The sequence below is a fragment of the Terrapene carolina genome, unplaced genomic scaffold, assembly GCF_002925995.2.
Source record: "Terrapene carolina triunguis isolate 2854851 unplaced genomic scaffold, T_m_triunguis-2.0 Scaffold194, whole genome shotgun sequence".
Lineage (NCBI taxonomy): Eukaryota > Metazoa > Chordata > Testudines > Emydidae > Terrapene > Terrapene triunguis.
Window position 1 is genome coordinate 7,366,914 of NW_020664545.1, and position 288,358 is coordinate 7,655,271.

Genomic DNA, 288,358 nt, shown 5'->3' on the forward strand with positions numbered 1-288,358 from the left:
GCTGCCCATTTCCGCACGCTGCCCTCCCACTTCATCCTGGGGGACCTGAAACACTACGACAACTTCGAAAACAAAGCCCTGGAGCCAGGACACAAATACGTCCTCTTCATCCTGGCAGTGCTGCAGGACTTGGAAGCGGTAAGTGTCACTCATTCCTCTGCTGTCTGTCTCTCGCAGAGACTAGGGATCCCGCTGTCCCCTTACAGACCGGAACCGGCTGCTGCTGGTGCAATTACTTTGCAAGCCAGCCTGGGACCCGACACGTACCATTTGTATGGCGCTTGGGAGCCATATTCCTCCAAGAATATTTTAAAATGGCTTTTTGCGGCAGGGGGCCCATATTGAAAAGGTTTCCAAAAATCCACCTGGAAAATTTGTGAGCAGGGCTGTTTGCAGGTGCACATACCCTTGGTGGAAATAGGCACTCACACGCAGGGCCAGGTAGCGATGCCCTTCAGTTTTACAGGCCTGCTTTGGGAGGTGGTTTTACACACTTGGTTAGAGCCCTACAAATCTGCAGGTATCTGCGGACCATGTTTGCGGATCGGATGCAGATACAAACTTGGTATCCGCGCAGGGCTCTACACTTTGCTCCGGATGTGAGTCTAGAACCGGAAGATACTGAAATATCAGCTCAGATATACCCTGGGGTTCAAAGATCCCAAGGACCGACCCTAACTTGTTGCAAAAAGTGTCCCGCCCCCAGCAGAGCAATAAACCCAGGCAGGCGTCCCGCTTTCAGAGCAATGTGGGGAGCGTGAGCGGGGAGTGCCTTACCAAGAGAATCAGTTTGGCATGCTCTGGGTCCTCGTCTACATCCCTGGCAATCCCGTGAATTTCAGTGGCGCTGCACAGGCCTGAATTTGACCCTCTGAGAGCAATTGCTTTAATATTCACCTGCCTTTTTTCCTGCTGCGAAATAGGAAACAGTCTAATACTTCATCACATTAAATCCCCCAGCGGAATTGTAGCGAGAAGTTATTGCAATCACGTTTTTAAAGCGGGGGTGGCTGGAAATAAATATTTAGTTGTCTATTTAATATTAAAGGATTAGGCTGACACGCCTGGGAACGGATTTCCCAATCGGATTACTCCTGCTTGTGGTAATTTCTGCTTTAAGGACGAGGTCCCGCAGAGTCACTAGCAATGGGCTGAAATAACAGCAGCCATCCTCCGTGTCTGTGGACAGGAACAGCCCCTTCCTCCAAATGCCCTGGGTGGGGGGTGGAATTTCAGGGAAGGCCGCTTGCTCTGGGGGAGTGAGCCCAAAGCTGTGTGCCCCCCCACCCGTGAGTTGTCATCCTGCCCCAGCTACCGTCACCGTCCGTGCCTCAGTTACCGCATCTGTACAATGGGGGTGATAATACCTCCCTCGTGGTCAGTGGGTGTCGTAACATTTGTAAAGCTTTGACAAAGGAAAGCGCTAAGTAAGCGTTTGATATTATACTGATCTCTTGAGTTGCATGCAAGGAGGGCATTTCCATGGAATTGGGGCCTGTCTGGAGACATGAGACGCTTTTGACTAAGAGGGCTCTGCTGTAACAGACTATGTGTGGTAGCGTTTTCCATCCAGCCAGATCCCTAATAGAATGAACGTACAGTGCTCCTCTAGAAGGCAGGCAGCCTCCTCTGGGGTGGAGCGTGTCAGTGGTTCTGCACTGGGAGCACAGCCTAGGCTGAGGAGAGTGAAGGGGAGAAAAATTGTGTTTGTTAATTTGTACTTAGCGGGGGGATGGTGGTGGTGGTGGGGGGGAAGTCACCAGGTCATTCTGTGTCTGAGTATTAATCCCCTCTTCACTCCTTTCCCCCTCCCCCGTGTCAATGTAATCCTGGCTGAGCGCCAAATCCAGAGGGTGAGGTGAGGAATTGGAGGCAGCGTCGGGGAGAGGCCGCTGGGATAGTGTGAAATGGAGGCCTGCACAACAGGTTTTGAAGCATCTGGTGCTGATTGCGTTGGAGACTGGCTATGGGACGAGATTACTGGTTCTCAGCCTATTTACCATTATGGGGCACATCCTGTATGGCCCTGAGGATGTCACATGGGCCGCAGCTGTGTGCTGATTGGGCAGCAAGCAGCCCACAGGCCGCAGGTTGGGAGCCACTGGACTAGATGGACCTTGGGCTAAGCCAGTCTTGGCCGTTCATGAGAACGTGGGGTCTCCTTGGTCCATCTAATCTAGCATCCTGTCGGACAGCATCAGTTCCTTCAGAGGCAGGTGCAAGAACCCCTCTACTGGACAGCTATGGGAAAAGTTGCTCATAGAGGAAGTTTCTTCTTAACCCCATGAGTTAGTGGTTGGTGTCTGCCCCAAAGCTTGTGGGTCTATCTCCCTTATAGGGGCTTCTCTTCTGGAATGAAGCTGTGGCTCTTCCCAGGCCCAGACCCCTTTCTGAATCCTGTTTTATGATGTTTTGTGTTTTCCAGACATTCGCAGCTAGTCCTTTCTCCGACCCAATCCAGCTGGACAACCCCGACCCGCAGCCAATCATCGACGGAGAGGAGGGCTTGATATGGGTCATCGGGCCAGTCCTCGCCGTGGTCTTCATCATCTGCATCGTCATCGCCATCCTGCTCTACAAAAAGTAAGGGTGGCCTCTCGCCCAGATCTGTGCCCGCTCCCAGGTGCTCAAGAGCATTGCACACTCTGTCTCGGAGTCGCTGGGCTGAGGGCACGGCCCCGCTCAGAGCTACAGAGCGAAGCGCTGGGGAAAGGAGATGCTGGGGGAATGGGCAGCTCAGGGGACTGGTAATGGGATCCACCTGGTTCAAATCCAGCCCGGGTCCATAGTCAATAAAGCCGGGTCCCTGTAGTGGTAGTTCAGTGGCCTCCAATGAAATGAGTTTGGCAGATCTCAGCCCAGTTCGAAGAGGACAGATGTTCACACTGGGCTATGTTGAGGAATGCTCTGCTGATGCCCACAGCCTCTCCAGCGTCTGGGTCAATAGAGGCCTCCAGGGCTGTCGGTCTGGTGCTCTTCACACAAGCCCCCGGATCAGAGCATTAGGCTGCTTCTCCAGCTGGGGGCGGGAGGGGGGGATGCAGAAGAGATGAGAAGAGGAGCAGTGGGGGTGCATCGTGCGTTTGTGGGAGGCTCCTTGAAAGCCACCCGCCTTCCCTCTTGCAGCCAGCCGCATGAGCACAGAGCAGCAAGTTCCAGCAGCAGGCTCCTAGCCCGACCTTAGCGTGTCAGCTCCCAGGCCCTTGGCTCAGCTCCAGGAGCACCCAGGCCCAGCCCGACCATGTGCAGAGTGCCGGGGTGGGGGAAAGGAGAGGGAGTGGCCAGAGAAAAAGGACTGGGAGAGAGGGGGGGAAGCCAAGGAAGCGGGGATGACAGCGACTGTGCCAGCACAAGTCACGTAGTGACGCCGGTAGCAGGGGCACCCAGCATGCGGGCTCTACCAACCAGGCTGTGCCATGCTCTCTTTCATCTGCCTGGAGATTTCTGCCCATGCCCTTGGGGATGTTCTTGGGCACCTGCTGGCTGTGCCTTTGCTATATCCCCACTGGATTTGAAATGTCTGAATACTCTGGGGGCGGAGGGCTCAGGAGTCCCCCTCCTGCCGTATGTTGGTGCCGCTCTGAGCTGGAGCTCTCGCCTTTCCGTGTGTGTCGTGGGGGTTCGCGCTCCATTCTAACCCCAACGTTTGTCTTTTCTTCCTTCCACTTACTGCTCCCCGGACAGCAAGCCAGACAGGTAAGAGCCCCAGGTTTGGCATCTCTGTAGATCCCCACCGCACCGGACTGGCTGTGTCTTGGGGCAGAGATCTCTGCCCCATGATGACTCATCTCCTGCCCTTGGCACTCCCACTGTCCTAAAGGACATCGGGTACCAAGATCTCACAGGCACGTGTTTGTGCCAGCGGAAAGGCAGAAGGGGCGAAGGGAAGCCCAGCTGCCTGTCCATGATAGGATGGCTCTTCTTCAAGCCAAAGCCAAATCCTGTTTGGAGGAGAGTGAGGGTGACAGTAAATGTTGGGTTAATGGAGCAGAGAAGCGCCCGCTCGTGTTACAGTCTCAGCCGAGCGCAGGGCCAGGGGATGTGTCCTCTCCCTGTCCAATGGCTCTGTGCTGACTTTCCTTGAAACTCTGGGAGTCTTTCCAGCCATTTCCAAGGCTGGGAGTATTTTCGCTAGTAATAACTCACAGGCCTGGCCATGAACCATTCACCGCTGCTTCCGACTGGAGCCAGAATAAAGTGACACCTCCCTATCCCCCCCTCAAGTGCCATGATTCCCAAGCAGTGCTCCAGGTAGAGCAGTCTGGGCTTATCGCATTGCCTCCAGCTACTACAGGCTTTAAAAGACAACTAAAAATGCATTAACACTCCACACCCCTGTGTATGTAATTATTGTAGCTGCAGCAGGCATGGGGACCGGGGTGGGTTTCTGTGCAGTGCAGACTGGGAAGGGGGGTGTCCATGAAGTGACCTGGGCTATAATACATGAGATTCTCAGTTTGCAACGAGGCAGAGAAAGTTTCTAAATAGACTGAGAAGCAAATCTCATTTCTTTCCGCCTCGGAGCCATGGGTAGAACAGTCTGCGCTTTGCCGGCGCTCCTGTAGACTCCAGCTCCTGGGGCTTAAAATCCCTCGGTCGACACCAGAACTTGTCTACACGCAGAGTTGCACCGGTGTGACTTGAAACCAGTGTCGTTAAAGGTGTGCAAAAGGCTGGGTGGACACGTGTATTTGGGTTTAAACCAGGTTTATTTCGCCTTAGCGTAATTCAGTTAGGCTTGGTCTACGCCCACAGCTGCACTGGTTTAACTAAAGATGGGATTTTTAAACTGATTTAGTTACATTGGTGCAACTTTGGCCTGGAGTACACTAGATTAGGTCGGTTTAACTATGTCAGTCAGGTGTGAAAAATCCACACGGTTAAATTAAAGCCACCTAAGTCCCTGAGTAGACAGTGCTAGTCAGTGGAAGAATTCTTCTGTCGACCTAGTTACCGCCTCTTGGGGAGGTGGATCCCCCTACACCAAGGGGAGACTCTCTCCCGTCAGCGTAGGTAGTGTCTACACTTAAGTGCTGCAGCAGCCCAGCTGTGCCTGCTGTAGCATTTTAAGCGAAGACAAGCCCAACAGAAACCAGGGTTCAATTGATTTGTTTGCCCCTGTAAATTTGCTAAACCAATGTAAATAGTTTTAAACCTATAGGAGTGTCCATTTCAGGCATTTGCACTGGTTTAACTAAATCAGGGCAAGTTTATGTGTAGACAAGTCCAAACAGGATTAGGAACAAGTTAAGCTAAACTAAAATAAGGCACTTAAGCTGAAGTAGGCTTTGTTTAGACTAGAATGTTGCGCCTGTTTATCATCTATCAGTATTTAAAATAACATATCTAAACTGGTGCCAAAGACTGTGTGGACGTTCATATTCCGATTTAAGAGTGTCTTATTTCAGTTTGACTTAAACTGATTTCTATTCAATCTAAACTAAACCAAATTAAGCATGTCCACACGGCCTTTGGCACCAGCAAAACTAAATCAGTTTAAAATCACACCTTTAGCAGGACAACTCTTTCATGTAGACAAGACCTTGGAGCGTCCACCCAGGGATTAGCTCCGGTTTAATTAAAGTAGTGTACATTTTGTGTGTAGAACAGGCTCGGTAAATGACCAGTGCTGTAAATGAAGTGGCCAGTGTACGTTAGGCTGCAGCTGCGCCATCGTAAGGTGCGCTGCGTAGCCGCTCTTTATCGCCGGGAGAGCTCTCTCTCCTGGTGACGAAATAAAACCACCTCCAATGAGGGGCGGTAGCTTCATCGCCGGAAGCACGGCTCCCGCCGACCAAGCGCTGTCCACACCAGCGCTTTTCATTGTTCAAACTTTGATCCTTCGGGGGTAGGGGGGTTTTTCACACCCCTGAGCGACAAAAGTTTGAACGACGAACGTGCCAGTGTAGACATAGCCTGAGTCGGTTCGTGAGTGGGTGCAACTTGCAAACTGAGACGATGAAAAGAGGCTATAGCAGAAAAGCCGCCCATGTGGGGTTTAAGGTAAAGCCCCCTGGTCATACAAAAGCCTGTCAGGTGCCTTTGTGGCCGTAGCCCTCGACGTATGATGGAGTAGCTTCCAGGACATTGGTATTGGCTTGCAGGGTCATTGGGAGAACGTCACATCCGCTGAGTGCCACATGAGTGCAAGTCGCATTCTTTGTGCCGTGCACCCATTTTCTGAGCCAGTAGGTCATTCAGGTCATGGCTGCATTTGTCTCAGCCTCACATGAGTGACACCCACTTACATCAGGTCTATGCTCGGCTGCTGGCCTGCCCGAGTCAGTCAGAAAGGCAGAAAGGGCCCCAAACCAACAGGCTTTCTACTTTGGTTTTTAAAAGCAAACGGAAAGACTCCGAGCCGCGGACGAAATGTCTCCTGAACAACGCTGAGATCGCTCCTCACCACCCCAAGGACCCGGTGGAGATGAGACGCATCAACTTCCAGACTCCAGGTAACTGGCTGCAAACCAGCCTCTCTCCCTAGGAAAGAGAAGTGGTGTGACTGCCCTTCCCCCAGTCCTTTCCTGCCTGCATTAAGGCTGTTGCAATGCTGCCTCTGCTGCAATCCAACTCTAGCCAAAAACACAATGGAGATACCTCTTGTGCCCTGTCTATGCTAAGCGAGAGTGCTGCAAGAAATCCAGGCTTGGAGCCCTCTGGGGTGGCAGCATCTTGTGTCCCCACACAACAGCCACTCCAGCCATTGTGAATGGGTTGTACCAGATGGCTGCAATGGCTGGTCCAACTGGACTGGTGCAGCCTGGGTTAGATCGGCAGCCGTGACTTAGCCAGTCCCCCTGACTCCATCTCATAATGCGGGGCCTCAGATCTGGAAATTACCCAAGGGCCTCAGGGATGGGAGCTACAGGATTCCCAGAATGCACCGGTGCAAGCACATCTGTAACGGGCACTGCGTGCCGATGCACCAAAATAGTTCTTCGGAAACAGCTCTGTCGTGCGGAGACATTAATCCATCACAAGGAGAAGCAAGACAACCAGTCGTTCGTGCAAGCACCCTCTTAGGGGGTCCTGCTGGTCTTCTTCTCCAGGTAGTAAAACACCTACCCACCTTGCAGAGAGGCACCAGGCACCCTCCCGTCTACACCTACGGGCCTCCGCACATGTGCATAGGTCAGCTGTCTGCATGGCACCTCTGCAAGCCTCCACCGACATGCACCCAGCACGGGCACTTCCCCACATAGAGGGGCACCCGCACCGCTGCACAGAGCGATGCCTGCACGCTGGTCCGCTGCTCGGCTGGTTGGTCCCCAGAGCAGGAGGAGTTGGAAAGGAATTTGTTGTGCTTTTTGGGGCTGGTTGTCGTTTTTGCCGTTTTGTGCTCGTTAGTAATGCTTCTGCAGCTCCCCCCGCCCATCTCGGTCCTTGGGATTGCCTCCGTTTTTTGGGGGGGGAGAGGGGGAGCTGGGAAGTTGGTAGCTAATCAAAGGGCAAGGATTGCTGCTGAGCACAAGGGCAGTGCTCAGTTCACATTCCCACAGCGAGGAGATGGGAGCCGCCTTCCCCATGATCAGTCTCAGCAGCCCAAGCTTTGTGGTTGGGTAAGGGCTGAATCTCGTTAGGTAGCCAAGGAGACAGGTTCAAAGCAGCCCCTGGGGACTGTTCAGCAGCAGCCAGAGTTGTCGTGGACTCTGGTCCAAACTCTGCTGTGTTGCACTGGTGTCAATCCAAAGTAACTGCAACGGAGTCAGTGGAGTTACTCTGGATTTTCAGCGGTACAGCTGAGAGCACAATGGGTCCCAGGCTGATACCGCTCCTCAGTGCTGCCTCTCTGATGGTGCAGGGAGTCCAGCGTGCCCTTGAAATCCTGCAGCCTGAATCTCAGAGGCGGGGATGGCGCCCAGTGTCGCTTGGAGAGCTTGGCTTATTGCAGCACTGTCTGACCTTCCACCCTTTGTAGAAGCAGTTTCCCAGAGGAGCTCCAGCTACAACTCACAGCAATTCACGTTGCGTTAAAGGAACCGTTTCCAAGTGCCCATTGGGGAAACTTGCTTTATGACGAGTGCCAATGGGACACTCAGCAGAGCAGCTCCTGTTGGGCAGGGAGGGCGAATTCATCCCTAGGGTAACTCCATTCATACCAGTGCCTCTATCCCAGGGAAGAAGGAAGCTGGAGCGAGAGGAGGCTGGAGTTTGCATCGAGCTTAGGGTGCCCACTTCCCCAGGCATTCTAGCACCTAGGTATCGACTGGCGCATCCAGAGCTAGGCCCCATCTGCAAACAGAGGCCAGCATGTGAGAGAAGTGCTCCGGACTGGAGTCATTTCCACCTCGGCCCTAGCCAGCAAGCTCAGAAGAAGCTAGTCGGTCTCCGTGTAATAGCTGATGTATTCTTTATTGGCAGTCTTTCCTGCCCTTGCAGAGGGCTGGCTTGATCAGAAAACCGCTTTCCAACTCGGACCATTGTAGACCAGCAAGTCTGTTCCCCGTTGGCCAATGCAGGATTGGTCTCTAGTGTGTCCTTCAGGGATGTGCGCAGTGTAGTTTTAAATGGCCCCAGCTATAGAATCGTAAGACTGGATGGACCTCAGTAGGTCATCTAGTCTAGTTCCCTGGTGATGCTTCCAACCTTCCCTTAGGGAATCATTGCACAAAGAGAGCTCGGTGGTGGTGACTTTATCTTAATACTTATTCAATAATCCAGGTGAGGATTTTCAAAGAACGAGTCAGGCCCCCAGCTCCCACTGAATTTCCGTGGGAGTTGGGTGCCCCTTTGAATACGCCAGCCTGCAGTGTGTCAATGGTGAGGAGAGCTCCATGGCACAGGCTGCAGGTGTGAAGCCACTAAAATAAAATCTAGTCTGGCCCAAAGACTGGCCCATGCCCTGTTCTCTATAAAGGCTCCCTGTGATCCAGAGAATCTTCATTCTGTCCCCAGTAGCAAATGAGGGACTGAGGGGGTGGGGTGCACACACAGGGGGTTGGGGGAAAGAAAACACTTTTCAGTGGCCCTGCCCCTACCGAATCAGCACAAAAAATTAACTTTTCATTTCCTCTTAAATTTATGTTGCTTTTTCCGTTTGATTAGCATGAAATTTAAAAAAAAAAAAAAAGAGAAAAAAAAGTGTATTTTTATTTATTCATTTTTTACTGTTTTCTGCAGATTCTGGTCTGAGCAGCCCTCTCAGTGACCCTGAGTTTGACTTTGAAAGTTAGTTCCTGTGTGTTTTTGTTCCTGTTGGTTTACATTTTTTTTTTCCTTTTGTTGGTTTGTTTCTTTTGTCTTTTTTTCTTTCGTTTTTTGTTTTGTTTTTTTCTCCCTGTTTTTCGCTGAACTCTCTGTGTGTCCCTGTGGCGTTCGCCATCTCATCCCTCTCCTGTGCCATCTGTTTGTCTGAACCGCGCTTCCAGTTTTACAGTACCAAACGCAGGCCTTGTCAAAGTGACAGTAGTGGCGACAGTAACATAGGGACGGAGCGCCTAGTGGCTGACTTAAGAGACGCCGTCCGTCCCTCTGCCTGTCTTGTTCTCTCGCAGGAGAAAAATCTGGGTTTCAAGGCTCCCGTGTTAAAGGTGTTTCAAGTCTGAACTTAGAACAGTCCTCAAAAGCTCAGCTAAATGTGCATCATTCTGATCCGTGGAAGAAAGCAGCTCTGTGTACACTGGTCTGCGTGTGTGTTTGTTGCTCCATTGTCTGGGTAAAGGGGAGACTGTAGCAATAGACCATACTCCTCCGCTCTCCTCATAAGAGACCTGCACCGACCCCCTTTTATGACAAACTAGGGAAAAGGCCATTTCCAGTGGCAGCTCCTTGGCACTGACCTGGAAGCACAGTCCTCTCTCTATGGTCTGCACCTCCGCTGGGTTTCACAAAAAGCACCGTCCAACTGCAGGGAGTTTGCTAAGATAAACAGGCTGTGGCCCGCACCAGATGTTCGGGTGCCGTTTCTGCGGAGTTGGCTGGTACGTAGAGAGTGGAGTGATAAGATTAGAGAAGCTCAAGTGATTGAAATGCTAGATGAGACCTGCTCTAAGACTTTGACCCGGTAGAAGCTGGGATCCGGGCTCCTAAGTCCTTTTAGCATGTTAGGCAGTTACTTACCCCTTGGCTAGGTGCTTCCAACACACACTGACTTCAGTAGGAGCTGCAGATGCAGCTCTAAAGCCTTTGCTTAGAGTCCTAGATGATGGGGTTGGAACAGGCCTCTAGACAGTTACGTCCATTGTTGGCACTGAGCTGAAAGGACCCTCTCCTCTCGGTACAGGGGTGGTCCCAGATGAACCCATCTGTGCTCCTCTGCGAAATGACATTACCAGCTGGTTGCTTAATCCAAACCCAGATCTTTCCTCTCCCTCTCGACACAGTGCATTTCAGGATCTTACGGGAAACCCTGATGTGCCTGGCAGCCTGGCCGGGAAAGTGTTTACTCATTTCAGAGAATTCCAGCCTGTTTTCCTTATCCCCATGTCGGATCAATTCCAAGGGTTCTTTATGTCTGCCCTAAGAGACCAGGAGAGAGGCCAGTTCCCAGGCCCACTCAGCTGTTGGTTTACGAATGGGGGTGAAGGGTGGGGTGCAGGGACACACTGCTGCGGGGAGCCTGAGATGGCCGAGGCTTTTTCGCTGGAACTCTGGCAAAGGAAACATCTCCTGAAATCCATTAAAGGAGAATGTGACTTCCATGGTGCCGATCTTGGATGGGGCCTTTCCTATCATCGTCTGCATGATGGGATGGACAGAGACCTCGTACTGGGACCAACTAGCCTGGGAGCCTCTGGTTTTCTTGCTTCGTTTGCTCCTGTTTGTTTGTTTTTTAAACCTGTATATTTATTGTTTGGGATTTAATTGACGACTCTGTTTCTAATTGCACTTCAGCTAATAATCTGTCGCTCCTCCCAGGAGAGTCAGATTCAGGTGGTGGCAGCTGGCCCATATGCTGGCTGCCTGCCTCGCTGCCTTCCGCCCCAGGTGGGAGGAAGTCAGTGGGAGGGGTAACATGTACAGATCTGGAAACCATTTATTACCTTGCCAGTGGTTGTTCTGAACAGGGCTCAATTTGCTCTAATGATCAAGAGAAGTTTATGGCCCTCTGCAGCACTTACCTCTTACCCTCAGAGAGGGCAGGAGGAGGAAGCAAGGGTTCTGTGCTGAACGTTTGTTATAATGTTAGCGTAGTGCGTCACTTCTTCTATACATGGAGAGGCCGCCCCTTGGCCAAAAGGGTCCCAAAGCTCTTTATGGGCTAGATGTATACGAAAGAAACACTTCGCTTCCACCACTGAAACACAGCTATCTCTGGGGTGTAATGCGGCCACGCTGCAGGAACTGAAGGAGACTCCCATGTCTGAGGACAGCAAGAGGTGTGTAGAGAATTAGGCAAACTAGAAACCCACTGGCTATGACCCCTTCCTTCCACGAGCCAGGAGAAATGTTCTAACCTGACCCCGTTGGGCCTGAGAGGCCATACTGGTCCAGCTTAACCTGCATAAACCTTTTGCCTCCTGGTTTTGTTTTGTTTTTTATTCTCCGTGTCCCCATTTTCTGCCTGGCTGTCCAATTCCGGAAGGGATGATTAGATAGTTTGGGAACAAAGGCGTCTGACTCGGGGCACCGATCTTGGGCCAAGCCCTCTTCTGTCTGTGGTGAACCCAGTCTGTGGGCTTGGGGGTGAAAAACACACTGTAAAACTGAGGATTGTCATGCTTGCTTTGCCATCTCTGTGCTGAGTTTTCAGAGTAACTGACCATGCTGCTGCCGCCGCTACTTACTTTGCCACACACGCCACCAACGGGGCTCGAAATTCTCCATGGCTCCCACCTCCCCATCTCCCCTTTCCGTTCGGGGGGGGGGGGATGACAATGCGGTGGCTTCTCAAAAGGTTGCCTGTGTCTTGGCTGGCAGGCAGCGGAGTGGAGATGCTGCTGGACTGAGTGCCCAGATCTTCCCAGGTATTGAGTTGCCTCACTCCCATTGCACTCAGTGGAAGTTAGGTGCCTCAGTACCTTTGTAGTGTCTCGGCCAGGGTGATTTGATGCAGATGAGCAGAGCACGAAAAGCTTTTCCACACAGGTTTCTATTTGAGTGCTTGAGAGCAAGGGATGGGTGGTGGGGGTTATTCCTGAGTTCGCTCTCCCCCAACCACCTTTTCCGCTCTCCCTTCTCCAGTCGTCCTAGCTACAAATCTCAAAGCAGGATGCGCAGATTAGTATGAGTGTCAGTCCAATTCCAGACCGAGCCCCGCCACCAATCTCATTAGCCCGCTGGGACAGCCTCCTTCAGACCCAGACGCCCTAGGAAAGGGTGCAGTGTGATCCCTTTTCATGGCTCTTGCCAGACATGCCCATGTTGATGCAGAGGGAGCTCCCTTTGCATTCAGAGACCCAGGCCGTCCAGAACTCAGCGGAGTGGGGCTTAGGGGTGCTCCAGTCCGGCAAACCGCCCATGAGGTGCCAGGTTTGGAGAGGGCAAGGGGCATCCTCCTGGAAGGGTGAAAAGCGCCCCCTTCTGGTGCCGCTTTGATCAGAGAGTGGCACCACCGGAACAGGCCCATGGAGTCTGCCTGTAGTGTAGGTGTTTGTCTCTGCAGGATTGCTCAAGAGCTGGTATAGGGCAGTGGTTAGGGTGCTCCCCTAAGCTGCTAGGAGTCCTGGTTCAATTCTTCTATCTGCCAGTTAGTGCAGCAGACTTTCAACAGGGAGCTGCTCTGGCTTTCCTGTTGAAGCTGTTCCACTTTAAAAATGGGGGGAGGGATAGCTCAGTGGCTTGAGCATTGGCCTGCTAAACCCAGAGTTGTGAGTTCAATCCTTGAGGGGGCCATTTAGGGAACTGGGGTAAAAATCTGTCTGGGGATTGGTCCTGCTTTGAGCAGGGGGGTTGGACTGGATGATCTCCAGAGGTCCCTTCCAACCCTGATATCCTATGACCCAGAGGAAAGAGCAGTGGGAGGAGATGGCCACTGGCCAGCCATGCTGTGGAAGGAGCCTCTTCACAGTGATGCACTGAACACGTGCTTGGCATTTGCGGGGAGGGGGAGAGAGGCGTTCCCAGAATGATGTAACATTTCCTTTATGCTGGACAGGATTAAGGGCAGCTGACCCAGCCCTGGGGTGTTTCAAGTCTGAACTTAGAACAGTCCTCAAAAGCTCGGCTAAATGTGCATCATTCTGATCCGTGGGAGACAGCAGCTCTATGTATGCCCTAGGCCAATGTGCTCCCCAGTGAGCTTTAGAAGGGTTTATTATCCCATGCAGAGCCACAACAACTTTGAAAAGCCTCCCCACCTCTCTCTCATCTGCACTCCCCTCCCCACCCCCTATTATCATCGGTCAGCAAGAATTCTGCCCTGTCCCTGTCTTCGAGTTGGTGTTTGTTTACGACCATGCCGAGTGCTGTGACATTTGCTGCGTAGGTTTCCTTTGGCAGAGTTTGCTCGTTTCAAGTCCACTCCTGGAATCGCTAACAAGCATCTGCTCTTTGGATTTGTTTTTCCCTTTTTATTTTCTTTTGGTAAATGTTGAGAATGGGGCCATCACGGGGGAAAGCTCTCATTTTCCTTTTTACTTCCAAGGATACAATTTCGAGCCCTGAATCTTCTCTCTTCTAACGTCCCTCCTTTCATTGCAGATCTCACATTGTAATTTTTTTCTTGTTTTTATTTTTTCCCTTGTAAAATATGCAACATTGACAATTGGTTTTTTTTTTTATTATTATTATTAAATGAGATTTCTTTTCTCCCGCTGTCTTTTCTGCTAGGTATGCTCAACCACCCACCAATCCCCATCTCCGAGTTGGCAGAACACACGGAGCATCTCAAAGCCAACGACAACTTGAAATTATCCCAAGAGTATGAGGTACGGGCAACAAAGGGCACGTTGGGTGGGCCCTCAGAAGCATGGGCCTAGGAAATCCACCCAGACCCCAATCCAGCAATGCAATTAGGCACATTGAAGTTGAAATCAGTGACACATTTAAAGTTAAGCACCTGCTCAAGTGCTTTGCCGGATTGGGATACAGAGAGCAAACAGTGTCGTGTAGACACATTTGTGTGCAAATATTTAGATTGTAAGATCTTTGGGGCAGGGACCATCATTTTGGTCTGTGTTTGAACAGCGCCTAGCACAATGGGTCTTGGTCCATAATTGGGGCTCCCAAGAGCACCCCCTGAGGCGTTTTCAAAAATCTATTGAGACCTACAGGTTGTAGGAAAATCTATGAGCCTCAGCCAGCTCTCCTGAAGAAGGGGAACTAGGCGTCCATTGCTAATAGCCCAGAGGACTGTCTGTTGCTCTCCTTTGTATCACTGATCGCTCTGGGTCCCAATATGGCCAGTCACTAGCAGGGCCCTCGGCGCGAATAGGAGAAATAAAACCCCAGACCGCAGTCTGCTACTTCCGTTTGCATTTTGATTTGCCCACATCCGCGAAGCTCCCATTTCCATTCTCTGCAAACACTCTGGCGCCACGCACTCAAGTGTTAGCCAAAGCCAGTCGGTAGCTGCAACGTCACTGAAAGCAAGTTTCCGAGGTGGGTGTTTGCCCATAGAACTCACCAAGTGCAGCTGTCACAATTGACTGTCCCAGCTTACTCTGTGACTTAAGTTACATAAATAGCAAACTGACCAGCCGATTTAATTATTTGTTCATCATACGTGCTGGTAGTTGCTAGGCGAATGATTCAATTCTAGACGGTCCAGCTCACAAAGAGAAAGGAAGGGAGTGATTGGTTGTGAGTTTTATCACTTAGCTCTACTTGCTGATATCAGTGATGCTTTATAGCAAGGGTAGGCAACCTGCGGCACGTGTGCCGAAGGCTGCACGCGACCTGATTTTCAGTGGCACTCACACTGCCCGGGTCCTGGCCACCGGTCCTGGGGGCTCTGCATTTTAATTTAATTTTAAATGAAGCTTCTTAAACATTTTAAAAACCTTATTTACTTTACATACAACAATAGTTTAGTTCTATATTATAGACTTATAGAAAGAGACCTTCTAAAAACGTTAACATGTATGACTGGCACACAAAACCTTACATTAGAGTGAATAAATGAAAACTCGGCACACCGCTTCTGAAAGGTTGCTGACTCCTGGTCTATAGACAGCTCCTCGCCGTAGCAGCTGTTGTGGGGGAAAGATTCTTTGGCTCTATTGGGGTCTTTCACCCCCATCTCAGAGTCTGGGGAGTGCGTGGAAGCCGGAAGCCAATTAATATGCTCTATACAGATTTCAAAGTCTCATTTGCATAATGCAATATCCCAAGTGCCCTGGCTTAGTTCCAGCAAAACCTCCTCTAGTTGGGGAACCAGAGCTAAACAAACAGCACTAATGAAATGAAAGCGAGGCGAGATTAGAGGGATAGAGAGCAAACAGACACATTACAACAGTATAAATACCCATTAGTTAGAAATGCTCCGCAGCAAGAGAGCGAGAGGACATTAGTGTCTTGCGGTTTTGTACCAGCTTTTCCACCTCCTCTCAGCCGCACGGCTCATAAAACACACACCAAGAGCACCAGATCTAAGCCATGCCCCAGGAGAATGGAAACACTGCAGGTTAGGGTGCTGAGGGGAGGGCAAGGGACCTAGCAATTGCCTTTGGGTGCACAGCAAGGGTCCAGAGCCCATGTTCATGGGAGCTGGAGGCTACTGGTTCAAACAGCGCGTGCATGCAGTATGCCTGTCCCCCCAAACTCCTGCCCCCTAGGAGGGGCACAGGCAGGAGTGAACAGCGGGGAGTACTGCGGAATGTGCCACTGCCAAGCCCCATTTGGAGGACCCCCCCCCCCGCCCCCGAGACTCTCCAAAGTGATGGCGGAATTAAGCCCAAGTTTTATTTAATTCTCTGGCTGAGGATTTAGAGGTAAACATAATTAACCTAATTTCCATATCTGGGACAGCTGGACTTAAAAACCCACCAACCCTGGCATAAATCATCGGGACAGGCGGGGAGAGGATTTTTCTCTCCAGTGCATTCCACTGTTCCCCTCTTTATCCCTTCTAGGAAAGACCAGATTCCTTAACCCTTGTCTGACCAGGGAGAGGCACCACTTCTCCTCCTGCCAAATGGGCACATGCCAACCGTTGCAGGGTCAAAGCCTCCACGGGCCCCCTTGTCCATTACTTTGCTCATGCAAGAACGTTCCCTGCTCTTCAGTGCGCTGTCCAGTTTTCAAATATCCCAAACAATGCTGCTTCCCCCGCTTCTCTTGGGACAGGACAATTCCCTTCCCACTGTCGAATACCCCTCACTGAGAAGGAAGTGTTTCCCTGATATTTAGCTTAATTTTTCCCTCTCTTACTTTTATTCCATTATGCTTTGTTATCACCCTTTGTCCCATCCCGTCAGGTACTGGTAGAGTTAAGTCTCTCTTTTCAATAATTTCTTAGCTAAAATGTATAGATTTTGCTCTTCCGTTTATTCCTCATAAATCCATCCCTTTGGCCCCCCGATTATATCTGTTGCTCTCGTCCCAGCTCCCTCCTAGTTGTCAATCTATTTTTGGTAACATGGTGCCCATAAGAGAGAGCCAGAATAATAATTCTAGGCACAGTTGTACCACAGCGGTATGGAGAGGAAGTTTTCGCCTACCTGCTCCTTGACTTGATGCCTCTGTGTGTGCAGCCTGAAATTGCACTGGGCTTGTGTTTGTTTGCATTGTAATGGAAAATATCCCAAGTGTGCCTGGGGCACGTTACAGAAAAGGAGAGGGGGGACGTATCACCGTGACGATACTGAAAACAGTGAGGGGAGGGTCGGTTACTGTTCCTGGGGGCAAGGGATGGAGAGCACCCCATTCTTTGGCTAGATCTGCAGAGCCCGGACTTGACCCGCAGCGGCAGAATGCACAGAGCTGACCACCGCTGCTCCTCCTTTCTGACTAATTGTTTTCTTTCCTGATTCTTCCAGTCCATTGACCCTGGCCAGCAATTCACCTGGGAGCACTCGAACCTTGAAGTGAACAAGCCCAAAAACCGCTATGCTAACGTGATCGCCTATGACCATTCCCGCGTCATCCTGCTGCCCATTGAAGGTAACCATGGTGATCTCTACGACTGGACATTACTGCTAGCCTGTGGCTTTTTCAGGGGAACGCAGGGCACTGTGGTCCACAGAGTCCCATGATACTGCTCTCTGCTCTGTCTCCTCTCACCAGGTCCCTGGTAGAGCAGCAGGCAGAGTCCTGTCATGAGAATACGTTCTGATCCCTGGTCACAGTCCCTGCATCCTTAGTTTCAAAGGAGCGTTTATTTAGAAGCTGTGTTCCCTTTACTTGAAGGTTAGCCTGCTTTAGCTCCCAGCTGGATGTACTCCCAAGTAACGAGAAGAATCCAGACTATATACTGGTTGGAGGAAACACGTGGCGCTTTCAGAATCCGTGTCAGGCTTGAAGTGAGCCTCTGAGACCCTGCTGGTGTTTTTGACACGCTGGGTCTGCTCCTCATTGAATATTCAAGGCCAAACCGGAAGCCTCCCTCTAAAAAACCCTTTTCACTAAAATGCTAATTAGCAATAACACTTGGCTTCGTGTCCTACAGTCCCTTTCCTAAGCAGTTTCCTGAACTGACATGTGACTGACACACCTGAGGTAGTCAGAAGACTTGCAATAAACTGCACAGCTCCTGGCGCTCAACACAACCACCAGTTTGCAAACTGGGATGAGAGATGCTTTTGTGGAGAGAAAAGCTGTTCTGCTAACAGAGTCGCTGCAGTGGGGCTTCCTTGGCTGGCTGCCACTGAGGTGACGTTCTGCTCTAAGCCTCTCGCCCTCGTGTATTGCCCGGGAACGTGCCGTTCACGGTTGGCCTTCTTCAGTCAAGAATTGTCCTTCTAGGCATCAAGAGCAGGACCTGGGACAAGTTCTAGTGACCCCCCTAGCTGGTGTTAAAGGTTAGTTGAGAAATTCTAGGGATAAGGCGAATGGCTAGAATCAATCCCTTGCCACAATAATTCCAGAGGAGGGGCATTTCCATTGCTAAGGAAACCGTGATAATAGAGATCTGCCAAGAAACCAGCATCAATTTGGATCAGCCTTGGCTGTTGCTGAAGGAGGATTTCTAACATTTCTCATTACAAAGATGACTGTGTCTCAGCTTGCTTTCCATCTGAAATTAATATTGCATGAGCCATTTAAATTGTAGAGCTAGGCTTTCAAAAGTCACATTGTCGTATGCACTGGAAGAGAGAGAGAGAATTCCTGATGTTTTCAGAACACCTGGAACAGTCTAATTCTGCCCGAAGCCCAGGGAGCGTCTGATGCCAGCACAGGTGCGGGCTCTATGTTTAGTGTTCAAGCTGCTAAAAGATGGTGGCTTAACAGCCCTATGGTCTAGACCAACCTATTTATTACTGTGGGCCAGTATACGGAACCCCTCCCCCCAACACCCTGGAGACCCCAATGCCCCAGCCCGCCCACAGACCCCTCCACAGCGTGGGGCCAGGAGCGGACCCCAGATGCGGGGCAGTCCCTACCCTGACCCCACCACACAGCAGCCAAGAGCCTGGACCCAAGCTAAGGCCAGACCCTGCTGCAGGGGGCTGGGACCCCACCAGGTAGGGCAGCGGGGCCCCGCCACACCAGGCGATGGGGCAGCCCGCACCCCCAACTCCGTGGGCCCAGCGGCCTTTAGCACACAGCTGGGCTGCAGCTGTGTGCTAATTGGGCCACGGATTGAGTACCGCTGGTCTAGCCACTTCAGTCTATCTCCAGGACAGATACAGCACTGGCAGTGATGGGGCAAGCTTCTCTCCTGCTCAGTCAACATATCGCAACCCTGGCAAGATGGGAGTTGTGTCTTCATGGCCCCTTCGGTGCTTAGCATCTCTGCCAACGAAGTGGTGTTGGGTTGTGCAGTGGGGACACCTGCATACTAGGAACGGGCCTAGGTCCCAAACTATCTTACACAGGCAGTGAAGAGCCACCAGATGGTAACGGCTTCCAATCATGTGCTTCCCCTAGTTAATCCAGACACTGCACACACCCAGCCAGGCCGTCCAGTGAGCTGTTGGAGAACGTAAAGCTCTGTGCGTGGGGGTGGCCTGTTCTTCTGTTTCTTCCATTCCACCCTCCACCCAGACAGCTCTGCGTTCGTCTGTGGGTAGAAATAAGCCTGCAGCTGCGTGACGGTGGCTGGTACCCAAAAGCACTGGGAGATTGGGCATGTTTTGCTCCACCAATTCCCAGGCAGCAGCAGTTTTTTCTTCCTGTCTCGTGCCCCCATCGTCCAGCCGTTTTCATGCCCTTAACTAAGGAGAGACGGTAGCACAGAGGAGGAACTGGCAAGGCAGACAGGGGCAGATTTGCAACCCCACGTGGAGAATGATCTGCAGAGAGATTTACTAAAGCCAGAGTCCTTTCCTCTGCACTAGCTGGCAGGTTCCCTCCCAGAAGCCTGGGCTTGGGGTTTTTTTTTTTTTTTTCAGTTCTTTTAATTTTGCTTTTTTTAACTCTGCAGCGGGTCAGCTGTGCCCGGTGAAGGGGGGGGAGGGAGGTAATTTTCGTTCAATGACTTTTCTGTAACAAGGCCTGTTACACGGCAAAACATCGCCCGAGCTCCCAGCCACCATTTCAAACGACACAGCCGGCCCAAGGGGGCTGCAGAGATTAATGCCAGAAGCTCAGCCTTTGTTGACGCTCATGCTGCCGCTACACAGCTGCTCTTCCGCTTGGAATTTTTACATTTTGGAGGAGGGAGGCCAGGGTCCCTCCAGAAATTCAATCAAAGGCTGTTTCCCCAGGCACCTGAAATTACCCACTGCCTTTGAAGACTGGCAGGCAGTTCTGAATGGGTTTAGCATCGCACATAAACCAGGCTAACCCTGTTGGCAGCAGCGGCAAAGAGGACGGGAACCCCCCCTCCCTCCCAAAACTTGAGTTAAATGTTTCTCCGTTGAGTTAATCGTAGGAAAACAAAAACCTGCCGATACTGCCAGCAGCTGCGTGTGAAGAGTTACAGGACAAATCCCCACACAGCGGTCGTCCTCTTCGCCCATCGTAAGTGGCTCTCTAACTCCGACCCATAAGACAGACACCTGGCAGGGTCCGGCTCTCTTCCCGCCGTGCACCCTGCTTTTCACCACCCACCTAAAGACGCTTCGCCAAAGACTCCGGCAGGCAGCTCTCACGCGACACGCTTCAATCGGTGCGAGTCACTGTCTGTCCTTTCCAAGCCGCCTACTTCCCCTGCAGACCCCAGCCCTGTTTTCCGTGCCTCGCCCAGTCACAGTGCAGATGGGCTCATCCACAGACGATCCAGGGAGTCCTGACTCGCTGCTTCAGAAACCCATGGCGAAGAGGCGTGTCTGCGGCATCGGTCCGACCCGGGGTGGGACTCTCCTATGAACTGTGCAGCGCATCTCATGAACCAGATCCATATTTGGCCCCAGAAGATTGTAAGGTCTTAGTGCAGGGACTATCTTTTTGTTCTGTGTTTGTGCAGCGCCTAGCACCATGAGCCTCTGGTCCATGACTTCAGCGCCTAGGTGCGAGTGCAGTATAAATAAGATACGCCAGGCTTGGTATTCGATATCCCCGCCTCCCCCAAAAGTAGCTGTCTAGTGGAGATGTCCTTGGCCAGATCCTCAGCTGAGGTAACTTGGTTGCTGATTTACCCCAGCTGGGGAACTCACCTGCTATCTCCGATGAGGAATTCAAGCTGTTGCAAAGCTCTTCCCCCTCCCCGCCTCCAGTAAGGCAAAATCAACTGACTCTCTGCCACTTTAATGCAGGGATTGTGGGGAGCGACTACATTAACGCCAACTACATCGATGGCTACCGGAAGCAGAACGCCTACATCGCCACACAGGGCCCTCTGCCGGAGACCTTTGGCGACTTCTGGCGGATGGTGTGGGAGCAGCGCTCAGCGACGGTGGTGATGATGACGAAGCTTGAGGAGAAGTCACGGGTGAGACACTTCAGCGAGATGGCTGGCTAGTCGTGATCCGGGCAGGTGCTGTAGAGGGGGAGAGGTGGAGACCCCCAAGGGAGGTGTGTGTGGAGAGGTGGGGAGCAGCAGTCTCTCTGATCTGCAGCCCTCATCTGCTCCTTTGGGAGATTTCTACCTGCCTTGCTGGCCCCCTGATTCATTGCAAAAATACTGTCCACCTGGGAAGTCTTAGATCCCTTCACTGCTCTAAGGGGAGAGGGAACATGCTCTGAGCCTGGCCCCATGTTAGATCAAGTGGCCAGGTTAGAATCCTATTATCTCGTGTAATATTCTCCCGAGCGTTCTGCCAATCAGAATCATTCCAGTCAATCAGACATCAGACCACCAATGTGCCTCAACGCTCCAGCGCTATGAGTAGAAGCAGCGTTTGATGCACATAGGACATGGAGCTGAATCTGTGGGCTCTCGCCCTATTCTGATGCTTCAGCAAGCAATGCTTCTTGCTGTTCCGCTCTCCCTTGCCAGGGGCCCATCTTTACTTTCCGTGCCACGAGGGAGCGTCCCGTGCTGCGTACTGTGCTCTTTGGACTATGTTCCTGAGCTCATCGTCGACTTTTTTGTTTTCTAGATCAAGTGTGACCAGTACTGGCCTGGCCGGGGCACGGAGACCTATGGGATGATCCAAGTGACCTTACTAGACACTATCGAATTGGCCACGTTCTGCGTTCGGACGTTCTCCCTTCACAAGGTGACGTTTCTCTCTGATGCCACGTCTCTCTATTGTCCCATTCCTACGTTCTGTAACTTGCCGTGTGCGTCTCGTGGCCCTTGCTTAGCTCACCGTGACTCTTGGTTCCTCTGCCACTCCGCAGAATGGCTCCAGTGAGAAGAGAGAGGTGCGCCAATTCCAGTTCACAGCATGGCCCGACCATGGCGTCCCTGAGTACCCTACCCCGTTCCTGGCTTTCCTGAGAAGGGTCAAAACCTGCAACCCTCCTGACGCTGGCCCGATCGTAGTGCACTGCAGGTACTGACCCGCTTATTACCAGAACCACAGCCTCCCCCTACACGGAGCCCCTGCTGGAGGGGGGGGACACATTGCCAAGCAAATCCCCTTTTCAGTGGGGCATGCAAACACATTCCCATCGCAGCTCCCAGCGCGCAGGAGCTATCTCGTCTCAGGCTCCCGTTTGGTTTCTATTCAGAGCGGCAGTTCCTGAACTGAGTGGGGCTGGAGTTGGAATGGTTTAGTTGGCATCTTTGATAAGGCCTCATTGGCAGAGTGCTATCCAGTAAAGTTTGGCCTTTGAGGAGCACGCAGGCTTGTTTCTGTCACAGTGGGCATGGACGAAAGATGAAATGGGGTTAGGAAGCATCACCACCATGTGGAGTGCAAGAGGCAGAGTGGGTTGTGCTGGCCAAGGGAGAGAGCGAACAGCGTCTTGAAAGAGCTTTGAGAGCCGCAGTCATTCTGAGAGCAGAGCGGCGAAGGTCCCCCTGGGCAGGTAGCATTCCCTAATTCAATTTACCATCCAAGGAGGAACATTTGCCGACTCAGCTCAGACAAATCTCCCTCCTGCCTCAGGAGAAATCTGGAGGGGCCTGCAGGTCACTCAGTGCTGGGGAAAGTAACATCTGAATTTTACAGGCAATCGGGGACTCTAATCCTGCCTCTCCTGGAGGATACAGTTTAAACAGTCTTTGTAAGTGGGCAACTTATCACTAACCCTGCAGATGGCAATTATCATGCGCCTCTCGGAAAATGAATAAAAAGGGCCATCAGCGGGCGACTTACCGTGACCAGATCCCTGATCGGCTGCTCCGTTCTTGCCAAAGCTCCAGCAACCTGCTTGGTTTAGGTGTTATGCAGTCTAATTAATGGAGATCCAGGAGTTTTTTTTATGAAAAGAGGGACCGCCTTTGAATAGGAGGAGGAAACCCTTTATTTCTAGCTGCGAGTGTTTAGACCTGCAGGGCCCTGCTGATTCATAAATGCCTTAACATGCAAGTCTGATGTTTCCCAAATGTTTTTGTGCATTGAGGTAAAAGGGTGACGCATGTTATTCATTACAGCATCAGTAGTTTCCAAGCTGCCTAAAGATCTGAGTGATTAAACATGCTTTTGAAGCCCTTAGATCATACCAGCCCTTTGTTCAGGCCTGGAACCCCCCTACCTAGAATTATCATAATGGTGTCTGACGGGAGAGCTCCCTTCATGGTGATGTTGCAAATGAAGAGGTGTAAGGAAGGGGGCTGATCAGTATCTAGGAATGACACACACATCAGCAGACACGACTTTTCATCTGGTGCCCTCAAGTGACGTAGAATCTAACTTCCTGAAGTTCTTGGTAAATTGGGCTCAGACTCAGAGCAAATTTCGTCAGAGTGGGAGCTATTGGGGGCAGGGCCTGTGTTATTTTTTGTGGACTGGATTGCGCTGAACTTGCTGCTGGGGCTAATAGAGAGGCGAAGTGACCGTTCTGTTTTTCAGTTCTTAGCTGTGGCCACCTCTTTCTCTAATAGATTGACAGACTGTTAGCACACGCCTGTAGCTCAAAGAAACACTTTTCTGGGTTTCAAGACTCTCTATTTTAATGGAATTTCCCTGCCTATTCGATAGGGTTTAATTCTTGTGTTCTCTTTCTTCCTAACCTTTCTCCTTCATGTTTCAGATCCGGTGCCTACAAAAACCAGTGTGTATGTTGCACGGACACACCCTGCACTGTTATAGGGCCTTTCACTGGATAATCCCACATCTCTTTATAAAGATTACGGGCTGCATCTTCAGCAGCTGTAAATTGGTGTCACTTCATTGACTTCAGCAGAGCTACATCGATTTATAGCAGCTGAGGATCTGGCCCTAAATCACCCTGGTGATGCAGGGAGGGGGTGTTTTCCCTTGTTTGCAAAAAAGAGGGAAAGTGACTGGCTCAAGGGTCTCTCCCCTGCCAGTGCCCGACATTTTTCTAGTGCTTTTTCCTATCTAGTTTTAAGTGACTGAAGCACTAGGCCTTCCACCACTTCCTGTGGAAGGCTATTTCACTGCCTGAGAGACTCAGCATCAGGAAGCTTTTCCTGAGATTTTACCTAGATCCTTTTTTTAATTCATCCTGTTACTTCTAGCTGTAGCCCTTTGTTCCACTTCAAATAATTCTCTCCTCTACGTATCCTCACCATTCAGATAGTTATGACTAGCATCATGCTCCCTTCAGAGCCCACAGCTTCCACCCAACCCAACTGTAAACCCCAATCCTTCCTGTCAGCCCCTTTCTCATTTTGCTTGCTTGACTCTGAATTCTTTGCGAGTGTGAGGCCTAGAATTAAACGTAACGTTACAGGTGTGTTCTTGCGGGGGTGACTGTTCCCCAGCTGCTCACTGATGGGACGTCTATGTGTACGTAGCCCAATATCTTACGGGGGTTTCTGGCTGCCATGTCACAACTGGAAAGTGGTGTCGAGTTTGCCATCCACTGTCACCCCTTGCTCTTTCCTGGCGGCCATAGTGGAGCCAGCAGCGGGCCAAAATGAAGTTCGATCCTTTTGTGACCTCGGACCGCAGCAAGAACCACAAGAGGCACTTCAATGCACCCTCTCACATTCGCAGGAAGATCATGTCTTCTCCCCTTTCCAAGGAGCTAAGGCAGAAATACAATGTCCGCTCTATGCCTATCCGAAAAGATGATGATGTCACCCCTAGGTCACTCTTGGCATTACTGCTTTCCAGCATCTCCCAGTGTTGAAGCTGGGGCTGGGATTATTTTCTCCTAGGTCTATTAACTTGTGTTTTTGCCAAGTTGAGCCTCATTTGGTTGCTTTTCTGCCCATAGTTCTAACCTGTCCACAGGTAGATCCTCGGGGGGGAGGGATAGCTCAGTGGTTTGAGCAGTGGCCTGCTAAACCCAAGGTTGTGAGTTCAATCCTTGAGGGGCCATTTAGGGAACTGGGGTAAAAATCTGTCTGGGGATTGGTCCTGCTTTGAGCAGGGAGGGTTCGACTAGATGACCTCCTGAGGTCCCTTCCAACCCTGATAATCTATGATTCTGTGATTTGCGTATTTCTGTCCTCACTGGTGTTTGCAACGCCTTCTGAATCAGTCTCATCTGTGAATTTATTGGCAATGCTGTTTGCCCTGCCCCTCTGATCATTAATGAAAATGATACTAAGGGCTTGTCTACACTGGCACTTTACTGCGCTGCAACTTCCTGGCTCAGGGGGTGTGAAAAAACACCCCCCTGAGCGCAGCAAGTTTCAGCGCCAGTGAAAACAGTGCACCAGTGCTGGGAGCCGCGCCTCTCATGGAGGTGGGGGTTTTTTTTTAGAGCGCTGGGAGAGCTCTCTCGCAGTGCTCTGCCACGACTACACAAGCCACGTTAGAGCACTGCCAGTGTAGACTAGCCCGAAAGAAGATCTATCTTGACACCAGTTTCTGGAGCACCCCACTAGGCACCTCCCTGCAACTCGATACATTGCGATTTACCATTCCCTGGGGTTCGCAGTCCTTTCAGCCCCGGGAATGTTTGCCTCCAAGCCAATTGGAATCAATTCTGAGTACGGTTTTGTGAGCCTTTGTCTCTGGCTTTACTAAAATCAGGATATTACATCTCCAGAGCTTCTATTCATCCATTAATTTTGTAACTGTCAACAAATCATGCAGGCAAACTTGATTACTTTTTATTCATAGAGCCATATTGCTTATGGCTCGGAATGCCATTATCCTAGATGGCTACAAATCATTTCCTCTCAATACCTGATCAGTTAATGTACCAGAGTTGCAATTAAACTTAGCAGATAAGAGCCAGGATGACTCGTATCCTTGTTTTGGAAACCAATGACACCTTTTACTCCCCCCCCCCCCATCACCGTTACACCCCCAAATTGTCGGATGCTGCATGCTCAGTTGCTATGGCGATGGGTGATAAAACAAAACCCTGAGATTAAAAACACTAAATTCTCCATGTGTGGCTAAATCCTCTAACCAGCTTTTAAAATTGACCACACAACTCCCATTCATGTCAATGGGAGTTGGGTTATGTCATTCAGCAAGTTCCCTTAACACAACAGAATGCACGAAATATCTAGCCCTGCTGATTTATGTTCTAGTCTTCCAGTAATTCATCCACCCTATATTCTTTGTCTGTATCTATATTTACAAGGTCTCTATTGCTTCCTACTTCTCTTTCATGCTCGTCACATACTGCATCCGTTGTCATTCGTTGTCTACCTCTCACGTACACATCTGCTCACCCTCCCATGCTCCCGATCGCGCGCTCCCGCTAAGGAGCTGTCCCTTCCCGTCTGGTCGGCCATCAAGGTAAATTTCTCAAGAGAAAGGCGGCACTGGGGTTTGGATTATGTTGCTTATCTTCCCACCTCTCCTTCCAGCGCGGGAGTTGGACGGACAGGCTGTTTCATCGTGATTGATGCCATGCTGGAGAGGATAAAGCATGAGAAGACAGTGGACATTTATGGGCATGTCACCCTCATGAGGTCGCAGCGGAACTACATGGTCCAGACAGAAGACCAGTACAGCTTTATACACGACGCCTTGCTGGAGGCCGTCGCTTGCGGTAACACAGAAGTCCCAGCCAGGAATCTCTACACTTACATCCAGAAACTGGCGCAGATAGAGGTGGGGGAGCACGTGACAGGCATGGAGCTGGAGTTCAAGGTAATGGCAGAACACTGAGCTCTAGGCATGTACCGGGGGGGAGAACAGGGACAGAAAATGTGCTGGTGGGCTTCCATTTGAACTGGACCATCCAGGGGACAGCCAGGCAATGCCATGGGCCCAGTCAGCGCTGGGATCAGTGTTCGCATCGTGCTGATCCGCATGGTTCTGCCGCGGTCAGTGTGATGGGGATGTTTTTGAGAACCACGCTGTAGTCACTTCCCTGAGGCGATCTGCAGTGTAGACTATCGCTGAGCATTATAACACAACTCTAACATGGGGGTTCCAGGGAGGGCAGAGCCCAGACAGCAGACTGAAGTGTACCTGAAGTTGCTCTTTTAAGTAGGACGATAATGGGGACTTAAACCAAAAACCCTGGCACCTAAGGAACTTAATAACCTTCTCCTATTGGAGAGCAAAGGCAGGGCGGGGAGGAAAAGTCTGTGCTTCTGACAGGAGCGTTCTGCTGCTTAGACTCCAAGGGATGACAGACGACTGGCCCTTTCGAGGGGGAAAGGAATGTTTTTGTGTTTCTACATTAAAGAAGTAATTACATTTCTGACTCCAGGGCTGCTGCAGTGGGTCCCAGGGGAAAGACCAGCTGCTGCTGCAAGACTTTAGTCCAGCTCTCTGAAATCCAGGTTGAATTTCCTCCCCTCCTCACGTTTTATTTTAATGCTGTATTTCCACTGTCAACAAATCACAACAAGGCTTTGCAATGGGGAAGGCCCTGACGTCTCCAGCACTTTGCTTCTGGAGTTGCCCCCCAGGAAATAAATGAAAGCCAGAACCACACAGGGGAACTTGGAGGGGGAAGAAATTCACCTGCCTTGGGGCTGGCGTGAAGATGCTGCTGAACCATTTGTCTAAGATCAGACCCAGACCAATGGAAACTTTTCTCCTGCCCACCTAAATAAGCCAGTTTTTCCCAGGCATCTGAGCAATTCTCACCCTTTTCCGGGAGCTGAAAGAACACCTGTTAGAACAAGTGTGTGTGTTTTTTTTCCTTCAGCGACTTGCCAACTCCAAAGCCCACACTTCCAGGTTCATAAGCGCCAACCTCCCGTGCAACAAATTCAAGAATCGCCTTGTCAATATCATGCCATACGAGACCACCCGGGTCTGTCTTCAGCCCATCAGGGGAGTGGAGGGCTCAGACTATATCAATGCCAGTTTTATCGATGGATACAGGTAAAAACGACCACACGTTGCAGCCTGCTGTTTTAACAGGGAGTAATTCAAGCTGATGTCCCTTTTCCCAAGGTGCTCAGAGAAGTACAGTTTAAAGAGGTAATGACAGAAAAAGGGAAGGAAGGTTGAATGGATTGATTTGCCAGCCCGGGTCAGAACATGGTTGGTCTGTTCTAATCCACAGTTGGTGCTTCAAAGGAACTTGAATCCCACCCACACTCTGCCGCTTGTGCAATGCTGAACGTTTTACGGGGCAGATTCCTTCCTGACCCGGCTTGTGATCAGTTCGCAGCTTGAAATATGGGGTTTTCCCGAGAGTATAACCTCAGTTGTTAATGGTCATAACATTCTCTCTCCCTTTTTTAAGAGAACCATCCAGCTGCTGTGTTAGACTCTGAGTATCTTGGCTGGATCGATTTCACTATGGGGAATGTTTATGGAACAGATCGTTCCTGTCTCAGCCTTTCTTTAGCTGTTGGGAAACAATCCGTATTTTGCTGGTTGGAGCCAGCGAGCAAAGCTGCAGTATCACCCAAGCAGCAATGCTCTAAGACCGTCTGCCTGTGCAGGCCTGCCAGAGGCTGAAGGCGGAGGAGGGAGGGCACTGAGCAGCACCAGATGCAGCAAGGGCTCTCCCTCCTTCATGCCTCTGGGTGCACAGAGCAGGCAATAGGCTGCCTGTGGTCCCCGGCCCTCCCCTGTTTTGCTCGGATAGGCCAAGCAGCAGACTGCCCTCTAGGTCCTGCGCAGACGTGCGTGGGAGGGTGGCAAGTGTCCTGCTGCAACCTCCTCCTGCATGACTAGTCAGGATTTAGCCCATAGTCACAGTAATTAGGGAAACCCCAGCACAAGGCCTTTGAGTCCCGGGCCCCTAACCCAAGCCTGGGAGATCTCCAAGGAGCTGTATTCCCATCTAGCTTATAAGGCCTTCCAAATGTTCGGAGCCATGCATCAGCTTTCATGCTATCCCCCCAGTTGCTAAGCCCATCACCCCAGACCCTGGGCTAATAACTTGTCACCTTGTGTGTGGGGTTTGTGCTTTCTTTCAGACAACAGAAAGCCTACATTGCCACTCAAGGGCCGCTGGCAGAGACCACGGAGGATTTCTGGCGGATGCTCTGGGAGAACAACTCCACCATCGTGGTGATGTTGACCAAGCTGCGAGAGATGGGTCGGGTAAGCATGGACCCATGGAAAGGGTGGTTGAGGAGTGGGAGGACAACACCACGAAAAGCCCTACAGCAGCATAAGGGGTTAACTATGTTGTCCTAACCTGGTGTCTTTTCTCCCCTCGGCAGGAAAAGTGCCATCAGTATTGGCCCGCTGAGCGGTCAGCACGGTACCAGTACTTTGTGGTGGATCCCATGGCTGAATACAACATGCCTCAGTATATCCTTCGAGAATTCAAGGTTACTGATGCCAGGGTGAGTGCTGTGTCTTCTCTCTGTTCTGGGCTTGGCAGTGTGAATTCTACGTTCATGCCTTGACCGTACAGTTCTCATTTGGAGTCTGCACACAAGAGACTATCCAGAGAATAGTCCCAGCTCAGGATTTATGTGTGGCAGAAATGGAGATTGGAAAACAGGCCATGGGGGTTCCATTCCCCTGCTGCGGGGTGGGGAGCAGAATTGTTAAATGAACAGAGATTTTCAGAAGCTGTTGAAATCGGCTGTCTGTCTCTAGCTCCTGTCATCTGAGGCTCAACATTGGTCCTATTATGCAGCTGTTTGCAAAGCTTCTCATAAACCCCTGACTCCACCAACATGTTCCAACTGGTGGTATTTCCTTCAGGCTGTTAGCTCACACTGGGTAATTTCTCTGAATTCTTTTCCGAAGATTATTAAATTCTAGGGAGATTTTGGAGCAACAACTTCAGCAGTGCCCGTTTGGATGCTTCAGCAGATTTGTATAGACGTTGCTGAGGTCAGGGAGGTGTTTTGACAAAATGCACAGAGCACATGTTGCTGGCTTTGGTCTGTCTGAGGCACTGTGGGGAATGATCAGGAACGAGACTCTTCTGGACCGGCGAATGGAAGGTCCTGCAGTCCCCGCCCATTTGGTTTCATTAATCACAAGTGAATGAGGAGGTTGGCTGACCTTGCTGATAGCGAAAGCTGTACTCTCTGTCGTGTCTTTCATACACACTGAATGCCAACAGGCTTTTACAGAGGCAACACCCTCAGCATCCAACAGGACAGGCATTAAGATGAGATGCTTTCAGTTAAGATTTGCAGAGAGCTGCTGAGGGCAGAGTGTGGTACACGAATGCTGTTGCAGAGAGGACTGGTGAGGCTGCATGAAGGGACAGAGAGGAGGTCTGTGCTAAGAAGCAGCAGCAAGGAAAGGAGGCGCACAAGGGTTGTGATTGGATTTAAAAAGAAGGGAGGGGGATTTTGAGCTGGGTCTTGAAATGAATGGGGGACCCCCGGGAGGTGTCCTACGGTAGAACAGATGGGATTGTGCTGCTTTGCTCAGATACCGGAGGCTCCTGGGTATGTGGAAGTAGCTTCACAACTGCCATTTTATGCTAGCACATGCCCTTTTAGCTCCTGGCACATACAGGAACTGAGCCTCTGTCTTTCCCGTGCAGGAGACTCTACTACAGTCTTAAGGTAGCGTCTTTCCTGCTCTGCCTGCTCGAGCTGGTCGACACTTGGCATTTTTGTTCTATGGAAATTTCTGAAATTTCCTTTCATCCTGAACTGGTACCAAAACGCACATTTTCACATCCCTCACTAAACCCACTTTTTTTTTTTTTTTAATGGTCAGATCAGATTGGTTTGAGCCCTTCATAACATTTTAATATAAAAGTCTAAACAAAGTCCACTTCGATCCTTCGTCAGCACTTGACAAAAAGGGACACCTTCCCACAAAACATTTCAGTTTAGTCAAATCAGCATTTCCTGATGGAAAACCGTTCCAATGGAAAAACTTTGACCGGCTCGGTGGCCTTCCTTTTAGAATGTGATTTTAATTTCCCTGGAATGAGACAGAGTGAAAGCAGAAACCACCTTCTGCTTCAAAGGCTGTCTGCCTGCCCTGGCCCCACACCACTCCCGGAAGTGACCAGCAGTGGCTCCTGGGGTGGGGCAGGCGGCTCTGCCACCCGCTGTCTTCGCCTGTGGGTACCACCCCCAAAGCTCCCCATTCCCAGCCACTGGGAGCTGCGGGGGGCAGTTCCTGGAGGCAAGGGCCACGCATGGAGCCCTCCTCCAGGGGCTGCAGGGACGTGGTGCTAGCCGCTTCAAGGAGCGGCCCCGGCAGTTAGGGGGGGCTGCCTTATCCCCGCTGCGCCACTGGGCTGGCAAGCCCACAGGCTGGATTGAAAGCCCTGACTGGCCGGCTCTGGCCCACACTTTGCCCTCCCCTGCTCTAGACTGTAATTCTGACACCATGGCAACTATTTGCCAAAATTGGAGGCGCTATAGCCTCTTCTAGAAGGGTCCACAGCGGAGGACTGAGTGTGGTCAGCCCCCGGACTGGTCGATGCTTTCTGGGCGCTGGTGCACCCCAGGGGCATGGAGCAGTACCGCCGCTACTCCACGGACGTCATTCACAGGTGAGCACATTTGTTCTATAGCTGTGGCGATCGCTGACCCCCGTGCAGTGTGCTTCAGCGTTCCGTCCCCTCCTTCGCGAACGGGGCAGCCGGGAGATTTGGCATTGGCATGAACATACCACACGTTTTAACGGCAGCTTTTGTTTTTTCTGCTGCTCTTCCCCAGGATGGTCAGTCCCGAACCGTCCGTCAGTTCCAGTTCACTGACTGGCCCGAACAAGGTGTGCCAAAATCAGGAGAGGGTTTTATCGATTTCATTGGACAGGTGCATAAGACAAAGGAACAGTTCGGTCAGGATGGGCCAATTTCTGTCCACTGCAGGTAGGCAAACGAGCAGCCATCTTTGCCTCAGTGCAAATTCCTTAACAGAGCGGGTGACCTAGTATTTTGTAATTTCTGTAAGCCCAGCTCACTGGACACACCAGGGGGGCTGTGCATTCCTCCATTCCCCTCCACGAGGTCCTCGGGGGTCACGCTCTCCTCCTCCCCAGCTCTTGTCTCCCAGCCAAAACAGAATTAATGTTATTGTGTTGCGTACAAACAGAGAAATGCCATCAAGTTGAGTGGAGGGCCTCGTTTTGCTCACCCAACCCATCTGAATAAAAAAAACCAAACTACACCACAATTTGCTAAGCCAGATGCTATGCTGGAGCAAGAACTATTCTTGCATCCTGACTGGCTGAAGCAGAAAATAGAGGGCATTACCTCATCAGATCCCTGAGAACTTCTTTCATTAAACCAGATAATGTTGCTTCCAAATGGTGGAGGATGTTTTTTCAAGTTATTTTCTAATTACAATAAAAATAATTTCCAAATTGAATATTTATCTACTGCTGGAGCTTTTGACATTTGTGGATCAGTGACTCTGGTGGTTTTAGTATGTCTATTGCTGGTAGAGGACATTGGCCAGGAAATCTGACACCGGACAGGCAAGGATTGATAAGCAGGGGCTTTCCGCCTCTAATGTTATGTTCATTGGACATGGATGCCAATTTATTGCTTTAAGAAATATTAGAACATAAACAAAGCCTTCAGCCTTTATAACTGCTACACTTCCTGCTGCTTCCTTACTAAAATACACACAGGAGTATAACACAGTGTTTGTTGTTCTCTCTCGTCTGTAGCGCCGGAGTGGGCAGAACTGGGGTGTTTATCACACTGAGTATCGTCCTGGAGAGAATGCGTTATGAGGGTGTTGTAGATATTTTCCAGACAGTTAAGATGCTGCGAACACAACGACCAGCTATGGTGCAGACAGAGGTAAAGAACATTGTAGCGATGAACTAGCACACGCGGGTGTTTGTGAACGGAATAGCGAACAGGAAAACACTGAATTCTCTCTTTCCTCTGGTGCTATTAACTTTTCTCTCATACCTGGAGGATGAATGAGCTTTTGCCTTTCTAACCACTGTGCTAATAGGAAACTTTAACTCCATAAGAACAAGGGCTGCGATCCTCAAAGCTATTTAGGCTCCTAATATCCATTTATTTCAATTGACGTTAAGAGCCTAAATGCCTTTTGAGGATCTGGGCCAATGGGGCCGAGGCTGCATTGCTGAGCTACTGTGTCATGTAGCAGAAGTATTAGGTATAGTGGCAAATACACATTGGTACAGGCTTTCTTCAAGGGCAGCTGTTGTCTGACTCCTAGCCCCATGCTCTGTCCATTACCACAGTGGCTCTCAACCTTTCCAGACGACTGTCCCCCTTTCAGGAATCGGATCTGTCTCGCATACCCCAAGTTTCACCTCACTTAAAAATACAAAAGTGTCACAGCACACTTACTGAAAAATTGCTCATTTTCACCATATAATTGTAAAATAAATCAAGTGGAATATGAATATTGTACTTACCTTTCAGGGTATAGTACATAGAGCAGTATAAAAAAGTCAGGGTCTGTATGAAATTTTAGTTTGTACTGACTTTGCTAGTGCTTTTTATGTAGCCTGTTGTAGAACAAAGCAAATCTCTAGCTGCGTTGATGTACCCCCTAGAAGAGCTCCCCTAGTTGAGAACCACTGCACTAACAGATTCTGACCTCACCCGACCCAGCCTGGCTGTCAGTTAACCATGGATGTAGGCGCTTTATGAAAGGCAGACATGGTTGTCCCAGTTTTACACATGCATTTATCATCCTGTGGAGCTCCATGAGCCATACGAGCGTTTGCTCGGCTCTGGGGCTGTCTGAGAAGGTTTCTTCATTTCCAGTACACCCAGTGTTCTTCCAGGGGCTGTTCCCGCCCAACAGCAGAAAAGCTGATGCAGTGAGCGATGAAGGCGTGCGCTAGAATGTCTGGGTAGGCGTTCCACAACCATTAACCCGCTGATTGTCTCTCTTAACCTTGCCTAGGATGAATATCAGTTCTGTTACCAGGCAGCTCTGGAGTATCTGGGAAGTTTCGATCACTATGCAACCTAAAAAGCCATCCGCCTTGCAGACTCCGCCCACCACTTCAGCCCTGGAAGGCCTCTCCTGGCCCGGGAGGAGTGCTCGGACTTATAAACCCGACTCAGAAGAAGTCCCTTTTCATTTGGACCATGCAGTGGGGAGCGGGGGAAGGATTTGAAAGGAACGCCCCTTCAGGAACTCCCATGTTGTAACCCGGAACGTGACAAGGCAGCTCAGCAGGGCACTGAGGGATGATTTTAAGTGGTGAACTGCTCTGGTTACCTCGCGTGGTGTTTGCTGTGGAGGGCAGATGGACATCCTCAAACTGATCCAAAAGCTAAACACGCCCCGTGTGAAATGTTACCACTGAAGGGAGAGGAGAGGGCTGGAAAAGAGCAGAAAACCAGCTTTGGTTACATCATCAGAGTTCAGTTTATTTACTAATCTAGTTGGCGATCTTTAAAGGAAGTCACTTGCAGAGTTGAAGGTGCTGTGTAAAAAAATATATATATATAATTTAAAAAATCTCAAATAAACCTCAGTCTCATCATCAGGCTGATTCAGGGCTTATCGGCCCCTTGCCAACACCATTCCCTCAATGCCTCCGCCCCCCAAGAGGTTTTATAGCTCATCTTTTGAATACTTGGAACATTCCTCCTAATCCCCACATTTATTTTTTTTAGGCTATTTAAAGGGAAAAAGTGGCTGTACACTAGGGATCCCCTACCTGGGGCACAGAGCTGAGGTGTGGTCAGGCAGAGACGGGCTCTTCCCGGGCTGGGTATAACGACTGTTGGTTCTCTTCTCCCCTTTTCAGCTCATCCAGACGCACACTCAGGCGCTGCTTTGAATGAGACGTGTTTGAGCTGTACAGAAATAGAACTTCTTTCCATATTAAACCACCCCCTTCTGCACACAGCTGTTCGTTTTTCCCCGGGGTGGGGGAGGGAGCATTTTTGAATGGAGCCCTTACAGGGCTGATACTAAAGAAGCCTCTGTAAGAGATTCATTCCCAATAAGCTATTGCTGCCAACGCCCCACCTCCAATACAACAGATCTCAGAGACGCTCTGGTGCCAGGCCTTGTCACTCCAAGTTCATAGGCACAGCTATGAACATGCCCTCGCTGTATAATAATTTGGAAAGATCAAGCAAGATGCAGTCAGTGGCATATGCTGTGACTTCTTTAAAGTATCGATGTAACTGTAACAAGTGACATTACCTTTTTTTTAAATAGTGTATTTTTTCCTTTTTTTAAAAAAAAAAACAAAGAATATCAGTCAATGAATTTAAAAGAAAAATTTGCTTATTTGTTCATATTATGTTCAAAGACAGTCTATTTTTTCACTGTAGAAATGTTACGTGTAATGGCTGTGATATATAAAAATGCAGTGCAAATTGCTACTTCTCCATATTGCTTTTCTACCATTTAAAAGGTTTAACTTGCTCACGTAAGAACAAAATGTCTCTTTATTTTAAATCTCAGACATATCAGGTGTCTCTGGAAGGGCGTGAGGTTAGCGGGCTGGCTTAGATGTGGTTGTTAGTACCAACTCACGCCCCCCTCCTCCTATGGCCATGTTGCCTGCCCTTCCCAGGGCCAGTGGTGAATTGGGAGATTAAATAATACCAGTGTCTTATGACTGAAGTAGAGAGAGAGGAATCTCAGAGCCATGGCGGGCAGGTGCCCACAGACACACACGTACAGTTTTTAAACATTAGATCAACAACAGAATAATGGGTATTGTAATAACAGCCCAAGACTCTTCATGCAGTGGGCCATGTGTCAAATAGGCCAGCAGTTGTACATGAAAAGGAATTGTGTTGCCAAAGTGCGGTGAAGAGAGTGCGTCATGAAGCAGAGACGCTGCCCCAATAACTACTCTCCCTTGATTATTATTTTTAATGATTTTCTAGAGAGGTAAACATGGCCACAAGCTGGTACTGTTGGGATGAGCTAAATGCAACCGAACTGCTACACCCCCCCCCCCCCCCAAAATCAACCTATGTCCTGTCTTGAAAGGGGGGAAAAAGGCTTCTTTGAGATTTTACTTCCTACTTGTGTGAAAGTTTCCCAAATTTCTAAGTATGTTGCAGCAAAATCTTATTGGGAGAGGGTTTTTTTTTTTTGGGGGGGGGGGGGGGAGGAGAGAAATACGTTTTTTCTTTGTATGAGAGCAAAGTGCTGTTGCTTTCACACTGTTATTTCAAACTGAATCAGTAAGTGGTTTTCAGACCACTGTGTATGTAGATATATTGACTTTGTATTAAAGGAAGATTGTCTGAAAGGCCGGGCTGCAGCCCTGTTTGTCGTTAGAATTGTGGGATGCATGCAGAACAGAACCAACCAGCACAGGTACTTTATCTCATCTATTTTGCTCAACTCCAGCTGCTAATTGGAGGACCTTGCATTTGTGTGCTAGCACCAGGGTTCTGTCACTTTCTAGAGAGCACCGTGAAAGGGTGCGGCCTGCCACAGACAGAGTGGGATGAGGCCTCGGACCGGTCAGTATACCATTAGACAAGGAGATGGTTCTTAAAGGAACATCTCCAGTTCCCACTGTCTGCCAAGGCTTTTCCTGGCTTCGAGAGGCCTTGGACTCCGAAATCTAACCACTAGCATATGCTGCTCATTATTCCAGCTGCCAGCACACCTGTGCTAGTCTGCCTTTTTTAAGGGCCTGCAGTCAAGTTGGGCCCGTAGGAAAGAAGCTTTTCCTTGGGTTTGGGAGGACCAGAGCCTCAACGAGAAAGGAGAAAATACTCTGCTTTCTTCCTTTTCAAAAGGACAATGCAGGTGTCACTACGCAGCAAAACAAAGCGCTGGCAGCAAGTCTCCGGCTTGCAGGGCTAATGCGAGCAGTGTAGCTGTTCAGGCGTGGGTGGGAGCCCAGTTCTCTGATACCCTCCCTACTCTTGGGAGCCAAAACATATCCATTGCTATTTTTAGCCCCGAGTCGGCTGATCTGGGGGCTGAGACTTGCTGCCGCACGTTTTGCTGTGTCGATGTAGCCTTCGAGGGAAAATCTGCTAGAGTGAGAAGGGAAACGAAAAGAGGCATCTGCCACAAACTTGTAGGATAGGGAGAGCACCAAGGCAGAGGGAAGCTTTCCTCTTCAATCATTTCCCCAAAGGAGGCTGCCTGAGATCACCAGTGCCCCACGCTCATGGGCAGCTGGCACCCTGTGCCCATCAAGCCCAGTGCACCATATCTAACCAACAGCGAGAGCAGCTTCACTGTAAACCCGAGTGAAACGCAAGGATTGGGGGAGACAGAGAAGACATGGCATGTGGGAGCCGAGAAAGAGCTCCAAGCAGCTGAGGGCAGTGCTCGTAAAAGAATGCCAGCCCCACTGCAAGGGAGGATACAGCAGGCCTTAAAGGGCTTGAAATGGATCTGGAGATGAATATGGGGTGACAGAATGGATGCAAGTGTTACATTACAGGCCCCCCCTCAAGAATCAGAGCCCCCGTGGTCTGGTACTGTACAGCCAGGATATAGTATGCAGGGATGATTTAGTTATGCTTCCTGGAGTGAAAGTTAATAGTTCATGTCAATACACCGGTATTTCATGTTCGAATAATATCCCCTCAGGTTTTTACAATGTGTCTGGCAAGAAGCAATTCAGAGTAGGAAAGAACCGCCGTTCTCAGGGAGAGGTAACCAAGGGGACGGGAAGAAATTAAAGTGCACTGCACGGCTAGCCCCACTTGCACTGTGTGGGGAGAGGGTTCCTGTTCTCTGCAGAATTGGGAATCAGCCACTACCAGAGAGGAGTGGAACTGGACTGCGGATCTGACCTATACTCTAGTATGTACCAAACATAGACACGAGAAAACCCTGATGTAGAGAAAACAAAGACACAATGAACCAAAGCACTTGTATGACTGGACTAAAAACACCCGTGGGAAACAGCTAGAATTCAAAGGAGCCTGTACCTACCTCAAGCTTTCAATCGTCTGCTCTCGGGCCAGATTGGCAGATGAAGGTTTGTTCTCTCGTTAGCGAGCACGATTTCTAGAGCAAATGCAAAGCAGTGGATTCTCGAGCACTTACTCAGCTAGAGGAGGACGTTCCAGCCTGGCACAGCTAGTCCACTCGGAGAAAAGACAGGCATCCCAGACGCATATAACCTGCAAAACCACGAGGTGATACTGACTTAGGGATAGAGGAGGCTGAGAACAGGAAGAAGGAGATGACAGCTGCTGCCTACTTTTCATAGGCGAGTTCCTGGCCCCAGAGAAGAGCCCTGTAATTTGGACCCCTTGAACATTTTTGTCTGCACCAGGTAGAGTATTGTCAAAGGACAAAGCACTTCTAACGAGGAGCTAGGACTGAGCCTATCTGTGCCACCCCCTCCGGTACATCTCAACAGTCAGTACTTGGCCTCTGGTTTTTTTCTTGTAATAAAACAGAAATGGAGGGAGAAGAGAGGGGGACTATCATTAACTTGCAACAGCACGGAGTGCCAGTAGCATGCACTGGGGCTCTGATGGGGAGCAGAACAGCTGTCATAGCAAACAGACCAGTGGTCCATCTAGTCTAATAATTGGGTTGAGGCAGTAGCAGATGCTTCTTAGACAACTGCCAGCATCCTCATTATGGACAAATTTCCCCTGACCATGGGGGAATTTTCCTCCTAATTCCCCGTATTTGGGGCATAATCCCTGAAGCAAGAGTTTCTCTCTTCGATCCTCTGTGCCATTCCATGTGCTTGGCTATAATTCTTCCCTGCCAACAGACAGGGAAGTGATGGGAGATCCCCTCTGGCTAGAAGGGATGTATTTGCTGGCTCACTGAGTTGTTACTGTCTCCAGCAGGAGGAGGGAGCAGTACCTTTTCCAAACATAGCAATGTGGAAGTCCAGACCTTGGCAAGTGCAGTGCTCGGAAGAGCATCCTGCAGTCCATTGTGGGAGGTGCCCGGAATCCTACTTTGACCCTCCTCCCCATTCAGACTAGCCTCATTCTGCACATTGGTTCAGTTTAAGTTTAAAGGGGAAAAAGGTAGCAAGTTATTACAGACCTGCTTTCCAAGTATCAGGCTGACAAACTCCTCCTCTACAGGGAATGACACTGTATAGTCCCCAGCTGTTGGCTGGGAGATTTACCATAAGCCTCTGAACTAGCACAGAGGATCTGAAAGGGAAAAAAAAAAAAAAAAAAAAGACAGATAAGGAAAATCTCCCCCATTTTGAATCCTGTCTATTGTACCTGGATATCCTCAGACATGTATATGGCTCATAATCCTTTGACTCCTAGTGAGATCTTGGGCTCTACTATAACTGACCTTTGGAACTCAAGGCTACAAGCTAGGCATTGTGTAAAAGGAAAGTGTCTCTTTTTATCAATTTGTTGACTTCAAATGTCCCTTATTGTATTATCAGAAGGCAAAAAGGAATCTCCAATTTTCCTTCTCTGCACCGTTCATTGTGTTCCATCAATTGCCTACCAATTCTTCTGCTCTCTGCACTAAAACAGTCCCATTTTTTCTCCACTGTTACTGAAGTCTCTCCATGCCTCTAATAATTTTCATCACCAGTCTTCAGCCTCCTATTTCTGCTCCATCTTTTCCGAGATGGCATGACCATCTCCTGTGTTGAGATGTAAAAATTCCTACTGAACGCAGAATAAGTAAGTACCAAACGAACTACGGTACAGTGAATGCTACAGAGAATTGGAACAGCAGCTGGGAAATACGTAAACCTTTCCAAAAAAACAATCGCTAGCAGAGGAAGCCATTTAGAAAAGCAAATGTAAAATGAAAGCCCATGAAAGCAGGAAAGTCTTGTACTAAACTGATTCCACACATACAAAATACAGCAGAGGTGATATTCCCAATAGCAGCACTTCAACACCCAGCTTCGTTCCAAACGCTACATTGTAACAACAAGAAACAAAAACATTATGGTGACAGCTGGGCAGCATTTTTCAATCAATTAGTTTAATTACTGAAAAATGCACTTTCAGAGGGACCAAAACTATTCACAAATCCAGCATGACATTTTTTAAAAAAAAAAAAATCAAAACAGTTTAGACATTTTTGAAAAGAAAAAAAACAAATAAAATAACTCAAAAAAAAATTTTTTTTTTTTTTTTAAAGACTTTTTTTTCATTCAGTCACTGAACCAAAAAAATCAATTGTTCGCTCAGTGAAAAATTCTGCCCAGGACTATCCCTTTCCCATCTTGCAATCCTGCTACACTAAACTCGTCCGTGCCAAATCAATGGGGCCGTGGAACTTTTAGAAAAGGCCAATTGAGCAGAAATCGAAGTGAAGGGTGTAAGTCCTCCAATGGTTGAGATGTCAGCCCAAATTCCTGTCTTCAGTGTAACCCACATACCAGGAGAACTAAGCGTAAGTGGGAAGAAGAAAGGTGTAAAGAAGGCCGTTCTGACCGAGGATTATCAATAGCGAGAATGGCCTAGCAGGCACTGGTGTTCTAGAGTGGAATCTATGCAAATCCCTTCTCCGCTTAAACAAAACGAAGAGGAAAAAGGAACTGAGATTTGAAAGCAGATGAGAGAGATTCTGCCTGGTCACAGACATTCTCTCCGATCCTCAGATGTAGCAGGTGGTCCCTGGTTTCCACTATCCATTTTAGCGCCATTGCCTGGCCTCTGCAGTAAGTCTCTCTCTGCCATCTCTTTGCAATTAAACTAGTAGCATGACTGATCACTTGGCTCCACGACTGGAAACCCAAACGATATAGATCAGCATTTCTTCCCTCCCCAGAAGGACTGGGAGAAATCACAAAGCTCCATACCATTTTTGGGACAGGTGGAAGACAGCTGTGATCCTTCAGAGCTGACCTATGCCTTCCCTATTTTAGAAACATATTCGGGATCCCAACCAGGGCTGCAAAAACAAAGGAGAGCAAAATATGAAGAGAAGATGCCAAAGGCGAATTCTTAGGGGGCAAACAGGGATAATGGAGGACCCTCCAAGACATTCTCTCAGCCCTCGAAAAACTTCCTGTCTGGAAAACTTGACTTCACCAGGCATAACTTGTATTGATGCACACTGCAAATCTTTCCATGGATTCATTTTATGATGCAAGATAACCAGCATAGATTTTACACTCTCTCTGAGCCCAGACTGCTCCAGACCTCTGGGAAGCAGAGACTAAATGAATACAGGCAGAAATCTGCCTTTAATAGCCTAGCTGATGTAACATTTTACTTGGGCTCATGAACTGGTGAAATTACATTCTAATGCATTGACTCTGAATACAATAGACTGACGTGCTTCAGGTTTGATTGAGCATAAGTTATTCTAGGATACGAGACATGCATAATGCACTAGCTGTGGTGTTACAGGGGTACTTGTTGCTGGAATGATCGAGGTGGAGTTTGAGTCTTCACCCAAGTTTTCAGGATTTACTGTCAGACTGCAGTAGCCTGAAACTCGATCCCTTGTTAGCTCACATTCTTATTTTTATTAACAAAATCCTAGTTTTAGGGCCATTCAAGTCAGCTTTCAGCAAGGTACTCAGGGAGGTTTTGGCTAGCCACTTACTATCGATCCACAGGAAGAGGGTTTTGCATTGCTTTTTAATGTCAGCTTTGACAGTGAGTTGATTAGCTATGTTAGCACGTATGTGAAAAGAGTAAATAATTGCAGGCAGTATTTGTACCCAAAAGCAGCGTCTCAGCACAGAGGCTAGGGATCTACACTGGCATAATTCCTTATGCCAGGAGAAAGGTTATTAAATATACTGGCTTTACAGGGGAGACCTTGGTGGCAGGACCTTATTAAAGGCAGACTAGCCAGCCAAGAAAAAGCAGGAGAATGGGGATGTGACCAGGTTGGAAACCAAAACCACCTCCAGCCGAGCAGGCTAAGCTGTAAATGTATTTCTTGAAGAAGAGGCCGTAGCACATTTCAGTCCCTAACCCTGAAGGATTCACCTCACGTCACTCCAGTTAATATGGGCAGAGCCTCCAACGCACCCATCCGAAAGACGTTGCTACATTAAACCCCAGGTCCCTCTATATATCAAGGGCATCAGCATGGAAATCACGCTTCTCACCTTTGAGAAGCGAAGATTATTCCAACAGCTACTGAGACTTGTTTTCCAAACCACACCCGGTCTTGTTCTGCTCAGCAGCCGGTGGACTTTAAGACATTTTCCTGCAGCAACTATTATGCAATCATTTATATGCAAATCCTGAAGAGACTCTCTCCCTAGTTTAATAAATGAGTCTCTAAACCATCTCTATTGCCTGTCTCTTCTCCTTTTAAACATAATGGTCTATTTATGTTGCTTCCAAAGGTCAATTCCGAATTCTTCTTCCTTAACTCGAATGTAGCTGGTGAAGCATCACCAGCGCTTGAGAACAGTTCATAGACACTGCCACCCGGAGATCTAAGTGGAACATTACAGCATTCCCTCACCTGCTGACTGAATGCACTCTCATGCACAGACTTCCCGCCAACAGTAATCTTTCAGTTGCACACCCAAAAGATGCTGCCAGCCAGTTAAGGGTCACCCATTGGAGAGAGACTCTTACTCCCAATTAAAATCCCTTGACATCTAAGATCCACCTTCTTTTTTTGTCTTGAGCAAATGTCAGCTAACCCACTGGGAAGAGCACGCCAAGTAGATGGTGTCACAAGCATTGACCTACCCTAGTCTCCAGTCCTCGTCCAGACGCTGATAATGGGAATATCTGCTCAGGCTACGCCACTGGGTCAGTTAATGAGACGCACCTGAAGGCACTCAGCTGACCGGCTGCAGCTGTGTGAATTTCTGCCTCCTCCTAAGATGAAGCAATAGCTGGCAGGCTAGTTTGGAACATGGGAAAGACACCCTGAGAGAGGAGATATTTTCTTAGGATGCACAGGAGGCTTGTAGGGGGACAGAGGCAACCAATATGGACAAAACACACAAGGGACCTCATTCTCATATACACAAAGACCCCTTTACACACCATGGCAGTACAAAGGGACCTTAGTGTATCTCTAGAAGAAAAACCTCTCAGTTTACTGAGCTACAACATGTGGCAAGCCAGTTCCCAGGCCAGGGGAAGCCCTTTGCCATTAGAAACCCTGCGTGTTAGTGTTCTTTAATTATAGTGAGAAAAGCAGGCAGAGTAAGGGGAAAAATAGCTTTTTCCTAAACGAATTTAGTAATGGCTACTACCCCCAAATCACTAATCAAACAGGTGTAGAACTGAAACAGAAAAAGTAAATATATTTGAGTCAGAGAAGTTGGTTTTCTTAACTCATCTAGCCCATGCCCTGGGGAGAGGATCAGGCAAGCCTGTTCTAAATTCACTAATGAGGTCACCAGAACTTCCTGGGGAGTCATAAAATGCAACCCGAACAGTGTTTCTAATTGTAGCCCTAGAATTTCTGCAATTCTACAACTGCAGGTACACTATGGACTCTGTGTGTAACCAAAATAAGTGTCATTTCTCCCTCCCCCGGAGCACAACCAAACATCCCGAGCATTGCTAGCCGCTGCAGGAAAAGTGTGAAAAGGAGGCCACTAGTGACATGTGGCTGTCAGTAGCACAGCTGGGGAATAAGAACCCAGGAGTCCAGACTGGAGCAGGGCAGGAACCAGTTTCCTCATCCCGCAAATTTTTTGAAAGATCATTTTTTCCTGTCCTGAATGAGGACAAAAAAGAAAAGTAAAAAATCTCAAATTTTCACAAACCAAAAATTCAAAACAAATTTCAGTTTGGGTCAATCCAAATGTTTCATTTTGACTTCAACCATTTTTTATTTTTTTTACACTCTAATCTGCTTAAATTTCTAAAAAAAAAAAAGTCATTTCAAACCAGAAAATTTTCATTTCAAGAGATGCCAAAACTAAATGTTTTGACAACTTGAGAAAAAGTTGAAGAAAAGGTTTTGAAGTCGAGAAAATCCTCCAAACCGACCCTTTCCCACAAAGAGATTTAGTTTCAACAAATTGGCATTTTTTTCAACGAAAAATTGTCTAATTAAAAAACCCAACCAGCACTAGTTCAGATTTGCCAGTCCCATGATCCAACCACTCGCTATACACTGTACAGGACAGCAGTTCTCATTGTACCGTAATCCTCTTGTGACAACAAGAATTACTACATGACCCCAGGAGGGGGACCAAAGCCCAAGCCCGCCTGAACCCTGCTGCCCTGGGCAGAGGGAGCCAAAGCTGAAGCCCTCAGGCTTCGACCCTGGGCCCCAACAAGTCTAACGCCAGCTTTGGCGACCCCTTTAAAATGGGATTGGGACCCCAAAGTGGGTCCCGACCCACACTTTGAGAACCCCTAGTATAGGACCTTCAACTGCTCCAAGGCAAACTTAGAAGCCAGAACTCTAGCTGCCTTCAGGATCCTTGCCATTACTTGTCACTAATCCGATAAAGCACAGAGCACCCCAGAAGTCATGCTTGTCTGCCCTAGCAGAAGCATAGATGCCTTTTTTACCTGCTTCACTGCTACCAAAGTTAATAGTCAATACCAACTGTTGACTTCATTGGAAAAGCTATTAGAAACTCAGCTGCTGAGCAGACATGGGCAAACTGACCAGCCTCTTGGAACCATCTGCCAGCACCTGCACTTGGCCCTGGAAACGGTTAGCACATTTCTAATATGGATGGGCCTAAAGCAAAATCCCAAATCCAGGTCTGACCCTAGCTCTACAACGGGTTGAATCCAGTCACTGAATTTGCATACACCAAACCATGCGGGAACTTTAGATACTGATCCACATTTCACGTAACCCCTGGCTTGGCATTGATAGCAGACATCGTAAATCCAAGGCCAAGTTTGAATCCCGAATTCTGGTTTGGGCCCACCTTTAATTTCTAGTAAGAACTAGTGCTGCAGAAGAGATTATTTAAATATGGCGCTAGGAAAGGTGCTACTTATGTATCCAGACGGAGGGCGGGGGGGACTACAGACCTAGGACATGGCATGTCAGGTCTGTCTTTGCTGTTCTTCAGCGCTGCTTTGTGGTGGGAAATAAAACGACGCTACGCCCTATTTGGATGGACAGAGTCCCAAAGATACAGACTAAAGAGACAGACTCAAGAAGCAGCGGCAGGGGCTAATGGAGAGAGGCTTTTGCTGCTTGTGCACACACGGATGTGTTTACATGTCCTAAGCGTGCAGCCCCAAGCATCTTATAAACTAGTTCCTAGAAGTAGATGCAGCTTGTTGTTTGGAACAGGGTGAACGTTTTGAATATCACTCAAATATACACACTGGTCTTGATCTTTAGCTTATGCGAACCGTCCACAGTAATAATAAATCATTAGATCCTTTCAAAGCTAGCAAAGGGCTGGAGGTTTGACCAACAGCTATATATCTCCATTTATTAATAGCGCTCTCTCTAGCCATCTATCTAATCTGTTCATTCCAGTCCATTTTTAATCTGCCTATTTTTCTAATCTATTTATCCAGCCAGCCATACCATAGATCTCTTTACAGTTTGTACAGAGATTAAATCCTTATGTTGCTATCTAATCACTATCTCTGGAAAGACAAACACTCAGAATTTCTTCGTAGTTATTAAAGGCACAGATATTTGAGTAGAAAACTGTAATATCCGTCCATCTGTGTATGCAGACAGTGTATACATACTGCACATGAATATGCACTCCTATATATGCAGATGGCCATCTTAGATTAATAGGCTACACAAGGGTTGTATCTATCCTGGGTTTACTCAGAACAATAAATCCTCTTTCAGAAAAACTACAACATACCCAAATGATCAAAAATCCCTTTTATGTAATTAATTTCTGAACGTTTTGACACACAGACAGCTGCCTGGCTGCATGGGAAGAAGATGTCATTCCTACTAAGGCCAACACAACAAACTTGGTAAAACATTTCACATCCAGGGCAGACTTCATCCCATCCTTCTGGTGGCGAAAGCCAGGCAGTGTACCAATAGGATAACTGATAGCACCACATAGAGACCTAAACTGAGGACACAATCCCCCACTTTCACTTTCACTAGGAGCAGAAACGGGCCTTAAATGTTCACTGTAGCGTGACTGCCTTTTCAAGGGCCACAGTCACATGCAAAGTATGAGCCTTGAAAGAGAGACAGGCTCAGACACTAGGGAGGGGACGGTGGGAACGCCTCTCCTCCCGCTCCAGCGGGGGTAACAGGCTGCAGAAGGTGCGGCTGCTCCTCCGTAATCAGTAGCATTGGGCAGGAAGATGTCGAGGGCAAACGAGGAGAAATACCTCAAGAGATGTTCATTGGTTTGGGACGGTCCTAGGCACAGAGGGGAGGAGAGACCGACTCCAAGCAATTATCCTTATCCATATGGAAACACATTTTCTTATTCAGGGACAAAACAACTGTAAGGTCCCTCAGGCGACCTCTGAACTTCCATTCACAGCTTTTTGGACTAAAGCCCCTCACAAGAGGTCTCAGGCGGTCTTCAGCCCATTGTGAGACCAGATAACCCATGTATCAGTGACAAAACAGCTACCTCCACATTTCTGGCAGAAAATGCTGGGGAGGGAAGGGGAGGGGAGGGGAGGAAACAAAAGCACTGCCTCTCTGCTTTCTGCCCTCGAAGACTGACCCACCTGCAGCTAGCTTAGGGAAACAAAACAAAAAAGTGGACAAGATCGTTATGTACAACCTGAAGGAACAGGTCATCAGCTTAGTGGGCACAAACCAAGACCCCATCCCCTGGGGGGCTGGGAGGGGTGGGTGAGAGAAGGGGTGACTCCTATCCCTGTGGGGGCAGTAACTTCCCACCCCCTCACCAGTGGGGAACATGGTGCTTTTCTCCCTTCTCCCAACCCGTTCCTTGCACTCTCCCCTTCCGCCTCATCTCCTGAGCTGGTGCTACTGCCAGCTGGTTGAGTCAAGCCCCACTCCTCCCATTTATGGTGGGGCCAGGGCTGTCAAGAGAGCCGGCTGGGCCCCGCTTCTGCCAGCCTGGGTGGTACCAGTGCTGCTGCTGCAGCCGCTACTGGCTGTACCCCCTGTCCTGCCAGGGAAGGTGATGCCAGTGCCATCTGCCAGGCGGCAATTACCCTCCTGGGCGGTGGGTGCTGGAGAGAACTGATTCCCGTTGCTTAGAGCAGCAGCAGAGGGGAGCTGGAGAACAGGAGTGTGACACTGCAGTGTCCTGCTTTAAGGCTTCACATTTCCAGGAGAGATGATTTAAAAACGGGACAGTCCTGGAAAAAGCAGGACGTTTGCTCTCATGGGGGTGGGACTAGATGACCTCCTGAGGTCCCTTCCAACCCTCAGATTCTATGATTCTATGTACAGGGGCTGGTAAAGGAAGTTTAACGAATGCTGCAGTAATACGAACTGCATTGATTTCATATTGGTCTGCTTATAATTTCATTACAAAGCTCTCTGGATTCAACCGTTCCGCTTATTCACAGTGGCTTCAAAAACCAGAAACCAAAGCAGAACTATTTTGTTTTCACTGTCCAAGCCCCGAGACGCAAGAGACCGGCACAGCATACATGGTGAAAAGTGTGTTTGCTGTTGGGGGTTTTTTTAATTCAGCCACTTTTAACAGTTGAAAGGGTTTTGAGCAAGAAAATTTGTCTTTAATAGAACCGGCCTCAATTCTCAAAAGCAACAAGTGGTTTTTGGAAGCTTCCATTTTGGGTTCCTTTCCCATTTCATTTTGAGAGAGGACATGTACAGATCCACACACTGTGCTGTGTCATGTTTGGTAAATGGAGCAGTGGAAAATGGTACATTTAAAATGATTTCATGGCCCATTTGGTTTGTTAATCCATAAAATCATTTTAAAAGTACCATTTCCCACTGCTACATTTACCTAACGGAACAGAACACAGTTTGTAGGGATCTATACATGTCTTCTCCCAAAACGAAGTGGGAAAGGAACAGACTGTGAAAAATCAGTCTACTACGCAATCTGCTAATGTCTGTTTCTCGAACTGCACTTAACTAGTAAAAAAAAAGGCACATTAAAATAAGATAAAACTAGCAAAGCATTTGCCTCAGGGGAACAAACCATTCATACAGATTGGTCCGTAGACGACAGTCAAGGTGTAAAGCATCTCGCTGAATCAGGAAAGTTACAAATACAACTGCAAAAAAATGCTCAGCACCTCGGGTCCCTGTAAACATTCAGGGGAAGTGGGGAGGCTAGGGGGAGCAGGCGGCAGGGTCGGAGGTTGAATTGAAGAAAGACCTTAGAGACAGAGGAACTCTGCAAACATCAGCTCCAAAACCAAAACACCAACCAGTGATTTTGCAATAATGTTGAAAAGCCCATTACAATTTCCATGAGCCGTCATGCATTCTGGGGTACAAACCTATAGGAAGGTGAGGGGTGAGTTCAATCCTTGAGGGGGCCATTTAGGGATCTGGGGCAAAAATCTGGCTGGGGATTGGTCCTGCTTTGAGCAGGGGGTTGGGACTAGACCTCCTGAAGTCCCTTCCAACCCTGATATTCTAGGATACCTAGGAAGGAAAGGGGGTTAATTCCCATTGGCATCAGGATGGTAATACAAACAGCAGCAGCGAAAAGCTATGGAAGGAAAAATTTAGGCCAGACAAACAGGAAAGGACCTGGACCCTGGACTATACTGCCAAGGGATGAAGTGGATACAATGTCCGATTAAAAGCAACAGCATTGCCACCGTGCTTCATGACATTGACATATATCAGGCTAATCTACTCCATCCAGGTTTATTGTGCCCATAGGCAGAGCCACTGAGTGAGAATAAGGGAGACAGATGTCCCAGTGCCCCAACCTTTCCCATGGGGTTGCATCAACTGACTCTGTCTCTCGGGGGAGCACTTTCTGGTGAAAGAATTGAAGAGCAGACCAACTAAAACAGCCGTGGGAATGATGCAGGGAAGAGAGTCCTGCAAAATGGAGAGGGGAGGAGAGAGAGCAAGAAATCAAGCAGGGTATTAGAGAGTTAAAATTTAGTCAACGCTGCTGCCCTGTTACTTCCAAGCAACAATAATAACGTGTCACTGACTCATTCCCGCTTAGTGAACCTGGCCTAACTCTGTGGGGTGATGTTAAGGCCTCAGAAGAGAATTTTTGCCCATTTTCTTTACTGTACCTGTCTTCGAACACTCCGCACCTGTGAATAGCAGCAGACGCTGTTCTCGGCTCCCCACGTGCCCAGGACACACAGAGCGAGGACAGAGGGCTAAAGTGAGCTGCTACCAGGGTCTTTCAAAGGCAGCAGCGCACTCTGCAATACGCAGTAAAAGTCTTCCCACCTGGGGGTGAAAAATCTAGACGGCTAACAAGACATGGTCCCCCTTATGCTCTCTCTGCAAATCGAGCACAAAGCACAAGGAGTTGCAAGGTAACCAAACAACAGCACAGAGCTTACACAAACCACAGGAGCACGTGCTGCACACGGCCTAGGTGTTTCCTCCACTTTTTAACTGCTCCAAGCCTCAAGCCCAGTTCCTGATCATCAGTCTGAACCACCCTAAAGCTTCTTCTCCTGCAAAAACAAACCTTCCCAGAGAGAACAAACTGCTGCTGCAGCCATTACCCCAGGAGGCAGAGTTAACATGAACAACCCCTCCCAGAATGATTCTTGCTGCTTTAGGACCACAGCTCCCAGCATGCAACAGTCAAATTTGGCTGTTAAGCCTTTCCTCGCCTTCTGATCTGGAGATAAATAACCCACAAAAGACAACACTGAGATGAGAGTGACCAACAATAGCTATAGAAATAGCTCTCTGTGCAGTGGGGGTTTTCTTGTGCTGCTCCTGGCTGGCAGTGGAGAAGAGCACACTGTCAGGAACGTTGTCCCAGGAGCCGAGCAAATGAAATACAGGAGGGAATGAGAGGATGACTCATGTCTAATAAAAGGCAGGCAGGAAGGAGGGATGGCCTAAATTTCCTGTTCTGCCCCCCTGCTCTCTGTGAAGAAGACGAAGACCACCTAGCTCTGCTAAAGTGCTTTTTATCAGTAGATTTCAATCAGAGTGTTAAAAACGAGTCGCTAGATTTGCCCATTAGTTGAAAGCTACATTTGTAGCCCAGCTAAGAGGAGGTCTGGTGACCAAATCCAGGCCTCAGGGTGATTGTAAATCAGATATTTATTATGAGTATGCAAGGCGGGAATCCTCCCTGACAGCGTGATATGATTAGCCAAGTAAATTATGAGGGAGGTGATACTGGCCACTGCCCACATGGAACCGGGGGGATGCTGGACCATGTGGACTAATGATTTGATCCACTATGGCAAATTCCATGTTTGGATATACAAAATAAAACAAGCCAGCTGGAGTAACAAAAATCTCTTCATTCAAAGCACCCAGACAGAATATATCTGCTCCTCTTATGATTTTTAAAGTCTTGCTCCATTCTGCGCAGAAGCCATGCAGAATATCTACAGAACACCTGCAAAGATTTGGTCTTATTTTTTCACTTCAGTAAGGGCAGTTTAACATTTCTATTGGGAGGCAGCAAGGTCTGGAAACTGTACACATCTGATATTTTCCCATTTATTCTACAGGTCAGACTTCATCCATTTCCAACTGTTTTCCATACAGATTGTTCCTGCAGGAACCAATCTGATCTTAAAATGAGAGACTTTTTTTTCCCCTCTACAAGTGAAGCAGAAAAAATGTCTTTTGTTGGTATACACGGACTATTATCCAGTGAAATGGGATCAGCTGAACTGAGGAGCAAAAGGACTAGAGTTACTGAACAATGATTTTAAAGCTCTGGTCTCTCGTTAGACAAACAGACATGTAAATAGACACAAACAAAGGAGCTATGAACACCACATTGGCATGCTTTTAGGAACAGCAGAATGCAGTTTCATATTCACTGTTATGTATATATTTTTAATAACTACAATTAAGGTAAATAGGCAGTATATCCCTGGATGATTAATTGCACACAGTGATGGACTTTTCTGTTTCTTCACAAATGATTAGGCAAATAGACACAAATTTTAAACAATCTATTAATACTATTGTTATTATTAATTTGTATTATGGTAACTCTGAAAGGCCCCAACCAAGATCGGGGCGTCTTTGGGCTGGGGTAGGGCCGATCAAAATTCTGAATTTCTGTCCAGCAGGACACTCCTTGAAATTTGGTTTCATCCTGAATCAGGATGAAAAGTTGAAATTGCAGAATGTTTTGAATGATTCAGAAAATGTTTTGTTTTAATAAGCTGAAAACTTTTACTAATACAATCATATATTAGCTATAAAAATGATAAAGTCAAACAAAATTCTTCCATCTTATCAAAATGGGCCATTTCAGTCATTTCCCATGAAAATTTAGATGAAGTCTATACATTCTCCCAAAACGTTCGCATTTCCTAGAACCAGCATTTTCCAACAGAACACTGCTGCACAAAACACACAGCAAGAGAAAATCCCTTCCCCAAACAGCTGAGAATCAGAATAAACAAGACAGGCATGGGATGAGAGAAAGGAAGTATCGTTATCCCCATTTTACAGATGGGAAACTGAGGCACATCTGGATTCAGTGACTTGCCCAAGATCACACAGGAAGTCTGTGGCAGAGACAGGAATTGAACTTGAATCTTCTGAGCGCTAGTCCAGTGCCTAGGCAGTTCTTTGGGGGAAGGGACTATCAGTTATTATATGTTTGGACAACGCTATTGCAACGGCGCTCCAGCCTAGCTGATCTCTTGTAGCTACTGCAATACAAATATTAAATAATAAACAAACCAGTCAACCATCTCTCAACAAACAAGTTGCTAGTTATTCATTGGTAATTCTCATTAATTTGTTGGACAAATATAAAAATCTCTTCAAATTTTGTGCTCTTCTCTACGTTAACTTTTTCTTTATTAAGCTTTGACTGAGTTAATATGCAGCGTTCTTGTAGCCATGTCAGTCCCGGGATTTTGGAGAGACAAAGTAGGTGAGGTAATATCTTTTATTGGACCAACTTCTGTTGGTGAGACACAAGCTTTCGAGCTACACAGCTCTTCTTCAGGTACGTATTGCTCGAAAGCTTGTCTCACCACCAGAAGTTGGCCCAATAAAAGATATTGTCACACCCACCTTGTCTCTCTCTGAGTCAATATGTGAAGAATATCCCAGCAATTTTAATTTGGAAGGGGGTGAGCAGGAAAGCACAGGAAGGGAGTAGTAATGGGATATGGATCTTGGGTCACCAGTCTGAATCCAGTAATAATGACTGAAAGTTGTTACCATTTGGTAGATGTTCAAGGGGCTGTGAGAAATCAGCTCCAATTCTTAGCAGAGGAAGGTCTGTTCCACAAGAACCATGTCCCCTATTGGCTTCCTTGTTAGACGTCTCAGCAGAGACATCAAGGACTAAATAGGTCATGGAGACTTAATACCCATCTGGCTTCAGAACTGGATAACTCCAATCAGGATTAAAGCACAATAGCAGGAACTTTGCATCACCTCTGTTGTACTTGCTCTGTGACCTTCGTCTCTGGGGCAGTCAACCCAGCACCTTTAACTAATATTAATTTATCACAAATTTTAAATTAAAAAAAAGTCTCATTTTTTAAAAAGCAGCAGGGAGAAATCCTGCCAGGTACTTCGCTCGCTGTCTGAGTGACCATGACAGTATTGGGACTTTTTGTGGTCACAGCCATCTGATAATGGGCAGGATGGTCATATATATTTCCAGTAAATGGGCTTGATAACGAGGCCAAGAGATTTCGGCGCTGACGTGGTTACAAAGAGGTAATCCCAACACACAAGAACAATAATTAGAGAGCCAAAGGATAGTCCAATGTCTAGGAAACTAGTTTAGTGGCTGGAGCCCTCGGTTCAATCCCTTCCTCTGCCACAGACTCTCTGGTGACTTTGGGCAAGTCACTTACTCTCTCTGTGCCTCGGTTCCCATCTGTACAATAGGGAGAAGGGCCTCACAGGGGTGCCGTGAGGATAAAGTGCTTTGAGAGTTACTGATGAAAAGCACTACGTAAGAGCTAGGTAGTGTTGTTATACTTCCTGATGAACACCACGGGAGCTCTCCCCTCACTGCCTCCCATACCGCACTCCGCTCCCTGTGCTCTTTGCAATCCCGCTTCTCTTCGTCTCCGGGTCTCACTCTCGAAGGCTGCTCTAATTGACACCCGTTTTGGGTGCCGGACGTTTAGATGCCTTTGGCCTGACTTTCACCCATAAATCTGACTGAAGTCCAACAGGCGCTCTGGTTGCCCAGCAGCTTCAAAAATCAGCCCGACGGAACTGAAATTGGGTGTCTCCAAAAACTAGAGGCTTCCAGAAAAAGTGGCTGAATATTTGTAATTTTAGACACAGCCTTACTGAAGATACTGAGACAGCAACAGGCTAGTCCAAAACCTGCTTCTCTTTACAGCGTTAGATAACTATTTACTGAGCCACATACAGTATCATAACAAAGTAGATTAGCTTTTTTCCCTTAAGGGGGCATTGCATCATTCCACAGGTCTCACTTGAGATTGTTAAAACTCCATCTTCTTAACAGATACAATATTCTGTCAATTCCTCGGTGCTAAAGATCTCACCCCTCCTCCCCCTTCTCTCGCACACACACAAACTGTCTCTTTCAGTTCTTATCACCCACAGTTTATGCACCTCTGACTCTCTTTACCCATCCACAGACCTTAGCTATCTCTGTGTCTGCCTGATGCACTCTTTCCAAATGGAGTTCCATTCGCCTTACAATCACGGCTGCCTTGTGTGCACCACAGATCTGTCCTCGGTCAGTTACCCTGTGTGTATCCTGCCTGATACACATTTTGGAATATCAGCTCTCGGCCACATGGTAGCTGTGCTGTCTTTTGTTTGGTTGTGGAGTTTAAAAAAAAAGTAAAACTAAATAAATTACTGTTCCACCAGGAAAAACAGACTTAAATTGCCGCACTATTTTTTATCTAAATAATGTTTCAATTTAAAAAGAGGGGAGAGGGAACTAATTACATCCTTGTGTGGAAGATCATAAATCACATAATTACAATGGGAACCTCTGCATCTCCCCGACAGACTAAAAGCAGACTACACAAGTTCTTATCTCATTACAGTTTAATTAAGAATTATGTTTGAGCATCTTCTTTTTAATTATCGCAGGGCCCCAATGACTTCTAATCTTTTTTACCCGGAGTGACAGAGGGTGCGGTCCAAGATGGGCACTAATGAATTTACAATTTGCTCTTTTGGGAAGTTTAATAAAATTAGTCCACATAGAAGATTAACACTGATAAAGTGAACTTCCAAAGAGAACATTTGGTTCCTATCAATTAGTGTCCTACAAGCGCCAGTAGCATGTGGAGGGGCAGCTGAAGCGTTACTATGTCTTGGGGCGAGGATGGGGGTTTCAAGGTGGGAGAGAAGATGGTAAATACTCTCTTCCCTAGTCTCACCTGCCAGCACACAACCACCAGCTGCTTCACATGCTGCAGTGCTAAGACCCAGAGGAAGGTGTGTGTTAATTGTTTTACTCAGCGCTAGACTAGCAGCATCAGCGTCTTTTTTTTGCAACACTCCCACTGCCCACAGGTGTTCTTTGCACAGAATGGATACAGTATCGGGCTACAGCTGTCACTTTACCCAGGTTCATCCAAATCTGGATTTCCCATTCCAGCATGGGCCAGCCTCCTCAGGCACTCAATTTCCTTTGATACCAAGAACATAGCCAGAGAGACTGGCTTACAAGGTCCCTTTATCTCATAAGGTTCTAAAATGTACGGCCCTGCCAGCTTTGAGCTGGGTTATCTGAGACACGTTCTGTGTGGGCAGAGCATGTGTCTGAGGTTCAGAAAGGCTGTCCTGTAAGTGCTAGGCCAACTTTAGAAATAAGCGACATAGGCTTTTTGTGCACTACCGAGCCTGTGCCAACATCGCTCCCTCCTAGTCTAGCTGCAGCGTACGCCAACAGAAGGAGCTCTGCTGGAAGAGGAACTCCCTGAACGTTAACCAAGCTGCGTCTACACTGGGGGGGTTGTCGGCGTCACTCTGCCACTAGAGGCTGTGGGTTTTTACACATCCCTGAGTGACACAGTCATGCTGGTGTATGTTTTAAGTGTAGATGGGGCCACACGCTGCCTCCTAGGGCTCCACTTGTTATGACCAGGGCTGTTTCAGACTGGTCAGCCGGTGTCGCTATGTTCCCTGTTGGGCACCTTAGCTGTGGGCTCTTTTGAGCACAATGAGGGGAAGGGAGGAGCCGGGAGAGGAGGAGAAGGTGCTCTAGAGATACTTTGCCTGGGGGTCAGATTACATGTAGGATCACTCTTGAAACAGATTTGGACAGTCAGAAGGGGCATTCCATGGCTGTCTGGCCTCGTACCCTCTGATCAATCCAGTACCCCACTATTCCATATCCCGTGTGCAGACAGAGTTACAGCAGGAGGGAAAGGTGCTGAAGCTGCAAGGCCCCCAGCCGCTAACTGTTTGCCATGGTACGGAAACTCGTAGCAAAGACAGACAGTGGAGGGGGGAAAGAGACTGAAATGCAGGAGAGGAAAGCATAATGCTGTAATGAACCCTGGCAGGTGGCAGCATTGATGCACATTGCCCTTTGCTTGACCAACAACTGCGGTGCTGAAGATGTCAGTCGCTTGTTAGCATCCACATATGCTGTGAATATCTTAGCAAGCAACACCCCCCTCCACCTCCCATGCACCTAATTAATTTTAGGGTGAGCATAACCTTTATTCCTCCATTACTGGCTAGTCTTATTCCTTTAGTACCTTCTGGAGAAGATGAACTCTGATGGACACACAGAGTGGCAGCACAAGAGTTAGCTCTTTGGTACCCGGAGATGAGATTTCCCTATGCTGAAACATACATGCCTTTTGCATTAATGCTTAGCAACGAGAAGATCAACAGTAAAAATAATTATTTTGTCACACACACACACAGCTTAGCCACCACATTTCTCTTAAAATAAGTTAATCACAAGCCCACACCTACGACAAAGGGGTATGCGGGCCCACCCAGAAACTAGCACCACAGGGTGGAGGGTTCCATTCAATATTGTTTGACCAGAGATGTGTCTGAGAGAGACAGGCTGAAGGAGACGACACACAGAACAATCAGTGGGCACCTCAACCTGGAAAAAGCTGAGAGCACGCGAGCTTTGGGGGTTCTGGCTGAGAAGTGTGGTGGGTGCTGCGAACAAGGACATGGTCCTTTGGTTCCTTCTGTCGCCAAGGAAACAGGACTTGGCCTATTTCTTATAAATAAACACGCCTGTATCAAAGTAAATACCAAACTCCATAGTCAATTTCTACTCCCAAATGAATCACCCGCAGGGTCCAAACTTTGACTAGCCACTCAGGTCAAAAGGGGCAACACCACCACCACCACCACACACACACACACACACACACACACTCCAACCTCAGCAAGCAGGGGATGACTTCTGGAGTTCCCTTGCAGCCCTACACATCACATGTCGCGTGCGTGTGTGTGTGTATATTTCAACCTCACTGCTGCTCCGAGTTAGCTTCACACAGAAGGTGGGGCAGGTTTCATACTGGAGTCTCTGGGTGCCACTACGCTATAAACAACAATAGGAATCCAGAGGCTTAAATACCAGTACGCGTCTGTTGTTCCTGGCTTCACAATGCCACACAATAGCCAGAATGCCATCGCTGCGATTGCATTATCTCCCTTTCATTCCAGCTTGTGACCCAAGGCCCAGAACCTGAATGGCAGGGGGCTTATAACTGCTTGAGTTCTGCGATACAGCATCCGGATTGCGTGTGGCATGTTTTTACCACATGAAACACTTAGAACATGGATGTCATGGCCAGGACATCTACAGATTCAATAGGCTGCATTGTTAAACCACATTGCTTGTGAAACTCAGCACTCTGACTTTGTTTAAGCTTCTCTCCAGCGATCTGCAGAAGCCTGACGAGGTGGCAGATGTCAATTAGTTTGCAGCTAGCAAATGGACATGATCAGCTTTCTGAGCCTTGGCCTGTCACATCCAGCGTTTGTTAATTTCCATCTCTCGCACCAAGATGGTTTCAGGTTTCTCCGCTGGAAGCGCCACAAACCTATCAAGAAAATCTCTGTAAATGCAAATGGATTTTGCAAGACAGAGGACAGCGGCACAGATCAGTTGCCACTCACCGGGGCACAAACACTCACCGGGGCTGCCACTGCTTAGGAGGCTCCAGAAAATGTTCTATTAACAGCCAATTTAGACGCTCTCAAAAGCCCAGCAAAGCCCAATGCCAACTGGCAGAATGGAGGTCAGAGTTCTCCTGCGTTTGCTTCTAATGCTGCTCCTAAGGGCGTACAGCAGACATCAATTCCCAACCTAATTTCTCCTAGAAAGAAGAATTGTCTTGTCACAGTTGATACCCCTGAAATCCTGATTCAAAGGGACTTGCAAACTGCACACAGCATTTCGTTTGTGCCTTTTCTCCTCCATTCTTATAATGTAATGGTGAGAAATCCTACACCCGGGGGGCAGGGGAGAAGAGAAAGAAAGGTTGTGGGGAAATTAGAAATATCGGGCCTTGCCTTTCCTGTATCCGTAGGAGGACTCTATGGATGACTAGAGAATAAAGGAGACTGTGACATCAGAAATGAAAAGGGATGAAACGGGACCAATTGAGAGGGGAAGGGATTTGAGATCAGACTATTTAAAAAAACCCTTTCTTTTTTGCTTTTGCCAAGAGCTGTTTAACTCAAACATTGGTGCAAAAGCTTTTCTGATGGTTCCAGACCCCAGCCAAAACACAGAAGACCAGGTTCTTTGTGGGACAGATTTTCAGAAGCACTGCGTACCCACAATTGGCATAAGATCTTCAGAAGTGCTCAGCTCCCATCAAAGCATCTAAATGAAGTGGCTGGATTTCTGAAAGCACTCCGTCCTCAGCAGCTTCCACTGAGCACAAGACAACCTGCTGGGTCTTGAGCCATTTATGTAGGTGCCTCACTGGGAACTGCTGGGTGCAGATGCTCTTTGGAAAGATCTTGAAAGACACGTTCCTGGATACTTCTCAGTTAAATGCAACAAACCTTCCCGGATCCTTCTTTAGACCCCACAAACCAGCAAAGAGAGGGAATAAACATTATTTTCTCCCTTTCCAGGTCACTTTTAAGACACTGAAAAGACTGTGACCGTTCAAAACCTTATTTCCTTTCATTAGGGAAATTCGGAATCAGAGGCAGAACCTGGGGTGAAGGATATGGACATAGTGAAAGCCCAGGCTGGCTATGAGAGAACCTACAACTTATCCGCAAGTGGCTTTTTGGAGCATTTTGCAAGCACTCCGTCAGGTAAAAAGCAAGACAGGGAGAGAGCTGTGGCGATAACCCCCCCACGACTGAACCTTTCAGTCAGAGCTGGGAACCAGGGGGCAGCGTCTCTCACTTCCGCCTGCCATCCCCTAGCTGGGGGACTGGGAAAAACGTAACCACCACAGGCTGCTTGTATGCAATCTCAGCTCCGTTCAAGCTGCGGACTTGTGAGCGGCTTGCTGTCAGCGGGATAAAATATTCAGCAACTGTAGATTCTAGACAATGTTTCATGCCTCATTGACTGCAAAATTTTTTAGATTTAGTCAACATCTGAAGAGGAAATCCCAGGGTAGTCGTATCTTTTTTCCCCTCCCGTGGATAAAGTCCAAATTTGTATAGGTTTTTTTGGCAGTTTCTTTTTTGTATTTAAAGTTTGTGCGTATTTTATTTCAAATTAAACTAGGGGCATTATTTACAGCCCTTAACGGAGGGAACAATAAACAACAGTTGCTATTGTTGAGGCCTATTAATATTGTTAGTTGCCAAGGGCAACGTCTCTAAAGAGATACAAGCAATCTAAAAAGACTGTGCAAGGCAGTGGACTCCCCTTCATTCAGCTGTGCTGACTGAACGAAGCTCATCTGCAATCACCTAAATCTATTGTTATTCTTTAACATTTAAATTGCAGTAACACCTAAAGGCCATTGTAGCAGATCTAGTACTCACCGCCGTGGCGCCTCCTGCTGGTCATCTTGGGAATTCGCTCTTCACCAGCTTCAGAGCGCCCTCTGCTGGCCGGTGTCTCGCCTGCCCCAGGCCCCCGTGTCCCTCGCGGACCCCGGTGCCCCTTTACCCTGGGGTTCTGCCCACTGCAGTATCCCCACACGCTGGGTCTCCCCTCCCAGGGGAACCCCCAACCCTCTACACCCACCTTGCCTCAGTGGCTACTGCCAGTCGTCATGTAGCCCCCGCTCACTGGGGCAGACTGCAGTCTGTCATGACCCCTCATCATTGGCAAGGGGGTTGGACCAGCTGCCTCTGCCTAACCTCGGGCTGCACCTCCCAGCTCCAGTACCCGCTTTGGGCCTTATCCAGCCTGGAGCTCCCCAGCTCCTCCTGCCTTTCCCCAGCACTGCTCTGTTTCCGGTACCCTGCTCCCAGGCAGCTAGGTACTTCTCTCTCCACAGCTCGAGAGAGAATGACCCAGCTCCTCCCTGAGCCCTTATAACAGGGCCAGGTGGCCTGATTGGGGCATGGCCCCAGCTGCGGCTGCTTCCCCAATCAGCCCAGCCTTTTTCCACCCGAGCAGGGGAACTGCCCCGCTACAGCCAGACATTGTGCTGGGCACTGTACAAAAATATATAGTCAACCAGTCTCTGCTAAGATCTCATCTGGAATACGGCCCACTGTTCTGGTCACCCATGTTCAAGAAAGATGAATTCAGACTGGAACAAGTGCAGAGAAGGGCTATTAGGATGATCAGGAGAATGGAGAGCCTGTCTTGCGAGAGGAGACTAAAAGGTTTTAAAGAGCTGGCTGAAATGTTAATGTTGATTTTCAATAACTCTTGGAACACAGGGGGGACATTCCAGAAGACTGGAAGACCGCTAATGTTTTGCCCATATTTAAAAAGGATAAACAGGAGGACCTGGGTAATTATAGGCCTGTCTTAGTCTGAAAACAATCCAACGTGCTTTACAAGCCTTTTTAATGGGTTCCTTCCCCTACCCGGTGGAAAAATTGAAATCCAAAATATTTCAATTCTGAAGAACCTCTACAGTGCCTTATGGGTGTTATAGGTTAGCTGCCACATGCTCCCATTTTCCTGTTCAGTACAGGTGGAAGGACCAATGCTCCACCAGTTGGGCTATCAAGTTGTCTAGTGATGATATTTGTAATGACCTCCTGTTGAGAGGGGAGGGAAATGCTTTTCACTGACAAGTTGTTTATTTTCCACCCCTCTGGATCATCACCTGGGGTAAGAAGTTGCACAGAATACGGATTAAAAAAAAAAAAATACAAACCTCACACACCAAACACCTTTTAATTCAACTGGTTGAATCGACACAGGGAGATTATTAGTTTTCTGTACGATTTGATTCCATTAATTAGCTTGAGAATATCAGCACGGCCAGGCAAGCAAAGAAAAACAGAGATAAATCCTTGCCATAGCACAGCTTCATCTTTTAAAGGCAATTAACTCTTAGTTATTAGCTTTTAATTAGGGAATAATAATGACACCATTAATACAGTTTATTATACTTGTCAGCAGACAGCTGTTCCAAGCAGATTTTATTATCAGATCTTGGCGGCTTTTGTCTGCTGTGATCCCATATTTCTAAGCATATTGGCGTGACTCCCCCCTGCCCCTACCCAGGGGGTACAGCAGTTAAGCCTCAGCTCCCAAATGTGCAACTCTTGTCACACAGAAAGCGCAAGGGCCTCCAATCTAAGGTGGATCTGTATCATCTCCCCGCTGCGGCAGGAGCTGGCTCCAAATCGGAACTCTTGGCCAAATTCCAAGGAAGAACAAGAAGAGGGAGGAATGAGAATGAACGACTCTTCAATTCCCTCCAAAACATCAAAGGAATTTAGGCCTTACATAATACATGGGCACTTGTTTGTTTGTTTATTTTAAATAATCTAAACTGGTTTCTCTGTCCCAAAGAATTCCAGCGGCAGCGGGATCCAGTCTTGACTGCACATTTGATGTCTCTCTCATGGGTAATTCACATTCCTTTCTTCGCTCATTTCCTGGGGGGAGGGAGGATGTATGCCAAATGCCAGTCTTACACCTCAGCTCATCACATCTGAGCTTGTGTCACGATAAGATGCCAGCAATCTCACTGGTTTTCTTCAGAGCAAGCAATGCGGCTTTTCTGGCTCCTGAAGAGTTCCGGGTACTTTTACAGCACTGGAGAAATGTTTGGGAGTCTTCTAGTTTTTTTTTTTTTAAATCAAGAATCTCAAATAAATTTATCCAATTGAAATGTTATTTCTGCCAACCCACCTGGTGCCCACTGTATTACTAGAAATATCTGACAATGGTAAAGTCTATGGAAATCCCACACAACGTATTCTCTTGTCCAAAACTGGTCCAGAAATTCTAACTTCAAATCCTGCTCTTAAGACCCTCTGCCACCAGACACGCATGACAAACTGCCGAAGGGTAATGACCAGGCTGGCAGGGATGGTGTTTCTAGCCTCTGTTTGCTTGATTACCTCTTCTGTTCATTCCTTCTGAAGCACCTGGCACTGGCCACGGTCGGAAGACAAGATAATGGGCTTTGGTCCGTTCTTATGTTCTTTCATTAACATTGCATTGTCCACTTGTTATCAAATCAAATACTCTGAGGGCTCTGAGTTGTACACTCAGCTATTACCTATAACCACAAGTTCCTGGTATTGTCACCCTCATCCTTCCCCTTCCTTACCTCCACTATGTTCTACACCCACCTTCTCCCTAGGTAGGTTTGTAAGCTCTTAGGGGCAGGGACCTTCATTTATTGTGTGTGGCACAGGACCCAGTACAGTAAGGTCAGAAGTCTGACTAGGTCCTCTGGGTGCTATTGGGCGAGATAAATATGTAGAAATGTAATAAATTCCCCTTGACCGTGGCCTTTTTCAGGTTCATATTAAAATACAAAACAATGACAAGATCCTCCTGGATGAGCGGTTTACAGTAATGCAGTGAGTTCCCCCCAGTAAGATTTTTCTAGACAACATCTTCTCCGTTTGGGCCACAATTAAAGATGCCAGACTGTCAGGGATGCAGCAGTTCATATTGGCGCAGAGATCACATGTGTGAACTAGTGATGCTAAACACTCTGTTCCACCTTGTATTTAGCTGTGATGCTCGGAGTACATTTTACAGAACTGAAGAAGAGCTCTGTGTCGCTCGAAAGCTCGTCTCTCTCACCAACAGAAGTTGGTCCAATAAAAAAAGCTATTATCTCACCCACCTTGTGTCTCTAATATCCTGGGATCCAGGCAGCTATAACACTGCACACATGGGCACTTGTCCATGGCAGACATTCTCCTTGCACCAAGCACAGTGAAGGCAAAGCCCTTTGAAATAAATCAGCCTGACACGGGGAGTAAACCAGCTGCAAGAATCCACTTGCAGTTATCCAAAGAAAACGTACAATTGTTACACTGAAAGCAAGATTGTTCAAGGCAGATACTAAATGGAGAAACTTTCCTGCATTTGTGAATCAAAATAAAAATAGACAAGACAAAGGAAGGGAGAAAGAAAGGATTGTTATCTCCATTTTACAGATAGGGAAACAGAGGCGTCGGGAGGTGAAACGACACATCCAAATTCCAGGTCAGTGGCAGAAACTGGAATAGAACTCAGGTCTTCTGATTCCTAATCTAGCACCTTATTCAGCCAACCCACTGCCTCTCACTGGAGCTGGACTTACTGCAGCACTCTGTTGGCCCTTAATGGCCTAATTCTGGACTTATTTTCATCCTGTGCACTGCCACAGATTTCGACGCAACAGCAGATAGTGTAGCATCAGCCCAGGATTTGGCCTTAAGAATTTATTTCCCTGTGCAATGCCGCAGGTGTTTTGCACATTGTAGTGGTGCAATACACAATCTCAAAGCCTTCACACGTCATTGTTTGTTTGCACCGGTGACGAAAGCTGGGGATAGTCTCAGGTCGTTAAACGAAGCAGGTTTGGAATTCTCGGTGCAATTAAAACCTCTTCACCAGGGAGGCACTTTTTTGGGTGTTTGGCTGTATCACAGAAAATCTCCCCAAAATGACCAAACTAAGTTTCACCAAACGTTGTCTCCAAATACATTTTGAGGCCGAGATCATACATGAGACACTTCAGCCCTGATGGTAACTTACATTAAAAAAAAGTAGCGATAAACTGCATTGAACAGAGGCTTACAAAGAAAGTGCCTTCTCAGCCATAATGAGCACCACTTACATTACTTACAGCTAATGGCAATTCTCCTTTAGCTCAAGTGCTACCATTTGAGATCATACGCTCATGCAGGAAGTGAGGAGCCTCAGTTTAAGTCCCAGCAGAGGGACTGATTCCTCGTGTTTCTTAATGAGACATGTCAATGCAAAACAATCAAACGCCAACGCAGGGATCCCACGCAGGCGATTACCAGGGTTCTGTGGCAGGCGACAGAATTAACTTACCTGTACACTGGAGTTTTGCAAGTAGATCCAAACTCCCCTGCCCCTCATTCCCCGCATGGTTCCATGGTTAGCCAGCAGCCTGGAAGTGACAACAAAAAGCGGGTGGGTTCACACACAAGGGTGAGCACTGCCTGTGTGCTGGAGTGCACAGCTCCTCTGGGTTTCCCCCAGCTGCGGGTGGCAGTGAACAGCAGTTACTTCCAAGAGAGGATATCTGCAGAGGGGTGTGAATGATAGAGTGGTCAGTGCTTTGCATCTCTTCATTCAAGCAGGGCAGGTGAAGAGTGGCTTGCCCTCCACTTGATAGCCCTTTAGCGTGGTGAGAGGGGGGTTCGGCAGGTGCCCTGACTGAGTTGTTAGTGCCAATCCAGTGATCACCATGTCATTCTCTTGCCAGGGGATTAATTTCTGATTTTACTGCTGCTCTTTATCACAGAGACAGCTTTGAAAGGCACAAATTTTCCAACCCACAATGGACCTGTCACAATGACAATTATATTTAACAGCGGCAGTTCAGTCTCGCCTTTGAAGGGCTCTGATTACTGCAGTAAATAGAAGCATATTAGAGAGGTGTTGGGAGTGACAAGGCACTGACAGGCGGTATTCCTATCACATCACAGCACTGCAAGAGGCCAGCAGCACACCAAGGCCTTGAAAAGTAGACCCAGCAGAGCAATTCTTTTCACTGGGCTTCGGGTGCAGAGGAGAGGCAGAAGAGCGACTAGAGAGAGATTAAAACACGCTCCTGTTACATTACTGCCTGAGACTACATGGTGCAAATGAAGTGATTTGAGAAAAACAGCACCAGGGGAGGTTTTCTCCCCCCTTTCCAAGTCACCCGCCCTGCTGAGAGAAAAATACTGCAGCCCGGCAAGCAGAGAAGTAAGTAGATGTACAAAGTTTGGACTTTGAGATCAGTGGTGGCACTAGGCAATTGCTTTGGGTACCAAGCAGCTCAAGGGGGTCCCCGATTTAATATTATCCTCCAAAGACCGTTCATCTTATTTAACGTGGACTTATTTAATGTTGACTTTTAAACACGTATATTCATAGGGTTGTGCTGGTATATTTTTTGGTTCATGGAAATAATGCAATTAGTATTTTAGGGAGCAGGTGAGGGGGTAACAGGTCCCCCCCAAAATATTCCTGCTTAGGAAGCCCGCTGGGCTACCACCACCTCGGTCTCAGATGCAGAATTTTAAAGATATAGAGGGGTAACTGAATAGCTAAGGAGGAGTCTATTGTTTAGAGCAGAAGACAGGAGTCAGGATTTCTAAGTTCTTTTCCCAGCCGCTCCCACCCAGGTGACATTGGGAAAGTCACTTGTCAACTTCCAAATTTGGGTGGCTAAACGTAGACACCTTAATAAGCAGTGGCCTGATTTTCAGAGGGGCTGAAGTCAATGGGATCTGCAGATGTTCAGCCCCTCTGAAAATGTTTGACGATTTAGGCCTTAACCCACAGTGGTAAAATAGATACCTCCTCTCTCCCTCCCAGGCTGGATTATGAGAGCCTATTAACATATACAGAGTGGTTTGGGGTCCTTAGTTTTACCTATAGAAGGTAAAAGTATTAGGATTCATCATTAAATAGGGAGAATTTAGTGCAGAAAAGTCCAATCAGTGGAGCTGAACAGAGAAGGTACAAGCCTATAAAATGGTTTCATCCCCTGAATAAGGACAAAGCTTTGGATTGCCATCCTTTTCAGATTTGTATTTGATCATCTGAAGTCGAGCCTGTCCCTAGTTTTTACTCCTGGGGGAATTCTGCACCAAAAAATTAAAAATTCTGTGCACAATATTTTAAAATTCCGCATATTTTCTTTGTCAACTAACACAATATAATCATGCCAGTTTCAATTATTTTTGGTCATTTATTTCAAAATACCTGTCAGCAAGTATGTCTGTAACAATTCAGACAACAAAAAAGATTCAGGAAATGTTTTTTGTCAAAAAGATTCCTTACTAGGCACATTAATACAGAATGCGGACTAATAATTCATTTAAACTATAATACAGAACTGTATTTCCCTCACCCCTCAGAAGCAGTGCAAAGGCTTGTGGGAGTGAGGGGTAACGGAGGAGCTGAGGGAGAGGAAGTAAATTACTGGGAAGGAGCCTGGGTGTGAACTTGGAGGACTGTTGGGTATGGGTGGGAAAAGTATGAAAAGTTTTTGGGGGGCAGGGAGGGATTGTTAGGGAGCTTCCCCCAGCAGATCCCAGCTGACCCCTAGCCTCTCCGATTCAGTCAGGCACATCTGCCCCGTCCTCATGTGTCCTTGCACCCCGTCCACGTGTCCTCTCTCCACCTCCACTCAGACACCCCCCCAATCCTCATATGGCCCTGCACCCCCTTCCCGTCTCTGTACCCCCTCCCCCATCTGTCTGTGCCCCCGCCCAGCCACTCCCTTGTCTCTGTGTGTCCCTGTACCCCCTCCTGGTCCCCATGTCTCTGTGCCCCCAATCATCTACCCCATCCCCATGTGTCTGTGCCCCCACCCAGCCATTCCCCTATCCCTGTGTCTCTGTACCCCCTCCCTGTCCCTATGTCTCTGTGCCCCCACTCAGCCACGCCCTGTCCCATGTAGTTCTGCACCGATTCCCACATCACCATGTGGTCCTGCATCTCCCTCCCCCCTGTGACCCTATGCCTCCACTCCCATTCAGCCCCTGCCCCAGTCTGTCCTCCTCCACTAGCCCTTATGAGCCTGTCTGACCACCCCCACCCTATCTCCTGACCTGCAGACGCTGCAAAGGCGGCAGGCTCTTTCTCTTCCCTAGCTGGCCAGGAGCTTCTGTTGTGTTCTATCACCAGTGTCCCCTCTGGTGGAAAAAAGGTGGAACCGTAGTAACATTTTGGCAGTTTTTTTCCTGTGCAAAAAATTAAAAATATGCATGGCTCATTAATTACGCATGCAGTAGCACAGAATTCCCCCAGGAGTAAATAGTTTTGGTTCCAAGTGGGATCCAAACCCAGAAGCAGCCTATTTTCCAGTCCCAGGTCAGAAGCAGCTACACTAAAGGATTCTAATCTAGCAGAAAGAAGGCATAACAAGAACCAATGGCTGGTGGCGGAAGCCAAATTCAAATTAGAAATTAGGCCCAAATTTATACCAGTGAGGGTGAATAACCACTGGAACAAACTACCACAGTGCTGGATTCTCCATCTCTGGATGTCTTCTGATCAGGACTGGACGCCTTCCTGGAAGATATACTTTATCTAAACAAGTTATTGGGCTTAATGGAGGGGTAATGGTGAAATTCAGTGGCCAGTGTTGTACTGTTCAGACTAGATTATCTAGGGTCTTTGTGGCATTAACATAATCTATGAAAAATCTTACAACTGCTGTTCTTATCAAACTTCAGCCAAAATGGTGGGAAATGCATGGGAACAGCTGCGCTCATGAGATTTCCCACCACTTGTGGTCAGAAATCTCATGTGAATGGTTTATGCCAGGTCACAGCACCTCTAAATCCCAGCTTCAAATTGAGTCTTATGCCTGAACCCCAGACTACACTGGACCCAGACGCATCACTTCCTCGGCCTAGTTACGCTCCAAAAGCGCCAAACTGATGAAATGGTAAGAGCGGCCCAAGGAAAAAGAGAGACAGCCCTTATCCCCAGGCAGGAAGTGAGGAGGCCTTAGGCTGTTTGGAGAATTTAAGCACAGCTTTCTTACCACCATCACCTCTTTAAAATATCCGTGAATCCTCCTGTATCTAGCATCAAGTCAGGTTCTTTCTTTGCTGGCAGTTGTCTAGTGGGTGAATCTGTGCCTCTCCGCTGTGCTAACTGAAACAGAAAAAACTATTGTAGCACCCTGGCTTGTATCAAAAGTAACCAACCATTCTCCTCCAACCCATGAAGAGCTGCTGTGTGGTCGAGAGCCAGCTTGGCCACATGAGGAGGGCATATGTCCATTAATTGATTTTCAAACCACGAGGACGAGGTCACTCCTGCTATAGAAACAGCCTGGCCAGGAGCCTGTTTGCTGGAGAGAGGCTGCCGCTCTGATATTCCAATATTAGCAGCAGGCATCTGAAATGACAAGCCTAGGGCTGAAAGGTAAGCCAAAGTCAGCGGCACACTGCCCTGCCCTGCCGCTGCTCAGCCAGATTCCTGTTCAGCCCATGGAAGAATGGGCTAACGATGGGTAGAATGACACAATGACCTGTACATTGGAGGATAAATTGCTGTTTCTGCTTCTCTAATCTTTAATAAAAAAAATACTCCCAGCCACTTTCTATTGGCACATAACTGCCTGCTGAGTTTATTTTGGTTAACTTTTCTTCCATCGGAGATGCGGAGTAACTCTAGCCCAACATTCCCTTTGGGGCTAATGCCCCAATATCAGTTTACAGCTGGGGTGAGGGTACAGACAGGAACTTCTAGATCACAGTAGAAGACCATATGAGAGCTTGGGCAATTTGCTTGCCCTTTCTGCCTCTGTTCTCCCTGTTTGTAAAGCAGGCATGAAATCGCTCACGGGGGTGTTGCGAGGAGTCATTTTTCTGCAGTGCTTTGAGGTGGAGAGTGCGAAGTATCACTCAAATCTCAGTGCTAGGCCCAATTAAGCACAGGTCCTCTGCTTAGGCTCTTCGCACTCTGCCCCATGTGCTATGCAGACAGAACTGTCAATTTATTCCAAGCACCACCCTGAGAACAACGGCACCTACAAAAAGTGTGTGGTAGGTAGGTATCAGCCACCTGGGTCCTCCAGGCATTCTACGGATGAACATGACCGGTGCTTTTGCAGGCCTGGAAGTGTGAAAACAACAGGCTTCCCAGGAGGTGGCAGTCAATAAAGGGTGGTGAGATTGGAGACTGTGCTTGCCCCCGAACCCTGACTGCAGCAGGTGCACCTCGCTGGGCCTTGTTGAGAGTCTGTGAAACCAGTGTTCCCCACCTCCCTTTTGGAACAAACATGGAGAGTCTCCCCGACCCACTGGCATCTTAGCTGTGGGAGGACTACAGTAGCTTCTACTTTGACCCCAATACATTGCCAATACTAACCTAGTCACACATCTGTGCCTCCTCTCATCTCCAGCCCAAACAGTCCTTCAGACACTTTATTACAGAGCGGTCTTGATTCTCCATTTGCCCTGCACCTTGCCCGTCATTTAAACCATTGCAAAGACCAGGCCATTTTCCCTTGGTATAAATGACTGCAAAAGGTGCAGGGCAATAGGATTAGGGGATTTTATTGTAGGAGTGGCGTGGAAAAGACTCAGCTGCCTCAGCTCCAGTAAAAGAACCTGCTGGAGAAAGTCTTCATTTTTGCTTCCTCGCCCCCCAAAATTACCAAGTCATAGAGGAGATGTCTAAAGCAACACCCTGATGTGACACCATCACCTTTAATCCTCAATGGAATTATCCCCAGCATCGAGCAAACAGAAATACTTCATATTCCCTTGCCCCAAAATGAGCAACTTTATCACGGTTTTAAAAAACACAATCATGTTGTAAGCAGAGCTACAGATTCCACCTTCAGGAAAGAGGGAAGGAGAGGAAGTCTCTGAAGACCCGGAAAAGTTGCACCAGTTTAACTTAAATCACTTATTAAACCTGTGCGAATGCTATTTCAGTTTAAGAGTGGCTGCCTGAGGTTTAGCTTAACCTGATCAGTTTAAGCTAAATTGAAACAAGTCACTCAAACCAAACCACACGGGATGTACTGGTTAAAAAGTAAAAAAAAAAAAAATCACACCTTTATACACCAGTACAACTTACTCAGGTAGACAAGCCCCGAGATTCAATCCACAGGAGTATGGTTCTGTATTTCCTTTTATTCGTTCATGTATTTAGTGCTGGTGAAAGGTGCAGGATTGAGGGCCCGGAGACTGAAATCCTATTAACTCAAGAGAAGAGGTAAAAACCCAGGCAACAGCAGGGCAAGCTTTGCCTACAGATAAGCCTCAACCCTGCGATGGAGGGGACCAAATGCAAGAGTGGACTTGAGTGACAGTATCTCATTCAGTCTTTAGCCTCTCTATTGAGATCAGCAGCAGGAGGGAGCGCCTTGTGGCAATGGTTTTGAGTTACGGACTTTTGTCCTTGGGCAGCGGGAGTCCACCTCATTTCACACGGGCCATGGAATATCAGAGAGCTTTCGATCCCTACAGATCTGGGTGGGATTTGAACTAGTGGGTTAGACAGTTTTTCAGATCTATCTTTCATTCCTTAACCATGAAGCCTTCCAGTCCCCTTTCTTAGGCCACCCTCACATAGGAAAGAAAAAAAATGAAGTGTTCTCTTGATTTTCATTTTTAATTGGATTCACCGTATTCATCTCCTCCAAATACCTGGAGCGCTGAATGGGGTAAAACACAGATAAAAAAGCAGCTAGGGAGAGAGCAGATTGGAAATTTTTCAAGCAACACTGAATTTTGTAGTTAATTGTCTATTTGGATGAAAAATTCCACAAATTTGTGTCAAATTTGTGTTTCACAACACAAACGGGGACAGCCTGATCTAGAAAATAAGATAAGAAGTTTCAACCTGTACTAAGTAGCAGCTCCCTTTAACTTTTTACGACATCGATTATATCATGGTTACTCTACAGCATAATATGACATGGCTTGACATACAGCATGTTCAAACACAGGTTTAAAGCGTGCTTTAAGTTAAACTGGTAGTGCAACATTTCAGCAAGCAGCTGGATCTCTAGCACAATCAGTTAGTGTGTTTGGCTGTTAACCGAAAGGCTGGTGGTCCAAGCTCACTCAGGGACATGACTACATCTTTATAAGAGTAGTTAAGCGCTGGACCAGGCTTCCAAGGGAGGTTGTGGAATCCCCATCACCGGAGGTTGAAGAACAGGTTGGACAAACACCTGTCCCGGTTGTTCTAGGTTTACCTGGTCGTGCCTCAGCACAGGGGACCGGACTTGACTTCTCCAGGTCCCTTCCAGCCCTACGTTTCTAGGATTCTATCTCATGTCAGATTATGCACTACTACTACTGGCACGTCATGAAATGTAAAAATAATAAAAATAAAAAAATCAAAACCAATTTTGTTCTGAAACAAAATTTAAAAATTTTCCTCATAAATGAAGTTTTCAAAATGGATTTTTTGTTTTGGAATTTCCATTTTGCAGCAAATTTCAAAAACTTGTTTTGTTGTAATCTGAAATGAAAACATAATTTCAAAAATGTCGACTTCCCGCAAAACAGAAACGCCAAGTTCCGACCTGCTCTAGTTCAATGCGTCCTTTGAAGCAGCAACATTGATGCAGAACACATACCAATGGCTGGAAAAGAGAAATGTAAAAACAAAATAACCCCAACTGATACATGTGCTATGAGAAAGAGCTGAAGCATCTAGGAGCATCTGAGGTGGCCCTTTATAGATTCAGAGATTCCAAGGCCAGAACAGACCATTTTGATCATCTTCTCTGACCCCCTGTATAACAAGCCATAAAACTTCCCCAAAATAATTCCTAAAGCAGATCTTTTAGATAAACATCCAATCTTGATTTTAAAATTGCCAGTAATAGAGAATCCACCATGACTCTTGGTAAATTTTTCCCAGTCTGAATTTGTCTAGCTTCCAACTTCCAGCCATGGGACCATGCTATACCTTTCTCTGCTAGATTCAAGAGCCCATTATTAAATATTTGTTCCCCATGTAGATACTTACAGACCGTAATCAAATCATCCCTCACCCTTCTCTTTGTTTTCATCTACTCCTCTCTTAAAAGGAGTGAGAGCATGGAACTACAGCCAAGTGAAAAGGAAAGCACTGGAGAGAGAGCATGGAAGCTGTACTGAAAATTCCCTCTGTGTTCAAAGAGCCTAGTGCTGGGAGGCTGCAGGAAGATGGAAGAACTGATGGGCAAGCTTCAAAATGGTGCAGATAAGCACTCAGACCTCTATGCTGGAGACCTACGAGAACACACCCATGAGAGTCACTGTTTCAACTGGATCCAAAATACGATGAGAACACTCGTCTCATGGCACTTCCACATCTGTATCAGGTGAATTAAAAAGGTGAAGAGCTGACCAATGTGGTTAGAAGTTTGGACCATTTACCATCTTGATCGGAGAACTAGTCCATATGTTCCTAATAAAGGCCGTAGCGTTTTGACTTTGAGCATCAAGAGGCAATGCATGTAAAGTATGTAGCAACACATACTCCAACAGCATTGCTATTTTAACATGACGTTCCAAATTACTCACCTGCAAGAAAAGAATCCTCCTCTCATCCCTCACTGAGCTGCTGTGTCTTCCATCAGACAGAGAAACTGAAGAGTTAAACATCTCTCTTCCTCCACTATTCCACCCTTCGGGCTTAGGGCTAAACTCCGTCTGGCAGTGTTGCAGCAAAAATAAGCAACCTGTTCATTCCTGTCTTTTCAATGCTGCCAGAAATTATGACAGAACAGCTTTATTGTGCGTGAGACTATTTGTGACACGGACTCACAAAGGGAACTCCACCAGCTTTTACACTACAGGATTTAAGATGTTCGCTCGTGAATACATCCCGCTAATCACAAGCCCCAAAACAGGAGCTGTACTTCTCTGAAACTACAATAGCAAAAGTGGTCTTCTTTAGGGCTTCAGAGCTGGGAGGGAGCATAACAGATGGTTATCTGGCCAAAGACCATGTAATCTGGGCCCATCACTGACTGCATCTATGACCAGCACTCCACAGGGCAGGCCGGGGAAAGGCTTTGCAGTCTGTTCATCACACTGGTCCAGGCTGCCCAGCAACAGGAACCTGCGGAATACGTAGTAACTCCAGCAAACAGATTGTACCTGACTTGAGATGAGAGGGGAAGGAGTGGGAATTCCAGAGATTAGAGGAAATGGGACCGAGACAAATCGAGGAGATGGAAAGGTGTGTGGAGGGGAGGGGAGGGGAGGACAAAAAAGGACAGAGGAACATCTCCAGCTACCACTGCAATTCAGGTGCATGGGTAAGAAACATCCCAAATCCCCAGGGATATATGACAGGGAGAGACTGGAAGAAGAGACTAATGAGGGGCATTCAACGGAAGACTCTCCACCCCACCCCAAATGGTGCTCAGAGACGGGGATGAAGGAATAGTGAATGAGACGCTTAGCAGTATTCACACCTTATCCTCATGGTGCTCACATTGTGAGATGACATGGGATAGCACAATTTTCTATTCAGCCCCGCAGAATCTACCTCAGTGGGAGATTGCATAGGGAAAGGGCCTAGACTAGTGCCTAGACCCACAGAGTGTCAAGACTTGGGAAGGCTAGTGTGAAAAGATCTACTCCATCCCAGCTCTATGATGCACTGATAGGAAATGTTGATCTTTGTCTTTCTGATATTGATCCAAGGCTGCTGCTTGGAAACATTTTATTGGTCCTTAATGTGGCTTTATTGGCCCTTCACAAAGGGTTGTTGGTTATGGCAGGTCACAAGATAGTGGACCTTAAAATCACAGGACAAATTCTCTGCTAGTGACTGCAATGGAATTACACCAGCAGAGACTTTGGCTCTCACATCCTTCTCATGCCTCTGGATCAAATAATATGGTTTTATCAGACTACCTTGAGTAAAGCTAGGAAGCAGGTATTGGTGAGCTGAAATCTAAGGGATATTGCTTTCACATGATCTGAAGCATTAGTCACTAACTGTAGCAGTTTGTGAGATGTCTCTATAAAACAATGTCAGAACTCAAGTGGGGGGGAAAAGGGTGGTGACAATCGAAAGGATGTGATTTTAAAAGGTTCATTATCTGTGTGGGTTCAGCATGCCTATCTAGCCACTACTGGGATGGCTAAAAGACAGATTCCCTGTAATATGTAGCCACTGGTGGTTTACAAAAAAAAAAAAATCACAGAAATGTAGGATTGGAAGGTACCTCGATAGGTCAACTTATCCAGTCCCCTGCTCGAAGGCAGGACTAAATATTATCTAGACCATCCCTGTCAGGTGTTTGTTTAACCTCCTCTTAAAAACCTCTGACAGATTCCACAGCCTCCCTATTTTGGGCCTTAAAAACTCTCACTGATCAGTAACTAACCACCACTTCTATGGCACTGATCTAGCTATACCAAGTCCTGGACCTTGGATCATTGCAATTTCAATTCTGAACTGAGATGGGGGTGCAAGGGCAGAGCTCTTAGGAGAAGGGGCAGACCACATTCCAATTCACCAACCTCAGCGTCTCATGACCGAGTTACTGGTCAGCTTTCACCAACCACTCTGACTTGGGAGATTTCTTCCCCTTCAGCACAGTAGCTTTTATTTAGAAATGAAGAGACTTCAACCTCCTAAAAATTGTAATTCTGAAGTGCTCAACAGCCTTTAATTCATTATGAACCTAGAGGCAGAGAAAAAAAATGCAAAAAAATACATCACATCCTTAATCTAAGAGGAAAAAAAATCAATAATTTTATAGCACATAATCAGACACTTACAAATATATTTCACTGGGGGGCGGGGAAGAAGTGTGCATTTCCTATTTCCTTTTCCATAGTCTGATGCACAGAAACCTTCAACATGGTCATTATAGATAAACTGCACAAGTCATTCCTGAACCAAAAGAGGGCTTTAAGAACAAACAAAACAGGAAAAACCCAGCAACAAAGAAGGGCATTCTACAGTTCCAGATTCACGTTTAAACATAACTCACCATCTGAATATGGAGGTCAGGGAAACACTTTTTTTTTTTTTAACAATATAAATAGTATTTAAAAAGGTACTACATATGAATACAGTAATGGTGCTACTTCAGTCAGGACTTTAACATGCAGAGGAAATCCGCCCACTGCTCACAACCCCCCAACCCATCCCACCCTACACCTCCCTTTCCCTCCCCACTTCCAAAAAAAAATCCTCTGCTGTTTAAATTCTCTTTCAATTGTTTTAAATATTTCTGTGGCCTGGCAACCATCCATTTTTTCTTTTATACAAGCAAATTATCCTTTAAATCATGTTATAGCCAACAGGAGACATCTATGCAGGAGTAATCGCTACACAGGTGCAGCAGCAAATAAAGGAAAGAGACTTCAACTAGGTTCTAATTCTTCTTCTATCCAAAATGACAAACTGAGGCTTTTAAGAACCATGTCCTTTTTTCCTTTAAAAAAAAAAAAAAAAAAAAAAAGTACATTCTTTTATAAATTCAGTCTAATGCTTTTTTGGAGACAGATTCATTTGGAGACGTTGAAAACTTAAAATAAAAAAAAATTAAAAATACAAACAAACAAAAAAGAGCAAAGCACCTCACAGCAGAGGCAGCAAGAAGTGAAGGGAATTCTAATTCCCCCAGGAAAGAACACTTCACTCCATTTCCATTCTCTGACTGGGACAGCTGAATATCCGTCCAGTCTCTTAAGATGCTAATTACCATGTTATCCCCCAAATGCTTCCCACTTACTCCCCTGAAGATATCTAAACACAGTCACTTTAAAAAAAAAATATTGACTGTATTACAAGGGGACTTAAAAAGAGAATATTGTTCCTCCCTGCCCAGGAAGTTCAGGGACTCAAGTGAAAAAGATTGCTGAGGACGCGTTTCCTGGATAGCTTTGTCAACTCACAGGCAAAGACACAAAGGTGGGTTTGAATAGGTGCTGTACATGTACCATGTCCCGTCCCGCCACACACACACTGCAGCAACCTCATCTCCCTGCAGTTCTCCACGAAGTCTACTTATTTCTCTTCACTTCAAACCTGATTCAAAGCCCTCTGAAGTCAGCGGGAGCCTCTTTCCACCAGCTTTGATGGGCTTTGGATCAGGCCTTTTATGCGACACTGTTCCATAACAGCTCTACAGCAGGAGCGGCTTACACAGCGTTCAGGTGGGAGCTGCCCACTCAGTATTTCAAGATTTGTTTCTGACTTTAATACTCATTTTAATACTCAGTGAACTGAGCCCAAACAAATGCAGGCTTTCATCCCGCTTCACCAGGAGCATCTCAAAGGCTGACTCCTTACCTAGGTAAAGGATGTCACAACAATCGAAGGCGTTTGGGGAATTTCTTCTTTAATGGGGGAAAAAAAAAAAAAGAATATACACACACCTCCAAGGCTTCTGTCGTGGAATGATTCGCACAACTGTAAGCTGCACAGCTCAAAGCCATGCCTAATAGAGAGCCAGAACAATCCCCTTGCACGCCACTGTCTGATAGGAAGGGGAGGGCAGCAACAGAACAATGCCTGCCAGATCTGTGAGGGGAGGAATCAAGTGGCATATCTGAATCGAAAGGCATGCACGCTGGAGGCCGCAGAGTCGAAGTGATTGCAAAGATGGGGAAGGAAAAGGAGTAGAAGGAGCAAATACCAATGTCTAGCCATTTCTCCACTGGTTGCTCTTTGCTGATGACAGGGCAGAAATGCACACACCCACCATCTAATTCATCGACTGCAACAACATTCGGGTTATGAGACATTTCTTTCCCCTCTTCCCCAGGTTACAAAGAAAACATTGCTTTAAAAAACAACCCACGATGTCTGCTCTTGTTCTCTCTCCCCACTGCAGTGTTAAATTACATTTCAGTGGTGGGAAGGAGGGGGAAATGATTTTATTTTTTTCTGTTTTAAAGCAATGACCTAGAAAAAATTATTGGTGGAAATTGTTCGCTTTCTTTTTTTTTGTTTGTTTTTTTTTTTTTCTTAATAATGCTCATTTATAGAAAACGTCACAAAGGTGATTTATATGTACAGAAATCATGATTCCAAAGGCTGCTTCAGTAGTCAGTGAAATAGCACCTTTTAAAGACAAAAGAGTTTGATGTGGTTTAAAAATCTGAGTCATTTCATTTTTCATTCATTTTAACCCTTTCCAAACCTTAAAAAAAAAAAAAGAGCCAATCACAAAGCTCCATTAGTACAAACTCTTCCGAAGTCTTCATGTGAAATGCTGTCTGAAGGGGTTTTGAGCTCCCTATTCTATTGGCCAGCAATGCAGCTGACAGAGTAGAGGTAGCCTGTAGCCAGACAGGATTTTCTTGCAGTCCAAACCAAGAGCAGAAGAAAGGAATTCACAGCAGGCTATTGCACGGGGCTGGCCTTTTGTTCCACAGTTTCCTGGTTATTTTTCCTCAGGGTTGAAAAGGGTTAATTTTTTATTATTATTGATCCTGGTTAAAACATGTTGCTCTGTGGTCCTGGCTGGTACTGCGTCTGCAGCAGGGTCTCCATGAAGGCCAAATAATCTGGGTTCTGTCCATAGTCCTCGGGATTCCTGGAATTCCCCACTCGGGGGCGCTTGGCCGCTTTCACTTCGTCTCCCGAAAACACTCCTTCCTGAGGGGCCCCAGTGCTGAGGGACTACAGGAGACAGGAAAGTACAATCATTAGAGGGGAAGATGCGCACGAGAGAAAGCGCACCTATTTAACAAAACTGCTCGGACAGGAGAAAGTGAACATTGTGTTACGTACATGCTAGAGAACCACTGAAGGCCGGAGAGTGCAGGGACTGGCTCAGAGGAACCCACTTGGCTTGTAAGACCAAACTCAAAACCAACTTCAAGTCTGCTTCATTTCTGTAGCAGGTTCTCTTCCACTCTTTAACTCCTACTCACAAATCCTCTGCCACTGCAACCCTTCTCTGTCTGCTCAGGTTATTCATTCATCGTACAAAGCGCCCTGGTAAAGGAAGCTTCCCTTACTTCCTTAGGCATAGGGGGGTCTGTTTGGGGAAGGGATTGTTGTAAGACGACATGACATAGCTTATACACTGCCTCTCACTCTCAAAGCAGACAGAAGGTTCTTGGTAAGCGTGGTTACTTCCTTCCTTCATCCAGCTGCTCTTTATTAGAGTATCTGGTATGTCACTCACACAGAACTCTTCCTAAAAATCTCTGGGAACAGGAGGTTTGCAGAAAGAATTAAGAGTTTCAAGTCAGATGCGAGTTATTCACCTTTCATTGTGTGTGTGCGCGCAGCACGAGGGAGAGTGTGCACGAAGGGGAGTGGATGTGTGTGTCAGTCACTCTGGAAAGGTTACAAAGCTTGAAGGTCAGGATCCATCAAAAGTGACACCCCCACCCACCCTACCTCACCACTCAAATTCATCAGCTTTGCTGAAAGGCAGCGCTGCAGCCAGATACTAACAAAAATATTGTCTAAATAAGGACTGACGATCTCTGTTCACCAGATAAAAGCAAACACAAGCAGCTCCTCTGCCCCCAGAATCCACTTGAAATAAGGACAAAAGTAAATTACACACAGCACAGTTAATCTGTGGAATTCATTGCCACAAGATGTCTGAGACCAGAGGATTCAAAGAAGGATGAGATATCTATATGGATAATGACAAAATCTAGAGTTACATTAGAGATGATAAAAGCATTTTATAAGGCATTAAAAATCCCTTCAATATTTCATGCCATAAACTAATCTATAACCAATTGGAGAAGTTTCTTCTTAATCCCCATAGGTCAGGGGTGGCCAACCTGTGGCTCCGGAGCCACATGCGGCTCTTCAGAAGTTAATATGCGGCTCCTTGTATAGGCACCGACTCCGGGGCTGGAGCTACAGGCGCCAACTTTCCAATGTGCCGGGGGGTACTCACTGCTCAACCCCTGGCTCTGCCACAGGCCCTTTCCCCACTCCACCCCTTCCCGCCCCCTCCCCTGAGCCTGCTGTAGTGCTCCTCTCCCTCCGAGCCTCCTGCACACCATGAAACAGCTGATTGGGAGGTGTGGGGAGGGAAGGGGTGGTGCTGATCGGCAGGGCTGCCAGTTGGGGGGAGAGCTCATGGGGGGCTGCTTACATATTACTGTGGCTCTTTAACAATGTACATTGGTAAATTCTGGCTCCTTCTCAGGCTGGCCACCCCTGCCCATAGGTAGTTTATTCCACATAAATGTCCATTACAGGGTTATTTTATTTTATGTGCAACTTCAAGCATCTGTTAGTGGCCACAGACAGTGTTCGTGGTCAGACAGACCAGGGATGGCAGTTCCTATAATCCTTTTGTCTTTATCATGCAACAGTTGACATCACAGGCATCTAGAACAAAGCGAGCAGCTGTGTGTGCTTCATTGCTCTGGGCATCTGATCTCACGCTCTTGCTGGAGGGGATGGCTTTAAAAGTTAAAAGCAGCATCAGGTTTGGGGGGGAAAAAAAACTCTTGAGCCACAATCTTAGTAAGATCAACTCAGCCCCTCCTATTTTCTAGGTCGACTAATTCAGCCACAGTTCACTGCATGGAACTATGCCTACACTATGGGGTGCGATTCCCCCACTTGTACACACACACACTCACGCTTACTCTCATCCAGATAGCATGAGTGTAAATAGTTGTGTAGCTGCAGTAGCACAGGTAGTATGTTGTGCGAGTATATATACATGAGGAGGGCGAATCACACCACTAGCTCATAGTGTAGACATAGACTATATGTTGGTCTTTAAGAGGAAGCTTAAAAAAAAAAAATAGGGTCCTCTGTGTTCCATGGGATTTTTAATATCTTTTGGAAGTTTTTTATTCCAGTATCGTTGGCCAAAATTTCCAAGACACCACTGGGCTGCAGGTCAGTTCACCTGACCGTTATCCTCTCACCCCGCAGGTGGCTACATTTCAGTGGTGGAGTTTGTAACTGGTATCCTACCGGATGCAAGGCACTTTACTGAACACAAGATCTCTTAACTAGGGAACACAGAAATCGGGTCTTGACAAGCAGGAATTGTTTAAAACCTTTTCAAATGTCTTCATTAGTCATTTTACAATCTTACACATATTCTGTGAGTGAATTAGGGTCTTATAGTTCTAGAAGGGAGAGGGAGCTTTTTAGGTCACTTTCAAACAGCTTTTAAAAGAAAATCTAATGAGCATATGTGAGAAGCAGCTCCCCTTTTTTTCCCTGCGGATTTGATACCCACCAGGCGAGATTTCACTCTCTTAGGAAGCTCCTCCTCCAACGTGTAAATATCACCACGTTTTACCATCAGCTGGGAGCCATCTTCAAACTCCACCTGCAGAGAGCATAGTAGCAATCAGGTTACTGACGTCTTCATTTACCGCTAACAATTCTCTCCTCACTTCCTTTTATCAGCCTAAAAAGTCCCCAGGATTCTCTGATGGACACAGAAAACACAGTGGGAACCATGAAGAAAACACCCCCTCCCCTCCGCCCCCATTGTAACATGGGTATTACACTCACATTAATAAGCCCTTCTTCCTTCTTAAATTAAGATTTTTTTCACACAAGTCAAAATATATTTGTGTTTTAACAAGGAACAATAATCAGTCAGGTGTAAAAAATGGTGGTGTTAACTCCTCATTCCAAACCTCTTTCACTGAGCACTGATTACATCATGAATTATGTAACAGGAGATGTTACAGGGATGTTTATTCATGAAAACGAGCACATGAAATTTTAAACTATAAAATAAATGTTCTCAGAGCCTCTTGCTTGCTTTGCTGAAGACTTACAGTAGCCTCCTGGATAATGCAGAAAACATACACAGTATTTTAAGAGAAAGGTAGGGTTTGATTTAAACTGGGAAAATTCAGAGGGTCGAAAGAATCTATGGGCAGGTCTACATTACTGCTTATGTTGATATAACTTACGTTGCTGAGGGGTGTGAAAAAGCCACACCCCCACCCTGAGCAATGCAAGTTACACGGACCTAAGCGCCGGTGTGGACAGCGCTATGTTGCCAGGAGACGCTCTCCCGCAGACATAGCTACTGCCTCTCACTGAGGTGGAGCGATTAGGCCAAGAGGAGCGCTCTCTCCTGTCGGCACAGAGCGCCTTCACCACGTGTACTACAGCAGCACAGCTGCATTGGTGCGGCTGGACTGATGTAGCACTTCCAGCGTAGACCAGCCCTATGTTTGAACTTGCCCCTCCTGTTGCACACAGGTATCGTGCCACAGGACTCTCTGTTGCTTTTTACAGATCCAGACTAACACGACGACCCCTCTGATACTTGACAGGTATCGTGGTTCATCAGTTATGCAAGGTCAACACCACTTACTGTAGTCTCTTAACTGAGAGGTATAAATCAGCTGTAACAACTAGGCACAAGGGAATAAGTTATGGGTAGTTTAGGTCTCCATTCTGAATACACACACAAATGAGGTTTAAAGACAAACCACTGGAGTTAAATTTTCAAAAAATATGCACCTAACCTGAATGTGCAACACATGGAACAAGTAACTGCATGAGTTGCAAAATGTACAAATGCATATGTGCCTGCATATTTTGTTCTCATTTAGTCCTGGTAAATAGATGCTTCTTTACATTTTGTTTTAGCTTTTCATGCTATTTTAAACGATCAATATGTGAATTTCCTATATTGTGACTAAATCAGAAAGCAAACAAAGAACAGATTTTCAATGGAAGCGTAAAAACGTTAAAATTTATGTTAAAATCAGACTGTGTCTTCTTTGGAACATCACGCCAAAGAGATCTTTAGGGTACAAGTCTGTGGATTATGATGCTCTTCTGTTTGCAGGTCGAGACCTTGGGCAATTTTTCCGAAAAGACTAAACAGTATAATAAATGCCTCTTAGACAAGTGTCTTGGGAAATTTCTCCCACCACACTTTTCAAGATTACTCAGGAACACGAATCTACATGGCACAAAATAGTTTTTTGTAAGTTTCACGGTGTGTGTTGGGTTAAATTGAGGAGCGCAGGGTGCACTTGAAACCTCCCAGAATCCTGGTCATTTTGAACCTTCTTGTGGCCCATTTAACCTAGATGGAGTCAAATGACCGTGTTGAATTTGGTGGAACTTCCTGTTGAAATGCTGGCCCTTTTTCAGATTTCTGATTGCTAGCCTCCTGTAAACAGAAATCCCACCTGTGGTACAAAACTGCTTCAGCACGCGGCCTTGCGAGCTGCAGAATTGGCTGCTTCTGTTCTCTGCTAGAAAAGGGAGTGGGTGACATGAATGACAGAACTGGAGACTGAAGGCTTCTAATTAGTCACAGAATAGGTAAAGGAGATATAGCAGCAGGACATTGTTCCCACATACTGCTCTGCCATGTGCCTTCCCATGAGTCTTCAGGGTGAGTGTAAAGTCTCCAAGCCCATTCTATTCCTGATCTCCACTTTTATTGCCAAGAGGGTTTTAATTACCTAAATACCTGTTTGTTAGGAAGTGGAGGTCATAAAGCTCATTTCACACAGGCCATTGAACAGCCAACAGACAGTGGTGATATCAAGTCACTTTTGACCTGGGTCCCCTGATGTCCTAGTAACCCATTAACAATCCCAAATCATCCAGTCCCCAACAGGTATTCCCCCAGTGGATCTGAAAAGCCCCCTCTTCCGCAAGTTCTCTGTGTTTAGGTAACTCCTCTCTCTCAAACTTCTCATCATAAGCAAAAGCTTTGCCAGGAACACTTGTAAAAGGGGCAAGGGAAGACTTAGACTTCCAATCAAAGCATCTTCCAGAGATCAGGACCTCTTTCGATCAGTGATTTTTCTTTTTTGTCATAAACTGTTTATCTTTGAGAGAGAAAATTTACTCGGTGCCAGAAATTCTATATTAAATTTAACAAATCCTTTACGTGTTCACTAACCACCCCCCTTTTCTCTAGTTGCTTATATCCACTGCACAGCTACATATATCAACTCAAGCATCCTTTTTCGTCACAGAGAAAGGGTGTGAATGAAAAGAACCCATTGTGAATTTCTAAGAGCAGGTATGTGTAGATAGAGAGGCATACGTGTGTGTACATACATCCAAAATCTCCCTCTGAGGACCCTTTTCCTGACTCTCTTAATTAGGAGCATTACAGTTCCTATAAGAATACAGGAAATATTAACTCTGGAGTTCACATTACGTCTTCATAAATATAACAAGCCTTCTGTACCTCTGAGGAATAAAGCTTGTGCAATACACGGGTGCTGTGGTGGAGTTTTTAGACCCCTCCCTATTTACCTGATAAATCTGACTGATCTGGGCTGCAATGAACTTGGCCTTATAGATGATTCCATCAGTCCACTGCAGCTGAACCAACTCGCCTTCTGGAGGGGGTCCCATCTGAATGCAGTCTCTGCTCTAAAGACAGAAGAAAGTCAGGAAAACAACAGACATGAATAAAACTTGGGAACAAGTTGACCATCTTTGTCATAGTGACCACCCATGGAAGATAACAATAACATGATGCTTTAACATAAGAACCCAGGAGGCTACCACACCATAAGCAAATTTGCATCTGTTCAAAAACTCACTAAGGATAGGCAGGTTACAAGCCATTGCTCAAGTACTGAACCAATTGTTTGCACCAGCTGCTGGTGATAGTACTTTGCAATTATCTGGAACTCATCCAAGGTGCTCAAAGCAGCTCAGACCGCCCGGTGATGTATTACCCTCATTTTACAAGCACAGAGGAGGAGGTGTTAATTGACTCGCCCACAGTATTACATGGCAGGTCAGTGGCAGAACTGGGAATAGAACCCAAGAATCTAGACTTAGTACCCTGCTCCAATTCTTCAATACACTCTCCCCGACTCTAATCTATTTACTATATTTAAACAAACATACACACCGTCCAGTCTATTTACCTAAAACAGGACTTGGGAGGGAAAAAATTAGACTTTAAAAATGCAATTAGTGTGCAAGTCAGAACAAACTATATTCTCTTACGTCAGCAACCAACACTGGCAGCAGCTGTTGGTCAAAGAACAAAAGATAGGAAACCAGGTAATAATCAGTAAAGCCATATATAAGGGGATGCATGAAGAACACTTTATCCATTGGCTATGCGGCCAACAATACTTTTTTAATCTATTGTAAAAAGATTTCTCAGGGTAGGCTTTGTTGTTCCTGCCCACAAAGTAAGCAAGTATGCAGCATTGCATCCTATAGATGAGGGGTGGCCAAACTGCAGCTCGGGGCTTCTGCCCTGCAATGGGGTGGTGGGGCTTCAGCCTTGGCAGGCGTCTCCTGAAGATTATCGTATGTGGCTCGGAGGGTCAGTAAGTTTGACCACCCCTGCTACAGATTCTACCTACAGTTACAGAGGAATCTAAAGAGCTTCTTACAGTAATGCTTTCCGGGTATACGTTGTCGCTGTAAGAGCCATCGTCAAAGTTCACTTCATAGAAGGTTTGCGTTGTCATGCCAATTACTTTACACCTGTAGTAGAGTCCATTGCGGTTCTTCGTAATCACAGTCTGCCCCAGCGATACCTCCCTCCGAAACTGGATCTATGGAACAAAGGAAAGGGACCAATCAGGGATCACAAGAGACATGAGAGAAACAGTACATAGGAGGGATTTTAAATAGAAGATACTTACATTGTGGTTGGCTGCTTTATGTTTGAAGCAAGTGATGGAAACAACATATGGCCAATCATCTGGCTCCATGGGTACCCCAGCGGCATGTGCACAGGTCACATGGAAGGAAGTGGAGCAGTGCTCATAGGAACATTGAATGCAGGCACCAGACACCTTCTTCATCCGCTTCCGGCAGTACACACATTTCTGAAGGGAAACACAGGTTCACATTATGCAAAGGAGAAAGTCAGCAGCAGCTTTTAATCAACATATTTGAGGCTGCAGGCCAGAGTTAGACATGGTACAAAACTCCTTGTTATCAACAGTTGCAGGGCATTACAGACACAAGGGTAGTCAAATTCCTTTCGATCTGCCTGCTCAACCACATGCACTCACCTAGAACCCATCCTGAGCCAAAACACAAACATCCTAAATATAACAGACACACAGAACTAATGTTCCCCTCAACAGCAACAAGATGACATCATTTTAATCTCTCAAGCAGCTATCAATGACACAATCCATCAGATACATATTAGTCAATGAAGTCCTCACAAAAACAATTTGGGACAATGTTCTCTGGAGTGTAATGTATCAGCATTACCTACAAGCATTACGGTAAAACTTCTACTTCCATTATACACCCATTCTCCAGAGATTTTTAAATGTACCCATTTTAATTCACATTGTAGCTGAAACTTGGGAAACAAGTTGCTAGAAAAGACCATTTTCATCTCTGGACACAACACAACACAGAATAACAGATTAACATCTTATTTTTAAGTAGGCCCTTTTTATTATTATACATACACATGGAATACATGATGACATGGTATAACGGTTTGATTGGCATCTATGTGGGATTATCTGAAGTATGTAACTCACTCACTGCTTTGCCACTCTTGGGTAAATAAAACCTTCACACTACACCATGTATTTTGAATACGCCACAGATGTTACAAAAAAGGTTTTTAAATGCTTTAAAGTCCCACCCACCTCCCCCCCACTTGGACTGTTTCTTGTATTCCCCTCTGTAAAGCCAGCTGCCTTGGTTACTTTATGCAGGGATTAGAGAGAAAGGAAAGCAAATAATAAATGTAAAGTCTTGTCTACATATGGAGTTAGTCCAAAATAGATATTCAGGAATAACTCTTGTGTGTGGACACTTATTCCAGAATAAATGTGTCATGTTCGCTTAATCCTCTTTGAAAGAAGATTAAACTAAACTGGAACAAAGCACTCTTATTCTGGAATGAGAATATTATGCATTGGCTATGCAGCCAGCAAGACTTTTTTAACCTACTATTCATTATTCTTATGCCAGAATAAGGGTGTCCACAGACGAAATTATTCTAGAATAGCTATTGCATTTTAAATTCACACCTTACCTTAATGTAAACTAACTTTCAAGTGTAAACAAGCTTTAAGACACCTTTGAAATGGAACTGAAATAGCCCTTCTAAACAAACATGTCCTTGTTTTAAAAGTCCAGTATCTCATGGTACTGCAAATTTGGCAGTGAGCACTGGGTGCCACTGGGAAGCTGAGAATCGCCCCTCACTCCAATGGTATCAAACTCCCATTTCCAGCCCTGCAGGAATATTAAACTTTTAGCCTCTGGGAGTTTGGAATTCACTGACTTTCATGGGGAATTGGGCTCCTAATGCCTATATGCTCGTTTGGAAATCCCAGCCTTAGTTCATAAAACGTTTATGCCTAGAAAAGCTGTCACTGATGGCTGGCCTGGGCCGCAGATTGGGATAACTTGAGAAAGAGGAAATTCCACATTTTGTGGAGGAAGGCTGCCCTTTAAAAAGAAGAATGCAACTGTTTCAAACTGCTCATATGAATAGAATCCCGGGGAGATGGATTCATGGACAAGTGATCAGGACACAGGTATGGGATAAATATTTATCATATGGAAATCATCTCCCCATATATTGTGGAGTGGGAATAGGGATTGGTGGTAATTTTTTAGTCACCTGAAGATTGGTATTATGCTCCAGAAGAAAACACTGTATTGGGCCTCCCCCTCTCCTCCCCTCCCCATTCCCTCTGCTCATCTAAACATCAGTATCCCGTCTTCACTGGGAGTGAGAACCTTCCTCCCCTGCAGTTCCTGCCATCAGGTATAGCCTTCCTTCCCCCCTCTCTTCCCTGCCTCAACTGTACTAGTGCTGTAACAAAGACTGTCCCTGCCCCAAAGAGGGACAGATATTTCCCTCTCCCCACCATAAACTGAGAAAGGAAGAGAGGAAATCACTCTGCCTCAGACGTTCCCATCACTCCCAATCATGCCCAGATATATCACAAGCACTCCTGTATGTGGATGCAATAAGCCAAGTTCATTTCTCTTGTAAGTATCAGAATCAGTGGAGAGAGAGATGAATTTGGCCCTGTGCTTTCACTCTGAATTTCCTAGCTTTTGTTAGTCAAAGTCAGGCCCTTCGCATTGCCCGACTGTAGTTTTTAGTATTTAATAAGCTATGCCCTTATCGCTCTGTAAGCCATGTTCAAAAGGTAGATAAGCACCACAGCAAAGTGCGCAGCAGGAACACAGCACTGAGAGCAAGTCAATAGCAATGAGATCTCATTATTAAACTGTCAATACCTAATTCTCTCCCTAGCAGGGACAAGCGCTGATATACGAAGGGCTCAATACAGCCTCTCAAGGGAGTATTAACCCTTGAGTACAGGGAGTCTGATTTTATTGCTGTAAAGCCTGCTTCCAAGCCTGAGGGATTAACATGCATCTAATGGCATCCCAGTGGCAGAGAGACACTGTTGTGCAGAAGAGCCACACCAAAAGGAACGATTAGATCGATCAAATATGATCGGAGGACAAAGGAAAATTTAAGTTACAGGGACCTTGAGATGTGGTGTATGGAGAAAGCAGAGCATGAGTGGAAGACCTGGGACTGAGTATCGTGGGGAAGATGCTCCGACAGATATGAATTAATGAGGAAGGAGAGGTGGGAAGAGAAAATGTCTAAGGTACGGGAGAAAAATACTCTGAATAAATGCACACAGAAAAAAAATCAGATCATAGCTGAGAGTAAAGAATGGGCTGTCTACAGCATGATGAACACTACAATTCATTTACTCCAGTGAGGGATGACAGCTAATTATTCTGAATTTCCACGTCATACATAATTTACACACACAAGCCTGTAATACACCATTAATCAGAAACCATGCAAACTGCATTCTTTATAATGATGCAGCATGCTCAAATGAACTCAGAGGTCTATGCTTTCAAGGGGAGCCCAGGCCTTAGCACCTAATGCACATTTTCAGATCAACTGGACACTATTTTCAAACAAATCAGCCCAAGTCCTCACCCTGCACCTACATCAGAGAATGCTGTTCCACCACCCCCACATTGCTAAGGAAAAGAGATGTGAACAGTAAACAAAATGCACTTGAATCCACTGGAGTGGCATCTCCTGCCACCTCCCTTCTTTACTCCAGTTCATTTGCTTCAGCTACCTATGACCTTCTATCATTCTTCACCCTCCTTTCTCAGTCCCTGTTCGTGGGTCTGTTCATCCCAGCTCCACACACTCACCTACATCTGCCTCAACTCAAACACTACTGAAATCTTCAGCCTTGCCTCTTCTGCTCACCTTGATTTCAACTCCCTTCTCCATGTTCACCACAAGCCTCACCACATACAGGATACCTCTACCCACCTCTAACACACAAAGAAAGGTGACCACAATCTGCCTGTCCCTCTCTCTCTAAACAACTCCACTAGCTCCCCCACTTGTATCAGGATGCACTTGCCAAAAGCCTCAATGGACTTGCTCCATGGTATCTCACAAACCATGTTTCTCTGTACACTCCCTCACGCTCATCTAGCTCAAAATTCCTCTGCACCTCTTCATGCAATTTTACCAGGGCTGCTAGTTCAAGAACTTTCTCCTTAACATCCTACAGTCCAGAACAAAGCCTCCTTGTATCTCTGACTCATTGACTTTACATCTCATTTCAAATTTCAGCTCAAAACGTAATTTATCTTCCCTTAGTTATGACACCTATAAAAGTAACGCAGCATTATATATGGTAACACTGCGACACATTGTTGCTTCCAGCACTGGTATGTGCACATATATTATAATGGCACCCACAAGTAAAAAACCAAAAAGGGATCTTAGCAAGCAGACAGTAAACAAACACAACAGACATTCTGGTGGTGTGGGATAAAGGGGCTGAGAGTCAGTCTACTTCCTACATCCTAACACTAGTCCTGACTGCAGGGGCAGCAGAAACTTTGTACAAGGGCTATGCTGGCATCTTGCCGGAAGCGTCAGAGCTGCATGCGTGTCCAAGCAGGTATCTGAGCTCCTCCATGTTGCCTGCTAGCAGACTAATGTGTGATCTTGGCATAAACATTTAAGACTCCAGCCGACAATGGGAAAGGCTGCTCTGATTAAGATGGAGCAGTGCATAGTGAGTCATACAGACTAACATTTTCACAATCAGGTGCCTAATGCTAGGGGGGAGGGATAGCTCAGTGGTTTGAGCATTGGCCTGCTAAACCCAGGAGTTCAATCCTTGAGGGGGCCACTTAGGGATCTGGGGCAAAATCAGTACTTGGTCCTGCTAGTGAAGGCAGGGGGCTGGACTCAATGACCTTTCAAGGTCCCTTCCAGTTCTAGGAGATGAAAAATTGGAGATATCCTAAGGGGTGCCGAGCACTTGCAGCTCTTACTGACTTCCAACAGGAGCAATGGGTGCTTAGAACAATAGACAGTTAACTAAGTGTCCTGATTTCCAACCTGAGGCATCAAATGTGAAGATTCTATACCTCCCATGAAATACGAAGGAAACCATAGGGGACAATTTTGGCCCCATGCCATAGCAGATGTTCATCCACAAAATAAAAGCCACTGTACAATTCAGCAAGACTGTCTGTCTATTCGGGACTGAAACAGCAGGAGTTGTTTTAACAGATCTGAGCGGGGGCCCAGGTTGAAAATAGTAGGGAGAGCTTCAGGTTGGGTATGACTAGTCTGAGGTATATGAGTCGAGCTGTATAGGAGAAGATCACAGCTGCTGCCCATACTCTGCTTAGCTTTAGACCATGCTATCAGTCACTCGCTCTTACTCACACACTGTCCTTTACTCACCCTGCTGTGCCCAAGTAATTTAGCAAATTTGGCAAGCCTTAGCAATCTCAAACCCTGTAATGCCTTAGGCATGAAACTCACCCCCCCACACACACTTCTTGTGCATACATGTCAAGCATGTGCATGAACCTCTCTATAGGCACTTCTGAAAATCTGGTCCTTCTCATTTCTTAACATTGCAGTGCGTGAGAAAAAGACTCCGTTGATGTGGGTATGCATACAAGGGTATGTTTGGACTGACCTGTCTATAAAGCAGAGCTGGCTGGGATGCCATATGAAGGAAGGATGCTATTTTAGTATTCTGTCATCTCCAATATTACTTCCTGTGCCCTACACAGCAAAACCCACCAGCTTATCCAACAAATCCCCACACGCTCTGCCTGGTAAGAGTTAAGCTCATTTCACACCTAGAAAAGTAGTGTTTCTCTTCCTCCCAAAAGCTGAGGCAGCTGAGTCCAGCTGTTCTCAGTGAGACCCCCAACACAGGTAAGCTACTACAAAGAATGGTTCTCTTAAAATGTCCACTGCAGCTAAAGGAGGAACATGGAATTTACCAGGATACTGTATTGGACTGTTAGTCCATGAAGGGTACCATGTATCATGAATGAGGTACAGCTCAAAGTCCCTAATCAGGATCATGGGCCAATTGGGCCAGGTGTTGTACAAATAAATGCTTCAGATGAAGGTGTATTAAATCCACGATGCCCTTGGACCCCTGTAAAATGATGCACGGTGGACAGAAATCCATGGAAACTTGTTACTGAATCAAGTAACATCACACCAAAGGCTTCCCAATGCTCACCTTCACTTACCTGCCTCCACAATTTGTGGTTTTCTCTCCCACACCCCCAATACACACACCAAACTCCTCTAATTATCTTCTGCCTGTAAAATCTTCTCCTTTAATCAGAGTCCTCCCACACAGACCCATGCCAAGCAGTCTGGAGTTCACTATGACAAAGTGATGCTGCATTCAGTGATGAATGCTGCACAGTTGCAAGGCAGTCATGCAGGAGTTAACAGGTTTTCTTGTGAGGCCCCATTAAGCAATACAAGCGACTTCTGTGTAAAAGGATTTTTAATTCATCGTTACAAGTGGTGGTAATGAAGAGGATGCATGCTGGAAATGTCAGACGATCCATAAAGAGCTGGTGCTTCAAGATTTATCACTCTCGCATCACATTGCTCCATCACGCAACCTGAATAATGAATGCTTTTTACATTCACATTTGTGTACAAAACCCATTTGCACAACAGAAGAATAACTCTAGAAGCATACACAGATTCTTCCTAACCTCTCATCCAGGAAGGGCTGGGCTGCCTACACTGAAAAGCTGCGCAGTTAATGAATACATCAGCACTAACTACCGAACACATCAATGCTAATGACATCTTCCCCCACCATATCCCCCTCTTGATGTCCAAAACTGACTCCCACACAAAAGAAAAGCAGAAAGCACAATTTATCTTACCAAATGCACCCATAGCAGAGGGGTATTCAGAACCAGCTGGGAGAACATAGCACCGTAGGCAAAGCCAAGACTCATTGATTCCATCTAATCATTAAGCCCCTGGGATGAAGCTATTGCAACCTCCACAGAAAGGAATTAGAAGTCCATCCACTGGCATGTAACCTATTGATATATCTTCTCCTGATTCCCTCCTTATTGAGATGACCCCAAGGGGGCCTTTGTTAATTTCTGCACAGAGGATGGAGATGGGAAAGATTTCCTGACGAAGAAAGTGAACCATTTTAAAGGAAAGCAGACCCTCTCAGACATATCCAAATGGTATTGCTTCCTGAGGAGAACATCCTCCAGCCCTTGCAGCCTGAGGCTCCTACACAACATTTAATGTTTTTCTCACTAGCTAAGCCAAGCCCTGCTATTACTCAAGCAACCCCCAGGAAGCACCTACCAGTTTCCACCGCTGCTCCGGAATAGCACTGATGTCCACAGGATGGCGCTCTATTACGTTGAGGAAACGGGCCTCTGGGACAGCGATAGCACAGATTATATGGATCCACCTGGAAATCAGAGAAATTAGAAGCTGCCATATTTTTTTAAAAAATGTTGGCACATTTATGGGATGAATAAACTCTAGAGGGCTGTTAACATTTCTCCCAGTTTCCCTTCTATAGTATCTGGACACATTTATGATAGTTGGCAGCACTGGTAAGATTAGCATCTGGTTATTAATCATGCACTGCACTAGATAAAGGTCTCTGGAACAACTGGGATCAACTTCCTTCAATAGGGAACCATTCCTGCATGGTGCTGAAAGGTGAAATCAATGACACTGAAGGTGTTCAGTGCCACACAGAATCAGACCCTTAAGAGCAGAGGAAGAGTGGGACAGCACAGACATCCCAGTTCATCCATCCACTCTAAAGAGCAGCAATTATGCAGGCGAGGCAAAATTTGGCTCCCACAATGGAGCACCGTGACCAGTGTTCACAACATAAACAACATTACTTGCACTAGTGCTTGGATGAGAGAGCTAGTATACGTGTAATGCAGTGTAGTGGTAGCTGTGCTGGTCCAGGATATTAGAGACACAAGGTGGGTGAGGTAATATATTTTATTGGACCAATAAATCTTTTATTTATTTTGTTGGTGAGAGCTTTCCAAAGAAGTTGGTCCAATAAAAGATATTATCTCACTCACCTTGTCTCTCTAGGATACATGCAAGACATTTTAAATGCTACCTACCTTCCATCAGTGGTCATTTGAAGAGCTCCTCCCCTGAGATTACACAGGCAGCAGTCCTACAGTAAAAAACCATCATAAAGATTAATTGAAAAGGCAACCAAGGCAATCCCAAACCAAACCTCCGCAGAGATTTATTAAGCTGGGGCAACAGCATGCCGGGAAATACTTTGTCTCCCCACCTCCCCTCGGTGTTGACGCATCCAGTTAATTCTCCCCAAAACCTTTCCTTTCCAGTCTCCACTACAGTGGATACTTACCGCTGCCCATGCATTGGCTGAGCACCGTGAACAAGACCAGCCTTCATTCACCAGATCAGGGCGTATTCCATAGCAACCTGAAAGAAACCAAAGTATTCTTCTCACACTCTTGGCAACACATACATGAAGCCCATTGCTGATAGTTCAGGTTAGATGCACCTTGGAAATTAGACATAGTATTTGGAATAACCAGATTCAAAACCCAAGAGACCACAATACGTAAATGACAAGGAAGAGGAGTCACCTAGGGGTAGGGCAGCTAGGATTGATGTCACATACTAATGAAGTAGAATGTGAAACCCCAACTCCTTCCTAGGGCTAGAGGTTAGGAGGAGATGTCTGGCACTACATTCAAGAGATTGGTCTCAGAAGATATGCCCCTATTGCTACACTAAATGGACACATCAAAGGAGGTAAAAATCATGATCTGATTTAAACCCAGCTGGTGCAGCCATCTTTGCAGAAAGATTGAGCAGGACCTTATTTGAAGGGGGGAAAAGGGAGCAGAATAAAGTAATCTAGCAGTGGGGAATTAAACACTCCATGGGCTTACTGTTGCACATCACACAGGAAGTTTGTGGTGGAGCAGGGAATTGACCTGGGGGAATCCCAGGCTAACCAGTGGGTCATCCTTCTTCCCAAACACCTCATGAGAAATTTTCAGCTAAACACACTAAAAGCTGGAAATCAAGGTGCCGCCATCTCAGCTGAACAGGCAAAAAGGGTCTCTAGTATACAAAGCACTGCAATACTTAAGTGTTAATAACTTGGGTAAACTACAGGTAAATATTCAGCTATCAGTGAGGTCAACACAGTACCCACCTCCGTAACAAGCAGCTACCTAACCCAGACGAACAACCTCAGACAAGAGTCAATAATATACACCCACAGTTGCCTCCTGCATATGAAGTTCCTTTCCATCACGTGACAGGTCACGAAAGCAGATCCAATCCAGACCTGGCAAAAGAGGCGGGGTGATGGAGTTTGGAAAACTGATTAGGAAGTTGACAAGAGCTTCTATTTTAAGCCCTTAAGTGAAATATCTGTGGAGCCCAAACCTGTGTGGAACAGACTGAAATTTCAGCATTGATTTCTTGTTTCAAGACCACAGGTTGGGGGACCTCTGGACTTGAGGGGGGAATCTTCTGAAGGAACACAGCTCTCAGATGAGAGAGGGAGAGACACAAACTTAAGAATGAAAGAAAAGAGGAGCCTAAAGGAGAAACTACGATGAGAAACATATTTAATATTCATTTTTTTTCCAGAAAATAAATTAAATCTTGCTTATTAAGAGCAAACCAGCCAGACTAGAGCTGCTCAGACTAAATATTAACCTTTGAGTGCAGCTGTCTGTTCCTCAGGAACCAGGGTGTTTCTGAATGTAGCTAAGAGGCAAAATCTCATTCTTTTAAATAGTAGGCTTTCAGCTCCCAGAAATAGCTATGCAAGAGAGAGGGGAAGAAGTGTGTGCTGAGGGGAACGAGAGTGATTGAAGCCCAGAATCGATAGTTAATGCAACGAGGCTAGCAAACAAGTGAAGTGACTACTCTCTCCCCTCAATAGGTTGTGTCAGCACCTCAAGGGCCTAGCAATCTTGGCTGAGGTTTCCTGACATCCCTCCCATTGTCATAGCCTATCACAGCTGGGTGAGACTCCTCCAAATCGGACTGTAATGGCCTGATGAGCAGTTTTACAGCACCCAGACAGCCCAGCTTCAATAAGTCCCGATGCTGTAGCTCCATTCTACTGGTCTACCAGCAAACTGGTCTCACCACACCAAAGGCAAATGGATACTGGAAACTACAAGTGCAAACAGACAGTGACGAGGAGACAGAGAGGCACCTGCAACCTTAAACTAGAGTGAAGCAGCTAAACCCAAGCCTCATGGGTCCAGCACAGCTAAACCTGATTAGCAGAATGCACCAGGCTCTGTCTACGACTGCAGATTAACTTTGCTTTATTCATATACACATCTCTCTCCCCAAATCAGAATTTGGCTTGCTAACATTGCTCTTGCATGCCTTTCTACTGGAGATGTAGGCATGTAGTGGATAAAGAGACTCAACTCTCCAGTGACGACTATCTCCAAGATGAGAAAGCCATCTCTATCACGTGTGCACTCACCCTATGTCAGCATACTACACACCATGAGCCGGAAGTGACCGCCTCGTGGATGCAAGAGAAGTTCATCCTTTATTCTAATTCGCCACAAGAGACATTTGTGCTCAACTGCTCCTGTCTATAAAGCTGAGCCCATAAAAGCAAATTTTGGGGATAGAAGTCAAATAATTCTTTCCATCTGCCAAGGTCAAACAGCAGAACAGTAATGTACCACACCTCCTAATACTAGTGCAAATCTGAACTAGATGCTGTAGAATCTACAGAACTCCTGACGCAGACCAGTACCTTCAACCAGCTGCCATCAGAAATCCTCTCTTGGGCATAATAATCAAAGAAACATGTAGTGTTGTTGTAGCTATGTTGGTCCCAGGATATTAGAGACAACATGGGTGAGGTAATATCTTTTATTGAACCAACGTCTGTTGGTGAAAGAGACAAGCTTGCAAGCTACACTGAGCTCTTCTTCAGGTCTAGGACCTTTCCGATAAAAGATATTACCTCACCCACCTTACTTCTCTAAAGAAACAGACGTATATGTCTCCTGTGATAAACTAACATTGTCATAAACAGCAACACAGACACTACGAAAATGCATCTCAGAAACTATTCCATAAGCCCAGGTGCTCCCAAGAACAACAGAGGCTCACAGAAATCATGGTATTAACTACCCTCTCTCATAAAACCTAGATAACTGGTTCACCTAGCAGGCCAACATTTGAACAAGTGAGAGGATTGTAAGTGGCTTACTTTGCAATTTCTGGTTTCCAAGGTATCACATACATAAATGGTAATTTACATACCAATAGAGTCAGACTCCTTGCACTAACCAAGTCCAAAACAGGTAAAACAGCAGGCAGAAACAAACTAAGGTACCTCCAGAAACAGGATCTGCTCAAAGATGTCCGCTCTGGAAATTCCTCATTTCTAACAGGGCGTTATCACAGATAACCACATGTAAGTGCAAAACATTACATGGTGCAAGTGAGCAAGGAGGAGGTATGTAATGGAGCTGTTTCAATGAGGTGGTTTTATACTTTCCATTTCAAAAGATCCCTGAGAACGATGCTCTGTTGTCTTAATTGCTGAAAGGAGATTTCAGGATTCTATTTCCCACCACAGCAAAAGGATGCAATATCCCATTTCATTAGTGCAGACTGGGGGGGCAGAAGGACTTTAGACACAGGTTGTCCTTTAAAAGCACCAGTCAGTTCCCCATAGTGGCTTGGAAGAGAGTATGTCAATGGCACAGGTTTTGGGAGAGAAATTTAAGAATTTATTTGTCCTCATGAGACCCTGCGGAACCCAAATTACCATTCTGTTCATGCAGGCTTCGAGAAGGCCAGTCTGTAATAGATGTGTCAGAAGGAGAAAAGCGTCCAGTAAAATAATGGACTTCCTCTAAAAGATGGTATCTCAATGGGAGCCCAATCTATAGCTGCAAACATTTTAGGGGCTGATCTGCTGGAGTTTCAGCCGCTACTGAATACTGCCCTTGGGAATGTCCCCTGTTATAACCCCAATCGACTTTAGAAATGGAGGCTGACGCACGGAGGTGAATGTACCTGTTTTCTCTTCCTCAGGTGTTTCCTCGTGAGCAGCTTTTAATCAGTACTATGGCGGATCACACAAGCTAAGGATTTCTACTTAGTGTCTCCCACCTGATTTACATGTCTAAGGTGGCGCTGCTGTATCCGCCTGGCTTCCATATCCCCCAGACTCACCAGCGTGGCTTAGGGAGAGAGCCTGCACATTAGGAGTTTACATGGAAGATGCCTGTATAAGAAGGGAGCTTCCATCAGGTAGGACCTGATCTTTCCCTTATTCGCCCCGCCCCGACCAGAGAAAATAATTCCAGAAGGAGCAAAAGAGGAATAGAAAACAGATGTGCAGAAATATGCAAGGATGGCCATAGCCATGACAGACCTGAGAATATAATGAAGAGGAAATGTATATGCACATTAGTATAGAAACTGGCGAAAGGGAGTGTGGCAGGAACCGCAAGCATGCCCAGAAAGTGTCCAAATGCAGACAGCAGAGGTGTAAAGAAACGTACAAGTGACTGAATGCCCAGAGCCCTTAGTGGGGAAGGAGGAACACTCACTAGCATGAACCTGCAGGCAGCACTTGGCACAGGATATCAGGAGGCTGGTTCCATCTTCTCCGATGTACGAGTTTGAAGGAAGGGGCTCTGTGTTTTCACCGCCTGAGGTAAAGCACATCTCAGGGATCAGAGGCTTTGTCTTCTGTCCACACTTTGAAAGCTGGAGCAAGGAGGAGCTCTCCCCTGTGGAGACCTGGACAGCCTCTTTATCCATCTGTAAGGACTTAAGGAGGAAAAGGAAACAGTGGTACACAGTCTCTCCATTTTGCCCATCCACCAGCTGTTCTAAAATTCAAAGAATATTGCCCTTGTGAAAAACCAATCCTCACTAGCTCATGCTGTTTGCAACCATGTGGCAAGTGCTCTTATCCCAACTCCTACCTCACATGACAAGAATCTTGTCGCTCCCTCCGTTCCAACAAGGTGTGCCCTGGGATTTGTCGTTTGGTTTGAAAGCTCAGGGAAGCATTAGAACAATGAGCAGCGTTCACTATTTTTGCATTTATACTTTTACAAAATAAGATCAAATCCCCAAATGCTGCAGAAGAAGACGATCTCCCCTCCCCTTCGGCACCCTCTCCTGTTCTTTCTTCAGAAGGACATTTAAAGGTTTCTGGTAGTAAACCAGAGTTAAAAACAATAGATTAAACAGCCCAGCTGCACCCAAGTCTCCTCACAATCCATTATACAGCAGCATCATGCAGTCCTGGAGAGATACTTTATTTCCTGTCTGCAGAATAAATCAGGGATTTTTTTTTTTTTTTTTTTAAACACGCATGCCCCAAGTGAACACAGAGCTGTGTCTGGCTCCATGTGCCCTATTTATGCAGGGACAAACTGGGGCAGAGTTGAGCAAATAACATATCTAACAAATTTTGCCTTCCTGCTCATGAAATATCTGGAAGCAAATTGAAAATTCCTTAAAGCTGATGTTCAAATTCAGTGGATGATTTTTTTATTCTAATCTTACTTTTTTGCTTGTGAATATTCAGAAGCTGGATACAGTGCTTAGATGCAAGTGGTCAGACGAATAGCATTGTATGTTTCTGTTCCCTGACTGGTGTGCTAAGATTTCTGGTGCAAAGATGTGCACGTGTGATTTTAAATACCAGTTTCCAAAACTCTGCTTGAACACTAAGGGAAAGCAACGCACACAGATGTGAATGGGGCTAAAGCACATTTGAACAAAAATACTGCACTAATCATATATATTAAAAAAAAATTTCACCCAGATCTGCTGGGACAGCAAGAGGCCCACTAGGATTTTTATTTCCAGTTTTTTAAAATAAAGGGGGAAGAGATTCAGTACATCTCTGAAAAGCGATACCTTAGAGGAACTGGATGAGAGAAAACAGAAGGCCATCAAACTAGTAACTGGGGGATACGATGTTGGAACAAGCATATTTAAACTGATAAAAAACCCTCTTCTCCTTGTGATTCTGTCTCTACGCCTATAGGGGGTGTGAGGGTAATTACACACGCCTGCATACAAATATATACATACATATTTACACACACACACACACACACACACACACACACCCCTACCTATTACTACAGGGCTACCTGTGCTACAAGGCTACCTCATGCTGAGTACCAATTCAATGCATACGCAAGTGTAGCAGCACTGTATGTATTAACGTCTGCTCCTGTAAATCACTACAGGACCCAAATGTGTCAGTGTGTTAAATCTTATTTTTCCCAATCCCCTTGAAATGTGCAGCTTTGGCGTTTAAACCAGGCACAGCTAAGTTATCAGCACTATGTATGCAATGCACAGAAGAATTGACCAGCTTGAGAGTTGAGAGGCTTTACGAATTTTGGAAGCCTCCCGTCCTGTGTGGTCTGATTTATGATATACGTTTGATAGGTGGGGCAGGGTGAGATTTGGTTCCCAATGTTTTGCTTGGCAACGATTGCCAAGAAAATCTGCATCTTAAACTGAACTTCCCAGAACTTTAAATCCCAGCAGCCTCTTACGGCAAGGGAGGAAAGCTGGACGTGCCCAGAAAACCTTTCTGGGTATTAGCTCTGATTTACTCAAATGATTAGAAAATTAAAACAAATTACACACCACAAAGATTTCCATATGCATCTCTCCTGTCTGCTGCCTTGTACAGTGCCTCCCACATTACACTAAGCCCAGGCTCCAATGCATTAATTTATAAAACCGAGACCAACACCATTGCTCTTGCTTGCGTAACTGAAACGTTACAGCTGCCTGTATTAGCCTGGGAAAAGAGGGATGCTGTAGCGTATGTTCGCAATTCAGTAGCACTGAGGTTGGCCTCTCCTAGGTAGGGACAAAACCACAGAAGGACCTGATATTACTCTCGGTCAGCATTTTGTAAATCCACCCTCAAATTTCAAACAACCTGGAGAGCGTAAAAACAGATCCAGGTAGAATCCTCTTTCAATCAGGCAGAGTGTCTCAGGGTACGCCTACGCTGCAAAACACAAAAAACCTGCAGCAGCAAGTCTCAGAGCCTGGGTCAACTGACTCAGGCTCATGCTATGGGGCTAAAAATAGTAATGTAGACATTCCCGCTTGGGCAGGAGCTTCGGCTCAGAAACCCAGCAAGGAGGGTTGTCTCAGAGGAATGTCTACACTGCTCTGTGAGTCCCTCAAGCCCAAGTCAGTTCACGCAGGCTCTGAGTCTCACTGTTGTGGGTTGGGGTTTTTTTTTTGTTTTGGGTTTTATTGCAGTATAGATGTACCCACAAAGAGCAGAGACTGCTTTCTCTGTACGGACCCCTGAGCTGCGCCTACTCAGCTTGAGAAGTTGTCAAGCGCTGAGTGTCGGTTGACGAAGAGGAGAAAAAGCATGTGGTCCACCAGTTTTTAGGAGAAAGGCAAGTTTTGCACAGTCCTGGTGGCCTTGTGTAGACAACATTAATAATAATAATAATTTGCACTTATCGTGTTCCCCATCAGAGGATCTCAAAGAGCTTTGCACATCAGTTCTCACACCATCCCTCTGAGGTGGGCAGTATTCCCATTTGCAGATAAGGTAACTGAGGCAGAGAGATTAAGTGAGGTACTGAAGGTCACACAAGAATTCTGTGGCAGAGCTCAACACAAGACAATCTGAGGTTAACGGCATACTCCCTTGCCATGGAATTTCTGTTTTACTTAAGTAAAATTAAAAATTAATGCAAGGAAAGATGAAAAGCCAGTAGGCTTTTCCCACTGTCTCTGCTATTTCCAGATACATCTCTATGGCACACAAACCTGGGGCTCTGACTTATCAATTTACAATAAAAGCCTAGATCATCACACCGACGCCATGAAAACAAACCCACGCTAATCTGACTAAAATACCCACTATGCAATACCCTCCACTGACCCACCCACCCGCAGCAGTATCAGAAATTACCTGGTTATAAGGGTAGAAGAGGGTACAGACAGCACAGAAAGGCTCGCTCAGGGCAGCAGCTGCATTAAATTTTCGCTCAGCTGGGAAGTTATGTGCTTTATTCTTCCACTGCAGGGAAAGTAAAGACTTCAAAGCCTCTGGGTCACTCACATCCTCCTCCCCGGAAAATGGAAACGTTTCTAGAGCAAAATGAGCAATGGGAAGTGTCTTCAGTACGGACGAAATGCAGCAAGAGGGTGTAAAATAAACACTCCAGTGACACTTAGGAGAAGTTAAAGAACAAACACCATCAGTTAGTTCTTCTATAGCACTTTTCATCCATAGGTGCCAAAGCACTTTACAAAACCAGCTATCATCATTTCCATGTTACAGATGGGGAAACTGAAGCACAGAGGGAGAGTGACTGGGCCAAGCTCACATGACAGGTCAGTGGGAGAGAAGAGAACCCAAGTTTCCTGACTCCCAGTCCCAGTGTCCAGGCATTAGATCATGCAGCCTCCCCTAATTAAGCCAAGTTCAAGGTGTGCAACACAGATCTATAATAATCTCCTGCCCTCCAGGCGGTAGTTTCATCTTTCAGGAAACTACATGATGATTCATTTGGACAGGCCAGCTTCCAAGAGGGGTCTGAGCATCACCATCTGTGAGTGGCAACTCTGTTCTCAACTACCATCACAGGGTGCACTCCTTAGCACCCTATAGATTTAAATCGGGCCCAAGAGGCAAGCTCAGTCTGGGTTCTACTCTACACTTTTCTGCAACTATTCCCCTAACCCCCTTCCATCAACTGCAATCTAATGAGCAACCTTCATCTACTTCTGGCACAGGTCTGACAGGCAGCTGTTTGTGCTGACTAGTTTCGGTCATTCTTTGCTTTCACAAACTTTTGACTGGGGCCCCAGGCATTCTGTGATGGTTTTAGCAGAAACATCCAGCTAATTTGCTTTTCCCACAACTCTAAACATCTTCCCTATTCTTTTCTGGGTGCCAAAATCCCCATTTCTCCCCTACCTAGCTGCCAAAGCCTTCCCATGACAACTTCTACACATTCAAGTACATGGGGCATGTGAAAAAACGATCAGAGGCAGAGTAAAATATTAATTTAACATTACAATTAATACAAGGCATAGTATACCGACTGTATTATTCATTTTGATTTAATTCAGTGGAGACCACCCTTTTAAAACAAAACTTCTGAATCTGCTGCAAGATTTCCAGCCTGCTGCACTGCAGGGCCACGGAACCAAGGGGCCCTGCAGTAAAGTCTAGGTCCCAGTTTGCTAAAGAGGACCTCAGCCTTTAACTGTCTCCCCACCTAATTCCATTCATTCTATATGAGGATGAAGAAGAACACAGGTTCATGCCAGGAGCACTACACCCATATGCAGTATTTTCCCTGGCTACAGATATGTCTACACTATGAGCTAGGGGTGTGATTTCCCTGCTTGCGTAACATACATGCACTAGCTCTCATCAACCTCGCATGAGGTATAAATACCAGGGTAGCTGCAGTAGCACTGGTAGCGGCAGCGGAGGCACGGCTTAGTTGTGCCAAATACATACCCACAAGCCAGTGCAAGTACGTGTACATGGGCAAGGGAATTACACCCTAGCTTGTAGTGTTGACATAGCCTAAGACTCCAAACTGCATTACTTGTGCTTAGCAGTGCAGCAAGGACAGCTGTGAACAGAAAGCTCTTCCAGGGAGCATAGAAACCTCCTTTGGACAGAAGTGTCAAGTACAGCTTGACCATCTGAAAGTGATTTTGTAGGCAGGTGTTTTGAAGTCCTGATCTGCCAAGTGATGTAGCCATTTGAGTAAGATCAAAGAACCTGCCCTCCCTCCCTCTCCACTGCACCCACAGCCTGTCTCCAAACAGGAATTGAATCACTCATTGCCCAGATCATTCTCCCAGATTTCCCCATGATGTTCCCCCGCCCCCATCTCCTGTAGCTAACAGGGTCTCACCCAGAAAGTCAGAAAAACAAACTAGAGCTGGGTTTAGCGATCAGCAACACTTCCTTCCGAGTGCATAGAGGCCTCCATCAATTAAGCAAAATGCAGAAGAATCTCATGCCATGGTGTCCCATTAATGACTACCCCAACGATTCTTCTGGGTTTGACAAGCCACTGGCTGGCTAAGCAAGTAGCCCCGGCAGATCAGTATTCTGGACAGCCTTTTGCACTCACCCTCATCACTTGAGGCCTCCTGTTTAACCACAGACAATGGGGAGCGGGTTGGTGGTTTGCCCAGTGGGTGACGGCGACTTTTCTTTATCTCCATCTTCATTTTTAAAAAAGCAGACGTGGCCTGAAACAAATCAGCGCATGTTACGTGGGAATCCCAGAACTTAGGGGAGCAACAGAGGCCAACGCAAGTTAATTCCCCAGGATAGGGCCTTTAACCCACCCACAAAAATCATCATTGCCTTTGGGTAGGATCACCAAGGACAACCCCACAGGTAATTTTGGTAGATTAGGCCAACACCCTCCCATAAGATCATGCCAGATAAAGGTAAATGACAAATTTTCCTCTACCCAGAACAGCCTCAAAGTCAGATGGAGTTTGCCAGTTTCACTAGCCTCTGAAAGGTCTGATCAGTCATGTAACATGCTGCCTGCATTTCAGCTGGAAACCTCAGGGTAAAAATACTTCCCTTGAATGAAATTCTTATCTAACTCAGGGAGTTTCATAGTGCCCTTTACCACAATATCTAAGGCAAATGAAGTCTGAAGGTATAGATCCTTGAAATCTACAAAGGAATGTTCTGCTCTTCTCCACTCCCTGGACAACGTAGCTTTGCAAACACACACACACCATCATCATCATGCTGGATGTAATGAAAGTGCTTTGTCAAAGAGTAAGGTCTTGCAGTGAGCCTCTGAAGTGGTTACACTCCAGATGGGCTTGTTGTGACCCACTCCATTGAGGAGCTAGGGAGCTGCATTCTGCACAAACTGGGACATCTGCATTTTATCCATATCCAATCCAAGATGTACTGAGTTTCAGTCACCTATTCTGGAGGTGACCAAGGCCTTGTCTACACTAGAGAAAAATGATAGATTGCAATGCCTTTTAATTGGTGGAAAGTGCCCTTGCATCCACACAAAAATTTACTTTAATGGATTGTTTGCCGGGCATCAATGATAGCGTCGGGGAAAAAGTTACCCACGCATTGATTTTAGTTCACAGACTCAAGCCTGAGGCCAGTTTATTGCAATACATACCAACGCGTTGGGGTAGCAGTCCGAAAACTACTACACTTAGCACAGCACGCAGGCTGCCTTTATTCGGTCAAACCGCAAGCATATTACAAATAATACGTCATTTATGCGAAATAAGAGTAGGGGTCTGTTCCTTTTTCCCGGTCGCTTCCTCATTATTTACGAGAATTGGGTGCCTCTTGGGTGGGGTGGGGGGGGTTCTTGGTGGTTTTGGCATGGGTGGTACTTGGCATCAGTTGGGGTGTTGTTTTTCGTCAGGGTACATATTGTTTTCCGGGGTGGGGGGCATAGGGGTTTATTACAGGACGCCCAAAGATGGTATATGATTGGCTGGTGGCAGGTAGCAGGAACTACAGGAGGAGCTGGCCTTTACTAAAAGCAATTTCTTCATATAAGCCGTTACTATGTTTCATCAATAAGCAGTTATGTTTTTCCATCAACAAGCGGTTATCATGTTGCTAAGGCCTTTCGCATGGCTACCTTCCCCTCCCTCCTCTGGTCATGGCCCCTGACCGTATTTGGCAGGGGATTGCACAGCCTAGTTTTTTTCAGGTTCTGGCCTGTACTGTTTTATGTAAAGGCCGTCTATGTAGTTCGCTTCTGTCAGAGGGCCTGAATTTGGGCCTTCGGTGTTACTTCGGTTGTCATTAAGAAGGCTACCTAGTTCTTTTTCCCCACAATAGTTACCCTAAAAAAAATTGTGTAGCAAGTCTCAATCAATGCTAACTCAACTGATTGAGCACCCAAGTAGACCCATTCCACTACAGCAGGTTTCTCACTGCTGTCCCCCCTAGTGCATCAGCCACTGCAAAACTGGCCTCTCTGGTCATCTTTCTGCATGCCACAGTTCAAGGATCAGCTTCACAAGAAACCACCTACCCATACACGTAGCATTGCCTGGAGTTTGATTACAAGTCATTTTCCGAGCAAGCGACTTCTGGAACAGTATTTCAACTCTAACTGATTGCAATTGTTGTTGTTGTTGTCATCGTCTTGTCCCACGGTAATAACAACAGGCCATGAAGTTCAAGAATGAATTCAACAACTTGCACAGGGTCATTTGGTAAGGGCTTGAGTCAAGGTGTCCAATCCAAAACATATTTCACTTTTCTTGCAATATTACACTCAACATTGTGAGCAGGTGTTAAAGCTGACATCTTGGTCCCATCTCCATTGATTTCCACTCATGCAGCGTAGTAAAGACCCTCCAGTAAAGACCATCCCATCACAATCATGGTACTGGGGTGTTCCCAGAGAAAATCCCTGGCTAACAGGGCTCTGACAACCATATTCCCACTACAAAGTTGCGGAAGAGAGTTCAGAAATATGATTCCTTGGTGTTCTACTGCCTGGTCCCAGGAAAACCTTTGCCTCACTGTGAGGGGATAGTGTAATCAGCATGCCCCTTCCCAGCTGGGAACATATCACAGGAATGCCACTGTCTGTATGAGCTTGTCTGAGCAGCTAGCCACACTGGCATCAAGCACTCAAATGCTCAATGGCAGGAGAAAGGCAAGGATTTGAGACAAAAGGACTGGAAAACTAAGAATAATAGGAGTCACTCTGATGTTGCCCACACACAGTGTTTAAAAAAAAAAAAAAAAAAAAAAAAAAAAAAGAGTAAACAGGATCTGTACCACATCTCCAGCCAAAGACTCACCACCACAACTTTGCTGTGGACAACAGTGGAACTCTGGAGGATGGATCAGCTAGGATGAAAATGACAGGCAGGAAAACCCAAACATAGGGAGGGGATAGATGAGTTGGACTTTGTCAGCCAGGACCCGTTGGCAGTGAAGGTCATACAGAGTAATGCTGGCATTGCCAGATTACAACTCTAGCTTCTAAGCGCTTAAAATCAAAGAACATGTTTGGGGAACATGCTTGGGGTTCACATGGCTGCTACCATTAGCATTTGTGGCAGAGTAGATATAGCTACACAAGAACGTGAACATCCACTGTTCCATCATCCCCACCTCATTATAGGCTCCTTTTTTCCCCTACGCTCCCACCTCTACTGTACCAACTCCCGCTATCATCTCCCAGCTCCTGCCAGATGCACCAGGCCAGGGGGAAATGGCAGGTTAAGTGGCAGAGCGATATCACGCGGCCACACCCAAAACAGAGGACAAGCAGCAAAAAATAAAACCAAATTAAAAAAAAGGTACAAAGAGACCACAACGTAAGCAGCATAAAAACAGAAGCATTTTATTTCTCCAGCACAAACCACACAGGCTGCGGCCAAAGCATTTACATCCTATTGTATCTGCCGGCCCACTTGCCACCCAGCAGCATGCACTGGTGATCACAGTATCGACGGCTCTCTTTGGTGTAAGGCACATACATTAGAGCACAAATTGGCCTGCTTTGAAATTTACAGCACAGGGGGTTAGCGATTCAAAGGCAGCATCATTGTCCTTAGTATGGCATTAAGAATGAAAGTGAAGTGCATTCCATGCTACACAGTAGTCAGAGGTGCAGGCACCATGCGCAGACAATCACAGCTCCAGCAACTTGTCGATTTTAGCCCTGATCTTCCTCCAGTCTGCAGACACTATATCTGAGAAACGCTTATACAAAAGGTGTTTTAATCGGGCCACCGTATTGCATGGCAAAGCATATTTCCCTCTGCCCCCACGATAGCTAACAGTGCCTCGCCATTCCCTCAGCTTATCAGGGGGAACCATACGGGAAAATAAAGCTGCAGCGTATCTCTCCGGCTTGCCGCTAACTCTCTTGAATATTTCCCTTCGCTGCCTTTTGGGAATCCTCCTCAAGGTGATATCATCCAGGGGTAGGGCAGCCTGTAATAGGTTAAGGTTGTTACTGTATTTGTCATTGAAAAGTTACCCCCGCCTCCCCATCCGCCTCCCAAAACCGCATCACAAAAACGCTCCTGGGTTACACAGCAGCCCAATACTGGGGGGCAACAGGCAATCTGCTCACCATCTGGGACAGACTGTACAATTGATCGTACTTAATAACTGGAAGCAAGGCCGAGACAAACATCAACATTCTGTTGCATTGCAAGGCTTCTGTGAAGGGTTATTATGGTTACTGGCTTTCTCACCATTTAACCCTTGACAGTGGTTGACTATTGGCAGCTGTGACCAATAGACAAGCAGTCCACCAACCTGGACGACGACACCAAACTACCACCACCCCAACCTAAGACAGAAAGCCAAAGAACAAGTACAATGGATCTGCTGAACTGATGGGAGTAGCAGAAAGTTTACCAGCTGCAAGGGAAAAAGTTGTGACTCATGGGCCTTGCTGTTTCTCCAGCATATGATGAGCCACACATGGACAGGTATATGAGGCAGAAATTTCTCTCCTGTAATTCCCTATCCTTCTCTCACCATTCACAGATATGGGAATTTATAGAGGTGCATTCCAGGCTTATGGAAGGGATGTGTCCTCCAGGACTTCTTGCTACAGGACTCCCTGTTCCTGCCCAATATCCTGCATTTTAAAAACACTGAAAATATCCCATATCGGGAGGCTCCCTTCTTCCCACCTCATGATCCCAGCTGTATCAGAGACTTTTCACTCAAGACAAGGAGAACATTTGCGAATAGTATTACATACAACTATGAAAAAAACTTGTCAGTTTACCTCACGAAGCATTCTAAGTTTGGATGTTTATATGTGTTTGTCTTGGGGCATCAGATCTGCTCTAGTTAATACACTATTACATTTCAGAACATACATTAAGGTCATTTTAGAATTTATCTGTCTATGCAGCAATGCAATGGGAAGGTAATGTATATCACTAGCATAACAGATTTCACTTCACTTAAAAAGACTTCAGTAACTCAGCCAGAGGTTATAGGCCTATTATAGGAATGGATGGGTGAGGTTCTGTGGTCTGCGATGTGCAGGAGGTTAGACTAGATGATCGTGATGGTCCCTTCTGGCCTTAAAATCTATGAGGCTATAAAAATAACAGACCCCATCCCCCCTGGGCGCACACACATTCCCTTCCTCATTATCTTCATACAGCAAATGAATACAGAGGTCATAACATGCTGACAATGAAATGTAGTCCTTTGCCCTGTTTTCAGAATAGGTGCACAAAGCATCCCTGATCCAAGTAGCCCTCCTGTTGGTGACTCTGCTAACAGTAACTCTTGCCTCCACATCTGCACGGCCTGATGCAAGTGTCTAGGACCGTATATTCCAGTCATCTTTAAATATCTTTCAGGTATATTGTGCAAAACACAACAAGCAGCAGAGATAATAAGGAAGTTTGTCCAGACAGTTCTTGCAAGGTGGCCTTCAATCTATCACTGACTCCACTGATATCCTCCATTTCCTCAGGGTATAGCTGAGTCTTCCACTCCCTTGAGGATTTGTTTTCATAAACCAGGGAAGCACATATGCAGAATAACATTAGACACAGCCATTTAACTAATGTCAATTCAACTGGGGGCGGGAACAGAGGTCTAATTTTTGGTTTTTGTGGAAAATGGATGAGTTTGAGAATCACTTGCACCTTCCCAGGCCAGCCAACACAGATATGCATGAACTGACTACAATGATATACTGTGACCTGCATCAAAAAGGAGTGCTACCTCTTCTTGTTAAAGCACTCTAGGGCTTTGCTGAGATAGCAACTGTGTTTCATCACTGCACTGGTACAACTGAGGAAATAATGGTTCAAAGCTTGCTATAATGTCCTGCACACTGATCACAAGCCTCTTGCAGGAAATGGTCACGTGCACCTCTGTCACAACAGTGCCTACCGTGGACTTATGGACCCCAAACTGATTCCTAACTGACTGGTAGCTGATCGGGATAGCTAGATTGCACACTGCTGTCATGCTCCATCAGCCTGGAGAAATGAGCATTCTAGTGTTGTAATGTCAGGGTGAGCTCAGCACAGAGGTCCAGGAAAGTCTTTCTTCTTCCTGAAATTCTGAAGTCACTGCTGGACATCCCAGATCACAAGCACATTCTGGTCCCACCACTTTGTGCTTGTGCACATGGCCCAAAGCATCTCTCCCCACCATTGGAAACTCATTCAGGAATAAAATCAGAGAAATGTACTCTGAAAGTCCAAGTTGACAGGTGACTCCAGTACCATTCTTTTGGTCTCCCAACACTCAGCATGAGGTCTTGAAAAACAATCCACTGCATCTCAGCAGCTGCCTCTGCTGCCTCGTGGTAGTTTTTCCTAAACTCTAGCATAAACCTTTCTTCATAGGTGCGGGACACACTTGAGAGTGTTTGCGCTAGCCTACATGTTCCAAAAACAGTTTGGCAATAATACTGGCAGCAAGGTAAATACTGGAATACCCCACAGCCAATTACTGGAGTGTCCCAAAGACTATGGGAGTTTAACCCCTCCCTCCCACAACCCTCCTAGGTCCTCAGTGGGATAGCAAACGTTCCCAATATAGCACAATGACAGACAGCAGTGCTGGGAACTCAGATACATTCCTAGTGGGCGTGGCACCACAACCAGCACAGCAGCAAAACTGTAGGGCTCTTTAACTTGGTGCAGCATTGCCAATGTGGAAATACTCAAATGGGCAACTGAACAACTGGCAATAAAACCAAGTATTGAAATACCACTGATTGGTTTCTCTAGTGTAGACAAGGCCTATGGCATTGTTCATTGTGGCAAAACCTTGCTGGGGTAAAGTTCTATAGAACCAATCCATTTTCCAGAGGATCTAGGTACATCAATTCTTGCAGCTATCCCACATGCAAGGGAAGTCCCTGTAAGTCTATGAGGTTCTGCACAAGATGCAAGTCCCTCATTGAAAAGCTTACACTCTAAAGGCACAAGTGGGGCACAGTATATTGCGTAGCTATACAAGAGAACAAGATGCAATGCTGCACAACAGAACACTGTTTTGTTCCACTGTATAACATGGGGAATGGTCCTTAAGAGCTTAAATAGATACAGCAGAGTCAGATTTGGGGAGGAAAAGAGGGAGAACCCACATGGCTGGAAGTAAGTCCTCCCAAGCAAAGTAAGTCCTCTCAACCTTTCCAAACTATTGTACCCTTTCAGGAGTCTGATTTGTCCTATGTACCCCCAAGTTCCACCTCACTTAAGAGCTAGTTGCTTACAAAATCAGACTTAAAAATACAAAAAAGTGTCACAGCTCACTATTACTGAAAAATTGCTGACTCTCTCATTTTTACCATCTAATTATAAAATGAATCAATTGGAATATAAATTAGCCTGCTGTAAAAGTAGGCAAATAGCTAGATGAGGTGATGTACACCTCCTGGAAGACCGCTGTGTAACCCTAGGGGTACATGTTGAGAACCACTGCTCCAAAGCATTACAGAACTCTAGCTCAGATCCCATGATGCACACTACTGTCCCACCAGTACTTTCCCTGGAAGCAATATTTATTGGTCTTCTAATAGTCAATGGTTACTTACATCAGCAGCAGGTGCTACAAAGCCCTCCTTCTGGCACATACCTGTAAGTCACTGACCTCAGTGGCAACATCTGCATTTTCTGCTTCTCCGCTCTCCTCCTCCTTCACAGTGAGCTCCAAAGGGACCACCTGCTCCCGCCAAACCTGGCCTTTTTGTGTGGCAAACTGCTCAAAGGCCTGCTGGCAGGATATGCGCTCCTTTTCAAAGACCACCTTTTTGGTCCGTGGAACCACATAAAGCATGGGAATGATGGGTCGGGGCTTAAAGTCATCCTCCTCGCTTGGCACCTCTGAGGGCAGGACGATGTTGAGGGGAGCAGAGGGTAAGCTCTTCTCTGCCGTGGCTGATGCTGGTGCTGCTACAGGAATCAGTGGCTGTGCTGCTGATGCCTCTTCCTCTGCCGGTTGCTGTTGTGACTGTGGAGGAGGCGGGGGCAACAGCTGCTGCTGCAAAGGGGGCTGAGGTGGCTGCAGGTGATGACTGTGATGGTGGTGGTGCTGATGGTGAGGGTGCTTCTTCTTTCTCTCGCCTTTTACTTTTGGGGGACGGCCCTTTACCTTGCTGTCTCCTGTAAAAGAAATGGGCAAGAATCAACTTTACATGCTGAAATGTCAGGACATTCTTTTATTTCACCTTCCCCCATGTACAAAGGTTCTTTTTGACCAATGTTGGATTAACAGGACAGGCAACAGAAATCCCATCATCTTTGGAACAGATGCAGCACGGGCACTGGCCACGCAGGATACACCATGCTGCCCCTCAGCTCTGACGCCAAAGGACTGGCTCTAGAAATCAGAAGCTCATTTTGTGCCTGTGTCCTATTCAGTCTTTGACCTGCCTGCTGAGACTGCCAATGTGAATGTCAACAGGGACAGACGACATCTGTCCACCAGAAACTGGACTGAGCGCGTCAAGGTTCACATGTATGTTGTATTAACATAAGTGAGTTACACAATACCAGTCATCAGCCTAGGCAGAAATAGTGATGTTAAGCTAACTGGAATTCTGATCCTAGAGCCCAACTTGACTGGGTTACAGCACTGGAATAGAAGATTAAGCGAAGGCAAGTTCTACGTACTTCCCTCACTAGCTATTTCACATGGTTTCTCATTTGCCTTACTATTCATTGGGAGAAGTGATAGTTAGCAGAAGCCAAAAGTACCAATGTCAGAAAATCCTTCCCACTTAAGGAAGTGTATGAATCATGGCACTAAACATCTGAGCATCTCACTCACTTCTTGGCACCCTGACAAAACCTAAGCTGGAAAATATGGCCATTTGGCCCCAAAATCCCACAAGTCAGTCACATGTAACTAGGCCTCTTTATTTTAGGATTCCGGTTTGATAGGGTCATAGTCCAGAGGGTGGAAGGACAGTTCTGCCTTTGACAAACTCTGAGCAGAACCATATGTATTTGGAGGATTTCCATATCCCATTTCATGCCCCACCTCAAAACCATCCCCAATTACTGTTCCCTCCATGTAAAAGCATTGCTGGTATGTGAGTATTACTGTATATCCATTGCAGTCAACAACCCTGGGAAATGAAGCATCGAACCAAGCCACCTAGATCACTTTACTGCAAGGCTTCTAGCACAAGGTCCTTAGAAAGATGGCTTTAAACCATGAATCAAACAGCACTGAACCAGGTCTATTGCCAACACCATCTCAGTAGTGGCTACTGTTCTGGGCATTTTCAACGCTTGCTTTCATCTCTCCCTCCCGAGGCCCCGCCATTCATTTTATCTGCATACTGTCACATCTCTCTTACAAAGCGGTGACAGCACACAAATTCCTTGGGCAGATAGATGCCCCAATATTTTTCTACAGAGACGGGGACCACCCATAAAACAGAGACCTTCTCTCCTCTCTCCCTACCTTCCTTCCCAATATAACCCTGCAAAATGATTGGGCCAATTTGATTTCAGAGCGTTCCAGAACAGCCATGATTAAAATGCCTCCTGGGCCTTGGTAAGCGTCTCTGGGTCAGGATGGAAGATGTCTTGACTGTTTCCCTTATTGCATCTGCAGTGAATTATGTTCCCCATGCTCACCCCTCCCAACATTTCATGAATAAAGTTATCAGTCCACTCAAAGGAAAGTAAATAATAGATGTTCCACAGACGATGCCAACCTGCAATTTGTTTAATAAAATATTGTTTTTCAACTACAGCTGCTAGGGCTGGATGACACTGTTGCAAAAGGTCTCTCCCCCTACTAACAGGATGGGGAGGGGAGGGAGAAAACCACAACCCAGAAGTGGGAGCAGAGAGAGAGAACGTTACCCTAATAATGAAGGTTACCGACCAACTCCCAAGCTCAGAATCTGCTATTAAAAAGAGTAGCAAAACCCACTGGCCAGGCTTAGCTCACTGCAGAAAATCGAATAAGCTGCCACTGAATAATGTGATACTCTGTAAAAATGATTAAACCCAGAGTAAGATGAAGCTGTAAGAATCCCTGCTGAAGTCTTTTAGGTGGACATCTAAATCTGGACATTTCCCTGGAGTGTGTGTTCTGAGGGTCTTATTTATACTAATTTATAAAACTGGCTACAAGGCCAGCCCAAATAGTTATTGTTGTATTTGTGTAAGTAGCACTTCAGATAAACTGGTTTGTAGTATCACACAGAAAGCAATACTGAATTTCCTTAGAGAGAAAAACACATTGAATGAAAGTCAAATTGGATTTCTCCTCAGTCACACAAGAACAGATCATATTTACTCTCTATACACTCAGAGAATTCTCTACCCAAGCAACAAAATGAAAGTCATTCACTGGCTTTGTTGACTTCTAAACAGGCTAATTTGATAGCAGCTGGTATCCAGGCCTATGTTTAAAAGTTTAAATGTTAAGAAGACAAAAGATGTAGTTTACAGGTATATCTGAAAGATACACCAGAATCCAGGAATAACAGAGTGAGATTTGAAGGGGAAGTCTGTTAATCAGGAACACTTACAGATGTAGAAGGGGTCTTTATTTTTAAATCACTACCTTTTCATTACAATGGATTAGTGTAGGGACCCTGGGTAGCTATTCATTCACTGAAGATGGATCTAAATAGCACAGCAAGTAGACATGAAAACTTTAAAAATGCAATAGTAGTTTCATTTTTGGAGGGGGAGCTGACTGGGGCAGAGGCAGGTAGAAAATGTACGTCAATTTCAACGGAAATTGCAGATGCTCAATACTTCTGAAAAATCAGGCTACTTATGTAGGAGTCTAACTTTAGGCATCCACATTTGAAAACTCTGCGGAGTACTGACTTCATTTGCTACTAAGAAACAACTATAAGCCCAAATATCTGCACTGGCACAGAAGACTGGAGACAGACATTAACAGCAGCAATTCAGGCCCAGCTGTAGTTGAATGCTTTTTAAGTTGTCAATGGTACAATTTAAGGAACTAGAAGATGGACGCGTCAATCTAGCAGCACAGCAATCATAGAACCACAATAGGAATTAGATATGTGAGAAACCTAGCAAGTCTTTCTCCATTGCATCCCTCTAATAATGCTGCATTGCTCCATGAAGTGATTTCTAGTGTTTTGTCCAAATCATTTTAAGTGTTCCAAATGATAGGGCTTTCACCTGTCCACTCTGGAGACTATCCCACAGTGTGAGAGAGTCTCTAGGGGTCATGGAGACTATTTCATGGTCTCTTCCCAGGAATAGTTTCATTTTCTTATCTTCATTTCATTACTTCTTGGTGTGGACTCCACACCCTAAAACATTCCTCTCCATCCTTTATGTTTACACCCTTCAAATTATTTGTGGGGGAACCCAGATGGGTCTCAAACTTGCAAGCTAACAGAAGTTGGAAGTGATACAGGAGTGGCACACTCAACCCTAGGGGAAGGAAGCATCTTCCAGTAGCCATGTGTGGTCAAATGAAGCAGCAGTACTGACTCTCTATGGAGCAGGTGGTAGCTAGCATGACATTTGACTTTTAAAGAACAGTTTTCATTCTGACAGGGGTGCCTGTCCCAAAGGACGCTAGAAAGTGATCTGAAATACCTTGCTGGTCAACACTACGTTAACACATTTTGATGTGGTGTCAAGACATGATTTGCATCACATTACGACAGGACTACTGTATCCCAGGAACTTTATTTACCCCTCCCCAAACAATGCTGTTAGAAAATAGGGTGACACTCAGTGATGTCCTACCGGACAATAAAAGAATTCAAGATGACATGTCTACTGTGCTCTTGACTGAACTGTAGTGTTCAGGTATTGCAGGACTGTCTAATCAGTTATTTTATAAACATATAAAAATGTATTACTACAGGCACCAGAGGACATGGCAATAACAAATCGTTGGCATGATCTTGAATTTCTTGCCTTTGGTCTGTGGGCATTCTAACTCTCTCTCTCTCTGTGTGTGTGTGTGTGTAATTGCAACATGCAATAGGATTAATGTGGTTGTGTCATCTTTAAATGCAAAGTGGTGCACAATAAAATACATATATAACCACTTCACAGTTAGCTGTCTCATTGCTTCTTTTCACAACAAAAGACAGGGTCCTCCTGTGAAGCACAGGGGTCTACATCCCAGCCCTGCAGCACTAACAACATGCCCAGCATGGCAGACAGCACCTGTTGGTACATGCATTACGTTCTTTCTAACTCACTCAGAGAGAGGAGCAGAGCTGGAAGGCTCTCTCCTTAACTTCTAGTCACAAGGAAATCTGCTAGGAAATTCTGAAAGCATTGATACTGAAATGATAAATTACTAACATAAAGCTTAGTCATAAAAGGCAAAGAGAAGACACTGTCAAGTTTCTGGGTGAGAAACCCTTAAAAACACAGCTATTAATATTCAAGAAGTCCAAAACAACAACATGAAACAGACTTATTTCTTGAAAGCTGCCAGTGATCTCTGAAGAATCCCACCCTTCCTCCTCCCCCTCCCAACCTGCTTTCCTCCTCTTTTCTGGTATAAGTGGAAAATCCCTTTACAACCCGACTAAAAATCAAAGCAAAATGAGGAAGCGGGGGTGGGAAGGAAAAAAGGGGAGGAAAATATGCAACTACTTGCTCAGGTCAGCCAGGTGCTCTCTTCTGCAGTCTGTACAGACTTCAACAATAAACAAAGGAAAATCAATTTAGCTGAAATCTGTATGAAGCTTGAGGATGAGAATGCATGTAAGAAGATGGGCAAAATCAGGTGTATTTAACTTTTTCAAAAGCCCTAAGAAACTGCACTAAGCCCTGGTCTACACTGGATGGGGGTGGAATCGATCTAAGTTACGTACCACAGTGAGTCGACTGGTGCCACTCGCTCCCGTCGACTCTGCCAGCGCCTCTCATGGCGCTGGAGTACAGGAGTCACGGGAGAGCACTCGGGAGTCGATTTATCACGTCTAGACTAGATGCGATAAATCTATCCCCGCTGGATTGGTCGCTGCCCGCTGATCCAGCGGGTAGTGTAGACATAACCATTGTCAGCAATGTGTCAGTGTCTTAGGGTATCAGCAGAGTGTCCCCCTGAAATTGCACTGAAAACAGACTAGCTGCTTGTCAAATTTTCTGCAATGGTGCTGAAAATTTTCTGCAATTGTCCCTTCTAAGCTAGCAGTTTTCAACACCAGAGCTAAGTGTGTGTTTAAAAATCTGCTCATCTAGAACACAGCCATTCTTCTCTCCTCTCTTCCAGTCTAAGGATCTCAGATCTGTCCCTGCCACTTACATCTAGTCTCCCATGAGACATCAGCTTTTTCAGGCCATTTATTACAAGCAGTAACTGTTAAACTATACACTTGGCTCATGTATGAGTTTAATGCACTGCTGGCATTTTCAGGATGGAGTGACAGGAAGTACCTACTCATGCTGTGCTGCGCTTTCTCCATATGCCAATAATTCCACATCATCTTATCTTCCTTGGAGCTGGAGGGAGCACTGTCTAGTTGATAGATCATGGGACTACATCACAAAGCTGGGTTCTAGTCCCAGGTCTTCCACAGACTTCCTGTGTGACGTTGTCACCAAGACATTTAAACCTCTTCTGCCTCAGTTTCCCCCAACTTTAATTGGGAATAATAAGGGGGTATACACTATATGAAGAAGAATCCATTAATATTTGTTACATGCTTTAGAGTTCCTCAAAAGTCAGGTGAAGGAAAAGCTTACCAGCAGTATGAACCTCCCACAATCAATACAGCACTGAGACAGACTGCTTTAGTAGCAACAGAAAGGGCCCCTAGTGAGAAGAGCTACAGATTTCTAAGAAAAGACTTGGTTCTTCAACAGGGAGCATCAACACATATCATGTGATCTCGAGAGAAACAGATCACTCACCAGCCGCAAGCCAGGACACACACTGTGCCAAACCTTCAATATACTTTCTCCTTGACATGGTGCCTCTAAACCAAGGCTTTTAAAGCACTTTACAAAAATATTTCTCACAGCAATCCTGCAAGGTTAATAAATATCACATCCACTGAATGGATGTGTAAAAAGCTGCCAGAGTGAGGTTAAGTGACCTGCCAAAACACTCAGAGATTCAGTGGCAAAGCTGGGGAAAGCAGCCCTTGTCTTCACTCCCAGTTCCCTGATCACTAGACAACACTTCCTCTCCTGAAGCGAAGTTTGGAACCTGTGCTGGCTCTGTGGGGATCCCAGGGACTTGTGCTAGCTCAGCCACTCAGAGATAAGTCTATTCTCTCCCCTCCACCAGATGGTTTGGAGAAAAAAAGAAGCTCAGTCAAATTTCTGCCCTCACTCCTGTGGCACTTGGGGATCTCACACATCTAAAGATCAGCTTTATTTGCAGCCTCCTGGGGAGCAGTGGGGGGAGGTAGGGGGAATCTAATGCCCACGAGAATGCACAAAACATTCCTTCTCACAGGAGGGGACAAAAAAAGTGTATTGAGTGTCGGAGAATCATTCCTTTATGCAATATTTAAAAAAATATTATTCTTGTAATTATATTTTTACAAAACTAATAGCTTTGGCAAAACTACCGAGCCCTGCCAAGAAAGCTATTTGGATTGCATTCTTAGAGGGAAAAATCAATTGCTACTGTACCTCAGAAAGTACAGACTTAATACAGGGAAAAACTCCACTGATTTTTCAGGAGGAATAAACAACGTTAGAGAACTTATTTAAAAATGCCTTCTGGAGAAACAGTTTGCTCCACTTCTGTTTAAGAACAATGTGCCCATCAGTGAACATGACTCTTACCTTCTCCCCCCTCAGTCACTTTACTTCTCTCTTCTTCATCTAGGTCTGGCCCTCTTTTCAGCTCCTCCTTCATTTTGACTTCTTCCAGGGCAGTCTCCATAGCTATGACTTCCCCAAGAGACTTCTGATCCTCTGTTTTATGCCTTCTGGGTTGACTTCTTTTTCTGTGAGACCTGGAGGGGCAGAAATAATGTTTCACATAAAGAAACAGCCTTCAGTTCATAAATGATTACTGTCTTGCAAAGGGCTCGGTATAGAAACCAAACAATCTTCCTGGGAGAGAGAACACAGGCTGGCTAACAACGGCCTATGCCAGCCGCAGGGACAGAGCAGACGTCTAAAATTGAACAGGTAAGCCTGATACAGCACAACATCTAAGATCCATTCACAGGAGCCATGAAAGACTATTAATTCGAGGAGTCCCTAAGGTTCCCCAAGAAAGTTTTCACCATTAATGTAAACTGATGCTATGTAGTTACAATAATTTTAAAGCCATATTTTTAATCTAAGCTCCTTTTGCCCACTTTCTGCAAACTTTCTATAGACGTAGGGGGGAAAGTGTCATATTTTGTTCTCTGCCTGCACGCCACCTTTTCGTCTCTTTGTAGATGTCTGTCTGTCTCCCTACAGAAATTTGAAGGTACTCTGCAAAGGAACACAATCCAGCTAGCAGACACTACCACGTGCTGCCAATTTTTAAAAAGCAAGGCATGGACTGCTTAGGCCACTACACTAAGTCAATATAGACCGTCTATGGCTTTTTGAGAAACTTGATACAGTAGCAGTACAATTCACAGGGCTCAAGGGTGATGGGGAAGGCTAACTAAAGAAGCACATTAGATATCAAGCATCAATTTGACACTAAACGCCTAGTGGAGACAACACCCTTACTGAGAGCAACATGGCTTGTTGGTGAAGTCCAAGAGAGGGAAGATTGCGGATAGTGACCCTGAGCAGCTAGGGGACAGGAAACCAGGGCGTCTCTCCAGTTTAGGAGACACATTTCATTTAGTTTTTAAAATAGTATCTCAAATAGATCTCTGAACCCTGGATCTGAGCCTAACAAAACCCTTTATCAGCAGAGACTGATTCAGAGAGCTGAGACTTTCATCATTTCGAAAGTACCAGCTTCCATATGGTGTCCCCATTCTATGCCATTGCATCTGCCACCACATTACAAAGGAACGCAATGCCATCTATGACAACTCATCTGCCCAAGACTCTACAGGAGCTGGAATCCAGCTTCACATCCACAGAGTCTGTCCATAAACTCAGCTGCTAATTAGATTGGGAGTAGAATGAAGTTAACAGAGCTCTTAATGAGGCAACAAATCATATAAGAAAAAAAAACAACAACCTGAGAAATAATGAATGATTAATACAGAAGAAAGTTGATCAGCGTGCACAGTAATTTATAATTGCTAGACTCTAACCATATGGTCGCCCTCTAAGTATAGATGTTAACTTCACACCTGCAAGACATACATTAGCCAAGGCATGCAGCTGAACCCAGAAGGATCACAGCTTTTCTCTTCACTAAGATCCTGAAAACATACCACCTCCTCAGAAGGGAGAGAAATGAACAAAATTCTGTTAGAAGTTAAGTCTTCTGTAGCTGGTAAAGTAGAATCAAGTTTTGGAGGCTATTTGTGGTAAAGGATGTCTGTCTTTTACCCTTATTATTCACAAGCATGGCACAAAGGCTGCAACAGGTTGTAAAGCTTTAACCTAATATTGGATGCAATAAAGGTTTCACAGTGCTCTTCTCCCTCCTGAAGCTGCAGGGATATAAGCAGGGAAGAAAAAAGACAGCACTCCCATCTGATGAAATTGTATTTCTGGAGTTATAAGTAGATGGGTTGACATTACTAGAAGAAAGAGACTATGTTACCTACCTGGACACATTTCCAATATCAGAAATGGTCAGACTGTAAATCTAGCTAAAAGGAAGCCATGGGCAGATAATCTACACGACCACATGAAATTAAGGTGATCTTTCCATGAGAACATTACTGCTTTGTAGCGCTCACAGTGTGGAGCACATAGCTGATTATGGGGTCTGAAAACCATTTGGAAAGGATGAAAAAGCCAAAAAGATGGCATTTGCCTCTTTTGAAAAGAGATTTATTTCAATGTGATTTAAGGAGTAGTTTAAACTGAAGAGTTTGGACAAACTCACAGAACAAGATAAACTTCACCCTGGTGAGGGAAGCAGTGGTGTTCAGGCAGAATTATTTCAATCCAGGAGTTGTAAACATATGGAGAATATGGCTAAGTGAGGTCACTGGACCAAGTGTTCAACAGCTTGAAAAATGCATCACAGCGATTTTGGAGTAATCTGGGAACCAATGAGGAGAGTGGACACAGGTAGGTGGACCTTTTACAACAGCCCAGGTTAATTGAGGGGCTTCACTGCTAAGTAGTAGGCTCACACAGAGAAAGAAGGAAAGGAATACCACTTAGCATTCATAAAGTGCTCTATACCGATATTAACATTCACAACACACCTGGGAAGCAAGTCTCATTTCCAATGTACACTCAAAGGTTAAGTGACCCTGCTGAAGGTCAGTAACTCAGTCACAGTCCAGAGAAGAGAACCCAAGAGTTCTGACTACCAGACCATGCTGACTTTCCTGAAGCTTATGTGGGAGAAGGAAGAGACTGAAATTATTTTAGGAAGATCGGCTCTGAGATGGAGCAATATTTAAGAGGCCAACTACCTGTAAAATTATCCTAACTGAAGTATTTTAGGACCATCATATAAAATGGGCATTCATAGAATTTCCCCACACCACTCAGTTTTCTCTAAAGTAACAGGCCAATTATTGTATGCAGGAATGACCCAACGCAACAAAAGGGAATGGAAGAGTCCTGGAGGACAACACAGGGCTACACTAAAGCAGAAATAAGCTCCAATTAATACAAGCCATCTCTTTCTTGCCTAGGTGCTAGTAATGCCTGGATTTAAGATAACGGACACATTTATTAGGTCTGCAAGTTTTTAAAACAGTCACTCACTCATCAGGCTTCCTAGTGAAGACTGTCTCAGATACTGTTTTTTAAAATAAACCTAACTCTTTGTTCTAGGGTTTTAAAAAAAGTTATAGGTCTGTTGTGATTAATATTCTGCTGATGTTATCAATTTAAATAAACTTCAGATGAAGCCATCTCCGGAAATGCTCTAGCATTGCACAATACTAGATGAGGGGACAGAACTAGCCTGCATATTGCAGAGCAAGCATTGTGGGGAATGGAAAGGGTAGGAGAAGGAAAGCAGGAGAGCGTGCGGAAGAGAACACACACACTGGCTCTTTTGGCTTCTATCTGGGCACATGAAACCTCTATCGTAATTCAATTTCCTCTTTATCAAGATTTTTCCTCTTAAAAAAACCATGACCAAGGGAGAAACCATTCTCCTTCCAGTCCCCATTTGCTTCTCCTATTGGCAGCCCATTTATAAAACCTTCTAATCCAATTAAACTTTTTGGAATGCAGCTGCTGTTTATTGGCGACCCACTCTGTTGACCAATTAGCTTTAGCCACAATCAATTAACCATTATGCAAATACCATGTCAGGGCAGCATCTTCACTAGCCTAGGTTTATTGAGTATATCAGCTGCACATTCAAGAATGACGGACCAGAACTAGAATGGGACAAACAGAGCTCCCGGAAAGCCTCTCTCCTGACAGAAGGAGCTGCACACCATTAGGAAATCAAGCGAAGGTAAAACAAAGGAGGCCTCAGAGACAATACCTGAATATCCTCCATGCCACTGGGATCCGACATGACTCAACTGCTGATTTTACAGCTACAGGTGTTCAAGATTAAGACTGGTATTACTGAAACAACAGAGACCTAGCCAACCCAGGAAAACACCTTCAGATTTAATAAAAACAGGAGACTGTTTACCAAAGAGGGAAAATAAAATAGGGTTACTTGTGAGGGCAGATTAATGGCAGTAGATGGCAATTAGTTTGCAGAGAGAAATGATGTAAACATGAATGATGCAGCAGAGGTAGTGTGACAAAAGGACAGAGAAAGTCATTCAAGGGATTCTGGGATGTGGCTCTATGCTACAGCTACAGGGCAGAGTCAGAAAATAGAACAGGAAAAGCTTCTCCAATAAAGCAGCCTTAATTACAGCATTCCAATTACTCATCTATTCAAGTGACAAGCAAAGCAGGCAAAACCAAAAGAAAGGTAATCACGGTCCTAGAGGGTAGTGCAGGATCGCTTTCTTGCACAGGTTGTTGAAAGCTATTTTAAACTGAATCCTGAATATAAATCCAGTGTGGCAAATACAGTTGACACTGACAACCATCTAAAATCCAGTATCACAATGAGCTCAGTTCAGTCAGACATGTCGGCATTAAATGACCTGACAGGGATATTCAAAATTATTAAGGGATTTGATAGAGTGAAATGAGAAGCTGTTCCCACACTAGGAAAAAGGATTTAAAAACCCAGGGATACTCCTAACTTCCTACTGTTGAATGTATGTTTGGAATTCAGGCCATGCTATTTCTCTTCCAGAGAAGCAAACATGGAGATAATACAGTCTCGTTGAGGCTAGAATTTGATTATATGAGCATAGCATAAATGCCTATCACCAGGGTTAGAGAATGGAGAAGTGGAACAAATGGCTAATCAACAGCTAATCTCCCACCAAAGGAAGTATGGGGCAGAACAAGAAGGTGTGGTTCAAACATCCCTAAAGCGGTCAGACCCATTCTCTTGCTCTATGTATGTATGTTGTGGCTCATACCCATAGTATCGGAGCCTTGCGATTGGATTCTGTTTTGTCCAGCAGTCCGTTATTGAAGAGTTCAGTATTCCTTCTATCACTGCTATAAAGTAATGTTCTTCCTTTTTCATAATGGGGACCTCAGGCAAATAGGGAAGGGAAAAGGGAAATTACATACCGGTAATTTTGTTTGTTGTCCTCTTCTTCATCTCCCATCCTACAAAACAAGATCCCAGTAGAGCAAAACATTAGAGCGCCACCTGCTAGGAAGCTAAGTCAAAAAGACTCTAAAGCACAGGAGATTTATACAGCCACGTTCCACTCCTTTTCTCTCAAATCATTTAAAAAGCACCCTAAAAACAAACAGAATTAGGAGACATATACATGTGTGTAAAAGAGCAACGGAGTATAAGTGATGGGAGGAAGTGAAGATGGGAGAAAAGGGGGCCCTACAAACAACAATTACTGGTATGTAATTTTTCCCTTGTAGCATGCCCACTCTTCTCCCATCCTACAAAACAAGATTCCATACAGCAAACAGAAGTGATAAGCAGTGAGAACAAAACTTAGGCTTTATGTGACAACCAAAATCAGCCTTATAAAGTAAGGAAAGATCTAACCACTGAGGAGTGATGGTGGTCACAGCACCATATGGTGACTCTACCTAAAACAATGGCCCTGTATACTCACCAGCAAGTTGGACCTAAATTCTGAGGCAAGGTCTCCTAGATTTTGCAGAAAACTGAAAATTCTGCACTTACTTTATTTACATTAAGGACAGAGGGTTTTTATTAAATTAAATAGGAAAAAATATAGTGCAATCAGTATAGGAACCCAAGTGTTACTTATTTTGGCTTCAGAAGGAGTATGAAAGTGAAGTTTGGGATTGGGATTGTGAAGTAAGCACATTAGCTGATGTTTATGCTAAAATAATCACTATGATTAGCTGAAAATGAAATGTAAGTGGCCATAACTTTAGGTTTCAGAGTTAACACCCAATTGAGATGAACAGATCAGCATAGCCTGAAACAATAGCTCTGCAAGGGGTGTCTGTAGACTCATGCAGACATCACGGCATTGGTTTGCATTCAGCTCACATTTTTAAGGTTATTTTTACAACCATGAGAGATAGAAACTTTTTTTAAATGAAATCTTAGATTCTGGAGTACAGTACTCTGCCAAAGGGTGAATTACACAGCTGCAGAATCACAGCCTTCCATAAATCAAGTCAACCACATCAGATGCCTCCGCCCAAGTGGTAGCAGTGGCTCTAGAAATATGTTCATGAACAGACAAAAGGGAGGCCGTATTAAGTCTTGTAATCAAGTAATGATTCTTTTAGAAGCTATTAAACTCTTGTTTTGCCAGTAGAAGCAGACAAGATTAAGACAGCTTCTAGGCTACATATAATGTCACAATATACTTCATCCCAACTACAATATGAAGCCCCATATGCAGGAGTTGCTGAGGCAAGGAACTAAATCTACATAAAAGTTCTGGAAACTAGGGATAATTTATATTTTAGGTGATTAGATGCAGATACCTAGCAGAATTTTTTTTTTAAAAGGCCTAAGCGGATTAGGCACCTAGCTCCCATTGAAAGTCAAAGCTAGAGAAATTTGAGAGCCTTAACTGGCCACGTGAAGCAAGGTCTTACGCTCAACTTGATGGCACTTTGAATATTGGCTTTTGCCCCTGTGGAACCTTACATTGCAGAGTTCCACTAGAAGCACACCTCATGCTCGATTTTTGACAGCAGACTTGTACCATACTATTTATTGTTATGAACTGAACTTCTCCATTCATAAAAAGTGTAAGCTGGGGAAAAAAACAACTCCTCAAAGCTCATGGGCAGAAAATGTCCTGATGAGGAAGCGATCCACGTAAGGGTAAATTAATCCCTTTCTGGAAAAGGAGCACTACCAGGACCTCAACAAAAAACCTGGGGGATAAAGCCAGCCAACAAGGACTAGAGTCAGCACTGAGTGAAGCATGAGAAGGGACAGGGTTGCTGAACTGGAGGTCAGAAACAGAGACTAGATCTTTGCTAACTAGGCACACTTTCCACAAATGTAACCACCACCATTAAGGGAATTGGCGAATCTTCTGTTGCTGCTGAAAGCCACAGCTAGAGCTGAAAGTTCACTTGCCTCTTTTTTGGAGACTGGGGGTGGGGAGGAAAGAAAAAAAAAGATAAAAAAGACAAACTATAGACTTAGGGCTGGTCTTGACTACCGGGAGATCAATTTAGCAGGTCTGGTCAAGACCCGCTAAATCGACTGCAGAGCGCTCTCCAGTCGACCCCAGTACTCCAGCTCTCCGCGAAGAGTGAGCAAAGTCAACCAGAGAGCATCTCCCATCGATGCAGCTCAGTGAAGACACCGGGGTAAGTCGAACTAAGCTACGTCGACTCCAGCTACATTATTCACGTAGCTGGAATAGCATAACTTAGGTCGACTTATCCCGGTAGTGAAGACAAGCCCTTAAAGGTAGTTAGCAAGAAGTGAAAGGGCAGTAGGAAAGGAATCGAGGACCCCTGGGAAGTCTCCAGGGTGCTGCAATAAAAGGCAACCACACAAACATGGCAGCTAAAAGAGAAGCACAGTAGCAAGCAGGCCCCTTGAGAGCTCACCAGCAAGCCCACAGATATATGTGACCGAGCAGCAGAGAGCAGGAAAATACAGAGGGAAAAGTGAAAGCAAGGACTGAGGGGCAACACAGAGATATGGAACTCAGTTGCCTGAAAGAATAGGGCTGATGCCTCCACTCAATAAAGAGGGCTTGGATTCCCTGAACATTAGTACTTTCCCACTGGATAAATAAAAGGGAAGCCTGAAGGTTACACCCTTGTCTGAGAAAAAAAACTTAGAATTACCCAAAGAAAATAAGAGGAGTCAATGCTCCTCAGGGCCCTTAGTCCCTGGGAGGGACAGCTAAAGACTTGTCTACACATGGAGTTGTTCCTGATTAACTCCATGTGTAGACATGCCCTGAGAAATCAGGACCCAAGATCCAGTAATGGCTTGCTTGGAGGAGAGGTTTGAGTCCAGAACTGCACCCTGAGGCTCTGGAGGCATCTAAGCCTTCCAGAGCTGTCCACTGGCTGCTCAGGCTGTATCAGAGGTTCAGCAACTCATTCATTTTAACCATATCCCACAGAAGAGACCAGACTGTGCCCTGAGGGGGGGCAGGCAGGGAGGGGGGAAGAGTGGGAGTCATCCACCTGTGGAGTGGGAGCCTGCAACATTCATAGGGAATGCAGTCTCAAACCAGTTCTCCATAAATTCTGTAAAGGTCATATTCCTCTCTCCACTTCCTCTACTACTTTCTTTTGATAAATACAGAAACCAAACTAGACATAAAAGCAGCAAAAGGCAGAGGACTCCATGCTTCCAGAAGAGAGGGGGGGAAAAAGACTGAGGAAAATGTGAAGGAGCCTACCTAGATATACTTTGTGTTGCTGACAGTCTTTTTTCCTCCTGCTCCCTGGTAGATGGAGATGATATACTTACTGTATGGAATCTTGTTTTTCAGGATGAGGGCCACACAAGTTTATATTTACAAAGAATATTTGTTGCCATAATATTTAAAAACTGTAAAGGAGTTATGCAACCAAAAGACATAGAATAGTTCTGACTTACTTTTTTCAAGTTACTTTAGATCAGTATTTACAAGGTTTAAATTCTGGGTACTAATTTTAAAACGACAATTTTATATTGGCAGTTTCATCAACTGGGAGAGTGAAATCCAGGACACTATTTCTGTGTCACCAGAACGGTCTCAGATGGCAAAGACCGTCTCTTATTGCTAAAAATTACTCCATATGCTAGGGAAGACACTTTTGCATTGCATTAATTTAGTTTTGGTTAAAAAGTGTCAGATTGACTGAAATCCTCCATCCGCAAAGTAGGTACTGCATGGACAGATACAGCACATACACCTCTACCCCGATATAACGCTGTCCTCAGGAGCCAAAAAATCTTACCGCATTATAGGTGAAACCATATTATAGTGAACTTGCTTTGATCCACCAGAGTGCGCAGTCCCGCCCCCCCCGGAGCACTGCTTTACTGCGTTATATCCGAATTCGTGTTATATCGTGTTATATCGGGGTAGAGGTGTATTTCATCACACGACCCTGCCAATGAGCTTCAACCCTTACAGAGAGGGTTGGACTCTTGGACTAAGAAGAGCAGCTCAGTTCCCACAACCAGCTCAATCTTTGACCCTTCTGATGAAACTATAAGAGGGCCAGTGGAGATGTGGGCATCTGTCCAAAGGGAAAAGACTAAGCAAAACTAAGAATCAGGGTTGTATTGGAGAAAGGATTTTTATATATACACACACACCAGGCAGAATTTTTTTTTAAATAATTTTGACAGATAATATCAATGTTCATTTTTAAGCATTTTTTCTATTTTTATCAATTTAAATGTTCAGTTGTGAGAGATATTGGTGGGTTCAGGAAACTAATGATCATAAGCATTGAGGTTCAAAAAGTTAAAGCTTTATAACCATTAACACAAAAATTGCCAACATAATATGTCAAAATACATAAAGTAAATATCCTTAAATCAAACTTAAGGCAAAGGAAGAAGAACGTGGCTATCTGTAGATTTTGCTAATCATCAGTGGAAATATTTTTTGTTGGTGTGTGTGTGCACGGTGAAATCGAGGGTTACCAACATTCACCAATAAAAGTCGAATCCTTCCAAGCCTATCTATATGTGCCAATACTAATACTAATAGTTCTCTGAATTTCTCTAGTGTCCTTCAGCTAAGGTCCTTCACAAACATTAAGCCTACCCCTGGAAAGCGAAGTAGCATTACACCATTTCACATGTGTAAAACCAAGCCCAGAGTTACGTAACTTGCCCAAAATGTCACAGTGAGCTAGAAACTGTCCTGACTCCTGAGCCCCAGATGTACACACTAGAATACAATTGCTCTCAAGTTTAAAGAAGCTAAACAAATCTCATTATTCAGAGCTTAAGTTGCCTGCAAAAGTCAGGAAGCAATTTCTCCCCATGTCTGTCTATGTTCGTATTCATACTGTACTGATCACTGAGATGGGCTATATGCACCACTGCAGAGTGGACCAGGTGAATTATGGGTTTAATATGGCTTTGTCTAAGAGATGCCAATACTGGCTACCACTGGAGGACAAGATACTGGACTCTGGACTGTTAGAGGAGTGTAAACCCTTCTTCTCACTTGCCTATAAATTCCTCCCTGGAAATATCAATTCAGTGAGCCACATGTCCCAAGCAGGACCTTTTTGACAACACTTGCCCTACACACAAGCCAGCTGCTTTAGGGCTCTTATATCTCAGTGATTAATGCAGTACAAATGCCTAGATAAATGGGAACCCATGAGCCCTAGGAATTTTGAACCCCATATGAACTTTTCTTGTTAGAGATGGGAAATCGAAATTTTAACCCCAGCACCAGAGCCTGTACCGCCAAGACTGCACAGCAGCTCCTCAGGCACTCTTCAGGCAGGGGCTGGTAGCTATCCCTCAGACAGACAGAGAAGCCCCAAATACTCTAGTCACTACAACTAGGAGCGTCTAGTGGATGCCATCCCCTCCTTACCTGCGGAGCAGCTTAGCTTTCAGCTCAGGCTTTGTCTCATTCCAGGCATCCAGCTCTGGGCTGGTCAGAGCTGTGGGTTTCATGTGGTCCAGAACAGCACCATCTTTCCCTTGTTTCCATAAGTCATAACGTTCCGGCTGTAGAACCCTCACAAAAACATCCATGGAAATCTTCACCATGTCTTTGCGGCAAGTGCACTGCAAAAGAATTCCAGACACCATGATCAGTCCAGTGCCTCCGACAGTGTGCCCAGCTCCGAGGAATTTCCCCCTCCCAACCCCTCCAGACTTTCCCCCTCCCAAAGCAGGTTAATACTTTGCATATCTACTTTATAACTCCCACAGCTGATATCAGGGGTGTATAGATGTGAGAATATTTGGTGAAAACCTTGGAGAATGAATTACTCCATCAGCCCTTAGAACAGATAAGGCAAAGGCAGAGACTGTGCCAGCTCCCCATGCAGCCCTGCCAGTATTCCTCATCCTTGATCTGGTGAAACTTGAAGAGGGCATTTGAGACCTCAGCCCCCAATTAATCCCTTTTCCTGTCCTCTGAGGCTGCTGACAAATTTGCCAATTAGTGGCAACTAAGGTAATGGGATGCTGGTCTACTGAAATTGATTGAGGCCATCAGTCAGATGGTAAGAAACTTTGGTTACTACAGACCCGGGCAGGGTTTGACCTGAAAGCTCAGAGATGAAAGATTCTAGATCCCCATTATCCAATCGCCTGTGAGCATGTAACTAATACAAATAACCCCTCAGGACAACATTTCCTAAGTGAAAAAAGGCCTCAAAGGAACAAAAGCCCAATCTGGTGCCACACCGTACCTGTTAAATCTTACATTCCTAAATCAAGAGGTCTGGTTTGGAAAGGACTGTGGACAGCAAGTGGTAGCATCCAGAATCAAGGCCTGTTCACTGCCGGCAGAGGAGCACAGCTTGGATGTGAGGAGCAGCATTGTCCAGCTGTCCCCATCTACCAAAAGTTAACTGACTAGTTGGCAGGAGTTGGAGGGGGGCAGGGACGGGGCATGCGCTGACCCCTCTGGATGCAGCTAGTAACCAAGAGGCCTGCTTGGCAATCAGGTCATTGAAACAGCTGTGCCCACACAAAAACAACTAGAATAAAAATACAGATGTGTATCAAGTAGAGTGGTCAACCAACAGCCTGCAGGGAAAACCTGACTGCTATTAATTTTGTCTGAGTTTGATTACACTTCAACCAAGAGAATACATTTATCCACATGTTAAGGAAATGATTTTCAACAGATGCTTAAAAAGTGATTTATTACTCCTAAACAGTTGTCATGATAATTATTAGATTCCCAGGAGTGGGATGGTAACAGTTAAACTGTTAGAACTGAACATCAGAGACAGAGGCTTGGCTGTGTCCACACACAGCCTCTGGTGACTAAAGACTGGAGATCTACGGCACTGAAAAATGATCTGTGCTGCTGCAGCTTCAGAAGAGAGTGGTACATGTAATTGCAGGGGATGCAGAGGGGAAAAGAGCTGAGCAGATGGGAAGTAAGGAAAAGGCTAAACAGCAATAACTGTTTGACATTTAGAGGAAGCATCTCTAGATCAGGGAACAATTTATACCATTTTGGGGGCTACCAAAACAGCATTAAAATTGACCTGTGGAACTATAAATACACATTTATTACTGTATGCAGCCGTGCAAGAGACTAGACACAAATGTATTTTAGGTGGACAGATTTTCACCATGCCAAACTATATGAGTCATGTATGAGACTATCCATACCCCTTACAGAGAGCGTTTTCTGCCCCCAGCACTGAAGCACCAGAGCATATATGCCTCTCTGTAAATTGCTAGCTGATCAGGGGAATGCAGAGCTTCACAAAAACCAACTGATCATGCTGGATTTCCATTCTGCTTTGTAGTCAGAGGATGATGTAATTAGAGCCATTTTCCAGGACTATATTTTTAAAGCTGTTTCACACCCACACATACCCTTTCCAAGCCATCCGCTTACATTTCTATCACTTTCTCAGCAGAAATGCACTAAATTAGACAGTGTATGGCTGTGCTCCTCCCCTTTCTTCTCTCATTTGTTACTAACAGCATTAAAATATTTATGGCCCTGAATGTGAAGCAGTAGAGAGAAGAAAGGTTCTCTGCAGAGCTCCCTGCTGCCCCAGTTCCTCAGCCAGAGGATTCCCCCCCCCACCCCATTCTTGTTTTTCATTTTATAAGGAGTGCTGGTCACCTTCTGCTCTGCAACGAAGCACTGACTTGGGGAGCAGTAATAACCTGACTGTACTGAGCGGGAGGGAATATTTATGGCCAGACAATTTCCAGCAAACTCAATTCATTTAATGAAAAACAGTGTAGGAAAGAAAGGCTTGGAATGTAATTTGGCCAAGGAGCTGCCAGAACACAGATGGTGTCCCATGCTTCAGATTCCGGGCTGGGCAGAAGCTTTCCCCAGAGTCTCCATCAATAGTGGCTTAAGGGATTTGTATCGAGCGGCTTTTCAACTACTTTCCCTCAAGTAATTAAAAAAGGCACCTGTGTGCTCCTATGAGGGGGAACTTGAAGCCGCACCCTGCAGAGCGGATCACCAGTTGGTCCTAGAGATTGGCCCCTTTCCCCTTTGCAAAGGGCTAATCCAGACAAAAAGCTGTATAGACAACGAACATCCCCTTTCCTGCATCTGCCTTGGTACCAGCATGTGTTCAGCACACTAAAGTCATCTCCCTTCAGGGAATACAGGGCAAATATCCAGCCAGATGAGGCTAAGTATCCTGAATGCAACCATGAAAGCCAAAACAGGTAACACTAACTCCCACAAGGCAGGGGCTGCAAGCCCCAAAGGCTCAATGTACAAAGATTGCCAGGAATTTACACACTCGGCTATTTCAGGTCCAATTGTTATTCTGGGAAGTGACACTCCAGGCTGCGGTCTCCCTGGCTTAACCACCACAATCCCCTACAATGCCACAAGTCTGCAGCAGCCAAGCTCCCTGCCTTCTGCACAAATGTAACATGATGTATGTTTATATTTCAATTTTAATTTTATTTTATTGCTTTCACACTAGCGAGCATGAATAATTTACACACAGTGCCTCTCCTCTGGGGCCTCTTCCAGCCTGTGCAATGATATTTCCTCAGCCACAGCAACTATGTCATATTCATGGTCCCACAATGGCCAAACAATTCTCCCCCTCACCCCCTTCCCTCTGCCACAGCGGCGTAATCCTGCTTCAACCAGCAAGTACTCTCAATGCAACTGCAAACTGGGGGTTGTAGAGGTGCATTTAAAGCCAGTCTTCTGCATGAGCTGTTTTTGCAGTTGAAACAGGACAAAGAAAGCACGTATTCTTCAGTTTTCCTGTTTAGATAACTCACCCAATTCTAAATATTTTGCCCCACCTCCACCTTCTTACCCATCACTCCATTTTTGCAAATATTGCTAAGTATCTAAATGTGGCTACAAATGCTAGAATTTTTGAAGGTGAGTGAGAGACAGACAGACAGACACACACACACACACTCTCTCTCTCTCTTTCCCTCTCCAACCCCATTTATCCTTCTTCGGCCAATTTGCAAATAGGGACAGAAAGCTCTCTGAAAGGGAGTTTAGCTGTGCCGTTAGTTTCTAATGGAAAAATTAGGAACAAATGGGGGAGGGGAGCAATTAAAGGGGGTTTGAAAGGTTCTCTCAAGTACTGAGAACTCTGGGGACCTATTGTGTTTCAACCATTGTATAAAACGGTAAGAGACGAGGACAAAAGAGTAATTGGTGCCCCCTGAATGACTTGTACTGCAGGAGCACTGATTCTACTCTATAGCTATTCCCCTTTATGATGCATTCAAGTATAAAAATGATGACTACATTAAGGAGCCAGGCCTCTTCTGCTTATAATCTAGCTATGAATAAAGGAGACCAACTCTTTTTGCAGGATGTTCAGAGAAGGGGGGTGCAGAAGATGAGGACACATTCAGAATGGAGAGGAAATAACACTTGTTTCAGATCTCAGGTAAGCATGAACTCAGATGAGGGATGCTGATCAGCCTCCTCACAACTCCAAGAACAGAAGAGCCACCATTTGGATACAAGGAACTGACATTACATCTTAAGACATTAAACCTTCCTCACAAGCAGTCCAGGCCACACATCATGCACTGAAGCCTTGTGGCTGCCCTCCCCTCTCCTGCCCCTTATTTACTGTTATACACTCTGGTGACAGTGACATTCCCTTCAGCTGTGCCTCGCATGTGGAGATACCGGACATCTTGATGAGCCGTGCTTCAAGAAACCCCTCTCTGTACAGCTGTTTGTGACAATTTAATCAATTCCCTGAATGTCTGTAATGGATTTCTGTGACTGCTGCAGAAAACACAGATCAACAGGCATGCGCAAATCAACAACCTTGCCCATGTCTACTCTGCCTCTCCCAATTCTCCTTGCTGAAGGGTTAGGATGGGATAAGTAGCACTGCCTAATAAGCTATGTCACTAAAGCTGGAACACTGACAGTTCACCAGAGACTGCAGAGAGTGCATGCAACACCTGTATGCAACATAGATGGTAGCTCTCAATATTTATGATGCACCTTCAAATTATAAATAGGATAGAAAATAAAATAAAAATAGTCTGCACATAAACAAAGTGTGGTAAAATAGTCCAAAGCAGAACTAATCGCATTTAAATTAAAGCTACACAGAATCCTGAGATTTAGTACCTCATTACAAAGTTCAGTTTGCTTTCCAAAAATCTGTACTTTCAAATTAAAACATGTCTAGGCCTTTTAGTTGCAATGCTATAAAATGAGCAAGTCTACACCCAAATGATAGCATTAAGGAGAGGTATGAAATCTTGTTCCCTTTATGTAAGCCCCTAAATGCTAATACCTTTAGACAAGGTGGCATGCCTTGGGCCAGTTCTGGACTGGATTTTAAAAGATCTGCACAAGGAAAAAAAATTTGCTCAGAAAACGCTGCCCCAGTTCCTGTCAGTGGCACAAAAGTTTAACCATTGCTACCCTTTTGCCTGGATTTAATAGGTACAGGATTTCATTTGCTGTGCAGCTTGGCCAGCATGCATTAGATGAATCACTTTTATAAACAATAAATGTCTTTCGTCTTCAAAAAATGGTGCTGGATGGACATATGTGGTGCTGGTTGGACTACAGAAACCCTGATGTGAAGTCCCAATCTTCACAGCACAACAGCCCCAACTCCCCTTTACATTCCCTACCCATCGAGACATGCTACAAGTGAAATGCTGCAAAAAACCCCATTCAAGCAGCCCAAGGAATCTTTATAACAGGCTTCCTTCTCTGCTCTCTCCGTGGAATTCATCCCTGCTTTAGACCCACAGAAGGAGTTAGAGTGACAAGGTCACCAAAAGCATGGACCATGACTAAATGGCAACATGAAGGCCGTACACTTGTCAAGTTGAAATGACAGATGAAAAAATCTACAGCTATGGAGTTAAGGGACTCTGGGATCTAATCAAGCATCTTTGAGTCTCTCCTCCTCTCATTTGGTACCCAGATTGCCATACCAAACTGCTGGGAAACAGCGTGGCTGTCACCATGCATGCCGAGAAAGTGACAGATCAAACAGCAGAATATTCATAACCAGGGTCTCCTAGGACCTGCTGGCAAATTCAGAGGAAAATGAAAGTATGTTGTAGGGTTTGCGGTTTTCCTTCAGTTACAGAGAATCAGAGACCCAAAGCGGCAACAAATTGACTTCTGAAAAACAAAATAATGACAGCTCAGTAAAAAAGCTTCACCCGGTGAACCCCTCACTGGCCTGTTGATAAAATCCTGCACCCCAGGGTGAATGCCTACCATTTTTAACATAAGAAGCTTCCTCTCATCCTGCCTGCACTCTAGACAGAACACAGGACTGGTGCCTACATGAAGCATGAGAGGGCAGAAGCCTGGTGCCCACGTGAATCATGATTCTTATACAGAGTCAAAGGGCCCATTTAGTGAAATAACTGAAATATATATATATTCAGTTTTAGTGTTTCCCTTGACCTAAGTATTTAACAAAAAGTCCACCTTCCTCATAGCCCAGAAGGGCTTTTTAGGAATTCACCAAATCCAGGGGAACTCTCCACATATTTTCTATTGAGGCTTCCTCTGCCCCCATCTTCTCTCTCATTTCAGAAGCTAGCAACTTCACTGACCACCTCCCCAAGGAGCAATAGGGATCTGGTTATCCAAGGATAGTTTATGAAGATAAAATCATGGCAAAACAAATGTAAAAGAATCATAAATAAATCTGTTTAGATAGGCTGAAGATTCCAGTTTGGAGGACAGTCAATATTGAACAGATTTCACAGAACACAGAGTTCAGGCTGCGCTTATTAACACAGACAGAGCTTATTAAAATAAAATAAAAAGACAGAAGTAGTAAATAAAAATCCCCATCTTGAGTCCTGCAACTTATCCCATCCCAGCAGATCTGATCAACTCAGAACTGGTACAGCAGGCCCCGTTGAGAGCCTGAGACTGCATGAACACAATAAAACATTTTTCCTAAAGAGGCAAAACAGTGTCCTAGCCCCGCAAAGGCTAAAAAGTCATTTCATTGCCACGTTCCCACAGTCTAAATGGGAGAAGTGATTATTTAGTCAAGCCACGGACCTCCTTCCCATTCTCTCTTACCATCCTTTTACCATTCCCAGTAGGTGGGAGGAGGGAAGTCTCACCAATGCCTTTCAGATGTGTCAAATTGTCTTTTATGACCACTAATAATAATCCTCTGTAAAAGGACACAAATTAAGTCAAATCGCTCATTTGATAAACAGTAATGAAAATAAAAATAGAAATATACAGAAAGCTGGATTTCATTTTATCCCTTTTACGGAAGGTGGATTCTCTCCACAACAATTGACTTCCCAGCTACTAAAAGAAAACAGAATCCAATCTGCTCAGTAGCATATGGAAAGTTAATGCAAAGGAACATTTCTCCCCATGCAGAAACAGAAGCTTAGGTGAAATAAATCAGTTTTAAAAAATGGCACTTCTGGGCCTCCTGCTGAACTCAGGCCTGTTTTGAATGTTTTGCTGAACTCAGACCTGGCAATATGCAAGATCTGCCAAGACTGAACTAAATTCCATTTTGCTTTAATGCTGGTTTAAACACAAGAAAAATGTACACATTCAAAGACGAAGTTCTTCTCCTTGTTAAGGCAGTTTTAAAAACAGGACAGAAGCTTTGACTTAACGCCTCTAACTCTGGATTGCCCATGATGCTGGGGTCACAGAGGAGGTTGCTTTGCAAGCAAAATGGCTGCTTCCAAGAGGAAGCTAAAATTCTTATCCACTAATTCACTTATATTGGGGGAAAACATATATTGCTAATACTTTTCACACTGCCCCTTTCCACATAAAATTCCAGAACACTAACTGAGCAGGAAGGTTACAGGTTTCTGTTAACTACTCTGAGAGATGCAGGTGTCTCCAAAAGGCTCCCTTCCCAGTACAATACCCTAATCTGCAGGTTTAGGACTTTGAATTAATTCAGGCAGACTAGGATTCAGCTAATTTCTACCCACCCACATATGGCACAGGAAACATGGTCATGTGCCCCCTCTCTAAATTTTCCTTCCACTGAACTCCACATTCTGTGGCTTCAAGCCGACACCCATCTAGATGCCCAAGTTTTGTAAGCTGGCCGAGGCACCATAAGTTTCAGGAAGATGCCTATGCAAGATGGGAAAGGCAAACGAGGACTACCTGTCCTCAGGTTAATGAAAAGTTAAATTTGAGGGGGGGGAATAGGAAGAGCTAAAAAAGTGCATTTGCGTGTTTACTCGCTGGTAGTTGAAAGCTTGCGGGAAGGAATGAGCCTTGACCCCCTGTTTCTGGTGTAATTACTAGCATTGCAGTAAGTCTCAAAAACAAACCAGTTCATTAGGAAATCCACTGGAAACACACTGTAGAGTTTGATAAACAAAACAATTAGGCAAAAACTTCTAAGGACTCCCCCTGGTCCTTGGCTGCAGGGCATGCTTCCTCTCGGCTTGCTTCTGTAATGCTCTGTGCAGGTTTTTGCGGGTAGAATAACAGTGGATAGGGGACACATGGTGTCAGATAAGGGCAAGATTTACTCCACTCTGTCCATAAACAAGATCAAAACAGAGAATTCTGGTTCAGGAAACAGAATGGTAGACAGCGTTGAGAAGTCTCTCTCATGTTGGGCAAAATTTAATAGCTTCATACAAAGCTTCTTCTCATATCTTAAACTAAAAAAACAATTCCCTAAAACTACTGTGTGCGCCTTCCCTCAGGGTCTTCACTACATAGGCTGACGAATGTTTCTAACCATCCGGGGAATTCTGGAACAGCCTTCCAGTAGGAGCAGTGGGGGCAAGCAACCTAGCTAGTTTTAAGATGCAGCTTGATAAGTTTATGAACAGTATTATATGACTGGGTTACCAGCGACAGCAATAAATGGGACTCAATGACCCTAGCGGTCCCTTTCAGTCCTACGTTCCTGTCTCTGTAGATCTACGTCAGGTGGTTACTCTCCAACTTTGAAGCGCTCAAGGCATTAGTCTAGGATCTATCCTAAACACATGCAGGCGGTTCCTCTATACAGCAAACAGAATTACAGTACAAAACAAATTCCAAATCAGTGAGATCCAGAGCTTGAGCCACAGGCCTGTCAGAATCTTCTCAGAAGCATTGCAAATGGGGATTCAATAAAATATCAACTCCTTTCTTTCTTGACAGCCTCATTCCAGTTTGTGGGCTAAATAAAACGATTGCCTATGTAGTAAGCATTTTATAAATTTGTATCGAACAACACCTGCTGAGTGTCTTGAGACATTAGTAGGAAAAAGTTCAATTCTCTCCACTGTTGTACAAGATTTACAGCTTCGTGAAAGAAGGCTACTCACTTGTACTGCTTGTTCTGAAAGTATGTAATTACAATAGTCCACTGACAGTTGCGATGCTATGGAAACACGGAATATTCAAACACTATTGTATCAACTTTAGAAATGTTTATGTAACTTTACGGGCTGGCTAGTGATTGTATACCTGGCTCAATGGGTGAGCTAGAAGATGTTTCCTGTAGGAACTAAAAACCAAATGTTGAAACAAAGCAGGTAACAGGTCTGCAGTGGACCTGAAGTACTTTAAATCCTACTAGACTCTCCCTGTGGAAGAGGGGTGACCATCTGGTAAGCTAGATCTGTATTTAAGCTGTTTGCCATTACAATTTATTTTCTCTAATGCTTTGGTTCTGAATAAATAGTACTTTGCTATATCAAAGCTGGTTGATCACTGATTAACCCTGTCATTGCCCCTGAGAGAACAGGCCTGCAGGTGCTGCGCTAAAGGTAAGTCTGCTGAGAAAAATCACAGTGAATTGCATGAGTCTACAGCCTAAGGCCCAGGTCTAGAGGGAGAAAAGTCATGGGACTCTGCCCCAAGAAAGATGACAGCTAGAGGCTGAGACTTCAGTGGGATGGGCTTGAGGAGGCCACAAGGAGGTCAGAGGTGCAGTTAACTCAGGAACTACGATGGTCACCATTCCTGGGTTATGCTTTAAGTGAGCAGATAGCAGCACCCACACAACTTCAAAATTCCCAAGCTAAGCAGAGCAATCCTAGACTACCCCGCTGAGGAGGTAAAGCAGTCTCTATGCATACTCTGCTTTCCATGTGTTTTTTACCTTTTGTGCTCAAAAAAAGGAACCAAGGATCTGTCATTATACAAGTTATGGAGAGAAGACTTCCATCACTGTCGCAGTTTTGCAGAAACGTAACTCTGCTCAGTAAAACATCCATGTCCAAAACATCCATGTCCAAAGTGCCACATTTAACATTTAGGGACTGTTCGTGAAGGTGTATTATCAACCGGCGAAGCTGGTCTGTAATCACTTTCTCCTTTTGTCCCAGGTGACCAGGAAATCACAGTCCAGTCCCACACCCTGTAGGAAATAGCACACTGGCTTGTGTGTAGCACAGGGCCCTGACACTTTGAAATGAAGCCATCTTTTTGGTGACCAGATCCAAAAGACAGAACACACAAAGGATCACAGGTATTCCCATGATAGTCATATAAAGTTTGGATTCCTGGAGACATTGAAGGGCCCTGCCTACGGAACACCTCTTCGTGGGTTTCCCATCCCAAAATGATACTTCCATCATTACTATAACTTAGGGAAAGAATTTGGAAGTACTTTCCTAATTGCAAATCAGGCTTTTTCATAGGCTAGCACAAATCAGTATATCCCAGAGGAACACAACCACATTGTTATGGTGTTTGACCTGTGACCACGGGGACCTTATGGAACAGATTGCCTCACATGCGGTTGTGTATCATTGGTAGCACAAATACCACTGCAGCCAATCAGGACAACCCTTCATAGAGGTGGTCCAACTTTTCCAGTGACGTAGGCCTCATGAGTAGCACCTCCATGTGTCACATACAGAAACAAAATGGCATCCTCCATGTGGCATGACTTCACATGTACAGTACATGCAAAGTCATGCTGCGCAGAGGACACCGTTTTGTACAGCAGGTCTGCTGCATGGGCAGATGTGTTCAGGGGCCAGAAGGAATCATTCTGTGAGCCATCAGTTGGACCAGCCTCAAATCTGCCAGTGGGTAACGTGTAACCAAAGTATATGACAAATAACCAGCATGTGGAAAACCTGTGTTTTGTTGGGTATCATGCCAAAAACTATTATAATCAGTCAATTATAACTGTAAAACTTTTCATTATATGAATTAAATAAACCAGAAGAACATTGGAAAGAACTAATTCCATCATGAGCAACCATGAGAACCTTCCATCTTTGGCTGTCAACAGGGCTTGAACCTTGGACCTTCACGATCCCCAGGGCAGGCCTCTAACTCCTTAAGTTAAAAGAGCACTTTATCTTCTATAATCACCAAATTGTCCAGATGGGGGAAGATAATTCCTGTTCTGAGCAGGTATGCAGCTGCAGCATATGGTGAAACCAGCTCAAGAATACCTTGCCTCACTGCTCTCCCTCCACACACAGAGGCATACACATACTTTTCTAGACACAGTCTTGGAAGCAAACTCTACCAAGCCTGACATGCTTTTCAGTTTAGGGTGAATACTGGCACCTCTTACCATAAGAGAGTTTTTTATTGGATACACAGAATGCTCATTTACCATACAATGAATTAGCCACAGTATGTTCTGGCATTACTAGCATCTAGTATGTACTTTGGATTAACCTCTTTTCAGAGGTTAAGAAGCTAAAATTCACTTGGTGTATCTTCAAGTGCAAGAATTTGGCACAGAGAGAAAGTTTGTGCATAAATAAGGCAGGCAGGAGACTATGTATAGATCTGAAAAAGGCAAAAGATAGCACAGACAACCAAAGCTCTTTTGAAAACCATGCAATAAATGAAGCGCTCCTAATTCTTTCAGTCAGAATCGACATCCACCTGCGGATATTTTCAAAGCAGCATGAGGAACTGGTGAGTTACTGAGAACACGCAAGATCTGACTCCTTATTCATAATTCTCCTCTCTGAGCCACCCAGTGAAAACCTTGCACCTGTCACCATGGAACCAAGCTGCAAGAAAATTAGGAGCACTTCTGTCAGGAAAGACAAATGATTAAACAAACTGGAGCCAAAAATCAGGACAGGCAGTTTGGAAGGAGTCTGCTCCAACTACACGGTCACAAAAGGCAGCCTTCATTTTAAAGTGTTCTTTGTACACGTGGCTAAGGATTGGGGCGGGGGAAGGAAGTAATGAATACTAATGTTTAGAAGGTATTTTAAAAGGCATTGGAGGGGAAGTCAAAGGGAAGGGCATTGAGAGGGAAAACAGCCATTCCTCTCCCAACACTGCCAAGGGAATTTGCTCCTGGAATAGATGGTATTAATGTATTAACCATGCATCAATACTATCAAACAGGTAGCACTCCTCTCAGAGTTCTCCTGCTATGAGGCCACCTACCATACAGAGAGAGACAAAACAGCAGACTAGCTGAAGATGAATCATCTCCAACTAGACCACTGGAAAAGCAGCAGCAGCAAAAAAAAAAAAAAAAAAAAAAATGTTTTATTTCTAAGGGCCTTGGGGAGGGGAGCAGAGTGGGCAGGAAAATTGGGGCCCTGCTCAGCAAGCAAATGATTTAACCAAGGTAGACAGGAGTGCTGCAAGTGGAGAGAACAAGCATCTCAGCTGTAGTGACATCAGTTTAACGTGAACATTCATCATTTCCAAGGAGCCATGAGCACAAGGTTGTTCAATATGGACTCATTGTCACCCTGAAGGCAAGGAAAAAAACTCCCAGCCTGTGCTCACCCACCCATCCCTCTTACTTGCCTGACCACCACACCACCCTTTCCCCCACACACCCCCCTCAAGCACATCCATTGCATGCACACTCCTAGGAAAGATGAACAGGACAGAGATATGAGATGACTCATTTCCCCCGAAGCATGTTTACTGTGAAAGAATAAAGATGCATTTAAATTACACTTGTAATCGTTTTCTAGGTTTCCCACAGAGTTAGAGTTAGATTCCTGTCACCAGCAGGAAAAAGCCACAGGAATAGAGATGTTTGGAAGTATGTATTTATTTTATAACAGGCAGCCAAGTACTCCCATTCTTTGAATGGTTAAAGCTGCTCTCACTTGCTAGAAGAAGGGGGAACAGGGAACCACAAAGAGAGTGCTAGTTTTAAATCCTCCCACTGAACATTCATTCAGAGTTACATGACAGATGCACTGGCCCAGATTCCAGCACAAAGAGCATCTGTAGCCAGCCCCACCAATCAGGAGTATGAAAATGCTTTTCCATCTCAAAGCACATCTGATCTCGGTAAGTTACCATCTAGAAGATAACTCGTTTCCCAAACCAGCTGCTCTATTTTAACTGGCATACTCATCAAGGATACTCACTTTGTATTTGGGCTTTCAACAGGATCAAACAATGGGGACTTGAGTTCTGGGGAAGTAGGAGGCTATGAAAAGACAACTTACCTTCTCCCCCTCCCCCCCTCCCCAGCCAAGTGAAAGGTAAGAGACGAGCAGTATTAATAATACTCAGAATGTACCTAACATTCAGGGTATGACTACACTGCACATAGTTAGCCCAGGCACTCAGTTAGCCTAGCTCAAGTACAAGCATTCTCATAGCAGAACCACAGTCATGTTGTTATTTCTGTACTTGCCCATGCGTGTCTGTGGGCATATCCCATGGCTTTCTGGGCTGAGGCACTGTAGGATTCTTTCCCAGTCAACCTTGTCAACTGCAGAAAAATCTGCCTGTCTCTCAGGAGGATTTGTGGGAAGGGCACTGGAGAACTATCAGCACCTGAGTGATCTTGCCTGCACCCTCACTGAAAAGTGAATGGGTTCCAGCCCAAGCTAAAGCATGGCTCGGGCTTCAACCCACTCTGATGTACCAGGGTACAACCCAGACTAATGAGTAGCTATGTCACTCCTGCCCTGTAACCTAGGGTGCCCTTTACAATGCCTTGCTTCTGAAGCCTCCAACCTGGACTGCTCACAAACAGCCTCCAGCATGTAAGTCGCTCCTTGCTATGTCTGTGTTTGTGCTGCTGCCAGCCAGCCACACCTCGGATCACACCAGCCTTAACAATTACCGCAAGGTGACCCCAACGCACTCCCAGTCCCAGATTTTCCCCTAGAAACATATGTCCTACACTGCCCAGCCCTCTCCTGGACAGTACAAATATATTAAGTCTATAATTCCTTATGGGAATAATATTCACACCGCTTGCTACCCAGACACTTCAATTTGAACACACTGGATTAGATAAAACAATAAAACAAGTTTATTAACTACAAAGAGATAGATTTCAAGTGAGTACAAGTAATGATGAGGCATAAAACTCAGAAATGATTACAAGAAAAATAAAAATAAAACACTTATAGTTTGTTAGGCACCAGTATTAGATTAAAAATAAACTTCTCTCACCACATGCTTTCAGCAATCTTACTGACCAAACTCTTTAGGTCAGGTCCCTTCCCCCAGAGTCCAATGGCTGCTTCCTTTGTCTCTTCAGGTGCCGTGCATCCGATGGGCAGGGGGGACAAAGAGGGTGTCTTGGGGTATTTGCCCCTGCTTTTTATAGTTTCAGTCCACCTCTTGAAAAACACTTCCAGTTGGGAGCAAGGCGACAAGCAGTCTGTGGGGCAGGAGACTTCATGCTATTTCTTTGCTAAGATGTAGATTTTTGCCCTGGCCCCTTTCCTGTTGAAGAATGGCCACTTAGCAGATAATGGTCCATCAGCCTTGTCTACACCTGGCTGAGGAGTCAGCTTGCCTTTTGTCTCTGAGGAACTGGTTTGGCCACTCCCCAGACTTATCTGGAAAACACTTTTAGTCATGATTTCTGCTTGCGTTTATAACTTCATATATAACCCTGCTATATGTGCATTTTGCCATGACATTACTGATCAGCAAATTATGAGTTTTTAAATTATACCTTACAAGGCATATTTTGTACAAAGATTATTACAATAGCACATAGGGTGTAAACACAGGGGTATATTCTTTCATACCCATACTTCCAGCTATGCAAGCAAACATGGATTCAAAGAGCAAATAAGCATATCCTTGAACATTGTGTGTGAATATTAGAAGATGTTGGGTAAAAAAATACATGTAGGAGTATGGCTTAAGCTTACATTGTAAACACCTCAGATCTGGAAGGAGCTGTACCAACATTAATTTTTAGTTTTAACAACTGAAAGTAAAACCGTATCTGGTTCCACTTCCTTCTAAGCCCCACACATCTATAACTAGGGGCATCATTTCATTTGCAGTGGGTATTCTTACTACGTCTCCCACACCAAATGACTGTCTTCCCCACTCCTTACCCTCTCCACAACTCTTTGCAGTAGCTAACACAATGGTACTAGCACTCAGTGAAGCACACTACACTACGACTAACAACAAGTTCAACTAACACACAACTTAATGTCTAAGGGCCAGATTCCGAAGTTCGTACTCAGTTTCTAACAAGGCAAGTCTTCTGCTGACTTTACTGAGAGTTTTGACTGAGCAAGGACGTACATTTTTATTCTGATCAACTATCATAGTTTCAGGTAACTGCACCTGTATTCCCCCTCTGAGGCCCCTTGAGGGTCACCCATTTAAGGTTTCCAGCTCCCAGCGGTAACCTCTCTTGGGCTGAGACCCTCATCTCTCCCTCCTTACTGGGGTTTTAGGCTGCACAGAAGTTCTATAGTAACAATGGCAATCTCCATTTCTCATGAGTATTTTACCACTGAAACTTCATGAACTTCACATCTACATTGCTACATACTGCTCTAGCCAGAGAGGCAGACTTTACGGGAGGAAAAGTTCTGATCCATCCCAGACTTGCTTAAGACATATGCAGTCCTTCCATGAATGGCTGGGAAACATGAATGATTGAGAACACGGGTTTTTCCTCCTCTACCAACTGGAACACAATATTTATAAATAATGCTCCAAGAAAGATCTACTCCCACTAAAGCCATCAGCAAGAAACCACTTATCCAGTTAAAGTGTCCAGAATTTATGTGCTCCTTGAACTGAGAGGACCAATGTTTTGTTTGGTGACAGGCATCTTAGGAACTGTTCTTTTTGCTTTATGCCCACACTCATTGGCGGACCCTCCAGTATCATCTTCTGAGGCTATTCCAATGGAATGACACCAGCTGACACAACTGTAAGGTAGATCTGCGAAAGGATTTTTGATAGGCTTGTAATGTGAACCTCCTTAAGCCTCCACTCTGCTGCATGAACGACTGGAGCTGGTGGACTCCTGTGTGACAGGGAAGCTGAAAGAATAAGCTGCAGGGAGCCCATTCTTCACGTAGCTATTTACCGCAACCACAAAGCACCTTCAACACTATAAATCAGAGGGTTAGTGAGACACAGAAAGACCAGGAGATCATGTCAACCTCAGGAATCAACTGGGTCAGCTTTCTATTCCAAAAGGCCAGCCCATCTCCTCTGGGCCCTTCAGTAATCACCCAGAGCAGGAAAATTCATTACCAAACAGAAGAACAAAGTCTTCAAAAGCACCAAAACCAATCTGGTTTACACTGTATGGTAATTAAGTTTGAAGTAAACCAGGCTAAGTATTAGAAAAGGCCTCTCCTTTTAAAAACTGAGTGCTGAACTGAGAAATCTCAGATGGGCTGCAATCTTCACTGATCCCCCTCAGAACTGGAGTAAGAAAGAGGCACCATCATTCTGCTTTAAAAAGGTAAATATTCTTCCTCTGATAACAGAAAGCTTGCAAAGCAATCTCAACAGCTCTGTAACAGGGTGGCTTGACCTGAAGGGCCAGAAGGCCTGCAACAAGTCTGCCTTGATTACTAAGGAACCACACCTGGGAGAGATGAGGTATCTTCTCTGTAAAGATCAGCAGGAAGCTGCAATGAAGGGGGGAAATGCTCAGGGATCAGAGATTGCTAGGCATGAGCATGCTCCAGCAGAGTCCTGGGAGTTAGGACTGAGACACCAGCCAGATAGGGCCTGCCAAAGCTGGAAAGGCCCCAGGCAGGAAGGCCTGGGAGGAGGAAGAGAAACTTTTGTTTTGTGTGGACTTTCGGAATGACTGTTCTGGGATTCTGAGTTTTGTTTGGTGTTTATTTCATATTAATAAACCCAATACCCAAGGAGGAAACGAGCCTGGGTGAAGTTTTATTTGAACAGTCCAAGAGCGAAACTGAGGCAGGCTGCCTGCAGGGTGACCCCAGGCCACACTTTCAAATTATTCCTGCCAACTCCTCAGGAATTATATTAACAGGAAACTAAACCCACCTTCTTTGATAAAATCCATTGACACCAGTGTGTCAAATAAGCAATGCTTCAGCAGTTGGCACATCCCTAACTTGTTGCCCTGCTTTATTTCACAGTGCCTTTGTTGTAAACTGCACTTTATAGACAAGATCATTAATATCCAGGCACTTAAAATCTAAATTAGACACATATCAATGACAAATGGCAAGCCATGGTGGAAAAGGTTCAGGTGCAGTAAACTATGGGAAAGAAATACTGCCCCGAAAAGAGCACTTTTTCCAAAGAAAGGCAGGCTACATATATTATTGTATGTAGTCTTGACTATATTTTTTTTTAAAAGGAAACAGGCAAGCAGGAGAGCTGGAGTGGAGATCTGTGATGGAAAGCTAACCAGGAGGAGATGAAGGCTACTTGTACCAGCACATAAAAGTAGGACTCCGGCAGACAGAGCTTCTTGACCCCATTTTGTATTGAGACAGATAATTCTAAGACTGTCTTTGGAGTAAATGGGAGATGAAATGAAGCTATGAAAATGCCAGCCTGCAGTAACATAGATGTTATCAGCCTCTAGTGTCTGCTATTAATATAATAAGGAACATAAGAAATTGCTCCCATCCACCTATATCCAGTCAGGTTTGCAAAAGAAATAGAAAAGCTGACCTGTGATACGCACATGAATTTCTTGAGTAATTGCAGGTTCAGAAGTGCCTTCTTGAATAAGGGAAGACTATAGGTATAGGCTGTTTAGGGGGTTCTAGCTGGACAATGTAAAAATGCAGGCTATAAAAAGGGTTATTAGTAGTGTACTTGATTAAATAGTATCATCTTATAAGCTTTACTGATTGACAGAGGCCTTGTACAGATGACAACAAAGCAAAGCCAACTAAAGCAGAAATGCAGAATGGGACTGCAGCCTTCTGTAGCTAAACTACACATTACCAGGAAGAGAAAACAATCAGTTGCTTTATTTCAGCCATAAGATCTCCTGGACAGTATTAAACAGAGAAACCAAACAAAACAGAATTAACTGGAGACCACTATCGAAAGGTTCATGAGAAGATGCTGAAGGGGGCAAAAACGTGTGAGGGTATGAAGCATTTCCTCTTATAATCTCCGCATCTAACAGTCTGCCTGCAAACACTGACTACTAGCGTACAAAGAACAAACACTCACACTCAAATAAAATGGCAATACCATTTGCATTAAGTTATGGATCTAAAGAAGGGAATTCAGAGCGCAGGCTAACACCTGAAATGTTGTGCCCCCCTCTCAAACACAACCCTTCAATATCATCCCCTTAGCAATCTTTCCACTCAGTAAATACCAACTGATTAATACAGCCCAGCTCCAAAAACATTAGAATCTTGAAAAGTAACACTTCCTGCAGGAGTTCGATCTCTCCATGTGACATACCAAGGAATCTAGAAGTGGTTGGGAAGGCCTGGTGATAGTGCTCCATGCTGATATACATGAGTCTAAAGCTTGATATCAGATTTCTGCCCCACCCCATAGGCCAGTAGAGCCACTGGTTCCACAAAGACAGCCAGAAACAACTTGCAATGCTCAACTTCAGCTCCTCGTGTTGAAATGGCATTGGCAGGCTCTGGTAGGTTCCATTCAAGCCTTCTTGACTGGAAGGATGATGGCTGCAACACAATCTCTTGAGGACAGGTTGAGGCATTTACAGGGATAATGTGATGATTTGGAGATCTATGTACAACCTATGGATTCTGACTGATTTTATAAACTCTGTCTAATTCCAAACCCCAATGTGTAATAAACGATCCATGGGCTGGATAAGGACTACATAACATAACACACCCCTTGCCTGAAATAACAAAAGTAATCATTATCACAGTTTAATAACTGCTCTGGCAGGACAATGGGTATACTAAAGAGGGTGCTTAAGCTCGGAGAATCCGGTTTTCTTGGTGGTCTATGGGGAGGGGGTTTGGAACAGGAATTTTGCCCAGAAGAAGAGGCAACAAAGAAACCTGGTGTTAATACTAGTATTTAAAGACTCAGACAAATTACACTTGAGACAGCAGAGAGGAACAAAGAGGCATGCTTTCATAGCAGAGGGGACCTTTTTGGACTACTAGACCACCCAGGAGCTGAATGACACTGATTGCAGAGGTCAGGCAGAGACTCTGTATTCAAGAAGAGAAGCCATATGCAGGAATGGGATCCTGGACTCCTTAGACTCTGACCAAATCCCAAAGAACACTGCAGACTGGTGAGGAAACCGAGGCAGAGATTTAGATGCAGGTGATCTTTATTTTGTCTTGATCCGTTTCTCACTTGTACTAAGTAAAGAGTAATTCTGTTAGAAATCTTTGCAAAAGACTGTGGTAGCTGAAGCAAACAGGCATGTCCCTGAAGAGGTAAACCCTAAGCTAGAGTGCCCACAAGACTGGAGCTCTGGAAAGCAACTGGGTCGTCTGGGGGGGGTGCTGGCACTAGTTTCATGACTAGGCAGTTGGACCCCAAGTATCATCTCCAAGAAGGGGGTGCTGGAAAGAGAATGAGGGTACATCTACTTTGCAGCTGGAGATGCAATTTCCAGCTTGGTTAGACGTACACACACACGAGCTTTGATTGAGCTACCACACTAAAATAGCCCAGCCACAGCAGCACAATGGGTTAGCCTCCCAAGTACGTACCTCGGTTCTCAGACAAGCCTGGACTCTGCAGCACCGACACTGCTATTTTTAGCACATTAGCTCAGTCAACACTAGCACATGTTCACCTACCTCCAGCAGCAGTATAAACGGTACCTTGAGAGTGTGCCAAGAATCCCAGAGCCAGAGGCAGTGACTGAACTCAGTTCAGATTCAGGAAAGCTTAAAAGCACAAAGTAATCACTCCCTAAACTGGGTTAACGGCTTGGAAACATCCTCTCATTAAGCTCTGCTGCAGGAGGCAATCGAGGTATGCATGATCGGGACAATTTCCCTACTTTGAGAGAAGTAGACTGTTTAAAATAGCATGTGAAGAGGTTTCAGATACTTTTTATACACCTCTCGAGACAGAAAGGTGTTTGCCCGGTATTGGTTTATGAGAAGTGAAAGAGGCAGAAAACAATTACTTGAGAGATTACTTCCTTCAGGTCAGGTCAACTGAACACCTGTTCTGATCAAAGAACTGGAAAGAAAAAGAAAAAAATAGGCCAGGCCTGAGGCAGAAACCACAGAATTCAGCTGACCATCCAAGGTATCCTGTCTGCCCAGAACCAGGACCTGAGTCTGGGACACAGTAAGCAGATACAAGAGAGAGACACAAAGCTGACTTGATAATCGTACCACGCACTGACCCTTAGCTTACTTAAGGCAAGGATTTCTTGGATAAAGATGCTAATATGGTAATGAGCTGTCTATCAGTGACTAGCTGACAGATAACAGTTCAGACCTCTAAGACTAAATATTCCTGTTCAGCTACAATTATACACCCCTCTAGTCATTTTGACTCTTTCCCATGTTCACCTCAGAAACATTTAATTTCCACTGGGTTCTTTAAAAAAATTCATGTTATAGCAGCAAACTAGCCACTTAAATGCCCATCAGACCAACTTCTAACTGAATCTTAAACACACACACACACACAGGTGTTTACTAGCCCTAGCTACAAGTCTACAAAGATGTAAGGTACACGTATCTATAATTAGTTGCCTATGCAACTTTACAGCCACTGCTGAAGTGTTGATTTTCTTCGAACGTTGATACTTGTCCTACAATTACAGCAGAACTAGTTTCTAGTAAACTGATCATTAAACTCTGCTCTGGTTAGAATGCATTTTTGCAGTCTAGACAGGTTCTCCTGTTAGCAGTACTTTCTATCTACCTGGCAGGCAATTAGTGCTACTCTATGTAGGTTTTTCTAAGGTCACCCATCACTGCAGTACATGAGCACCTTCTTATTGTATGTCATTAACATCTTTCCTTCCATCCACAGCTCTAAGCAGAGCAAAATCTATGCTCTGAGTCCCCAATGTCAGAGCATATGGAAAAAAGAGCACTGTCCATCTGGCTAGTTGCGAAAGGCCTGTTATGGACTTCCTGTGTTGTGGTAAGGAGAGGAGTCAGCCTGCTTGTTGCAACCCGGAGAGATGGAACACCAAATAGGTTGGTTTTTTTTTTTTTTTTTTTGTTTTTTTTTTAACTGAAATAATATTCTGTACTTCCACAGTGTCATTTCTAAGCACTTTAAGAACTAGGATAGTGACTTAGGGAAAAATCACTCTGGTATAAGCGAATATAATACAACTCTGTTTGACAGCAAAAAAACGAAATAAACTAACAAAATCAGATTAGCTGCTTTAGTCAACTCATTTAAAAAAACCTGTGGTATTTAACCAGAAAAGAACAGTCCAGGATTTTTCTTTCACCATGAAAAGCACAGGCAATCTGAGTTTACACACAACCATCTGACATTTCATTAAATCCTTGTTTAACTTAAAAAGGAGAGGTCAATGAACTTATTGCTCATATACCATAACAGAGCTCACACCTCATCCAGAATCCCCTACCCTGGCAACAAATGGTTAACATACACACATGCAACTCATGACTTTGGAAATAGTAAATGGAATCCTGTAAACAGAGAAGTGTCACCTGGTGCAATGGAAATAAATTGGGCATCTCCTTCCACTCTCCAACTTTCTTTCCCCAGATGTGCTCAGAGTTCTCTATGCTGTTTGTTCAGTAATTTCACGCTATGCCGCTTAACAATGTGAGCATGGAGGCTCAATCTAAAACTGCACTTCCCAAATGTCACTTGTTTGTGAACACATGGCTGAGCTCAAAATTGCTTTTAATATTAGAGCAGTGCCCGGTGGCGCCGCTGTAGTTAAGGGTTTGTCAAAATTTCCATGATTAAACCCCCATTTTCTGGGGTTTACAATTCCAGGAACATTTGCTACAGACTGAAACTTAGTATGCCAGGTTGCAGCAGACCTGAGCACTATTTTTAAAATTTCAAATCAAATTTACGTAGCCATTTTATTTTATTTTTAAAGTCTGATGCATACAAAACTTATTTAAGACCTCTTGTGGGTTTTAGGCTTTTCTTATTGCTCCTTTAACTCCAAAACACAATCTCAGAGTTATGGCTTCCATTCCACCCTTCCTTATTCTGCAGAGCACAGATATAAATAGAATATGGCTTAGTCTACAATCTCAATAAATAATCTGACATCTAACAGGGTGCAAACACCCTAGGGTAGGGTTCAGCTATTTGAGTGGGGAAAGAGGAGGTAACTACACAAGATCTCCATAATCCCATAGTAGCTGGATGTTTCTGCTGTAAAGGTCTGCATTTGATTAAATGTCAGCATTGACCAAATTGTTATTGTTAAGCTTTGGAGTTTATACCCCATGGAGATTTATCTATAAGAAGCTTTTTCTTTTAAGTTTCATTGCATTACACTAGCACTGGTACTAGCTATGGTAAAAACATTGGCATTGGCAGGCAGCAGGATTTTATTACCACTGTACGTCTCCTAACTCTGTTCAAAGATGGCCTAGATAACACAACCATAAAAATACAGTGGATGTTCTATACTAGCGCTCCCACCATTCCCAACCACAGCTGCAGTGGGGCTAGTCTGATAGTGGGAATTTTAAGAAAGCTCAGCATATGTAATATTTGAAATGAGATCACTCATTTCAGCTTGTTGATTCAGACAGAGCACTGCATTTGATCCTATGAAAAAGTTTTCTCCATAGCCATGAGGGCGGTAAGTTTTTTATTTTTTTTTTTTAAGCTTAATTTTTTTTTTTTTTTAAACTGATGCACCCTCCTCCAGATAAGAGTTTATGACATACTGGCCAATCCCTACTCCATCTGTGCCCGCACACAAAAGGATCTGTTTAAAGCTGGGACAGCCAATACTATTATGAATTTCATGGCTTTTGTAGCTTTAAGATAGCCCGTTATCTTACTTTGCACTGGAAGAGGTTTGCTGGGTATTATTTCAGTATAGGTTTGGTTTAATTGCATCTAAAAGATTAAAAAATGAAAATAAAGTATATTAAGTGGCTAGCTACAGTCCAGTCAATACTGCCAGAACCTCCTAACATTCCTCCCAGAGCAATAGCCAACTGGCAACTGTACTAATTGTTTCATGACCTGGCCCATCTGGTAGCAAAACAGCAAGCTCTGCAACTCCTTGGCATGTATTTTTGTGAATTTAGAGTCATCACTCCTTGGAAAATTAATGGTAGTGTCTCAAAAACAGAGTTCAGGATTCATGCTTCAGGTCATAAAACTAGTTGGAGGTTAGAAAAATTTTGTCCCATGGTATATGATTGCTCAGTTAAACATAGTCTGAAGGTTTAAATCTCTTCCTGAAGAAGCTAGCATTGGCCACGGCTAGAGACATGAGACCAAACTAGATGTAAAATTGATCTGTTCTGATGTGGCACTCATTCTTAAGAATGATAATTACCCCTTTCCCCTTGGCTGACTATTTTCTAGTGTTTATTACACTGGTGTCTAATCCCAGCCTAATCCGAATGAGTGTGCCTACATCTATGGCTCTCATTCACCACCTCCCCACTATAAGACTAAAAGCAGAATCAAACTGATAGAGGGAAACAAGCACTGATCACAATGTGACAAGACAGGACAGCACTGGCTGATGAATTCTCTTCATGCCCTGAGCTATATCAGCACTCAGTGGAATTCCCATCAAGTGGCCTCACATCTCCTCCAAACTGTCAATAAAAAAACCCTGCTAAGATGTATGTTTGTGGAGTTAAGGGGAATTTATTTTAGAACAAGCACAGAGTTCAGATGTCAAATTTGTCAGCTAATAATAGATCCTCTGAGACCATGGGCTGAAAATTACTGGAAAAATAAACGAGACAGGCGTTTCACCTTTCAGTAGCCTAGAGGGATGGACATACTTTCTGTCGGATGAGCTGCTCAGACACTGAAGATTATGGCATTTGATAGTCACAGCCAGTCTGCCTGTGCCTGCTTAGGCAAATTCACAGAACACCGAACAGGGAGGGGAAGGAGATGTAGCAGAGAAAAAAGAACAGGAGTACTTGTGGCACCTTAGAGACTAACAAATTTATTAGTTAAGGTGCCACAAGTACTCCTGTTCTTTTTGCGGATACAGACTAACACGGCTGCTACTCTGAAACCTGTCATTAAGCAGAGAAAAGTGCTTCTTCAGGATGAAGTTAGTCACAAGCAGCTTTGCTTTCTATTTGGGTAGATGGTATAAATCCAATAAAGAATGACAACTTGAAATAAAAAAGAAGAGAAGATAAACAGTAACATTTCTTAAAGATATCATGGTTTCTGTGATTTCACAAGTTCCTCGACAGCCTGGTATTGGAGTTATGGAAAGAGATCATATTCAGCCTCTAGAGAGAAAGCAGTGCCTCCCATCACTCAAGCAGCAGTCATTGATGGTGATAAATGAGCAGCATTGATTAGTTCTGAATAGAATCCTGTCTAGGATGTCCTGACTTGGTTGGGAGGAAGATGGTTGAAGGAACTATGCCTTGAAGATGTGTATGTTAAAGTGAGAGAGCTGTCAAAAACAATGTCGTCCCTGGGGAGATGAAAAGAGGGTAAAAAACTTCTATGACTAACCATGCACCTCCTCTTACTCACAAAACACAAGTCATTTCTTAAAGAAAAGTGGACACTTACCTTTTCTGGACCAAACTGAACCTTCACTATAAATAAGCTATACACATTTCAGGATCCCAATCCATGGAACAAATTATTATTTTGATCATTATGAACATTAGTGTTCAGATTCTCCTCCTGAGTCTGAGCTATGCTTTTCCTGAAGGATATGCTTGTAGTAAGCTACCCTAGGGCAGAGATTGTGTTTTCCTCTGTGTTTGGAAAGGAACATAGCACATTTTGGGCAATACCCCCAAACTAAACCACCATCAGCATCTGTGTAATCATTCATCCTTTTTCATGGCCTGTGGGAAGGGGATCCTTAAAAGGACCAGAAATAACACACCCCTATTCATACTTTGTACATGGCACCACCACATCTGAGCATGTCACATCACATGATCTAAATACATTAAAAACACTACCCATTTAGGGCAAGATGTCGAAACACTTCTGCCATCCACTAGCTCTATTCATTAGCTTGGAAGGTATTTCCCTTCCGCCATTACTAAGCACTCAGATAAATGAGTATCAAAACAAATGCTCCATACACTGTACCCTGAAGGCCACCAGCTCTAATTCTGGTGAGCTGTCAAAGGGAACAAGTTACACAGGAAAAGACCTTCCATTGAAGATACCCTGCCAGCTTTCCCTACAGAGTTTTGTCCCAGGAACCAACAGCTGCAGCACTTCAGTTGATTCTAAATGAGATAAAGAGTGAGTAGAGGGTGTTTTCAAGTATTCAGGAGAGAAAGCAAGCTGCACATATTACAGAAATTGAGTTGTTGTCCATTTTTGTTAGGAGTTAAATGGCTACATAAAACTCTTTTTTTTATTTATTATGCATTTGGGTACATAGCATTAAAATATAGCAGTCACAGGCTATTCTGGGATAATATTTCCCTGTGGAACTTAGTTGGGGTGCCGCAGAAAGCTACCAAACCTATTAAAATGTCTCTTATCAACCTCCCATAAAAACCCATATACCAAAGCACTATTCTCCACAGAATGCAACACACATCTCGCATTCAAGAACTAGGACTTTGGGATTAATTAAAATCCCCTCTCATCCTACCCCCCTATTTTGCAAGTCTCTTCTTCCCCTTCCTAGTTACTGAACTATTCAACTACAGCAGAGGACAATCAAAGGCAACAAGAACAGAACACTTAACTGGTATGTGGAGAGTATATGTTCTCAGCTGGATGATATTTTCATTCTTGTATGCATCTTAATGGACACTTCCACATTCATTTGTATTTAAATCAGCTAAAAGGTAGTAAGAACCCACTCGTCCAAACAAAGGCACTTACTTGCGTAGCCATTTTGCCATAGTCAATCCACCGCAGTGTGGCAAAGTTGGTGGACTCAGCGCAGTTGAAGCCGTGGTTGAATCCCGCGTGGTAGCCGTAAGGAAAAGTGATCATAAACTCTCCAGCCTCTTGGGTGATCTGAGAAAAAATAAAGGAAACAAAGATAAAACTGTGATCCCTTGGGGGATATCTGGTGGCCCCGTGGTTTGAGAACAGGGTTATAAACTTAAGGAAATCTGTGAAAAGTCAACTTTGTCTCTATCCAGCTTCTATGGAGCATTTGTTTGTGTGACAAACAAAGAACAAAACTTTTATTCTAAAGTAGAGAACAGAGAACTGAAAGGGCAGCGGGTGTTCCTGCGGAAGATACATACAGGCATTGGTAGACTAACGGAAAAAGAAAGGAAGTTTGCACAGAGCCTAACCACACTAATTAGCTTCCTACACACAATGTCATCATCCATGCTTATAAATAGTTAATCCTGGTCGATGGAGGAGCAGCCTCTTGGGTAAAAGGTAGAACTAACCCCATTGTATTGTTTTTACAGGGATTAAAATACTTCCATAGAAAAGGACGTTAAAATGGATAGTAGCTGTCAGGGAGCTCTGAATCCTTGTCACTTTAAACCATTCAGTTTAAACACCATCACCTGACTCTCAGGGTAGAGTTTAAAATTATAAAATTGGTCCCAGGGTCTAGCATCCCCAATGCCCTAGAGATCTCTAGACAGTGCGTAGTTTGGCTAATCGTAGCACCAAGTCTACATAAGTGCATGATCTCCAGTTGTCTAGCCATGTTAGAAGGATTAGGCAAAACTGTATTTTCCTCCCAAACATGCCCATAATGTTACTGCTTTCACTTGGAAATGAACCTACCTTTCATGTAGCTTAGCTTGAAACTAATTCACATCATTCACCCACCCCAACACATTAGCCTCATTCCTACCTGTACATGAACAACAAGGCAAACAATAGAAAAAATGACACTATTATTTGCCTACTTATTAATGTGTATTTTGTTTTTAATTTCATCTATGTACACTATTGACTTAAGGAACTGAAGGAAGCTTAAAAAAGTCACAGGAAAAAAAGCTTTAGAGATGACAGCTGCAGTCAGAAAACACTCAAAATTACGTGGTTCCCACAAAAACTAGTGATTTAAAATGACTGGGGAGTAGGGAAGTGTTGAAAATCTGGCTGATCAGATTTATATTATAAAGATACTTAGCACTAGATCAGTGCTTTTACATTAATACAACATCTCAGAAAGGCCGGTGGTAGCATCTCCATCTTAAAGATTGAGAAAGAGGCAAAATTTCATCTGACACTGTCTTTTTAATACAAAAAGTGTTGGCTGATCCTTTACTATTCGAGTAGTTATGTGGCTATCAGTTATACTCAAGATACTTCCTATCAAGAGGAACTCATTAGTTCACAGCCTAAAAAGGATTCTATGAACTTTCATCCATTACTAAAAATATGCCTGGATAATAAAAGATTGCAAGTTAAAAAAAATTCAACCTTTTGAGGCTTCATATGAGATTCAACACAATCATGAAATATCAAAATCAAACAGGAAAAAGAGGGGATGGGGGAAGGAGTGCTAAAGTCAGCCAGGTTCTACAAACACTTATGTTTGAAAAGCTGGACAAAGAAAATATTCCCCCTGTTGCAGATTCCCAGTTCATCCCTTATTTAGCAAAGCCCTACTCAAAATGGTCTTTCTGGTTGTCTCAATGAACAATGCGAACATCCTTTCAAACTAAGAGCTACTGCACCTCAAAACTTAATCCACCACATATTAAACAAATGAAGCACCAGCCAGAAAGGAGGTGGAGGAAAGAGGTTTAAAAAGACAACGTTCAAACTGCTTGCCTTCTTCAGATCACTGGGAGATCAAAGTGTCCAATCTGGACTAAACTGCATTCGAGCAGCATACTGCAGAACACTGGTACTTAAAGGCTGTCATCTGAATAGGACCCTCACCACCAAACAAGAGTTGTATGCTGCACATACAATACTGCTTGCAATATGAATGTCTCTTCCTGTTATGTAAGGATTTTTATTCTTCTCAGCTCACTCGATGTAGGACACAGACAATGCATATGAGGGAACTAAATTAGAGAAGTATCAGAGAGGGACAGACCTGGATCAACGTCTGTGGAAGGATTCAAAAAGGTATTTTTAAAGAAAGTTTCCCACTTCTAATAATGTGGCAATGCTGAGTTTGCACAGAACTGAAATACTAACCCCTTCTTGTCTTTTCAATTCTTTATTTTGATGCAATTAACAGTAAGACTATTACAACAAAAGCTGTTCCAAGAGGATTCTGTGGGTTTTCTGGGTGAGAGAAACTCAAGTCTGGTCTCTACCCAGCTTCACGGAGCATCCTCCCAACCAGCCCCTTCATAAATCAAGGCAAAGCTGCAGATTGTTAAATTAAGAAGGCGGAAAGATTATGTTCCTGTCAGAAAATCTACATCCTGGTGTCTTCATTTCAAGCCCACAGTGTATGTCCTCCATGTCACCGCTGTCAACATTATCCCAACAATAAATTAGAAAGCACTCAAGATGATGGATAGGCCATGTAGAAAAGTAATAACTATTGAGGGAAAGCCAGCACCAACTGCCACTCATGGAGAAAGCCCTGAATTTACTGACTTCTGCAAGAGCTTGCAGAATAAATGGAGAAATCAATAGGGGATTACAGAAATACACATTTTTAATTATTAAAAAGCTCTAGTATTGATCTGCTTTTTTTCCAGAAGTAAATACCATTACAGAGATTTATAAATGTGTGTGTATTCACTTGTTTGAAGTCTGCCAGGAATTTAGATGAAGGGATCCTGCCTGTATTTTTAGAAGAAGAGAAAAAACATTTGTCTTTCCCTGTAAAATACTGTATTTGAAGCTGCTACTTCTGGTTAGGATTCATCCAGAGGTGGGCTGCTCAGACTAAAAAGTCCTCCCCCCAACCCTTCACTGTTAAGGGCCTTTTAGTGAGTGCCTCAGTCATAGGAGGAGAAGGGAAGCTGTTATGAAAGCACATCCCTACCCCTTTCTGCAGGTCAGGCTTCTGAGATTTAGACTGTTAAAAATCCCTCCCCTCCTTTAAAGGGCGCGTTCAGTCTTCAAAACGGTGCTGTTCTTTATGCTGGTCTCTCTTGGCTTTTAATAGAATTCAGTGACAGACTGACTCTGCTAACACTGGCACAAGACAGACTGCCCTCGTATTTCACTGGGTTTTATATATACTCAGTAGAAAGCCTTCTCTGTCGGACACTTGCACATTTTCTTTTCTTCACAAATCAAATTATTTGGGGGAGGGGGACAAGGGATAACAGCTAGGAAGATGGAAAAGCCCTTTCACCAAGCAGTGAATTGGAAATCACTTTCCATATTATCCCTATGATCATGTTGTTCAATACACACTTCTTGGGATCAGTTTAGAGAGAGAGAGAGAGACAGACAGACACCCTTCTTTTACAAACTGTCTTGCAAGAACACCACTAGATATTTGCTTAGTTATTGATCAGAAACCATTCACTTAGGATGTTCTTTAGCCATCAATGTGACTTTTGCACCAACCAGTAAGTAAACGGAAAAGCAGGCATATTGCAACAGTTTTGCGACGCAGAAGACACCATAAGCTGGAAAATGCAACGAACTGAAATTTGGTGGGATTTTTTTTTATATTTAAGTTTTGGACTTTGACAGAGGTAAAAACAATGCCCTAGCAGGCTGCCTGAATGAAATATCAGAAACTATTTCCCCATTTCCTGCTCCTTCTTTGCAGTAGGTCAGCATGACACCGAGGGACACAGTGGCAAATTCCTCTTACTAGAAGATAGTCAAAAAGGTGTACGAGGTTCCTGATTTTTTATTTTCGTCACCATTCTGAGATGCAGCAATGACCAATCTTTAGGCTCAATTCAGCTGATTATGTTCACCGGGACCTGAGCTTCTAAACTCAAAGATATCAGAATAACAATGTGAGAAGCAAGATCTAGAGTTCAACCAATACAAGCGTGCAAAGGAATGCAAAGGAGAAATCCCTAAAACTTAACAGTCAGATTTTCAAAACTCAACTGCCATTTAGGCTCCAAAATAAGCAACCAGGTGCTCTTTTGAAGATCTCTGGACCCACATTTCAAGGTAAGCAGTGGGGACAGTGAATTTCCAAAATTCTTTATCAAAAGGAATAAATAATTCCCCAAACGGCCACTTCTGCATTACCCTCGGACACGCCCCATATTCCCCACATATTGCTCCAGCCCATCCATCTATTTTCTCAAGACAGTGAATTTACACTGTGAGCATCTTAAGAGGATATTCAAATCCCAAGTTTGGGTACTCCCACTGGAGTTTAGCTGTGTAAATCAAGCATTTATGGGCTTCCATTTGAAAGTTGGGCTCCACAAGTGAAAGTATGAAAACGCATTAAGGATTCAAGTTTCCTGACCTCTTATGAACAGCAATTTAATATGGACCAGTGTGCGCAAACTGGGCCCCAGTCAAATGTCTGATGCTGAACCACAGGCGTCACACTGCATCTCACAAGCTTCCACTGCACTGACAGCAAGTCCATCTGAGAAGTCAGATGATTGCACTTCAAATTTCATTCATCACAGCCTTTCGCTAGGAAAAATGAAGCAGCTTCTGGAGCAGCAAATTGAATAAATTCATAGTCTTGACGCTGTACAAGAGCCAGGATCTTTTATTTCCAAACGGATATTAATTCCATCTCAAAGTATCGTGGGGCCTTTCAACTCAGTTCTGTACTCTGTCTCAGACACTAACTCTAGCAAAATCCTTACTTTACTTAGAAGAAAGCATGGTGGCAATATTCTCTTCAGAAACGGGGACGTAAAGAGGATGAAAAAGGACAAAATTAATAAGACACACACACCACCGCCACCTCCACCCTTATGTTTATGCTGGCAGAATGCTTTGGGATGCTCAGATGAAAGATGGTACTCGAGTATAGAAGTACTTTACAAAAATTTGTTTCAGCCAAGCCCTGAATGCTAATTTTTAAACCGCCACCTGGTTTTAACTGATAGTATATATTTTACATAACAATGCATTGAGAAATGAAGTATTCTATTCCCCAGACTGCCTGCCCTGAAACTGTTTCCTTTAAGCAGAGGAGAGCAGCCCCGGGCTGTCAACAAACCTACAGACTTCTCTTAGAACAGCCTCTGTACATACCCGATCAAATGGGATGCCATATTTCTTCAAGATGGAGGGTGAAATGAGGGTCATCTTGTGGCGAAGGAAGGCATCACATCCCTGAGAGCTTCCTGGGAAAAATCCTGTAGAGGGATTCAGAGGAAAACAAAACATCACCACAGGCAGATTTGCCCAGCTAGATACACCCATTAACCAGCAAACAGACAGCAAAAATGTTAATCTGCCCAAACATTTTGTAGACGGTTGAAACAACAGGTATACAATTGCAGGTTGCGGCAGGATAAGTAGCAATGCCCTCATTGCCTAAAAAATAGTGACAGGGACAACAGTGGTCTTAAAATAGCAGTCTAACAAGTATTACCCTTTCGCAAGAGAAGACCAGCCTCCTGAACGCTACTGAAAACTAGAGAGGAAGGGGTACAAGACACCTCATCTTGGGCCATATTGATGCTTTATCAGTGCTCCCCAGAAATACATGATCAGGGGCCTCAAAATTCCAGTGTCAGCCATCTTCCCTGCAACCTATGATTTTCCTGGCCTGAGACCTTAGGATATTCCAACCTGCTACAGGTTATCCACAAAGCACTGCCAATAAGGTTTGCAGCTCAAACATTGTACACTGAGCTCTAGGAAAGTGATTAATAACTAGGATCTCTCACAAATACTGTCTGGTCACTGCCTACATATACTCCCATTTCCAAAAATATAGTGTCTGAAATTTAAGAACAAAACGTTCATCCTCACTCTTAGAAGTTGTCTACCTTATACGGCCCCACAACCACCGTAGTATCGGCGTGCCTCACAATCTTTAATGGATTTAACTTCACAGCACCCCTGTGGGGTAGGAAAGTGCTAGAATCTCTATTTTACAAATGAGGAACTGAGGCACAGAGGCAAAGTGACTTGCTCGAGGTCACATACGGCAATAATTGCTGTACTTCAGAATGATGCCTAGGGCGGGGGTAAAAAGAGAAACAAAACCCCACACATTTAAGAACCGTCCAGTATATTTTATTACTGTTACCCTCATCCTCCCTCCTAGTGCTTGTCACATACATTCGTCTTAAACTGTCTTAAGCCCTTCAGGGCAGGGACCATATCTCCTAATGTTTTTATAGCACCTAGCACCATGGGAACTCCCAAACCTCACCGAGGCCTTCAGGCACTAACAATATAAAAAATAACAAGCCTCAGTAAAGCTTGTCACCCTCCTTGGTTTTCTACTGATGTGCCTGCCCTTTATCCTTCTGGACTTACAACACTACTGCATTGTTCTCAAACTTATTTGATCACACACCCCTTCTTTGCACCTGTAGTACTTTACGCCCTCACCCCTCATGCCACACAAGTACATAGACCAATTAAAAAAAAAATCAACATGCAACTCTCGCTAAATATTAAAGACAGTAAAGCATTGGTTCAAACAGAACCAACAATCCATTGTAATAAGAGCAAAAGCAAAACTGTGATTGTGGTCGGCGCTTACAATGAAATGCACACCATGTTGCAGCAAATGGATTAACACACACACAGAGCAATGACTTTGCATAATGCTAGGCAAGCTTAACAGTCAAATGCACAGCGCCATCTGAGGACCTGGTATGTCTGGAGGAATCAGCTTTGCTAGTTATTCACTGCTGTGGGTAAAATGTGCGCAGCAGTAAGGTCCCCCCCCCAAATGCGTCTCACGTCCCCTTTACAATACATTTTGTGCTTCCAGGGGAGCCCGCCCCCAAGTTTGAGAACCTTTGTTCTAGACAATGTTTCCTATTGCAGATGGCTGATTAAACCAATCCAAATTAGGGGTGGAAGGGGAAACAGCACCATGGGGGGTGGGGGAGGAGATAATATAACCCGAGCCCTGGAAACAAAACTAAATTGATTGAATGTACTGGAGGAGGTTTTAGAAAGTGCAAAGGATTCCTGGATTCCGGCAACATTTTTTTTAAACACACTAAAAGCATTTCAATTAGAATTATGACTGCCTGCCACCCAGTTTGTCGTCCCTCTCTGCAGTTCCTCTTTTTAATGCACAGTTTAAGTGGCTCTCATTAAAGCTACTAATAAAGGAGCACATTTTAAGTGATTAGCACCAATAACGTGGCAACACATTAACGTTCTCTCCATGGGCTCCACAACTCTCCCAGAGAGCCCATTTATAGCTCAGCTATTCATTTTCCATATTAATTGCAAACTCATTTCACTGTACCAAACATCTCCATAATACAGTCCATTGACACACCAGTGGGGGGGAAGGGGGATGTTTAAAAAGTGACATTTTCTTTTCTGAACTAAAGGGATGGTGTAGGTGGGGAATGGGGGGAGTCCAAAATGAAAGACCAGGTCATTAGCAATATAGCATTGGTTTTTGACTCACTGACAGTAAAAAGTATATTACAAAAGAGAATTTGAAAATATCCCTTGGACTTTTTTTAGTCTGGTATAAAATTCCATTTCTATATGACATCTGCATTTATGGGCTTTTTTTTTTTTTTTTGATGGCTGAAATGGTAGTTTCTAGGAAACCTGACATGACCACAGACAAAAATTGTATGATCCATAATTGCTTTGAAGCCCTAATTTCTCAGGTAGTAGTTTTCACCATGTTCTCTCTGTTTATATAGTGTCATTGGTGTACATGGCTCTTAAAAGCCAAGAGAACAAGACTCCCTTCCCCTGGGAAGCCCATACACATTTAGACTAGTCTTGACCCATGATTGGCTTTTTCTGGTATGACATGATCGGTAAAAATGTTAAGACAATCAGTGAGAAATGTTAATATTATAAGTGCATTTTGGTGGTTAGTACCGGATTAAAAACTGAATAGAAAACAGTTTTCCAGACTGTCTATTTTCCCACCCTCTTTTGCATAATGACTGAACAAGGGAGAGACATCTATATGATAATGACTGCTTGAAATCTATAGCTGAAAGCTTGCCTCACTAAATGGAAGATTTGGTTTTTAGTTAGTAATTCCAGAGCAGGGACTTTGGTTGGTACTGACTCCCTCCTCTACAGAGCCATGTGTGCCTATAATATTTGTAAGTACAAAGAGATAGAACTCCATTGGGGGAGGGGGGAGATAAATATCCTTTCTGGAGCCAGTCACTAAAACAAAGGATCTTCCCATGCTAGTCTCCCATTTAAAATCCACACTACTATTACTTCCCAAAATGGCGATGCTATGCTTTATCCACACCAGTGAGGCGCTGGTGCCATAATACACTGGAGGTGGATAACAGCACGTGGGCCGACCTTAGTGGCGTGTCAGGCAGGTGTGTATACACAATAGTGTTTTAGCAGCTGAGGGCGAGAGGCTCTCTGGGAGGCCAGCAAAGTACAAGAGGCCTGGTTGGAAATGGTCCTTGGATATGCATATGCACCCAGTCAGCCTGTTGTCAATTTCACGGGCTCAGTTGGCAGGCAGCTCTTTCGATGTCTGAAGTCTGCAGGGGGTTATGGAATCTAACAAGAGAAGACACCCATTCCTGTAAAACACAGGGATTCCAGGGCGAGCCCTGTAAACGGGGTAATTCCTGGTTTGGAGGGATATAGAGAAGATCTGGGTTAAACCTATAAACCATTGTATCTGAATCAGTGGAGCTCAGGAGAGTAGGGAAGATGCTTTTGTGATCCAATGGCAATGTGAAGGATGTCAGATTTGACCTGCTGATTCTGTTATGGGGCTATTCTTAGTTTCAGTGAGCACAGGCTCTCATGATCACAGAAAAGGCACACAAAATTCTCTCACAGGAACTCTTTAAGGTTATATAGAAGGAGGTGGTAGAAGGAATATAGGATCCCATCAGCAAAGGCCTTTCAAATCTAAGTCATACAGAATAAATGTGATAGGATGCTACCCTTTAAGAATTCTGTGACCATGTTGCAGACATCACTGTTACTTGTCCTCTCCTTTTTCTTTACATATTAATAAACTAACATTTCTCATCTGTTCTACCTTCCTCTTTTAAGCGATTCTAAAAAGAGTGGAAAACTGGATGAACTGTCACTGGGAAGACTAGAGTACACATTTAAGAGCAGAACATGAAGGGAACTCTTTTCATGGTATTAAGCATAAGGTTACTACATGGCACTTGGCTGGGAAAGACCTATTAAATTGAAAGGATACAGTGCTTTGTGGGACCCAGCTCTGTCGATGTTTGAGCTCTGACTCCACAATGCACTTGAGAAAACTTACACTTGAACATCACTTGGCTATATCAAACTCTATTCCTTGCTACCCTTCCCCATTCTGTTTCCTTATTTTTAATCAGATGAAAATAACTGGCTCTAGAATATAGCACACTCAGGAAGAGCGCGCCCCATTGTTGCAGTTAGCGTTGGTTGTGTCCCCGCATCTTTTTATTTTTTAACATGAAGTTTATTATAAGGAGAGAATCTGTCCAGTAAACAGTAACAGGAATGCCACCAAAGAGGCTATGCATGTCATTACACACATCATGAAGAGAGAACTCCAATAATTATAGCCCCTGTATCCACCATTACTCAGTTTGTAAGCACTTCTTTTAAATTAAAAATGCTCAGCAACAATCAATACAAATGCAGTTTGTATTTAACAGACTTATGAGGGTAGCAAAAAAAAAAATACTACAATACTCTCCTTCAGAGTTTCTCCTAGCAGTAGGGGAAGGGAAGCTGCCATAGAAGCTCTAGTGATGGCCCTCCACATAAAGGGATCAGTAGAGCTCTCATCTCACCAAGGCAGGCTTTAACATGGCATCAGTTGCACATGGAGATGCAAGCTGGGTTTCTGATTGAAATTCATGCCCAGGACAACCGAGTGGTTTGGTCTCAAAAGCTCAAAATGAAAGGTTTTTTTCATCAGTTTTAGTCTGGCCTTGGTATGTCAGGAGAGTGTGGCTATGAAAAGCCAGCTGCACCAGTATTTACTGTTTACAGAACTAGTGATGAGACAACAAGGTTTCAGCCCTCAACAGCAACGACTCTGGGTCTAGTACAGCCAATGCAAATTCATTGCACAGCTCTAAACTACATTCAGTCTCAGCAACAGCAACATTAACAAAGCGGCAGCTAAAGCTTACCTTTTGCCAGGCGTTCCAATCGCTTGCCGTGTTCTGGTGGTATGGCATACCTAGGGAAAAAACAAAGTACTCATCAGGAAAATAAATGCCATATCTCAAATCAGAATACAGTCTCAGAATGGAAACAGATGGGGGCGAATGTCATCACTACTATAGTTCAGCCCCAATCTGCAAATGAAAGGAGGAAGTACAAACAAAAAAATGTAGAAGTGTGAAAGGTATTGATAAAAACATGAATACAATTCTAGGAGGAAAGCCAGATTGTAACTGAAGGAGCTGAAGTTCTTGGCAACTTCATAAGAGTTCTTTTTTTCTGCAGTATTATTATTATGTAGCATCACAAGATGTCACAGAGAGTGACTCATAAGCTAGAAGAGAAAGGTTTTAAATTAGATTTAATGAGGTAAAATGGTGATACAATGCAGCAAAGCCCAGGAGTAAACAAGTATGGAGAATGAATTAAATTTTCTTTAGTAGAAAAGTTGCATACAAGATAAAACTGAACTTAACTGATAAGAAACTCTAGGCTAAATATCTACTTTATGAATGTAGATGGCCTTTATCGAAGTAGTATCTAGGCACTCAGCATAGGCAAAAGTTCAGCAGAACATATGGGACAGGAGCCCAGTAATTTATATGCTTATTTTTGATCTAAGAGATTGTCCCAAGGGTTACAAAATCCTCTATTCAAACAGAAGAGAGGATGGTTCAGTTCTAAGTACTTACCTGTTCCTTAGCCAAATATCATCAATGGCTACACAGAGCTAGAAATGGGCCTCTCCTCTCTTGGGAAAGGGGCAGAGAGGGCCACAATAGATACTTAATATCTGTACTACCACCAAAAACATTAAAAGAACATTAAGGTCACAGTCACAAAGTCAATCGTTTAGAAGTTATGAAGTGCCACAATTTCGGTTGCCTATGCTGGTTAAAGTTTGGCAAAATTATAGGCAACTGAAAACTGTGTCTTATAATAGGAAGAGTTGGGCAATCCTAATAAGCAGTGCTACCAGCTCTACCTATTATGGGGACTCTCAATTACATTAGAAAGACTACATTCCTTCTAGAGGCCAGCCCCCTTCATATTGTTCCTCAGTTCTAAGACAAGAGTCATTTATCCAGACTGCAAAGAGTAACAGGAGGGAAGTCATATTTCAAACTTCCTTTGTATAAAACCAAAGTGAATTTCCGCATATAGCAATCTGGAGGTGCATGATCTAATGGAGAGAGGATAACAGGCGGTGCTTCAAGATTTAGCCTCTAAGCTGATTTAAACTGGAAGCTTAAAAAAAAAAAAAAAAACAATTTTCCAAGAAAAACACCATGTAGCATTTAATATTACAGAATAAGATATTAATGTGCTCCCAGTACCTTTTGACAGCACTTTAAATTGTATAATTATCAAACATTTCATTTGTCTTGGATAAAGCTAGTAGCTTTTCTTTTTAAATGGCCATTTATCACTTACATAAAAGTGATAAAAATAATCCTAATCCAAAACTCCTTTGTGGGATTATGTCCCTTAAATATGGGAAATGAAACATTCCATTCCTTCTGGGAAAATACTGAAGGATTGGGAAAGAACTAATTTATGTCTACAAGGCTGCTGCTGATTAATGTAATATCCCCAGTTTACAATGCTACTTTCACTTAATTAGTGCCTGTAATTGGGAGTTGTAAAGATAAGATTAATTGAATCCAGAGGATGTTAAAAGTTTAATACATTGAAACATGGTCATTGTGTTATCTGAAACTGCAGCCTGCAAGAAGCTGAGCTGAGTCCATGGAGAGCCTGAATAAGAGTTGCTTGGATAGGAGCACAGCAGAACTGAATTTCCAGTGCGCTCAAAAAACTAAAGCGTAAACATCTATAGGTCAACATCCCCGCCACCACCACAAAACTCACAGGTGCACACAGTGCAACAATTGGTTCAAAATTTATAAAACTTTTTACTCTGATCAGACTACTGCAAAGAAGAGGTGCTGTGCCATCTTACAGATTTACTCTTGGCAAGCAACAAAATCGGTCACAGGGTGGAATTAAAAGCAGGCCAAATTTTGCCTTCAGTTACACTCAACACAATCCCACTGAATTCAGTAGGGTTGCACTGATGTGTTTGTAGCGGGAATTTGGCCAACTATGTTTTAAGACCAAAAAAGAGGAAAACTTTTCCTTTCAACTGTAAGTACTGTGCAGATTTGAGCTAACAAAGCCTATATGATCAGACATGAAATTATCAATCAAAAGGCAGAAGAAAAAGGAGGTGACAGAAAGATTAGAAATGGCCACAATCAGAAGAATTACTGTAATTATATCAGTGAAAGGTCTGGCCATCATAGATGGCCTAATAATGACATTATCCTCCTGCATTCACTTAGCTAGCACTATGAAAAATGGCAATTGCTTTAGGGATAAAATCTTTGACAGATGTAGCTGAAAAAAACACTACCGTTCAATAGCAGCTGCTGTAACCTCTTTCAGGTACTGTACCCATAGCTTGGACTCTGGTCAACAACAGAACGTTTTTAATTTCCAAGACAGATGCTTTACTATACACCATCTCTGCAGGTAGAACAGGATTACTTTCTGTACATGATCCTCTTCCTCATGGCACATGCATCACTTTAACACTTGGAGATTTCTACCTAGTGCTAAACAGTAATTTAATTTCACATTTAAAGCACTCTAGTTCTCATGCTGAGAGACAGATAGCTTTGATGTTTGTCCTCAGGTTAAAACATCAAAATGTCATGGAAAATCAAAATACTAATTCATTAACCTCAGGATGAGGTGTCAAAACAAAGGGAGATGTCAACTGCCCAGAAACAGAAAGCTGGTCTACACTGAAAAGTTACATCGGCATAGCTGTCTCTCTCAGGGGTGTGAAAATCCACCCCTTGAGAGATGAAGTTAAGCTCAATGGAAGAATTTTTCCGTCAACCTAGCTACAGCCTCTCGGGGAGGTAGATAGCCTTATTACAGCAATGGGAAGGTAGGTAATGGCTACACTACCGCGGTAAGTCGACCTACGCTATGCAACTCCAGCTACGTGAATAACGTAGCTGGAGTCGACGTACCTTAGGTTGAGTTACCGCAAGGTCTACACCGCGGGAGGTCAACGGGAGAAACTCTCCCGTCAACTTACCTTACTCTTCTCGTTGGGGGTAGAGTACAGGGTTCGACTGGAGAGCGATCTGCTGTCAATTTGGCGGATCTTCACTAGACCCGCTAAATCGACCGCCAGTGGATCAGTCTCAGCCCCTCGATCCCAGCTGTAGTGTAGACACAGCCGTAAGTGTCTACACTGAAGTGCTACAGCAGTGCAGCTACAGTGCTGCCGCTGTAGTGTTTTAAGTGTAGACATAGACATAGCTTCTGCTAGTTGCTCCAAAACCCCTTCAGCATTGCAGGATTTATTCATCTGACCAATAAGTGGCCACAGCAAGTTTTGAGAGATAACAGTCGTACACTTCTATCATCTCTCTAGTTTTCTGCTTTGGTGGACCAGTTGCCTCCACCTCTCTAGAGAATCATCCTGTAGGACACACAGGTTAACAGTAAGAGATGGCCATTTATTTTAGAGCAAAATGGGCCTGTTTTTTTATGTTGGCAACTCGTGGGTCCTAAAGCAACTCTCACTGAAGGTATGAAGACAAGTAAGTGTATTTAGCATAATGTCTTTGTGTCTGGCACTCTATAAAGATCTTATTAGACCTTTCCCAGAACAGGGACAATTCCATTCCCTGTGTCTTCCTTTGCAAGCCACACATACCAATCATGAGTTAAAATTACATGTCTCTTCTGGCCACTGAACTAGCTAATTCTATTATGGGCAGATGCAGATAGCAAGAGACAGACAGGAAGGGTTTCATTAAACCCTCTAATCAAAAGTAACTCCAAATAAAGTGTTGGAGTTCTGAATGTGCGCTTCTTTCAGGAATAAGATGTGTCAACAGATAGAGTCCTGCATTGACAATTAAGGGAATTGGTCCCCTCAACAGCAGTGTGCAATCTAATAAAATCATAGAAATGTAGGGCTGAAAGGGATCTTGAAAGATCATCCAGTCCAGCCCCATGCACAGAGGCAGGACCTAGACCATCCCTGACAGGTGTCTGTCTAACCTGTTGTTAAAAACCTCTTGATGACGGGGATTCCACAACCTCTCTTGGGGCTGGTCTACACGGGGGGAGGAGGGGGAAAGAGGAGATCGATCTAAGATACGCAACTTCAGCTACGTGAATAGCGTAGCTGAAGTCGAAGAATCTTAGATCAATTTACCTGGGGTCCACACGGCGCGGGATTGACGGCCGCGGCTCCCCCGTCGACTCCGCTACCGCCGCTCGGGGATCGATATATCGCGTCTTAACAATCCCCGATAAATCGATCGCTACCCGCCGATACGGCGGGTAGTCTGGACGTACCCTTGGAAGCATATTCCATTGCTTCACTATTCATAGAATCATAGAATATCAGGGTTGGAAGGGACCTCAGGAGGTCATCTAGTCCAACCCCCTGCTCAAAGCAGGACCAATTCCCAACTAAATCATCCCAGCAAGGGCTTTGTCAAGCCAGGCCTTAAAAACCTCCAAGGAAGGAGACTCCACCACCTCCCTAGGTAACGCATTCCAGTGCTTCACCACCCTCCTAGTGAAATAGTGTTTCCTAATATCCAACCTAGACCTCCCCCACTGCAACTTGAGACCATTGCTCCTTGTTCTGTCATCTGCCACCATTGAGAACAGCCGAGTTCCATCCTCTTTGGAACCCCCCTTCAGGTAGTTGAAGGCTGCTATCAAATCCCCCCTCATTCTTCTCTTCATATAGTTAGGAAAATTTTCCTAATATCTAACTTAAATCTCCCTTGCTGCAACATAATCCTATTATTTCTTGTCCTGCCTTCAGTGGACATGCTAACCATCATCTTTATAACAGCCCTTAACGTATTTGAAAACTATTTTCAGGTCACACTTCATTCGTCTTTTCTCAAGACTAAACATTCAGTTTCTTAAATCTTTTCTCATAGGGCAGGTTTTCTAAACCTTTTATCATTTGTGTTGCTCTCCTGTGGACAAACCAGACAGATTCCAGATCTTTCTTAAAGAGTGGTACAACACTCCAGATGAGCCCTCAGCATTGCTGAGTACAGCAGGTCAATTACCCCCTGTGGTCTTATATACAACAATCCTATTAATACACCCCAGAATGATGATAAACTTTGCAACTGCATCACATTGTTGGCTCATATTCTATTTGTGATCCACTATAACCTCCAGATCCCCTTCAGCAGTACTACCGCCTAGACAGTTATTCCCAATTTTATAGTTGTTGGTTTGATTTTTCCTTCCTAAATGTAATATTTTGTTTTTATTTGCATTTCATCTTGTTCATATCAAACCAATTTTCCAATTTGTCACAGTCATTTTGGATTCTAATCCTGTCCTGCGAAGTCCTAGCACCCCCTCCTAGTTTGGTATCATCTGCAAATTTTATGAGGACACTCTCCACTCCTTTATCCAAGTCATTAATCAAAATATAGAATAGTACTGGATTTAGGACAGACCCCTGTGGGACCCCACTAGATATATCCCCAGTTTGACAGCAAACCATTGATAACTCCTCTGACTACACTCTTTCAATCAGTTCTGCACCCGCCTTACAGTAATTTAATCTAGGTCACATTTCACAAGTTTGTTATAAGAATGTTGTGAGACAATGTTTAAAGTCTTACTAAAAATAAAGATATATTGTGTCTAGAGTTCTGCCTCCCACCCCATCCGCTAGGCCAGTAAACCTGTCAAAAGAGGAAACTAGGTTGGTTTGGCATGATTTGTTCTTAACAAATCAATGCTGGCTATTACTTATAACCCTATTATTTTCAAGGCGCTTACAAATCGATTGTTTAAAAACGTGTTCCAGTATCTTTCCAGGTATCAGTCAGGCTGACTGGACTATAATTCTCTGGATCCTTTTTGTTCCCTTTTTAAAGGCAGGTACTATGTATGCCCTTCTTCAGACAATTGGGACTACTCCCATCCTCCATGGAATTCTCAAAGATAATTGCTAACAGTTTTGAGATTGCTTCAGCTAAGTTCCTTACGTACCCTAGGATGAACTTCATCAGGACCTTCTGACTTGAATACATCTAACTAAGTGATCTTTAATCTGTTCTTTCCCTACTTTGGCATGTGGTCCTTCTCCTTTGTTGTTAATATTATGTTAAGTATCTGGTCACAATTAATCTTTTTAGTGAAGACTGAAGCAAAATAGACAACAAATATCTTAGCCTTCTTGATATGATCAGTTATTAGCTCTCCTGCCCTGCTAAGTAGTGGACCTACACTTACCTTTGTCTTTCTGTTGCACCTAACATATTTATACAACCTCCTCTTATTGCCTTTTAGGTCCCTTTTTAGGTGTAACTCATTTCATACCTTTGCCTTTCTAATCTTGCCCCTACATGCTTGTGTTATTCTTTTGTACCCAATCCTTAGCGATTTGACCATGTTTCCACTTTCTGTAGCATTCCTTCTTTTCAGGTCATTTAAGAGCTTCTGATGCAGACATATTGGCCCCTATTCCTAACTGTCCTTCACATTGGGATAGTTTGCTGTTGTGCCATTAATACTGTCTCAGAGAAACTGACAGCTCTCCTGAACTACTTTTCCCCTTTGATTTTCCTCCCATGGGACCTTACCTATCAGTTCTTTGAAATTACTGAAGTCTGCATTTTTGAAGTCTATTTTCCTTATTCTGCAGCTCTCACTCCTTCCTTTCCTTAGAATCATGAAGTTTATCATTGGATGTTCACTTTCACCCAAATGGCCTTCAACCTTCAAACCCATTAATCAGAATCAAGTCTAAAACAGCTGCCCCTCTGGTTATTTCCTCCACCTTCTGAAACATGAAGTTTTTCCCGTAGACATTTTGTGTTTTGCTTTATTACTTTTCCAACAGATATCTGGGTAGTTAAAATTCTCCATTACTATCAGTCTTGTTTTTTTGATATTTCTGTTACTTGTTCTAGAAATGCCTCATCCTCCACCTCCTCCTAATTTGGTCGTCTATAGTAGAATCTTACCATGACATTGATCCTGGTTTTTTTCCCCCCCTTTCAAGTGGTCTGCCTCACCTCCTTCTGGACCTCAGAACAAATATTCTTGATGTATAATGCAAACCTCCTCCCTTTTTTCTCTGCCTGTCCTTCCTGAATAAGCTATACCCCTTCTGAACCAATATTCCAGTCATGAGATTTATCCCATTATCAGTGATGCCAATTAAGTCATAATTTAGTTTCTATATTAATACTTCCAGTTCTTCCTGTTTATTCCCCATACTCCTTGCATTTGTGCATAGACATCTGAGATGTTGAACAGATTTCCCCATTTTCTCTTTGGTTGCTCTTATGTCCCTAGTGTAATTTTCCATTCCTCAGCCCAACCCCCAACATCTAGCCCTCTGTTAAGGTTGCTTTTTTGTTACTTATCTGTGCAGCTTCTCTGATTTGTCCCCTTTTGTCCACTCAATCAACCCATCAGTCTAAGGCTTCAGAGCTGTTTCACCTGGATTCTATTCTTTCAGAGGTGAAATTTCTGCACTCTGTATCAGATAGCAGCAGAATATATGTTCCTTCATCTTTTGGAAAGTTGTAAACTGAGACAGATGCACCTTGAAAAAAAGCTGCTATTTAAAATTAAGTAGTAGTAGTGGGATTGTGTTTAGGTAGCTAGAACTTAAAGTTCTTGAAAGGAGAAAATGAAAGAAAAAAAGTTCTCTCTTTCAGAAATTCTTCTTCAAATAAGGGGCATTCTCCAAGATATACACAACTGGAGTGAAAATCTGTGAGAAGGACAAGAACTGGAAGAAAATCCAGGATGAGCATGGAAAGGTGAAGGAGCTGGTTTGCTCAGTTCTTTAAAGTATTAAGAACACATCTCTGTTTCAGTATTTTGACTGTCTAAATGTATTGTGTCCAAAAGGTGCCATATCTTTATGGTTATGTCCTTTGTTTATTGTACAGGTACAACACAGGAAGGAGAAGTGCGAACTTCTCCACACTGTTCCATCAATGTGCTTCAATCCTGACTTGCCAGAGCCTGTTTTTAGGGATGAAAGGGGAGCTCAGTTTCTATGTCAATTCAGTTGTTGGTTCTTCTGTTGAGGCTGCCAGAAAGATTAGTGCCAGTTAGTCCTCACCTGTCCACTCCCAACTCCATTGAAACCCAAACTTTTGTCACACAGGCCACTAAAATCTGCAACTTGGTAACTTACAGCCAAATTCAACATGGGTTAGCAGTGAAATGCTCACCCTGAGATAAAAGATTCTACCCATTACCATTCCTCTGAACCGTCTAGTCTCTGAAGTTTTGATACAAATTTTACTAGTTTTCTTGTACATAAAGGTTCCTTTTTATGCAATTATCTCTGGAGTTGTAGTTATTCCCTATTCTTCCTTAGAGCTTACTATTTGTATTGTTATAATGCTTACAGCCCCATCAGGGACCAGGACCCCATTGTACAAGGTCTTGAACACACAAGAGACATATTCCCTGTCCCAAGGAACTTAAGGGCTTGTCTACACCAAGCAGCTTTTAGCGACAGGGCTGTGTCGACACAGCCTTGTTGCTAAGTCAGTGTGTGTAAACGCCTGTCAGCACTTTTGCAGACAAAATACTTCCACCCCCGCGAGCGGCATTCAGTTTGTTGGCAGGAGAGCGCTCCTGCCAACAAAGCCGCGTTCACGCTGCCACTTGCCATGGCAAAAAACTCGTGTCTTTCCGGGGGTGAGGGTGCTTTTTTAAGCACCCGTGAAAGACAAAAGTTGTGTCGACAACTTGGCAGTGTAGACAAAGCCTAAGTTTCACCTTACCCTTTTGACTTATTATGCTTCTCACAATCCCACATCTTTCCTCTAGCAACTGTAGCGCCAAGTTACAGGAAAAATTAAAAATAGCGCACAGTCTTAAGGAAACAAGATCAAAATAAACCTGCTTTAATGCAATGGTTATAGCTGCTTGGTGAAAACTCCACTATTTTGTATCTGTATTGTTTATTTTCCCTCACTGATAAGTATTTACAGTTGTTAGTACTGACTTTTTCCTTGTTGTCTGCAGCTCTCACTGTTCTGAGCTCTCCAGTTCACTATGCAGTGTAATTCTCTCCTCCTGAGTATTTTTTCTACCCCTTCAATTATGAACATGGTTGAATTTATTTAAAAAAAAAGTCAGACAGACAAAAAGCAGATTTACAAGGGGCAGACAAAAAGAACGAGGAGTACTTGTGGCACTTTAGAGACTAACACATTTATTTGAGTATAAGCTTTCGTGGGCTAAAGCCCACTTCATCAGACAGGTACTGAGATTTTTAGTTTATCTGACCAAAAGAACCCCTGGTATCCTGAAAGGATCCTGAGCTGAGCTATAATCAGCAGGAAGTATCATTCTTGACAATTATCAGATGCTTCACTATTGACAGAAGCAGCTTTGTGAATAGCTCACACGGAGTACAACCAAAAGTTAAGGGAATAATCAGCCTAACTTTGATCTAACCTTGATATGATGCTACACTGAGCCATTACAGATTAGGGAGCAGGGATTTTCCACTCTGCACTGAACAGCTTCAAAACTAAACAGAAGGGATGGTGGCAGCATAAACTATTTTAATAACCCTCAATAAGAACCACCCCTTTTTATAGACTGATTCTGCTCTTGAGAAGACAACTGAGGGGACTCAAAAGGGATCACTGAAATGGTCTCAGTTTTACCCAGTGTAGCAAGATGAAAGAGATCTCCTCCCAACCATTGCTTCAGGATTCCAGAATATCTTATTAAAGCTCGTTCTAATGTGGTGTTCAGAGTCATAGGGTCTCCCCAAAACCTGATTCTGGCCTCATTTATTGACAAAAAATACAGGATCTCAGGTTCAGGAGGTGCTCACTCAAATGCTGAAGTTGTGTTAGACTGTCATTGTGACGTTGCAGTCTATATGGTTTTATAAAAATATGATAAGTGAATATAATGTAACTGGGATATGCTTCATGCAAAAGGTCTCTTGTTAAGGTATCATTACAAAGCTTATAATCTACTGAATGTGATCATCCTAGTTGTATAAATGTACCACTCTTGTATCTAAAACTAGAAATATAAAATATAACTGAGGGCCTATTGTAATTATGCAATGGTGTGGGCCATTAAAGGTGGTTTGGAATCTTGATGATTCCCATTAACCAGAACCATTGTCTGCAGATGGCTCTGTTTTACCAGTAAGTCTTCCTGTATATGTGTGTGCTGGCAAGTGGGTAATGAAGTCTTGCAGTGACATGTGATCATGTCACCTGAACTGGAATCCATCTTTAACCTGGTGCTTTTCCAGTGAGGGGGGGTGGAAACCCAGAGGAACAAAGGGTTCCCGCCTTATGCAAAAGATATATAAAGGGGTGGAACAGAACAAAGAGAGAGAGGAAAGCCATCATGAAAAATCCCCTAGCTACCATCTAAGCTGGAACAAGAGCTGTACCAGGGAAAAGAATTGTGCCCAGGCCTGGAAGGTGTCCAGTCTGAGGAAAAAACTTACTGAAGCATCTCTGAGGGTAAGATTATCTGTATTTAGTTTGATTAGACATAGATTTGCGCATTTTATTTTATTTTGCTTGGTGACTTACTTTGTTCTGTTACTACTTGAAACCACTTTAATCCTACTTTCTTTATTTAATAAAATCACTTTTTCCTTATTAATTAACTCAGAGTATGCATTAATACCTGGGGGAGCAAACAACTGTGCATCTCTCTCTATCAGTGTTATAGAGGGTGAACAATTTATGAGTTTACCCTGTATAAGCTTTATACAGGGTAAAACAGATTTATTTGGGTTTAGACCCCATTGGGAGTTGGGCATCTGAGTGCTAAAGACAAGCACACTTCTGTGAGCTGTTTTCAGGTTAACCTGCAGCTTTGGGGCAAGTAATTCAAACCCTGGGTCTGTGTTGGAGCAAACGGGAGTGTCAGGCTCAGCAAGACAGGGTGCTGAAGTCCTGAGCTGGCAGGAAAAACAGGAATAGAAGTAGTCTTTGCACATCAGTTGGCAGCTCCCAAGGGGGTTGCTGCGATCCAACCCGTCATAGTCATTTCTATACAGAGGTGGGTTTTTCCCCCTTTAGAGAGAGAGAGAGAGAGAGAGTTTAACTGGACAATCCCCTTTCTATCCTTAAGATGAAAGCATGAAAAAGATCCCGCATATTTGCGATGGAGGATGCTATTAATAGTGTAATTTTCTTAGTGTTTTGTTTATTCCCCTGGAATGGCTTGATGGATGTGAATAATTATCATACTATAAAAGCCAGCAAATGTGCTGTTTTCTATCACTCTAAATCATCAAACAAATAAAGTGTGAAACAGCATTTTTGAATACAATTTTCCCCTCTAATGGCTTAGAATTATTATCAGGAACAATGAAAATAAATAAGCAAATGCCTTGCAAATTAAAAATTAAATGCATGTGTCAGGAAAGAGGCACAGACCAACCATCTTGGGGTACAAGGACCAGTTCAAAAGCCATTTAAAGATAACAGCAGAGGATTCACTTTTACTTCTAGCATCAGGTGTTCCTAAAGGGACTTTCCAATCTAGCCTATATTCTACCCTCAAGGCTGCTGCTTAGGGACAGGGGGAAAAGGAAGAAATTTTATTTTTTTCTTATTCTCAGTCACTGCAAGCTATTAAAAACTTCTCCACATCAGAACATTGCTGCCTCAGGCACTCAGCCTGTTCATACCCTCTCCACTGGGCTCTCCCTCTTTAAACGTAACTGCTTCCACTTGTAGCAATTCCCTAGCTTCTACAGAGCACCAGGCCATCTCTTCCCTCCATCCAACCTTCTTTTGAACCTTCCAGACCTTTTCTTGATACAGTTGTACCTCTTATATATGCAAAATATCAGATAGATTAGATACCATACCTCATCTACCCCCACAGCATGTCAGATTTCGAGTCTCCCTTCAACAACATAGAGCAATTAAGCAGCAATTACCTTACTAAATCTTCATGCACCCTTTTTCTTCAACAGAATGGGCACCACAGGCAGGAGGTTCAACTGCAAGGCTTTTGAAAGTGTCACTTCAGTCCAACTCATGTTGGAGGGTAAGAAAGTTAATTTCACAGTGTCTGCACAGGGTCTGGACAAATAGGCCCCACACAGTTTAACAAGATATAATTACTGAAATAAGGAACGGTAACAAAATAGAACAGCACATTTAAAATGCCTAAGACCACACATCAAGCTGAGGGTTAGTTATCGGTCTTCAAAGCAGATTTACTCATGCCAAGAATAATGACCCTTAACAGATTCAAATGCCAACCTATCCCTCCCTGGTGACAGGCAGAATGGAAAAGCCATTATTTCAATCTCCATAAAACATAAGTGTCCACAGATGCATAATCTGAACCCTAACCTTCATGCCTATAGCCCTGATAGCAACAACAATGCCCCTAAGAAGATCCTTTGATCCATCAAAAACATTTATATACAGTAGCAGCCACAATGAACCACCACCACCTATGGGTAGGGCCCTACCAAATTCACGGCCATGAAAAACACATCATGGACCATAAAATCTGGTCTCACCCCATGAAATCTGGTCTTGTGTGTGCTTTTACCCTATACTATACAGATTTCATGGAGGAGACCAGCGTTTCTCACGGTGTTGTAATTGTAGGGGTCCTGATCCAAAAGGGAGTTGCAGGGGAGTCGCAAAGTTATTTTATGGGGGTGAGGTGATGGTATTGCCACCCTTACTTTTGCACTGCCTTCAGAGCTGGACGGCCGGAGAGTGGCAGCTGTTGGCCAGGTGCCCAGTTCTGAAAGCAGCACCCCGCCAGCAATAGTGCAGAAGTAAGGGTGGCAATGCCATACCATACCATGCCAACCTTACTTCTGTGCTGCTGCTGGCAGCTCCAGCTGCCCAGCTCTGAATGCAGTGCTGTCGCCAGCAGCAGCACAGAAGTAAGGGTAGCAGTACCGCAACCCCACCTACAATAACATTATGACCCCTAACCCCACAACTCCTTTTTGGGTCAGGACCCCTACAATTACAACATCGTGAAATTTCAGATTTCAATAGCTAAAATCATGAAATTTACCTTTTTAAAATCCTATGACCATAAAACTGACCAAAATCAACCGTGAATTCAGTAGGGCCCTACCTATGGATTACTGAGCTATTTACAAACCAGTTTCCCAGCTGCCCCCTACCTCCACAAATCTAAGCTCATGCTCTAGCTTGAAGGTTGAGTATCTTTTTAAAGTGAAGCATTTATTATACTGATAGAAGATAACATATGTCAAGGCATAAGAGCAAGAACAGAAACCTCTTCTGTTCATTACTTTAGTATAGTTTGCAACCTTTGCCTAGTCATTTACATAAAATAAATTAATGGCTCCTTCATCTAAAGGTACACAAGTTATCCCTTCTCCCTCCAAAATGGTTCAAGTCTCTAATTTCCTACTAATTTCCAGGCCAGGAAAATAGACCCAAATTAGCTTTCAAAATTAGTCAAGACCACCTCCTAAGAAACCAGTGAAGGTGGTGAGACATTAGGCATACCCACCATCTTCCTCTCCATAAGCCAGACACTCCACCTGTAACACTCTCAGTACTCCCAAACTCAGAAGGATGACCAGGGCGGGGCGGAAACAGGCCTGTGCTCTTTTTGCTTCTTTATAATGAAAAAAAGGTTGCCTGTCAAGGTTTTGGGGGATATTTATTGGGTTGCTTGTTTTTTTTATGGGGGGTTAACACTAGAAGTATGAGGAATGTCAAGCCACTTCTTCCCTTACTTTTGCTGAAGAGTTCCTTGGTGGGAGAGGTCACAGAGGTCACATACTACACATCCTCTACCACCTAAAATGAATGGGCAGGAGCTCTGAATCTTTACCAAAGACGTCCTTTCTCCAAAATGTTTAAGCATTGTGTTAAATTGGTTTTAAACACAAAAACGGGATCTCACGTAGGAGTGGAGAGGTCATTTTATCTCTGTATTTGACACTGGTGCGACTTCACTTAGAATACACTGTCCAGTTGTGGTGCCTACAATTCAAGAAGGATGTTGATAAATTGGAGAAGGTTCAGAGAATTGACACAAGAATGATTCAAGGATTTAAACATATGCCTTAGAATAGTGAGACTCAGAGAGCTCAATCTATTTAGCTTAATAAAGAGAAAGTTAAGGAGTGACTTGATTACAGTCTATAAGTAAAGACATGGGGAACAAATATTTAACAATGGGCTTTTCAATCTAGCAGAGAAACGTATTACACGATCCAAGGGCTGGAAGTTAAGCTTGACAAATTCAGGTTGGAAATAAGGTGTCAATTTTTGACACCGAGGGTAATTAATCATTGGAACAATTACCAAGGGTAATGGAGGAGTCTCCATCACTTACCATTTTTAAATCAAGATTGTATGTTTTTCTAAAAGATCTGCTCTAGGAATTATTTTGGGGAAATTCGATGGCACGTGTTATACAGGAAATCAAAGATGATGATCAGATTCCAAGACTAGAAGGGACCATTGTGAAGTTTTAAACACAACTAAAAATCCATTATTTTCTCAATTGCTCAGCTTTCACTATTGACTCCGGTGTTGTTTTCTTAGTTCTTCAGTCAAAAGTGTCTTTCAGAGCAAAAAAAATCTTGAATCTCTAACAGTGTGGGGTGGGAGGATAATCCTTAAGCAATTGAGAGAGGAAAGAACTTTTAGCCAGATTTTTAATTTGTGTTTTTCTTAACTCCTACAACTACCTAACATACTGGGAAATGGGTGTCTTTGCTGAAGATTCATATCACCACGTTCACAGATACCCCCTCAGTCATCCATGAAAACCAAACGTCACGCTCCTGTTTCTAATGGGGGAAGAAACAGAAGATAACCTCACAAAAACAAATCCACTTTTCTGGCCTTTATCCATAATGAAAAGTGGGGGAGAGGGAGATAGGAGGAGGGAGAACACAAGCCTAATATTTTTTTAATCCTTTGTTGGTCACCTTTATTTTAAAATAAAAAAATAAAAAATAAAAATAAAAAAGCTAACCTGAGTGGGTCTCGCAAAGCACAAACAGTATTTTTGCCCTTACTAGGAAGGATGGGGGAATATTTACAATAGTTGTCCAATCAGTGTCAACATTTGCTCTGGAAGTTAAGGCCAACATAAGGATGGATTAGAAACACTGCAATTGCTACAGGTTTCCCCACTAATTCACAGTCCTTCACCACCCAAGGAATAAATTCAGTCACCAAAGGCAGGACCCAATTCACTTACTTCTCCTCACTGATATCTGAAATTGTCTGACACTGAACAATCATCTGCTTTAAGCAACCATCTTTTAACGTCAGAGGATCACCATCTGGAAAGGAAAACCTGTGCCTCCCTGTCTGCCCCCTTCTGTTGTGAATCTTTTACATTATGAATACACACACTTGCTCTGGAGATAAGATCTCACACGGATCAGAGAGTTCCTTGTTCCTAGGAAAGAACCTTATCAAGTCTCTGCAGTTTTATCTTTAATGGATCATTTTATGGGACAATGGATGATGGAATTTAGTATCTTTAACCAGGAGTGTCAAGGATTTCAAATAATGACATTTTTATTGAAACACACACAAGTGCACGAGATAAACACAGACTAGGGAGTATCTGCTCAGAAAACCATAATAAAGTGTAAATAGGTAATGACAGAACAAGATTACAGATACACAGACACCAAATAAACCCACATTATAAAGGCAAAGGAAAAATAAGCTCTGCAGACAGGTGGTCAAATACAATCTTCTGGGAGCCATCATGGGAGGAAGATCAGGACAAGTGAATGCAGGACAGGCTGCACTGTCACCGTGAGGCTCTCTGAAAATTGCTCTGCAAGCTGCACACACAGACCTCAATAAAATTAACATGTGCACAGCATGAACACAGATCAGAGGTTCCCTGATGATTCACAAGTGAACATAAGAAAGTAGCGCAGAAGAAGGAGGAAGCCTTTTCCTCTAACATGGTATTTGCTCACAGCCATCCCCGGCTGTTCAGCTGGGGTCCAAATGAGTGAGGCCTTAAGCATGGGGAGGAAAGAAAATTGTCTGAGAGTGGGATAAGCATAAGTAACACACTAAAGATTCCATATGAATTCCTTTCTTTACAATAATAATTGGCGGAATCGAGATTAGAGGGTGCCTTGCTACAGGAACAGGTGCAAAACGTGAATCAAGAGAGGTGTCCTGTGTGGAAAAAGTGATGTGACCTAAGAGCACTGAGAAAAATTTAAGATGTTTGCAAGAGTACATTTGATTTCTCTGGCCTGCAACTACATGAAGTCCTCCTTTGTCTTATTATACCCCGCTTAACAAACAGAAGAACCTTATTGTTGCAGTGACAGGCAGCTACACTGCCAAAAGCCAGCCCTCTAGATAAAACAGGAGCTTTCATCTCCACCTCAACAGTACCATAATTTTACAAGGCATTTTATAAATGCAAAGAAGACAATGGGCCACAATCTGCTTTGTTACATCCATAGTCACAGAAGTTACTTCCAATTTACATCAGTCTAACAGTAGAATTTGTTCCACCTTCTTGCCATCCAAATCAGCCACTTCACAGATTTCATGACAATGAAGGTGTCTGGAGGTGGAGCCAACAGTAATTCTGATGCAGGATTCAGGTGGTCATTGAGTAAGCCTTTACAGTGGAAGCAACCTGGCCTCAAAGCACAGGTTACTGGAGACTCAGTCCACCACCCACCAATGGAGTTTGCACCATCTTGTGCTGTAATTTAGAATTCGGAAATCCGACCTCAGGACACGCAAGTTCTGCCTGCCTGTGCTCTCCTCAGCTGTATCTTATCAAATCCAGAGGGAAGTTTTGCCTATTCAGGAAGGAAAGAGGTAGATAGAGTATCCATCGCTGAAAACCATAGGCACAGACTCTGTGGATGCTCTGGGGCTGGAGCACCCATGGGGAAAAAAAATGGTGGGTATTCAGCACCCACCAGTCACAACTGTGTGGGGGGGGCCCCTGCCATTCAGCTGTGTAGCTGCTGGGGGAGGTCAGAGAGCAGCGGGCACGCGGGGGCCTCAGGGAGGGGGTGGAGCAGGGGCTGGAAGAGGGTTGAAAAGGGACCCTGCTGTTGAAAGTCCGGTCGGCGGCACAGCAGGGCTAAGGCAAGCTTCCTGCCTGCCCTGGCTCCACGCAGCTCCTGGAAGCAGCCAGCATGTCCCTGTGGCCCCCCCAGCTCAGTGGTTTGAGCATTGGCCTGCTAAACCCAGGGTTGAGAGTTTAATCCTTGAGGGGGCCATTTAGGGATCTGGGGCAAAAATCTGTCAGGGGGTTGGACTAGATGACCTCCTGAGGTCCCTTCCAACCCTGATATTCTATTCTATGAAATGCTCCACCCCCACCTACAAGTCTGACTTCTCCTCTCACCCTTTTCACAAAAGTGAAACTTGTGAAAGTGTAATATGCTGGTATTTAGTTAGGTTTTTTTGTAATAGACAAATTCTTGATTTGTTGTCCTGCGATTCTGGGCTGAATTGTTAAATTTATTCTGAGAGTATGGCTGGAGCTAATCTTCTACCAGTGGGGCTAAAAGTGCCCCAGCCCAACCTGTACATAGCACACATTGCTGATAAACTCTTAATCCTAATGCCGTTCTCAGCAAAAAGTATTACCTAAGGAAGGTATTAATCCCCAGGAACGACACTGCAAAAAGCAGAATTATTATTTTTTGAAGCGGTGCAGTGCACAGGGTTTTCCAGATGGGTCATGCCAGCTGGTAAGCACCACCTATAACCCGTCCAAAAGACAACCAAGCAATGGGAAAATTCTCTTCTGGATTCTGCATTGCTTACCTGAAAAAATCAGTGACTTACTAAAGAAAGTCTCTAACAAAACTGCAATATAATTTTTAAATATTACTTTAAACAACGGGCTCAAAATGAATGACCATCAGTACACTTAATGACAACACATACAGGACAGAAACCATAGACAATTAAAAATCAGAAAGGAGGTTACCGACAGAAGCAGCTCTGTCCACAGCGAAGGAAATAATCTTACATTGAGGTTCTGCATTCAGTGTGTGAATGAGTGAGTGTGTGTGAAGGCCGTATTTTACTAAGGAAAAAGGTGTTTTTTGGGGAAAACAAATTCTGAAATGGCTTGCCCTTCCATTTTGACCAGGAAGATAATTACTACACACTTCAACAGATAATATTCATCTCCCCTGCCATTCTCCATCATCTCAGTTTAGAGCACTCATTTATGAAGCATATATTTCCATGAACTGTTAATCAATTACTACTCATTGGCTGCTTCCAGCAGACACTGTACAATCATTAAAAAAAGAGGCACACATGATGCTCCAAAAAGCTCACCCCGAAAAATGGTCACAGGTGCAGGAATCACACACACACACACACAAAGAGCAAGCAAGATAGCCAGGTGGTTATTGGTATCATCCAGCTAATGCAAAACTTTACCACCATGTTTAGTTTATATCACACACACAAATAATAAAAACTGTCCTACAACCATTATCAGCCAGCTGGTTACTTGTAGGCATCATAACAGAGTTGGCTCTGCAGGACAGATTTTTAGGAGAATGACATGTTCCTCCGCAAAAGAAGCCTGACTTTCCCAGCCAGGGAAATTAAGATCCTTCCATTACTCACAAGGGAGAGAAGACCACCTTGGTGCTCCTGGTAACTCTTGGCAACATAAAGGGCATTTCATACAGGAACATGCTGATGGTTCCTTACCAGAAGTTAACTCGGGTAAAAAAGAAAATGCCAAAATAACTCTTCTTTCGCTGTCAGGCTGGCTATACAATCCTGTCTATCCTACGTGCACAAGATCCCACCCTGTAGCCCTTGATATCTGAGACGACAGAGTGATTTGGACAAGGTGTACAACTTGAGGGTGAAGTCCCTGTGAGGGGAGAGCCGAAGGGTGCTGCCTGTACTGTACATTTTCTACAGCTTCCTGGCTACGCTGGCCCCTTTAAGTCACAGCATTAAACCACTTCTCTAAGTGAGGAGTTAACACAGAGACCTCCATCCATTGTCCCACAACAGGAAATTTAATAAATTCTTATGGATGAAAATGAAAAACCTCAACCTGTGTTATCAGCAGTTCAGTGTGTCAGATAACAGTGCACTCACATTTCACATATTTCCAATTCTTCTCTCTTCTGGACAAGGTCCCAGTTTTAAGGACTACAAGGTCAGATTCACCCTTACAACTTATCAGCACTAACTGAAGCCTTCTTCTTACCAGTAAGGCACCTTAAAATGCCTATAAAACCTACCAAAAAAAACCTCAACAATACTATCCTATACTTCCAACAGCCATTTCATGGGGGTGAAACAGAGTAGAAGTGCAGCACAGAAAGAAACATAGTGCAATGTTTATTGGCAGAAAGTCTAGAAAGATTAAGAGATCTATTTCCCCTTTAATGAGCACGTGTCACTCTTATTAATGTTAACCAAAATTATGCACATGCACTGTGGGGGGAGACCACTAAGTGCCTGGCAATATGTTATCCTGTACCAACTGGCCTGCAAGAGCTGTCCCCTTCACTGGGCACTAAAGAACGCATGCACCCCCCTCGTTGCTCTTGGAATGGAGATAGAATAAATGCCTGCAGCAGAACAAACCAAATCTGTCCATTTGTGATGGTGGCCTCATCTGGAAGCCTCTTCCTTCACCCCCCCCCTTTTAAAAGAATCTGAAGAGAAGAAGCCCATTCTAGCAGGAACTTTACAGAGCAGAGGGCTTTGCTGTGACAAACTGTATCCTTTCACCTGACAATAGCACCTTCCAGTCTGAAATCAGTATCCCTGCTTCAGTCACCCACTGCATTGAAGAGTAAAACAGAGGTATTCCAGATAACATACAGGTCAATGAGAGGCCTCCCTAGGTTCCTTTATGCCTCCCAACCCCCCAGGTCTAGTGAAGTGCCTTTTTAATAATCTTCCTCACAAAGGGGGAGGATTAAATAGTCGATTATTACACAGAACTTTGTTGGTGTAGAGCACTATAAATATCAGACACTGTAGGAATTCTGCTATTTTAAACTACTCTTTACTGCACTTGTCCCATCCTAGATCAATTTCCTCTTCTGAGTAAAGAGAAAAACTTGACTCATGCCCAAATATTAAGAAGGCATGAATGAAAACAGTCCTCCGGTGCCACTGGTGGGTCCTTTCAGTCTTAGCCAGCCCATTTGCCATTGTCACATGAAGCCAGAGTCTACAAGCCCATTCTCCCACAAGTCAGATCAGGCTGAGAGGGTTATATGGAGAAGGAAAACACTTCTATCTCCTTCACATCTTGTATCAATGACACAGTGCACTGTTCAAAAGCCTAAGTTATTAAAACCAATCTGTGATCCTGTCAGACTCCCACAGATCTTCATTTCAAATCAGGTTTGAGCTTTGAGCAGACACTTGCAAAACAGAAGATTGAGTTTCAGCAAGAGCCTTCTCTCTCATCAAAGATGGGCCTCTCTCAATCCAGACTGGGTCTATATAGCTGTGATGAATTATGAGTGCTGGGGGAGAAGGCAGTTCATGCATTATACACTAAGCCAGCAGAATAGGAACTCATTTAGACACACTGCTGTAGAAAAAGGAATGAAATCAATTATTATTATTAATCATGTTTATTACAGTAGGGCCTTAGGACTAACCAGGAATGGAGGGGCCCCACTGTGCTAGGCACTGTACAAACATAGTAGTAGACAGTCCTCGCCATGAAGAGCTTACAACCTAAATAGACAAGATAGGTACAGGGTGGGGGAAAGGGGGTATAAAAAGACAAATGAACAACGCGATGACAGGAACAGGAAATGTCGTATTAGCTCCATTGTTTTTGGAGGATGGGGGAGGTAGTTATGAGACGATCAGCTACATGAAAAGAAAAGCAAGGGGAAAGGGGACATTGAAGGAGAGTGGGATGAGGGGAACAGAGCAGGGAGCAGAGGGTAAGAGGGGCAGTTGTGGAATGAAGCTGAGGTGAAGCGACTGAAGGAAGAGGATTTAGGGCAAACAGCCAATCAACTTGGGGCACGCGATGCCCAGTCAAAACTGAAAGTAATTCTTTCAATGTCCCAGGCCCCTGGTTTGGCTTCTTCTACAGTTGCTCTGAACAGCTGGAATCTCTGGTTGATTCTTTTCTGCACTGTTTCCTCAAGACTACATTGTGGGGGAAGGGAGGCACCACCTGCGCTCACAGTGTGTGGGAAGATCTCCCCTGCACAGTTCTAGGGATGTGGGGATGCTGGGGGAGGGGCGGCCCGGCAGGGTCCCCTTTTACATCCTCCCCTGCAGGGCAGCACTCTCTGCTTTGGCTGCTCCTACTGGCTGGAGAGTCTCTCTGAAGGTTTTTCCCCCCCAAGAACACATGGGGGGCACCACCTGGGTCCTAGTGCACAGTACGTGTTGGGAAAATTATCAGTTTACAAAACGTCCACAACAATGTAACACAATCATTTAAACATTTATCTGATTAAAGAGAATTTCCCATTGTTTCAACTGTTGACTCCTGCTCTGGGGAAAGAAACAAGGGCGACAGTTTAGGAGCTGAATAACGATTCCTCATAGGCAACGGTTTGGTTCTCTAATGGCATTAAAACCATTCAACTCATCCAAGCTTCAGCCTCCCTATAATATACCAATTCTCTGGATCCTAAGAACAAACTGTAAAAGCAGCGCTGCTCCTGCCTCACATGGATAGCTCAGTGGTTTGAGCATTGGCCTGCTAAACCCAGGATTGTGAGTTCAATCCTTGAGGGGGCCATTTAGGGATCTGGGGCAAAAATCTGGCTGGGGATTGGTCCTGCTTTGAGTAGGGGGTTGGACTAGATGACCTCCTGAGGTCCCTTTCAACCCTGAGATTCTATGATTACTGCGTCCTTCACTATAGCACCACCTGCAGGCCAAACTGTGTCTGCTCAGACATCATGTGGGAGCCTGCAAGAAGGCGTGTTTGAATATTAGCAGTATGGTGTGGTTTGTATTGATTAACTAATGACTGCGGTATATGAAGCCTGAAAGCCCATATTAATAACTCTCTGCTGCATTCCTCCCATCTATCACTGAATTACAGGGGGATGCAACTCTGCATCTCAATACATCATTCCTTTCGTGAATCCCAGAGTGATCAACACGCACGCACAGATTCTTAATGTAGAAGCCCCATTCCAGAGCAGCTTTGACCAAACACAGTTGGGTGACTGCGGGGGGCGGGGGTGCTATATACATTACCCGACCCCCCCCCCCACACACACACACACACCAACTGAAAAGAGCCTTGCTTTGGCAAAACACCCCAAGCGCAAATGGTGCTTCGACTAATCCATAAATCAATCACCACCATAAATTCTACCCTCTCTCCATCCAAAACTGCAGAACCATAAAACAGATTACATGGAGGAACAGAGGCTGGATGGCTCCCTGCAGCTCACAAATTTCCTGTCGCTGCATGAATGGCCTTCCCCCTACTTCCCCATGCCCATAAATCTCTCCTGCCAGAATGGAACATGCAAACAATGCAAGTGCGCAATGCACAAATACTAAAACAAGCCAGCTCTACATGCTTCCTGTGTGAGGCTGCTGAAGGTGTCGGTGGGGGGAAAAAATATTTTCTCTTGTGAAAATCTCCCAAAGCAAAGAGTGAAGAAAATAAACGCAGCAGAAAAATATCTACATGAAGATGAATCAAAGGAAAAAACTCTCAGTGCAATGTATTTAAAGTGTTCTCAGTTTCCTAGAGGTCAACAGACACATTCAAGTTTCCAGCTAATCTACCCTTAAGAGACTCACATGCTCTCCAGAGTGTACGGGGTTAAAGAGATCCCACTAATCAAGTTTGGTCACACAAATGATTGATTGAACATTTGAACATCCTTGTGCTATGGCCCCCTTGAGAGAGTAATAATCAGAAGGCAATAATGGGGTGAGGGACAAATATCCCTCCCAACTCCCCCGTTGCCAGACAATTCAGTACCAAACACTAAACCCAGCAGTCTTAAATGAGATTGCACCAAGCTCAAAGCAAATTGCAACATATGTGAGGGTGTGTTAAAGTGGGTGGGGGGTAAAGAACACCACATAGGGGAAATGGGGATAAGCAAGGATAAAATGTCCTGCCTATGCATTTAGCACAGGGAAGGAAAGAAGCTGGCATAGCTGAGCTTCACAACAGCATTAGGCAGGTCATTTTCTTTATCCAAGATCACTCCCGAGGGATTAACATTTTCTATCCTGGAGGACGGGGAGGGCAAGGGTTCCGGCCAAGACAGCTGCAATGCACCCTGAGACAATAATGAAAAACAAAATCGGCAGTAAAACTATCAGCTCTTTTCCATTTGCAGCTGCTACAGTATATGTCATTGGTCAGGAGAGAAGGAAGGAGGGTTCTCAAATACATTCCATTTCCAGATAAACAATATCTTAGCACAGAAACAAACATTTGTCCAATTTCTCTTCCCATTTCATCTCCACTGAAAAATATGGGGATTTAGGCCCTAACAATGCTGGGATCAGAAACAGGCTAGTTACAAACATGGCTGAGGCAAGCAAGTTTCTCATACGGTTTTTGTGGACAGAGATTTATCCTATGCAGGGAAGCCTCCTCCCACATTGCTTTGACTCAAGCTGTGTTTTTGGAGAGAAAGTTTTAAAGGATGTTATTCCACTGGTGTTTGGAAAAAAAGAAAAAGATCAAATAAAAGTGCGACTATCCATATGTAGGGATGCTCTCAAAACATCTAAGACACACCCTTATTACACACTCAGTGTGCTCCACACCACAGATCTGAGGCTGCCTAAGAGTATGAGACTTACTGTCTCATGTACATATCCAACTAAATCCACAGTATCAAACTCATTCACAATTTAAGGACTTGTTTAGGTACTGAATAATTCTTCATACTAGGGCAAAGACATATTTCAAATGTATCTCATATGTGCACTTCAGGGCAAGGGTAGATTAAAGACTATATTAGCTTTAACCTCAATGGCCAGTTTTTCTAAAGCCCAGAACACAATTAAAAATTGTTTAACTGTAATTAACAGCACCCTCTAAGTTAGGAATTCATTCTCTAACTGTATCTCAGCAGACTAATCAAGCTGCATAAAGGGAACCAATGACAGCAGTTCTGCTACTAACCTGCTCTGTGAAATGGGTACATATTAACACTCATCTACTTCAGAAGGTTGTTTCCAGGCAATGTCTGGAAAGCACTTGGAAATCTTCAGATGGCAACAGACAGCGCAAAGCAGCGTTATCCCCTCGAGGGCTGATTCAGGTACCTTAAATCTGCATGACTGCTACTGCAGCTTTGAGTGGATATAGTGCTATTGTCACGGCTTCAACACAAACTTTTGAGTTCACAAAGGCTGAGACAAAAGACATCCCTCAGCAGCAAGTGTGATGAGCAGCGAGCATTGGTCTTGGCATTCAATTTAGTTGCTTTTGCCATTATAAAGTCAAGTCTTCTGTTAACGTCATTTGACAATTTGCTGCATTTTAAAGCTCCACATATGGGTATATAAGGTAATTATACATAATACGTATAATTGATACAGTAAAAACTCCTACCACAAGAGGTTTAATACAGGCTGCAAACTGGAATAAATTCAAACTTTAGAAAATGAAGACAGACTATGAAAAGGTTGTAATTAAGCTACTACTGTAAGAGGAACAGTATATTATAATTAGGGAGAGACATGCAAGCAAGAGACTCAATCTGGCAGCTCCATGACTGTGAAGCTTAAAATGAAATTACTCAACAGCTCAAAGTTTCCTGAAGTGTGTGTTTGAGGCGAGGTGCCCCCTTCCTACCTCACGCCTCAAAGAATGGCCTCTGCTGAGCTTGAGACAGCCTCATGGTCATCACAACACGCTACAGATGAATCTGAACATTGGAGCATCAAAGGAGACATGATCAAGTTTCTCTGATGAGAGGCAAGCAAAAACACAGTGCCCCCTTTGGGTTGATCTCTACAGCAGGAACAGCACCAGCTGAGGACAGACACTTACACCCATCTCTTCTCCCAGGGTGGGTGTGTGTTATGATGACCTAGAAGAGGGGTAAGTCAATAGGTGGAACACAGGTCAAATCTAGACCGCCAGACACTTTTGAATGGACCCTGAAATTTTTTTTTTTTTAAATCATCATCATTATTGTTGTTGTTTTATTATTAAGTTCTCTGGAGTCTATCCTTGATTATACCTGGACCAAGAAATTTGGATCTTGACAAAAATAATTGACTATCCCTGATCTAGAAGCTGAGGGACCCAGGCAATTGTTTAGTGAGAGTCTGGAAGCAGAGAGAAAGCTGCCCTTCTTGATGCTTTCTATCTCTCTTATCACTGGATGACCCTCCACTGTCTGCGCACTTCACTTTACTCTGAACATTTCGCATCTGCTTCCCTTGGAAATGAGACTGGAGGAGGAACTGATTTTGCCACAGTTCGTTCTGCTCAGTCTATGAAAGTGAAGTAACACAACGAGGTGTTGGCACCAGGGCTTCTGTGCAATGAAATACACACACACACACACACACACACACACACACAAACAAACCAAGCAGCTGTACAACCAAACAGCTTATACTCAGGGTATTCATCCGCTGAAATGCAAACATTCATTGTAACTCCCATACCAACATACACAATCCATGCTTTGTGGGAGGCTGACTTACCCCAGAATCTCTGGGGACAGGAATGGAGAGGCTACTCCACAGTGATAATTAGTAACAATGGTCAATGATGGGATATTAAAAGTTACTACAGAGAACTTTTTCCAGAGGGTCTGGCTGGAGAATCTTGCCCGCATGCTCGGGGTTCAGCTGATCCCCATATTTGGGGTCGGGAAGGAATTTTCCTCCAGGGTAGATTGGCAGAGGCCCGGGAGGTTTTTCGCCTTCCTCCGCAGCATGGGGCAGGGGTCGCTTGCTGGAGGATTCTCTGTGACTTGAAGTCTTTAAATCATGATTTGGGGACTTCAACAGCTGAGTCAAGGGAGAGAATTATTCCAGGAGTGGGTGGGTCAGCTTTTGTGGCCTGCATCATGCGGGAGGTCAGACTAGATGATCATAATGGTCCCTTCTGACCTTAAAGTCTATGAGTCTATGACTTCTTCTGGGCACACTCCCCTCTGAGACTCATCCACACAAAATCTCTCCCCCATAACATATCGCATACTTCCCTCTCCAGTGAGAGCCTTATCATTTCCCCTTTACGTTCACTGGAAAGAGTCCTGAGGTGGCTTTCCACAGTCCAAACTTTCCTCACCGTCCCTGAGGAGAGTTGAAGGGTTTCTTCCCTTTACCAAGTCCACTGAAAAGTAAAACTTGGAGGGGGATAATTCCAGCAGAACCCACCAGGGCCAGAGTCTGGGAGGCAACCTGATTCAGCCTGATTTCTGCCCCCTTCCCGGCAGGAGGAGGATAAGCAGCCTTTTAGGCTGGGCAAGATCCCCTCCACTGCAAAGCAGGACTATTCACTAGAGACCTGACAGCATCATTCTGGATTAAACTAAAGAAACCTAAAAAAAATGATGTGAATAAGAAAAATATTTATATTTATGTGTGTATGGAGGGTACATTTATTTATTTGATGGACTACTTCGAGCAGGTGGAAGACCACCAATATAGAAAGGATCATTCAGTTTCAGTGTAGAAATATCACTAGCTGACAACCTAACAATAGCCCTCCCTCTATTATTGCAGAGCACAGCGCCAAACTGGTCAAGTTTGTAACTCTCTGCACTCCTGCTATTCCCCGAGGTGCCTCTAAGATGATCACTGGCAGGGTCGAAGAGTCTATAAAAAGGATGAAGAACGCTGGGAAATTTCCAAGGAGGTGCGGCCAGAAAAACAGAACCATCATTACAGACCTCTCTGAGGCCAGCCTGCTGTGCAGGAGTCTCTACTCTGAAGCTCAGGAGCTCCCCCGACTGATTTGTAGCAGCACTGCAACCAGAGCAGGGAGATGAGAATTGGCTAGCATGCCTGAAAGTTCTCAGGTCTGCTCAGAGCAGTTTGCAGACTCCAGACTCCTTATCAGACAATGTGCTTTCACAGAAGAGCTTCAGAAATCATTAATTGGAGCTGTCAGGGTGAAGAGCAGGAGGAAAAGACTTGGGCAAGTGACGTGCTCTAGCCTTGCGCTTAAGGGAACAGCGGAAGTCCTGCCAAACCAGCAATGGCATCTTGTCACAACACATCTACCTTTGTGTTAGAGACTGTCATCTATATAACAAGCACAGCCCAACAGAAAAATGTTTTGCCCAACCCATGGCCTGACCTCAACATCCTTATTTTTCATAATATTTGCTTTATGTAATTGGTTACAATACAAAACCTGCCCAGCCACTGAGTGGCTGGGTTACTCTAAAATCTTATCCACCCTCCATCGCTAAACATGGCACAATCAGCTCTCCACCAGTTGCAGAGTACGCTCCTGTGATTTTAATGGGCAAAACCAAAAAATAAATACACACACAAATCTCATAAGTCCCTTTAAAAGCAGGTTTTATCATTTCTCCTCCCCACCCCATGCACAAATGTCTGGTGGTTGATCTCTCCAACAACTGTGATTCCTCTTTACTTCTCCACTAGGAACTGGGATTCAGTTTTTGCAGGTCTCCTCTTGCTTCACCTGCTCCCACCCCCAACTCCTGAGAAAAATGAGAGAAACAAAAGCAGATGAAACCCTCTAAACACTTTGGCAGCTGTTGGCTCTACTACACAGGTTGAGCTTTCAGTTCTCTCGGTTTTGCCTCCTTCCGGTAACTGTGCAGCACACACAGTCATCTTTAGCTACAAGCTCCACTTCTCACACAGAAAGAGGGGCTAGCTTGTGGGAATCCCACTGTTTAATGCAGAACTGGTATTGAGGGAAGCCGCAACAGCATTACAGGAAGAGCTGGTTGTCCTTTTGATAAGCATCACTGCCCGTTACTTGTATTACTCCACAAAGAATTTGTGAAACTGGAAAAATGCAGGGTAGAAGGGCAACATTTCAAGTCAGGCCTCATATCTACACTGCCATTTAAAAATGGCTTCTTTTCTCTAGTCTTTATTCTTAAACCTTCACCCACAAAATCCAAATGCTACTGCGTAGGGTCTTTGTATACAAAGCAGCAGCTACTATTTTGGTGCTGGGCCTATGTTTCCTCTCAGAGATAAACTGGTCTCATTCCTGTTTTCTGAAAGCAACACTCCTCTTCTGGGTACAGAATGAAAAACCTCAAGAAACAAAGGAAAAGGGGCTGACTATGTACAAACGTGTAAAGGCGTGACTGGGTATCATTAAAACAACATGTCCCCAATGCAAACCCTGTTTACATTAAAGATGGGTTCTGCACATAGCATTTTAGAGCACACATTTTACAGCAACTTACATCTATATGCTGATGTGTGGCTTTAGACTACCAGAACCAAGTCCTTACGCTTTACCTTTCCTCATGTTCACTGCTATGTGGTTAAAGGACAGTAAAAATTTCTGATGCACCTCTGGCACCACCTAGTGGAGACCAGGGACCAAATAAAGATGATTTTGGATGTGCTGCTTCCAAAGACAACGACAACTTGATGGTATCTAAAATGAAAGTTTGTCATTTTTTATTCAGAGCCCAGAGATCCACTTCTCCTCAAGTCACACTAGTTTATCATAGAGGGAATAACTGCTCCTGTAGCTCCTTTCACCTCTGCCTGAATAAGAGAAACCGTGAAGCCAGGTAAGCCACAAAAATAGACTGAATCACCCAATGGAAGATATTAAAGATTTGCACAAAGACCATGACTGAACGTGTCACAGACCAGCCCCTCCTCCCCATTCCCTCTGCATTGTAAAGGAACACAATATTTATCCATTACAGGCTCCTTCCTCCTGGTAACTCTCATACACCCGCAGGCTCTATCAGCCTGGAGATAAGTGGCATCACTGGGGACTCATATTGTTGAGAGATGGGAAGATCTTGTCTGCCAGTGCCAGGGCACAGTGACAAGAGCTTTACTGTGACATTTAAGCTTGAATTTGCATGCAAATGTCAATATTTATTAGTCACATCACGATCCCCAGCAAATCACTCTTTTGGGTAGCCAAGTCTCTCTGGTTATACTTTTAAACAGAAGGAAGCATGTGGAAACCAAATATACAGGCTTTTTGTGAGCTATTTAATTCCATCTTCCCTGACTCCCCCATTTCACCCTATTTATTGATCATTTTCATAGAAAGTTAGTTCTAACCAGGAGATGCATAAACTCCTCCAAAAAACACTTCATATGCTGATTCAAGAATCAGTCAGGAAGAAGTAATTCCCTCACCTGCCTTCAGAGATTGGGAATATCTTGCATACTGAACTGTAGAAGCTTAAGATAACAGATGCCGTCTGTCCCACAGCAAAATGTGAGGACTGCAGTGTTTTAATACTGAAGTGCTTCAGCAGTGCTCATGTTTCATTATCACCGTTTGCTTATGTCTCAGCTTCAATCCTGTGCATTCATTACAAAAAGTTTCAATTGCTGAAATACAGTTCTCACTGTTTTTAGCCCCTTCCCTCCCCAATGCCCTGTTCTCTTATGGACACCCTTAAAGAAGGATGTCAGAGCCAGGACTTATACTTCAAAGTGAGACAGCAAGACAGAGAAGTGAAGGAAAGATAATGTATTCAAATGGCAAGTAGGAGAGAAAGAGTGGGGAAAGAGAGAGCTTGTGTAGACTTCTATTGGAATAGCCTGCAAAGGAATGCTAGTGTAGACTGGGTTTTCAGGAGTTTTTTGTGCAATGAAAGAAGCCAGCTGTTTATGTCAGTATAACTAATCTGAAGTCTAAGGGGTACTAACTTACAGTGATGTGAACTTTATGACCAAATATATTCACTTTCATCTTGTTGTCAATTACCAGCAGTTGGCTTCCTATCAAGGTTGTGTACTGGGGTGATACACAAGACCTTACACAGAAGTAGAAAATTAGGTTAGGATAGTGTCCGAGCAGAGACAAAGGTTCATGACTATTTCTCTCATCAGCATTCTACCCACTTACCAGGATTTCGGCTCCCCAAAATGCAGGTAGTTGATGCTGTAGAGATCCATGTCCTCAGTATGCCATGCAAATGTTGTTTTCCACATGCCAAAATAAAGGTAGGGGGTGTTCACACCTTCTATGATAATCCCACACTCATGCTCCACCATGTCCAACAGGGTGTTCAGATTCCCAATATTCCATTCTTCTACATCCTACAAGACAAGAGGGCTCCAATTCAGCATAGTCAAAGTAGAAACATATCAGGAGCTGCTTTAGCAGAACAGACTGATAATCCTTGATCTGCTCCAGTATCCCGTCTCCAAAATTTGCTGAAGTCAGGTACGTCATAGGTAAAATATGACAACAAAGAAAGGAGGGCTAACTTCCTGAGCCCAAAGAGGGATCAATGCATACTCTGAAACATGACAGTGATAGACCTTGCAAAGTTTTTATCTTGGTTAATATGAAGTCAGGTGCTACTCTTTCATATAAATAGATTAATCTTTTTTTTAAAAAATCCATATATTTTATGCAGTGCAATTTATGCCCTACATCTCCTCTCCCCCACACACCCCCCACACACCCCCAAGTGATTACAAAAGCTATAAGATACACAAAAAGGTTAAAAGGAATTATGTTCACATCCAAAATTTTACCTCTCTTTAAAGCCTAAAATTTGGATATAAATTTATTCTAGAGTCTTGTGTTTTCCAGGCAGGCTTCTGTGTCTGCACTAATTCAATCCCTTTAAGTTCCAATCATTTCCAGTACATTTGTTTTTTTTTTAAATAAACGTTCACCATACACTAAGGAAAGATTTTGCTACTTTTTCGGTAAGGCTTCAAGATGGTGTTTAATTAGCAGCTGCATTATCTCCAGAGCAGGCATGTGTGTTCTATGGGGGCTCCACCACTGGGAAACTGACTCAATCAGAAAAATAAAATTGAGTAACAGTAAAGTAAATTTACATGCTCTTTTCAAATAACTTTCAAGTGAAGGATCCACTTTGGGGACACTGATCAAGTGCACTGGACTGTATAGTGCCTATACCAGTAGATGGCTCTAAAGCAGCAGCCGCAATCCTTCACTGAACAGACTGTTAGATGCAGTGCTTTCAAAAGTGCCCTTAATGAATGAGAATACATGCAAAGCCAAAGTAAATTACAGTGGCCCACCTCAAATGCTGGCCTAGAGATGTCATAAAGACAAAACTGGGATGTGGAATTTTGCTATTTTCAAGATTTTAAGAGAATTAACAGTGGAGAGAAAAAAGTTTAACAGTTCCTGTTAGTTGGTTTTCTCCATCTCAGTAGAGACTGGAGAGACCACAGATGAGCACAAGCTGGTAGCAGAAAGGTTGACCGAGTGTAGAATTTCCAAAAGGAAGCTAGCAGTATCCTTTCTTCCCCCCCACAATGCCCCATATGTATTCAAAATTGGTCTGGAAATACCTGCTTGCAGCACCTATGGGATTAGTAGAGATTCAAGTTGCATCCACACTATTGCTTTTAAAAAGCAATTTAACTTAACATGGTTTAAATGGCTAACTGTTAAATTAAACCTTTTTCACAACTACATTAAAAGTATCTCTACTGTTATGCCAAAGACCAATTCAAATACACTTTGCAATACATGGAAACATGGAACACATTAAAGGTAAGTGTCCCTTGATTCCACTTTTACATCAACCTGCACAGCACCACAGAAAGGATCCCAATAAAAAACATGAAAGGAAGTGGCACAACAGGTGTAAAGTAACTACATATTTGAGCATTCCAATACCTCAGTGACGGGAGCAACATAAATACTTAGACAAAGCCAGTTACCAAGAGTATACGCATACATTTAAATGTCTGGTAATCCAATTACATGTTATCTGTTTATTTGAAGTGAATAACCCCTACTTATAAGGTTCAAATACAGGTGCAAAAATCAATTTTGAAAAGTTTTGTTTTTTAAAAGAATCAATATATTTCATCCAGGTTATCATCACTGGAAAATGTCACAGGCATGCAAGAGATACTAATATTAATGTATTTAAGTCAACGGACATTTTGAGAAACCACTGCAGTGGAAGGCCTCAATAATGTGTATTTATTCCAAGCCAGATGAGTGGGGGGGGGGGGGCTGTATTTTTCTTTATACAGTCAAGAAGCTCTAGTGTAGAATGTTTGTTCCCAATGTTTGCTCTGTTGTGTATACAGAAGCTCTACACGTTTGACAGTGTGATCTCATTTTAACTGTCTAAATATTACAACCAGTCAGTCAACACTCCAGAGATGCAGTTTTCTACTCAAAAGGAAATAAGGATGAGGGGACCATTGTATATATCTTCTCTTCAAAGAGAACCTTATTCTAATTTTTAGAAGTTCTTTATAACCACTATCTAGTCACTTTCCCCAGTGAACACACAAAAGTCATCTTAGGACACTCGTGACCAATAAAAAAAAAAAGTGCCCCCTCTTCTGAAAAGAGATTTTGCAGTTACCTAAATAACCCCTGTAGTTCCAACTGGATATGGGCTCTGCTCTGCACATTTGGTTCTAACCAGTGAAACGTGTTCACTCTTTATCCCAGCACAGTGTAGGTAGGTGTGCAGGACAATTATACCCAAAATGAAGAATTAGAAATCCAAATCAATTTCCTATTCATCCATGAAGCTAAAATGGTTTATATAAGAACATTTCACCAGACTTCAACAGGAGCAGAGTTAGACCGAGGCTGAGTTCTTCTGAAAATCCCACCTCCGTGTACAAAAAAAAATACATATATTTAATAACAAATATTTTGTAGATTTGTGTCTGGTTTAGAAGTTATTTTAAAATATTTTATATAAATCTGCATTTACATATTAAAAGAGAAAAAATTAGTAACTCTTTGTTAAGGGAGGTAGATTGAATTACAGTTTTAGATGGTTTAAAAATAGGTGAAGTCTGTAAAAATCAGATATTAGGGATAGAAAAGACCCTTCATTGGTCAAATCCAGCTTTATACTTAATATAATGTAGTACCTGTTTATTTGCCATGGTACTTGGATTCTAAAATACTTGCCTATAAACAAAACTGTCCACATTAACCAAACATTTTAGATGTATTAAAATAAGAGATTTATCAGTTTATATTCCGTTACTTTGTCTCCCCAAAAATGAGTGTTATTTTCAGTTAAAAAGGTTGTATTTACAGATAGTGAAGATAATTTTTTATTATGAGCACAAGGCCTGAAGTGTGTTTCTGGATCGCTACAGCACTTCAGCAGAAATCTCACTCTTTGGCTGATTTTCCAAAGGGGGAAAAAAAAAAACCACCCGAAACGGGAAGGTGGGAGGTGCGCTTGCTTTTCCTAGAATCCATCTGATGGGACATTCCATTCTAACTGGGTGGCCATTTTCTTTAATGGTGTTGCGGATGAATCAGGAGAACAGATCACCATTCTCATCTCTGCCAGAGGCTTCGTGTGACTGACTCCACTGCCCAGCACTCTGAAAATCAGACCATAAAGTTTCCCCATGAAGAAAATGGGGACAATACCTGCCGTCGCATAGGTGTTGCCAAGCTAAATCAACAGTTTGTAAAGTGCAATGCAATTCTAGTGCATTGCAAGGCACTGCAGAAGTATTATTGCTATTTATTCAGTAGGAACGAAACGTTATGGTCCATCTAACAAGCAGCTGAAAAGTATGTACATATCACTTACTGCATCATATAGTGAGCCACTGATATCTGCCCCATAAATTGGTGAGACGAATGTCAGATTCTTCCAGTATTTGCGTTCCAGGTCTTCAAAATCTTGGTGGCGAGGAGTACAGTACCTGACCGGCAAAGGGAAAAGCTAAGAGTTTAGGAAAAGTCACAGACCTTAGAAACTTATGTTCAGCAGAGACTACAAAAACGAATAAGCTGCTCGGCTTTGAGGTTAGCATAGGAATAGCTGGAAGCTACAGTTTGGGCGCAGACTCTCCATAGCAGTCGGTTATGAAGAGGAAAGGTACAGTGCTGATATAAATCGGTCCCAGCGTGAACTGCTATACCAGCTTGTAACCAGAGCACAGAAAAGAGCTTGTGGAGCCATTAAAACACTATATCAGACTAGACATGCCTTACAACCAGAATAGATGCCTGGACTCCGAAGATGACATTTAGATGTTAAACAAGTATAGTTACTGTCTTCTATACTTTGAGCTACGTAGCAGACCCAGAGGGACCTATATCAGAACACCTAGTTAATCACTCTGTTCTGCCTACTGTAACTGATTGGCTGCAACTAGTGTTCCCTCTAGTTTTTCCCACCCATGTGCGGAATGAATTTTGTTATGTGCACCAATACGGAGGTGATATGTGACATGAACCTGTGTGACACATCACCTCCATATTGGTGCACATAACAAAATTAATGTGGCGGGGTGGGGCCAAGGGGTTTGGAGTGTTGGAGGAGGCTCAGGGCTGGGGCAGAGGGTTGGGGTGCAGGGGAGGGGGGGTGAGGGCTCCAGCTGGGGACAGGGATGAGGGGTTTGGGGTGCAGTGGGGCTCCCCGGGGCTACGGTGGGGAGAGAGGTTGCCCCCCCCCCAGCTCTCTCTTCCTGCAGCAGCACCTGGGCTGGGGGGGGGAGGGGGGAAGAGGCACCTCTCCCCTGGCCGCGTCAGGTCCGAGCCGGGCTAGGGCCCGGGAAGGGGGCCTGTCCCCCGGACATGGCAGGTTCGGGGCTGGGCTGGGCTGGGCGCCTATCCCCCGGCTGTGGCAGGTTTGGGCCAGGCTGGGTCAGGGGAGGGGCGCCTGTACCCCAGCCGCAGCCGGTCCGGGGCTAGGCTGGGTCAGGAACAGGGGAGAGGTGCCTGTCCCCCAGCCACATCAGGTCCAGGGCTGGGCTGGGGCCAGGCCATGGAGAGGCATCTCTCCCTGTCGCAGCCCTGAGCACCTGCGTGGCGCTTAATAGGCGGCTGCGCGACCATGCACCTTAGAGAGAACTTAGGCAGCAACTGGTTTATAGGTTTTAGAGTGGGCGTGTACTTTGGCTTAGTTCCCTCTCTGCTTTTTTACAATACTGCTAATGCATTTTTATAGCAGCTTCTATCCGCTGATCTCAAAGCACATTGTAAACATCAGTGAATTAAGCCTTACAATGCTCCTGGAAGATACACAACAGTGGTCCCCAAACTGTGGAGTGTGCCCCGAAGCAACATTTGGAGGGGCACAGTGGGGCCCAGGCCAGCCCCCACTGGAGGCAGGCAGGGAGTGCCACCCAGCCCTGCTCTGCCGAAAACTCCGCTCCAGCCCCACCCCCAGCCGAGGCCCCAACTTCAGCTCCTGGTCCTGACCTAGCCCCCAATGCCAGCCTTGCTCCTGCCCTCCCACCCCCCCGAGGGTCGGGGAGGGAGCAGGTTGCCTAAATGGAAGCGCCGGCCCTGGATACATAAAACTTACTGCCTATGAACTCTGTGTACATAAGCACCTCACATATATTTCACAACACTTATGTGAAGTATGGAAGTATCAGTTTCCTATCTGTAAAATGGGATAAAGCATAGAGGTGAAGTGATTTGCCAAAGGAGTCTGTTAGCAGTCAGGAATTGAACCAAATCAAGGATACAAGTTATACATACATTTTTCTACTAGGTATATTTTTATGTTGATCCTATTGTTATCAAAGTTCCCAGAACCAAAGAACAAGATACTCCACAGCTCTGGATGTGCAAATTTGGAAGGAAGACATAGCTGGTGAGTTGGGTAAGATTAAGTGATTGCCACACACACAGTGTCTTGAAACATCCCCACATATTTAGAGAGGCACGCATGCCACAAACACTAGCATACACACTTCCAAGGCCGTCAGCATTGTATCTAGGCAGTAAAACACCTGTGGCACATTCTCCACGTGGCTACCAGTTTGGCAAGCCACAGTGCCAAGATAAATGGCTCCAGAGCCTCAGAAGCAATAGTCCTTCTATGGATCCCATAACCATTTTCTCAGTGAGATATATATCCATTGAGAAGACAGCCATCAAACAGGGCCTTCCTACACTGATTCAGCAGAACATACAAGGATGCTCCAGCACAACCTCCTCCGATTATGAATCTGAAACATTACAAGTACAAGCCATTCCCACCAAAATGTTTCCAATTTAACAAGTTTGGCAGCAATTCCTCCCCAGCTTGTAAAGAAGAAAGGCTTTCCAATTGCCCCTCCCAATTCATAATACCGCACCAGATTGACACTCATAACAATTACATACTTCTCACTGTTGGCCAGACGTCGGTATTCTCCCACCGTCATGGGTTTCTTCTGTATATTATACTGGGTGAATAACCCCGACTGCCCAGTCACCACCTGCTGGATAGGCGCTGGGATGACCATGTCATCGATGTCATCATAAGTCTTTCGGGGCTTCCATTCCTTGGGAGGAATCACCTGGAAGAGGAGGAAAGAAAAACAAAAGTCACATCTACGCCATGCAGACACTTAACTTCTGCTAAGACAAACGCTAGTGTAGGCATATTTCACACTGCTGCAGTCCTCCAGCTACCATAGACCAGCCACATGCATTTTAACCATCATGTCATCTAACCCTGCTCAGAGCAGGCCTAGGTGACAGTGGTTAAAACACTGGCAGCCTGTCTACTACAAGTCCCTCCCACTGATGGAGCTGCACCAGAGGAAGATCAATGGTGAGAAATATTTTTTTTAAGTTAGTTTAGAATTTCACTGTACATCACAACAGTTTATATCCTTCTTTCCTGGAAGGTGGCTTTTTTCCCCTCTCCTGCCACCCTAAGAAATTATAATAAATCCACTATCAGCCCTATTACAAGACAGTACCCACACCCACTGATTTCAGAGCCTTTTAGAGATTTCTAGTGACACTATCCTCTCCCTGGGGGGAAAACAATTAAAAATGGGGAGATTCACAACCAGACTGACATTGTTTGGTATAACTCAATTAGTAGTTTGCTTCTTTTCCGTTATAAGTTTGTAAGTTCCACATGAGGACTCTGATTTTACCCCAAAATGGAAACTAGGAGATAAAACCTGGTGAAAATCGCAAGGAATTTCCCCAGTTAGCAGTATGTTGTGGAATACCTCCGCATAGGACCCAATCCAACTCAAGACTCCCATTGCCTTCACTAGGAGTTAGATCAGGCCCATACCGCGGAACTTCTTTTCCATTGGATACCTGCAGTACCACTCTATTTTTAATTTGCTTCACAGAATGATTTCAGGACCAATGCTAATGTGAAGAAGGCTGGCAAACCCTGCTGAGATTGTCACACTAAAGTCTACAGATTATTAAACCCTTCTGAGTTTTCAAGGGGCTCTCAAACTCTCCCTACACTAAACAGGAACAGAATTAGCCTGATGGATTTTTATACATTATTCTTGCTAGAGAAATGCTAAATTACTTTCCCTGGAACGGTAGATCAGGACTGGGTTAGAAAGACTGTTTTAAAATAGGTTTTAAGAGCCCTTCCATATAGGGTTGTCAACCGTCCATGATTGTTCTGGAGTTTCCAGGAATTAAAGATTAATCTTGAATTAAAGAGGTCATGTGATGAAACCTCCAGGAATACGTCCAACCAAAATTGGACACCCGAGTTCAGGGGTGGGCAAAGTTTTTGGCCCAAGGGCCACATCTGGGTATGGAAATCGTATGGCGGGCCATGCATGCTCATGAAATTGGGGGTTGGGGTGCAGGAGGGGATGAGGACTCCGGGGTGAGGCTGGGGATGCGGGGTTGGGGGTGCAGGAGGGTGCTCCAGGCTGGCACCGAGGGGTTCAGAGCGTGAGAGCGGGATCAGGGTTGGGGCAGGGGGTTGGGGCGCAGGAGGGAGTCGGGGGTCCAAGCTCCGGGACACGCTTACCTCAAGCAGCTCCCAGAAGCAGCAGCATGTCCCCCCTATGGCTCCTACAAAGAGGCGTGGCCAAGCAGCTCTGCACGCTGCGCCGTCCGCAGGCACCACCCCTGCAGCTCCCATTGGTCGCCGTTCCTGGACAATGAGAGCTGCGGGAGTGGCACTTGGGGCGGGGGCAGCGTGCGGAGCCCCCGGCTGTCCCTACGTGTAGGAGGCGGAGAGAGAGGACATGACGCGGCTTCCAGGAGCCACGCAGAACCCCGGCATGCACCGAGCAGAGTAAGCCCCCAACCCCACTACCTGGCTGGAGCTCGAGGGCCAAATTAAAACATTTGAAGAGCCAGATGCGACCCCCGGGCCATAGTTTGCCCACCCCTGCTCTAAACCATGCTAAAACCTTGGGTAGCACAATTCAAGAACACTATTAAGCCACAGTTAGGTTCCATCATCAGTAAAAACAAAACAATTTCTAGCCATGTCTGGGAAACCCACTTACAACACTGTTACATTTCAATATCTAGGCAGGACTTCAACACATCTGTCCTACTGACTAAAAGACAGTGCTACAAGAAGAGGCTGATAGATTGAAACACAACGGGAGTAAGCAAACTTCAGTCCTCTTCAAACTCAGGCAATGTGGCAGGATTGTCATGGTTTGTAAAACAGATGGGCCCAAAAAAAAAAACCATGAGAAGAACTGTGTTCTAGGCCTTTCTGCCCATCTGGAAAATGAAGATAATATTCGGCTTCTTCACAGGGGCATTGAGAAGCTTAATTAGGTAGCTAGAGTTTATAAATTGATTGGAAGACAAAGCTCTATACAAGTACTCAGTATGATTATTTCAAACCAACTCCCTTTACTCCAGTGCAATATTTCTTGTTATTGTGCTTAATAAATGGCCACAAGTAGATACTACAGCTAGCACCTAGTTGAAGTAAATAAAGGGGCACATATTTAGAGTTCATATGCTTATTAGAGGCAGTTCGCGCCAAAGCTGGATTGAAAAGGAATCCTTTCTATTTTAAGCAATGAAAACCATTAGAAGAGGTTTATCATAAAGAAAAGCAAAATTTGATGAAAAGTCAGAGGTCCTGTCCATATTATGGCTGTAGCCCTACCAGCAACATCCATGTCTAAATAGCTTTTGCCAGCATAGAGTCCCTGGCTGGCACAGATGGGGATTTTTGTCTGAGAACTGTGCTAAAAGTAGTGTTATAAAACTACACTAGATGCCACCTGGGGAGATGTAGGTGGTCTGCCGTGTTGTAGAGCAGAGGTCTTCCCCCCCCTGCCCCTCCCCCCAAAAATAAATAAATAAAAGTGTGTCCGCACTGGTCAGGGAAATCCAGCTGGGTAAACTCCTAGGTAGAGATAATAGACTTAGTATAGACTCCGCCACGAAGGCCTAGGAAGGGAAAAGGCAAGACAAAAGTACAAACATGATGGACAGAGCGCTCGTTTTAAGAAGTGAGCCACTAAAGATATAAACATTGGCTCTCACTAAGGATAGATGTCCCACTGTTTCCTGGCTCTTTCAGGCAAATGCTGAAGGTGTGAAAAGACGCTGCAGAGCAGTGTAGAGTTTGGAAGGTGAAAGTGTCAGTTCAAATAGAATAATTCTAGGCCTAAATGCTGAGGAGGTTCCCTTGTGCATGGAAGGTGCATGTCGAAGGACAATGAGGAAACATATTTCAAATTTGAAGAATAAAACATAAGAATTTAAACAAAAAAGATTAATTATGATTGAGATATGGAAGGACAGATTTGATGGTCAGGGAAATTGGTTCTCCAGAGTAAGGTGGGCTTTTTTGCCAATTAGAAGGCTGTGTCTGGATAAAGTTGTCAAGGCACAAAACCAATATTCTGCAAAGCTGAGGACACAGTACTGTTGGAAAAGCTACCTCTTTCTGAGATTTGAATTCACCAACAGCTTTTAGACTAGTTACAATAATCTACTCCAGAGGACTCAGAGAGAATTAAATCATTAGTACGCTTGAGTGAGCAAGGAAACACTTCATGGAGAGCTTTTTATCAATACCAGGCTCCATTTTGCAATAAAAGCAGTAATTGACCTGTTTTAACAAGGAGCTAGTCTCTCATGCCTAACAGTTTTACTTTTCTATGTGTGCGCTCTATTTTGTTCCATTAAATGCCAAGTGTATATCTGCCTTGTTAGGACAAATTAGTCAATCTGTGATGCAACAAGATATGGTCACAAAAGAATTCTTCCTAGTTAATTTGCCCTGATTTTCTCTAACATTTATGGTTTACAGTATTTAAACTTAGAAATCAGATATGACCAGCTCTCACAATGGCCCAGTACTTAGTTTCATTTTGTTTTCTACTCTTACACTGAGACGTTCGATAAAAATTGGAATACATTTTTTTAAACTAGGAATGACTATTTTTATAATCAACTGAGTTTTTGACAAAATTTACCCCATTTTCTTTTCCCCTAACAGAGGACAAACTGAGGACATCTACTTCTCTGACTAATCACCAGCCATGTTTATTCAATACATTTATTGCAAGGATTAACACTAAATGTTATACAAAGATTACTTGTTAATTAAAAATAAAAATAAATTTTAAAAACACCGCAGAATCAGTAAACCTTTTCTGACTGAATTTCCAGTGTTTTAGCTCATACACGCCTGCCAGGTTGACATTAGCAAACAGACATTTGGGAAGAAAAATAGGGATTTTTCTTTGAACTACACCGAACTAGGGGTGCTTTTTAAAGGGCAGGGATAGTTAGCACATATGCTACATGGGAATGCAGTAATAATTTACACCAAAATAGCACTTTTCAAACTATTTCAAAGCACTTCACAATAAACCCACTCACCTCCCTATCAGGGGGAATATTGACTACTTTTTACCGATGGGCAAACAGGCTCAAAGAACATAAGAACAGCCATACTGGGTCAGACCAAAGGTCCATCTAGCCCAGTATACGGTCTTCCCACAGTGGCCAACGTCAGGTGCCCCAGAGGGAATGAACGGAACAGGTAATCATCAACTGATCCATCCCAGCTTCTTGCAAACAGAGGCTAGGGACACCATCCCTGCCCATCCTGGCTAATAGCCATTGATGGACCTATCCTCCATGAACTTACCTTGTTCTTTTTTTAACCTTGTTGTAGTCTTGGCCTTCACAACCTCCTCTGGCAAGGAGTTCCACAGGTTGACTGTGCATTGTGTGAAAAAATACTTCCGTTTGTTTGTTTTAAAAGAAATTACAGGTATGATTTTCAAAGGTGCCAAAGGGAATGAGGTGCATAACTCCACGGGGATTTGGGCATTAACTCCCTTTAGCATTTTAAAAGCTGCATTCTATGTAAATTGCTTGAGGGCAGAGCATGTCCACAGCAGAACCAGGAGCAAAACTCAGAGTTCTGACTCTCAGCACACATTCTAATTACAGGTCAGGCTGCTTCAATGCTAAGGGGCACATGCTATTAGATAGGAGTCTTTCAGACATCACGTTAACACAAGTCAGTGTCTAGTTCTCCAGCTAGAAATGAAAATCACTTATGTTTGAAGAATAGGGAATAATCCCAATGATTTGGCCATTATGTCTCCTCATTAACAAAAAAGTTCTAGTTTCCAAACAACAAACAAACTACAGCCAGGCACATACTGGCTGCTATTTCTGCCTGGATTATCCATGCACATTACATGTAGACAACTTCAATAACACTCAAAGAAAGAGCAACACTAAATAAAAGCAAACTATTTCTCGCTAGTACTGTTTTGCAGACACCTGTCCCCAGATGCCTTCCTTGCAACATAACTGGTACTTCTCAACTGAGATACTGTATCCAGTACAACTGTTCATAAGCCCAATGCTGAGGTTTCCACCTACGAGGTTTTCAACTTCTCTAAATCCGGTATGTCGAGATCAAGCTCACCTTGGCAAGCCCTGCCCGATGAGCTCCCTGCGATTCGATGTAGGCAACATATTTCCCAAAGTCCCGAAATTCCTCTAGGGTGGGACGGAAGGTCATGATCTTACAGCCAGGGTTCTGTGGACTTGGGTTTTCAGACCCCATGTTTCCAGTGAGTTTTCAGCACCTGAAAAATGAAAAGGCAAAGGGGTGGGGAAGTGAGAGACAGAGAGAAAGCAGACAAGTTAAAAGGGGAAAAAAAAACATTACTTTCCTCACATTCTCTTGCACAAATCTCAAGATAAACATATGCAAGCTTCTCCATTTTCCCCATTCAAACATTTCAGAGCCCCATTGGTAAGGAGATGGGGAGCTTTTTGCCAGAAACAATTTTAAGACTATATTTTTATAATCAGTGCCCATATACACTATGCAGAGCCACAACCGTAAACAAAAATTCTATTGTAAGCAAGGTCGGAACAAGCTTTTCCCTGACATCTAGTGATGAGATTGGGGGAGAGGAGGGGTGTAGATTTCATGGCCAGACTGTATTTACATGAACACACCTACTATGCCTAGGTATCCAGCAGACAGCTGTGTTGCCCAAGTGATCAATTTTGGCTGGTGTTGAGTTACAAATCACTTCAGTATTGAATGCAGAGATAATGAAATTTTGCTATCCTTATTGTAAGAGTAAAGGCCAGCAGGCCTGTATTAAGGCTCTGTCCACACAAGCACTTTTGTCAGTAAAACTTTCTTGGTCGGGGTGTGAAAAAAAACAAACAAAACAAACAAACAAACAAAAAACACACACCCCTGACCAACTTAAGTTTCACCCACAAAAGTGCTGTGTGGATAGCGCTGTGTCATAGCCAACGCCGCTCATTGGGGGTGGTTTAGTTATGCCGACAGGAGAGAGCTCTCTCGCCAGCAAAGAGCAGCTACACGGGAGACCTTACAGCGGCACAGCTGTAGTGGCACAGCTGTGCCGCTGAAAGGTCCGTAGTGTAGACATAGCTGAGGCCTGTCCTGATTGAGGGGGTCACCTTCAACTGAACTGAACTCGCTGACATGGGGTTCAGATGCCAAATCGCAGTGGAAGGAGAGAAGGTGGGGACAGGTGTTTCCGCCTGGCGGCGTGGGCTCCTCCTAAGAGTCAGGCACCATTTGACCTGCTCCTCTCCACTGTTTAAAAACAGAGCTGATTAGGCTCCATCAAGGGTCTTTTGTTTTGTTAAGCAATCACTTTCGGTGATTTGAGGTCTAAGTGATGAGCCACAGGCCATGTCTACACTAGCAAGCTTACAGAGGCACAGCTTTACCGATACAGATATGCCACTGTAAGATCGCTTGTGTAGCCACAATATGCCGACGGGAGAGAGGTCTCCCATAGACATAATTAAACCACCTCCAGCGAGTAGCAGCAGCTATGTCAGTGGGAGAGAGTCTCCCACCGACACAGCAACGTTCACATCGGTGCAACTTGTGAGGCTCAGAGGGGTGTTTTTTCACACCCCGGAGCAACATACGTTATGTCAACCAAAGTGCTAGCATAGACATAGCCTTAGACCTGCTGCAGGACAGCGTTTCTGTGGAAGAGACTGCCCAGCCTGTACTACCAGTGAGGTTCCCTCACTAGCTGCTAAAATCACAAGAGCTGGATGGAACCTCAACAGACCGACTCTCAGAGGTCACAGTAAAGAGGCACGTGGCAGCAGAAGGTGATGGCACAGGGCCATCAGTGGCAGAGCAGATGATGGAGTGGTGAAGCGAATGGTGGCACGACAAACGACAGCATGCAGCGACACAGGTGGATGGTGGTAACTGTGAGCAGTTGTGGCAGCAGCAGCAATGAAGGCATTGTTTGATGTCCCTCTCCCACGCATCCCCGTGGGAGGTGAACTCACATGAACCCACTTCTGAACTCTGGTTCTCTGCTGACCAAGGACAGCAGCTGTAAGTGGGGTAGGGTGGAGGAAGAGGGGAGTGGCATGTTAAAGGGACATTTGTTTGTTGGATTTTCACACTGCAAGGTGAGAAATGGAGGCAAAGGCCACTGGCCAATGTACTCTGGGCAGGAGTTTTGCTCATGGTCAGATATGTGCAAATCATGGTGTTTTCCCAAATTAATGCCAGGTTCCTTGCCCTGTTTATTAAAAATGTTCTTTGCTAACACAGACTCAGTGTTTGAGAGTGGGGAAGTATTGCCTCTTAGAGGTGGTGTTTAATTTTCCCAGATTACTGGGTGGGGCTCAAGCCAGTTCTGTGTGGTATTGTTAAGAGGGACCCCTGGACATTGAACCCAGCCCTTGTTGCTGCCGACTCCACCTGGCAGAAGGGTTACACTATATTTTAGATGTTTTGTTCCAACAAACAGTTTTTTTAATGTGGATTAAAACAGCACAGTCCTATTTTTCATTTTAATACCATTTATTTCCTTTGCTGAGGCTTATGACTTATGTTTACATTCCACTCTTTTCAGTATTATAGTGTACAGACCTGATATACAGTTTTTGTACTGGTATAACTATGGGTTAGGGGTGTGATTTTTTCCCTGCATGTATAGTTATACCGGTACAATCCCTTTTGTGGTCACAGTTACACCAGTGTAGAGGTGCTCTGGATGTAGAAGAGCTGGACCAGGCAAGACTAGAATAATGCTGGTCAGAAAGGGGAAACACTTCAGAGAGCTAGATAAGACATGGCTACACTTGCAGATGTAGAGTGCTTTGAGTTAAACCAGCCTTCGTAAAGTGCAATAGGGAAAGTGCTGTAGTCTGTCCACACTGACAGCGCACTGGCGTGGCCACATTAGCAGCTCTTGCAATGGCCACAGAGAGCAGTGCATTGTGGTAGCTATCCCAGCATGCAAGTGGCTGCAACGTGCTTTTCAAAAGGGGGGGGGTGGAGTGTGACAGGGAGTGTGTTGTGTGTATGTGGGGGGGGGAGTGGGTTTTTGGGGGGCTGAGAGCATGTCAGCATTCGGTCTTGTAAATTCAGACAGCGGCAGATCTCCCCCTCCTCCCCCCGCCGCCTCTCTCTCTCTCTCATACACACAGCATTCCACAGTAATGGTTGCTTTGTCTCGGAGCAGATAAGCAGCGGGCTGTCAAACGGAGCTTTCAAAGGGCATATCCAAAACAATGACAAGAGTGGCCACTTGACTTAAGGGGATTATGGGACGTTTCCGGAGGCTGAACAGAGCACAGTAATGCAACACCTCGTTCACACTGACGCTGGGGCGCTCCAGCGGGGGCGCATCAAACGTTATTCCACTCGGAGGTGGAGTACCAGGAGCGCTCTAGCCGTGGAGTCAGAGCACCCTACGTGCCTTGCCAGTGTGGACGGGTAGTGAGCTAGTGTGCCCGGGGCTCCTTTAATGCGCTGTAACTCACAAGTGTAGCCAAGCCCATAGTCTTCATGCTCCATTAAAGGCACACACTCCCCATTAGTGAAAGTAGTGCAAAACCTCAAGATTCTGTTTGATTCCTCGCTAAATCTGTTGACCAAGTAGCATCAATTGCTTTCCTTTGCCTCCAGCTTGCCAGAAAACTTTGTTCCTTCCTCATGGATCAGGACTGGGCCACAGTAATCCGTGCATATCACCAGCTATAATTCATACTCCTGGGGGAATTCTGCACCACTGCACAATGCAGAATTTGCACAGAATTCATGTTCTGCGCTAGGGTGACCACCCATCCCGAACTGGGCAGGACAGGCCTGAAATGCAGAGTTTAAGTCCCAGTCTGAAGGACTCCAGTACAGCAACTATCCCAGATTCCCTGCGGCACTGCTCAACGCCTGTCCAATGCTCAGAGACAGAGCCAGCCTCTTCCCAATCGGGAGGCTGAGGTGGGCCTTAGTCCCCCTTTGCCATGAGGCCCCGCTCCTGGCCAGGCCAGAAGCCAGAGTTGGGCAGTAGTAAGAGCTGCCCAGGGAGCCTGAGCCGCTGCAGGGAGCCCAGACCTTCCACCTGCCTTGGGCTGCATGCCCCAGGGAGTAGGGACACAGGTCGGGGGTTGCTCTTGGGCCCTCCAGCCCCCCATCCAGGGCAGGTGGAGTGGCCTGGGCTCCCTGGGCAGCTCTTACCACAGCCCAACTCCGGCTTCTGACCTTGCCAGGGGGTGGGGCCTTAAGGGAAAGAGGAGAGGCTGGGAGCGTGGCTCCTGCATGTGTCTGTTTTTGCCTTTTGAGAAGGTGGTCACCCTATTCTGCACAGAATTTCCTTTTCCCCCCAGCAGAATTGGCACTGCAGAACTGCTGGCCACCACTAGGGGCCACTGGACCCAGCAAAACCAGGCTTCCCAGCTCGCAAATAGAGGACACTGCCGGTGGGAGGGGAAGGGGTTCCCAGCAGCTGCAATTCCTAGCACACCCTGAATGAAGGAGGCAGCATGCAGTGAGCAGAGCGTCCAGCCCAGCGGGGATGGAGGCCCTGTGCAGTCTCAGCCCTGCACAGTCCAACACTGAAGTCACCACAGGAAACTCCATACAAACCTAGCCTGACCGGCATCAGGCTGTTTCACCCTCTGGATCCCTGGGCTCTGGGGGGAAAGGGGGTGGTGCAGGTGTCTAGCCCTGTGGCTGGGCTCGGCAGGGGAGCAGGTTTCGGGGGCGGGGGGCAGCACCCCCCTCCAACAGCCCGGCAACTATACCTCCCCCATCCAGCTCTTCTTCCCCCTGGCAGTGTCCTCTTTTTGGGTACCTCTATATGGTAACCCTACAGGGGCAGGATGACAAAACAAGAATTAACTAAAAGACTAGAGGGGCAGTTTCCCCCCCCCAAGATGTGCCCAGCTGGCACGTGACACACCAGACTCAGTCATCCAACAAAGGCATAACAGAAAACAGGAGCTGGGTTGTCAAGGGGTTTCTTTAACTTTCTACTCCTGGGGGAATCTTTTTTGTTGTCTGTATTGTTACAGACATACTTGCTGACAGGTATTTTGAAATAAGTTACCAAAATGATTGAAACTGGCATGATTATATTGTGTTATTTTGACAAATAAAATATGCAGAATTTTAAAATATTATGCACAGAAGTTTTGATTTTTTGGTTCAGAATTCCCCCAGGAGTAAATTCATTGTATCCGACATGAAATGAGAAGACTATGCACAAGTTCCAGCTGGTACAGAATGTGGCTAACCATCTTCTCCCTGGTTCAGGCTGCCATGATCACACCAGGTCTGTGCTCAATTCCCTCCATTGGCTCTCAGCCAGCTTCTGATGCCATTTTAAGGCCTTGGTCCTAGTTTTCAAAGCAATTAATATGTCAAGCTACAGCAAAGACCAAATTTCAATCTATGAACCCCTCCTCTGGGACAATGCACACCACAAAGCCCAGGATGATGCAAGTAAGAGCAGGGGACAAAGCATTTTCTGTCAAGGAGATCCAGCTATGAACAATTATCCAGACGAGATCAAGCAAATCCAGAGCCTGATCATCTTTTGGAAATTTAGCAAAGCCTCTCTCTCTGAGAAAGCCTTTCTACTGTGATACTCACAACCCAAATGCCCCTTTTATTCCAGAACCCCTCCCAACCTCACCCTACCTCATCAAAAGGAAAAAAAACCACACAGAACTCTGACAACATAAAGGGAGGAATGCCAGAAACTCTATGAAGTCTCTCAGATAGTCAGTGATAGGGAGCAAACTCTAAGATAGATAATGCCAGTATAGTTTATTCCCCTTCCCCTATGGGAATGAACTATACCAGAATAAGTATGTTTATACCAGTATAAGGCTTGGTCTACACTTACCCCCCAATTCGAACTAAGGTACGCAACTTCAGCTACGTGAATAACGTAGCTGAAGTCGACGTACCTTAGTTCGAACTTACCTCGGTCCACACGCGGCAGGCAGGCTCCCCCGTCGACGCCGCGGTACTCCTCTCGTCTAGCTGGAGTACCGCAGTCGACGGCGATCACTTCCTGGTTCGACTTATCGCGTCCAGACAAGACGCGATAAGTTGAACCCAGAACTTCGATTCCCAGCCGCCGAACTAGCGGCTGGGTGTAGACATACCCTAACTGTCCACATGGGGGTAGGAGTTGTACAACTTGTACCACCTGTGTGTTTAGGACAAGGCCCAATGATAGCTGATGGCTTATCCACAACCTTCAGCTTCCTCCATTCATTATGTGCAAGTGGTTGGACCTGAATGAATGACGACAGCTAAGCTTTTCCACCAACTTCAGCCCTCTCTAATCAGTATGTATAGGGAAGTAAGTGGTTGTCATTTAAAATTGTGGCAGCATGCTTTTTTCTTTTCCTCCATCTGTTTCAGTGACAGCAACTCATGCACTAGGTTGGGAATAAAGATAGTTTTTTGCTTGAGTACTAGTTTCTCAAGGTTACAATAGAAGCTATTTAGTATGTGAACCCTGCATTATAATTTGATTAAATCTGCAGTGTGTATGGAGACAAAGAAGCATCAGACACTTCATAAAAATGTAGATGAGTCATTTTTTAAATCTCCATCAACTCAAATAGCAATTGGATAATTTCCTTCAAATTTGCAGTAAAAATTCTATTTCACCATGAGCCACATTAACTTCATAATGGTAAATTTTTCAAGTATTAATTTAGAAAGTTACAAGGATGGCAAAAAAAAAAGTCCTAATGGAACTCTGATTGCAAACTTAACTATGGAGAGAGACTTAAATATTTTAAATTGTGTGTCTCTATTCACTATACCCATGGAATATCACTAGAGGGCAGTAAAGGACTTTTAAGGATTAAAGTATGTAAAATGGGTTACTACAACCTGCATGCAGCAATGCCACTTGGCTTTGACTTTGTCAGATCTCACAAAATAAAGCATGGCTGGTCTGGGCCAAGTCAGTACTGGGATGGGAAACAACCAAGAAAAAAATCCAGGCGCTGCAGTAAGTGATGATGGCAACACATTTCTATGTTTGTTAACACTGAACCAATGCTCAGCATTGAGCTGTTTTTGCAAAAGACAACAGAGGCGCTTGTCACCTATAATTAAAATATCTCTCAGCCTGTTCGTCTAAAGTAGGGTGTTAAGCCTGATCACAGTGATAGAAAATTCCCCCTATGGTTTCAGTTGGGTACAATATCATTTATGTATAATATTAATGAGAACTTTGAGGGGGGGGTTTCTAATAAAGCACCCTTTTAAATCATATTTTTTTACAAGTTAAGGCTTTACACATTCCACCGCTGTGCTTATAAGGTGTTCTTTACTGCAGGACCAAAACCAACACCACCAAAAAAGTTTGGGCCCATTTCTTCTTATCCCAGCCTTCTCTGTGTACACATCTGCCTTAAGCCTCTTCAGTTGCAGCTTTGCTAATGCTGCTACCAATAAATACCCTCTTTGCAGAGCCTGAAAGGCTGGCAGGAGAGCTCATCACCCAGAGCAGAGCATGAGAGGTGCAAGTGCTCATCAGCAAGACAGTGAAACCAACTATTCAAAGTGCTGTCAAATGCCACAAAATCAACAAACTGGAAAAACAGAGATTGCATTCCCACCCACCCATCCCCACCCCCAGTCCTCTCTACTCTAGTAGTGGTATGAGTTATAATTCACTTGCAATAGCTATATAATTCTCAGAAATAATCTTCAAATTGATAATCCCTTTAAGCAATTGCCACAGTTCACCATAGAGCAGGCTGCATTTCAGTGGTGAGGGAAGATATTCTTATATATAGTACTTAACATGTTTTGGGATGCTTCTACATTAAGCCCGCAAGTTCCTGGGCAGGAAACGTGTTTCATCTCCATTTGTATGCATCATTTACACGTACTGTAGTATATAAATGTTTTACAATAATACTGGAGAGTGAATAGTATCTCCTGTTGCCAGGGACTGACCAGTGGAGCTGATTAGCCTCTGATGCAGGTGCAATCAGTCATTTTCTCATTAGGTTATTCAGGAAAATGCCATTTACCAGGAAAGCACAGCAAGCTGGCACTGAATTCAAACCAGGGATGACGAGTCAACACTCAAGAATAAATTTCAAGATGAGGTTTACAAAAGCACGCAAATTCTCACCCAAAAGGCTGCACAAACTGAATCAGGAAACTGCACAAAAATTCTTTGCGCAAGCAGAAGAATCAAATTCAAGTCCAGTACTAGCACGGTTTAAAAAATGACCTAAAAGATTCTGGCATAGGGCACGGACTCAGGAGTGCCTTCTTGAGGAGAATCCATGCTAATGCTGTTGAGGCCATCTGTTCCAGGAATGCCTCCCCATTTTAGGCAGCTTTATTATAGTTCCCTGACTGCAATGTAAGTATTCTTAGCCAGCTCTTATCCCATCTTCTCTCAAAACTCCTTCCCATCATTCTGCTTTCCGCTCGATCTGCCAGGAGAGGATAACTAACAGCGTATGCTAAACTGTAACAACAATGTGAATAGTCTTATGCATGGAAGGTTATTTCATCTATCACAGTTGTGAATTCCCCAGAAAAAGCAAGACAATGATGTCCAGCGCCCTGAAGCTTCACACAAAAGGAATGAGCAAAGCATCTTGGATTTTTTTCATAATGTTTAATCTGATGTCATTTTTCTAATGAGAATCTTAACAGACACCTCAGATAATACTTGATGTTCAGCCAGTTAACCTAATCAAACTATTACAACAGCTAACTATAGAACCCATGAGGGCCAGGGGAGTCAGTTCTCTCATTTCTCATTATAAAAGGATCAGCAGAGGGACACCTGTATGTAAACAACATCCTGTTACCAACCAAAGCCATGTGCTGTTCTACATGAGTAGAAGCATGGACGCTCCAACGGAGCACTCAGACATCTGGCTTTTGTGGTGGAGAGAACAGTGTTTTTTTCTTTACAACTGCTTTGAAAATTGCTGTTGTGTTGTACACCACCCTTCACTGTAAAGTACTGAACCACTTTACTGCTGGCTGCTCACCATCTTCCAATCACACTGGACGAGCAAGAAAGCAGCTGAAGCAGCAAGCCATGCCATCATAAGTTTTGCAGTTTCAAGGAGGAAACAATGCTAGCACAAACAGGTTTTTGTTTTTTTTTTAAATGGGCTTAAAACCTTTTCGTTTATGTTAAGACTTCGCTGAATTTGTTTTATAATTTAGACATATCAATGTTTGAGCATTTTTATAATCTATTTAAATGTTTACAGCTGCATAAAAGTGTGTTTTAATTGGTTTTATTTTTATTTAAATTTTCACAATGCAGGAAATTATGGGAGGGTCAGATAATTATTTAATGATACTAGATGCTGAGATTCAAGCAGTTACAGCTTTATAATGGTTAAAACACGAATTGTCAACATCCTATGTCAAAGTAAATAATCTTAAAGTCAAACTAAGTTTTAAGCAGCACTTTTCTTGCTTTGTCTATCAGTACATTTCAACTATTATCAATGGAAATTTTTTGCATTGTTTGAGTGTGTACCATGAACTCAATGCTTATTAATGTTTACCAATAAAAATCAAATCCTTCAAAGCCTATTTATGTTGTATGAACATCTGGAAAGTTGTTTGCAAAAAATCTGACTTTCTTGTTTCTCTTAACTTAGAAATATCAGGTCTGAGCTACACAGGGAAAGAAGAATGTCAACACAGGAGGAGTAACACTGGTAAATTGCCCCATGTAGACAAGCCCTTAGGACTGTCAAGTCTGGTCTTCTCTGAGTTTGCTGAAGGACCTCTTGGGAGTTTCTGAGCATATGTACTGTGAGCTCTCAAGCCATAATTCAAGCGGTGGAGGGTAAGAGGCTGTTGCATCTTTAGAAAAAAACATCCCTTCTCCAAAGTGTTCATTAGTCATCAAGTTAAATAAACACTAAAAATAAAAACTACTGAATCTTCTTCCCTTCCCTCATTTACTCAGCTCTGTTTCTCCCCTGTGAAGTCATAATTTCATTAGTTCCCCAACCACAATAGAACAGTTTCCCAAATTTGACCATAACATGGCCCACTTCTTGAGAGAATGGGTCACAATTCATGCTACAACTTTTAACCAAGTCTGTAACCATTTATTGGCATTGTGTGATAAGACATCCCCAGAATGCATTGTTTTCATGTGCTGATGATGCTCCTGTGTGTATGTCCTGCAGGCACTTTATCCCCTATGGGTTATAAGTTTGCTATGGGATAGCAAACCCAGATACACACATGATTAGGTATAAAATAGATATGGATGTGCTAATGAGCTAACAGTGTCCCAAAACTGCTGCCTTGACACAAACTAAACCAGTGATACCCAGACCTCAGTGGTTCAGGAGCCAAATTCACCTTCAACATTACCCAAAAGAGCCACAGTAGTGTGAATTCATTATTTCATTTACTATAGTACAACATATTCACATTTAAACAGCATAACTGGTGAAATGTTTAGTGTATATATATTTCTCACAGCAAAATGACTGGCCAAGTATTATATCAACTACAATTGGTTAACAACACAGTAAAAGCACGCTTATTGGTTAATAATTAAATCACATGTGTTTTAATATCATTTGCTGCAAAGAGTTGCAGGAAATGCATTAAAGAGCCACTTGCAGCTGATGAACCTCAGTCTGAGTATCACTGAGCTAAACCAAACTATTTATTAGCAGTAATAGTGAGTGACCACGTCTCTGATCTGTTGCAAAAACACCAGATCTAGTTGAAATACGGCTGGACCTTTCAAGGGACTGATTAGACTGAAGAAAGTGCAGTTGGGGAGAGAGAAAAAAACAACAACAACAAAGCAGTTCTACCTTTTTTTTTTTTTTTTTTTTAAAATAAAAAACATACGCGTGAACTCTGGATAGTCTGTTAGCTGACTTGCTGTTTGTCCCAACTTCCTCCAATCCTTGTCCCTCGGTCCTATCATTGCCACCCTTACTCTCCTAGCCCTTCCATACATCTATCCCAATCCTCCTCCACCCTTATTCCTATGTGATAATGGAGTCTCATGCAACATCAACATATGAAGATTCAGCAAACGTTTTAGTTGAACCCATATGCAAGGTTGGACCAACGCAAGAACCTCAGACAGCTACATGTGGGATAGACAAAATTGTCCAAGACCATGGCAGGCTGTTGTACCCTTGTTTGTGCTCTTCGTGTATTGCACATCATGTAATGCCGCCTTGCTTCAAAGCGGTTAATGGTGAGGGGGGGAGGGATAGCTCAGTGGTTTGAGCATTGGCCTGTTAAACCCAGGGTTGTGAGTTCAATCCTTGAGGGGGCCATTTAGGGATTTGGGGCAAAAATCTGCCTGGGGATTGGTCCTGGTTTGAGCAGGCGGTTGGACTAGATGACCTCCTGAGGTCCCTTCCAACCCTGAAATTCTATGATTCTATGACATGAAAAATTCCTGCCACCTTGCCCTCTCATGGCTGTTGCTTTCCAGTTGTTGGGGGTAAACCTGACATGCTTTCAAGTTTAGCTTCAGAGTGTCTTTATATTGCTTGTATTGGCCACCATGAGACTGGGTGGCTGGCTTGAACAGCCAAGTGGTCAGCTACAGTCAAATGAGATTGCTCGACAACACAGCTGAACTTTTATGAGCATAATTTGTACATCAGACATGCAACAACAATTAAGGATTTTGATATTGGGAATCTTGTCCCACCCATCTGACACTGCAAAGAGACCAGACTTAACTGATCAAGTTTCCTAATGTGGCAGTGACCTGCTGTCCATGTCTCACAACCATACAGAAGCGTTTGTAAGCACAACTGCCCTATAGACATTTAGTTTAGTGAGAAACAAGGTGGGTTTCTCTTTCACCAACAGAAGTCGGTCCAATAAAAGATTACCTCACCCACCTTGTGTCTTTCATATCCTGGGACCGACACTACTACTACAACAACACTGTCAACATTTAGTTTAGTGCTTATGTTGACAACTCCATCATTCTATAGGCAGTGTGACTGCATTCCAAATGCAGACCTGGCCTTGGCTATATGGTGAGTAATATCAATAGTACCATTCTGAGACAGCATAGTCTCTAGATAGCAAAACTTGTCCACAGTCTTATGAGGCACGTCATCGATCTTAATAACTGGGTAGGCGTGCACTGTACCAACCTGTGCCTGGGGGTGTATTTCAGTTTTCTTTAGGCTGACTGAAGCCAAAATGACTGATTGCACGAGCAAAGTGATCAGTTATAAATTAAATGTCATCAATTGATGATTATACACTGGCTGCTCACTCAGCAAATAAAAGCCCCTTAAATGAGTAAATCTGCCACTTTTGTGCAAACACAGAAGCACTCCGGATTGAGCAACTTCTCAGCAGCGTGGAAACAGATAAATCCTCTATCAGTGTCATGAAATTAATCCATAAGCATAGCCGAAAAAAGGATGTAAAAGTGTGGGAGCCAGCCTGCAACCTTGCTTAGAGCCACTGGTGACTGGAGAGGGATCCGATATCTCACTAGTTTCCACCACTATGACTATCATCCTCATCACAGAAGGGCCAAATGACAAAAACTTTGCAAGGTATCCAACTATGAACAAAAGTTTCCAGAGTCCCTCACAATTTACAAAGTAAAAAGCTTTAGCTACGTCAAACACCATACAAAGACCACGGTTTTGCTCCCAGCTCTTTTCCTGAACCTAGGGGGCTGTGATGATCATGTCTATAGTGCCCCACAGAGAGTCCTGGAGGATGGTTTTCACAAGATAGGTGTTCACTATATTCAGTCTGACCCCACAAGAATTTTCTGAGCAATAGAGACTAGGGAAGAGCTACAGGGATTAGCAGTTTGCCCTGACACCCTTACATTTATAGAGGTGAACAATGCTGGCATCCCTGAAATCCTGTGGCATTGATTCTCATTCCCAGATAACGCAGGAGCGCCATGTGAGGTGCCTTGTACTGTGATAGATCTCTGCTGGAAAGCCATCTGGTCTAGGTGGTTTCATTTATGACATCTGCATGATTACTATTATGGTCTCTCATAAGGCGGGGAACAAGCACAAGTTCTTTTAATAGGGGTTGTAGAAGAGCATTGCTTGATTCCTCAGAAGCACTGGGAGGGTGACGGAGAAGCTAACTAAAACGTTCCATCCTTCAGTCAAGTTTTCTTTGTCAACTAAGAGCTGGTCTACACTTGAAAAGCTACAGCAACACAGCTTATGCCAGCGGGAGAGGTTCTCCCCGCAGTGTAGGTAATCCATCTCCTCCACATACACAAATTTAGGTCGGCTCAACTACAGCTCTCAGGGGTGTGGATTTTTCCCCCCACACCCTGGAGCAACATACCGGGGTCGATCAAGTTTTCTAGTGCAGACCCGCCCTAAGAGTCTATTGCAGTCCACAGTTTGTATGAGGGTTATCCCATTGCACTTGGGGCCATACACAGCAGTAAAGCCAGCAAAAATGTTTTTGGTGTCTTTGTTGTCTGCTGCCAGTTTTAATTCCATTGCTTTCTTTTCGCACCATGGGCTTTTCATTTGCCAAAGACTGGTCTAACCATCTGTTTTGCTTGATGATATGCAGCCTTCCTGGATACTGAATCTCTGTCTGCTATGTGTTCAATGGATAGCATGCAGTGAATTCAAGAGCAGACATATTTCGGGATCATCCTCATCAAACCAGTCCTGATGTTTCCTCTTCATGAAGTCAAGAACTTCACCAGCCATATAATATGTAGTGTCCCAAAAATGTTTCCAGCACACCTCAACATCCACTGAGAATGCTATAACTGAGGGAAATACTTCCATGATTTTCTCTTGGAATTCAAACTGTTTGTCTCAGTTTTCCAGGCTTGAAAAATTGATTTTTTTCCCCACTAGCTTGAGTTGCTGTCTATGTTGCTTGAGAGCAGTACTGAAAGATAGTTGACTTCTTATAAATCTATGGTCTGACCAGCAGCTGAAGCCTCTCATGACATGAGTGAGTCTGACATTGGAGATCTCTTCACCAAACAATAATGTAACCGATCACATCAGTGTTTTAAACAAGGATGCATCCAGGTCATCTTATGCTTATTGGCCTATTGAAACACTGTTGGTGATAACAAGGTTGTATTCATTGCATTTGGAAAGTATTAGCAAGCTGTGAGAGCCTGCGTTACCAACTCCATGATGACCTATCACATTGCCCCATGATGTATAGTCATGACCAGTCCTGCCATTAAAATCACCTAGAGATTACATGGGACCACCCTGATGCTGCTATCAAGGTTTTGGCAGAAATCCTCCTTATCCTCATCTGGATGGATCACTATTGGTGCACATATGCTGATGACAGAAGCATAATGACCTTTAGCAAGGCCAATATGGAGGAGCCCAAGTTTGTCATTAACGCCTTCCAGCGGTGACTAAAGTTTGCGGACAACCGAAGAGCAGATGGCAAACCTCACACCAGAGCATCTGCATTCCTCCTCAGATTTGCACATCCAGTTCTGTCCCCACTCATCAGGTTTGTCATCCCAGTCTCCTTGCCTACTCAGTAGCAGTTCCCCTCTCCTCGTTCCTCATCCTATCGGTCTGCCCCTCCCACACACTTGCTTTCAGTCCCAGTCTCCCTTCCTGGGGTCTTCATCCAATCTCAGTCTTCCACACCTCACTTGCACATTGTCCCAGTTCTCCCCCATCCTAACTCCTTGTCAGAACTGTTTCTCCCTGTGCCCATTTCCCCCTGCCACTAGGAATCAGTGAGTCTCCCCTCATGCCCCCCATCAGATGTCCCCACCCTCCTCCCAGTCCCATCTTCCCCCCACAGCTCCTGTTTCCTTTACTGATCCCCCCCCCCAGCTCGCAGTCTCCTTGCCCAACGAGTTCCAGTCTCCCCTTCCCTCCCCTCCTCAGCTCGCAGTCCCAGTCTGTCATTCTCCCCAGCTCCCAGTCTCCTTGCCAGCCAGTCCCAGTCCCAGTCCCACCAGGATCCTTGTCTCAATCCACTCCTTTCCCAAGCCCTAGCCTGCCTTCTGTCCCCCTCTGCTACCTGAGTGACAGCAAGTTGAGGGTGGCCACAGAACACAGAAGACAAACTCCATGCTCTCATTTCCAATATCTGCCCCTTCCTGGTGCAGAGCAGCAATTACAGGGAAAGTCATTCTCAGCTCTGTAGCCCTGTGCTGGAGCATGCTCAGTCACTCTGCCAGGATGGCACATACACAGTCCAGTCACACAAAGGATTTGGGAGATGCCAGAGTATCCTCAATGCAGATGGATTCAATGGAGATTTTAGTTGTTAAACTTTAAGAAGTCTCTACTGAGCATGTGCAAGTTGTGAGTTTACAAAGTTTTTCCAGTGGTATTGGTCCATTACTAGATGGATATGGTAGAATTATCAATAACACAGACAAGGCAGAAGTATTCAATAAATACAGTAACTCCTCACTTAACGTTGTAGTTCTGTTCCTGAAAAATGCGACTTTAAGCAAAACGATGTTAAGCTAATCCAATTTCCCCATAAGAATTAATGTAAATGAGGGGGTTAGGTTCCAGGGAATTTTTTTTTTCCACCAGACAAAAGACTCAATTTATATATCTATATCTATATATATATATACATACATATATACACACACATACACACACAGAGTATAAGTTTTAAACAAAATTTAATACTGGTACACAGTGATGATGATTGTGAAGTTTGGTTGAGGTGGAGGAGTCAGAGGGTGGGATATTTCCCAGGGAATGTCTTAATGAACTAGCAATTAGCTGAGCCCTCAAGGGTTAACTCTCTCACTCTACAAAGCAGCAGGAATGGAGGGAAGGGAGACAGCATCGCAGACACACACACCATGTGTGTGAGAGAGAGATGCCCATTTCCCCTTTAAGTACACTTCCTTGTTAATTAGATCAGCTTGCTGAGACTGCAGCTGCTGCCAGCAAGCTCCCTCCATCCTGAGCCCTGTCGTGTGGTCCCCCCTGCTCTATGGAAGATGGGGTAAGCAGGGTGCAGAAGCAGGGGGACACCCTGACATTAGCCCCCCCCCTTCCTCCCCTCTCCTCCACACAGCAAGCAGGAGTCTCGAGGAGCAGCTCCACGGCAGAGGGCAGGAGCAGCACATGGCGGTGGGGGGAGGGACAGCTGCAATTGCTAGCCTGCTGGGCAGCTGCTGCACAGGGAACTTAGGGGAGCAGGGAGCTGATAGGGGGGCTGCCGGTCCACCCTGGTTCCAAGCCCCCACCAGCTAGCTGCAACGGGCTGCTCTTCCTGCAAGCAGTGGACAAAGCAGGCGGTTGCCAAACGACATTAGAAGGGAGCATTGCACAACTTTAAACGAGCATGTTCCCTAACTGATCAGCAACGAAACAACGTTAACTGGGACGACTAAGTGAGGAGTTACTGTATTTCTGTTCTGTATTTGGGGAAAAACAGATGATATAGTCTCATCATGTGGCAAGGATAACACTCTTTCCATTCCACCAGTGTCTCTAGAGGATGTTAAACAGAATCTTCTGAAGTCAGACATTTTTAAATCATCTGGTCCAGATAGCTTGCATCCAAGAATTATAAAAGAGCTGGCTGAGGAGCTTGTTGGACCATTAGTGCTGATTTTCAAAAAGTCTTGGAGAACTAGGGAAATTCAAGAGAACTGGGAAAAAAAAAAAAAGCTAATACTGTGCCAATTTTTAAAAATTATAAATGGGATGACCCAGGTAATGATAGGCCAGTCAGCATGGCATCGATCCCAGGCAAGATAATGGAGTGGCTGATATGGGACTCAAAGAATAAAAGGAGGGTAATGTAATTAATGCAAATCAACATGGGTTTATGGAAAATAGATCCTATCACATTAACTTGATTTGTTTTTTTTTTAAATGAGAATACAAGTTTCGTTGATAAAGGTAACAGTGTTAATGTAACATTTAGATTTCTGTAAGGCATTTGACTTGATACCACACGACATTAATTTAAAAATTAGAACTATATAAAGTTAACACGGCACACATTAAACGGATAAAAAACTGGCCAATAGGTCTCAAGATGTAATTGTAAACGGGGTGTCATTATCAAGCAGGTGTGCATCCAGTGGGTCCAGCAGGTTCTTGGCCCTACACTTTTTAACATTTGGGGGGAATAGTAAATAATGAGAGCGACAGGTTGGTGATTCAGAGTGATCTGCATCACTTGGTAAACTGAATACAAGCAAACAATGTGTGTTTGAATACAGCTAAATGTAAATATCTAGGAACAAAACACAGGCCATACTCAATGAGGGACTCTATCCTGGGAAGCAGTGACTGAAAAAGATTCAGGGGTTGTGGTGGATAATCAGCTGAACATGAGCTCCCAGCCAGGGGTGACTAGTAGCAAAGGGTCAACTTCCCAGCATCAACTTTCTCCATCCCACAATGTCATCCATATCCCATAGTTTTCATGCCTTTTTAAAAATCCCCTGGGCCCTCATGGGCCTCCTCACTGTCCATCTCATCTAACTGAAGCCTGCACAGCTCTGCACTACTGTCATGACTGCTGCAAGCACAGGATGCACAATCCTCCAGCATTTGCAGACCCACAAAAACCAAATCACCGGGGAAACATGATGATTTTGTGGAGGCCAGACTTCTCTGGGACACAGCAATACTCAACTCATGGCTGCTGTTGGTGTACACAGAACAGCTGCAGATGGTAGAGAGCTGATTCTAAAACCAAGAAACAAGCACTGACTGGTGGAATCACATTGTAATGCAGGCTTGCGATGACGAGCAGCGGCTGCAGAATTTTCTGATGTACAAGGCCACACCCCTGGATGTGTGCATCAAGATTGCCCCAGCCCTCCGGCACAGGGAGACCAGAACGAGAGCAGCACTGACAGTGGAAAAGTGAGCAACGATCACACTGTGGAAACCTGCAATGCTGGATTGCTACAGGTCAGTGGAAAATCATTTTGGAATTAGAAAATCCACTGAGAGGGCCATTTCCATGCAAATGTGCAGGGCTATTAATTGTCTTCTGCTATGCAGGACTGTGATTCTAGGCAACGGTCAGAACATAGAGGATGAATTTGCAGCAATGAGGTTCCCGAACTGCAGTGAAGGGATAGATGGCACTAGACCACCTTGCCACAGAATACCATACACAGAAAGGGGTACTTTTCTATACTCATGCAAGCATTGGTGGATCACCAGGGATGCTTCACCACCATCAGTGCTGGCTGGCCAGGGGAAGGTACATGACACCCACACCTTTAAGAACACTGAACTGTTCAGAAAGCTCAAAGCAGGGACTTACTGTCCCGACCAGCAGTTTACCATTGGTGATGTTGAAATGCCAGTGGTGATCCTGGGGGCCTAGACTATCTCCTTGCTCATGAAGCCGTACACTGGCCACCTTGAAAGCACCAAGGAAAGATTCAACTACCAGCTCAGCAGGAGCAGAGTGACAATTGAATGTGCTTTTGGTACACTGAAGGGCCACTGGCATTGTTTACTCCCAAAAGTGGACCTCCGTGAAGAAAAAAAAAACCCAACACCCTGCCAATGGTTATAGCTGCCTGCTGTACCCTCCTGCATATCTGTGAAGCAAAGATGGAAAAGTTGCCACAGGGTGACGGTGCAGAGGCTGTCTCCTGAGTTTGAACAGCCAGGCACAAGGGCTATTAGAAGAGCTCAATGAGGAAATATATGGTTCAGGGAAGCTTTTGAACAAACACTAACAGTGAGTCACAGTAATGCACTGTGGTGTACTATGCTCTACCTGGCCCTGCTGTTTTGGGGCTTGTTTGGAATTGCATGGTACTTGGTGTACATCTATGAATGTAATGCTGAGAATGCATCTATTAATCATAAACCTACAGCAAGTACCGCAAAACTGTTTTTGTCACTGATGCTATGAGTTGTGTATCACTAAAACAAATGTGTGCTTTCAGTACCGCTAGGCATTCTGTACCATGTGGGAACTAATAAAGATGAATTATTTTCCAAACAATAGAATTTTATTGAACAACAAAACCACTACAAAAAAAAAATTCTGTGCAAGCTGAAAGCAAATACATTAAAAACTTAATACATTTATGGAACACAGCTTAAGAAGGGAAACAACATACATGTCAAGTTTAGCTACACATACAGCAACTGCAGCTCTCACAAGTCAGCACATGTAAAGCTGTGTGGTTGTCCGGAATGTCCCCTGGCATGGAGTGGGAGGGGAAGGGATGGGGCCCCTGATGCCACATGGAATGTGGAGGGGGGTGTAGGGAGGTGCTATAATGGAGTTCTCAATGGACTGCAAAGAGAGGCAAGCCTGTGATTGTTGAACCTTGTGTTTGCTGCTGGAAAAGCCCCATTATGTCCTGATGAATCTCCCTCTCCTTTTCCTGATAGGACACCTGGGCCTTTCTCCACAAAATCTGCAATATTCACCCTCCAAGCCCTCTGCTTGTGGTCTGATGCAGCACTGGCTTGCAGGATCTCACTGAACAGGTCATCCCAAGTCCTCCCCTTTCTGCTCCTTATCTGGCTCAGACGCTCCGCGGGTGTGGAAGGGCAATCCCTCAAGGCCGCAACAGCAGCAGCAGCTACAGGTAAAACGCAGAGGTACCATTGTCAGTAGAGTCACAACAGAAAGCGAAAGTTAAGAGACAGAACTCCCGTCCCTCAATCACCTAAAATTTTAAACAAGAAATGCTTCTGACACTTCTGCTTTGGAGTGCTTGCCAGGAGTGAGGGAAATGAGGAGGCTGTTGCACAAATATATGAGTACTGGGCATTTGCACTGGAAACTGACACCATTTTCTACAGGCAGTGGTGATGTTAGCTGGCATCTCACTCCTGAGAGTGACAAAGGCACATAGAGCACAGCTGTTGCTGGCGTACCAGAGCTGCCCAAGCCCATATTCAACTAGCCTGTTTATTACAATGGTGTCTGCCAAAGTTATCATTGAGTGAGTGGCACCATAGGTGCCAACTCCATGGGTGCTCCAGGGCCGGAACACCGATGGGGAAAAATTGGTGGGTGCTCTGCACCCACCGGCAGCTCACCTCCGCTCCACCTGCTCCCCTGAGCGCGCCTTCCCTGCTTCTCCCCCTCGCTCCCAGGCTTCCCACTGCGAAACAGCTGTTTCGTGGCAGCAAGCGCTAGGAGGGAGGGGGAACGCGGCACACTTGGGGAAGAGGCGGGACTGGGATTTGGGAAAGGGGTCTAGTAGGGACAGGGACGGTGGCAAAGACTTTGGGGAAGGGGTTGGAATGGGGGCGGGGGGGTCGAGCACCCACCGGCGCCAGGAAAAGTTGGTGCCTATGAGTGGCACAGGAAAATGTCCTATCACTGAGGAAGAAATAAGGCTGCCATCCCTATAAACCTTTGAGAAATTTCAAAGTACTTCCTTGAAAGTTTAATTGAAATCTCTCAGGATTCAAGTATCATCCTTGTGTACACAAACTGCTCCACATGGCCAGCCAGCGAGCCATTCACCCAACTCTACAGGGGAACATGAAGCAGATAACAATTTTACCCACTCGTTTCACCACTACCTCTTCTAACGTGAGTAAATAAATAAAAAGTTGATAGCTGTGTCTTGTTAAGTTGGGGTCACCATCAGTACATTACTGTAATAGGAAATACATTTACACACTTACCCAAGGTTCCTTCTCCTGCATCAGGCACACTTGTGCTCAGCTACTGGGACTGACTAGACAGCGGTGGAGTCTCAAACAGATCCTGGTTCATGGCATAGCAGGGCCCTACCCCGTTGCATCTCCCCCGTTTTCCTCCTCCTCAATGGTCACGGCAGGAGCCTGTGACTCAGGTTCCTCACACACATCCATAGTGGAACTCAGGGTGATGATGCGGTTATTGCGTTGCTGTAACGGAGCACTTCCATTTGTGGGAGACACATTTAAGTCTAGACGCATGCACAACTAGGTTGATACAAGGCAGCTTACATAGACCTAACTTTGTAGCCTAGACCAGGCCTTAGCAGCATCAGCTGCGAAGAAACATACCTTTTCTCTAGAGAGGAGCACCAATGCAATGCAAAATATTAAGGCCTTAGAGGAGCTTATCTGTTCCTCCCATCAAAAAAAAAGCCCCTAACAGCCTCTAACTGTAGTTTGTACTCACTTAAGAATAGATACAAGACTATTGGCATTCTTCAGTACAACTGCCCTTTTATTACAGAACACTGACCCTACTAACCACTTAATCTAATCAATGCAGACAACAAACATCACTGCACTTGTCAAAGTCTGGTGGAAGTGCCATCAACAATTAATTGTTGCCTTGCATCTGAAGAAGTGAGGTTCTTACCCACAAAAGCTTATGCTCCCAATACTTGTTAGTCTTAAAGGTGCCACAGGACCCTCTGTTGCTTTTTACAGATTCAGACTAACAAGGCTACACCTCTGATAATCAACAATTAAGAAAATTAACTTTCACAGCTCATTACATTACCTAAAGAATCTGAAAACAGTGAATTATACACCTTTAAAGGAGACAGGCATATCTAGTCCAAGAACAATTTGCTCTAACTTGAAATAAAGAACACAAGGAACCCCAATTACTGAAAAACATGAGAAGGTGATTAGATATAACAATGCCAAGTCTAAATAGCTCATTTAGAAAATTTGAGATTCAATTAGAATCTAAATTCAAATAGAAAATTTAAGATTCTTCTCTCATACAAGTGCGCGCACACACACACACACACACACAAACAAATATCACTAGAACTACAGAATATGTATTAGTTCTAAGGCTAAAAAAATGTACATTGCACTCAGACCTTCTTCCTTAAGGTATGTCTTGTACTCTTCAGTAATGGAGGTTACCACCATGTACACTCACCTTATTGATCTGTTATTAGTTAACATAAATAAATACTAATAATGTAGGCTCAACTTGCAACTTTTGAAAAAAAAAAAGCTTAACAGAACTTTTTTTCCAGTTTCAATTCAAGTATTTGGGGATTTGAACATTCCCACATTGTTTGCAATTCAAGCTTTGCAGCTTTGTACAGTGAAAAGCATGAAACTGAACAGATATTTAAAGCATCCCGTCTAATTTTGCCATCCAGGTTGCTGGATGAGCAAGTTCACTCCTTACCTGACAATTTTGTTTTTCCATGAGAATTAGTATGCACCAATCCAACCAGATCTATTAAAGTTTTTATCTCTCACACATCACTGCAATATCTGAAATGGGCTGAAGCCCCTTCAACATAATGACTTGAAGAAATTAAGTTGCTTGACTTCACATTTGGAAGGTATCTCTGATGCTATGAACAACCTGGTAAGCAATGCAGTGTTGTCCTCCCTAGTCTGCAGACAATCAGTTCTCCTGTGATTGCTCCAACTGGTAGTTTTTCCAAACAGCAGCAGAGCAGACTAAACAAGCCTGGTCAGTTTCCCTGCTGCTACTCCAAATCTGCAGGCAGCAGTGAAACTGTCAATCATGTCAGTTTCATGTTATTTCTTCAAAAGGTGCCTAAGTGACAAACTAACTCAGAAAAAGGTGCTCATTCTAGAATAAGTATGTCCACATAGGGAGTTACACCAGTACTAATACAGCATTATTATTATGCCTGTATATTTTCCTGTTTTAACAAGGCAACAGTTATAACAGTGGGAGCAATAGCGTAGATTTGCTGTTAGCATTTTTACCATGTGTCGTCTAACCCGGATCTGAGCATGTCTAGATGAGAGTCAGTGGCAGCATGGCTTAATGCTAAAGCATTGCACTGGGAGCCCAGAGACCCCCCTCTAATCTCACCTCCCATTATCCTTCTGCAGTACTTTGGGCAAGTCACTTCCCCTTTCTGTGCCTCTGTTTTACAATTTAAATAGACAAATATAGGAGGCAAACTTTTTAGAGTAGAGACTGCCTTGCTATGTTTCTACAATGCAGTTCTAATCTTAGTCAAGGCATCTAGATGCTATTGTAATACAAATAATAAATAGCAATAAGTCATTAAAATGTCAGCAGCTGCAGAAGCTCCACTTATAATAGTACCCTACCATCAATATTATTGGTGAACCTCCACTGCTGCTAATGCAAGGGCAGGGAGAATTTCAGCATGTTCAGTGTATACAAGAACAATGAGAAGTACTTGTGGCACCTTGGAAACTAACAAATTTATTTGTGCATAAGCTTTCGTGGGCTAAAACCCCCTTCATCAGATGCATGGAGTGGAAAATACAGTAGGCAGGTACATATACACAGTACATGAAAAGATCGGAGTTGCCTTACCAAGTGGGGGATGAGTGCTAACGAGATAATTCAATGAAAGTGGAAGTGGGCTATTCTCAACAGTAGAATACCCATACTAAATGTAAACCAAGCCTCAATTAACAGGCTTAAGAAAAACTTGTACTGGCATAACAACATTGATTTTAGTTACACTGCACTTATACTGGTTTAGGTTAGCTCAATAACTAAATCAGTTTAAGCATGACTTATACCTATTTAGTTACATTGGTCCAAGTCTCCCCCCCTCCATATATATATAGATATATATATAGATAGATATAGATATATATATATAGATATATATATATAGATATAGACAATCCACTAAAGTTTCTTAAGATTTTCAATTAAAGGCTAGGTTATCAATTAAGTGACCATGATCAGGCTTTAAAGTTAGTTGCCCACTAAGATAAACAACTGAAGTTTTCACCTCTTAGTACTATTAAGTATCTGTCTGGCTGCACAAGTTTTTTTTGTTTTGTTTGTTGGGTTTTTTTTTAAAGGGGTGTGGATTTTTTTTTTTTTATACACACTTTTTATGAAGGCAACGTTACAATAAAATGTTAACTTACTACATCATATGTTACTTATTCAGGATCAGGTTAATATTCAAAGAACCTGGCTAAAGATTCTGGGAGCCCTCCCCCTGTGCGTACACTAAAAGAGTGACCAAATTTCTAAATACCTATTCTCTTTTTGGCATCTGTCTTGTGTACGTACTTGGTGTGAAAATGCAAAACAGTTCTTTAGATTTATTTCACTTTATTTAGCTAGGTTTTTTTATTTTTTCCTTTCAAGAAAGTTCAAAATTGCGTAAAATACAGCAACAGCGAAACCCATGAGGAAGTCTCAAACTGCGGATTTTATCATACCTGAAACCGAGCAGGGAATGAGATATTAGTAAAATAATGCAAGGTTACATTAATAGCTGCAATTCCTTCAACAACTTCCTTTTGAATACAGCAAGAACAATGTGCAGTTCTTTAAACATTACTTCAACATGAAGTAAAACCACGTAAAGTTGAAACCACAAACAAAGCAGCTGTTTAAAAGCAGAAAGTGCTTTATACATTTTAATCTAACAGTGACCGCAATGTAACTTATAGTAAAATAAAATTACTAAATACTATCTTATCAATATAAGAAGCAGGACTGTAGAGTTTATTTCAACTAAATTCATACCCAGATCCCAGAGGAATGAGTATCTATTACTCTCCCCTAAAATTACAGGAAATATGTGAAAGCCTAAGGAGGTTTCACAGAATAAAGAGAAGCAGAGGCCTCATAAATAGACCGAATCTAGGACCAGGTATAGTCCCAACTGCAGGTAACTGCATACTGCAATAGTCCCATTAGCTCACTCCATAGCCAAGACATTGTCTAGATGGGGGGAGGGAAGGAGCATGTGGGTGGGGGAAGTTTTTCAGTTGAGTTAGTTCAGCTGAGACAACTCAACTCGATTGGGGTTAACTGGGGTTTTCAATTGAGTTAAACAACAGAAATTGTTGAAACAGGAATCCCACCCAGTTTACCTCAGAATAACCTTGGATAGATCCCACACACACATCTTAACTACCTGAGGAAAACTGCAGCTAAGGTGAGATCACATAACCTTCTAAGCAAATTGGCCTTCACTTCATGAGTAAATGTTCAAACTCTGCAATCACCCAGTTTAGCCCTGTTATTTTGCAGCACAATTCTATGCTCCAGTCTGGCTCCATTTGTCTCACAACAAGGTGGCTGACTATAACTCAACCATGAGCATCGTAACTGGGACAATTTGACCCACACCAGTACCATGGCTCCATGTGTTATGCAACATCACTCCTCCACTGCGAGGATGCTACAGCCAGAATGTTTGAGAAGATCAGAGCAAACCCAAGTATACCACTATACACAAACCTCTTTGACCACCCAAGAGTGTGCTTGTCATCAAGGCACCCATTGTGGACCCACTTTCCATGGCCAGATTTCTCTGTGTTGCTGACATGGCATGAAGAATGGTCTGCAGCTGACATCAAAAATCAGTATCTTATAACTGACCTGACCATGCATGTAGCCAGTTTTGATTTGCCACACCACTAATGGGCTCTTCTGAAACAATTTCAAACAGGCAAGGATCAACATGCAGCCAGCCGTTACCCCTGGGACCAATGAAAGGATCCCACATTGTCTGTTGTTGGTCACAGCCACGTCTCACATCACTATAACTACATTCAGACCAGATTTGGTGGTGGTCTTAGGGCTCTGCACATCACTGATGAGGCTGCTGCAAATTGGTCTGGCAAGCCCCACATCCGACAAGAAGAACTGAGTTAAAGTAGTTCAACTAAGCTAATTCAACTGAAAGAAGCACCTTTCCTCCTAATGCAGAGGACACCCAAGAGTTAGGATTCAGAACATAAATATATACAAAGTTAACTGCCTTTGTGCAAGGCATGGTATTCATTTGCATACACTCACTTATAGAGAATAAAGCAGTTTGCAGGTCTAAGAATTGCCTTCTGGCTGACAGCAATTGCACAGGGATAAACACAAAGCAGCCCCCAAATCACTGAAAGACCAAAAAACACAGAGGCTCGCAAAATGGTACAGCAGTCACCACTATACTGGGTCGCACGAGAGCCACTTCCAGGTTTATACTCCACCCCTGCCTTCCTATTGGCTGCTTCCCTGTCCAACGGCATCCAACCCACAGCCAGTTAGAAGCTCTGCTTTGCTATGGCTAATGGGGCGCTGTTCCCAACACTGCACATACCACATGGTTTTTGCTGATTGGGAAAGGTGTATTTGGTCCAGCTGTGAATGTGCCCCAATAGCTGTTCATTTAAAAGGCCACCAGATGGCCGCAGAACAGCAACTGGGGAGCAGCAGGGCTCTAAGTAAAACTGCCCAAATTTTGTCACAAGACAGTAATTTGTAGCCCCAAATGTCAGCTGTTGCTGATTCAATATCTTTTGTTACCAAAAGGCCTTTGAAGAGTAGCCCAAATTGGCAAAACAATCACTAAGGTTAGCAACATTGACACAGAGTAAAGGAAGGGGTCACAAAGCCTAAACGAACACTACTGTGCATTGCTATCCTGGGTGCTATACTTTAACCCTGGTCCTAGTTTCTTCGTAATTCAAGCAGTTCAGATAATGAACTTAACCAGGATACAAACACCACAACATGAAGGAATGTCTACACTAGGAATGTTACAGTGTTCCCTGCCAAGACACTGTAGTGTAGACACTACAGCAACAGAAGGGGTTCTTTCATCATTGTAGTAAAATACACCTCTCTGAGAAGCAGTTATCCTAGATCAGGGGTAGGCAACCTATGGCACACGTGCCAAAGGCAGCACGAAAGCTGATTTTCAGTGGCACTCAGACTGCCCAGGTCCTGGCCACCAGTCCGGGGGGCTCTGCATTTTAATTTAATTTTAAATGAAGCTTCTTAAACATTTTAAAAACCTTATTTACTTTACATACAACAATAGTTTAGTTATATATTATAGACGTATAGAAAGAGACCTTCTAAAAAAGTTAAAATGTATTCCTGGCATGTGAGGCTTTAAATCAGAGCGAATAAATGAAGACTCGGCACAGCATTTCTGAAAGGTTGCCGACCCCTGTCCTAGATGCTTGGAAGAACTTTTACGTTGACCAAGCAGTGTCTACACCGAGGTTTAGGTCATCTTAATTACACTGCATAGAGTGAATTTTTTTCACAGCCCCAAGCAACATAATTAAGCTGACCTATCGTTGTAGTGTCGACCAGCCCTCAGGATTCTCCACTTCAAATGCCAAGGCTGTGGCGAGGGGCAGCTTCTTCCCCTTGGCATGGTAACTTGAAAAGTCTAGTACATCTCTTACTTAAACTCCTACTTAGAGCAATAATTTTAAGTTCTTTCCACAGCACCTGATTCAGAGTTTAGAGTGCTGCAAACTTAATAATGTTATGAGGTGATCTACAGTCTCTTTTTGCTGTTTGCCTATCAGAGCACCTGAAATAATTTTACATCATTATAACCTAATTACTCCACCACTCAGTGCAACTCCTATAGCAGATGAATAGCTTCATAAAGATTAACTCCCAGCAGCCCACCTTCAGCAATCCTACCATGATTACAATCCTGCAATAACATTTTCAGCAATTTGGATTTTGGTAGTCTATGGGGTTGTAACTTCAGATATTTACTGTTCATCGCATGAGATTTTAATAAATGCTTTTACTGTCCTATGAATTCAAGTTCTTATTTGCACTCTCGTATACAAGATACTCATAGGCCCTGCCTACAATGGGTGTGACACACTGACCTAGATTCCAAGCTTTACGGCAGCTGCACTGCCAGAAAATGATCAGCTCAGGAAAAGACAGAGCGTGAGTACAAGACTGCGGAGAGAAAGAAGGGACCTAGAAGCAGAGTGTATTCTACTTGCCTCTTTAAATATACCTCAGTAAAATACTATTGTGGAAGAAACCTTTAAAGCATCAAAAAGCATTTGAATTAGTATGAATTAAGATAGTTTTTACACATATTAGCTTTGCAGCGAGGAAAAATGTAAAAACAGTTTTCAAACGTACATTATACAAATCTGTTTCCTGAATTTCAATTTCATATACATATTTAAAAAGTTAGGGTTGTAGGAAGAGTTGCAAATCAAACCCAAAGTTAAAACAAAATCTGGAACAAAGAAAGCTAGTTTCTCAGAAAACAATATTAAAAAAGGTGCCTTCGATACAAAAGAAAAAAAACAAAAGCAAAGACGAATATATGCAGCATAAATTTCACACAGGAGGCAGCAAGACAGCATCCCTGTTCCCTTAATCTCTTATGAAGATAAAGTTCTCCAATTCAGCTTTAATAAGCAGCTCTGTTCTCTCGAGTCTACAGCTTCAAACCCTAATATATGCATTAATGACGCAAGAAAATGCTGGTTGTTAGGCCAACAATGAACTATTGCCATATTTGTTTGACATCACAAAATTTCTTAAAATATCATAGGAAGACATAAGATCCCTGAGTCCTACACTGAGCTCTCTTCTAGCGCTCTACACATTATCTTGCAGATTCTTAGCAGCATTAGTTCTCAAACATTTCAAGGCAGGCTCTTGATGAACTCTGAACTGCAAACAAGATTACCTTGTATTTCACCAAACTGCAGCTTCAAATACAATGACTCCAAAATCAAGTTTAAAAATAACATCTGTGAACCAGTTCTGTCTCTTTGGGGATAGGGAAAATGAATATACTAGTCACCCAAAGTAATTGGTGTGAAAGTGCAGAGGAGATGTTGCAAACCATCACCATGGTCTAAGCACAGAAAGACCAAAGATCTTCTTACACCAAAACAGCACAATAAAGCATAGGTGTATTTTCTAGTGCCTTCAGCCATCCAACAAGTACATAATTATGGAGTTGCACAACTTATAAAATGAAATACGATTTTTAAACCATACAAGTATAAATTTAAATAAATACTTATCCTACCACCATATCCTATTTGTTAACTAATCTTATGGCCATATTCATAAATTGAGCAAACAACAGGTAATATTTGGTCCAAGACTAAGAAAAAACTTGAGTAGCAAACAGAATTAGCTCAGTAGAACAAATCCAAGATGGTAAAATGCCATCCCTCTCAACAATGGTTTACTATAGACCAGGGGTTCTCAACCAGGGGTATGCGTACCCCGCAGAGGTCTTCCAGGGGGTACATCCACTCATCTAGATATTTGCCTAGTTTTACAATAGGCTACATAAAAAACCAATAGTAGAGTCAGTACAAACTAAAATTTCATACAATGACTTGTTTATACGGCTCTATATATACACTATACACTGAAATGTTAAGTACCATATTTATATTCCAATTGATTTATTTTATAATTATATAGTAAAAATGAGAAAGTAAGTAAATTTTCAGTAATAGTGTGCTGTGACACTTTCATATTTTTATGTCTGATTTTGTATATAAGGAGTGTTTAAGTGAGGTGAAACTTGGGCTATGCAAGACAAACCAGACTCCTGAAAGGGGTACAGTAGTCTGGAAAGGTTGAGAGCCACTGCTATAGACAGTATATCCAAGTACATTGCTACTGGGGGACAGTGTGTTACCTTCTTTATAGCATCCTCACTGTAGTTACTACAGCTAATCCCTTTGCTTTGAAATCCTGTGAAGTCAGACCAAGAGTAGTGTAAACTTTTGTTTCATCCAACAAACTTTAAAAAACACCTCTATTTATAGAGTTTAAGGCCAGAAGGGATCATTAGATCAGCTAGTCTGGCCTCCTGTATATGTTACCAGTGACAGAAAATATTTGCCAAGAAAACTAGTGATTGAGGATTTTGTACTTAGCCCATGATAAAGATAGATCATTACTTCGTATTTTAAAACTGGCTTTAACATCTGAGATTCAGATTTTACATGCAATAATTTTTAAATCAGGATTTAGTACATAATGCAGCACATCGATTATAAACCTATTATTCAAACACACCATCCTGCATTGCTACAGCAAACCATAATGGCTTCTAACCGTATTAAATGAATCTCTCACTCTTAGACTGCGAAATTCAATTTGGAATATAGGTGACAGCTAACGGACATTATATTGTATGTATTGCTGCTCATAGATGCAAGCAGATAACCAATGGAGTACATTGGTCAGCCACTACAATGCACTTTCTATATTTCAACCTAAAACATTGAAAAGTCAGGGGAGAAGGGGATGGAAAACACATTCATTGTCTCCCAGATTTTTCTATGTTCCCAGCGTTTCCATTTAATTTAAAAAAATTCAAAAGTTTCTAGCCCTTATGGTTGCAAAGACACTTCACAATGTGTTAACTGATGCATGGTTGTCTCAGCCTGCAGGAAGACAGACTGAAACAACATCACCAAGTGTGAACTTCCCTATTCATCTTAATGAGGTGTAAACTTTGTAGCCTAATTACGGCCACTTAAATGCCAAGACATTGTTTACCATATCACAGTTGATTATCCTACCAGAAAACTATTAACTATATAACTGCTGATAAATTTCCCAGAAATCACACAGCCAATGTGCTTATCCACTAAGGCTGGCTATACAAGTTTTTCCCAATCATTAAAATTCCTCTGAAAGGTTATTCCACAAGAACAGTTCAAGTTTTGAATATGGAAAATACCTGAATTTCTTTTTGATCATTCAAGGTGCCTGCTATGATCTGTAAATCAGTAAGTAACCCACACTTCTACCCTATCTGTTAAGGCAGTGGTTCTCAACCACGAGTATGCATAACCCTGGGGGGTACGCAGAGGTCTTCCAAGGGGTACATCACCACATTTAGATATTTGCCTAGTTTTACAACAGGCTACATAAAAAGCACTAGCGAAATCAGTACAAACTAAACTTTCATAAAGAAAATGATTTTTATATACTGCTCTATATACACTATACACTGAAATGTAAGTAAAATAGTTATATTTCACTTGATTTATTTTATAATTATATGGTAAAAATGAGAAAAGCAATTTTTCAGTAATAGTGTGATACTTTTGTATTTTTGTCTGATTCTGTAAACAAATAGTTTTTCAGTGATATGGAACTTGGGGGTACGCAAGACAAATCAGACTCCTGAAAAGGGTACAGTAGTCTAGAAAGTTGAGAACTACTGTGGTAAAGGATGAGACCCTAGCGTGGGCTGCAGGCTATCATACATTTCCGTTACATCTGATCCAACAGCAGTTCAGTTCAAAACAAAAACAGAGAATTTTATAGCTAGAAGGGACCTTGATAGGTCACTTAGTCCAGCATCCCCCATGCAGACGTAGGACCAAGTATACTTACAGGTTAGACAAACACCTGTCAGAGATGGTTTAGGACCTAAACCATCCTTGACAGGTGTTTTGTCTAACCAGTTCTTAAAAACCTCCAATGACAGGGATTTCACAACCTCTCTTAGAAGCCTATTCCAGTACTTAACTATCCTTAAAAGTATGAACATTTTTCCTAATATCTAGCCTAAATTTCCCGTGCTGCAAATTAAGCAAATTACTTCTTGCCCTACCTTCAGTGGACATGAAGATCAATCAATCACCATCATCTTTATAATAGCCCTTAACCTATCTGAAGAGTTATCAGATTCTCCCCTCCTCCCCCCGGTCTTCTTTTCTCAAGACTTAACATGCCCAGGTTTTTTGTTTTGTTTTTTTTAAATATCTTTCCTCATGTCAGGTTTTCTAAACATTTTATCATTTTTGTTGCTCTTCTCTGGACTTTCTCCAATTTGGACACATCTTTCGTAAAGCATGGTGCCCCAAACCAGACAATATCCAGCTAAGCCCCCATCAGTGCCAAGTACAGCAGGACAACTACCTCCTGCATCTTACATATGACATTCCCATTAATACACACAGCACCAGGGCACAAATATTTAAAACAGGTAACTGGGAACATAAAGCTACAAAAAGTAGAAGGGAATCTCAGAGGATAAAGCAGAACCTCTAACCTTTAACGCTTAAAAAAAAAAACAGGCTGAATTTCAAATTGGCAGAGCTTCTTTAATGACGTTTTGATCCTCATTTTGTGAAATGGGTTGCTAACTCAATTTTATGAGGTCTGGATTTTACACTGAGGTAATATCCATATGTATAACATATTTGTTCATTACAAGAGATATAAAATGCCACAGAAAAAACACAACCATTCTAAAACCAAGTTTTTGCCCAATTTTAACACTTTAAAACTAAAAGCATATCTATAATCCAATTTACTTTTCACAGTTAATGTTGTGTCTCCATCTCCATGTTACACTTTCATCTTGAAGAATCCAAGTTCTCCAGTTCAGGGGCTACCAAACTTTTTGGCAGGCTAGATCACAGTTTAATTAACAGACTGTCCCCACAGGACACTCATAATCATTCACACTCAACCGTAGAGATTGCCCACCTCCCCTCCTATTGGTAATCACATACTACCACTGAGACAGAAAAGTATTTCATATATTTCTAGTTATTTTTAAAACACAATTTATCAGCTAGAAACAAGGGGGGGGGGTGGGCAGTACTATATGACCAGCAAACTAGTCCTCTGCAGACCACTCCCAGCTCAGGATCAGTTTGGAAACTACCCAGCTAACCATTTTCACTTTCTCATTCAGCAGCACAGACCTGCAATGTTTGTGCTGCAAACATTGCAGGGCAAAAAATTCTAAATATAAACAAGGACATTTCCATTAACACTTGGGATTATATTATTAGAACCTAAAAGTCTAAATATCGCTCCTAGACGGTGCCAATTCCAGTACCACAATAGTACAACCCACATTTCCACTAAATAAGAGCTTTTGGTGAACTAGTGAGATATTAAAAGTACACCACAGATCTGTCTGCAGCTACCAAAAGCAAAACAACACCCCCCCCCCCAAAAACACACAAACACGAACATCTCATTTCACAGAGGAAAATCCTGCTGTAAATCGCTTACCAGCTCATTTACTATTCGCCGCATCAATAAATCCTCCATCATGTAACAACTGTTCACAAGCCCACTGACACCCCCCTCCTCCCTCAAAGACCCGGGGCTTGCACAAGGCCCATCGAGAGAAATTTGGGGCCTTGGCACATCATGTCCACCCATTTTCACAAGACATTAACAGACATATTAGGGGGGGGGCTCCCTGAGCGCGGGGCCCCCTCGCAACCGTCTCCCCCCCCCCTCCAGCTTGCCAAGCCCTCCTCCAACAGCCCCCCACTGCTCTCCCAGCCTTACCCCCCTCCCAGGGCAGACTCTCTCGGGGGCTGGACGCGATCCCTCTGGCCCAGCAGAAGAGCGGGCGGTGGGAAGGGGGCGCTCCGCGCAGCCAGCGCAGTTAACGGTACTAAAATAGCAGCAGCGAGGCACCCCCGAGACAAAGCGGGGAGGGGGCGGGGACGCCTCCCCCCACCCCGGGCGGGTAGCGCCTGAGGGGGCACCCAGCCCTGAAGGGCGCAGGCTAGAGGCCCCGGCCCCCAGCAGGGGGCGGCGGAAGGGCCGGGGGAAGCCCCAGTGCCGGTGGGGGAGGGTGGGAAGGGGTGTCCGGGGGAGCGAGGCCGGGCCGAGTCGCTACGGCAGAACAGCACCTCCGAGCCGCGGCGGGGGGGGGAGGCGGCGCGCACGGCCCGGGTCCCGTGAGGGGGTGCGGGGGCAGCTTTGGCCCCGGCGGTGGAGCCCGAGCCCCAGGCCGAAGAGGCCAGGCCAGGCCGCTGAGGTGACTCCCCGTCCCCGAGGCGGGGCCCTACCTGAGCCTGCGGCCGGTCTCCGGTCCCTGCGCCGCCTCCTCAGCGGCCACCCCGCAGCTCCCAGCCAGCACAGCGCGGCGCGGCCCGGGGGCGGGGGAGTAAAGCGGAAAGGGGGCTGAGGGTGGATATTGGCAATATCCCACAGCCAGCACCTGCCGCCCGCCCCCTTCCCTCCCTCATTGGCCCCGGCCGCCCCTACCTCCGCGCCCACTGGTGGGCTCGCTCGTGACGGACAGCAGCGTCCACGACTCCCCGGCCTCTCTGCCGAACAACAAGCCAACAGCGCTTCCTCAGTGGTCGAGGCCGCTCAGATACGGCCCGCCCACCCCCTCGAGCCGAATCAGGCAGGCCCATTGGCTGCGCTCACGCCACTCACCGCCCTTCGGCCAACCCGCTAGAGGAAGGAGACGATCCCGCCCCTGCGACGTTGCTATTGGGTGAGATAAGGTGAAGAGCGCGGGGAGGGGCTGGTTGAGGTGCCAGTCACTCCGCCCCCTTCCCTGCTGTCAGGCTCAGTTGCGGGGAAGTGAGTACGTGAGGAGCGGCACAGCTGCAAGCAGGGGGGTTGCAGGGCTCTGTGCACCAATAGGGCAGGGGCCCAAGGGCTGTTCCCCAGGGAGAGGAGGGACTGAGGCAGGGCTACACCTTCCTTCTTCTCTCGCCCTACCCCCTATGAACGTGTAGGTCTCTAAGGGCCTGCCCTGAAAGACATTAACAGCGGGCAAAGGGCAAGGTAGAGAGCCAGGCTGCACCCTGGGCGCACACACATCTGCTGCAGCGCTATGCACAGTGCCCTTGTAAAGCCACCACCCCTTCACCCGATTCGCTACCAACCCGGTCTACCCTCAAAACGCTGTTTAGAAGAAAGTGGAGGTCCCAAGTGCAAGTTTCCACAAGCATTACAAATACTTCCTTCTTGCAACGGTGCTTTTCCTCTACGTTAGTACAGCAGGAAAAGAAAGTAATTTTTAATTAAGATAAAAAAGCTGCATAGTGTAGCTTTTCTAAGAGATCTTTCCCACTCCCATCTATTTGTATTTAAGGGGAGAATACGCCGTAGCGCCTAACTACTCTTTCTGCCAAGGGTTGAAGAACTCACTCCAGAGACACCTGTCCTCCCTGCCCCAGTATCCTTTCCATCCAAGTTCAGTCTAGTCTACAAGAACAACAATTTTGACTACATCTAAATTGCAGCAACACCTGAAGTAGGACTAGCCGCATACACTTCCCGCCCCCCCAGGAATTTTACTTTAAACATTCATAATGCAATTCAAAAAGTTTTGTTTGTGAAGACCCCGATTAATTCTGTCATACAACACTGATACAAATGCCCCACCCCCACAACTGATAAACCAGGTAACTGTCTAGGTACCGCATACCATAAGTATGCTTTTAACACTTCCCTTACCTGCACAGCACTTAGCACCAATAATTGGTCTTGTCTCAGGCTGCTCAAAAGCCAGCACCTTTCCACCTGGTAATAGCATTTCCCCCTTGGCCTTGCAGATATTATGCCATACACAGCATGCAGCAACAGGAATATCTTTTTTGCTGAGACCAAGCATGGTCATGAGACATATGCACCTGCTCTTTAATTTTCCAAACACACTCCACACCCATCTTGCAGCTGCTCAGGCAATACTTAAATCTTTCTTCTGTCCAGATACCCACTGAATGACTTCATAAGCCAGGAAGCCAATGAGAGGTTGAGTTCCAGAGAATCACAGTTAGTATTACAATCTCATTATAGCATCAATAGGCTGCAGTGGGGAAAATGTCCCTGCTTTCAGCTTGTCAAATGAAGTTTTACCCATGGTGAGACAGTGATTGCATATTCATGGTGAAGTACTTCTTCAGTTTATGTATTGAGAAGCAATGCAGTGTGTGAAAAGTTGGGGGAGAAGACCAACAACTGGGAGGAATTGGAATATGTATCCCATATATCACCTTACCAGCTCTTTTCATTGAATCAATCTATTTCCTGCATGTTGCACAATATGACAATCCTGTGCAGCACAATACACTTAGTCACCTTGCATACCTGCATGAATGACACCCCCCCCCTGCAGATTTTCCAACACCAAACTGATTGTACATAGCCTGACAGCAATTGCCACCCACTTTTCTACTGGCAGAGCAGCTCTCATCTTGGTGTCTGGGAACTGCAGGGCTGGGGTGAGCTTGGCACAGAACTCCAGAACATGGCCTTGTGCATCCAAAAGTTCTGGAACCACTGCTGGTCATTGCAGGTTTGGATTATGTTCTAGTCCCACCCCTCTCCTCATTGTACAGGCCCAAAGCCACCACTCCACTGTGTGCTCTTGGTCTGTGAATACCCGCAGCAGCTAGTCAGCTTCATTCACTGTCTATTCATCCATTCATCCTCAGTATCCCTGTTATATGTCCAGCTACTGTGGTTCCACAAATAGAGAATTACTGGCTCAGTCCCACGATTTGTGCTGAATCTATGTTTTTAGCAGCAAGATGGAAAAAACAGTGTGGAAAAAAAGTACATTATTGGATGGAACAGACCTCAAAGTCTCACAATTCCCTGGAAGTGATGGTAGCCCACAGTAGACAGCAGCACCATAATATACTGCAAAACTTTCCCCACAAGTTAAAGTGCCAGAGGGCAGTGCAGGGATACAAGGATGTCTATACAAAAAGTCTCTAGGTGATACAATCAGCTGCTGTAAGGACATTGCAGTGGCAAAGGCAGCCAGATATGAACGCCCACTGCCAAAATAGCGGTCAGCAGTATGCCAGCAAAACTTTCTAGTCAAAACATTTGTTCTCCAAGATCCTTCTGCCCCTTGCAGGAACATCTATACTGCTGTTTTTAGCCCCACAGCCCAAGCCCCATGAGCCTGAGTCAATTGACCTGGGCTCAGAGACTCTGTACAGTGGATTTTTCTTTGTGGTGTAGACAAAGAACAATTTCCAACTGATTGGGGATGCTCTGGCAATAAAGCACAGTTCAGGAATTTTGCCAGAGCTCCCTGCAGTTTTCCCCAGAGGCCACAGCAGCCTCCCTCAACCATCTACCACCACATAGGGTTGTTTTTTTTTTTGGTTTTTTTTTTTGGGAGGGGGGAGGAAGAGGGAAAAGAAGGAAGGTAAGAACCATAGGGAAGTTCCTCAAAAGCAAACAAGAAAACCTTATTCCAATGAATGGTGTCCAACAGATTACATGAAGCACTCTTCTGCACATTTCAACAGCCCTAAACTGCAGAATGTTCATTTTATTCTTTAATGTAAGAGAAACAGTTTTTCACATATAGCTAGATCCTTCATATAAAGAAGTGTACATCTGCAGGAATATTTTACACATGCATTTTGTTTTTCAATTACATCCTACCTCGATATAACGCTGTCCTTGGGAGCCAAAAATCTTACTGCATTATAGGTGAAACCACGTTATATCGAACTTGGTTTGATCCGCTGGAATGCGCAGCCCCGCACCCCTAGAGTGCTGCTTTACCATGTTATATCCGAATTCGTGTTCTATAGGGTCGCGTTATATCGGGGTAGAGGTGTACTATATAATCCTTTCTTATAGAGTCAATGCAATAGCTTTCAAAGATATCTTATCAGTATGGTTATTTTCCACAATCTTATTCTGTTACCTTGACAAAAATCATGACAGAGGTAGAAATCTTAATGGAGTTCTGTATAATGAATCACCAATACAATCCTCCAGAACTAGATGTGTCTGAAAATCCATTTCCTTGTTCCCTTTAACAAAAGTGTTAAGAGTACGAAGTTTTCTAAATTCAAATTAATTTCTACCTTGTTCTTGCATTTATACTATAGATCTAGGGTGTGATTTTCAAAGGAATCCCAATTTAGATTTTAATTAATCTCAATATTGAAATATTTTCACAATCTCAAAACTTAAGGAGACAAAGGCAAACATTTTAATCTGAAAAGATATTTATTTTGAGAATTTCAACTTGCACATTTTACAAAATGTGACAAATTCAGCAAAAAACTATAAAAAAAAGTTTTTCCCTAACATATTAACATTATAATTTTAAAAAGGGTAAAAGTTAAAAAAAAAGGCATATTTGTTCCAGTCTGTGTGCTCTGAAGTGTAATTAAAAAGTCCCTGGTATGCTGAGGTATTAAACTGCTAACTTTGGTACTATTAGGAAAAGACATTCCGTTCACAAAATTAAGGTTTCCTGGTCTCATGTACAATCATCAGATGTTTAATTAACAATTTTCAACAACTTATTCTTCATTTCTAGGTAGAAATGCAGTGAAAAAGTAAATGCATGTTACCATAATACATCTAGCACCAGGAAAAAAAACCTTAAAATATGCAACTCCACACTACTGACATACAGCTACCGTGTTACTTTTACCCAAAAGAAATCTGGCTGGCAATTTAAACATTACAGTGCTTAAAAAAAAATTGGCAATTCAGACCCCTGTCTTTCCCATAAAGGACCAAAGGCACTTAAAAATGGCTTTAGTATGTTCTACTATGGCATTCTGGATAGAAGATAGCACCTGGTTGAACAAATAGTTCCCTAAGTAAGAGACATGTCCAACTGAGGTAGTAGTTCTTATTGCCCCAACTACTTGGCTAATGCGTGAAGGCTTTTTGTGGACATAACTGTTGAGGAATGGCTTTTAATAAAATTTGATACAAGCACAAGGGAAAAAAAGGTTACCAAAAAACAACCTAGGTCACAAGTCATAAGCCAGGAACCATCTTGTACAACTGGAGCATCAAAATGCTGCCACAGAGATACCCAGATCTACTTTTATGGCCAAATCCATAGACTTCATAAAGATTGTTCTAAGCAAATAAGCCATTTTCTGAATGAATAAAAAAATATAGGGAACATTGAGAACTTTGTCATGATCTTTAGCAGCCTTACCGGAAGCAGTTTGTAATTCCATTTAAAAAAAAAAAAACTGTGCTGATGAACGGCAGGTTTCAGGGGGGGAAAAAAAAGGAGCTCAAAATCCAACATTAAACAAAAAGAAAATACCCACAAACATACAAAAGAAGATTTCGCAAAGTTTATAGATTTTATAACAAGGAAGACTTAAAACTTTTGGGGGGAAGGGAAACTATTTCTTTAAATTAAGCCCACTGAAAACCCATTAACAAGTTTAAACAAAAGGAAGTTAGAAGTGCTTTACAGAATCATCGTCCATTGCCATAACCAGGGAAGAGCTGAGTTAGAAGGGCCTGCAGCGTTTCGTTCACCTGCATAGTATAGTTTTTGCCAAGATCATAGCGACAAGCTGGACAACTATACACGTCTGCTCTAAAGGATCGATCCAAACAATCCTGGGAGAGGAAAGAAACAGAAGAGACATTAAGAGATTAAGTTGCAGAGCTTCGCTCATTTTACACAGCCCCTATTGGGCAGAGACAAAGGTATGCGCAAAGTCAATTCACTTGACAAAAACCCAGACTGGCTATCTGAGACAGTGGAAGCATTTGCATGTTTTCTTCTGTGAAGAGATTTGGTCAGACACAAGGTTTAAATACATGATATGGATTGTTTCAATATATGATTACACTATAAAAGAGCAAGAACTCCACAGTTGCTAAGAACAGTCACCGTCTCTGCAGGAAATAATTCACAACAGTTCTCACAGTCATATTTACAAGTCTGTCAATAGTTAAAGTGGGGGGCACGAGGTGGGTGAGGCAGTATCTTGTCCCGCTAATATCCTGGTACCAACGACCCTGCAAACAACAGTTAAGTGGGCTAGCAGGCTTACTCAACCAACAGTGATTAATCTTTTGCTGTCTCTTACTCAGATGCTGGCAGGACAGAACAGTGGATAGTCCATTACAGGCACTTCTGTGTCACAGAATATTCAAGTCATCATTATTCACGTGACCGTAACAAAGATAGGTAAATCAAGGTGTCTTTCTATGAGAAGAACTATTACATAACTTTCAAGCCATAATACAATTCTTAAAGGCTGTAGAGAAGTTTTATTCTGAATAGGGAAATTCACAGCTTTCTTAATGGGCAACAACAGACATCCTGGCTACCACTCACCTTGCACACATTATGCTGGCACACTGTTGTGACTGGCTGAAATACCACCTCCTGACAGCAAATACACAGGAAGGTTTCTTCCACTTTATTCAGGAATTTCTAAGAGAGAAAATACAGAGTCATTCCATTACTACTGCTCTCCAAACATGCAGCACAATCCAAATTACTGAAGACACCATTCATAAAACTGCAAAATGCTAGAGACTTTTTTAAATTGAAGATGAAAGCAGAATATTCTGTAGAATTCCAAGAAAGGAACCTAAATTACAACAGATTACTCCAATCAGAATATTTAGTATTCAATTTGAGTCATGCTATGGACTTCCAGGTAGCAAAACAGCAGTTGACATAATTGAATGGAATTAGTTTCTGCAAGTTATTCTTGTCTGAATAGCTTAGAACAACTGAGGAAGCCAGAAACAGGATTCAATGCACAACAGTCCTGGCTGCAGCATTCTGAATGAAGATAGCCATCCCTTCTCACCCTTGCTGACTCAAAGGAATGTTTCCCATGGAATTCAGCGAGGCTATTCCCCTGTAAGTAGTGAGGCCAAGAGGCACAGGTCTGAAGACAAACAGGTAGCTATTGCTACTACAGTTCTGGGATGAGGAGTATCTGACATACCGGTCCATCCTTGAGAGCTTCTAGTACTTCATTCCATAGTTTTTCATTGGATTCATCATCTTTAATAAGGGCCTTTTGCTGGGATGTCAGCTTGTACGGCTCAACTTTAGTCTTTTTTGGAGTCCCTCTAGGAGAGGTGGGGAGCTTTATCTCATCACCTAAAAAAGCATGGGGACCTTTTTAGAGACAAAATATTCAGCTTGCTATAGCACTAAAAGAGCTAAAGAAAGTTTGCCACCTTCACTTGCCTATTATACCAACCTGCTGATTTCCTTTTCCTCTTTCCCTTCCCTGGTGTTTCACACTCTTCATCACCTCTCTTATTTTCTTTCTCCTTATCTTTGTTTGCAACAGCTTCCAAATACCCCTCGGGATACTGGGGGGGTGAGGGGGGCGCAGGGAAGACGGAGGAGAAAAAAATGATAAAATATCAGAATCAAACGTACCGCTCTCATTGGTAGGACCTCTCAGATTAGGTTACATCAAAATGATCTAAAGCCAGTTTAGAAAGATGTTCAAGTTTTCAACCCCCTGCCCCTCCTCCTTTGGAAAATAGGTCAGGCTCAGGCTACAGAAAATGAGAAACGTCAAGCTTTCTGGCTTCCTATTCCATAATTTTACAGACAAATGGTAAAGAAAAGTCTATGTAAACAAATGGTAGGAACAAAATATCATGCTACAATTATGCCATTTAATAACTTTAAATTTAGTAATGGTACTTGTCAGTAGATTATATTAAACACACTGCAAGGATTTCAGGCAACAGCTTCTCCTAGAAAACCCAAGACAAAGAAAAAAATTGGCCATCATTTGCTTGTAACCTGGGATTCTGTGAACCAGTCTCAAAAGAGATCCTTTAAGTAGCAGCTTCCTGGCTCCAAGAGTTTAATTTTCCTACTGATAAATACATTGCTGAAAAGTGACACTGGGAACCACTGCTAGCAAATAAATCAATAAAAATTGCAGTTCTACTCCAAAAAAGTGACACAAATTTGTACTGTGAGATTCCATGTTTATTATATCTCAATGACCCCAGATCAATTTCGCTTTACTAATAAAGGGAATTTTACTAACTACCTGTTCAACAAGCTCAAACTGGCCTCTGGAAGTTGATTTATTCCTAATTTGTACATCACCACCTGTAAGATTTCATGGGCCAAATTTTGCCTAAACAATCCTATTGTTCGGGTGCAAATAACAGCAGAATTTGGCCCTGCTATTAGACATTAACCGTTCTGTTGTTGATGTGCTAGCCAGAAGAGAATCTCAATTCAACCTACCTTAAACTGTGCTGGTTCTGCAGCAATAGGAGTAAAAATTTAATGTAGTAAGGTGAACAGGCAGAACTCTCGGCACTTAGATCACACTTGTGATTAAGAAGGTGCCAATTTCCACTGACCATAACCACTCACCCTTTGACCAGCTCTGAGGGAAACAGGAAGGGGTGGCACCTTTGAGCGTTATGAAGACAAGATCTTCAGATACATTTGCTAGCAGAGTACAAGCAGCAAAACTATATTCCACAGAACACCAGTTTGGGATAGAAGAGTTCCAGTAGGACTAAGTACATTTTGCCTGTATTTTGGAGTAAACAGTGAATATACTCCACTAAACCAAGTTTAGTTTTCAGATATGCTAATAGACTGGTAACAAACAATTCACAGTAATAAAGGTGCAATATCCCTCAATCGTGGAAGTACTATACTAATTCTTAAGTTCCTCCTTCAAACAGACAAAGCAGAGAATCCTAACACATCTGCCAAGGTAAAAGGACAATATAACAATCCTTGCACGCCTCCTAGTTCTTTCAGCAGGAAATGTTCGTTAATAAGAATTATGTACCTGCATTGTTAGGCCAAGCTTTTTCATCCTGTCCTTCCCTTCCTTGGTCCAGGGGGCAGGCTCCTCATCATCCCTCCTAAGTAGGTAACGCCACACTAAAAAGCCAGATTTCCCAGTCTCAGGCCAATATTTCACAACCTAAAAGGAAGGACATAAGCCCCTTAGAAGCTACAGAAACATATTTCTGCCATAACCAAACATCAATCTTCATCATCCTCTCCCAATTAATTCCAAGATGGGAATGCCTGCTTACCTTGTATATTCCATCATATCGGTTTCCCTCTCGGGGAGCATATTTGCTGTGTTTGCCTCCCTTTACATTCCTCACCACTCTGACTGGCTTCCCAGCTCTCCAATCCTTGGCCTCTGCTCCATCTTTATCATTGATGGGGGCACTGCAGTTCAGAGCCAGAGCTCTGCAAGAATAAACCAATTTAATGTATTTACTAGGGAAGAACTGTCCAGAAGCAGGCATGGAATAAGAAAAGCCTGGTAATAAGCCTACTAGAAAGGATATGAATACGAAGTACGATAAGGTAGTACTAATGTTCAATACCCCTCTGAGCAGCACATATATCAAAGCCAAAGCAGGAAACACAACATGGAATTGTATGAAGCAGAACAGAGATATACAGCCAAGATTCAACCAGTGCTAGTAGTTTCTCAGTCACTGTTACCACGCAGTCTGACATGACGGGTTTTGCTCATGGACTATTCCCTTTTCAGTAGTGGGATTTACTTATTATTGCCAATCTGTGCTTTTACTACTACTCTCTGCAGTAAGGAAGGTATTCAAACTCTGTTCTTCCAAAATTCCAGGTAACAGTATGGAATCTTGCCCACGCATTTTGTTTATTCCTTTGCCCAGACAAAAAGTGAGAAATATTAACTTTCAGGGAAGGCCAAGCAATCACCTGGGTATAAACATGATAATGGTCCTCATCACCAAATTTTAATACAGAGTATCACATGGATTGCCTGTCCTGCCTTTCTCAATTACCTCCCATTCACAAACACATTTTTGCCAACAAGAGTACCTGATTATTTGGAAGAGTACGAACATAAAAGGATTTTAAAGGTGTTTTTAGTTATTTTAATGTAATTTAGCAGCTAAAAATAAGGTGCAGAAGAACAGTTCTGTGTGACTTGCCATCTCCGCAGATCAGTAGCAAGTGCTGTACGGATCATGAATGTACTACAGGCTAGAGTTTGAAAACTTGTGTTCTAATTCATCCCTCTGTTCTTGGAAGTTGCAGCAAATATTAAATCTGGGGTCTAATCCCATTTCCAGTGTCCTACTGGGAATTTTCCCATTACACATTGATGTATAACCATCATGCACAGCGAAGCCATAACTTTGAAGATCTCTCTTATTTTTGGTTAAAGTTTCATGAGGCACAGCGTGAATGTTTCCAACCTGTTCATGTTGGTGAGTTTTTGATCACAAGATTGTTCCGCCGTACGTTTGTTTCCAGAAAGATCGCGACCTCCACTCCCCGTGTAAGTGAAAGAATTTCCATGATCCTGAAATATACATTGATTGTTCAGTAATTCATACTCACAAAATAGTTGAAACAAAATAATACAGATCTAGTGCAATAGTACAGAGTAATACACTGATCTAGTGGAGAGAACAGGGGATTCAGATTCCTAATCCCAGCTCTGCCAGATTCAGTTGTCCTATGGGTCCTTGTGCTGGGGTAGCCACTACAAAAGGAGCCACAGGACAGGTGCAAGGTGACTCCTGGTGTACAGCACCAGTAAAAGGGACTTGTAAAGGTGTTGGCAGTCCCTGTGCACCCACTTGTGATCAGCTCTAGCACTGCAGGGGAGCCTCAACCTCACTTTTCCAAATGGGCATCAATAAATTCACTTTAAACAGATCTGGGGGAGGAAAAGCCAACACATACTAACAAAACAGCATAACCACTTTTCAAAGATTTCAGGAAAGGAGCAATTACAACAAACATGTCATACAGTCCTCACCTCAGGACTCAGAGCTCCCAAACTTAAAACTCTCGAACAAAGTCAAGTTTGGTCAGGCTAGTCTCCTGCTGCCAGAGAGAACCCACTTCCTACTGCACAGCTTCTGTTCCCCTCTCCCTTACCCAGCTTCCTATTTAAATAGCCCAGGGAAGGGCCAACAGCATAAGTTACAAGGGTTCCCCACTAGCCTGCATCAGGAAATCAAACCAGCCCTTGCAGCCCTAGAATTAGGGGGATACAATTTGCCTCCCCTTGGTCCTTGCAATGGTAGACAAATCTGCCAAAGTCTGACCTTGTGGCAAGTAAACTTAAGCCTTAGGCCACTGGGCAGTCCAGTTACATTTTATGTTTTCAACTGACTATTTCATGGATTGTGGAGGCACCCATTGGGGGAAATAAGGCTGGGAAGAGGTGGAAGAATGAGAAGTATTCTTGGGCAAAGCCAGTGCCAGTCAAGCCTATTCACCCCACAAAGCCAACAGGCAAATACTTAACAGTAATGGTTCAATTGTACTTCCTAACTCTGTGCTGAATACTGTTGACACAGGGAGATATGGCAAGAGGGAAACAGGAGGTTCTCTGGGCACTTTTTGGAGTGGGAAATGGGTCTCCTAGGAAGAGGACAGTGTTTCCTGGAGAGGGGATAGGCTGCACAAGTGTCATAAGCTTACTTAACTTGTCCCTGACCCTCTTTCCAAGCAAAAATATCCTATTATTCAGGGTTATGGTTTTTCTTTGCCTGGTACTCCCTGTCTGAACTGGTGTTAAGTTCTTCAGATGAAAGATGTGATGCAGAATGCAGAGTATCAGATGAACCCAAGTTTTTGTTTTAAATACAAAAGTGTAATTCAGTACTCTGGGATCTTTTATAGAGAAGATCAACGAGTAAACAGTTCCAAGATTCACTTACTATATCATCTTCATAACCTCCTGCCAGGACCAGGGAGTAAGCACCATCATTGCTCCTGCCATGTATACCTGCTACATGGGGCCTGTGAACACCAGATTCACTCACCTAGAAGAGATCAGTAGAGTTAACTGGACAGCAGTTCCAACAGACCACAAATAGCTGCAATTATTTAGCACCAACATGAATCAATGCATGTGCACAACTAAGTTGCTGATGGCCCGCACAACTTCTTCGGTTTTTGTTTTCCTTATCGTTTTCAGATATTTGTTTGTATGTACAAAAATAGAATCTTTTCATGTGTTCCTATTTACCTGTATCAAGAAATATCTAATATTACACATCTTCCAACAGATAAGGGTCCTGACTTGTTGCCCTGCACAATGTGCAGTCATTTACACCAGTGCAAAATGAGTAAAATACTGTCAAATCAAAACAGTCGCATTTTGCATCTGCTTTGCCCAAGGTGAAGAGAAACAATGAATTGGGCCCTATAACTTCAGGTTGAAGAGAGGAGGAACAGATGAAGTCTTAAGAGTAACCCATAAAGGACAAATCCACTTTTTTCCCCTTTAACAATAGCTTGACTATGTGAGGGTAACCATCAGAAATTCAGGTTTTATCTTAATGTTTGTGCTGGAAGACTGCCAACTAAACAACTAGTAGGTATATGATATTCCAGATACCAAGGAAGTGAAACTATTGAGAGGGAAAGCAATTTTATTCCAACTGTTCATAACACAACAGTTGGGGGGGTGGGGGGGGGGGGGGGAGAGAAAGCGTTCTGGTTAATTCAGTTCACACTCCTCACTCCCTTCAATTATGGGGTGAAAGCGCCCCCCTTTTCATATATCTAGGGCCTCAAAGGAAGTTTTCAGCAGGACTGTAGAAGATTATTTTTTCTGTCTGCTTGTGTTTGTATTTTTAACATGTTTCATGTCTTTTTTTACATCAAAAAAATGTAAGACAAAACAATCCCCCACACTTTACGCTCGCAACAGACAAAGCCAGTCTTTTCCTCTCTGCACGTTGAAGTCCTGTGGCAAGTGTGCCAACGTAGCTTCTGTTTCAAATTCCTTGGGCAAGAGTTACATCGTTCCTATTTCCCACTCTGGAAGTTCACTCCAGCACTGCTATTTCATACCTGGACTCTGAATTTCCACATGGTGCCAACTGGAACCCCAGGAATTGGTCCATAGTGGTTAGAGGGGACAATGGTACATTCCCTCGTGCGACCCACACATGCCATACCCTGTTTCAATAAGAAAGCCAGAGCTAAGAACTGCCATCAATCATCATGCTTTACATATTAAGATACAAGACAAAACAAGCTTTACACCAACCTTGCCCCAGTCTCTCTGAGAGGATGAATTAGCAGATGCCATCTTTGCCTTCTTTTTACTTTCTTTTAACTTCTCTCCTGCTAAAACCACTTCACTTGCATCATTCCGACATTCAGGGCAATACCTAGAATTGCCAGTCAATAAAAATTAGTTTGTGGTAGCCCCTCAAGTTAAAAATGGTGTTTTGCTTAGAGTGTATTGGTGGGTTATAAAGTAGAAACTTGGGAAGCTTATCTGAAGTTGTGTACACCCTATACGGACAGCCTCTCAACAACAGAATTAAAATTGTACTAAATACAGCTGTTCGGACAGGGTTCTTGCACAGCTTTCCTGGCTGTTTCTGAGAAATATTATAAACCCAAGTTACGGAATGTTGGAACAGAGCATGTGGAAGAGAAAAGAATGTTAACATACAGCATGTTTTAACGGACATGGTTCTCAAAAAAGGCCTGTTCATGATGGGTAAGGTAAGACATACACAAAGTCTGCAATAGCTGTTCAACTAGCTGGCATCATTCTGACTCCACTATGGATAGGATCTGCAAGTGACTGCAACCTGTACTGAAACAAGTTGCCTCATTCCCGTTCTGCCAAAGGGCTACATTCTTTCCTATCAATGAAGGCTACAAGTCAGATTAGCAACTGTAAAGATCACATTGACAAGAGAGCATTTATCAGATAAGATATCTAGAGGTCCTAGTTTTAAAAATACATAAGCTATCACCTCCACAACAATGCAGCATTGAGAGAAGAGCGCCTACTACTCCGCCCCGCCCAATCTAGTTATTTTGCTTGCCCAAGTTGAGATGCCTTAAAAGGGGCTTGATTCTCAGAGTACTGAAGACCCCTTTAAAGAGTCAGCTTAGGCAATCCCTTCCACTCCAAAAATCACTAATCACTCTAGAAAATTTAGTCCAAGGAGACCAGGAGAAAGTTTTAACTTGTGAAATGTATGCACTGCATATTTTCAAACTTGATTGGCTAGTGTTAACAGCAGCAAAGTGGCTGCTTATTTTGCTTTCCACAAATCAGCACTGTTCATAGAACTACCATTCAAGAAACTTACTTATAAGAAGAGTAATAATCTGGCTGAAGAAACCTCATGCTTATGATGCTATAAACTTTGCTTTGTTACTAAATGTATTTTAGATTTTTAACTGAATCACAGACCTGGTTTTCATATGTTCCAGCATATTTTTAGTACTATAAACAAACATTTATGTTTCAGCAAATGATCCAAAGCTCAGAACATTCTTAGGGCTTGTCTACACTTACTGGGGAATCGATCAATGCAGCGGCTGTCAATTTAGCGGGTCTAGTGAAAACCCGCTAAAAATCAACCGCAGATCACTCTCCAGTCGACATTGCGTAGTGGGGACCCCGCAGTAAGTAGATCTAAGCTACGTCGATTTGAGTTATGCTATTCACGTAACTCAAATTGCATAGCTTAGATAGAATTTCCCCTGTAGTGTAGACAAGGCCTCATTCACAGAGATCCATCCCAATTTAGAGAAGGCATAGCTTAATAGGGCTGGTAACGTCTTACGCAGCTACGTCCCAATACTTCTAGAAGGTATAGCCTCCATCAAAACAAGTATTTACATTTAGGTGTTGACTATACACAAAAAGGCCTATCTACACTACAGCAGCTATAGCAGCACAGCTATGACACCGCAAGTGTGACGTTGTAGCGCCATAGCGTAAACCAGTGGTTCTCAACACGTGGCCCAATCAGCATACAGCTGCAGCCCAGGTGACATCCTCAGGGCCATATGGGTAGAATATAGTGTATGGATGCGGCCCATATGACACAGAGCTGTATATACGGCCCACACTGGTAAATAGGTTGAGAACCACTGGTGTAAAGGCTTTCTAGATTGATTAACTACATTGACAAAGGCTTTTCCATCACTCTCTCCAACAGGTGGTGCTAGGTCAACAGAAAAATTCTGTAGACCTAGCCACATCTACACTGGGTGTTTGGGTGACTTAAGTACAGTGCTCAGAGTGTGAAATTTTTCATAGCCTTAAGTGACATAGCTAAGTCAGTCTAATTTTTGAGCACAGACAGACATTTCTGCAGCTTTGGCCTCTGACGGTGTGTTTTTAATAAATTTTGTTAAACATGAGCAAAATCTCTTGGAATCAATTAAAAAAAATCAACTTAAACCTGAATTATAGTAATTAAATAAGGAAAGGAATTGACTTGAGCTAAAACTAAATAGCTACAATTCAGCTTTAAATTGATTTTAATATCATTCATGAGGTCTTGCTCTGGAATAACAAAATTGGTTAAAAACACACACCTTCAGAGACGTGTGTGTGTGTGTACACACACAAGGCCTTACACTTTTCACCACCTAACGCCTACATACAAGTTACAAGACTGAACAGGCATTTTCATGACTTACCAGTCCTCATCATCTGGTATGCTACTAAGGGGAGGGTTGAGGCAGTAGATGTGGAAAGCCATGTCACACTCATCACACATTAGCTGTTTATCTGGATCCTGTTTACCTCCACACACATGACAGGCACACATCCTGCAGGTCTTGTTTGGGTTGTCTTTACAATGTTTACACACTGGTCCACTCTGCCCTATGAACATACAGAAACCACAATTACTGCTGCTTCAGATTTCAGAAAATACTAGTTACACTAAAATGGACAAAAAGCCTCAACCACAAACATATTAAAAAGGTTAATTTTCTTGGGTCTCCAATACTAAAATCATAACAATAGGATGTAGTGTAAAGTTTAAGGGCAACATTAAAAAAAAAAAAACTCCTCACTTTTTAACGGGCTGGTGCTAGCTGGACTAACACTGCCAGGTTCTTCAATTTTGTAAATTTCATCCACAAAGATAATTCTACAGTCATTCAAGGAATCACCAGCATCCCTAAGGGGAGAAATTCATAAGTCAACAAAATCGGCCTTTAAACAAAACACCTCACTGCTGCACAGATATACTACGTAATGCAGACTGGGAGGCAGGTGCAATATATCCTGGATCACAAGTAATTTCAATGAAGCATCTGGATCACGTACAAGATGATCAGTTAACAGATTTATAATAGTCAATGAGGCAACAGCACTGTAGCTATGTTGCTCTAGATATGGCCCTAGTCTGCAGCTGGACAGGAGCCACAGTACTAAGCGCTGGTCTATACCCTATTTTTGGGCAGCTATACTGATTTAGAAACAGATATAGTTAAAGGTAATATAAAAAACCCTAGTATAGATGCAGTTATTCCTGTATAAAAGTGCTTTATAGTTATAGTGGTGCAAAACCTGTGCGTAAAGAAGTCTTAAAAATGTGTTAAATTCCCCAAGTCTTTGCAATGGAGCGTTAAATGGTGATTGGGTTCTGAGTTAAGTGCTAACTATGCTGTTTTGTTTCTTTAAAAAGCATGCCAGTAATGCCTGTTCTTACAAAAAAAAGCAGGAGCTTTAATCAATTCATTCCACGGAGCTATTTTAGTCAAGTTAGGGCTATTATGTAAAACAAAAGCTTTGTTTATGCAACTGGTCATTTCTTCCCAAGCTCTAGTGTCTGCTCCTCCACTACAGCATGTCCACCCTCCCCAATTGTCTTTTCCACATCCACCTGGAACATGCCTGCTCTATGCCACTGCCCCTCTGCCATTGGCCAACCAATGCCTCTTCAATCCAGTTCCATAGCAAATTCCTCTTCTATTAACAGCCTCTTTACCTTAGCTGCACTTTGACTACCCAACAATTCCGGGCTGTTTCCAGCACGTCTAGCCTGGTCTCCACCCCGCCCACCCATATTGTTCTTTGTTTTGAGGTAGCATCTAGGAGCTCTAGTCATGGACCAGGACCCCACCTAGATTCCAAATGGAGAACAAAAGACAGCCTCTGCCTGAAAGTTTACAATCCTTACTACCAACCTGAATTCCTTTTTACATTAAATAAATTCACCCATGAAGGGTTTAATATCCCTTAACACAGAGATTGGTTGAAGGCAACACTACCTCAGGTAGTGTTAGAGGCTGAGCTGAACTTTGCAGAATTTGAACCTACAGCTCAAAAGAGTTTCTCAGCAAAAACTATGCTTAAATTATTACGATATCCTCAAAAGGTTGCAAACTTTTATTATGGAAACTGAACACCCCATGTGCCACCCTCCATCCCAGTCTTTTTCAGGAACTCCCTACATTTCCTCCCAATCTCTTCTGTGCCAGGGTCTCTATGTGCCCCCTATTCCACCCTCCTCCCATACCAGGGTCCCCCATTCTGCCCCTACACCAATGGCTCTGTGCCATTCCTATATCCACCCATGGCATGCATTGTGTGTTCCCCATTCCAGGTCTAGAGTGTATCCCTATTGCTCCCACACCTTCCATTCCCCCTAACCAGGATCCTCCAATCTCTCATCACCCACTAGGGATTCTGCATGCCCCCCTAAAACACAAAGGCCCGTTGGTGATTCACTGTTCTGTGTCAGCAAAAATAACAGGAGTACTTGTGGCACCTTAGAGACTAACAAATTTATTAGAGCATAAGCTTTCGTGGGCTACAACCCACTTCTTCGGACGCAGGCGTCTGACAAAGTGGGTATTCACCCACGAAAGCTTATGCTCCAATACATCTGTTAGTCTTAAAGGTGCCACAGGAGACTCTGTTGCTTTTTACAGGGACTGTGTGCACTTCCTCCTGCGCCATTTTTCTTTTTTCTGTCTTGGAGAGAAGTCAGTGTGTCAATATATTAAAACTATTGATATGATGAGCAAAGATAAGGTTTATTATGCTAGAAAGTGTTAATGGATACCATCAAGCAGTTCTTTGATCTGTAGACAATTGCAGAGGTTCTAGGTTCTAGAAGCTAGGGTTATGCTAAAGAGCTGGGAGAGACTCCATTTGCCCCCCATTTTTAGTTTTCTGAATTCCCTAAAAATCAACAGGGTTCTGACCATTGATGCCTAGAACATTCCCTGAAATGTTCATCTTTTTTTTCCAAATGCCACATTCAATTACTTCATTACATACAAACAAAAATGCCACTGATTTGAGTATAAGTCCTTCACAAGGTTGGCCAAAAATGTGCAAATTAAAAACTGGCACCAAAAACAAAATAAAAGTGTGCAGATAAGACCTCGAAAAAAAAGTTTAACATTTAAATGATGTAATAAACAAAGGTGATGATATCATGTAGGCACAGAACACTGCCTGTTTTTTTTTTTTTTTAAATATACTTTCTTTTTCAAAGGCATGGGTTCATAGGGTCCAGATATTTGCATCTACTTTCATGTTCTAGATCAGAACTTGGTCAAAAGGAGCTTAACATGGCAACCTACACACAAAGGGACTTTTCTACACAGCATTTGTAAAATGAAAACAATGAGTTCACTTTCTCTCTCTCTCTTTTTTTTTTTTTTTTAAGTTATTGAGAAAGATTTTTACCCGACTGTTGACCTTTCCTGACAATGTTCATAATCAAATCTGGGCTAGTGAATTAAAACTAGCAAGTGGGACTCACTGGTCTAATATCTGTTGTCCAAATCAAAATGAACCACATAAGTAAAACAAATGGCTAAGAGTTAGAATTTTACATTCCATTCAGTTGGTTATGGTGCTAATAAGATTAACAAAGTCTGCTTTTTTAAGAGTTGAAAGTAATTGGTTTCTTTATTGAAGGCAATGATGACAAGCAAAACCTATTAAAGAAGAGCAACACTTACAAACAGAACATTTAAAAGTAATTTTGGGACTCTACATCTCTATTTCATTCTTTTAGGGTCAGGATTACTTACCCAAGCAGTATCTTTGCATACATCTCCTTGTTCATTCTGGTTTCCCGTTTTCGCAGAATCTCTGCATCATACCAAAAACCTCTCTCTTTTGGTTCATCGGGATTATAGTTGACCATCACCACTTCCCCTACTTCTAGTTGGTGCCACTTCAAAACAGTCCGTGCTCGAGTACGTACATCTTTTGAACTCAGTTCTACAACTCCATTCTCTGGGTAGCTTTTTTGGGGAAAAGAGTTAAATTATTTAATATAATCTAATTTTCACATTTAACCACCTGTTTTTAAGAACAGTCTATACCAACACAACATAAAACTGTTCAAAAGTTGGTTCTTCTCTCCCCCCCAGCATATCCATTGCTAGCATAGGGCACACCAAAATTCTCAGTGCTGCATCCTGTTTAATATTTTGGCCATTTATCTAGTCTTCAACAAAAGTGACACTTATCCTCCACTCTGGTCCACTTATCCTCCAGTTTTAAAGTGCATACAGTTCAGACAAGCTGGGAGTGTTACATCCTGTCTGCACTTAAAATGGTTTAGTACTATAGATGGTAGAGCTATGTTGGCAAAATACCCATAGTGGAGAAGCAGCTTTATTAAAAATTTCTCCAAATGGAAGGTGCTATACCAGTAAAGGGGCTTTTTTGCCAGTATAGCTTTGTTGTTTAGAGGTGTGAATTTTTTTCTCATACTCCTACCAATACAGCTATGCTGATAAAGCTTTCTAGTGCAAACCAGGCCAAAAATCTTGCTTCTCTACATGACCAAACTCTCCATCATCATCAGGAATGTATCTCATTCAAAATGACCTTCATTAGCTGTAACTCACTCTTCATATTTCACATGATATAGGATATCTTCTTCAGCAGCAGTTGATTGCAGTTCAGACTCTGTATCACTATCACTTGATTCATTTGCTGCCTTCTCTTTCCTGGTCACATTTACAATCTGGGCTTCAAACCATGCTCCCATGTTCATATCCCGAGCATCTACAAACTCGTTGATCTAAACAAAGCAAGACATGTAACTCTCCAAAATAAATTTTCAGAGTAAGCTTGAAACTCAATTAAGCCACTCTCTACAGGGCTTAGTTTTTTGGGAACTATAACTGGCCACTTAAGTACCTACGTTTGAACTCTCTTGATGGTCCCACAGCACATCCTGACTTCTCTCTCTCTCTCTCTCTCTCTCTCAGATAGGGTCAGGAATTGTCTAAACATTTGTCTTGTGCATCATCACGCACACAATGGTGTTAGTAAATAATTTAGGACAGCCTTGCAAGGTGGTCATAGTCTGTACTGGGTCGGTAAAAACACACTCATACCTTAAAAATCCCACTGTAAAAAGCACGTAAAAAAGGTACTTGTTCTGAGCAATCAGTTTCTCAAAGGTTTTAGAAAGAGGCTTTGCTGTTCATTTCTGTGTAGTACTTTGTACCTGAGGGGGAAAAAAAAAAAATCTAGCGTACACTCACCTTATAGAGTCCAAATCCTGGATCAACCCAGTCAGCCTGTGCTACTGTACTAGGCTGACACTCCAACTCTATTGTACCCTCGCCATTGTTGGAGTTCTTATCAGACTCACTCTGGCCTGAGCCGCAGCCAGAGTCTGTATCTGAGAGTTCAGAGTCCTTTTCTTTATTAACCGTAGGAAGCATAGCAGGGCTTTGTCTTACAAGTAGCTGAACAATATCATTCAATCCAACATTGTAGTCAAAGAGGGAGTGACCATCTTCCATCTACAGGATAAATTCAGAAAGTAACAATCTAGTTAATTCCATTTATATTTTAAAGCCAACTCAAAACTGCCTTTGATTACATTTGCAGGTATATGTAAAAAATATACTTGAAAAGCACTAACAAGAATTAAGCAATATTTGTAATTTTCAAACATTTGTGAGTGTCTAGTAGATTTTTATTCTTACTGTTTGGAAATTTCTTTGTTCATAGAACAAACTCAGATGCAAATACTGGAGAAAAAAATGCATCTGCGCTATGGTAGAACTCTCCACTTCTCTAACTAGGTTCTGAATGGCAGTGTGAAACAGACCAGTCCTAATTTCACTTTGCAGCTGTTCAGCAAAGCCAGCAGCAGTTGTAGTCTCTGGAATCAGTCTACAGACTCAGAAGACTGAATTGTCTCTCATATTTTTAAAGATAAAGCTAACTTGAAGGAAAGTTAAATTAAAATTTGGAAAAAAGTGGCACTGCACAATGGCAGAACTCTGACTTTTGACTACATAAATAGTAATAAAGATATGGATGACCAAATAAATCTGTACCTTTTAAAGTTCTTGAAGTTACTGAAGTACTACTATTCCAGATTTAAGGCACAAGACTTGATGCTGGAGCAAGTTTAGCAGTTTAGACAAGCTTCACCACATATTTAAGGTCTGACTAATAGAAATTCTACAGGAAATCATCATCATCCCTCCCAGCCCAAACCACTAAAAAAAAAGTGATCCTCAGAGCTTTGTTCTCTATCAGCGGGAAACAAGTTAACCACAAAAACTTGCACTTCAGAAGAATCACTGAGAATGAATTGTGATTCATGGCATAAAATAATTGTGGGGCTACTACTGGAAATATGGATGAGAACAGCAAAGAGATGAAGAATCATAGCACTAATCAAATCCATAAATCGAGAATCAGCTGAATCTTCTTATACTTACTACCAGAGTAATGGTATCACAAAAAACAGGTTCCGACTAGCAATTAGTATCAGAAGAACAGCATAGAGAACACCAAAAGGACGAGATCAAGAAAAGAGCAGCACAGGATGAGAGAACATGCACAAGGAGCAGCCACAGGAGCATAGAGTACCAGATGACATGCTGAAAGCAGCAATATCAGCTGCAAATGTTTTATTATTGGAGGTTTTTCCCCCTTCCATCATTTTGCAATATGAATCAGATCACAAACTTGACAGACTTCAAATCAGGAAAGGCACTACAGTTGGGGAAAAATCTCACCCTAAACCCTACCCTCAAACATTCTCTCCATCAGAGTCCATTATTCCTTCTCTGTGCCCTGAATGAGTCTTTTGTGGTCTAGTCCCTCTGATCTTATACTAGAGAATACTCCATTAAATACATAGCAAGCCAGTACTAGTATTACACTTCACAGCTCTCTTAATTCTGCATTTTTTTTTAAAGTCTTCTTTGGTTCCCTCATGCATTTGAGGCTGCTAAAGTCTATGCAAGCTACATTCCCTGCCTCACCCTAAACAAGGTAAAACAAAATACCTTGGGGATTTAAACAGCAGCACTAGTTTCTTTATAGCCAACAGTAACAATATGCTGCTTTATCTAGGCTTTGCCAAAAGCACTGCAATTTGCAGTGGGAGTTTTATTACCTGTTAATAACTGTTCCCAAAGCTCTTATTAATTCAAGGCCCCCAGTGTGTCAATGTCCAATAGTCACTTATTTAAATAGGAGTATCTTGAGACACTTCACCTTTGGGAGAATTCTTGTTAACCGTTCCAACTATACTACTATCTTTTGCTCCAGTTAATATGTGGGTAATTTTGTATTTTACAAAAACCCTGCTTTGTTAAAGATCCGCTCTTCAGGAAGCAAAATATCAGCAAGTTTCACTAACAGACCATGCAAAAATGAGCTAAAGCAAGGAGGTAGGGAGCTACGAAGGGAGGAAAGAACCACCACCTCTCCAACCAAGAAAGCAGTGATGTTAATAACAGCTCTCACAGGAGTACCATTCAAGTTCGCTTTTTCAAGGATGATTGCAACCAAAGCTCAGACTCTCAAAGTCCCACCTACACTGGGAAAATTTAACAAAATATCCCCACTGGGTCAGGTATTCAAACCAGAGGGGGTTCATAACTCTGGTACATGTTTGATTAGGCTTGCTTTTTAGCAGGGTAAAGTTACATTAGTGGTTAAAACAGTTCTGGGTGCAGGAACCTTGCCTGCATTAGGGCTACCAGTATTTGATTGGTAGGATTTTTTTCTAAAATAAGTTTCTCTGAACTGTGTCCACACTGGAAAAGAGTACAGTGTGACAACTTCTTTAGCAATAATGTTTACTAAAAAAGCAAGGCTGGCCTTAAGCACAAGCAAAGCAAACAGCTGATTAAGATGAGTTGCAGAGTTGGTCCAGGGGCTCAATCTTCCTACTCTAGCAATAACATTAAAAAGGGAAGAAACAAACAGCCTGATTCCACCTACTACCCTGATAGCTTGATTCCAAGATAAGATTGGCCCCAATTTCTGAAATAGGACCCCAAATATTTTAGAACCACCATTATTTCTGTTAGTGTCTGTACACATTCAAGTTACTTATAAAGGCACTGTGGTATTTAAGCACTGAATGAGAGCTAAAGTTCTGCATTTGTTTCAAATTTGTTCCAAAATATTCTCCATCCTCTTGACTCCTTCAAAAGGAATCCTTCTTCATTTGCCAAATACGTAGACAAACTTACAATCTCTGCAGAATCTCACTCAAATGTGCTTCTGGCAGCTCACAAGGCATACAACTTGGCGCATAGTTCTGCCTGAACACAAGAAAATAACCTCTCAGCTTTCTAATGGTACCCCAATACATCAGCACTGTACTCGGAGTGCTCCACCGCACACATTCTGAGAATTTAGCAGCCAGCCAGCATGACAGGAGACATTCATATTGAACAAACCCAAGCTATTTCCCCCAGACAAGTGGTAAGTGTTCCCTTTACAACTGTGGGGTTTGTTTTTGTTAGAACAATTAACAGAAGGCAGTAACCATAATTGAGGGGGAAATTGGTTATACGTGCTGCTAAAGCAAAAACGTCAAGTAAAATAAATGGGGTTTCTTCCTTCTCCAAGCACTCTAATTTCCAATTAACCAAGCTGAAGTTTGCATGAAGCTTTAGAATGTAACTTAATGATGCAAAATCAGTGTAGGATATGAGCCCTGTATTTACGAGCCTTTTAAGCTTATTTTACCAGAAATTCAGCTAGTCATAGAAGTAGTAACTTCTTGCGGAAGGAAACACATTCTGGTTACACAAATGTAATGTCCTACACAATGTCAGGAATGTAATATTACTGAATCACTCAAGACTACCAAGCCAAAGTTTAACTTGATAGCAGCTACCCATGATTTTTAAAAAGCTCTGCTATCAGGAGACAGACTACTTCCTGTGAATCAAGATCTTTATAGCCCCTCAAAGCAGTAAAACTTCCAGAACTTGAAAAACTTAGTACTAAACCTAACAGTCTGAGATCACACAGATCCTAGTAAAATCTGATTTTCATAGATACCATGTGATTTTACAAACTCAGTAACTGCCCTTTTCTTACAAGTACCCTTTGACCAACTAAAATAGAGCTGTCCTACTTTGGATAAACACCAAGATGTTGAACCAGGATTAGGAATAAATCTGGTTTTTAGACTGCAGACAACTCCTAGATTTCATTTATTTATTTAAGTCATCTATTTCACAGCAGCAGTCTGTTTTCAGCTATTTACACGAAGTACTTACACGCAATATGTGTGCACAACTGCAGATACTGCAGACATTACAACATGTATGTGACTCAATAGACAGAGGTAGATATGAAAAATGAAAGATGACAGCCCCACTAGCGAAGTCCAGGAATGATGTCCTGGTGAGAAGCCCAGTTTCTAGAAGAGGTATTAGAATGTCTCCTAGGGCGCTCTCACTGAACGATGTTCAGGGGCTCCATCCTTTTTATTTAAAATGTCAATTTCTTAGCGCTCCACTACTATGATGGTGGTGAGATTCTCCACACTCCCACAGCCTTTGTTTTATATCCTACCACCAAATGAATTGAACAACACCTGACTTAACTGCAGTTCATAGCTTTCTCAAGCAAAGCAACAAAACTGACTAGTGACATTTTCACTACCACCCATCAGATTCTAATTAGCAGTAATGAAATTATCCAGAATTAACTGATGAAGCTCTGAACAACAAGAGGCACTGACCTGTCTGCCTGCAGACTCAGGAAAACACTACAGTTGGTTTACAGCCAATTAATTTTCTTCACAATCATCAAAAATCTTAGGACTTGCCCATACATGAATATTATTCCAGAATAAGATAAGGTGTGAATTTAAAATTGAGTATCTATTTCTGAATAACTCCATGTCTGGACACACTTATTCGAGAACAGCAAACTAAACCAGAAGAGGGCACTCTTATGCTGATATAAGCATGTCCACACATTGAGCTGTTTCTGAATAGCTCAATGTGTTGACAAGCCCTTGGATCAGTCTATAAATCACACTTCACCATCATACCTATGCAGTGAAACTGACTGAAGATTAAGCTTAGGGGAGTTAAGACAAGTCATGCTCTAATTGGATAATGGTTCATATTGAGCAGACCACAACTATGTTCCCTACCCTCTTTGACCGTATGTGTGTGTGTACACATTATATAGATATAGCTGAACTAAAATTGAAAAACACACAGCTTGTGAAAATGACCATTAAAGCCAACACTGACTGTATATGGGAGTATCCCCTAAGTTTCTAGCACAGGGGTTGGCAACCTTTCAGAAGTGGTGTGCTGGCATACTTCATTTATTCACTCTAATTTAAGGTTTCGAGTGCCAGTCATACATTTTAACGTTTTTAGAAGGTCTCTTTCTATAAGTCTATAATATATAACTAAACTATTGTTGTATGTAAAGTAAATAAGGTTTTTAAAATGTTTAAGAAGCTTCATTTAAAATTAAATTAAAATGCAGAGCCCTCCGGACCAGTGGCCAGGCAGTGTGAGTGCCACTGAAAATCAGCTCGCTGCTGCCTTCGGCACACGTGCCATAGGTTGCCTACCCCTATTCTAGCAAATACAGCCAAGCACCATCCCTCATGGAACATCCCAAACACAAAGTATAGAAACGTGTAAGAAAAAAAATAATCACTAGATGGCAGCATAATCCATAGTTTTAAAAACAAAATGATTCCAGCTGACAGCAGACAAAACTTGCCACCCTACTTCTCCAGTTTGAATCACTACATTCTACTCAAATGTGCTGTTTAACCAGCCCCTTTGTCTTTACACTAATTCCTTGGTCTACTCTATTAACAGACATACTACCAGAACTGGTCACTTCTGCTAAGCCACAAACCCACCCTGTTAACACCCAATACCATGTGGTTCTCACTCATGAGAGCTAAAGAAAGGTAAATTCTTCCCTGCACACAACCACCATCTCTTCAGTAGATCTTTGCCAGCACTGCATTCAAGCCACAAAAATGGTAAACAATGGGCTCAGGGGGGACCATACTCCTAATAGGAGGGAGGCTCTCTCATATACTAAGATATACTATTCCCTTACATTTTAATGCTCAAGGCTCACATAGGCTATGTCTTCACCACATAAAAGCTGTGCTTGATTTACCTAGGGTACAATCTGGACTGATTAACAGCTTTGTCCCCTCAGTTCTCCAAACTGGGGTGCCTTTTACGTGCTTCGCTGTGAAGGTTACCACCCCTAGTCTCCTCACACACAGCCTCCAGCATGTAAATTACTCCCAATTATATTGTATGAGTGCTATAGCTAGCCACTTATGAATTACACTGCAGAGCAACACCAGCAAACTCCCAGTCCCAGATTTTCCCCCAGCTCTCTCCTGGACAATACAAGCTCATATAAAGTCCATAATTTTATTAATAGAAAACGATATCCCAAATGGAGTTTCCCAACACTTCAATCCAAACACATTGGTTTAGATAAAACAACAAAAAAGTTTAACAACTACAAAAGATAGGTTTTAAGTGACGACAAGTAACGAGGCATAAAAGTCAGAATTGATTACAAGAAAATAAATGTAAAATGCAACTAATGCCTAACTTAACAAGCTAAGTGAATTCAAAGCAAAGGTCTCTCTCACTACATGTTCTAGCAGTCTTACTAGCTGAATTCTTTAAGTCAGGATCCCTTCCCCAGGCCAAAACTGTTTCCTTTGTTCGTCAGGTGTTGTGGATGCCACGGCGAGAGAAGGGGAGGAATAATTTGGGGCATCTCCCCTCTCCTCTTATAGTTCTCTCTTCTTCGAGAAACATCTCCAGCTGAGGTTCTGGAGACAAAGTCTATCTGGACAGGAACCCCCAGCTGTTTTGTCATGATTTAGATTTTCACCCACATCCTCTTCCCTGCCAAAGAATGGCCACATAACCAGGTGATGGTCCATTTAACTTTGTTGACACCTGATTTGTAGCTGCTCCTCTCAGACATGGAACATGTCTTAGAAACTCCATACAGAGGAATCCTATCACTTTACATGCAATGTTGCCACAAGTTTTAACAGGACAACAATAATAATCAGCATTATGCGTATTCAAATGATACCTCATGAGGTATACTTTGTACAAAATTTATCATAGTTCTGTAAAAGGGTGAATTATGGGGTACAGACTGTCACAAAGTTAACACTATTTTTTCAGTGAATTCAAAGCCACGGTGCTTTGCCAACATAAGCATCAGAAGAGCACGAGGAGATGTGAATGAATGTTAAAGTAATGACTTGTATTGTACTGTTTGGTCACTCCAGTGGGGCAGGAACATCTAATTAACACCACCCTTAGACTTGTTACTTTATTTGATCACAGTTTAAGACGGATTCCTTGTCTGATGCCATGCAGCCCAGGGGGTAGAGAAGGTGGGAGTTTCACCCCCACTCGCTATGGGGGAGGGGAATGTGAGGGGGATTTTTGGAGGGTGCCGGTTCATTACATGAGGAAAGGGAACAGAGCAGGTACCTGTTTGCCCCGGTAGAAGAGCCTCTGCCTGTCGGGTTCCACGCCCTCGCCGAACACCTCGTGTATCCTCAGCCGCAGCTCCTCCACCTTGGTGAGTTTGGAGAGCGAGTCCACCCGGTGGGTCTCCTTGCCATCCATGGTGCGCACCTGGATCCACATGGCGGCGGCTCTGCCAGGGAAGAAGGGGGAGCGGGTGACACACCTAGCAACAGGGACGTCCCAGGATGGGGGGGCGGGTCGGCACCACCCCCCCCCCCCCCCCCCCCCCCGGGGGCCCGCCCCCCCCCCGCCCCCCCCCCAGGGGGCTTTTTACCCCCCCCCCCCCCCCGCTTAGGGACCATCCCGCCTCAGCCCTTCCCACCTCGGCCGGCCGGACACCCCCTGGACCAGCCCCCCGCGGAGATCTCCCCAAGGCGGACATCCCGCTACCCCAGCCGGCCAGCCCCGCTGCGGGAGGCAGCCCTCACCCCAGGGCCGGACGCCGCCCTGAACCCACCCCGGCCGCCCGCTACGTTCCCAAGCGCCCACCTCAGCCACAAGTTGGGGGCGACGCTCGGTCTTCAGCCGCCGAATCAATGAGACCTCTCACCCTAACACTCGCTCCGCGCCGCGCGGCCCGCCCTCTCCTCCCAAATTATTGGCTCGCAGCCGGCCGGCCTCAACGCCGATTGGCCCATGCCCTACATGCCCGCCCCTCCCTGCAACCTAGCCCGTTAGGCTGCGCCAGGCCATCCGTCTCCCTCCTCGCGGGCAGGCGCCGCGCGCCAACTGTATCTCGCGCCACAATTGAAACGCTCTCGTCAGTCTCGCGGAGTTTCCGCCCCACGACCAACATCTCGCGTGGTTATGTAAATAACAGAAGACAGCTGCCAGGCTTTTTAAAGGGGCAGTTCTAAAGGGTCAGAGACCAGAGATGCCACTGAAGGTGCAAATCTTCCCCCCCCCCCCTTTATATTTTGCAACGTTCCTTAGCCTTTATAGAGGGGCACATTCTTGGGGTGCATTTTATAGCCTGACAGGCAGAAGGACACGTCACTCACCTACTCTTACTGCTTGCCCCTGGAGGAAGGAGTCCCTTGTTTGGGCATTAGCTACAGCCGATCACCAATGAGAACTCCCAGGTGCAAGCACAGACCAAGCCATTGCAAAGTAGCAGCGGCCTTCTGCCAGGCTCTGAAATGCAAACGGGACCTCTTACCTTTTGGAGGTGGGGGGTTTCCAAATTGCCATAGGCTGACAATTAATTTGTCTTGTGCAAATCCGATTCCCCCCCCCCCCCAAAAAAAAGCCCATAGTATATAGGTTAAGAATAAACAAGTGCAAGATTTAGAAGGCCCGTTCCCACATTCGCATCTCAGGGACTGGGGTGAGTGTATGGGAACTCCGTGTCCGATTGTTGCTTGCACTTAGGATGAGGGGAAACTTGTCTGCATATTCAGGGGCAGCATATGGTGAATGTGGTCAGCAGATGCGTCTCCCAGTCCTCCAAGTGCATGCACAGACCGAGTTACTACAAAAGCTGTGCTGCTGCCAGCTTCTATAATTCGATTTCTAGCTGCAAGCGTGGCCTTTTAAAACAAACACCTATAAATTTCAGGGACTACTTGCGCGGGTGGGGACACGGGAATACAAACTGCACATTTGATGGTAGTCTATGGCAGTTTGCAAACCCTCTTCAAGGCAGTAAGTAGGTAGGGAGGTAGAAAGAGGGGATATGTGCAGTTTAAATTTTAGAACTTGAGAACAGCAAGGCACTTCTTTTGACTTGGGAGTTCCTTGTTTGTCATTCGCTGCCAATGAACATGTAGCCCCAGAGGGCTCTCTCCAAGTACAACCAAAGCTCAAATCACAGGCAAGCAGCTCTCAATGCCACCCGGGAATAGGACATTTTAAACTTTCAATTGTTTTAGCTTTATTTATTTATTTTTCTCAGGGGGAGGTATTTCCAAGTTGTGCATGCAATGGCAAGCCAATAACATCTGCAAACCCACCATCCCCTAAAATGAATTTCACATATAACTGCAAGATTTCTCGTTTCCGCCTCAGCACCCAGCAGCAGGAGTGGAGCGTTCGCTTTCTGAAAGGGCCTGCTCCCTGTTGGCAACTGTGACGGATGCAGGCGAAGACTCTGCCTGCTCATTACCGAAACCTATTATCCTCTCTAAAAATAGGCTTTAAAAAATAAAAACCGATTGCGATCTCCAGACTGCCTTCCCATTGCATTTCAGGACTCGAGGCGCAGAGAACTTTGTCTCTGCTTGTACTTGGAGATGGGGAAATTTATGCCATACCCGGTAAATGCTGCACTCTATAAATAGGGGCACCCAATTTTTAACTCTACTGACATACCATGAACTAGTTGGAGTTTGCGGGAAAGGGACAGAGCTGGGGGAAAAGACAGACTGCTTAAAAGACGGGGACTGTCTCTCCGAGGAGCTATCCCACGTTTGCACAGCCCACAGCAGCTGCTCCTTGTACGAGCAAGATCCCATCGTCTAAACCTCGACATTATAAACACCCTGCGGGACTCAAAATGTCTCCCTGCCCGTTGGCATTTGCTGCTATGGCAAGACACTTTTTTGGCATAGGCTCGCCCTCTCTCTCTTTGCACTTGGGAGGCGGGCTCAGGGGATCCCCTGCTTCCTAGCTGCTGTCAGTGAATAAGCCATCTGCAAATGGCTCCTCCCTTCTACAACAAACTTTTTTAAAAATGCAAAAAAAAAACCCAACCCTTAAGTTGCTCCGTTCCGCGTTGCTATTTCATAAGGGGTAGGGGCACCAGGACTGTTACAGTGACTTGATCTCATACTTGAGCGACTTTCCTATAGGATACCACTGATGGGATAACCTCCCCCCTCCCTCCTTATCGCTATACTGTAAATAATCCTTTACAGACAAATCTGCAGGTTACATCCCAGCTAGGACAGGTACAGGACCTCCGATGTTTGCAAAGACTTGGTTTCTGCTGGGGGAGGCCGGGAGGAGGCAAAGAATCTCCCATTTGCCACAGGCTGCAACCCCCTTTCCTGCGAATAAGCCATTGCCCTCTTCCCCCCTCAGCCAGCCCCACTGCGGGGCCACCACGAGACACTCACCTTTCGCAATCGGGTGCCTGCAACGGGGGTGGGAGACTGGGGCAAGGGCGCGCGCGGGGTGCAAGCGATGCTCCGTCCGCTTCTGGGTTCAATGCAGCGCCAGGAGCCCGAGCCGCTCGCCCGCAGCGACTGCTCCCGCCCGCGAACCCGGCGGCTGGCTTTGGAGTTTGGCGCGGAAAAGCCCGGTGTGGGGCGGGCTCCTGCCGATTGGTGGCTGGTGGCGGGAATGAGGAAGACGGGGAGGAGCCCACGACCGGCCCGGGGATGCCGGGGGCGGGTTGCTGCTGCAGCGCCCTGGGGTGCACCCTGCAGGCACGGCTGGGGAGGGCGCCGTGTGGGTGCGCTGGGATGCGGGGTGAGGGGAGCGAAGCACGGGAGCTGGAAGGTGCCGGCCGCTTGCTTTGTTCCCAGCCTTGCCAGTCCGACTCAAGACGCATGAGCCCCTGGGGCAGGTGTGGAGGCTCATTCCAGCCGGGCTTTGGAAGAGGTCCCGTGGAGGGAATAAAATGCCGACAACGCCTTTCACCTCGGCCCTCTTCAGCGCCACCTCCCGGGAGAAATGGCTCCGGCGGAAAACGCTGCCTCCTCCGGGGTGGAACAGGGCTGACGTTTAACAGCGCACAGCCACGCCGCACAACCGGGCCGGGAGTTTCTAGGCAATGAACCACAGGAGAGGAGAGGGCTCTAGTTCACCGTCAGAAGGGCCACCCGAGGTCATGGCCTATGGAGCAACCATCTCCCCTCCATTACACTTTGAACGCCATCCCCCTCGCTTGCAACGTATTGTGGTGACAAAGGCTGACCTGTCACCTCTGCCCTAAGCTACAGGTCTACCCTCCTGGGGAAACCACCCTGTCCCCATTTCCGCTCTCCTCTGCAAGGACAGCCAGTCAGAGCTGCTGCCCCTGGCAAGCAGAACTCTCCCCTTCCCCTCAGGTACCACAGGAGATTTGAGGCCAGGGGTGTAATGAGGCAAGGAACTGCTGGACACATATCATTTCCACAAAAAGGGGAGAAGAAAGAGCCCAGCAGTTCAGAGCGGCCTCTGTTCCTTCCATCCATGAAGATATCCCTGAAGCGCACAGGTTTGATATCACGCACACTCTCTCTCTCCTTTACTCAGCTCATCTCCCAGGATAACAGTTTAGCAAAAGAAATCAAGGCATCAAAAGCAGTTAAACGCGTGCCCAACTTGGAGCACGTGCTTCATTGCCTTCCTGAAGCAGGGCCAGTGCCTGCAAGAAAAGTTGGTCTGCAGGCAAAAGCCCAGCACTTCCCCTGTGGCTCATAAAAAAGCGCGAGAAATATGGAGCATTACTCAGTTTGAAACAAATGGTAGCAGAACAATGGACCTCTCAGCAGACAGATTCCTCATGACGCCTCATAAGACACTTGCTGACAAAAAGTAATGCATGCAAGCGCCAAGGAAACTTGGCAAAGATGAGCAAGTGCCCTCCCCTGATGGCCATGACCCCTCAAACTGTCTTCCTGAAGTGTCCCCTCTCTCTAAGGAACAATCAAATCCCTAAAAGAGTCTCAGGAATCACAAGACTGGGGTTCTAGTCTCTGTTTTCCCTCCCAGTCTTTGTCCGTCTTGTCTATTTAGACTGTATATTTGGCCCCAGTACAATGGGACACTGATCTCAGTTGGGGCCTCTAGGCACTACCATAATACAATACTAAATAATAAGGACCTCAAAAACATCATTAATGGAGCAAATCCTGAAAGCTGTAGGGCACCTGGCACTGCTTTGGAAGCCAAGCAGAACTGCAGCTGCTCAGCACCCACTGTAAGTGCAGTGATGTCACAAACCTTTGACATCACAGACACACAGATCCTTAGGAAGCACAGACAACCGCCGGCTTTTGTTCTTCCCCGATGTCGGTGGTGAAATCGATTAACCTGGTGCTGCCTGAAGAGACGGTGTATTTGGCAGGCTCCAGCATAGCTGGCCAAGTGATTCTGACCCTTAACAACTCTTTGATCAACCCCATAGTGAAGGTAGAGCTCGTGGGAAGAGGCTATTTGGAGTGGAATGAAGAGACTAATGCTGACAAGGATTACAGCAGAGACATTATCTGCAATAACAAGGCTGACTACATCAATAAAACAAAGACATTCTATATAGAAGGTAAGGAATTGGAACCATAGAGGTCAAAGAACACAGAGTAAAACCTCACTAATTTTGCACTAGTGAACACAGGAATTGCCATATCGGATCAGATCAGTGATCATTCTAGCCCTGTATCCTGTCATTACCCCAACTACTTAAGAGGAAAATGCAAGAAACACTTCATTAGGCAGTTATGTGATAACCTGCCCACAGGAAGTATTTCTTCCTAGCCCTTATTGATTAGAGGTTGGCTTAAGCCCTGCAGCAGGAAGCTAAACTTTGGGCACTTTTTAAAAAATATGTAATTTTAGACTCTGGATGATCTCATTATCCATGTAACAGTCCAGTCCCTTTTATTCCCTCTGAACTCTTGGCTTCCATGAGAGCTTTATTTATTTGGATTTACATTTTTTTAAAGTGTAAATGAAAAATGGAGGTAATGGATATCCCAAGGTTAATTCTGTGTTTGTGCAGAAAAAGTATTTCCTTTGATCAGTTTTAAATTTGCTCCCTTTCAATTTCCGGGAATGTCCCCTTGTCCTTGTGTTTGGAGAAAAGGAAAACAGGAGACCTAAGGTGAATGATTGTATTTTGCACATCAGAGCCAGTTTGAGACACCCTTACTCTCACTTAGTAGTAGTTTACACCACGCATAGTCCCATTGAAATCTAAGGATTTATTTGTGGAGTAAGGTACCACTCAATGTGAATAAAGGTATCACAATCTGGCCCATAGTAAGTGTGTATACATATAGTCACAGTAATGCATCACTAAGACCTTGTCTAAATTAGGAGGGGTTTTCTGGTATAGTTATATCAGTATAGCTATATCAGCAAAATCCTCTAGAGTGAACACATTTATACTGGGATAAAAGTGATTATACCAGTATAACATATGTCAGTATAATCTGTAATAGCATAAGCACAACTATACCAGTATAACTGCATCTACTCTAGGACTTTTACTGGCATATCTATGTAGGTAAAGAATCACACCCCTAAATGACATATAGCTATGCCAGTAAAACCTCTAAGGCCTGGTCTACACTAGAAAATTAGGTCAGCATAACTACATTGCTCAGGGCTGTGACAAATCCACAGCCCTGAGTGACGTAGTTAAACCAATGAACCTAAGTCCCCGTATAGACACCGCTAGGCTGACAGAAGAATTCTTGCACTGACCTAGCTACCACCTCTCGGGGAGGTGGATTACCTATGCTGACAGGAGAATCCCTCCTCTCGGTGTAGGTAGTGTCTACACTAGGGGTTCTCAACCTATTTACCACGGAGCTGCATATGGAGCTTTCTATGTGTTATGTGGGCCACATCCACACAATATATATACTACCTGTATGGCCCTGAGGATGTCACATGGGCCGCAGCTATGCACTGATTGGGTTGCAAGCAGCCCCCCGGCCAGGGGTTGAGAACCACTGGTCTACAATGAAGAACTACGATGCAGCTGTACCACTGTAGCATTTTAAATGCAGACGAGTCCTAAGTGTAGGCCAGGTATCAATGTACTTTGTTCATTTATTTTGTCAACTGTCATTTTTAATATATTTATGTGCTGATAAGTGGACCACAGTACATTTTGTAAAAATATTGAAGTCTTGATAATATGAGACCACACTATGGCTTATGCTGTTATATCCTTGCTGAGAGGCAGGGAGGTTATGAGCTACACAGAGGAGGTAAATGAAAATTAGTCAGGGTCTTACTGTGTTTTTATATACAGAATTAGTTAACCCCCGATGTTTACAGGAATATAAAAGCAGTGGGTTGTGAACAACTCCTAGATAGTTAAGAGTTGAAGGTTAGGCTGCATGTCAATGCATTAAATCTTGGATTTGACCTATGACCTCCAATGGTCAGACTTCAACTCCTCCTAGACTATTAGGATTTAAAGGCTATGCCCCACCGGAAAGGTCATTTTTCCTACACGGGCAATCAAGTCTTGGATTTGACCTATTACCTCTCACCGTGGCAAGTAAATTCCTCCTACAAGTTGAAAGTTGTGCCCAGTGTTATTGTAAATCTAGGGTGAAATTATCTTTCCGATATTTAGCATAATAATAACAAGCAGTGCTCCTATCACACATTTCAACTCTATATCTTAAAGGCCAAATGTTTCAAAATTGGGTGCCTAAAGGCAGGCACTTAAATCCATATTTAGTCTCCTAAATAAACAGCCTGATTTTCAGAGATACTAAGAAACCACAACTCTCAAGGTTTCTTTCACAAAATTTACCAGCAGTCCTATACCAGTATAATTATATCACTATAGCTATGCAATATAACTCCCTAGGTGCACATTCTCTTTGGGGATTTAGAGTGCCTTTTTCAGTTTAGCTTATGTCTCTTTAGAAGCGGTTTAAACTAAACTGAAAACAAAAGGCATTCTAAATCCCCAGAGTACATGTATGTGGGGGATTATATCAGAAAGATGGTCTTACCAGTTCAAAGTGAGACAAGGCCAACTTTAGCTCGGTGTGAGCAGGAAACCTCTCCATTAAATTAAATGTAATTGCACCTGCTTACATTACAAACTGAATTTAAGAAAGAGGCAGGAGCAGAGACACTGAAATGATTTTCCATGGCCTTGCATCTTGTGTCATTCACATGAATGCAAAGTGAAAGTAAAATATTATCACTGGTGCAAGTGATCTGATAGCAATTTTACCCCTGCTTTGCACGGGTGTAACTGAAAACACAAAAAGCCAGGCTGTGGAGAAGTAGGCTCTGTGAGGGTTTGCTGTATCCAGTGACACCAGTAAAGGAGAAGTAGATATTCATTCCACTGCCTGATTTCTGTAGGGTTTGAGAGCTGTTGAGCACCCTTCATGCCTAGTGACCACATTCAAAGTTCAGGGCGCTCAGCATTTGGCAGGAGCAGACCCCTAAAAATAATTTGCAAGCAGCTGTGGTTTGCTATCCTCATTAAAAAATTCCATCGAGAATGCAAGGCAGCCCATAAATAAGAGGTGATCTTTTAGTTCGGTAAGTGAGGGAGTGTCGCTTGGCTTTCAGGTAACTGGCTGGCTTCAGGCACCCACATCTTTGACTTCGATTTCAACTTACCTGACAGACTTCCATCGACATTCAGCAGCAACATAGCCCGTGTCTCCTACTTCCTCAAAGCCTCCTGCGCCACCCGAGAGCTCATCTTAGCCAAGCAGAAGAAATATTTACTAGTGCAAGGGACCTCCTATGGCCTCCTTAAAAATAAATTAGAATCCCAGGTAAGGTAAATAGAGAATATTCGTCCTGTGACAGGAGGAGAGAAAAAGTGCGTAAGGGTCTAGTGCTGCTCCCAATGAGGTCTAGCTAGCTATTTGTGCCAGGCCCATCCCCATGGTATTGGAGCGCCCTTACAAAACTACGTAAGTCCAGACAGGTGGTCTACACACAGAACCTAGAATTGTCTCCTCTCTCTCCCCTTTTCCAAAGACATTTAGTTTGGCCTACGAGGCGCTTTGGAGAGCAAGACCAGGACTTGGGAGCTGGTTCAAACAAATAGGGGGACCCACAGTAAAGCCACCTGAATCAGGGCCGTGCACTCTAAGGGCATGGCTACATGCTGTACCATGTGCCACTTTAAGTACATCGGTATACTTAAAGCACTACACTGCAGCCCCACCCAACCCCACCCCAAAGTGGATGCAGTTTTACTGGTATAAAGATGCTTATACCAGTAACAATAAAAGTCACACCCCTGACGGACATTGTTACAAAAGTGGTGTGCAGGCCACGCCTAAGAGTCAGTGCATGACCTTCTCCCACCTAATTGCTTGGCGTTGTCAGCTAAGGGGATGCAATTCCATGGAAGATAAAGGGTAGCAATAGGATAGCATGTATGTTTGTGGAGGGCAGTTGGGGAATTAGTGGCTGGAAGTTTCCTATTAAAGAGGAGAATAGGGGAAATAGGAGATGTGCCCCAACAGGGCCATGGTGAAAGGAGGAGACACCTCGATTCCTCAGGGCTCCACATCAAGTGACACTGTAAAAGGAAAACGTCATCCTCACATTTCAGTCCATCCCACAGGGACCCCCATAACTCTAGGCTTGGTAGCATCATCTGCCTCAGCCCCACCAGGGCTTTCTAGCCCAATCTGATATTCAACTGGCAGCCAGTGAAGAGATGGAGCACTGGAGTAACGTGGTCTCATTAGCCCACGTTGATCAACAGATGTGCTGCAGGTGTTCCCTGTGTCTTCTTTCTCAAGCGTACAGGCTGAACTTTCCCGATATTTATAGGGAGGTTTAAAAAAAGAACAGGCATTGGGGGGAAAAGAACTTCCAGGCCTTTTCTCTTTATCATAAAGCAGAAAAAAATCCATACAACCATTATCCGTTTCCGTTGAAGATCATTGTTAAAATTACAGTGATTTAATCAACAGAAACATTGGAATTAATTTTTGTAGCTACTTTACTAAGAGGAGCCAATAAGCATCATCAGATGCCTCTTGAATAATTATCAGTAATAATGCAGAAAAGCAGAAGTGTTCAATAAATATTTCTGTTCTTTATTTGGGAAACAAACAGACGACGTAGTCATGTCATATATGATGATGACACTCCTTCCACCAGTATCTCAGGATAGTGTTAAACAGCAGCTACCATAGTTAGATATTTAGCAGGTCAAGACAGCAGGTCAAAATAACTTGCCTCCAAGAGTTTTAAAGGAGCTGGCTGAGGAGCTCGCTAGCCCATTAATGTTGATTTTCAATAAGTCTCGGAACACTGGGGATATTCCAGAAGACTGGAAGAAAGCTAATGTTGTGCCAATATTTTAAATGGGAAAAGGGGATGACCCGGGTAATTATAGGCCTGTTAGTCGGACATCAGTCCTGGGCAAGATAATGGAACGGTTAATACAGGACTCGGTTAATACAAAAATTAAAGGTGAATAATACAATTAATGCCAATCACCAGGGGTTTATGGAAAACAGATCCTGTCAAACTAACTGGATATATTTTTGATGAGATTACATATTTGGTTGATAAAGCTAATAATGTTGGTGTAACATACTTAAACTTCTGTAACTCATTTGACTAGGTACCACATGACATTTTGATTGAAAATCTAAACAATATGAAATTAGCATGGCTCATATTAAATGGATTAAAAACTAGTTAACTGATAGGTCTCAAAATGTAATTGTAATCATCATGTAAGGGGTGGATTTCTAGTGGAGTCCTGCAGGGATCAGTTTTTGGCCCTACACTATTTAATATTCTTGTCAATGACCTGGAAAAAAACATAAAATCATCACTGATAAAGTTTGCAGATGACACAAAAATTGGGGGAGTGGTAAATACTGAAGAGGACAGGATTGCTTGGTAAGCAAAGGTACAAGCAAAACAATGTGTGTTTTAATATAGCTAAATGTAATTGTATACATCTAGGAACAAAGAATACAGACAATAGTTACAGGATGAGGGACTTTACGTTGGGAAGTAGTGACTCTGAAAAAGATTTGGCCATCCTGGTGGATAATCAGCTGGACATGAGCTCCTGGGTGCAATGCTGTGGCCAAAATAGCTAATGCAATCCTTGGATGCATAAACAGGGGAATCTCAAGTAGGAGTATAGAGGTTATTTTACTCCTGACAATGGTGCAATTGCCACTAGAATACGCTGTCCAGGTCTGGTGCCCACAATTCAAGAAAGACGTTGATAAACTGGAGAGAGTTCTGAGAAGAGCCATGAGAATGAGTAAAGGATTAGGAAACCTGCCTTATAGTGATAAGTAGATTGAGCTGCCTGCTCAGTATCTTAACAAAGGGCTGGTCTACACTAGGGCGGGGGATCGATCCAATATACGCAACTTCAGCTACGCGAATAGAGTAGCTGAAGTCGAAGTATTTTGGATCGAATTACCTGGGGTCCAAACGGCGCGGGATCGACGGCCGCGGCTCCCCCGTCAACTGCGCTACCGCCGCTCGCTCTGGTGGAGTTCCGGAGTCAACGGTGAGCGCGTTCGGGGATCGATATATCGCGTCTTAACGAGACGCGATATATCGATCCCGGATAAATCGATTGCTACCCGCCGATACGGCGGGTAGTGAAGACGTACCCAAAGAGGAGTTTAAGGGGTGACTTGATTACACTTTATAAGTATTGTGACAGACCCAGACCAGTGGGGTACAGGAGTCTGGTAGAGGGCAAATATACTGGTCACTGGATGAGTAGTTTTCTGTTCCCTGAGTGACCAGAGCCGGGGCTGCACTAGAGTAATCAGGAACCTGCTAGAACCAGTTAAGGCAGGCAGGCTAATTAGGACACCTGGAGCCAATTAAGAAGAAGCTGCTAGAATCAATTAAGGCAGGCTAATCAGGGCACCTGGGTTTTAAAAGGAGCTCACTTCAGTTTGTGGTGGGAGTGTGAGGAGCTGGGAGCAAGAGGCACAAGGAGCTGAGAGTAAGAGGGTGAGGGTGTGCTGCTGGAGGACTGAGGAGCACAGGACACCAGGAGGAAGGTCCTGTGGTGAGAATAAGGAAGGTGTTTGGAGGAGGCCATGGGGAAGTAGCCCAGGGAGTTGTAGCTGTCATGCAGCTGTTACAGGAGGCTCTATAGACAGCTGCAGTCCACAGGGCCCTGGGCTGGAACCCGGAGTAGAGGGTGGGCCCGGGTTCCCCCCAAACCTCCCAATTGACCTGGACTGTGGGTTCTTCCAGAGGGGAAGGTCTCTGGGCTGTTCCCCAACCCACACGGTGAATCTCTGAGGCAAGAAAATCCACCAATAAGCGCAGGACCCACCAAGCTAGAGGAGGAACTTTGTCACAGTATCTACATGGGGAACAAATGCATGAGCATGGGCTCTTCAATACAGCAGAGAAAGGTCTAACACGATCCAAAGGCTGGAAGTTGAAACTAGGCAAATTCAGACTGGAAATGAGGCATACATTTTTACCAGTGAGGGTCATTATCCCTTGCAACACTTTTCCAAAGGTCGTGGTGGATCCTCCATCATTGGTAAATTTTAAATAAAGATGGGATGTTTTTTCTAAAAGATGTTCTCTAGGAATTATTCTGGGGAAGTTCTATGGCCTGTGTTATACAGGAAGTCAGAGTAGGTGATCACAATGGTCCCGTCTGGCCTTGAAATCCAGGCTCCATGCAGAGTCAGGAGAAATCTCCCCCTCAACAACCCTGGTTCCTGGGGCAGCCAGAATCTGCAGAGCCACTTGAGCCTAGTAGGATGAAATAGCTTCTTTTTAGGAGCGCCAAGTGTCCCTAAGGACGTGGCGTAAGGGCAGAAACTGGATTTAACACTAAAGAAGAGAAGAGAGTTGATCGTGAATTGAACACCTAAAAGGTGCAGGGAACATTAACGTCCCAGCCAAAATGGTACAGGACAGAAAAGGGACCCTGAATCATTCAGCATCTCAAGGCTTCCAGTACACAGCCTCCTCACACATCGTTTTCCTTGAACAGTAATTATGCATGTTCTTATTTCATGGCTACATTATACATATACCCAGGGATCAGTCTTGAAAATATTACTCACCTGAGTAGTCCTACTGAACTCAATGGGTAAGTAGAGCTACTCACATGCATCAGGATTAGCCCCTTTGACTGCAAATTCATTATGGTAGAGACATGGGGCCTGATTCCCATTTACACTACGGCCCCTTTGCACTGCCAGAGTGGTGTAAAAGGGCCTGAGCGTGAATGAGAATCTGGACCGTAGTGCCAAACTCTGCTCTCTCTCTCTCTCTCAGGTGTAAATCAGGATTAACTCTGTTGAAGTCAATGGAATTATGGGAGTGTCAGTGAGCTCTGATTCAGGCCTATGGTCTTTTATTACTTGACTTGTATTATTGACCGCACAGTTTATGGTGTGGTGTAAATAATATAGTGATTCCTAACCTTATTACTATCTTTAGTTGTTTGTTTTAAATGGCACCGTCAGCAAATTCTGCCATCTTCCTTCCTGACGCGTGCACCAAGAGATAACACTTCTCTACCCCACAGGGTGGATGATGAGGCTTCATTCATTCTTGTTTGCAACATGCTCTGAGATTCGTGGATGGAAGGGGCTAGAGAAGTGTGACTATTAATGTTATTCTTTTGCTTTGGGGTCTGAGCCCTTGAGTGAACTTTGCACTGCATACAATCTGTCTGCGTTACTGAAATCCCCTACGCTGAGACCTAATGCTAATCACTGCATCAAGATGGTGAGAAAATGCTACTTTTAATGGCCTGTTTGTGACCTTCCCCTGAATTTGGTGTAGATATATATTGTGGGCCTTTCCCTTGCTCTCTACTGGATGGAATCAGGACTGGTAAGTTGTGTGTCATATGCCCTGTACTGCTAACACAAATTCTCCTTTAGCTCAAGTGACAGGGGCTTGCTTCTATGAAGTACAAAGGGCCACACATGCAGCATGAAGTTTTGGGTGTCTGCAGATTTCTTTCAGTGTGAAGCAGCCTCTGCTCCTGCAACTGCAGTTCCATGTGTGTAAGGAACCGAGGCAATCATATTGTATCCTGTGATAGGCACTCACCGTACTCTACCTTCCTCCCCTCCCCATACAGTACCCTTTGGTGGTGGAAGTCGACAAGCACGTAGCTTATCATTGCTGCTTCAAACACGGCCTCGTCATCCTCCGGATTTCCCTGGTGAAAAACACATTTGCCCCCGGTGAACAGATCATCTTCACGACAGAGATCGACAACCAGACAGGCAGGTCCATCAGGAAGGTGGTTTTTGCCTTGTACTCCATCATCCTCTACCTGGGCTACACTGTCAGGGCAGAACGGCGCTCCTTAGAAGACCGAAACGAAGTGATGAGGCTGGAGTCCAGGACCAAGGCAGCCCCCTTTGTGGTCACAAGGATCACCAGCATGTTCTCTCTGCCCAAGTTACTGTCTGTCAGCAGCATGTCCATAGCCAATGAAATCATGGAAGTCCGGTATGAGCTGGTAGGGACAGTTTACCTTCCCTGGTCCATGACCACAATTGTGGCCAAAGTGCCTATCATCATAAGAACCACAGCTGTAGGCAACCCTGAGGACTAGCAGAGGGGTGCAGATCTGCACCAGAAGCGAAGTGACCACGTGGACACACCCAGCGTTTTCAGACGAATCTCTATACAGTGATCCAGGAACAAGTTTGCTGAGGTCCAGATAATAAAGGTTTCCTGTGAAACATGTGTGCGCCAGCTGCCTGATTTCACAACAGGGCTTTGCACAAGCGGGTTCTGGATTGGGCCGAGGTGCCAGAATGAGTCACAAAATGAGGGAGGGTGGGGCTAGCTAGGACCCAAGAGCAGGGTGAAAATACAAAGAGATGCTGCCTGCCTCCCAACTCAGGGCTGCAATGTGCTCTAGTTAGATCAGAGGAATGGTCATCAAAAGACCTGGGTTCTAACCCCAGCTCCGCTGCTGACTCACTGCTTCTCTGTGCCTCGGGCTCCCGCTCTGTAGAATGGGGATAATACTAGAGCAGATCCACAGGTTCATTCCTCACCCACCCACCCAATTGTCTTGTGTCATGGTTTGTCTGGATGTGATAAGGAAGACCCAGGTCAGTGGCCTGGACCCAGGAGGACAAATACCCTTTAAATAGCTGGCCCCAGGGACACACACACTGGGAGCAGAGACAACACCTAAAGGTGTGGAGCTGGCAAGTCCAGGGAAGAATGGAGGAGCAGGTCTGGGTGGAGAACTGGCAGGTGGAGAGCCAGCAGCAGAGGGCTGGAAAAGCGGGCAGGAACAAGCCAGCCTGCCTGCTGAATGGGTAGCATCAAGGGAGGCTGGGGAAAGAAACCAGGCTGCGTGGGATTGCATATGGAGCCTGGGGAGGGGCAGAGGCTGGGAAGGCACTAACGGAGCCACCAGGGTGGGAAGGGGACCAGGCAGCAGGTATACAGGGAGCAAAAGATACATGAGACCCCTCTGCGTCTTCTGGTGCAGAAAGGAGGCTGCCGGGCACTGTAGCAATCCCCTAGCCAGGAAAACAATATAGGGCCTAGGAGTTGGGCAAGGAGGGAATCTCAGAATTACAGCCAGGTGCTTGACTGGAGCATCCCTACGGCCCTTTGTTTTCAGTTTTTAACAATTTTTACCAGCAAGTTCCCACGTTTTACAAAAGCTATTATTGGGGTATTCCTGCTTTTCACCCAAATTTTGAACCAGTCAAGTCCATGAACAGACTGAGTAAGTTCAGAACATCCAATCCACTGCAATAGGTCGATGTTTTTCTGTTAATGATACATTAGTCTTGGTGTCAATGTGACGCTGTCGGTGAAAGTCAGACAATGGAGTGGGGAAGATGCACACATACAGACATGTGCCTCCATGTGTACCTACTGCTAACGTACAGTTCATGAAACGAACCAGAGCGTTAAACTGCTTTTACGTTCAATAGTCTTATCTTTCTCTATGTGTTGCTTTTTTTTCTGTCCTCCCGTCCCCCAAAATTAACCCTGATATTTACCCAGAAAACTGTGAAGATAATTTTTTGCACCAGTTTTCACCTGTTTGTTGTTGGGTTTTTTTGTAATAAAAACTGATCAATTCCCAGGAAATGTTAAAATAAAAATTGAAAATGAAGGCCCTTGAGGTATCCCCCAGGCTTCTTAAGGGACAATAGTACCTTTCTCCCTCAGGCAAAGAGAGCTTGCTGAGACTAAGGCCACGTGGTGGCAAGGCTCCCCCCGCCAGACTTAATACAACTACTGCAAAAAAAGCCTCCGGCAGCATGAGCTACGCCAGTTCTTAGGGCGGACGGGCAGCTGTGGAGTGGAACCGCTGCTTCTCTGGAGCCTAGAGAGGAGGATTCCTTACCACTGTGCCCCTGAGGATTCCCAGCAGCACCCAGCAGGGCTGGGACTAGAAAGTACAGATATAACCAGTGCCAAGTACAGTTTGTTCTCTCCACCAGGCCAGGCAGGCTGACAACAAGCCGTGGCAGCTCCAGCACTATGTTTAAAGGCTACTGCTCCAGCAAAAATCTCCACCTACACCTCTTCCTTTGTTCTGCTCAGGGGTCTGCAAACCCGACGGGCTGGGGCTATCGGTCCGGTTCGGCACAAGGATGCGCCACACTCCTTCCCCCACAGATGATGGCGTTGGCCAGGAGTCCCCAAAGGAGCGAAGATGCTGCGGAGAGGGTGGGGAATGTTTTTAATCAAGGCTATCAGCTGAAAATATTTCTACAACCTTAGAACCTTTCTACAAAGGCGCCTCTGCGGGGGAGAGGAGAGGAACATAAGGAGGTGGATTCCCAAAGCAGCAGGGGAAAGAAGGGTGCAGAAATGACAGCCAGTGTTTTATTAACCCTTCACCACCTGCAGGGGCTGGCAAAGACCTTGTGGGCTGCACCTACCAGCCATGGGTAGTAAATAACGTCATTCCTCAGCTCCTGGAGGAGGGGCACCTGGGCTCTGTGGCACCAACGAGTAACCTGAGGGCCATGTTTGATTTATGTGCCATTTAGAAACCAAAGCTAAGCGTTGCCCTCACAAATCGTCTTTGCTCCTCCTTGCATCTGCCTTGATAGACAGCTGGGAATGGCTTGTTGGCAGAGTTTGCCAGCACAACAAACCTGCAGTGGATCAGTGATGGTTTCCCCACTGCGGTTATGCTGCGCTTGCCACCTTTTAAGACATTCTGGGTCACATGTGACCCTTAGGCTGCAGCACTTCAGGGACCCTGGTCCCCAGGCAGAAGATGCTGGGCTACGAGGGTCCACACAGGGGAGGGAGGTGCAGAGAAAGTTGGGGGAGCCTACAGCCTAAGAGCCTGATCCTGCAAACATTTCTGCATGGCCAGACGCATACACCCGAATGGTGCGCCACTAATTGGGGCAAATGTGAGTGGGAAACAGGAGGCTGTCACTCCAGGGTGGGGGCTCCAGCTGTGAGCTCAGTGCCCGGCTGACAGCTGCGGTGGAGGGGCAGGTGTGAGACCAGCGCCAGGCTCAATTTCACAGCACAGATCCTACCAGCAGTGAAATTGACATTCTTGTCAGTTTCATGGCTCCAGCTGTGAGCCCAGCAGTGCTGCTCTGAGCCAGAGGCAGCCATGAAACTGACAAGAATGACAGCCAAGAACTGATGTAAATAACGCAGTGTGTACATGGACACTGCAGCTCCCTAACTACACCGACATAAGTGCTACGTCTCTCATAGAGCTGGAGTTATTATATCGGGATAGCAGGCCACTTACTTTGGTGGAAGCAGCATTCTAGGGCAGACACTGACATAATGAGGTTGACGTAAGCTGCCTTATGTTGACTTAACTCTGTAGTAGACCAAGCCTAAATGCTGGACTTAAGTGCTTAACGTAGCAACTAGACACCTAAGCCCCTTGCAGACCCCAACCTTAGCCTCTCTGTACCTTATCTCCCCATCCGTAAAGTGGGGATAATAGCAGGGATGTTGTGAGGATAAATAGATTAGATTGTGAGGTTCGGATCACCTGCACTTAAGGCAATATATATATAATTAATCATCAGCGTTGAGATATGCACACCCATTCCACCTGCCACTTAGACGGCCAATAGCCATTCAAATCCAGCCAACCAACTGCTGTGCCACATTACAGTCCCACGTGCAGCACACTTAGATTGCTCCCAAGTTGCACTGCCTGTTTACACGCCTTGAATGGCGTAACAGACACACGTCTGAAAAGGCTTTCACCACCATTTCCGAAACTGGCCTACTTAGACTCCCTTTCACCCACTGACAGTTAACTTACATTTACCACCTCACCCAGGAATGTGACAAGTCGCAGGCAGTCCAATTTTCAAAAGTGGCAACTGACTCTGGATGCTGACATTTTTGGCTACCAAACTTCAGATTTCCACAAGTGCCAAACACCCACAGATCCTGGTCCTTTCAGTGCATCCTATGGATCACATGAAAAATCAGACTAAGTTCTCACCCCAAAACTACGATACTCAGAATAATGGATCCACTTTAGAAAATGTTGGCCTTAACTCCTTGTTGTGACCCAGTTTCCCCCTCTGTGAGAGTGTTGTGGAGCTCAGCTAACCATTGTTTGACACAAGCTTTGAGATCCCAGGATGAAAGACGCTACAGCAGAGCAAAGTATTCATTATGTTTATTATTTATTATTTCTATCACAGAAGCACCTAGACACCCCAATCAGGATCAGGGACCCATTCTGCTGGACACTGTACAAACAAAAGTCCCTACCCCAAAGAGCTCACACGTCACCTAAGGCTCACGTCATTTCATCGTTGTGCAGTGTGGAGGTACAGTCACATGTATCAGCCCACTGCTGCTTGTGCCAATCTGTAGCCAGCTAAGATTTTAGAACAGGAGGGACCAGCCAACTCCCTTGTTAGCAATGGGATCCGCACTCAGGGCAGGAGAGGACTGGAAGGTAAATATTCTGGCTTATTCAGACCATGCCCCGCAGTTCTTTGAGGCACTTTGCACACATTGGATTGCTTTCATGGCTCTTTATTTATGGGGTGCCCATAACATTTGGGGTCTCTGGTTAATTTACTAGTTTCTCTGAAGGAGCCAGGATGCCCTCCTTCATACAGAGCAGCAAGGATGGGCATTGGGGGTGGCATGAAAATGAGCTGCAGGGTTTGGTAGCTCAGGGATTTAAGCAACGGGAGTTCATGGGGGTAGAGAAGGCAGCATCTGGGGGGCCGTAGACAGGGTGAGTTTCATGGGGATGAAGCTAATTCCGGCAGTTCAGCAGCAGACAGAGGAAATAGAGAGGGTGAGTTGGGAATTGCACCAATACCACCCTATGCCAGTCAATTGGGGAGGGGGGCGAGAAGGACTCAGCAGCCCAGAAGCATCTCCTAAGACTCAGGACTACATAAAAGCAGGGTGAAAATGAACACTGAATTGCCACGTGAATGACCCTCGACATGCCATACTGTCCCCAAGTCCTGCAGTGCCCAGGAATTCACCCCCAGCTCCCATGATGCATGATACATGTGCCCCCTGAAAGGAGGCAGTTCCTACGGGGTGCCCCCCAATCACCCCTCAATCCCTGGCTATCATGGGGGCTTGCACTTAGAATCCCCACCATACTTTGTGGGTGCTCCCCCTGACTGGCTCCTTCAGGACATGCCAACAGCAACCCCCCCCCCCCATGTCCACCAGAGCCATGCTTTTGAGAATCCAAACAGTCACTTTTGCAATTCCCCACCTTTGGCAGGGCCTGGAAGCCCATTGGGCTGAGCTGGGCCTCGCCTACCTCCCGCTTCTGGAGAGCTGGAGAAACCTCCCCTCCCCGGCTGGCCCCAGGGGGCCCTTTGGAATCTTGCGTTGCCACTTCCCTCTCCCGCTGTTTCCAACATTCTGCCCCCACCCACAGGCTACTTCTGATTGGCCAGGGTGGAGAGTGCCGCTCCTGGATTGGCTTTCTTCAGCTGTCTGTCACGTGCAGGGCAGTCCCTGGCCAGGCTCCGAGTAGAACTTGGCCGGTTGCGCAGGAGGGCAAAGGGCTCCCGGGCGCCGCAGCGAGCAGAAGACGAAAGACCAGGTAAGACCGGGCGGCAGGTGTAGTATTGTAGCCTTGGATACACTTGGCATGTTAAATGCCAGGCTGACTCTCTACTCCAGTTCAGTGCTTGGTTGGGATCTTTGGAACGAACCGTTTCCACTGCACCCAGTTGGGAGATCAGACAGCGCTCTCCAAGGGAGGATCAAACTGTCTGCCCTACAGTCTCTGCTCTGGGGGTCACGGCTGCTGCTCTGTCGGGGAGGATCTGGAGATGTGGGGGCCCCTCAGATTTGCCCTGCCCCTTGTGTAGTTATTTACACCAGTGCAACGTGGGGGTGAACCGCTGCCCGATCCGAATGTCTGCCTTTTGCACTGGCGTACAAACTACACAAACTGCAGGGGGAAGGAAGAATCGGGCCCCTGCTTTTGACCTCCTATCCCTGGTCTCTCCAAGACCATCTCCAAACTGAGAGGGCAGAAAGGCTGAAAAGTACCCAGTTAAGGCTACCCTTTTCTCATCCCTATCCTCATGCATCTGTGTGTGGGAGAGAGACTTTTTAAGACGGGTGGGGAGACCAGTGCTAACAAGACCTGCACTCACACACACACCTTTGCTTTATGTGTATTTGTTTTGATCCCTACCTTCTGTGCAGTTTTTGGGGGGGCGGGGTTTTCCTAGCCTGTAAGCTCTTCGAGGGCAGACACAGCTTCCTATGTCTGCACGGTGCCGGATTCCACCCCTGGAGCTATTATGGATGCGACCATAATAGAAATTAGAAGGGGCATGTGGTTTTCAGAAGCCTGCTCCTGGTAGTGAGGATGCTCCTGAAAGCTCAATTAATTCTTGGTGTGATTGCTTAGTACTGCAGTGCTTGAACTGAAAACATTTTGAGAACCAAGTAATGGGGGACTGGGAGGCAATCCATGGGAGGGTCGATCTCTTATGAAGTGGGGTGGGCTATAGGCAAAGAACTGACTTATTGAGTTCTTGTGGCACCTTAGAGACTAACAAATTTATTAGAGCATAAGCTTTTGTGGGCTACAACCCACTTCTTCGGATGCATCCGAAGAAGTGGGTTGTAGCTCACGAAAGCTTATGCTCTAATAAATTTGTTAGTCTCTAAGGTGCCACAAGTACTCCTGTTATTTTTGCGGATACAGACTAACACGGCTGCTACTCTGAAACCTGTCATTATTGAGTTCTGTTTGCCTCTAATGTTAACACAGACTATGCATCCGAAGAAGTGGGTTGTAGCCCACGAAAGCTTATGCTCTAATAAATTTGTTAGTCTCTAAGGTGCCACAAGTACTCCTGTTCTTTTTACAGACTTTGTGGCTATCCAAAGGATGTCAGCAAGCCAATGACTAAGAGAAACTGAGGAGTGAAACCTTAGGGGCTCTCCAGTTTCCAGGACCTTGAGACCTGCCTGTAACTTTTCTATAGTGGTGACCATCTGGCATAGGCATGATACAGACATTCAGTATTTCTGCAGTAGGATAATAGTAGGGCCTGAAAAATGGTGGTAGCTATATATGCCTAGAGTTGATGCTTTAGACACTACCTTCCAAGGGAAGAAAAAGCAACTAATTACACAAGGCTCTGCTAGAAACCTTACAGGGCATCCAGCTATGCTAATTATTAAGCACTGACAACATGCTCTGTGCTGCACAAGATACAAATAGAGTCCCTGACCTAAAAGATTCAGAGTAAACAAGATAGACAGTAGACAGGATGCAATGAGAAGCCCAGAGCACAGTCTGACTCTCTACTCAACCCATTCGGGTCGTTTACATCAGAGGTTCTCAACGAGAGGTCCAAGGCCCCCTGGGGGGCCGTGAGCACGTTTCAGAGGGTCTGCCAAAATAAACCAGAAAGCAGGGCTGGCATTAGAGTCACTGGAGCCCAGGTACGAACGCCAAAGCCTGAGCCCCACCCCCACCCCCCACTGCCTAAGGCCAAAGTTGAAGCCTGAACCCTGCCGTATGGGGATGAAGCCAACTTAGCTTTGCGGAGCCCCCTGTGGCGTGGGGCCTTGGACAGTTGCCCTGCTGGCTATCCCCTAATGCTGGCCTTGGCTTTTAATCTGCTGGATATGCAGAAAAACATTTGTTGTGGCACGAAGTTTTTATAGCGTTGGGGAGGAGGGCTCAGAAAGAAAAAGGTTGAGAACCCTTGGTTTCCCTCATGCACAGCCTCACACCATGTTACAAAACTCCTTGGACCAACGTTTTCAAAGGCAGCCAGTGACGTTTATGTTTTGTGGGTGCATCAATTTTGGGGGGCCGGGGCAAGACCTCTTGGGTCTGATTGTCAGAGAAGCTGTGGAGCCACATCTCCCAGCAATTCTGAAACCTAAGGCCCAAAGTGTCTCAAGTTGGGAATCACTGGCCACTTCTGAAAATGTTGGCCGGGACGCCTCTTCTGATCACAATGCACTTTACCACCAACTCTTGTTGTTAGCGCCATGTTCCAGACAGCGAATCTGAGGCACAGTGTTTAGTTACCCAGCAAGTCAGTGGTAGAACTGGGATGGGAACCCAGGACACCTGACAGAGTCAGGTGCTTTAACCACAAGACCACACACCCATTCACATTCTTTCTAGTGTTCCCTCCTCCCATCCAAACTATTAACCCTTGCTGTCTCTCATAAAAGAGTCATTAGCTATCCAGTCTACCTAGTTTCCTAGTTCCTATTGATCAATCAGTCCTTGCCAGTTGGAGGAGAGAGGCTGGACTTCAAAGATTACTTGAATGCGGGAAGCAGATTTCCAGACTGATGAGATCCCAGATTTCTATTTGCATAAGAATGTAGCAAATAAAGCTGACATACCCAGCAGCAAACGCGAGCAGAACCTGTTTCCACATGTAGGTAAAAACTACTTTGCACCCAAGCCATCTCCTGGCTCACACAAGCAAGTCACATTCAGGCTGATAAAGCAATGGAAGCAGCTTAGTCCTTACCTTGATAAGCAGAACCTCATGTGGTCTTGAGCAAACATCTGGCCGATCCTCTGCAGACAGCAATGTCCAGAATGTGCTGAATTGGGAAAGCAGGCTGGGGTATTCCACAAGGGCAGACTGGCCTGTCTGAAAGAGGCCCTCCTCCAGCTAGGATCAAACACTTTTGTTGCAACAGTAAGTCATTTCAAAGGGGTGAACGGGCTTCTGGTCTCCGCAACCAGATGGAAGTTTCAGCACTGAACACTACAGTATTGACCTGTATATACAAGGAAAAAAAAAGGTCTTGAGATACCAGTGACCTGATTTTTTCCCCCCCTAGAGGTACTGAGCACCTGCAATATCCACCGATGTCAATGAGAATGTGAGGCTGCTCAGCATCTCTGAAAAATCAGGCCGCAGCATTACAAGGGCCTGCCTACGCTGCAGATACTGGCGCTGTAACAAGGGCTGGTCCCACCTACGCAGGCACGTGCAAACCGTGTTTTAACACGCTCATGCCCCAAGCACCGTGTCACTCACATATGAAAACTGTACCAAAACCAGGCCTGTCATGTCTAGTTTAACACCAGCAGATCTCCTTTAACGCCAAAGGAGCTGATCCTGATTTCCACCAGCGAGAGTGAGAGGAAACTTGGTTTTTCTCAGGCTGCCCAAGGAGTGAGGTGTTCTGTCCTTGCTCGTTGACACGCTAATTAGGAGACAATCTTACAGTGCAAGATTTTAACTCTAGAGTAACCCAGACTCCAAGGCCAGTGAGATATAGTGCAAAAACAAAGTGCATTTCCAGACTGAAAACAAAAACTAATTGTGGGCAAGAGCTACCCTACCTGGTGTTGCATCATCTGTGGGCTGGGTGGGTGGGTGGAGGGGCGGGGAGGTCCCTTTGACAAATCCTGCAGGCTGACTCAGCCTAGCCTTTGACAACAAACCAGCCTCCTGAAAGTGTAACCACTAGCTGCTAGTCACGTGCGTCCTGTGAGCAGCTTATTGATTCCTGGTACTGGGCCTTCACCACTCCCAGGCCCTGCCTACATTAGGAAAACTTTCTACAAATTTCCCAGACTGGCTAATACTGAGGTTTGTCTTCACAGCAGAGTTAGCCCGAGCCCTCACCTGGGTGTTGCCCCAAACCCCCCTCCCATCCACACACAATCTTCTCACCCGAGTAGGGTGTTATTTTCAACCCAGGCAAACTGGCCTGCCTGGGTGGTAGGTGGGTTAGAGCCCAGGTGCTACTTTCCCCGGGGCTGGTAACTAGCCACTTTGCCGTGAGGATGCGGGATAAACCACATGAGTGCCGACAGTCCTCCGGCACCTTCCCACCATTCCCCCACACCGCGTGCCCAGAAGGACAGACAAGTTCTCCCACAACTCACTGGGAAAGTATCCTAGA

The 288,358-nt window shown here is 44.5% G+C and overlaps 5 protein-coding genes across 17 annotated transcripts in view; 3 read left to right on the plus strand and 2 right to left on the minus strand.

Annotated features, from left to right (window-relative positions):
- Window positions 1–35,933, plus strand: part of PTPRS (protein tyrosine phosphatase receptor type S) — a 249,092-nt gene extending 213,159 nt beyond the window's left edge. For 5 of the 8 annotated variants that reach the window (XM_026654904.2, XM_026654903.2, XM_026654905.2 and 2 more), the window contains 16 exons: window positions 1–138; window positions 2,426–2,583; window positions 6,343–6,455; window positions 9,124–9,171; window positions 13,714–13,811; window positions 16,863–16,986; window positions 20,682–20,857; window positions 21,468–21,587; window positions 21,712–21,866; window positions 26,222–26,507; window positions 27,520–27,698; window positions 28,748–28,874; window positions 28,997–29,122; window positions 31,424–31,578; window positions 32,382–32,517; window positions 33,608–35,933. The exon at window positions 1–138 is cut by the window's left edge and continues 78 nt beyond it. In XM_026654904.2, coding sequence (XP_026510689.1) covers window positions 1–138; window positions 2,426–2,583; window positions 6,343–6,455; window positions 9,124–9,171; window positions 13,714–13,811; window positions 16,863–16,986; window positions 20,682–20,857; window positions 21,468–21,587; window positions 21,712–21,866; window positions 26,222–26,507; window positions 27,520–27,698; window positions 28,748–28,874; window positions 28,997–29,122; window positions 31,424–31,578; window positions 32,382–32,517; window positions 33,608–33,676 — 2,208 coding nt within the window. In that variant the 3' untranslated portion in view covers window positions 33,677–35,933. The remainder of the gene's footprint in view (window positions 139–2,425; window positions 2,584–6,342; window positions 6,456–9,123; window positions 9,172–13,713; window positions 13,812–16,862; window positions 16,987–20,681; window positions 20,858–21,467; window positions 21,588–21,711; window positions 21,867–26,221; window positions 26,508–27,519; window positions 27,699–28,747; window positions 28,875–28,996; window positions 29,123–31,423; window positions 31,579–32,381; window positions 32,518–33,607) is intronic. The other 3 variants (XM_026654906.2, XM_026654907.2, XM_026654909.2) reach the window with 1 other exon arrangement.
- Window positions 35,934–75,405: 39,472 nt separating this feature from the next.
- Window positions 75,406–237,202, minus strand: KDM4B (lysine demethylase 4B). 5 transcript variants are annotated; one of them, XM_024222205.2, is made up of 23 exons: window positions 237,102–237,202; window positions 203,776–203,938; window positions 198,246–198,421; window positions 195,712–195,826; window positions 192,036–192,229; window positions 161,942–161,991; window positions 156,897–157,000; window positions 151,686–151,823; window positions 125,973–126,169; window positions 120,556–120,594; window positions 115,633–115,805; window positions 108,491–109,017; window positions 101,013–101,133; window positions 98,822–99,000; window positions 95,445–95,667; window positions 91,223–91,299; window positions 90,966–91,021; window positions 90,172–90,280; window positions 83,144–83,329; window positions 82,889–83,053; window positions 81,783–81,902; window positions 78,766–78,858; window positions 75,406–76,208 (listed from the first exon to the last, which is right to left on the minus strand). In XM_024222205.2, exons 2-23 carry the CDS (start codon window positions 203,914–203,916, stop codon window positions 76,023–76,025), a joined length of 3,369 nt encoding a protein of 1,122 aa, XP_024077973.1. In that variant the 5' UTR covers window positions 203,917–203,938; window positions 237,102–237,202; the 3' UTR covers window positions 75,406–76,022. The 5 variants fall into 5 exon arrangements, with proteins under 5 accessions (XP_024077973.1, XP_024077976.1, XP_024077981.1 ...); XM_024222208.3 differs by lacking the exons at window positions 75,406–76,208; window positions 78,766–78,858; window positions 81,783–81,902; ... (3 more) ...; window positions 90,966–91,021; window positions 91,223–91,299 and having other exon boundaries at window positions 95,575–98,459; XM_024222213.2 differs by lacking the exons at window positions 75,406–76,208; window positions 78,766–78,858; window positions 81,783–81,902; ... (6 more) ...; window positions 98,822–99,000; window positions 101,013–101,133 and adding an exon at window positions 104,259–104,851.
- Window positions 237,203–240,676: 3,474 nt separating this feature from the next.
- Window positions 240,677–267,576, minus strand: UHRF1 (ubiquitin like with PHD and ring finger domains 1). Of its 2 annotated transcripts, none has more exons than XM_024222187.2 (17): window positions 267,442–267,576; window positions 264,347–264,515; window positions 257,087–257,350; window positions 256,442–256,617; window positions 255,614–255,829; window positions 252,632–252,738; window positions 252,251–252,437; window positions 249,840–249,963; window positions 249,641–249,748; window positions 248,500–248,604; window positions 247,021–247,127; window positions 245,857–246,019; window positions 245,604–245,741; window positions 244,023–244,137; window positions 243,762–243,919; window positions 243,137–243,235; window positions 240,677–242,409 (listed from the first exon to the last, which is right to left on the minus strand). In XM_024222187.2, exons 2-17 carry the CDS (start codon window positions 264,503–264,505, stop codon window positions 242,263–242,265), a joined length of 2,373 nt encoding a protein of 790 aa, XP_024077955.1. In that variant the 5' UTR covers window positions 264,506–264,515; window positions 267,442–267,576; the 3' UTR covers window positions 240,677–242,262. The 2 variants fall into 2 exon arrangements, with proteins under 2 accessions (XP_024077955.1, XP_024077962.1); XM_024222194.2 differs by lacking the exon at window positions 267,442–267,576 and adding an exon at window positions 264,875–264,953.
- A 1,744-nt stretch (window positions 267,577–269,320) lies between these two features.
- ARRDC5 (arrestin domain containing 5) lies at window positions 269,321–278,582 on the plus strand. The gene is made up of 3 exons (XM_024221954.1): window positions 269,321–269,573; window positions 272,585–272,796; window positions 278,100–278,582. The coding sequence occupies exons 1-3, from the start codon at window positions 269,321–269,323 to the stop codon at window positions 278,580–278,582; spliced, it is 948 nt and encodes a 315-aa protein (XP_024077722.1).
- A 5,403-nt stretch (window positions 278,583–283,985) lies between these two features.
- Window positions 283,986–288,358, plus strand: part of LOC112121878 (perilipin-3) — a 13,596-nt gene continuing 9,223 nt past the window's right edge. The window contains exon 1 of the mRNA XM_026655068.1: window positions 283,986–284,042. The gene's annotated coding sequence lies outside the window, so the exon portion shown is untranslated. The remainder of the gene's footprint in view (window positions 284,043–288,358) is intronic.

Excerpts from the sequence above, each read along its gene's own strand:
- KDM4B (XM_024222205.2), bottom strand. The coding sequence starts at position 203,916 with ATGGGGTCTGAAAACCCAAGTCCACAGAACCCTGGCTGTAAGATCATG. Across the intron at positions 195,827-198,245 it reads CGTCTGGCCAACAGTGAGAA|GTACTGTACTCCTCGCCACC; the intron begins GTATGTAATTGT and ends TTTGCCGGTCAG. Across the intron at positions 83,330-90,171 it reads CGGAGCAGCGGTGGAAACTG|AAATGTGTGTACTGCCGGAA; the intron begins GTAGGTGCTTCC and ends GTTTCCCTTCAG.
- UHRF1 (XM_024222187.2), bottom strand. The coding sequence starts at position 264,505 with ATGTGGATCCAGGTGCGCACCATGGATGGCAAGGAGACCCACCGGGTG. Across the intron at positions 252,438-252,631 it reads TAGCACCAGCCCGTTAAAAA|GGCAGAGTGGACCAGTGTGT; the intron begins GTGAGGAGTTTT and ends GTATGTTCATAG. Across the intron at positions 242,410-243,136 it reads GCCAGCATAATGTGTGCAAG|GATTGTTTGGATCGATCCTT; the intron begins GTGAGTGGTAGC and ends TTCCTCTCCCAG.
- ARRDC5 (XM_024221954.1), top strand. The coding sequence starts at position 269,321 with ATGTCGGTGGTGAAATCGATTAACCTGGTGCTGCCTGAAGAGACGGTG. Across the intron at positions 269,574-272,584 it reads AAAGACATTCTATATAGAAG|GTAACTGGCTGGCTTCAGGC; the intron begins GTAAGGAATTGG and ends CTTGGCTTTCAG. Across the intron at positions 272,797-278,099 it reads AAAATAAATTAGAATCCCAG|TACCCTTTGGTGGTGGAAGT; the intron begins GTAAGGTAAATA and ends CTCCCCATACAG.